We start from the raw sequence: 266,353 nt of genomic DNA on the forward strand, positions 1-266,353 counted from the left end.
CCCCACAATGTATTCGAAAATATTTGAGTTGAGACTTGCTGTAAAAAAAAAAAAGCATTTTCTTTTTGTTTCAAGTTTCACTCAAATATGCCATAATAGTTGTTATATTCCTTATTTAAATATGAGCAAAATAATAATTCAATTTGAAAGATACATTTTATCTTGGTGCTCCTGTTTAAAAAGGTGATTACGTGCACACAAGTAGCATAGTTAATCATTTCTACCCTTGATGCATTGTTAAAAAGTACTCTAGTTTTTATGCAAAGATGAGTATTTTAAATTAAAAGTAGACGAGATATCCATATAGAATTTCCTATAAAGATGTTTCATTAATTTATAATAATCAAATGCATCAACAGTTCACGTTACTTTAAAAAAAAACAGGGTGTCTCATCTCCAAAATTATAAATTCATTAGTTTAAGCAAGAGGTCACAAAATTAATCAGAGACAGTTCCCTTCTGGACAATTACATTAAACTGAGTAAGTAGCTAGGAAGGACCAGGAAATGGCTTCCAGCAGTGATATGGGAAGGAGTACAGTGTGCTGAAAGAAGTACAAGTGTTGGACAATGTTTCAGGCTCCAGGTCAAGTAACTGCCACTTGATAGTTTAGGTCTTGAACAAATTGCCTTTGTTTTGCTAACACTTCATACAGTGCTATCTATCATCACGTAATATGATCACAGTTAAAATTACATAATTTTCAAAGTGACTTCTACAGCCCTCCTTTGCATTTAGAAATTATTGCCCCATATGTTTCACATATGCCTGGTCTGTGGCCTAAGCTTTTAACAATCTGTAATGCATAGGATAATGAACCTTTTGAAATTTATGGCTAACTCCAGAACACACATTGAAGTGTATAATTTTTTGGTATCATTCCTTTGAAGATAAACATTTTTTTATTGATTCATCTGAACCGTCCTCTTGCATGCGGATCTAATATAGAAAATGGACCAGATGCATTGTTCAAATCGTATATATTTAGGCCTTTACTAATCCCGTCCCATAATGGATGCCCCTGTTCTGATGCTTTTACAAAGTGCAAATGATAGATTTTTTATAAATGGTCCACAAGAATTTAGTTAATTTGGGGGAAAAAATGATTTCTAATCTCTAATTATTCTCAACACAGAAGTATGTGAATTTGTTTCACTTTATGAAATTGTTGATGAAGGATGTGGTTTATGAGCTGGAAGGTATCTCTGGTTTCAGTATTTTTTGCTTGCATATAGGTTTACAGATTTTAATATGCATTTGGGTTTTAATTAAATTGGTATTTTTCCAAGATGCCAGGAGTGAATATTTTGTTATGCCTAGGTTTAGAATCGTGTTGCAGTTATAAATTCCTATATGCAGATAAATTTACAGTTCTAAAATAAAATCCAACATTGTACAGAATTATTTTATAATTTGCATTGTGTTAGAGGGGAAGTAAATGAAAAGGAGTTTGTTTTTATATTTCTCAGCAAGCTTCCTCTCCTGAAGGCATTATTCTTTGTTGTAGTACAGTTACATGGCCACCAGATACTTATTGGTACCTTGGGAAAGTAGCCATTATTCGTGTGACAGTGAGTATTGACTGGCTATTCAACCATGAGAGGAGACATTGCAGAAGGGCTTCTGACCACAATTGTCCTTCATTCTGCTTTCACCCAGTATCCACAAACATGTACTTGTAGGACGAATAGCAGTTAGAAACAGATCTTCTGTGGATTTCCCCCTCCCTAATTTGTGGCACTGTAACCAGATACACTGTAACCAGTCTTGACATCCACTGGCCTTGCTAAGATAATCTAACTCGGCATTGATGGGTCATTTTTCTGGTCATTCCACTTGGTTGCATTCACTGAGCTATCAGGGGAGCTCTGAGGAAATACTTGTATATTGATAGGTTTTGCAACTGCTTTTAAGTTTCCAGTAATTAGCTGATAATGGCAGTTCTGTTATGTCATTGTTTGAAAAATCCAGCACAAGGTGATGGATGCAAAAGAGCTTTTAACTTTATAAAGATGATAATGTGAACACTAAAGGCAAAATGAGATTTAAAATGTCAAAATATTGCATGCTGACTGGGAAGCTGATTCACAACAAAGTGAAATTTGCAGTTTTAAAATCAATGGTGAAAAGACATCATTGACTAAATTTGTAAGCAAAAATGGAACCATGCATCCTTCATTTCAGCTTCATAGTTTTGACTGGTGACCGTATTGTATGAAAACCTTCTTTTACAATCAAAGTAGATAATAGCCGGAATTCTCTGACTTCGCCTTTGGCTGGGATTCTCCAGTCCCACTGCAGTGAATGGAGAATTTGGCTGAGCGCCAAATTCTCCATTCACGCTGGTAGTGGTGGCGGGGCATAAGACATTAGAGAATTTGGTCAATATGATTGAAAGAAGATAACATTAATTTTTAGCTTCTTACAAGTTTATGTCCCAAATTAATGGCAATTCACTACATTCCAAGGATTATTTGAATACATCAATTTGTTAGAGGTGTGATACCCCACCAATGCAATATCCCATCCAAAACAGGAGTTGGAGGCATAGGTATCAACTTTCTTTGGAGAGGATTCTTGCTGGGATAATCAAATCCAAATATTCAAAACATCCTCCTTCCTATTCTGTTAATTGAATGTTGTGTATAATGTGTTTATTCAGCTCTGGCAAAGATTGGGTTTTGTGTCTTTAATTGTGATATGTTAATGAACTATTTGCTGTAAACATACTAGTTTTTGGGATTCGCATTTTATAAATAAAATATTTGGATATTTTGTTTTGGATTCTATCTGGTTTTATAAGTTAACATTTGGAGTATCACAGTCAAATGTTGGGAGGCAGCGAGTTATGTTTTTCAGAAAAAAAATGTGGAAAGTTCAGTACTCTGAGATAATGTCATCTCATCACTACTGAGCCGCCTTACCCAACCAGAACTTAGACCTGCTATATGGCCTGTTTTAATACACCAGTTTATGTCCTGCACTCATCAATGACAGAGAGCAGATACTAAAAGCAACACTGTGCCTGATTGCTGCTCAGGAGGGAAGACTATTTTCTATTTTTAAATAAGTGGGCAATGTACATTTTTCAGATTTTTAGTGAGCTAGATTTCAAGATTGTTTTGCGAAATGAATTAGCATTTTTGTGATCATGTGATGTTCAGCAAAATTTCTTGCAACCTGACTAATGAACTTTGAGAAGTAGGGTGATGTCACCAGAATTCCAACCACAGATTAATTAAGATCAGTTAATGCAACTTCAATAATTAAAAACAATAAACTGAATAACTACAACGTTGCAAGTTATATAACTTGTATTGCTTTTTCTTTAGTCCCCAAGAAAAGCCAGAACCTTTTTTTAGCAGTTTAAAAATATAATCTGAGTTTCTCCAATTTGTCTTTCGTAACACTAATTCTGGTCTTGCCTGTTAAAAAACCTTGTGATCCATAAGATTACTAGTTTTGTACAGTCATAGTGTTTTATATCCTGTCATTTTGTTAATGAGCAAGTAATGTTACATATTTTGCATTAATATAAAGGTGGTCCAACTTTCAATGGCACGAGTGTATGTAATTCGGGTGCAAGTGGTGTGCAATCGCTTGACTTAATTTTCACACTGACTACATTAGAATTCAACTAGAACTCCATTGGGTACTGTAATTTTCATTCACTACTGCAATATTCCCATGGCACCTTAGTTATACATTTAACCAATGAGCAAAGAAAAGCTCCATTTTCCCTAATCAGTAAGTGATGCCAAACCGTGTTTGATAATGCTCCGATGAAGGACCTCGGGATGTTTTACTACTTTAAAGGTGCTATTGAGATTAGTGGTACAATTTGCGGCATTTAGCCATGAGTTCCTTTAGGTTTTATTGTGATGTTAAACTGCTATACATAGTAGAACTACCTTAGATGCATTTGATCTGATGGAAGTGACTCAGGACCTTAAGGCTGCAGTCTGTTTCTGTTTACATATGATCATTTTTACCTCCAAACACAGTAACTCCTCTGGGCCTCGCAATATCTTATACCCATTTTACACAAACTTGAGTAATTCTGCCCACCTTTTTATTGGATTGTGCCCTTGACTATAGAAATAAGTAATTTGTGTTATTATCATATGTTATAAACTGAAATATTGAGTATATATTTGCTTCCTAAGCTTACACATATTTACCTTTATAACTATTCAACATTGAGCATTCGAATTACCGTGAACCTGAGGTGATTTCCCATTTTTGTCACTTTTAATTTTCAGTGCTGACGTAGAGTTCTAATGTGTGCTCATATTTCTGATGTGAGGATGTTTCATGCTCAAAGCAGCAGAAAATTCCTGTTAAGATGCTTTATCTAATCACCAAGATAAAAACAATGCCTTTGCCTGTGAATATCTTATGGCATTCTCCAACAGTCTCTGTTAATGAGCTCTAATTTTAGGTTAGCTTTTTGGGCAAAATGGAACATATTAGTCTTTTGTAAACATAGGTGTAAATGATCAAATATAATTATCACCAGACTTGGAGCGTTTTCCTATACTCTTGGCTGCTAATGTATCTCAGATCTGACAAACTGAGATTGCCTTCTAAATGTAATTTCTACTTTATCCTCCTGTAATATGTAGTTGCACAGTGTAATGAAAAAATAAATGTTCAAATTATTTGCAGTTGGAGTTTGTGTATACTTGGAAACCAGTAGTAATTTAAGTTTCTTGCCGTGCAAGGGCCTTTTGGAATATTGATACTGATGTATATTCTAGGTTGTGATCACAAAATAAAAACTGATAAAATCGCAGTATTTGGGTTTTCGAATACTTCTGACAGACAAATGTACCACAAGGAAATAAGTGAATAACAGAATGTCTGACTTCAACATTTTATTTCTGAGCTAGTCTCAGCAATGCCTTAATGCCTTAAGGATACTAAGATCATTTATGACACAACTACTGATCCAGTTGAAATCAGTTGCGGCTGAACAAATCCAAATTGAGAAAAAATGTCACCAAGGAGCAGTATGCGGATAAAGAATAGGAGGGGACCAGGAATGGAATCTTGGAGCATACCAGAAATGATAAAGTGCAAGAAAAGCTATTGCAGGAGTTATGGTAGCTGCGCTTGGAGAGACGAAGAGATGAAATATAGAGAATATTGACGTGGCCAGATTGACATCTTGAATGGGCGATGAAATGTCCTTGGGAGACAGGATTAAAGAAAATCCCAGGCATTTTATATGTACAGAAGGAACTAAGGGGTGACCAAGGAAAGAGTAGATCCACTCGAGGGCAAAGGAGATAATTTATGCGTGGAGTTGGAGGAAGTGGGTGAGGTCCTTAACAAATTACAACAGTATTTGCAAAGGAAAAGGACGTGGTGGATGGTGAGTCTAGAGAGGGGTATATCGATATTCTAGGGTGTGTCGATAGAAAGTGGTGTTGGGTGTTTTGAAAAGCATTAAGGTAGTCAAAACCCCAGGATGGCGAGGGAGGAAGTTGCTTGGGCCTTGTACAAAATCTTTGCCTCTTTAGTCACAGGAGAGGTCCCAATGTTGCTCCTTTGTTTAAGAAGGACAACAATGATGATCTGAGAAATTACAGGCCGGTGAGCCTTGTGTCAGTGGTAGAGAAAATATTGGAGAAGATTCTTCGGGACAGGATTGATTCACATTTGGAAAAATATGGGGTTATTAGCGATAGGCAGCATGGCTGTGCAGGGGAGGTCATGTCTCACAAACTTAATTGATTTTTTTGAGGAAGTGATAAAGATGATTGATAAGGCCAGGGCAGTGGATGTTGTCTACAAGTTGAACAAAGTCTTTGACAAGATCCCTCGTGGCAGGCTGATACAGAAGGTGAAGTCACATGGGATCCGTGATGAGCTGGTAAGATGGATACAGAATTGGCTTAGTCATAGAAGACAGAGTAGTGATGAAAGAATGTTTTTCTGACTGGAGATCTATGATCAGTGCTGTTCCACTTGGATCAGCGTTGGGACCCCTGTTTGAATTATATAGATATACATATAAATGATTTGAGGAGAATGTAGGTGGTCTGATTAAGTTTGCGGACAACATAAAGATTGGAGATCTGTGGATAGCGAAGAAGATTTCCAAAGGATACAGCAGGATATAGATAGGCTGAAGACTTGGGCAGAGAAATGGCAAATGGAATTAATCTGGACAAAATGAGATGATGCATTTTGTCCAGATCTAATAGGAACATAGGAATTAGAAGCAGAAGTAGGCAAATTCAGCCCTTTGAGCCTGCTCCACCATTCAATCAGATCATGGCTGATCTCTCCCTGGCCTCAAATCCATCTCCCCACTTGTTCTCCATATCCTTTTTTGTATTGGAAATATATCTATCTCCTTCTTGAAGCCATTCAATGAATCCGACTCCACTGTGCTATGGGGCAGCGAGTTTCACAAATTCACCACCCTCTGCGAGAAGTAGTTCCTCCTTGTCTCAGTTTTAAATCTATCGCCTTTCTACCTATACCTGTGACCTCTTGTTCAAGATTGCCCCATACGAGGAAATATTTGGTCTTCATTTACTTTATCTCTTTTAAAATTTTATATACCTCGATCAGATCCCCTCTCATCCTTCTAAACTCCATCAGACCAAACTATTTCATCTATCCTCATATCAATTATTTCATCCCTGGAATCAATCTGGTGAACCTCCTCTGAACTGTCTCCAATGCCATCACATCCTTCCTCAAAGGAGACCAAAACTAAACACAATACTCTAGATGTGTTCTCACCAACTACCCTATACAATTGCAACAACACTTCTCTACTTCTATACCCTTTGTAATAAATGCCAACATCTCATTTGCCTTTATTACATGCTGCACCTGCATACCGAGTTTCTGCAATTCATGAACGTAGACACCAAGATCCCTCTGCCCAGACGCATTTTGATTTTATTATTGTCACGTACATTAACAGTGAAAAATATTATTTCTTGCGCGCTATACAGACAAAGCATATTGTTCATCGAGAAGGAAACGAGAGAGTGCAGAATATAGTGTTGCAGTCATAGGTAGAGTGTAGAGAAAGATCAACTTGATGCAAGGTAAGTCCATTCAAAAGTCTGACAGCAGCAGGGAAGAAGCTGTTCTCGAGTCGGTTGGTACATGATCTCAGACTTTTGTATCTTTTTCCCGAAGGACGAAGGTGGAAGAGAGAATGTCCGGGGTGCGTGGGCTCCTTGATTATGCTGGTTGCTTTGCCGAGGCAGCGGGAAGTGTGGACAGAGTCAATGGATGGGAGGTTGGTTTACATGATGGATTGGGCTACATTCATGACCTTTTGTAGTTTCTTGCGGTCTTGGGCAGAGCAGAAGCCAAACCAAGCTGTGATACAACCAGAAAGAATGCTTTCTATGGTGCATCTGTAAAAGTTGGAGAGAGTCATGGCTGACATGCCAAATTTCCTTAGTCTTCTGAGAAAGTAGAGGCATTGGTGGGCTTTTTTAACTATAGTGTCGGCTTAGGGGGACCAGGACAAGTTGTTGGTGATCTGGACACTCAAAACTTGAAGCGCTTGACCCTTTCTGCTTTGTCCCTGTTGATGTAGACAGGGGCATGTTCTCCTTTACACTTCCTGAAGTCGATGACAATCTCCTTCGTTTTGTTGACATTGAGGGAGAGATTATTGTCGACGGACTAGTTCACCAGATTCTCTATCTCATTCCTGTACTCTGTATCATCACTGTTTGAGATCTGTCCCACTACAATGGTGGCCACACAATCATGGGTGTATAAAGAGTAGTGGGGGGCTGAGAACACAGCCCTGTGGAGCACCGGTGTTGAGGATGATCGTGGAGGAGGTGTTGTTGCCTATCCTTACTTATTGTGGTCTGTGAGTTAGGAAGTTCAGGATCCAGTCGCAGAGGGAGGAGCCGAGGCCCAGGCCTCAGAATTTGGAGATGAGTTTTGTGGGAATATTGGTGTTGAAGGCTGAACTGTGGTCAATAAATAGGAGTCTGACATGGGTGTCTTTGTTATCTAGCTGTTCCAGGGTTGAGTGCAGGGCCAAGGAGATGGCGTCTGCTGTGGACCTGTTGCGGTGGTAGGCAAACTCTAGTGGATCCAGGTAGTCCAGGAGGCTGGAATTGATTCGTGCCATGACTAGCCTTTCGAAGCTCTTCATAATGATGGATGTCAGAGTCATCGGACGATAGTCATTGAGGCACGCTGCTTGGGTTTTCTTTGGTACTGGGATCATGGGCATCTTCTTAAAGCAGATAGGGACCTCAGATTGTTGTAAAGAGAAGTTGAAGATGTCTGCGAATACCCCCGCCAGCTGATCCGCGCAGGATCTGAGTGCTTGTCTGGATACCCCATCCAGGCCAGTCGCTTTCCATGGGTTGACCTTCGAGAAAGCTGCTCTGACATCTGCAATGGTGACCTCGGGTACAGGTTCATCCAGGGCTTCCAGGGTGAAGGGCATGCTCTCGCTGACCTCTTGCTCAAAACAGGCATAGAATGCATTGATCTCATCAAGGAGGGATTGCGTTGGAACCGGCAATTTTACTTGCCTTCATCTTGTAGCCTGTTATGTCTTGCAGACCTTGCCATAGTCGGTGGGGGTCTGTGTGGCTAGAGTGGGACTCTAGCTTGGTCCGGTACGGTCTTTTGACATCTTTGATGGAACTCCTTAGATCGTATCTGGCTTCTTCGTATAGACAGTAAGAAGTTTAGCAACACCAGGTTAAAGTCCAATAGGTTTATTTGGTAGTAAAAGCCACACAAGCTTTCGGAGCTCCAAGCCCCTTCTTCAGGTGAGTGGGAATTCTGTTCACAAACAGGGCATATAAAGACACAGACTCAATTTACATGAATAATGGTTGGAATGCGAATACTAGCGTAGTCTGTGTTATAGGTTGACCTGAGTGGGTTCGTGATCCGTAGTCCTTTCGGTATCTTGTCTGCTTTCTTGCATCTTTGTAGAAACTTGATGTCTGTGTCGATATACGCGTTCTTCTTGGAGGTCCTCTCCACTTGGAGCCGGCAGTTTGCGGTGTCGATGGTAGTCATGATGTGGAGATGCCGGCGTTGGACTGGGGTAAACACAGTAAGAAGTTTAACAACACCAGGTTAAAGTCCAACAGGTTTATTTGGTAGCAAAAGCCATTCCTTGTATAGGTCAGGGTCGCCTGACTTGAACGTCTCAGACCTGGACTTCAGCAAGCAGTGGATATTCCTGTTCATTCATGGTTTCCGGTTGGGGAACATACTGATTTGCTTCTTTGGCACACAGCCTTCTACACACTTTTGCCTTTCCATTTTTTTCTGCCAAAATGGATAACCTCACACTTATCCATATTATAATGCAGGGGAGAAGTCTACAGTAAATGGCAGAACGCTTAGAAGCATTAACATACGGAGGGATCTAAGTGTACATATTGACAGTTCCCTTAAAGTAGCAACACAAGTGGATAAGGTGGTCAAGAAAGTGTAACATGTTTGCCTTCATCAGTCAGGGCCTATAGTATAAAAAAATGGCAAGTCAGGTTGCAGCTGTATAGAATTTAGTTAGGCCACATTTGGAGTACTGCGTACTGTTCTGGTCGTCACACTACCAAAAGGATTTGCTTGTGTAGCAGCATCACAGAAAGTTTGCTTCACAATGTGTTTTCACAATTGTGAATTTAATAACATATTTTTGCATTACAATTGCCTGTGAATTTAACAATGAGATAGAAAGATACGAACTGGTCACTGTTTAAAGCTAAACATCCAGTCATATTGTACAGTGTCAGTCACCAAATTAAGTTAGTGTGTGGGGATGCTATTAATGAAGTGAATGGGTTCAATGATTTTTAAATATTAATAGATAAATATAGAGCCTGTCCAGCAATACAGCACCCAACCAAATATAATTGAAAATGTGCTAAAATCTGGATTTACAATTGAATAAAATTGGATATATGTTAGGGGCTAGATACAAGAGCTTGTTGTTTTGTAGTATTTAAAGTGGAAGCAAAAGAACCACCAGAGGTATTATAAACTCTGACAGGACATGAGTGCTGTATGTAATCATTTTGAATTACTTCATGCTCATTTCCTTGTTGCTTCAAAATACAAGAAACAACAATTTGGACACAAAGCTACATCTAATGAACAATTGATGGGACAACAGTTTCATTAATCTGCCTTGTGTTTAAGCATATTCTGTGCTCTTTATGAATTGTATTTGCTTGCAAACTTACTGCAGAAGCAAGATACTAAACTTAAGAAGGCAGAGAAGCTAATAAGACGATATTGTTATGATCCTTGGACAGACCCCAGGTCACAAGGGGAGATCCAATTAGGAACCAATAACACTTTGTTTAAAATAGATAAGTTTTGAGATTCAAAACACTTACTAAGTGAATAAAGCCACATGATTCCATGGGTTTGGAACAAACAAAAATAAAATTTACTATACAAGTTCACAAAGGTAAATGGCTAGTCCAGTTCAGTTTTGATCAATGCTAACCTCCAAGATGTTGATAGTGGGAATTCAGCGATGATTAGATTCTCTCTTGTTGGAGATGGTCATTGCCTGGCACTTTCTTGATGCGAATGTTATTTGCCATATCAGCCCAAGCCTGGATATTGTCCAGTTTTTGCTGCATTGGACTGCTTTAGTATCTGAGGAATTGCAAATGGTGCTGAACATTGTGCAACCATCAGCCAACACCTACTTCTGACCTTATGATGGAAGGAAGGTCATTGATAAAGCAGCTGAAAATGGTTGGTCTAGGACATTATTCTGAGGAACTCCCGTAGTGATGTCCATGAATTGAGACGATTATCCTCCAATGACCACAACCATCTTTTTTTGTGCCAGGTATGACTTTAACTAGTGGAGAGTTTTCCTCCTGATTCCCATTGGCCCCAGTTTTGCCAGTGCTCCTTGATTGCACACTTGATTAAATGTGTGGTCAAATGGACAATGGTCTGAGCAGTTAGGCCCAACATAAAATTGGACACTTTAAATTAACATACAGTTAAACTCTTTCTACAAGCAAGGCCTGATGGACTGTGTACGAGGTCATCACAAGTCAAAAGCCAAGACATACCAGAGCTGTCTCACATATTGAACAGAGGTACATGACCTTAACAATGAGGAAGTCGTTATAACCCAAATCCAGAACCCGGACCTCTTACATATTGAATAGAGAGGATCAAACTTAACAATGGAAGAGTCATTGTGGTCCAAACCCATCAGGAGGTACTCGGCCAGAAGAATAGAAAAAGACATTATGATTGCATAATCCCTAGTTTCCCTGCAAGTCACCATATCCTGAAAGGAAATATGTACAACTAGGATAACCGGGCCTAACCTCATTGGGTGCTGTGGCCCCTGCCCTGTCACCCTATTGGCTGAAAGCCAGAGAACATTCCAGAAGGGGAGATAAAAACAGCCATTTTCAAGATAAATTCCAGCGAAGACTCAAGCAACCTACTGTGACGTGGGATGACGCAAGAGGGTGTGTGAGATCCACTTTTGTGTCAAGAGGACCCTGAGTTCATTTGTTGATGTGAGCTCAGTGTATTAAATCCAAAAGCCCAGTCAATTTCACCAGAATGGGGAGTATATGTGTTTTTCATAAAGTAAGAGCACCTGGGTAAAAAGTGTTTTGAGGGATAAATTGGTCAAAGTGTCTGTATAGAGTATTTCACAGATAATAAATGCAATGTTGAGGGCAGTCTTTCACAACTCGCCTCTTTTTTGCTTTCTCTAAAATGTTATAGCAGTTTAGATTAAAATATCTATCAAATGATTTTAGAACTTCATCAAATTTATCTGGGGATTTGTTTATTCCTTACCTTGCAATAATATCGACTATTAGACCAACTCTAACAAGTGGTTAAGAAGGCAAATGGCATTTTGGTCTTTATTGCAAAGAGGTTGGAGTTTAAAAATAGGGAGGTTTTGTTGCAATTGTACAGGGTGTTTGTGACGCCTCACCTGGAATACTGCATACAGTTTTGGTCCCCTTACTTTACAAAGGATATAGTAACATTGGAGTCCAAAGGAGATTAGTGGGCTAATTGCTGGGATGAGGGGGTTGTCCTATCTAGAGAGACTAAATAGTCTGGGTCTGTTTTCCTTGGCGTTTAAAAGAGAGATGACTTTATTCAAACATGTAAAATCCTGAGGGGGCTTGACAGGGTTGATGGTGGGATGTTTTCATAGTGGGAGAGTCTCAAACAAGGGGACATAACTACAGGATAAAGCGCCGGTCATTTAAAACTGAGGTGTGTGGAAATTTCTTCTCGCAGAGAGTGGTGAATCTCTGGAATTCTCTGTCCCAAAGGGTGGTGGAGGCTGGATCATTAGACGTATTTAAAGGTAAGGAGTGAAAAGAGCTGACATTTTGAGTCCAGATGACCCTTTGTATAATCTGTTAGCATAACAAGACTTTGGATTTCTGTCAATGTAGGTCTGTACCTACTGGGTCTAACCACCACAAAATGAGCTGGTTTGGAAAATGAAAGCTAATAGATATGTCACTGCTAGTCTCAAGATGCAGTCCCCTATGGAAATGTGGTGTGACCACACACTCATGGGATGTATGCCAATGCAAGATAAAGCTTTGACAAAGGGTCATCTGAACTCAAAAAGTCAGCTCTTTTCTCTCCTTACAGATGCTGCCAGACCTGCTGAGATTTTCCTGCATTTGTTTTTGGTTTCAGATTCCAGCTTCTGCAGTAATTTACTTTTATTATTATGTATCTTCAATATCTTTTCTGCCAAAGTCCTCAGTTTTGTGTTTGGCCCTTGGATCAGTCCATACTGGTCTAGTAATGTTGATTCGTTGTACATGGCTGCTTTAAAGTTCAGGTGAGTACAGCTTCAAATGCTGCGCAGGTTTGAAAGATGACACCATAGCATGTTTTTTTTTGAAGAGTCTACTCACACTTGTTGTGTTTCAATGGGCTCTGTGGTGACAGCAGTCCTGACCTCATTGTCTTTAGTTTTGTGCAGTGATTTACTTAGCCAACTATTCTGGACTTTACCTGCCATATCGATGGATTTTTGGGTCTTTAGCAATGGATTCCCAGCTTTGGCAGAGGTTTTTAAATGTTTATGTTTTTTTTTCTACAGTGAGCTCAGCTGCCATGTGGTAGCTGATTCTGAACCTGGGCTGGCAGTGGTGGCACTTTCGGAAATGGCCTGCTCGGACTTTTTTGTAGCACTGAAGATTTTTATAAAACCCAAGATAGTCCTAGCTCAGAACTGAATTTTTTTGCTCAACCCTTCTAGATCTCCTGACTCTGGCATTCACTGTGGACCTCCTAGTGATCTTGTGGACCTCAGTGACACACTGGGGTTTCTTTTCTTCTGCCTTTCTGCTTCCAATCCTGCAACAAAACTTTTTTCAAGTGATTTCCCCCCTCTTGTCTTCACTTCAGATGCTTTCAGTTGGGTCAGGCTGCTGCTCCTTTAATTTTCAGCTTTTCAACTTCTGCTTCAACATCTCTGGTTCTGTTTTTTTTAAACCATGTACCTGTCGTCATGTTGTATGTTCAGTGGGTCACACAAAGGGTCTTGTTTGGTTGGACCATAAAATCCTTACAGTACAGAAGGAGGGCATTCGGCCCATCAAGTCTGTACTGACCACAATCCCACCCAGGCCCTATTCCCATAACCACACACATCCACCCTGCTAATCCCCCGACACACAGATCAATTTAGCATGGCCAATGAACCAACCAGCACATCTTTGAAGTGTGGTAGCACCTGGAGGAAACCCATGCAGACACAAGGAGAACGTGCAAACTCTGCAAAGACAGTGACCCGAGGCCAGAATTTAACCTGGGTCCTTGGCACTGTGAAGCAGCAGTGCTAACCACTGTGCCACCCATTAAACATTAGGGCATTAAGTGCTTATTGAAAACACAACTCTCAGATGTGTGTGCGTGTATATATATATATAATATATGTGTGTGTGTGTAGCCAAAGTTCTGAGCTAACTCCATGCTTGCTTCCACCCAGATCTCTGTCCAGTCCACAATTGACATTCTCAAGTCGTGTACATCACACTGTAGGCGGTATTAGAACATAGAACATTACAGCGCAGAACAGGCCCTTCGGCCCACGATGTTGCACCGACCAGTTAAAAAAAAAAAATTGTGTGCCAGTCTCACATTAACCCTTGCTATGCCACAAATCCTTCTATTACATGCATATCCTGTAAAAGTCGAACATATTTCTCAGCGACCCCTAGACTTTGAGCCTATCTCCAAACTTCTTCCGTAGGCGACTGGTCACAAGCCTTCTTTAGAATGATGAGTCATGATGTTGCATTGGCCTTCCTGATATTTCTCCATCACTTGCCTATTATGTGCAAAGCGTATTCTACTGAAATTAATGTATGTGGCTAAAATGGTGTTAGCATAACCATGTCTATGACTCCTCCACGATTTTTATTGGACAACCCATACATGAAGCAAGCTAGTTATAATAAAGCCTTCAGCAGACCGATAGACATCACAGGATCTGATGGATAGTTGATGCAACAACAGTTTGTAATTATGTAGCTCTTTTAACGTGATAAAACGTCCCGAAGTGCCTAATGTAATAGACATTGTTGTTTCGGTGCTTCGGCCCCTCTCCAGAGGGCGGTGCGGGGACACAGCACTGAAGGAGCTCCTGCCAGACTCAACTGAGTGAACCTGGATAAACCCCATGACGTCACGGTCCGGACCCGGTCAGGGGCGGGGCTTGTTCAGTCACGTGTTTGTCAGGGGCAGGCAGGGCGGGGGGGCCCCGCATCGGTCACGTGCCAGAGTCCCAGCCAATGGTGGGGTCGTGCGATCTGACGTCAACGCGGTTGCGGGGTAATGCTGTCACCATGGCGGCAGCGCGCGGCCCCGGGATGGCGCCATGATGCCCGGCAAGAAGAAGAAGCGGCTTCACCGCAGTATTATGCTGGCCAAGAAGATCATCATTAAGGACGGAGGAACGGTGAGCGGCGCTGAGGCGGGAGGGAACGGCCTGTCTGTCTTCTAGCCCACCGCAGGGGGTGGAATAACGCTCTCAGGATGGGCTTGAGGGAGCCGGGGCCTGCCTGGGCTTTCCGGCACTGGGCGGAGAGGAGTTGTCAGCAGCTTTCAGTCCGGCCTTTCTATTACTGATTATCCCGTTAACTAATGAGTCATCTTCCAACTGCAACACACACGGGTGCTCATTGCAGCAACTCCTGCCCGACCCACAACCCTCCCAAGCTCTTGTTAAGTAGAGGATTGAATCCAGTGGATGTAAAATAAAAATGTGCCCGAGTGGAAACTTTACTTGGAGCAAGCCTTACTTCGGTACTTTCCGTATCTCATTAACCTTGTATATCAAAGGCAGGCAGCATGCTCTCATGTCACAGACTCCCAAATATCTGAGACACCACCAAAAAAAAAATCAATTTTATTGCAGCTCCTTCTGAGCTGAAGTTAGGAATTAGAAAGCACAATTCTAGTCTGCAAATTTTCCTCGCCAAAAAAATCCTAATCTCACATCTGTTTACAAGACTTTGTGGGTTTGTTCAAGCAGAAGTTCGCACACAACTACAGTTTAGCAACAGAATGGTCATCCCACTGCTGTTCGTATAAAAACATATCTAATTTCAGTGAACATCACAGGATCATTATTGCCAAATTTCCAGATTTCTGACCTGCTTCAGGTTCATGGTTCAAAGACAGAGTTGGGGCCAAAAGAAGTCTGGTGGCAAGCCCACGTCAGGCAGGTGAACATTGATGGGGAGAAGAGGTTGAAGATAAGAGATGGAGGGAACAGATCATGATGATCTGATGAGACATAGACATGATTGAAGAGAGATGTGACAAAGAAAGAAAAATCTGGTGAAAGAAACAGATTAGTAATAGATACACAAAGGTCAGGGATCGAATGTAAATTACACATTTGGACTGGGGGTATACTATGAGGTAGTTCAGAGGTTTACTAGATTGATACCTGGGAAAAACAGTTTGTCTTGTGAGGAAAAGTTAGACAGACGGTTTGTTTCCACTGAAGTTTAGATGAGTGAGGGGTTACTTGACTGAAGCATATAAGGTCCTGAATGGTCTTTACAAGGTGGACATGGAGAGGATGTTTCCTCTTTTGGGGGAATCCAGAACTAGAGGGCACTGTTTTAAAATTAGGGTTTGCCCTTTTATGACAAATGAGGAGGAACTTTTTTCTGAGGGTTGTGTGACTTTGGAACTCTGCCTCAGAAGACAGTAGAGGTGAGGCCATTAAATGTTTTTAAGGCAGAGGATGATAGATTCTTGTTAAACCAGGGCATCAGAGGTTATCAGGGTAGATGGGAATGTAGAACTTCAAATACAAACAGATCAGCCATGCTCTTATCAAATGGCAGAGCAGGTTCAATGGGCTGAATGGTCTACTTCTATTTTGTATGTTTGTAACAACTATGGCATGAAAGATAGAACTGTAAATTAGCAAAACATTAATGTTCTAAAATCCTTCCTATATTATTTAGAGTTTAATTTTACCATTGCTTCTGCGTCAGAAGTGTGGTTACAGCCACACTTAATCTAAGTTAACATCAGTGAAGTGTTTAAAGTTAGTGCAGTATTATTAGTGTTGCTTCCTCGATGATGAGACATTAAACTATGACTAGTCTCTCTTCAGGTAGATGCAAAAAAAGATCCTTGACATCTTTGGAGCATTGTACAATCAAAAACAATGGAGCACTTTGCAGCATGCTAAGAACATGAAAGATGCCAAATAATAGAAGTTCGCTGCTATTTACACAAGTCAGAAAGGTTATTGATTACACATGAACTTGTTTGAATTAACTGTTGTAACTTTTGCTTGCCCCAACTTTATACCAGCATTAAAGTTGCTGATGGTTTTTGACATTTTCTCTCCATTGCAATTTAATTTGCATGGGTGGGTAGTTTGTAACGGAGGATTTAGGGAAGCTTATGTTTGAGGTAAATGTGAGTATAGGTGCCTGAAAGATTGCGAGGTGTGTGTATTAAATACATACACTTGCTTCTGGTCTGAATTAGTTTAGTTGTTTTAGTGTATGATTTTTTTCCTTGAGAGTAGGAATGCAGTTGTGAAATATCAAAAATAGGCCATGACCTATAGGCCAGAACAAGGCAAAAATGTTGGCATTTGAAGCTGCAGATGGAAAAGTGTGTGATGATTACATTGCATTCCCAGTTAAATAGACCATCTGGCTATCAATACTTGTAGCCAAAGTCAATGCATTCAAAAAGTGCTCTGCAGCTTTGTCTGATTCAGGCCTTATTGTCCTGTCCTACAATTCCCTTCTAATAGCAGATGTTTGTGTGGGATAAAAGAACATAAGAACTAGGAGCAGGAGTAGGCCAAGTATTGCTTGAACACATAGAGTTTGTTGACCCAAAACTGTTTACAATATATTTCCAACATCAAAATTAATAGTTGTGAATTTGCAGTTGATTGACAGGAAATGTTTAAGGTGGAGAATATAGATCTGATTATTTTTATATGGTTATTTGTTTTATCCTTGTTCAGAAACTTAGTAAAACTTGTTTATACTTGTGCAGTATGCCGTTTTACCAAGTTTAAAACATAACTAACATTTTCAGAGAAGTGCCTTGTGTAATGGTAACATTTCCTGGCATTTTGCAATTTTTTTGAACAAAGGTCAACCATAGTTCAGTTGGTAGCACTCTCACCTTTGGCGTTGAAGGTTGTAGTTTCAAGTCCCACTAAAGGACTGGAGCACAAAATCCAGTCTGAATCTCCGGTATAATATTGAGGCAGTGTTGGAGGTGCCATCTTTCAGGTGAGATAGAAAACTAAGGCACCATCTGCCTCCTTGGTGGGTATAAAAGATCCCATTGCACTGTGTCAAAGAAGAGCGGGGGGGATTATCCCTGGTATCCTGTCCAACATTACAAACAGATTTTCTGATTATTTTCATCTTGTTCTTTGTGAGAGCTTCCTGTCTGCGTGTTAGCTACCATGTTTCCAACATTGTGCCAGTGACTTCAAAAGTACTTCATTGGCAATAAAATACTTTGGGACAGCTGTATGCCTGCAAGCTTTTGAGGTAAAGTTGTTGGCATGCCCAGGATCACATTAGGAAAGAAACAGAGATGTTTAATCAATAAATTTTTCTGCTTTTGTTTTCTTTAATTAAAAGTTTGAACATCTAGATACTGGATTTCAGATTGTCTGTCTCGGTGGGAGTATTTGTAGTTGCTTGCATATATAGTGTGGAGATCACATTGGGCCATGTCTTGTAAATGTTTTGAATATTTTGGTAGCATTGAAAACCAGGCATGTGCGCCGGTAGTTGAAACCACTAGGATTCCAGGAAGCCCAGTGGTTGCCTTGTTTCAAAGCAATGTTTCAGTGGTTTTCTCTGTCCTGAATGACTGAAGCTTGGTTGCATTTAGTGCATTACAAACTTGGTGGAATAGCCAAAAGAAATAAAATATGATAATATCGTTACTTGAAATTTTAGTTATACTGCCACCTCAACATGGAAGAAAAATAATTGGAAGGAGTGCTTCAAAGGAGCTCAATTATTTTTCCTGATTTTTACATTTTTATATTTTGACTTAATTTACTTAAACTACTTGCTTGTGAAGCTATGTTTTGACAGAATTTGTTATGGTGGTGACATTGCTGCTAATATAATGTTCCCACAAGCAATCTGTAACATGATAAATAATGAAAACTGCTCACTCACTATTTTGGAAGGACCGGCACTCAGTGTTCCCATTACCTGCACCGTACGATTTGCTGTTCCATAAGATAGTGTATGGGGCAGACTGGCTTTGCTTTGAAGTAAAATGGAACCAGCAACATTATAAGATTGATTGCATGGTCATTTTAAACTTGATAGTTCACATGAATTTGTTTTCTGAATAAGTTAAAATCATTTTCTAGACTCAGAATGCCTTTTTACACATTCCGTATTTGCTGATCCTGTGATTAAGTGGAAGGTCCCTAATTAGGGAAGAAATTTCATCCAGCTTGGAGGTTCATTAAGGCTGCTCTCAGGATCACAACATAAGCTGTCCTTTGCTGTGTTGTACAGCATTGCACTAAGAGCTTGACATGGCAACTAATGCCTCATGCCATCTCTGAAATTCAAAATTGGCTATAATTTGGGAGAAATAGCATCTCTGATTAGAATAGTTGTTTCCAAGTCTGAGTGGTCAGAGATTAGAGTTAATGGTTCATAATATGGAAATTGCTTATTTTTAACTATGAGTTCTGACTCATTGATAGAACTCCAGCCTCTTAGTCAGAGTGTAGGTTCAAGGGTCACTCTAGAAACTTGAGCACATAATCTAGGCTGACGTATCAGTGCAGTGTTTTTAAAAGTTTATTTATTAGTGTCACAAGTAGGCTTGCATTAACACTGCAATAAAGTTATTGTGAAAATCCCCTAGAAGCCACACTCTGGCGAAGGAATGTCAAGTTGTCAGTGGCTTGTCTTTCTGACGCGATGCTGACTGACGCCCCCTCAGCCTTCTTGAGCATGTAAAGAATTTCATGGCACTATTCAAAGAAAAGTAATGAGGCTCTCCCAGTGTTCTTGTCAAGATGAATTCCTCAGACAACATCACTAAAATAGATTAGCTATTTATTTATCATATTGTTATCTGTGAGATTTTGTGCAGAAGTTGGTTGGAATGTTTTCCTACAATGCAACTGTGATAACACTGCAAAACTACTTCACTGGCTGTAAATTAGGATAATTGGAGCAGAAGTTGGCCATTTGATCCTTCAGTAAGATCATTGTTGATCCAACTGTGGTCTCAACTCCACTTTACTGTCTGGCACCCCTTAACCTTCAGCTCCCTTGTCAATCTTTAGGACTTCCTGACGACATGACAAACAATGTATGAAGGCAAGTTGTTTCTTTATTTGGGATGATAAAATTGAGGCCCATCTACTGGACACACCTTTCAGAACCAATGATGGGGTCAGGTTCTGAATGCTGTCAAAGGCAAACAGTTCACTTCCTTTAAAGCAGAGTATCAGGCACCTGTTGTCAGTGGCACATTATTATTGTAAAAGCAATAGCTACCATTACATAGTCCTTAAAAACATTATAGATTAGTGGCGATAAAAAATTAGTATTTACAAGTACCTTTTGAGAAGAATACTACATTATTCATTAAAAACCCAAATCCTCATTTTCATCACTAGCATTTACAAACACATGGGAGTAGAGAATGAGGGTATGCGCTTCTAATTGGAGGGTAAATATCCAGAGAAAAGTCAAATTAAAATTTCTGCACATGTTTCATATGTTACAATGGAGTTTCTCTGTTTAAATTTGGTCAACTATACATATAACTCTATTCTTGTGACTTTAAATTTTAGCGTGAAAAAGACTAAGAAAATTAATAATTATTTCCCAAGTGTATTACCGGGAGTATGTGCTAAATGTAACATTTTAAATTCTCAGCAGGAATACTTTTTTAATCCCATTTCCATAGCCTCTATTCCTTGCTGAAGGTTTGTTGATGCAAATCTACATCCCCTGAAACTTATGGGAGAGGCTATCCTCTACACAGTGCATGCACAATAAGCAGCAAAAAGTCTATAAAAGATTTCCCATCAGTCCAGAGGAAACCTCAGATATTTGGCAAGTAACAGCAGGGATCAAATTCAAAGAGGGGACCTACCATCGCTAACTATGTAGAAGCATTAAGGATGTGGTTACAAACGAAACCTCCACCATCCACATGCAACTTATGCGGCAGTGAACTGTGTGATCAGGCTATTTTATTTTCCTCAATCAGTAATAGGTGTTTAAGATCCATAATAAATCCAAATCAGAAGATTCCACTCAACAAATGGGAGTTTTCCAAATGTAATAACCATGCTTAGCTTCTCATGTTTTTGGCAAAGTACTGGAACATGTCGTCAACTTTGGAATTCTGTTTCTCAAAATAATGTTTAAGATTGGAAATGGCAATACCTCTGTTTGAGGACTCATTTTTGATTGTACACCATTGGAAACTTTGCAGAGGATCCAGTGAGAATGTGTGCAATAAATATTTCCAGATTACGACCTGCCATTACACAAATGATTGCTTGCCTGAGTGTTGAGTGAGGAAGGTGGTTCCAATACTCCGAAGTGATTTAACAAGAACACTTATTTATAAATGCTACCTGTTTTTTTTTTACAGCCTCAAGGAATAGGTGCACCAAGTGTATACCATGCTGTGATAGTAATATTTCTGGAGTTTTTTGCTTGGGGTCTGCTGACTGCACCTACACTAGTGGTAAGTTACATCCCGTCATGTTGCCTTGTTCAACTAGAGTGAAAATTAAAGATTTAAATATAATGGATTACTACATTTTTAGCCAGTTGATCAAACTTGTCAGGGTCCAATGAGCAATTTGGAATGAGGCTGCAAAATATAATCCATTTTTTAATGTTACTTCACAAATACAATGCTTCACAAAAATAATACGGTATGTCCTTAAAAGCTCCATCATTAAAATTTTCTGGAGGATCAGTTAATTGTTTAGGGAGTGAAAGGGAATGTACTTTGAAACAGGACAAAGTGAAGATCCTCACTCACCTCATTTGACTACAGTCGTTCTGCTTTCACACCAACGTTCTAGTGTGCGTTATTCAATATTATTGATTAAATATATTTGTCCTGTCAAGACCAATCCTGATGCAAAAACAAGTGGTCATCATTCATATCCATACTGGACAGTAACCAGTTGGCCTTGATTCCCTTGTTTAAAGTCACTATGATGCATGTACTTTCCTTTTATAATGTTCCAAATTTACAGAGGAGCTTTTGTAGATTTATGAATGAATAAAAAGCTGACCTTGAACCCATGGAAGTAAAAATAATTACAAAATGTTATTTGGAGATAGTGAATCTTCTATAATTTTTGTTGCAAAAGGCCATATCATGAAATGTATCATAATCTCAAAGGAAGCAGAACTATTGAGAAAGGGATAATATTAAAATAGATTTGTGTGTAGAGAATTACAATACAGAAATCCAATGCTGGGATCCACTGACATGTCATTAAAGCTTTACTATTGAAGTTTGATGGAATACTGTCCTGTAATTGGTTCACCATCCTTGAGCTGTATGGGGACTAGTAATTTTCCTATTAAATTGTGCTCAAGATGAAGGATATTGGTGCTAGATAAGGCATTTCTCATCAGTGTTTCAGCACTCAAGCCAGGTAAAGAACTGTCATTTGCGGAGTAAAGCTCGCTACTGTACCATATATTCCAAAGAGTACTAATGTGGCATTTGTTACATTTTCCCTACAAACTATCCTTGAATTGGTCTAAGTAACCTTACTAATAAATTCCAAATTACGAGTCCATTTAGACTGTCCAATTTCAACTTGCATAGGATTCTTGCTGAAATTGGAGACCTTTTCCTGTCCTGTATCTAAACCAAGGTCCCAGAGCTGAAAGGTCAGTGTATAACCCACTATGTCACCCAGTTCTTGATAAACAAGTATTTTTAAAATAGCTGCAAACAGAATTTCCCTCCCTATTACATTTCTTTTTATTCTTTCATGGGATGTGGACAAGATTGTCCTTGAGCAGGTGATCCACTTTCTTGAAGTTGATTTGCTGAATCTCACAACAGGACTACACTTTGGATTAGGTTGGCCTGCAACTGTTGTTAGTTATAATTTTCAATTAGTAGCCTCAGACTCATCTTTGGTAGGCTGTTTGACAGAATAAGTTGCCATATTGCTGCCATGTAGAAAATTAAGTGAAGTTTGGCTTGAAGATCTCTGGGTGTTTTATTTACATTGACTCATGCACTGAGGTCAGTTGTAATGCACCTAAGCTGCTGCCCTGGCTGGGTTTACTAACTCAGCACATGCAAAGGTTTGCACATGGCACTTTGTCTGGTGTATGTTGATGCACAAAACTAATAAGAAACAACAAGAAAGGAAGGTCCACCCAATGTAGTTTATAACCTGCAAGGTTAAAATAAACCTGTTGCAAATTTTGGACTTGATTGTAAAGAGAACTGATTTTATTTTCTAGGTCTTGCATGAGACATTTCCCAAGCATACGTTTTTGATGAATGGTTTAATTCAGGGAGTAAAGGTAAGTCTGGAATTCCTGCACATTTTTCAGTCAGTGGTTGAAATGTTCCAATAAATGTTTTTAGAACCACAGTTGTAGCTTTTTTTTGATTTTTCCTCCATCTTCTTGTTTCATATGGAGTTAGGACCAAAATGCCAATAACATACAAATCTGAGCAGGAAGAAACCAGCTGGTCTGTTATACCTACCCCACACCACAATTGCTGTTTCCTCATGACTGAACACTTCATTACCACTTCCTGTTTAAAATCCAATAGTCTTGACCCTGCTCTCGCCAGTCTGTTAAACTGGAATAATATATCAAGAGGGACAATTTCAGTCATTTAATTGTTTTATAGACTTTTAAGATCACCTCTAGATCTGCACTACTCTAAAATAAATAGATCAAGTTCTTAAGCCTATCTTCTGTAGGTGAGGTTTTTTAAACTAGGAGTCATTCTTGTAGCTCCAAGGCCACTTTATCATCCACCATGAAGGGAACCAAAAATGGATGCAGTGCATGTGGTAATGACCAGCAATCTATACAAGGGACAAAATGGTACCTTTTGATTTACACTGAACGATTATATTAATATAACCTCATACTCTGTTAGCTTTAACTACTGCTTCTCTACATTGGTCATCAACATTCATTGATCTGTGCATAATTACACCTTTTCTTTATTCTCTCAGCCCCTTTCAGAATCATTCCTGCAATTTTTAAAAATTCATTCATGGCACGTGGGCTCGGCCAACATTTATTGCCCATGAGAAGGTGGTGGTGCGCTGCAGTCCTTCTAGGTTCAGTATACCCACAGTGTTGTTTGGGTTTAGTTTTAGTTTATTTATTATTGTCACAAGTAGGCTTACATTAACACTGCAATGAAGTTACTGTGAAAATCCTCCAGTCACCACATTCCGGTGCCTGTTCAGGTACACTGAGGAAGAATTTAGCATGGCCAATGCACCTAACCAGCACGTCTTTCGGACTGTGGGAGGAAACCGGAGCACCCGGAGGAAATCCACGTAGACACAGGAATAATGTGCAGACTCTGCACAGACAGTGACCCAAGACGGGAATCGAACCCAGGTCCATGGCACTGTGAGGCAGCAGTGCTTACCACTGTGCCACCGTGCTTCCCTATGGTGGCACAGGAGGGTGCTCCAGGATTTTGCCCAGCAACAGTGAAGTAACGATGATATATTTCCAACTCAGGATGGTGAGTAGCTTGGAGGGGAACTTCTAGGTGGAGGTGTTACCATGTGGCTGTTGCCCTTTGTTGTTGGAGCCGCACTTACCCAGGCACAATGAGAGTATTCCATCACAATCCTGACTTGTGCCTTGTATATGGTGGACAGGCTTTGGGAGTCAGGAGGTGCATTACTGCCACAGGATTCTGATCTTCTATCCTGCTCTTGTAGTCACGGTATTTTTATGGCTAGTCCAGCTCAGTTTCTGATCAACAGGATAATGATTGCGGGGGATTCGGCAAAGGTAAAGCCATTGAATGTCAAGGAGCGATGGCTACGTCCTCTCTTGTTGGAGATATCATTTCCTGGCACTTGTGTGGTATGAATGTTACTTGCCACTTGTCAGCCAAGTCTTGATATTGTCCCGTTCTTGCTGCATTTGTACATGGACTGCTTCAGTATCTGAGGAGTCATAAATGGTGCTGAACATTGTGCAGTCATCCCCACTTCTGATCTTATGATGGAAGGAAGGTCATTGATGAAGCAGCTGAAGGTGGTTGGGCTTAGGACACTAACCTGAGGAACTCTTACAGTGATGTCCTGGAGCTGAGATGATTGATCCCCAGTCACCACAACGATCTTCCTTTTGTGCTAAGTATGCATCCAACCAGCAGAGAGTTTTCCCGTTGATTCCAGTTTTGCTAGGGCTCCTCGTCTGTACACTTGATCAAATGCTGCCTTGATATCAAGGGCAGTCATTCTCACCTCACCTCAGGTGTTCAGATCTTTTGTCCATGTTTGAACCAACGCTGTAATAAGGTGAGGAGCTGAGTGATCCTGATGGAACCCAAACTGAGCATCAATGAGCAGGTTATTGCAAAACAGAATAATAGCACTTTTAATGACCTCTTCCATCACTTTATTGATTATCGAGAGTAGACTGATGGGCTGACCATTGGCTGGATTGAATTTGTCCTGCTTTTTGTGTACAGCCCATGTCTGGGCAATGCCATTGCTGTAGCTACACTGGAACAGCTTGGCTTGGTGTATGGCAAGTTCTGAAACACAAGGAATATTATCAGGGCCTATAGCCTTTGCAGACCCATGATATGTATATTCTATGTTGGCCCTCTCAACATGTATGACACTGCAGTTATCCAAGTTAAATGTCATTGCCATCGTTGGTTCCACCCCCTAACACATCTAATTTTTTTTGCATTTGATTGCATTGTTTTAGGTCCCTTGGAGATTTTGTTGTCATCTGCAAAATTACTGCCCATTCTCTCAATATCACTGTCCAGATCATTAATAAAGACAGTGACTGATAGAAGATCTAGGACTGATCCCTGACACACCACTAGTAACCCACAGGCTGAACCACATTCATTAACTAGAACTTTTTTAGCTGTGGGAACAGAGCCAATTCCTAATCCACTGTATTAAATTCCTAACAATAACATGTTTTATCTGTTTTGAGCTTACGTTATCAAGCTTTTTGAACTTCCAGGGAGTCAATGTCAACTGAATTTTCTTCCTGTACCCTGGTGACTTCTCAAAAAATTGTATCAAATTTGCATTGCATGGTCTATTATTCCAGAAGTCATGTTATACATTTTTAATGCTTTCCCAGTGGTCTGTTCTTACGGTCTGTTCCAGCATATTTCCAATAATGGAGATTAAACTGGTAGGTCTGTAATTCCCTGCCACTGATCTTTTTTAAAAATGGGAACTATATGAGCTAGCTTCCAGGCAGTTAGGAACTAATCCTTGACTTAATGAACTATTATGTACATGCATACATACTGACGATCGAGACAAGATTCTCTTCTTTGCCTCCCCTTTTTCACTTTGATGCATAATTCAATTTGAAACTTAAATGAGGAATAATGTATCACCTATATTTTTTGAATTTAGTTTAACTCCAGAAAGTTCCCTGTCACTTGGTTTGTGTCTAATGAGCTTGAAGCTTTATATTTTGGTTGTTCTTTGAAGTGAACCAGCTTCTTGGCAGTCTCCTTCAGCGAGGGAACTGATGTATGTGTGCGTGTCAGAAACTCTAAGAAATGACTGGAGTTAATAAGTGCTTTTCATGTCTCTTACAAACTTTTCAATGCGCATCATGTCTCATAAATTATATTGACGTGTAATGACTGCTTTTCCATGTGTCTGCTGTGGCTCAGTTGGCAGCAAACTTGCTTCTGGGTTCAAGTCCTACTTTGAGGACTTCAGCACAACAATTGAGGCTGACACTCCAATGCAGTAGAGGGAGCATTTCACTATTGGAGGTGACATCTTTCAGATGAAATGTTAAATGAGGCTTCCTCGGCCTGCTTAGGCGGATGTAAAAGATCCCAGGGTTTGTTTTTCAAAGAAAAACAGGAGAGAGGTCTCCTTGCTTCCCAGCCATTAATCCTTCAGTCAACACCACAAAACAGATTATCTGGTCATTATCACATTATTGTTTATGGGAGTTTGCTGAATACTGCCTTGTTTCCTACGTTACAACCATAACTACACTTCAGAAAGTACTTCATTGGCTGTAAATAAAATTGATGTCCAGTGGTCATAAAGTGCTATATAAGCCTTTCTTCCATTATTCAGGCAAACAGATCCCAGAAGCACAGCAGCATGATAAATAGCTATTAATCTCTCTTTTGGTAGATGTACAACCATGTAATTGGGTATATAACACCTGATGCTGCTAGGCTGTGGCAGGGATATTTCCTTGTTTGCTGCTTCCTTACACTCGGCCCCAACTCCCACAACGTCCCAACCAGAGGTATTTACTTGAATATGGAGGTTGAACTGTATTTCAAGAATGAAATTATACAAGTTACGTAATATTCCAGCCCTGGGTTATACCAAGTCAGCAGTCGTAAATGCAAATTTGTTCTAATTTTTGGTGAGCATCTTTGAAGTAATAATTTCAAATGAAGCAGCGCAGTGGCACAAGTTAGGTGTAATATAATTTGGAAAATGTATCTCCTTGAATGGAATAAAATTGAACAAGAACTTTCTAACTTTTTCTTTGACAGGGATTGCTGTCATTCCTGAGTGCACCGTTGATAGGTGCACTTTCAGATGTGTGGGGGCGGAAGTCTTTCCTGTTGCTTACTGTCTTTTTCACATGTGCTCCCATTCCTTTGATGAAGATTAGTCCATGGTAGGTATTATCTATGTATATAGTTTGTGTACAATGAGAAAAACAATAGCTGACTAACTATCCAGTTGAAAGATAGCTGTACAACTGTTTAGTTCAAAGTTCTTGGTTAATTATAACAGTATATCTTTCTTCATTTTCACCTTCAGGAAATGCTATAGGAAATTCTGAATTGAAGGAAGGTTAACTGATTTATTTATGAACATAAATTTATTTATTTAGTAACAAGCAAATGTTTACTATGCAACCCATTTATCTTATTGTGAATACCACTCTTGTGTTTTTCTCCCCTGACGGATTAGATTAGCTCAATCAAAATATTTATAATAAAACTACACTTCAGTTATCTATTTCTACTTCGCATGGTGCTTAGGATGAAGAAATAAGTATTTATCCTTAAACATTTTTTTATGCCCAAGACTTCTGCTTTTCAAAGAATCATCATTTTTAAAAGCTTTGTGAGATTTAGGAAAATATCACGCATTTTTAGCTTACTGAGTACTTAGGATGCCCTGGAAGATATCCTAAATGCTTAAAGGAAATTGTAAGGAAAAGCAGTAAATGTGGAGCAGGAATTAACATACTTGTCTTTTTTGGAATGCATACATGTTCTAAAGCAGTAATCTTGAATAATTAACCATGGTCATTCACTACTGCCGGATAAAACTAGAGTCCTTCATGGTTTGTTGGAAGACATGTTTGATGGGTGAATGAGTCCATGGCATAATTTCATGGAATAAAAAATATTAGAGCACAAATGCCTGCCTTTCAGCCCATTTAGCCCTGTGCTAGCTCTTCACCTGGATTTAACCACTCTAATTATATTCTCCTATATTCTCCTTCCATTTCCTTGTATCATTTTTAAAATATTTATTCTATTTCCTCTTCAACAATATTTTAGTCTCTGCCTCAATAGCTGCTTGCGGTAAAGTGTTTTATACTCTAATACTCTGCATTAATTAAATTTCCTCTGACTTGTTTTTCTTTTAAATTCCTGTGACTTCAAAACACTTCCAAAAATACAAATCCTAAGTTTTTTCCGATAAAACTTTTTCCCCTCAGGTGGTATTTTGCAGTTATCTCTGTTTCCGGGGTATTTGCTGTGACCTTCTCTGTAGTATTTGCTTATGTGGCTGACATAACCCAGGAACATGAGAGAAGTATGGCCTATGGACTGGTAAGTGGAACCATGTTGTTTTATACTTTCTCTTTTTTGGCTTTTTCCCATGTTATGTGGGATAAATACAGTGCTATCTCTCCTTCATATCCATTCGAATTAACCATCATTTTTGGATTTGGTGGGTGGTTTTACAGCAGTGTACCTTTCCTGCCACTAACCCTCCCTATTTACCTGGGCTGGGGACCAGCACTGATACACACTGTCTTGCCTTCACCGGTGGCTGTGTTTTCCCGTGGCCAACAAGTCCTTGAGTGGAGCTCAAACTCCCAGCATTCCGGCTCAAAGGCAGGGGTGCCTCAGCCTGAGCTGTAGACAAGGCTTCACCACGCTGTTTTATACTATTCCAAACTAATTTAATTCAGGATACATTGACAACTGGAAGTACCTTTTATGGAAAAAACAAAAATTTTGTTCAGATTAATTAATGCGATCCAAATGGAAGCTCAATGACGACTTTCATTGGTGTGACAAAACATTTTCATTTGGATAGTATTGCACATATTGTACCGATGAAGCTGTGCCTTGGTATCAGTCATGTGATATATTGCTTCCAAAATGCTCAAGAGTATTGTTCCCTTCCAAATAAATGTCCACCATTCCTACAAGTCACTGTTTGAATCTCTCCAATCATGTTTTTGGCCTTTCCCACAAAACTAAATGGCCTGAACATAGACATTCTCTCTGACTGTGACCATCATGCATTATCCCCACTACTCCCCATCCCCACCAGCCATGACCCTCAAATCTGTATCCAACCATCGATATAGTCTACTATAATATTGCCCTGCAACATCATCCCCGTAGCTCCATTGGCCAGCTCCTTGGCACACTCTTGTTTGGTTCCTTTGATCCTTATCTGGCCATAGGCAGAGCACTTCCAGCAACAGCTTCTCTTCCCCTTCCTGCTCCGTCGCCCACTGCTGCTTCCTTGGTACCTTTCTTTTCCTCATCTACATACTGTTGCCTCTTGGCCTCATCCATAGACAAAGGATCAGTTTCTACACACACTGATGACACCCAGCTTTATTTCTCGACCACCTCCTTCAACACATCCATTGGCTTGTTTGACATCCAGTCTCAGATGAATGTTAATTTCCTGCAACTAAACATTGGAAGATTGAAACTACCCTCTTCAGCCTTTGCCAAAAGCTGTGTATTCTTTCCACTGGCTTCATCCCCCAACCTAGAGCACCCACTCAGGCTGAACCAGATTGTTCACAAGTCATATTTATCCTGTGCTGTACATCCTTTCCTGTATGTTTTCATCTCAAAGAGAAAAGATGCTTTCAGTTTTATTTTGGAACAATATTTTCCATCAAGCAGTATATCAGCAAGTTTGATCAAGGAAGCAATATGAGGACATTTGGAAAGTCAAAATGCTTATCCATCTGAGTTAGCATGGTTTTATGAAGGGCAAATCATGTTTGACTAATTTGCTAGAGTTCTTCGAAGCTGTAACAAAATGGATAATGGGGATCCTGGAGGTGTAGTATATCTGGACTTCCAGAAGGTATTTGAGAAGGCGCCACACAAAAGGTTAATTCACAAGGTTAGATCACATGGGATTAGGGGTAATTTATTAGCTTGGATAGGTGACTGGCTGATGGACAAAAGACAGAGATTCGGGATAAAAAAAAAATTTCTGGGTGGCAAGAAGTAACTAGTGAGGTGCCACAGGGTTCGTCCTTGGGCCCCAGCTATTTACAATCTATATTAATGACTAGGATACAGGGATAGGAGGCTCTATAGCCAAATTTGTAGATGACCACAAAAATAGGTGGGATGGTAAGTTGCAATGAGGAAATAAGAACCTTACAAATGGATATAGATAGGTTAGGAGAGTGGGCCAAAATGTGGCAGATGGATATTAACGTGGATAAGTGTGAGGTCATGCATTTTGGTCGGAAAAATGGGAAGGCGACTTATTATGTAAATAGGGAGAGACTTCGGAGCGCTCCAGTGCAGAGAGACCTGGGTGTCCTCATTCATGAGTCACAGAAAACTAGCATGCAGGTACAGCACATAATAAAGAAAACAAATGGAATGTTGGCATTTATAGCTAAAGGAATAGAATATAACGGTAAGGAAATATAGTTGCAACTATACAAGACATTGGTGAGACCACACCTGGAGCATTGTGCACAGTTTTAGTCCCCTTATTTGAGGAAAGATGTAGTGGCATTGGAGGCAGTTCAGAGGAGGTTCACTAGATTGATTCCAGATATGAGGGGTTTATCGTATGAAGAAAGATTGAACAATTTAGGCCTATACTCTCTGGAATTTAGAAGAATGACAGCAGATCAAATTGAGGTTTACAAGATGATAAAAGGTATGGATAAAGTAGACATGGAGCTGATGCTTCCCCTTGTGGGGCGTTCTAGGACGAGAGGTCATAGTTTTAGGGTAAGGGGTAGCAAATTTAAAACAGAGTTGAGGAGAAACTACTTCACCTAAAGGGTTGTGAATCTGGAATTTGCTACCCCAAAGTGCGGTGGATGCTGGAACAGTGAGTAAATTTAAGGAGGAATTAGACAGATTTTTAATTGGTAATGGGTTGAAAGGTAATGGAGAGAAGGCACGAAAATGGGGATGAGAAGCATATCAGCCATGATCGAATGGCAGAGTAGACTCGATGGGCTGAATGGCCTAATTCTGCTCCAATATCTTATGAACTTATAAGTTAGAACAGCATCTGTACAGAGAGAAACAGAATTAAAGTTTCAAGTTGATGATGTGTTTTGTCAAAACTGGAAATAGTAAGAGATTTAGCAGGTTTTAAGCAAATACAGAGGCAAAGAAAGTGGAAGGAGACGAACAGAAGGTAAGGTCTGTGATGGAGCGGAAGGCAAGAAAGATTAGTTACCAAAAGGGATGATGGTAATGGAACATGTAATGAAACAAAATATGAATTGAGCAAAGATGTTATGCAGAATCATCACAGCTGCTGCCCAAAAAAGAGGGGGTTTCTCCATCCCACTCTGCCCTCCGTCTCCGACTAATCCAGTGAAGCTGAATGTAAGCTCAAGGAATAGCATGTCATCTTTCGATTAGGCATTTTACATCCTTTCAGACTTAATCCTCCCAACAATTGCAGGTCATAAAATGTCCCCATTTTTTTTCCCCGGACTCTGCTGTTGGGGATGATTCTGACTGCTGAGTATTTCTAACATGTATTACTTTCATTTAAAATTTCCAGCATCCATGTTATTTTGCATTTGTTTCCCTATGTTTTATTTTCTCAAAATAATTGATTACAAACTAAGGAAAGCAATCTTCCAGTAATAATTGATGCTAAGACTAAAATAGCTTTTAAAAATTCCAAGGTTTGCTGTTCTTGGTACTGTCTTTCTCTTACAACATATTAAATTTTTCACAAGAGTAATTATTATTTTCTTCATGATTACTAGGTTTCAGCCACATTTGCTGCAAGCTTGGTTACCAGCCCAGCCATTGGTGCATATCTTGGTCGAATTTATGGGGACAGTCTTGTTGTTATTCTTGCTACAGCAATTGCTCTTCTGGATATCTGTTTTATATTGGTGGCTTTACCAGAATCTCTCCCTGAAAAAATGCGACCTGCTTCTTGGGGAGCTCCCATCTCCTGGGAGCAAGCTGACCCATTTGCAGTAAGTGTGACATAGATGGTGCGTTATAAGTTCAAGGTTTTTGAATTAGTATGGAAATTTCAAACATACCCTAATATTGAATCTATAACTTCTCCCAAATTAATTTTTACCAGGTTTCTTGATTGTATTAATACACAACTTTAACTGGAACCACTTACTGTTCTGTATGTGGGACCATATGTTTTATTCATTACCTTTTTTGACTTGTCAAGCGGCTGATGATTTGACTTATGTTAATTTGACCATTTTCACATCTGTTAATCAAGCTATTAGGAAAGACGGACAGTTCTGCTTAGTCAGTAGTCTCTTTGAGTTTTATTTGTACCACGATTTATAACACAAAAGTATAAAATAGTGTTGCTGAAAAGCCTTGAAGTAATCTTCCTCTTTGCTACACTTGGCATAATATTATACATTTTAAAAGATTATGGTATTTTGCTCTGCTGTAGCTACATGTATAATCAAAACTAATTAGTTTTCAAATTCAGGAGCAAAATAAAAGTGGCTTCTTTGATCTCAATGTTCTGCTGATGCTCACGCAGGTAAATATTTGTTTTTACCCACAGTCCCTCAAGAAAGTTGGCCAAGATTCAACAGTTCTACTTATCTGCATTACTGTTTTCCTTTCCTATCTGCCAGAAGCGGGCCAGTATTCCAGTTTTTTTCTTTACCTTGGGCAGGTATGAATAACATTTGGGAAACCTTATGGTTTTTACAATTTTCAGAGAACAGTCAAACAAAAGTTTGGTATTGGCTTCATTAAATATATGTTGCATTTAGAGCAGGCAGTTAACCAGATGAAGATTACTTTGGTAGGAATAGTAGACTATTGCAACAAGTTTCTGCTCAATGTTTAGTGCTAGAGTTTTAGGTATCCATTTGACCTTATTTTAGCAGTCATCAGTGTGTTCTAAATTAATTTAAATTTTGTACTAAAAGTTTTTTTTGCTTTCAAAATTGGGTATATGCTTTCATTAGCTTCTGCTTAATGGGAGATTTTTGGATACAGTAGGAAGGAGCAAGTTTACACACAATAATTATAATGTCATTTAATAAACTGCCTATTTTTTTGCTGTAATTTTTAAGAGCAAATGCTATTTACTGAATGTAGTTTTTTGTGTTTGCATAATTAACAAAGAATGTAGCATTCTTCAAATGATATTAGCTTCAGTTGATTATATTTGATTTATTACTGGGATTTGCTTTCGCTAAATGCACAAAATTCTACAGCAAATGAATAGTTTTATTTAATTTAAAAGATTAGCAACAATGCCATTTTATAACTTTAATAAATTATAGTTAAAATACATTTAGATATATCAGATTGAAAACAACAGTACATTAAATGTTTTTGCTGCTTTGATAGGTCATGAAATTCTCATCCGAAAGTGTAACAGCCTTTATAGCTGTCCTTGGAATCCTATCCATTATTGCACAAGTAAGTATTTGGTTAGTCTCATGTGGTACTTGAAGAATTCCCACATCCCACAATCCCTTTCTTTACTTCACATACTATAGGTAACCATGCTGCATTTTATTAGACTGGCTCTTGTAAAATACTGATGCAAATTCTTTCCATGTTCACAGTGAAATGAAGTGCACCTGGGTCCTATGATCTGAAATATTTGCCTTCATACATGCAAAAGAATGAGAGTAATTAATACCATTTCCCAAAATATTGCCCCCTCCATACTTACTTTGTTCCAGCTTAAAATTAGTAAGCAAATTTATTTGCAAGAAATATAATTATAGATAGGCAAAATAATATAGCAGGAGTCTATAAATACGAAGATTTAGAAAACAAAGATTCAGTTGGAGCACAGTACTTTAAATATTTTTCTTCTGAGAGTATTTCTTATTGTGTGTAATAATCTGCAAGGCTATGGGAGATAAAAGTGTAAGGAGAAGGTAGGAGTACAGGTTAATGATGAGGCTACTTGTTACCAGATAATGAAAGGGACAGAGCGTGTGAACGTCATATTACACCAGGGAATCATACAAGAGTAGGGAACATTAATAAAAGGATAAACCTAAAGGCTTTGAATTCGAATCAGCGTAGCATTCGGAATAAAATTGAGTTAACAGCACGAATAGAGACACAGGGATATGATTTGATGGCAATTCCTGAGACATGGTTACAAGGAGAGCAGGTCAGGGAGTTGAATATCCAAGGGATAGACAGAAAGGAGAAGGAGGTGGTTTAGCTTTGTTAGTGAAGGAAGGGATCAGTGCTGTAGTGAGAAATGATATTGGCACTGGAGATCAAGATGTAGAATCAACCTGTAGAAATAACAAGGGAAAGAAGCTCCTGGTGGGAGTAATCTATATGTCTCCTGATGGTAGGATGTCCACAGTAGGACAGTATAAACTAAAAAATACAGGGGGCTTATGAAAAAGGTATGACAATAATGATGGGTGATTTTAATGTAGACTGGATTAATCAAATTGGCAAGGGTTACCAAAAGGAGAGTTTATAGAGTGTATTAGAAATTGTTGGAACAATATGTTGCCGAACCAGCCAGAAAGCAGGCTGTTTTGGATTTAGTATTGTGTTATGAGATGGGATTAATTAATGATCACGTAGTAAAGGATCCTGTAGGGAAGAGTTATCATTGCATGCTTGAATTTCCAATTCAGTTTGAGGGCAATAAAATTGAGTCTCACACAAGTGTTCTGGTGTTAAACCAAAGTAATTGCATAGACATGAGGACACACTCGGCCCTACTGGATTGGGCAAAAGGACTAAAAGGTAAGACAGTTAATGAACAGTGGCAGATATTTAAGGAGTTATTAAATTCTTCCCATCTAAAATAAATTCCAGAGAGGAAGAAAGATTGTAAATTGGGATATACATCTGTGGCTAAGCAAGGAGGTTAAAGATAACATAAAGGCAAAAACTGAGGCATATCATATTGCAAAGGTCAGTGGCAGGCTGGAGATTTGGAAAACTTTTAAAGACTAAGAGAGGGTTATTAAAAAGGGTAATAAAAAAAAAGCAAAAGTAAACTATGAAAAATCTAGTGCAAAATATAAAAACAGATAGCAAAAGATTCTATAAGTATATATAAAGGAAGAGAATAGCTAAAGTCAACGTTGGTCTCTTAAAGGACGAGACTGAGGAGTTAATGATGAGGAACACAGAAATGGCAGAGACACTAAATCAATATTTTGCCTCGGTTTTCACAGCGGAGGACACTAGAACCATCCTAATAGTAACAGGTATTGCAGAGGTTGTTGAAAAGAAGAAACTTAAAACAAAGGTATTGAGCAAGCTATTGGGATTAAAAGTGGACAAGTCCCCAGGGTCTGATGGTCCACGTCCTGGGATCTTAAAGGGAGTGGCAGCTTGGATAATGGAGGCATTGGTGATAATATTCCAAAATTCTCTGAATTCTGGAAAGGTTCCAGTGGATTGTAAAAAGGCTAATGTAATGCCCTTATTCAAAAAGGAAAAAGGCAGAAAGGAGAAAACCATAGACCAGTTAGTTTAATGTCATGCTGTTGGGAAACTGTTGGAATCCGTTATTAAGGACGTTTGGAAAGTCAAAATGCAATCCAATAGAGTCAGCATGTTTTTATTTAGAGTAAATTGTGTTTGACTAATTTGCTGGAGTTCTGTGAAGATTTAACAAGCAAAATGGATAATGGGGTCCTGTAGATGTAAGGTATTTGATAAGGTGCCACACAAGGTAAGATCCTATGGGGTTGGTGGTATTATACTAGTTTGGAAGAGGATTGGCAACCAACAAAAAACAGAGTGGGGTTAAATGGGTCTTTTTCTGATTGGCTAAATGTAACTAGTGGTGTGTCACAGGGTCCTTGGACCCCAACTATTTATAATCTATATTAATGACTTGGATTCAGGGGTAGAATATACTATAGTCAAATTTGCAGATGACACTAAAATAGGTGGGATAGTAAGCTACAATGAGGAAGTAAGAAATTTATGAATTTGATATGGAAAGGTTAGGTGAGTGGGCCAAATTTGGCAGATGGAATTTAATGTGGATAAGTGTAAGGTTATGAATTTTGGGCGGAGGAATAAAAGGGAATTTATAATTGAAATAAGAGGGATCTGGGTGTCCTTGTGCGCGAATCGCAGAAAGTTAGCATGTAGGTGCAGCAGGTAATAAGGAAGGCAGATGGAATTTTGGCATTCATTGCTAATGTAAGAGTATAAAAGTAGGGAGGTGCTGTTGCAACTGGGCATTGGTGAGACCGTATCTGGAGTACTGCACACAATTTTGGTCCCCTTACTTGAGGAAGGATGTAAATGTCTCAGAGGCAGTTCAGATAAGGTTCACTAGATTGATTCCAGGGGATGAAGGACTTATCTTATGAAGACAGATTGAGCAGTTTAAGTCTGTGAAAGTTCAAATATTTGCAAAATTGGCAAATTCTGGCCAAACATTCTGGAGTTATTTTCATAGAACCATAGTATCAAAGAAAATGAAAACGACTGGTTATGGGATGCTCTGACTCCAAATCTTGAAGTTTCTGCTATTATTTTAAAATCATTCTATGCCTCACATAACGTCCTTCGACTTTCCCATTGCAATCTGCTGCAGCCATATGTTCCTGTGTGCATAGTTCTGATATTAGCATTCTCCTTCTTTCCTAGTCCTTTTGCAATACCATTGGCTGTTTTTCTCAGCTACTACACCCTTTCCCTCTGGAACTCCACCTTTAATTCATTTTGTCTTGACACTTCCCTACTTTTAGAATCTCTGAAAAACACTGCTATCTTGAACGGTGCCTTTGCTTTCTCCCCAGCCTTATCCATTTGCTCTTTTCCGCTCCTGAATAACATTCTCCAATGTGTTCCTGTGCTTGAGTAGTATTCAAGAAATGTAATATGTTGAAAGTGTTGACCCAACAAAAATTCTAAATGTTAACTCTTTTTTTTCAGACAGCAGTCCTGAGTTTGCTGATGAGATCCATTGGGAACAAAAACACTATTCTGCTTGGTCTGGGGTTCCAGATGTTACAATTGGCTTGGTATGGCTTTGGCTCTGAGCCTTGGTATGTAATCTGAATCTTTTACTTATCCTTATATATCCTTTAAATGGACCCTGAATACTGTGTTGGGAATAATCCTTTATTTATATTTTTCTAACCACAGCATGTTTAAATGGAAATTGATTATTACTATGGAAATGTAACCTTTTTTTTATCTAAAGCTGATATTATTCTATTTCAAGTAGTGTTAATTTATTTTTGTATGTATGGAATTTGTTGTAATTTATATTGTGACAATACAAATTGTATTTACTTTCTGGTGTGTCCTGTACCATTGTCTCTAAGGTTAATGGGTAACTTTTTAGTTGATACAGTCAAGAAATATTAGATGTGGCACAGTGGTTAGCACTGCTGCCTCACAGCGCCTGAGAGACCTGGGTTCAATTCCGACTTGGGTCATTGTCTGTGTGGGTTTCCTCGGGTGCTCTGGTTTCCTCCCACAATCCAAAAATGTGCAGGTTAGGTGCATTGGCTATGCCAAATTCTCCCTCCATGTACCCGAACAGGTGCCGGAGTATGGCGAGTAGGGGATTTTCACAGTAATTTCATTGCAGTGTGAATGTAAGCCTACTTGTGAATAATAAACTTTAAAACGATATTGAGGTGGAAACAGTGTTAATTTTATACAATAGAATTATTTCTGTTACCATGAAGTTACAGTATGGAAATAGCCTGTTAAACCCATTCGGTGTTGTTTACCCAGCACTGGGAAATTGGGGTGAGCAACTCCTGGTTAAAAATTGAAGGGGCACTTTGACACGAGCCTGAGCCTATAGGAGCATTGGGTGGAGAGTGGGGTCGTGCTGCTAGAGCTTTAGGAACAGGAGGCAGCTGCTGTACCAGTTGCTGACCCCTCTCTGGGAATGGGATAGCAAACTACCACCGAAAGGGGATCGCGGTTCACAAAATTCACTGCTGTAGAATACAGGACAAAACAATCACCCGGATGGAAATTAACGCAGGACGACCGGACCTAATATTTTATGGGATGGCTAGTTACCCTATGGGAAATAGTCTGCATTCCAAGTGCCCTATCTGTTTCAATACTTTTTTTATCCTCTTTCCTTCAATATTGTGGAGCCTGACTATGTAACATTAATGTGCACTGACTGTAGGATGATGTGGGCAGCAGGAGCAGTGGCAGCCATGTCCAGCATTACTTTCCCAGCTGTGAGTGCATTGGTGTCAAGGAATGCTGATCCAGATCAACAAGGTAAAGCTTCTCCTTTCACAGGAACCAGTACTGAGTTCTAATTTATATTTAATATCTGCTATTTTTCATCATGCAGCAAAATTTCACATTTCGTTATAAATGCAAAACATTTTTTAATGAAAAAGGAATCTATGCTCTGATTTCCAGTTGATCTTGGCTCAGATTACAAGCAGCTACCTTTATCTGGACTACCACAGGGAATTGTTCAACAATGGCACTAAAATGTTAATCTGTAATATAATAGCGGTTAAGAGAATCAAACTCTGTTTATAATTGAGAAATAATGTTTCTTTTGAACTTCCAAGTTTGAACATGAACTAAAATTTACAATTGTTTATAGGTGTTGTTCAAGGAATGGTCACAGGAATTCGAGGGCTGTGTAATGGCCTAGGGCCAGCACTCTATGGATTTATATTCTATATTTTTCACGTGGAGCTAAATGAAGTACCAGAGAATGATGCTGGGTCACCTGACAGTAGGAAGGCAGATAGTCATTCTCAGCAGGTAAGGTGTGGGTATTTACCAGGTCTTTACTTGGCAACTTGCTTTAAGTGCTAATTCTGTAATGCTAAAACTGTGATCATCTGTAGTTAGTTCTTATATTCTGACATCGCTCAATAAGTGAGAATATAAGTTAAATTGGATGAAAGAGGCAGATCTTGTCACAGGTATATTTTATTTTCCTTTGTGCACATGTACAGTATGTAGATGAGCACTTCAAATTCATATCCACTAAACAAGAACATTAATTTACACATGGCATTTAAGTGCCTCAAATGTGCTGACCTGCAGTGAACTTGTTTGAGAAATCTGCCACTTGGCAGTGGTAACTGGAGATTTTTTTTTATATCGGATCTTCTCTGAACTCCACTAGGTTTTCAATTTGTGTTTCTGAAAGGCCATTGCAAAAATTAGACAAACCTGAACAAAAATTTCAAGATTTTAACCTTTATTTCACCACAAATGAGTTTACTTGAAAGAATAGAAGTTTACTCATCAAGTAGCAGCCCTTTCATCCTGCCTTGTGTGTCAAAAATTGTCTACACTTAGGACTGGTGCTGGTTTGCAGCAACCTAGTAGTATACCAATTGCTTTTAAGGTAGAAAACATGTTCAAAGTTTTTTTAAAGATAGAGTATCAGTTCCAGGTTATTTCAGAAGTCATTCGGTTTCTGTATTCGTCTGGTTTGTGTCATTTCTGTTGCTGGGTATTTGAAATTTTTTTTGGCTAGCTGATGGTGTCAGAAGATCCCTGGGAGACTCAGTATTTAGAAGGGGATCATTCACAGATATTCAAAATCATTGGATTAAATAGCAAAAAAAGTAAACTGGATGAATAAGAATGGAGACGAGGAAGTGAAGATTAGAAAAGTGGTGTTTAATTTTTTTTTGTTTGCATTGTATTAAATATTTTCCTTTTTTCTTTCAGGGTTCGATAATTCCTGGACCACCCTTTTTATTTGGAGCATGCTCAGTATTGCTGGCTTTGCTTGTTGCCTTGTTCATCCCAGAATATAGAAACTTGGCTCTAAGATCTAGCAATTGGAAGAAACATGCTAGTAGCCATGGCCATCCACACAGTCCACAGGTCACTGCCGATGCCAAAGAACCTCTACTTCAGGACACAAGTGTATGACAACGCGATGTAGTTTGTTCTAGTACCCACAGTGAACTCTGATGAACACTTAAAAGACTGTGGTGTTGGCCTATAAAACAATCCAGGAATCTGGGCATTGCCACTCAGGATTGTGTTGATCCCTTCAAGATGACAGACTTGTTGCTGAAATGCAATTATATCAGGTCTACATAGAATTTTCAGAAACAGATTTAAGTATTTACTAGAAAGCTTCCCAGGGATTGTTTTATTGAGGATTTCGGAGGACCTTGTGACATGGCTAAAAGTGCATTTTGTGCCATGTAAAAAAAATTATAAAAAGTGTAGTTCTGCTTTATTTAAAGATGTAATGAATATTAGTGACTGATCTAGCTCAAACTGTGGTCACTCCATACTTCGATGCTGAAGGTGTTTTGCTATATATGAGTTTAGACCAATCCTATGTCCCAGTGGGACAAATAAGGAGAATTTGTACAGCGTCCATTTTAAGCATTATTTTGGAAACAAGGGTGGTTAAATACTTAAGCCTTAAATGTAGAAGCACTTGAACAGAAATTGAAAGCTGGTTGCCAGTTTATTTGTAAGAAAAAGTATTCAAGGCAGCATGATAATTAAGATATAAAATCAAAACATTGCATGTGGTATTTTCTTTTCAGTATTTACACAAGATATACATCAAATGAATTTTTAAGCAAGCTTTGAGAGTTCAGCTATTTCATTCAGCCACTTCATCTCAAGTATCATGTTAATGAGAATATTTCAGACTGGGATTGGTGCTGGAATGCCTTACTGTCACAGACAGTGAAACGTGTACTCCATTTCAACTTTCTCAGCAAGCTAGCCTAAAAGGCAGTTTGTCCTAAAAATGCTGGTAGTTTTGGATGTTTGCCAGGAGCACTGTTATTGATGGGTTTTGCCATTTAAATACAAACATTTTGAATACCACCCTTTCTATGCCTTTTGAAATTGTTTTCTATTCTTTTTATAGCTGTTGTAATGAGTAATATTTATTTAACTTCAAACCAAGTTGTATTGATCAAAACATATAACTTTGTTTTGTATGTTTAATGTCATTTTCAAGGCTGTATGTTAAAATGTCCTCTTAATTTAGTGGCCTTTTAGCAATATGATCCATTTTGTGATAAAAGTTAATCACAGTACCAAATTTGCAACATTGGCAGACATCAACCTTCTTAAATTGCCTGAGTCATTATTTGAAATGTAACAGTGTACTGCTTTGTATAAAATAATGTCAATACATTTATAAAGTAACTCCTGAAAAATTCATTTCATTGTGTTATTTTGCTTAATGCCTTGTTTTATTGATTGGATTTATTGTCACGTATTAGTATAGTGAAAAATATTTCTTATGGCCATCAGATTCAGTAAGCTCAAATGTAAATATTTTAAGCATTTATCATTTATAACTTTACATTTTAAAATATGAATTGTCCAAGGTAAACAGGTCCCTCAAAAATGCAATGCAATTTCAAAACTTGAATCTTTTTTACATTTTGATATCTAATCTAAAATGAAAGCCATTCACAGCTCACTGCTCTGTCATGCTGTACCATTGTTTAGACTAAAGGTCTAATGATGACCACAAAACCATTGTGGATTGTCATAAAAACCCAGCTGGTTCACTAATGTCCTTTAGGGAAGGAAATCTGCTGTTCTTACCTGGTCTGGCCTAGATGTGACTCCAGACCCACAGCAATATGGTTGACTCTTAACTGCGCTTAAGGATGGGCGATAAAAGCTGGCCCAGCCAGCGACGCCCACATCCCAAGAATGAATTTAAAAAAAGATAAATTTGTTCTTTTTTCACAGAACTGCTAAAGAGTACACTACAGCCAAACTTAATTCTCAACTCAATAGGGTGTCATTTTCATGCAAGTCATGGTTAACAAAACGATGCAATAAACCTAACTTTCCAATACTAAAATGTATGGACTTAACAGTCATGACATAACACTAAATTGCAAATTGTTTTATTGTGCCCAAGGTACAGCTTTTCATATGCAGTTAAAAAAGTGTCAATACAAATATAAAATTCTTTATTTAACTCCATCACTGGACACAAACTGAAATAAAAAATCTGTTTAAAATATTTACATTCTTTATACATTTTCATAGTGGCAATGTCGTAAATGCCAAACTTATTACAATTTGCAAACAGAATATGCATGACACATAAAATGTTTTTTTTAAAGAATCTCTCCTTGCTTTCTTGACCCAAAGTATATCGGTTACAATCAAGGTCAGATTAAAAAAAAGTTGATTTACATTCAAAATCTATTCCTCAAGGTTATGTTTTTCATGTGCAGCTAGTTCTAGATTTTCTGACGAGGAAACAGCCTTTCCACATCCATGTCAAGACCCCTTAGGATTTTAAAGGTTTCAAATCAAGTCACCTCTTACTTTTTTAAAGATCAGCTGATACAAGCATAACCTGTGCAACCTTTTCTCAACCCACCAATTCCTGGTATTAGTCTAGCAAACCTTCTCTGAACAGCTTCTGACACATTTACACCATTCCTTAAAAAAGACCAATACTGTACACACTACTCCAGGTTTGGTCTCACGAGTACCGTGTATAACTGAAGCATAACCTCCCTATCTTAATCAATTCCCCTCACAAACAATAAGATTCTATTAATTTTCCTAATTAAGCTTCTGTGATTCATGCAGTGGGACACCGATTCCTCAATCTTAAGAGCTCTGCAATCTCACCATTTAGACAATACTTTTTTTTTCTTTCTGCCAAAATGTACCATTTCACATTGGCCAAATTATATTCTATTTGCCAGATCATTGCTCACTCACTTAACCTATCTATATCCCTTTGTAGCAACTCACCACATTTTCTTTAACAGTACTTTTCAAATCCATGACCTCTACCATCCATAAGTACAAAGGACAGCAGACACACGGGACGACCACCACCTGCAGGTTCTTCAAATTTTGAAATATATCACTATTCCTTCTCTGACATTGGATCAAAATCTTGCAACTCCCCAACAGCACTGTGGGTGGCCCCAAACCAAATGAACAGCAGTTCAAGGTGGCAACTCACTACCACCTTTGAGGGCAATTAGAGACAAGTAAGAAATGCCAGTGACAACTGCATTCCATGTCCTGTGCCCTAGGTACTGATGCAACCCTTAGAACTGTGTCATTAAGTCTATTACCTCTAACAAAATGCATGACCTTACTTCTCTGTATTAAATTCCATCTGCCACTTGTCTGCCCATTCTGTCAGCCTATGTTCTATTACAGTTGATTAGTATCATTGACAAATTTTGAAACTTTGCACAATATTCCAAGAGCCAAGTCAGTTTTTTATCTATATATTTATATATAAACCTTTCCTTATCATGATCTAATGGCAATTTATTCCACATGAGTTTCTCCATAATTGTCAAGTAGATGATTCTTTGATCGCATGCACAAAATGAACAATTACAGCTTGCAGCAATGACTTAAAAATAATCATTAGCTTTAGAGACATTGACCACCACAATTCCAATCAGTCCAAATGTTAGATTGTCCAAATTTTGTCTGGTTACTTTTTAGGACCAGTGAGCCTACCATCAAATTACTTCAGGATCAGGATGGTTCCAGTTCTTGTCCACAGACATAGGCAGAAGCTAGAGGAAGTAGTCCAGATTTCATGGTTTGTGCTCCTATTCTAGATGGGAATGATTTCTGATTTTCTAACAGAATAAAAATATGTTTTAAAAGCTGAACTAAGAACATTTATTATCTGCAAACACTTATGTCAAATGGCTTCCACTTTGTTAATAGAAACTCATGCATAGATCCAAAATAATTTTATTAACTGTGAACATTAATCACTATCAAATGCTTAAATTTTCTCTGATTTATAAGTCTGGTAATGCTTTTTCTACTCAACCTTAAATTGAAGCTTCAAAGTGCAAAATAATATTGACGTCCCAAATTACACAGAAAGATCAATAAAACATAGCATGAAAATCAAACCATTATGAATGGCTGCATCCATTTAACCAGGCACACATTTTAACAAGGCCCAGAAATAATAGGATTTAGATTCATATATTTAAACAAGAATGCTGATTATGTCACATCATACTACTTCTACCTGAACTGAGTGTATTGTAAGCAGAGAGTCCTCGCAGAGGGATGCTGTCTTGTCGCTGCTTAAAATACTTTGATTCCAAACCAGCGACTTTGCTATAAAGAGAAAGGTAAAAGAAAAATCAACTGAAGGCTGGCCGTCATTAACAAATAACAGGGCAAGGACTGACCAAAATGTAAATATGATTATTTTTTAGTAAGATGCAATCATCAATCCCAATAAAAGACATTTCACACCAACGCACTTTTCTTTGTCTGATGAAGGAGTTGTGCATAATCCCACTGGAAGTTTTGATGTCATTGACGGTGCACTTGATTTTAAATATTGTGAGCTAATCTGAACCTGTCAAAAATACAAAACATGTTTGATTGTGACATATGCAATGGTTCTAAATGAAAAATAAAGCAATTCAGACTACAGCTTAATGCAGAATAGTTATTTGGAGGTTAGAAATATTTTGATGGCACAGAATTTCTATTTCCACAGGAGTTGTCTGCCTCATTCACCACAAAATGGTGTAAATCAATTTTACATTGATCTGCTGAAATTATGTAGAGTGAGACACATTTGAATTTTTTTTCTTGTACAAAGATAAATGTGCCATCCATTTGTTTTCTTTATTCTCAACATAACACCTTAATACAGCAAGGTGTTTAATCCACTATATATAATTTTCTTCCCGGAATCTAATACTAACTAGAATTTCCTTCTCTATTAAGATTAAAATGGTTCTATGAACTGTTTACATTTCCTAGATCCTGCCACAAGTGATTGATGCATCACGCAAGTGATGCATCAACCAGGACAAAAGGTCCGCCAAGTCCTCAGCAGAGTTGCTCTACATTGATGATGCTATATCAACATTTCATTCTGAAGAACGAACTACAGCAGCAAATGGACAGTCTCTCAAGCTTGTAAAAGAAGTTTGGTCTGACTATCAGCAAGATACATTTTGTGGTCCAGGATCTTGCTATCTCCATCTATTTGCATTGACAATGTGACACTGGAGGTTGTTGATGGCTTCACATATCTAGGCTCCACAATCACTAGCAATCTGTTACTTGATACAGAAATCAACACATATATCGTAAAGGCTGCAGATGTTATGTCCGAGCTGAGTAGGAATGTGCGGAACAGTAACCTGACTGAGAACGCCAAACTGCAAGTCTACCAAGTTTGAGCTCTCTGCACACTTCTATAGTGATGAGACTAGGACAACAAAAGTCAGACAGGAGAAATGACTGAACAAGTTTTGCTATCTCAGACATATCTTCAGCATCTCTTGGCTGGACAAAGTCACCAACACAGAGGTCCTGGAATGTGCTAATTCCATGAGCTTACACTCATCGCGAAGCCTAAAATGTCTACAGTGGCTCGGCCACATTCATAGAATGGAAAATGGGCATATACCCAAGGGCCTTTTGTACAGTGTATTGGCCACGAGGAACGACCTCCTTTGTGTCCGTAACTTTGCTACAAGGAAACCTGTAAGTAGGATATGAAGATAGTGGACGTTGACACTGACAACTGGAAGGTATTTGCTGACACCCATGGCCTCTGGAAGCTGACCGGGTAGAAGGGCATTGGAAGGTGTGAGCAGAAATGGAAAGGTCAGCTGGCCAAGAACAGGGCCCAGAGAAAAATGGCCAGCAAATCATGCACCTTCTCAGCCCACTGTCTTCCTCTGCAGCAAATGCAGCAGAGGCTGTCATGCCAGAGTGGGACTCCTGTGCACACCAAGCAAAGCGTAATTCAGAGTTGACCACCACAGCGCAATCCATCACCTTATGAGACAGAAGGCTGCTACCACCAACTAAAAACTGAAAAGATAAACTGCAGATGCTTACCTTTGGTCCCAAGCTGTATTCACGTGACACAGCATAGTGTGGCTTCATACTATTGGCTGTAAACTGTTGTGGAAAAGATGATACCAAAGAGGTAACCGGATAGTTGGTTCCAGAAGCAATTAAAAAAGGGCTTTTTTCTGACTGTGATAAACAAAGGTACAACAGTGCCACATTAACCATTCCAAACATCCGGACAAACTTACAAATGTTCAAAACATGCTGAATTAGGAATTCTTTAACTTGAGATAGTGCATATTAAAATGTAGCAGATTCAAAACTAATTATATAATGACAATGCCTGATTTTCCATCTTGAGCAACATAAAATTGCTGAGCTTAGAAATAAATAGGATAGGTGCCTTCTGATTTGAAGCTTTAATTTTTTTTTTTAAAGAAAACGCAGTTGCTGAAGACAGCATTTAAAAGTAACATAGACCAGAGCCTACATTTCCCTTCATAAAGGGTGAAGGAAAGTAGGCCAAATTCCTGCCATTAAAAATGATCACTGGCATTTTCTTCCACCACTTTGCCAACAAAGAACAAGAACAAAGAACAATACAGCACAGGAACAGGCCCTTCGGCCCTCCAAGCCCACACCGCTCCCTGGTCCAAACTAGACCATTCTTTTGTATCCCTCCATTCCCACTCTGTTCATGTGGCTATCTAGATAAGTCTTAAACGTTCCCAGTGTGTCCGCCTCCACCACCTTGCCTGGCAGCGCATTCCAGGCCCCCACCACCCTCTGTGTAAAATACGTCCTTCTGATATCCGTGTTAAACCTCCCCCCCCTCACCTTGAACCTATGACCCCTCGTGAACGTAACCATCGACCTGGGAAAAAGCTTCCCACCATTCACCCTATCTATGAGTTTCATAATTTTATACACCTCTATTAGGTCACCCCTCATCCTCCGTCTTTCCAGTGAGAACAACCCCAGTTTACCCAATCTCTCCTCATAACTAAGCCCCTCCATACCAGGCAACATCCTGGTAAACCCCCTCTGCACTCTCCCTAAAGCCTCCACGTCCTTCTGGTAGTGTGGCGACCAGAACTGGACGCAGTATTCCAAATGCGGCCGAACCAACGTTCTATACAACTGCAACATCAGACCCCAACTTTTATACTCTATGCCCCGTCTTATAAAGGCAAGAATGCCACATGCCATATTCACTACCTTCTCCACCTGTGACGTCACCTTCAAGGATCTGTGGACTTGCACACCCAGGTCTCTCTGCGTATCTACACCCTTTATGGATCTGCCATTTATCGTATAGCTCCCCCCTACGTTAGTTCTACCAAAATGCATCACTTCGCATTTATCTGGATCAAACTCCATCTTCCATTTCTTTGCCCAAATTTCCAGCCTATCTATATCCTTCTGTAGCCTCTGACAATGTTCCTCACTATCTGCAAGTCCAGCCATTTTCGTGTTGTCCGCAAACTTACTGATCACCCCAGTTACACCTTCTTCCAGATCGTTTATATAAATCACAAACAGCAGAGGTCCCAATACAGAGCCCTGCGGAACTAGTCACAGGCATCCAGCCGGAAAAAGACCCTTCCACTATCACCCTCTGTCTTCTGTGACCAAGCCAGTTCTCCACCCATCTAGCCACCTCCCCCTTTATCCCATGAGATCCAACCTTTTGCACCAACCTACCATGAGGGACTTTGACAAACGTTTTACTAACAATCAGACTCTTTCATCCAGTCACCCTTCTCTTGTTATTTATGCCACAGTTAAATGATATCAAGTGGTGAGGGGCTGGGTCACCCATGGATTTTCCTCTGTTCCTGTTCCATTGATCAGAATGAGGACCTGCATAAAAGAGGTTCAGGGACAGTGGAAAGCAGTTGGAATAAACTCTCATGGAGCTCTCAGTGATGTTCTGACCATTCTTATTTCTTCCAGTTTGTCTTAATGTATGGGTATACTTATGATGTGGAGATGCCGGCGTTGGACTGGGGTAAACACAGTAAGAGTTTTAACAACACCAGGTTAAAGTCCAACAGGTTTATTTGGTGGCAAATACCATTAACTTTCGGAGCGCTGCTCCTTCTGACGAGCAGCGCTCCGAAAGTTAATGGTATTTGCCACCAAATAAACCTGTTGGACTTTAACCTGGTGTTGTTAAAACTCTTACTGGGTATACTCATAGAGACAGTAGTAAATTTGTACTGTGAATATGCTGGGGGTTGCTTCTCTGTTTAAATTCTGCCCAATCAATTTCACCAGTATAAAGTGACCCATAAAACCATAGGATACCTTCCTTCTGAGGAGGCAGTCTTTCAGAATTTCAGGCAGAAAAATGAAAAATAACAATAGGCTATATTTCCAGCATTAAAACTAATGCAGTCACTTTTGTGATTATTCCTATGACAAAATGAAAAACTGCTGAAATCATCGTGCTTTGCAAACCTCATACTTTAAATAGGTACGAATGCTTTTAAATGATGAATATACTTACAATATTGTGATGTACTGTTCCTCTTTTGAAGATACCATTACTTCCAGAAGCAGAAACTATCCCAGGTACTTCCATTATTTCTTGCTTCCTCATCATTTGATTTTCATTAAGTTGTTTGTTGAGCCATGTAATCACTTAAGTGAAAGAAAAAGTAAGTTAGATGTGGAATAAAATGTTTGTGAGCTATCAATTTCATACAAGAATTGACTCTTCTATTGCCTTTCCAAAATAGATGTTTCTTTTTGTCACGAGTCTCTTATGTGCCCACACATGTACATTCCCCTGGCTCAGATACACTGTAGTCTCCAATCTCCCACGTAATGTGCAAGACAATCCAATAATTTTCTCTCTATCCTCTCTTCTCAGGTCTTCTATTCTCTCCCCTCAACAAATTCCTGTGCTCTCTCTCAACTGGCTATGTATAAAAAAAGACCAATGTCAATATTGGGGCAACTAGACGTAAACAAATAATAATACAATGCAACAATGAAACAGGGGAGGCAGTGGCGTAGTGGTACTGTCACTGGACAATTAATCCAGAGACCCAGGGTAATGGTCTAGGGACCCGGGTTCGAATGCCACCATGTCAGATGGCAAAATCTGAATTCAATAGAAATCTGGAATTAAAAGTCTAATGGACCGTAGAATCACTACAGTGCAGAAAGAGGCCATTCAGCCCATCAAGTCTGCACTGACTCTCTGAAAAAGCATCTCACTCAGAGCCTCCTCATAACTCCATGCATTTTACCATGGATAATCCACCTAACCTACAGATCTTTGGACTGTGGGAGGAAACCAGAGCACCCGGAGGAAACCCACAGAGACATGAGGAGAAGGTGCAAATTCCACAGTCACTCATGGCTGGAATTGAATCCAGGTCCCTGGCAGAGAGAGTCAACAACGCTAACCACTGAGCTGCCATGCCGACCTTTACTTAGTCCTGCTCCTTTACTTTAAAGTCCTAATCTTACTAGGAAATACAAAACAGCATACTATACCCAGCTTTTGCTATGGGTAAATTGTAGAATGTGCAAGGAAAACTACTGATTTTCTCTCCCTTTCTATGCTCACTATCTCAGTAAAGAAGAAACAGCCCAATTTCCTCCTGTGTGAGCTCATTTCTGCTAAGTAAAACTTACTGTATTGAAATCAATACAGTATGACTAACCAAATACTGTCACATAACTAATAGAACAGTAACAATGAGAATACAAGTTAGGCAATTTCCGGGTTGATCATGTTGTCTCCTTCATCAACCATGATCCTACTGTGAATAACAGACCATCATGTCCCAGATTGTCACCGAACTTGGATCTTCCAAAAATCTCCATTTACCTGCCATCCACATGACCCCTCCCCAACTGTTCCCAGTTTCAAATCATGGTTTTGCAAGATTGCAAAACCATTTTCTATTTTAGCCTGAAGATTCAAAAGAAAGAATCCAGGCATAACCATTGCTTAAGCCTACTTGCTGCTCTCCAAGTTCACGTTCCATTTTTCTTTTCTTGTCAGTTTCCATCCATCTACATGCATTCTTTAACACATTTTCCTGCTTTGATAATTACTGATTATCTGGCTCCCACAATTTTTTGACAACGATTGTTGCTATGATAACAATCATAGCTTCTTAGCCAGGGAAGTGTGCGTGTCCCTGTGAAACCTGTGACAAAAAAGAAAAATATATTTTGGGAAAACAATAGAAGATTGAATTCTCCTTGTATGAACCGTACTCATTTTTCAAAGGCTTGTTGGAACACCCTGGAAAAGAAATCTTCTCATTTAATTTTTGTGAAAACGTTTCCTTATCAATTGGAGATTTCCCGCTTTGTATTGGCGAATTGAATTGGACCCTTTTGAACCATTCTGCTCAGACCATTTCCTTGATTTCTTCCTCTTTTACAATGATTATTGTTGGTGCTCTCTCTGATCTACAAAAATTATTTTATTCCTTCTTCTCATCTTTACTGATTCATATATGATTCTCCCTCCCACCTTCCGGAAATGTTTTAATTTTTTTATAACTTTTGATAATTTTGGTCATTTTTTGAATCAACAGAAAGACAAGTCTGTTATACGAGGTTTAGAATGTGAGCCTGTTTTATGAGGATTTGAACATTGGTTGATTCTCTCTGAAAGTCTGATTTAGTGCATCCCAGTAGGTTTATGCAATTAGATTTCCTCTTTTGTGCTGTTATTAGTTTAGTGTAATCATACATGTGGTTGAGAGTTTTGCATTTGAAATGATCTTTTGTCTGTAAGAGAACTAAAGAATCAAACTTTTGTTGCAGTCTATTTGGAAAGGATAATTTATTAAAGAATGCTGGAGTACTGATTGAATGAAAGATTTTTCTAAATGCAATAGGAAAGGTTCAGACTTCGACTTCAACTCGTGTCACTTGGTCATCTAACAAACACACACATATTTTCTATTCAATAATCTTGACAAAGGCTCTGTCCAATATCCTACCAAATTCACTCACTCAGGTTTAGAAGAAATGCTTACCAGTCTTCAATTAATGAAGTTTGTATTCTACAAATATCTGTTACAAACTAACATACTCCTACAAATTATTTGATTCTGAAATGTTCTCTCTTGAACCCGACTCATCTTTGTATAGTCCAATCATTTTATGCCATTTCCAATTACGACATAATCCAAGCACCAAACACACCTTAATCATGCCCCCCTTTTCTGTGCACTAAGTACCAGAAAAACTGGTCTAAAAACTATGCATCGGGAGAGATACACGCTGGTTTTCTGTCTGAGCCTGACACTCCGACAGATTATGGTAAAATTCCACCCCATATCACCGTCCCATCACTATTTGATACTGAATTCTGCCACTATCCAGCAAAACTTTGACAGACCAGACAAAGCTTTCAGAGTTTAAAATCGGCCTTTATTCAAGCCAAAGCGAGGAAGTTTGCCTTTCACAAGGTGGCAAATAGACTTGCTGAGTGATACATGGCATTGAGCTTATATTTTTGCTTATATTACAAGTGACTTGCATATGCCATTCACAAGGATACATTTGTTCTGAAATCCTTGATATCCAATTACAACGAAAAGTTCTGATTACTTAATTTATGTCAGGTGAATATAGTTAAATAATTATAGCCTCTATACGCTTTCTAATTATAATAATTTATTACTAACAAGATACACCTACATGGTTACACCATTCAAACATCCAAACCTGCTGTTATGGCTACTATCTGGTGGTTATCAGAGTTCTCACCCTCTTGTCCCTTGGTCAGTTTGTTTGTGCAGCCCATCTGCAAGTGTGGGAACTGCACTGAAACATCTTCATAGCAACTTCCCAGGAAATTGTGCCATACTTAATTCACAAGGGAACACTATTGCATTCAATGACTTTAACCCCTTCACTGTCACTGGGTCAAAATCCTGGAACTCCTGCTCTAACAATACTGTGGGTGCATCTGCACCACATGAACTGCTGCAGTTCAAGGAGACAGCCTCAATACCACTATATATACAGCATTTAGGCATGGGCAATAATTGCCTTGACAACAACATTTACAACTCTGAACGAATACAAAAATGTTCAAAAAGGGAGAATATTTGTCAGTGTACTTACCATTTTCATTTGTTTTGAGGAGCTTCTTGCTTTCCTCTAATTTCTCCATTGCTCCTTCTAATTGCTCTTGCAATTTTGATACCTAAAAGAAGAAAAGCACCTCAAAATGCTGTTTGCTCCAGCTTTCAGTCACATATCCATTCTATGACAATCACTTAACAAAAGCAACTTCAGGATTAAGATCCCATTTCAAAACTAATCAACTAATAAGAATGACAATTTATAATTTTCTGGTTATTCACAAATGATTCTGCAAATGTATATTTTGAATTTATGCTACATTTCTAATGGAATAGGCTATTTATCAAAATCAGCGCACAAGCTGAAAACTGGCAAAATTAGTGACCCAAGAGAGTTGAGAATTTCGCTAGCCAGCATGGTAACTGAGGTCAAAATGGTGCTGAACTTGGAGGGTCAAAGGAATTTGGAAGGCAGTATGTAAATCACGAAAAGCTAGTGCTCAGGCACCAAAAGGAATCAAAAAAGGTAATAGGACTTCTTTATCTCAAAGAGGAAAGAAGTTATGCTCTCGGTGTGCAGAGTCTTAGTCAGACCCTATTTGAAGTATTGCATTTAGCTTGGACACCACACATCAAAAAGGCCTTGGACAAGATACAGTATAGGTTTAACAGTATCAGACCAGGGATAAAGGTTTAAGCTACGAGACCAGCTTGCAGAAACTTGACTTGCATTTCCTTGAGTTTAAAAACTGAGGATGATTTAATTGAGGTGCTTAAATTTATAATGCAATTTGATAGGGAAGATACAAAGAAACGGGTTCCTCTGGTGGAAGAATCAGAACAAGGTTTCATTTATTTATTTGTCACAAGTAGGCTTACATTAACACTGCAGTGAAAATCCCCTAGTTGTCACACTCTGGCGCCTGTTTGGATAAACTGAGGGATGATTTAGCATGTCTTTCAGACAGTGGAAGTAAACTGGGGCACCCAGAGGAAACCCACACAGACACCAGGAGAACATGCAGACTCCATATAGAATGACCCAAGCTGGGAATCGAACCCGGGTCTTTGGCGCTGTGAGGCAGTAGTGCTAATAACTGTGCCACTGTGCAATGGAGATACCAGCTCAACAAGTTGCATGATTTCTCCTGTTCCCTTGTACCTGTTTTTGGGAGTACTGGCTTAGGGTAATAGGGTTTTGTAAGGAGCAGAGAAATGGGTAAACCTAGGCCACAATATGGTATTCAGGAAGTGACAGGGAGGTCTGGGGTATGGGAGAGCTGAATGGGTGGTGGGGTGTCAGAGTAGCAAAATTGGGAACCTACAGATTGGAAGACATAAGCACAGGAAATTTGTTTAGGGAATCCCATCTCCATTGTAAAAAATGGGGGTGGCACAGGGCACAGTGGTCAGCACTACTGCCTCACAGTTCCAGGGACCCAGGTTCAATTCTGGCCTCGGGTGACTGTGTGTGGAGTTTACACATTCTCCCAGCATCTGCGTGGGTTTCCTCTGGGTGCTCCGGTTTCCTCCCACACTCCAAAGATGTGCAGGTTAGGTTGATTGGCTATGGTAAATTTTCCCTTAGTGCCAGGGGGATTAGCAGGATAAATATGTGGGATTACAGGGATAGGGCCTGGGTGGAATTGCGGTCGGTGCAAACTCAATGGGCAAAATGGCCTTCTTCTGCACTGTAATGATTCTATAAAAGCAGTGCTCCTTGGAGGTGATCAGTATCAGATTTAAGTGCTTTTAAAACCAGAACAAAAAACATTGTTCAAAGTACTTAACTTAAGACAGGTGATGGGTCACTGGTAATTAAAAGTTGAAGGAAGGCAGGCAGGTGGAAAGAGAAGAGCTGCTGTTAATAAAGGTGCCATCCAAAGGCAAGTTATTGTAGTTTATTTTATACCCCACTTTTTAATTTTTACAAGATATAGGAGATAAATATTCTAAGTTTCAGGTGGATACAGAGGTGGTATACTGCAAGAACTACGTTTCACAGTAGTAGAAAATTAGGAGAAGTGGAGGTGGAACAACTGAGCGGGGTATTCAGGTTGTGACATCAGGGGAAGATACATGTTGTGGGCCTGGGATAACAAATAAATGCACTATAATTGAGGTGTTCATTGCAGAGGGCACAAAGCAACACCAGCGATTACAGGGAGGGGTAGGTTAATGCTCAGGGTAGATGGATACACTCTGGGTAGTGGGGATGTTTTAAAGAGGCTTCCTCAGGAATTACCCAAAATTTTAATTTGTAGGTTTTTACTATAAATAGACAGTAAAGTTAAAAAGATCTTCCTAAACTACATGCAGAAATTTATGTAACTTGGGACGCAAGGAAATATAATTCATTAACCCACCTTCCAGGAACTAATCAAAAACATTTATATTTGATCATTTGTTACAAACTTATTTTCTTCCCCACACTTGCTCCATAACACTCCACTTGCAACAGTGTTAGCCCTGCTGATCATAAACAATGTAAGAAGTCTAACAACACCAGGTTAATGTCCAACAAGTTTATTTGGTAGCAAAAGCCACTAGCTTTCGGAACAGGCTGTCCCTTCGTCAGGTGGGTGGGAGTTCTGATTACAAACAGGGCACAAAGACACAAACTCAATTTACATGAATAATGATTGGAATGCGAGTCTTTACAGCTAATCAAGTCTTAAAGGTACATACAATGTGAGTGGAGGGAGCATTAAGTACAGGTTAAAGAGATGTGTATTGTCTCCAGACAGGATAGCTAGTGAGATTTTGCACATCCAGGCAGGTTGCGGGGGTTACAGATAGTGTGACATGAACCCAATATCCCGGTTGAGGCCGTCCTCATGTGCGCGGAACCTGGCTATCAGTCTCTGATGTGGAGATGCCGGCGTTGGACTGGGGTAAACACAGTAAGAAGTTTAACAACACCAGGTTAAAGTCCAACAGGTTTATTTGGTAGCAAAAGCCACACAAGCTTTCGGAGCTGCAAGCCCCTTCTTCAGGTGAGTGGGAATTCTGTTCACAAACAGAGCATATAAAGACACAACCTCAATTTACATGAATAATGGTTGGAATGCGAATACTTACAACTAATCAAGTCTTTAAGAAACAAAACAATGTGAGTGGAGAGAGCATCAAGACAGGCTAAAAAGATGTGTATTGTCTCCAGACAAGACAGCCAGTGAAACTCTGTGGGGGTTACAAATAGTGTGCCATGAACCCAATATCCCGGTTGAGGCCGTCCTCGTGTGTGCGGAACTTGGCTATCAGTTTCTGCTCAGCGACTCTGCGCCGTCGTGTGTCACGAAGGCCGCCTTGGAGAACGCTTACCCGAATATCAGAGGCCGAATGCCCGTGACCGCTGAAGTGCTCCCCAACAGGAAGAGAACAGTCTTGCCTGGTGATTGTCGAGCGGTGTTCATTCATCCGTTGTCGCAGCGTCTTTTTAGCCTGTCTTGATGCTCTCTCCACTCACATTGTTTTGTTTCTTAAAGACTTGATTAGTTGTAAGTATTCGCATTCCAACCATTATTCATGTAAATTGAGGTTGTGTCCTTATATGCTCTGTTTGTGAACAGAATTCCCACTCACCTGAAGAAGGGGCTTGCAGCTCCGAAAGCTTGTGTGGCTTTTGCTACCAAATAAACCTGTTGGACTTTAACCTGGTGCTGTTAAACTTCTTACTATCAGTCTCTGCTCAGCGACTCTGCGCTGTCGTGTGTCGTGAAGGCCACCTTGGAGAACGCTTACCCGGAGATCAGAGGCTGAATGCTCGTGACCGCAGAAGTGCTCCCCAACAGGAAGAGAACAGCCTTGCCTGGTGATTGTCGAGCGGTGTTCATTCATCTGTTGTCATAGCGCCTGCATGGTTTCCCCAATGTACCATGCCTCGGGACATCCTTTCCTGCAGCGTAAACAGGTAAACAACGTTGGCCAAGTTGCAAGAGTACGTACCGTCTACCTGGTGGATGATGGCATCCGTGTCGATGATCCGGCACGTCTTGCAGAGGTTGCTGTGGCAGGGTTGTACACAAGGCAAACACACCCGGCCATCCCATCATATCGGGCAATGGGACCCTGTGCGAGAATCTCTCCGGCTATGTCGAGGGCCTCCTGAAACCCATTATACAAAGAACCCCCAGCTTTTGTCGCGACACGACGGACTTCCTACAGAAACTCAGCACACATGGAGCAGTTGAACCGGGAGCACTCCTCGTCACAAAGGATGTCTCGGCACTCTACACCAGCATCCCCCACGGTGAGGGCATTGCTGCAACTGCCTCAGTACCCAACCCCGACAACTGCCAGTTTCCAGATGCAATTTTATAACTCATCCGCTTCATCCTGGACCACAATGTCTTCACCTTCAACGACCAGTTCTTCATCCAGACACACGGAACAGCCATGGGGACCAAATTCGCACCTCAATATGCCAACATTTTCATGCACAGGTTCGAACAAGACTTCTTCACCTCACAGGACCTTCAACCGATGCTATACACTAGATACATCGATGACATTTTCTTCCTTCGGACTCATGGTGAACAATCACTGAAACAACTAGATGATGACATCAACAAGTTCCATCCCACCATCAGACTCACCATGGACTACTCTCCAGAATCGGTTGCATTCTTGGACACACGCATCTCCATTAAGGACGGTCACCTCAGCACCTCACTGTACCGCAAGCCCACGGGTAACCTCACCGTGCTCCACTTCTCCCACTTCCACCCTAAACACGTTAAAGAAGCCATCCCCAACGGACAAGCCCTCCGTATACACAGGATCTGCTCGGATGAGGAGGATCGCAACAGACAGCTCCAGACGCTGAAAGATGCCCTCATAAGAACAGGATATGGCACTCGACTCATCGATCGACAGTTCCGACGCGCCACAGCGAAAAACCACACCGACCTCCTCAGAAGACAAACACAGGACACGGTGGACAGAGTACCCTTCGTCGTCCAGTACTTCCCCGGAGCGGAGAAGCTACGACATCTCCTCCGGAGTCTTCAACATGTCATTGATGAAGACGAACATCTCGCCAAGGCCATCCCCACACCCCCACTTCTTGCCTTCAAACAACCGCACAACCTCAAACAGACCATTGTCCGCAGCAAACTGCCCAGCCTTCAGGAGAACAGTGACCACGGCACCACACAACCCTGCCACAGCAACCTCTGCAAGACATACCAAATCATCGACACGGATGCCATCATCTCACATGAGAACACCATCCACCAGGTACACGGTACATACTCTTGCAACTCGGCCAACGTTGTCTACCTGTTACGCTGCAGGAAAGGATGTCCCGAGGCATGGTACATTGGGGAAACCATGCAGACGCTACGACAACGGATGAATGAACACCGCTCAACAATCACTAGGCAAGACTGTTCTCTTTCTGTTGGGGAGCACTTCAGCGGTCACGGGCATTCAGCCTCTGATCTCCGGGTAAGCGTTCTCCAAGGTGGCCTTCACAACACACGACAACGCAGAGTCGCTGAGCAGAGACTGATAGCCAGGTTCCGCACACGAGGACGGTCTCAACTGGATATTGGGTTCATGTCACACTATCTGTGACCCCCACAACCTGCCTGGATGTGCAAAATCTCACTAGCTGTCCTGTCTGGAGACAATACGCATCTCTTTAACCTGTGCTTAATGCTCTCGCCACTCACATTGTCTGTACCTTTAAGACTTGATTACCTGTAAAGACTCACATTCCAATCATTATTCATGTAAATTGAGTTTGTCTTTGTGCCCTGTTTGTAATCAGAACTCCCACCCACCTGACGAAGGGACAGCCTGTTTCGAAAGCTAGTGGTTTTTGCTACCAAATAAACCTGTTGGACTTTAACTTGGTGTTGTTAGATTTCTTAGTGTTTACCCCAGTCCAACACCAGCATCTCCACATCATGATCATGAACAATGCCAGCTATGGATCTCCCAAGGCATTGTTTAGGATCAGCAGGGGTAACACTAAATTAAAAATTGCTTTTTAAGAGTGGGTGACTCAAGTAATACTATCTTTTGAGTACCTGTAGTGCATTGACACTCGGTTAGAAGGCAAACACTAGGTCATGAAATATAAGAGAGCCAGAACAGGGCACAAAAACCACTTGCCTAATAATATTATACGGAGCCAGCACTAAAAAGCTGTAGTGACTAAATGCCCGAGTAGGACTATCAAATCATGACAGGCCAGCACAAGTTAAAGACAGCCTACATCACTTAAAGGGGGGTACATTCAGAATCAAGAAGGCATTGGAATTAATTCTACAACTAATTCTGGCCTGGGAAAGAGAATAGGCTCCAAGAATTTCCATCACCACACTGCAGACCCTGGTCCAGGAAATGGGGAGGAGATGTCATCTATCCACAGACCAAGAGGCCCTCCAGACAAACCTTTGTCAAGGGAGCAGCACTGGACTGACAGTGTTCAATACCAGGAGTCTAGACCAGAAGACCAAATGCAGTGCTGCATAATGTTCAATGGCCTCAGAAGTGGTCAACATCAGTGAATCTATCCTTAAATGTCATATCCTACCTAGCTGCACTTTGAGTGTTACTAAGGCTGCCCCCATATATTGACAAGGATCCCATCACATTCTGAACCTATTTAATTGTAAATGGAAGGCAGGGTTTTGAGAATCAACAGATGGGGTATCCACCACATAATTAGAATCCCTGACCTGTCCTAAAAACACAAATTTTATATGAACAGTATAATTAACTTTCTTCTCAACAGCAATCACAAGGTTGTAGGGAGTGGTATAATCAGCGATGATTATAGTTCAAGCCAAATGATGAAACTATCTTTTGGTGGAGATGATACTTTCCCCCCCTTTTGTGTGGCACGGTTGAGACTTGCCATTTAAACTTTCCTGGATCTTGTTGCATGGTGGTCACGTACTGTTTGATTATCTGAAGAGTTATGGACAAAGCTGAACAATGAAATGTGATCAAAGAAGGATCACTGATTGAGCAGTTGATTATGATTGTGGATAGCTCTTTAACATCAGAAACTCCTGCAGTGATGTGTTTGGCTGAAAAGTAAGACATTCAAGAACAATTGTGATCTCCCTTCTAATTTACAAAATGCAGATAATGTTAGCATGAGTGCTCATCCGCCTCCTTCCGCTCACGCCAGCCATATGCTTGTGTCTTTCTCTTTTCAGATAACCAAGAGCTGTAGCCTGGTCAAGTCATAGCGAAAGAGCAGGAGGTAGGAAAACAGGGAGATAGGAAAACAGGAAGGCAGAAAAGAAGAAGAAACACCATAACTTGTGCTCACACTTGTAGCCAGAAGCTCAGTCACTGACATGATGTTTACTTTAAATGATAGCTTAGAAGTGGGATCTGAAAATAGTGAGACATTGGCCTGCAAATAAGGCAAGAGATGAGTGGTACAAGTTGTTAGAGGGCAAGGACACACCTGAGTTTTGCTACAGAGGATTCAAACAAAGCACTTTGAAGAGGTGACCTACAGGAGAATGGGTATGCACAGCAAAATGTTTGGTGCATTGGCAAGCCTACAGAGGGCCAGCAGTCAAATGACAAGAGTATGGAGGAGTCACAGGGCTTTGCACAGAGTTTGGAACCCATCTTTTCCATCAAGTATATTGGCCAACTCAATAAGCACACTTCTGGACCCAAGCATGATGCAGCACAACCAGAAGCCACCCAATGTCTGTATGTTTCAATCGAAGCTCAGACTGAAGTCATGCAATGTTAGCTTTATTTTACACAAGCTCATATAGCTGCCACAAATTCTCAGATAGCTGCCATCATAGCTGCAGATACAAGTGTTGAAAGGGGCTTGCAGGGTGTCACATTAGTCCAACAATCTGTCCTCCAACACATTACTCGGATTGCTGAGTTGCTTCCTAGTGGGAATGTAGTGGCTCTGTAAAGGACAAGCCTGCTGTCCTCTTAAAGTAACAGCATTTTTCTTTCTGCTATTTCCATAAATCAATGCCCTTACTATTGTTTGTCAAGATAGAAACCTTACAGTGCAGAAGGAGGCCATTCGGCCCATCAAGTCTGCACCGATAACAATGCCACCCAGGCCCTATCCCCGCTTAGTTACCCTGCTAACTCATCACATCCCGGGACAATAAGGGTTAATTTAGCATGTTCAATCAACCTAACCTGCACAGCTTTGGACAGTGGGAGGAAACCGGAGCACCCGGAAGACACCCATGCAAACACGGGGACAATGTGCAAACTCCACACAGACAATGATCCAAGTCGGGAATCAAACCCAGGTCCCTGGAGCTGAGAGGCAGCAGTGCTAACCACTGTGCCACCGCGCCTGTCAGCTCAAACTGCTGCCATCCATGCTGAAATGATGCAGTCCAAAGCTGGGCCTTGTACGACCAGAGCTGCTGGTAAGTGACGGAAGGGCGGTAAGTTTGAACACATCGGTGAATGGAGAAATTCAGTTCGAGTTTAACTGGTATCGCAGTCAAAAGTTGATCACAGAGAGCTCAGCTAGAGAGGGACTAAGTTGGTTGCCTCTTCCCTTTCTCCTCAGCTGGTCACCATATAGCTGATGGCAACGGCTGTGCTCTCATGACGCTGAACTGCATAGCATGCTTCAGGCTACCATAATCCTTGACACAAGCTCTGCCAAATACAGCAGAGCTCCTCCAGAATGGTCCAGCCAGCACTGCTGAATAATACGAATGGACTGCACTATCACATTTTGAGTGACAACATAACTTTCATTATATGCACACTGTCAACATAGGCATTCGTTAGTGCACCAAAGTCAGGGATTTGTTGAAGGGTACCTCTTATCATGTGTAGTTACCCTCTCGTTTGTCATGGTGGGTGAAATACCAATGGCAAAGTAGACAGCCTCAGAATGAGGTGGAGTGTCCAAACAGCTGCTGAAAACTTGCTTAGCTGTGCAAGATTAAGGAAGGTTGTTAATTGGAGCTTTTGAGTTTCAAAATCGCTGCACTGCTGTCAGATCAAGTCGCATGCTCTCAACAGAATGGTGTCCAGCCGGGTTACCATCAGAAGCACTTGGGTGTATCATGCATGCCATTTTGGGGACAAAGTGGTAGAGGATCTAAGGAGACAAATTTCACAGTCTACAACGTTGAAATTCAGAATGCAACAGTTTTGCTGAAATTAGCTTTCCAAATAAAAGCACCTGCAGGTTAATAATACGCCCATACTTCAATCTGCATATGGAGCCTTACCTCTTCTTCTTTGAGTTGTAATAACTGCTGAGCTTCCTGTAGTTCCCTCTGCTCTTTCTGCAACTGGTTTTCTTTCTCTGATAACAATTTTTCTTGTTGTACTGTGACAGTATTTTTAAGTTTCAGCTTCCCCATTAGTGCTTTCATATCCATTTGTAACTTTTTAATAATTTTATTAGCCTGAAAAATGATGGTAGAATGTTAACATTAAATACATAGCAAGGCAATGACAATCAGAATACATTTTAGCTCAACACGAACAAATAGATAAACCAAGTCTAAATGCATCAAATGATTACTGCTCATACAGTCCAATGGCTACTGGAATTTCACAGGAGGCATGCTTTACATTTCCAGCTCCTCAAAAGGAGGAAGGAAGTTCCATGCCTACAGATTGGGATGAAAGTTTCAGATGTGGAGAATCTGAAGTGTTTTGGCTGTACTAGAACAGCTTGGACATACAATATCTGGTACTGTGGCATTGTCCAGGATCAGGGAAAAAAAATCAGACCTCTCAGGGACAAAAGTGGGGAATTATGCTTAGAGCCCAAAGAAGTAGGGGAGATCCTAAATTAATACTTTGCATCGGTATTCAGAAAGGAGAGGGATGTGTTGACTGGGACTGTCTCGGAGGGGAGTGTTGACCCGTTAGAGAAAATCTCCATTACAAAGGGAGGAAGTGTTAGGTTTTTTAGAGAATATAAAGACTGACAAATCCCGAGGGCCTGATGGAATCTATCCAAGGCTGCTCAGGGAGACGAAAGATGAAATCGCTGGGCCTCTGACACAAATCTTTGTCTTGTCACTAGACGCAGGTGAGGTCCCAGAGGATTGGAGGATAGCTAATGTGGTCCCGTTATTTAAGAAGGGTAACCCGGGTAATTATAGGCCGGTGAGCTTGACGTCCGTGGTGGGGAAGTTGTTGGAGAGGATTCTTAGAGATAGGATGTATGCGCATTTAGAAAGGAATAAACTCATTAACGATAGTCAGCATGGTTTTGTGAGAGGGAGAACATGTCTCACTAACCTGGTGGAGTTTTTTGAAGAAGTGACTAGAATGGTTGACGAGGGAAGGGCCGTGGATGTCGTCCTTATGGACTTTAGTAAAGCGTTTGACAAAGTACCTCATGGTAGGTTGGTGCAAAAGGTTGGATTTCATGGGATAAAGGGGGTGGTGGTTAAATGGGTGGAGAACTGGCTTGGTCACAGAAGACAGAGGGTGGTAGTGGAAGGGTCTTTTTCCGGCTGGAGGCCTGTGACTAGTGGTGTTCCGCAGGGCTCTGTATTGGGACCTCTGCTGTTTGTGATTTATATAAACGATCTGGAAGAAGGTGCAACTGGGGTGATCAGTAAGTTTGCAGTCGACACAAAATTGGCTGGACTTGCAGATAGTGAGGAACATTGTCAGAGGCTACAGAAGGATATAGATAGGCTGGAAATTTGGGCAAAGAAATGGCAGATGGAGTTCAATCCAGATAAATGCGAAGTGATGCATTTTGGTAGAGCTAATGTAGGGAGGAGCTGTACGATAAATGGCAGAACCATAAAGGGTGTAGATACGCAGAGGAACCTGGGTGTGCAAGTCCACAGATCCTTGAAGGTGACGTCACAGGTGGAGAAGGTGGTGAAGAAGGCATATGGCATGCTTGCCTTTATAGGATGGGACATAGAGTATAAAAGTTGGGGTCTGATGTTGCAGATGTATAGAACATTGGTTCGGCCGCATTTGGAATACTGCGTCCAGTTCTGTTCGCCACACTACCAGAAGGACGTGGAGGCTTTAGAGAGAGTGCAGAGGAGGTTTACCAGGATGTTGCCTGGTATGGAGGGGCTTAGTAATGAGGAAAGATTGGGTAAACTGGGGTTGTTCTCATTGGAAAGACGGAGGATGAGGGGAGACCTAATAGAGGTGTATAAAATTGCGAAAGGCATAGATAGGGTGAACGGTGGGAAGCTTTTTCCCAGGTTGGGCTTGGACGTTCACGAGGGGTCATAGTTTCAAGGTGAGGGGGGGGGGGGGGGGGGGGGGGGGGGGGGAGGAGGTTTAACACGGATATCAGAAGGACACATTTTACACAGAGGGTGGTGGGGGCCTGGAATGCGCTGCCGGGCAAGGTGGTGGAGGCGGGCACACTGGGAACGTTTAAGACTTATCTAGATAACCACATGAACGGAGTGGGAATGGAGGGATACAAAAGAATGGTCTAGTTTGGACCAGGGAGCGGCGCGGGCTTGGAGGGCCGAAGAGCCTGTTCCTGTGCTGTATTGTTCTTTGTTCTTTGAAAGAACACACTGTAATTTGCTCACTATAAATCTTAGAAACCCTACAGCACAGAGAAAGGCCATTCGGCCCATCGAGTCTGCACCGACCACAATCCCACCCCCATATCCCTACATATTTACCCACTAATCCCTCTAACTTACGCATCCCAGGACACTAAGGGCACTTTTAGCATGGCCAATCAACCTAACCCGCACATCTTTGGACTGTGGGAGGAAACCGGAGCACCCGGAGGAAACCCACGCAGACACGAAGAGAATGTGCAAACTCCACACAGACAGTGACCCAAGCCGGGAATTGAACCCAGGTCCCTGGAGCTGTGAAACAGCAGTGCTAACCACTGTGCTACCGTGCCGCCCCTGATGACTCCTATCGTGCAGTCATTGCTTTTTGAGAGTCACATATAGACCCATGCATCTTCTGCAGGTTTTCATCATATTGGTGCAACCAGATTGCACCTAGTTAAACATAAATTGCACTTTCACAGACATCTTTTTGCAAACTAGTTGTTTGAAATTATGATAAATCTTGGTCCATGAATCAGACACTCCTGTGATTATAATAGAATCTTATGCCCAGACTTTGATATTGAAGACTTTCCTTTCTTGCAGAGTGGGCTGGTGCCTGCTTTTCAGGAACTCCCCCAACCTCCCCAAGGGCTTTCAAATTCCTGCATTTTACAATATTAGTGAGATTGCTTTCATCTCAGTTTTGGAAAGATGGTCTGATGATCACATCTTTGGAGTTCTTAAGTAACTCTCAACTTCCAGATGATTGCAGAAGGAATTTGGATCTCCAGCTTGGACAGACCTTCATTGCTTGAAGGCAAGATGTCAGCTGTGGTGTCAGTAGAGAGATGCAGTAACTATTTGACTGATATTTTAATTAGTTAGAAATAGGAAAGGAGCGGTCACGTTGCTAGGAGTTTACTATAGGCCCCCAAATAGTAATAGAGATGTGGAGGAAGAAATTGCTAAGCAGATTATGGATATGTGTGGGGGTCACAGGGTAGTTGTCATGGGGGACTTTAACTTTCCAAATATTGATTGGAACCTTTGTAGGTCAAATAGTTTGGATGGGGCAGTTTTTGTGCAGTGTGTGCGGGAGGGTTTCCTGACACAATATGTGGATGGGCCGACTAGAGGTGAGGCCACATTGGATTTGGTACTGGGAAATGAACCGGGCCAAGTGTTAGATTTGGTTGTGGGAGAGCAATTTGGAGATAGTGACCACAATTCGGTGTCTTTTGTTATTGCAATGGAGAGGGATAGGGCCGTACGGCAGGGCAAGGTTTACAATTGGGGGAGGGGTAATTATGATGCGATTAGGCAAGAATTAGGGGGCATAAGTTGGGAACAGAAACTGTCAGAGAAAGGAACTAATGAAAAGTGGAACTTTTTCAAGGAACAAATACTGGGTGTCCTTGATAGGTATGTCCCTGTCAGGCAGGGAGGAAATGGCCGAGTGAGGGAACCATGGTTCACGAAAGAGGTGGAATGTCTTGTGAAAAGGAAGAGGGAAGCTTATGTAGGGATGAGGAAACAAGGTTCAGATGGCTCGATTGAGGGTTACAAGTTAGCAAGGAATGAGCTGAAAAAGGGGCTCAGGAGAACTAGGAGGGGACATGAGAAGTCCTTGGTGGGTCGGATCAAGGAAAACCCCAAGGCTTTTTACTCTTATGTGAGGAATAAAAGAATGACCAGGGTGAGGTTAGGGCCGGTCAAGGACAGTAGTAGGAACTTGTGTATGGAGTCAGTAGAGATAGGCGAGGTGATGAATGAATACTTTTCTTCAGTGTTCACCAAGGAGAGGGGCCATGTTTTTGAGGAAGAGAAGGTGTTACAGGCTAATAGGCTGGAGGAAATAGGTGTTCGGAGGGAGGATGTACTGGCAGTTTTGAATAAACTGAAGGTCGATAAATCCCCTGGGCCTGATGAAATATATCCTAGGATTCTTTGGGAGGCAAGGGATGAGATTGCAGAGCCTTTGGCTTTGATCTTTGGGTCCTCGCTGTCCACGGGGATAGTGCCAGAGGACTGGAGAATGGCGAATGTTGTTCCTCTGTTTAAGAAAGGGAATAGAAATGACCCTGGTAATTATAGACCGGTTAGTCTTACTTCGGTGGTTGGTAAATTGATGGAAAAGGTCCTTAGGGATGGGATTTACGACCATTTAGAAAGATGCGGATTAATTCAGGATAGTCAGCACGGATTCGTGAAGGGCAAGTCGTGCCTCACAAATTTGATAGAATTTTTTGAGGAGGTAACTAAGTGTATTGCTGAAGGTAGGGCAGTTGATGTCATATACATGGATTTTAGTAAGGCGTTTGATAAGGTCCCCCATGGTCGGCTTATGATGAAAGTGAGGAGGTGTGGGATAGAGGGAAAGTTGGCCGATTGGATAGGTAACTGGCTGTCTGATCGAAGACAGAGGGTGGTGGTGGATGGAAAATTTTCGGATTGGAGGCAGGTTGCTAGCGGAGTGCCACAGGGATCAGTGCTTGGTCCTCTGCTCTTTGTGATTTTTATTAATGACTTAGAGGAGGGGGCTGAAGGGTGGATCAGTAAATTTGCTGATGACAGCAAGATTGGTGGAGTAGTGGATGAGGTGGAGGGCTGTTGTAGGCTGCAAAGAGACATAGATAGGATGCAAAGCTGGGCTGAAAAATGGCAAATGGAGTTTAACCCTGATAAATGTGAGGTGATTCATTTTGGTTTGACTAATTTAAATGTGTATTACAGGGTCAAAGGTAGGGTTCTGAAGACTGTGGAGGAACAGAGAGATCTTGGGGTCCATAGCCACAGATCTCTAAATGTTGCCACTCAAGTGGATAGAGCTGTGAAGAAGGCCTATAGTGTGTTAGCTTTTATTAACAGGGGGTTGGAGTTTAAGAGCCGTGGGGTTATGCTGCATCTGTACGGGACCTTGGTGAGACCACATTTGGAATATTGTGTGCAGTTCTGGTCACCTCACTATAAGAAGGATGTGGAAGCGCTGGAAAGAGTGCAGAGGAGATTTACCAGGATGCTGCCTGGTTTGGAGGGTAGGTCTTATGAGGAAAGGTTGAGGGAGCTAGGGCTGTTCTCTCTGGAGCGGAGGAGGCTGAGGGGAGACTTAATAGAGGCTTATAAAATGATTAAGGGGATAGATAGAGTGAACGTTCAAAGACTATTTCCTCAGGTGAATGGAGCTATTACAAGGGGGCATAACTTTAGGGTTCGTGGTGGGAGATATAGGAAGGATATCAGAGGTAGGTTCTTTATGCAGAGAGTGGTTGGGGTGTGGAATGGACTGCCTGCAGTGATAGTGGAGTCAGACACTTTAGGAACATTTAAGCGGTTATTGGATAGGCACATGGAGCACACCAGGATGATAGGGAGTGGGATAGCTTGATCTTGGTTTCAGATAAAGCTCGGCACAACATCGTGGGCCGAAGGGCCTGTTCTGTGCTGTACTGTTCTATGTTCTATGTTTCTCCAATTCAGTGAGACTTTGGTGAGGATTTAGTGATAAGTTGACCCTCATGAGTATTTGAGACACTAATAACTGGAAATTTGGATGGTTTTAGCTTGTTTTCCTTCAGACCTGTAATTCAACACCGTGCTTGGTTACTTATTTGTCCTGCGTGACTCCTGCCCAGGAGGCTGTGCAAGCAATAAGATTTTTTCTGTCTCTCCTTGGAGAATGTGGCTCACGTGTAAGATTTTGATAATCCTACTAATTTTCAGAATCTGTAATAGCTATGGATTTTATTCTATAACCAGTTTAAACGGAATGGTTCCATTTGAATTTGTTAGATGGAATGCTTTATAGGAAAGCTATTGTTTGTGAAGAAACAAAATTGTTTTGTTGTTTTATGACCAAGTTTCTTTGAGCCTAGAGTTGAAGCAGCTAAATGCTGTTTTAATTATCCACAATATTAGGTGTTTTTTAAAAATCAGCTTCAAGTGTTACAATTGTAGTTGACGTTATAACTGGACAGGAAGATTCCAGAATGGAACCCTGGCTCAAAAGACCATGGGGTGATCTTACCAAAAAAATTCTAAATCCCGAATAAACGTGAAAGTTTCAGATCCATCTTTTCGGCGAGACCACAAGTCCAATCTCATGCCACTCAGTGCATTTTGTACAATCTGTTTCCTGCCAGGGTGGGCGGTGCTAAGTTCATTGGAAAGCTGGCAGCTGACAGTGGATGGTGCAATCGCGCATGTGCAGATCTCTTGTCAGTCACCTCCACCCCCTGAATAGCACCCACCCCGCACGACTACTGGCCTCCGCAGCCGATAACGTCCTATTAATAAAATTTAAATCAACATTTAAATTTGATTTAAATATTGAGATGTGGAAATGCCAGCGTTGGACTGGAGTAAACTCAGTAAGGAGTCTAACAACACCAGGTTAAAATCCAACAGGTTTATTTGGTAGCAAACGCCATTAGCTTTCAGAGCGCTGCTCCTTCGTCAGATGAGTGGGAGATCTGCTAACAAACAGCAAACAGGGCATATAAAGACACAAACTCAATTTACAGAATACTGATTAGAATGTGAATCTTTACAGCTAATCAAGTCTTAAAGGTACAGACAATGTGAGTGGAGAGAGCATTTAGCACGGGTTAAAGAGATGTGTATTGTCTCCAGACAGGACAGCCAGTGAGATTTTGCAAGTCCAGGCAAGTTATGGGGGTTACAGATAGTGTGACATGAACCCAAGATCCCGGTTTAGGCCGTCCTCATGTGTGCGGAACTTGGCTATCAGTTTCTGCTCAGCGACTCTGCGCTGTCATGTGTCGTGAAGGCCGCCTTGGAGAACGCTCACCTGAAGATCAGAAACTGAATGCCCGTGACCGCTGAGGTGCTCCCCCACAGGAAAAGAACAGTCTTGCCTGGTGATTGTCGAGCGGTGTTCATTCATCCGTTGTCGTAGCGTCTGCGTGGTTTCCCCAATGTACCATGCCTTGGGACATCCTTTCCTGCAGCGTATCAGGTAGACAACGTTTGCCGAGTTGCAAGAGGCAAGGCGGTCTACAAGGCAGCCTTCACGACACACGACAGCGCAGAGTCGCTGAGCAGAGACTGATAGCCAGGTTCCGCACACGAGGACGGCCTAAACCGGGATCTTGGGTTCATGTCACACTATCTGTAACCCCCACAGCTTGCCTGGACTTGCAAAATCTCACTGGCTGTCCTGTCTGGAGACAATATACATCTCTTTAACCTGCTCTAAATGCTCTCTCCACTCACATTGTCTGTACCTTTAAGACTCGATTAGCTGTAAAGACTCGCATTCCAACCATTATTCAGTAACTTGAGTTTGTATCTTTATATGCCCTGTTTGCTGTTTGTTAGCAGATCTCCCACTCATCTGACGAAGGAGCAGTGCTCTGAAAGCTAGTGGCGTTTGCTACCAAATAAACCTGTTGGACTTTAATTTGATGTTGTTAGACTCCTTATTAAATATTGAGACCAGCCTCGCACCCTCCCCGGGCATGAGGCTGATTTCGCCAGAAATCCAAGCCCAATAAGATTGCGAGAGGTAGGAAATCGGGCACAAACTCGATTTTTCACCTCTCATGATCTTAACGGCACGCCCCTCCCATCAACAGGCGGGACGAGAAGGTAAGATCGCTCCCCCCGCCCATAACTTTTACTATTTTAAAATATGTGGAACAAGAGCCACAGGACCACTAATTAGTTTTAACAAGGAAAAAGTAACTTACTAAATGTGAAAGATTGGATGACGATACAACCATGATAAAATCAACCTTGATCTCACTGAATGGAGAGACAGGCTCAAAAAGCCAAATAGCTTAACAAATACACACAGAATTTAAGATTAACATGGATTACAAAGTGTATCTTAAACTACAACAGTCTCAGTAACACAAAGTACCTTTAAACATACAGACGGGCTGTGTCAAAACACATACTCTGCTCTGAACCCAAGATAGTGTCTGTGTATTTCTTCTCAGAACTCCCCCAGATGATTGTCACTTTAGAATTTCCAAACTCCACTCACAAAAACGTGTTTTAATATCTCCTTTCACAGCAATGCTTTCTATTATCGGTTTGCATTCCAAAATGGGAAAAGTCAGGAAGAGTGGAACAATTCTTGAAGGACATCGAAAGTTTCGACCAAGTGTGGTAGAGAGAAGTGAACCTCTGCTGGAGAGCTGCGAGTGACTTTGGGATTGTTCCTTTAAAGCTACCTATCTGCCAGAAACATGGCATTTAGTCAAAGAGTTTTGTAAAGCATATTTTGGTTATATCGGTTAGTTAATGTGAATGTGCCTTTTGTTTAGATTGATGTATTGTCTGTTAATGTTTGATCTACATTGATGTTACAGTAAATGTTACAAATTGAAATCTTGTCTTTCAATTCTTTCAATCAGTTGCTGGGAAATTCATCTCCTCGTATGAACAAAAGAGTAGGAATAAGCTATTCAACTCTCTGGGTCTGCTCCTCCATTCAATAAGGTTAAGGTTAATCTTATCATGGTTGTGGTCTCAACCCCACTTTCCCATCCCACCCTGCCCAATAACCTTTGACTCCTTCGGCTATCAAAAATCTATCAACCTCAGCCTTGAATAAATTAATGACCCAGTCTCCACTGTTTTCTGGCAAAGAGAATTCCTCAGGTTAATAATCCTCAGAGAAAAAGGTTCTCCTTATCTCCATATTAAAAGGAGACCTTTTATTCTCAACGGTGTCCTATAGTCGTAGTCTTCCCCACAAGAGGAAACGTCTTCTGGGTATCCACTCTATGAAGACACCGGACTATATATTATAAAGTTTATTTATTAGTCGTAAGTAGGCTTACATTAAACACTGCAATGAAGTTACTGTGAAAATCCCCTCGCTGCCACACTCCAACACCTGTTCGGGTACACTGAGGGAAAATTTAACATGACCAATGCACCTAACTAGCATGTCTTTTGAACTATGGGAGGAAACCGAAACACCCAGAGGAAACCCACGCAGACATGGGGAGAACATGCAGACTCTACACAGACGGTGACCCAAGCTGGGAATTGAACCCGGGTCCCTGGTGTTGTGAGGCAACAGTACTAACCACCGTGAGAATATGTTTCAATAATACCTCTCATTTTTCTAAACTCCAATGGGTACAGATCCAACCTGTTCTGCATACGATAAGCCTTTCATCCCCAGAATGAGTTGAGTAAACCGTCACTGAACTGATTCTAACAATTATATCCTTTTACAAAAGGAAGCCAAAACTGTACACAGTACTCCAGATGTGGTCTCACCAAGGCCCTGCACAACTACAGTAAAACTTCCCTACTTTTATACTCAATTCCCCTTGAAATAAACACCAACATTCCATTTGCCGTCCTAATCACTTGCCGTCTCTGCGTACTAACTTCTTGTGATTCATGTACCTGGGAACACATATCCCTCTGTACTACCAAGTTCTGTAATCTCGCTCCATTTAAATCATATACTGCTTTTCTATTCTTCCCACCACAGTGGACAAGTTCACATTCTCCACGTTATACTCCATCTGCTAAATTTTTGCCCACTCATTTAACTTATCTACCCCATTTTAGACTCTTTACTTCGGCTTGATAACTTACTTTCCTACATATCTTGGTCCCATTAGCATTTTTTTAAAAATCAGTCTTTATGGGGATCATAACAATATTAACATTTTGGTATACAGCCTTGCACTTGTGGCAAAATAGGCTGCTGGCTACACAATGGATTGTGATAGCAACTGGGTGGTTTTTGGCCATACTTGGGTTTGATTCTAATACTTTCATGGTAGATATTTTCAGTTGTTTCAGAGTCTTTTGCAGTCTTGTTTGTACCAGTTTCTGAGAATTCATTCAGGCTTTTCTTATAAAATACTTGACGTGACCAATGTAATCCTTACGGGATTAATTTAACAGGAAATGGATTATTAAAACTACCTGTAGCTTTTTATGCCTGACAAACATGCCACATTTTGGCACACAAAACTTTGAAGTGCGAATGCATGCACACTAGATACAAGACTTTGAATTTCATAAATGTAAACTAGAAATGCCTTGCATTTTGGGCACGGGGTTGAATTCATGACGCGTCTGTGCCAGTTCTGATCAAGGTGGGCAGAAAGCAAATTTGTTGCAACCACCCGATCTTCACTATTGCATCCATTGGCCAAGCAAGTCCTGCACTCATTGATGTGGTTCTGTCATTAAGCTTCTGGGCCAAACTAATCCCTTCCCAGCCCAGCTGACTTTCAATGATTCAAAACAACAAAGATAAATTAGCAACAATGCTCAAAGGGTTACATTTGCATATTATTTTGACACTAGTTGTGAATAGGATGATTTAAGACTTCAAAATTATGGAATCACATAATGGTTATAGAACGATGGAGGCCATTCAGATCCTCATGCCTGTGCCAACACTCTGCCAGAGCAACTCAGCTAGTCCCACTCTCCCATTCTTTTCCCATAAGCACTGCATTTTGTTCTCTCTTTGGGTGCTTATCCAAAACCTTTTTGCACGCTACACTAAGGAAGTGCATTCCAAATCCTAACCACTCGCTGTGTAAAAAATGTCTTCCCTCGGGTCACCATTATCACTGGCTTTGGAACAGTGATGTCCGACTTCCATATCCAGCCACCTTGCTTGCCTAGTGGCTAATGACACTCATGCAGTCCTAAGCCAAAAGTTGGTCTCAGTTCAAAGATCGGAAGGAGAAAATTCCTGAGCACTGCTAGAAAGTAAGGGCATAAAACTAAGACCAGACAAGACTAAGTTATGATACAAGTCATGCTTGAATAGCTTCCCCTCAACTAGGAAGAACAGCAATTCAAAGTACTGGAAGGCAGCTTTTTCTGGACTCATAACTAAACAAAAAAGTCAGCACCTGCAGGGGGAGGAGAAAAATCAGCACGGTGGAGAAACAACAGGTTAGATTGAATCCAGCTGCCACTGAACTAAAAAGTGTCAGATAAAGATAGACTCTGCAAGTGGTTCAACAGTCCCGTGTGTAAAAATGCATAGTTCAGCCAGTCTCCTCTTCTTAAGGGTGCACTGCCTACTAAAGGAAGCTACACTCCTGAATGGAAGGCTATGGTAAATACTTTTGCATGTCTGGAGATGCAGCAAAATGGCATATAGGGGAGACGGTTCCCAGATTCAGTGATTGCCTTGGAGGCACGTGTAATAGGTGGAATCCAGGAGAGAGACCACGTTTTTATAGGGGCTAGGCGGTCCACAAGCCACGCACTTTGAAGGGAGTAGTAGCAGGTTGCCATGGAGGTGAATACATGGACTCTGGCCCCAGAGATATGGCTGAAAAATGTTTAATGACCTCACACAAGTCATCAAGGTGAGTGAACGCATCCTTACCTCATATCTCGTACCTACCACACCATGCTATCAATGCACAACAACCCCATAGCTCACCCAGCAGCTCTCACTGGCACTTGGAACTCACACCCAACATTCAGATACAACACTTTCATCAATGCACCCTTACCAGTGCTGCCAGCCTCTTGCACATCTCTCGTGGTCTCCACAGACCACCAGCTATTCACCCAGTGCCAAATACTCACTGACATTCTTCCCTTTCTCTTCTAGTAGGTAGCCCATAACACCAGGAAGACTGAACTTCTGGAGGGCTGATATGGCTCCACCTCGAACCGCCTTGAGATGATACATTGAATCATTGCGTCAGCAGTGGAAGTGCAGGTGGCACTACCAAAACCATCCATAATGGTGCTAAGTGACTGCCTTATGCTCTTCCTGAACTTCATGCCCCAGTTCAAGTGAGGAGAAAGTGGAAGTTGCAGATGGTGTGATTTTTGACCTCCTACTTTTCTCCCCAGTCAACATTCCCTTTTTGCTCTTATGCTTTCAAGTCCCCAAGAAATGCCATTTGGGCAGCCTTCAGGTAACCCAAGAGAGAGAGGTCCCAGGATTGTGATATAAAGACACCATAATTTAATCTGTCACTCACAACAAACAGATACGGCACTTTGCAAACTTTACGGGTTAGTAGAGTTAGAATCAGCATGTGGCGAGCCACCAGGCAAGAGGAAAGGTGGCATGGATGCAAACGAGTTCTCCTGCAAAGGATACAGTTGAGGACTTTGATATGGCAGTACACAGTAAATCATTAATGAGCAGGCACACATAGATACTTTGTGTTTTGGCAAGCTTACTAGAAATCCTCATCACCATAAAGGATCATGAGGGGTTCAGCACCAATATGGCAGAAGGCATCACACAGAGCTTGGGACCCAACCCTCCCAAAGTGAAAATGGTTGCCAATGACCCAACCAAGATAATGTCCGGTGGCCGCTGTCAGAGCTACCACTGCAGCACAGTCAAACGTCTCCCAAAGTCTCAATGCTGCAGGAAAAGCTCAGATGAAGGTCATAAAATCCATGCTCGCTGGCATGTAGAATCAGATTACTGTAAGAGTTTTAACAACACCAGGTTAAAGTCCAACAGACTTATTTGGTAGCAAATGCCATTAGCTTTCGGAGCCCTGCTCCTTCGTCAGATGGAGTGGATATCTGCTCCCAAACAAGGCACACAGAGACACAAAATCAATTTACAGAATACTGATTAGAATGCGAATGTTTACAGCTAATCGAGTCTTAAAGATACAGACAATGTGAGTGGAGGGAGCATTAGGCACAGGTTAAAGAAATGTGTATTGTCTCCAGACAGGACAGCCAGTGAGATTCTGCAAGTCCAGGAGACAAGCTGGGGGGTTACCGATACTGTGACATGAATCCAAGATCCCAGTTTAGGCCGTCCTCATGTGCGGAACTTGGCTATCAGTTTCTGCTCAGCGACTCTGCGCTGTCGTGTGTCGTGAAGGCTGCCTTGGAGAACGCCTTGCCTCTTGCAACTCGGCCAATGTTGTCTACCTGATACGCTGCAGGAAAGGATGTCCCGAAGCATGGTACATTGGGGAAACCATGCAGACGCTACGACAACGGATGAATGAACACCGCTCGACAATCGCCAGGCAAGACTGTTCTCTTCCTGTGGGGGAGCACTTCAGCGGTCACGGGCATTCAGTCTCTGATCTTTGGGTGAGCGTTCTCTAAGGCGGCCTTCATGACACACGACATAGCAGAGTCGCTGAGCAAAAACTGATAGCCAAGTTCTGCACACATGAGGACGGCCTAAACCGGGATCTTGGGTTCATGTCACACTATCGGTAACCCCCACAGCTTGCCTCCTGGACTTGCAGAATCTCACTGGCTGTCCTGTCTGGAGACAATACACATTTCTTTAACCTGTGCCTAATGCTCCCTCCATTCACATTGTCTGCATCTTTCAGACTTGATTAGCTGTAAAGATTCGCATTCTAATCAGTATTCTGTAAATTGATTTTGTGTCTGTGTGCCTTGTTTGGGAGCAGATATCCACTCCATCTGACGAAGGAGCAGGGCTCTGAAAGCGAATGGTATTTGCTACCAAATAAGCCTGTTGGACTTTAACCTGGTGTTGTTAAAACTCTTACGATGTTTACCCCAGTCCAACGCCGGCATCTCCACACCATGAATCAGACTACTGCCATTGTTAGTGCGGTTGTCAGTGGTCAAAGGACAGATTCTCACAGCAGTCCAGCAATCTTTGCTCCAGCAAATTATTAACAATGCTGAGACATCATTCTGGGGGAATGGTAATATCATAGAAGACAAACTTCGTGCTTCTCAAAAAGACAGCATTTTTTGCTCCCACCACTGCCACTCTGCCAGTACCGTTGCTGTTGCATCATTTAGCTGGCCAAGATTGCTGCCAACCATGCCAAGATGGTTGAGTCCAAAGTCGGGCCCTCAAACCCCAGAGCTGTTTGAAAAATTTTCAAATTACCCGATATATATTTAGGTACCCTCTTTCTCCCCACTCTATGCTATAGTTGGCATATTGTAACAAGCTATGACATCAGGAATACAAATAAGTTAGAAAACAAGATTCTCACAAGATCAATGCTTAGAGGTGTATCCACACACACAATACATACCTTAAGCAGCTCTTCTGACAGAGACTTCACAGTGGCTTCCAGTTGCTCTATTTGAATTTGTTTCTTCTCAGAGTTTTCTTCAAATGATAGCTGAAAAAATTATAAGGAGCTGAAATTGTTTTATTTAATTCTATCAAAACTACATTCAAACTTCAGTGCTAAATGGGTTTAAAATGTTACTCCATGTGCTGTTTTATGACCAAAGCATAGATCCATCATGCCTCCAACAGGAATTTTAAAAATAATAATGTAATAACAATGTATAAAATGTAATGTTTAAATAACAATGTATAAAATGTAATGTTTGACTAAGTTGAGCTACATTTTTGAAAGAAACAGTTATTTTATCCTGGTGAACAGGACAAAACCAATACAGAGGGCTGTCTGGAAACATCCATTTCATATGATGTAGCTAGTTTCTCTCATTTGATGTTGCCCATTTCTGTAAACTAATTGTGTTGGAAGATTACAACATGCCTAGGTCTATCCCATTTAAGATTTTCATGAATGCATGTTCATAAGCTGAAGAAGTTGATACATTCAATAGATACATTTGGTTGTAAGGCATTGGTATTTTTGGTGTGCCACTTTGGATCCAAAATAATGTTTGCATCGTTTGTGCACACATCTGGTGCTGGCCATGTCTGGCGCCATTTTGAATAAGTCATTAGTAGGGGTGCTGGAGTATATGCTGGAACTATGCAGAGTAGTCAAATTGTGATGACCGTCATTGTGTAATGATGATTTGGTGGATTTTCTGATCTCAATGGTGCAGCTAATACTCACTTTTGATCACACATAGCTGAATATGCATTTAGCAGCAGGAAAAATTCCCCATTAATGCTACTTAAAGGAATCAATTACTTTTAGGTTAGTGGCTAATTGATTTCTTCTGGCTGCTACCGAGTTTGTAGGTTTGTATTGCCATTTCAAGTTGATGAAATTCACAAGGGATGATGTAGTACATAGTAGAGGCTTTGGTTTTTATTTATTGCTCACAATACTTCTTCCCAGTCCTGGATGCTATTGTATCTATTCCCATTAGCCTGTAGCATAAAGGGAGAATGAGTAGAGGCAAAAGAGGAGGACAAGCTGCTCGATGAGGGAAGAGGTGGGGGAAAAGGACATTCAGCAGGAGACCATATCCACAAAGCATCTTCAGGGAGCAATTCTCCTATCTCAATCTCAGCGAAAAATAGTGCATGTGAAATCTTGTTCTACTAAAGATGTGTTCCATAGGAATCTGTCAGTTGTTGCAGGCCCTGCATCCTCTGAGCAGAACAAGGATAGCAATGTTAATGGCTGTAAAGGTAACCGTGGCCTTGAACATCTTTGCGCTTGACTTCTTCAAGGCTGGAGCAAGCAACGTCTCCAACATCTCTCTGTTCACTGTCATCTATTGTAGAAAGATGGTCACTCACACTCAGCATGCAAAGAGACAATAGAGGGAACAAACATAGCTTCTCAAGAACAGTAGGCTTCCCATTTTTCAGGATGCCATTTATGAATATATGTCGCTCTGCAGGTGCTGCAGGTAAATTCAAAGGGGTACCACAAGCACAAAAGGCTCCAGATGGTGTGCAACTGTCCTCGGAGCATCAGGTAGTTCTATGTCCAGTGTCCCAGCAGCAGTCATGATGCCTTCATTCTGCACCAATTTATTGTGCTGTCAGCACTTCAGCCACTATGAGAAATCAGGAAAGGGCTATTGGGCTATAAGGGCTATCCGGTGATCTGCTGGGTCATGAATACAATATATGCTTGCAAGGGTAACATGAATAAAATGAGAACCATTCTCCACAAAAGTCACCAAATAGATCACTAGGGTGCTCAAGTATCTGCTGCCTGAATCACTCTGGAGGATCCCTGCAATATGCTCCAAAATGTGCATCACAAAGCATCATGGTCAATTGCATCCTGTATAAACTCACCCATCATGAGGGCACAACCCTGGCCATCAGGCATGTGGTGAGCAGTTGTAGAGGAGGAGGGAAAAGATGATGAGGTGGAAGAGGAGAAGGACGAGGCAACCAACATAGCCCCTTTCTGATTGGCATGTCCGTAATAAGCTCATCTTCCAGTACCACTGGATGCAAACACAATTCCCCATTCAACAACAGTCACACATCTTAAGTTCCCTCTTATTTTAATCAATATAACTTCAAATTAGCCACAATGCTGAAATAAAAGCCACCAATTTTATCAATTAAGCCATCCAATATTGCATATAAAAGCCAACTAATCTCCGCTGTACCTGTCTTCCATGTGACTTTGTTTGTCCTAAGCTCTACGTAGTGCTATCCCCATTGGCTACAGCATGGCTGGCAGAAGGCTGCTGACTTTCAATAGGAAGACTGCAGCTAGCCTTGCAGGGTGATCGCGCGTAACTCTAGCCCTAGAAGGCCTGGTCTTGGAATGCACGACCCCGGTATGCATGCATGAGAGTAGTCTTGGCTGGCTAATTCATTGACAGGCAAGAGCAAAGGCACTGGCAGAGTTACAAAGGTGAGAGGGAAAATATTGTCATCCTGAGAAAGGTTTGCACTCCACAGCAGTACTGGGAGTGCCAATGCCATCATTAATTAACAAAGCCACTAGTCCCCCTCTCTTAACTTCCTATCCTTCCTAAATGTTACATACCTTTCAATATTCAGGTCCAAATCTACGTCATCCTGGAGCCATATCTCTGTAATAGCCATCAGATGGTACTTATTCATTTTTATTTGTGTTATCAGTTCATCTGGTTTATTTTGATTACTACATGCATTCAGGTATAGAGCCTCAAGTTTTGTCCTTTTATTATTTTTGTAGCATCTAAAATATGTGGACAACGGTTCCCAGCGATTTCAGTTCCTCAGTGTGCGGTTCATGTGAACTCTGTTGTGTAATCTGACACGATAAGGATAATGGTAAGGCATGTGTTGTTCCATCCTGTTCAATTACATAAGGATACAAATTTCACTTACTGAGAAATGTGGATTTACTTTTGGAAACTGCCTTTGTACTTTTCTATGCGTCCTTGAGCGTTTAAAAGTAAGCAGCTCGAATATAAAAATATCACTGGAATGTAACAAAAATGCATCTACCTTTTGTTCCTGAGTAGCTTCCAATACTTCCTTAGTTCTAGACACCAACTGATCCTTGTCTTTGGTCTCTTGCTGTAAAACAGCAACACGGGTTTGCAGACAGTTAATCAACTTGTCCTTTTCATGGCATTCTGCATCAAGCATTGAATTCTCCCGACGTAATGACTGAACTTCTTGTTTTGCTCTGTGACATTCCTATCAATAAAAATTGTATGGAGAATTTACACCAATTTATTAAATTTTGCAATTTTCTTAACATAGAAATGAAGAATCCTTACATCTTCCAAGTTTGAAAGTTTTGCTTTAATTTCTTGGATGATGCACTCTGCTTTGCATCGCCTTTCAGTAAGCTCTTTGTTTACAGTCTCTAGCTTTGCTAAACTGGCCTGTAATTGCTGAAGGCTTTTCCTGTGACCAGTTTCCATCTCCTCCTTCTGCTGTTCAAATTGCTGCTGCCATTGCGTCTGCGCCTGAATTAAAACAGAAACAGTGCTTAAACAACATTTATTAACTTGGTTCCATGGTCAAAGGAGTACAAAATCTGTCTTGCTTTACACCTATCCTCTCATTGAATTGCTCCACAAAGCCACTTTCATTTGAAAGGCAAATCTTGACTAGCCTGTAACTATCATTTTGGAAAACAATTCCAATATTGAGACTTTCCCGTTTTTACTGGCTGTTAAAAGCACTCTTACCCCACAAGAGAAAAGCTTTGCTCATGCCAATGTTGCTTTCAAAAAATAGTTGAATTTTGAAGCCAGCTTAGTAATTCAACAGTTGATGATTTGAAGACAAATGCTGCAATTGAGGCTATGGGCATGATTTTAACCCATTCAATACCAATTTACAGTTTAAATCTGGCTTATGAAACAAACGGGACGATCTTACCAAAAGAATTCTAAGTGCCAAACAAGCGTGAAAATAGGCCCCATTTCTTTTCGGCAAGGAGAAAAAATTCAAATCTTATGACACTTTTGAAAAAAAAATGAGGCAAAGTGTAATTCTCGGCAGTAGATGGAGTGGATGGAGTCTATTCACGACGGGAAGCCACTGCTGATTGCTAGAGGGCACTCTTATGCATTCACCTTGATTTCCTATTGCACTGTTTCAAGAGTACACAGTGCACTGGGAGATTGTCACTGCCCCCCAGACATCACACCCCCACTCCCCTGATTGCCCTGCCTTGCCCCCGACCTCCCTCCCCCCCCCCCCCGCCCCCCCCCCCGCCCGATCAATCACAACACTCCCCAGCCGATCGTTGCCCTCGTCCACCCCTCCAGTCAATCATCTCCCCAGCAATCCCCCAAGCATTTCGGACCCTACCCCTTGCCCACTGGACAGTGCCTGGCTGATAGTGCCCTGGTGTCTGGTGGGCACTGCCAGGGTGCCAGGCTAGAGGGCACTGCCCACCCCTACCCCCAACCACCCGAACGCCTCAATGGCTTCCAGTCCCACCAGAATAAAATAGTTCCATTCTTTTCATTGAATAATTTGGAAATCTGTCTTTTTGAAGAGGGAAATAGAGGCAGCTGATCTAAGATAACAGCTTGGTTTCTCAGGATCTCTTGAAACTGAAGTGGTAATTTTGAATCCATAATCATAGAATGGTTATGATGCAGAGAGAGGCCATTCAACCTATGTTGACTGCGCTGGCTTTCTGCGAGAACAAATCAGTTGGTCCCACTCCCTTTCCCCATAGCCCAGCAATTTTTCTTTCAGATGCTTATCCAAGTCCTTTTTAAAAGTCACTTTGAATCTGCCTCCACCACGCTCTCAACTAATGCATCCCAGATCCTCACCACTAAATGCTTAGAAAGATTTTTCTCATATCACTTCTTTTGCCAGTCCTCTAGTTTTTGATCCCTCGGCTAATAGGAACAGTTTCTCCCCATCAACTCAGTCTAGATAAATCCTGATGTCGCACACTCTGTCAAGCCTCCTCAAATTTCTCTTCTCTAATTTATCCTTTAGCTGAAGTCTCTCATCCCTAGCATCACACTTGCAAATCTTTTCTGCACCCCCTCTAAAGCCTTCACATCCTTCCTAAAGTGCGGTGCCCAGAATTGGACGCAATACTCCAGTTGAAGCTGAAATACTGTTATTTAAATTTTCATCATAACATCCTTGCTTCTTTTATTTTATGTCTCTATTTACGAAATCCAGAACCCCATATGCCAGCTTAACAACTTTCTCAACCAGCCTTGCTACCTTCAATGAGTCCTCATATACACCGCCCCCAGGTCCCTCTGTTCCTGCATCCCTTTTAGAATTGTATCTTTTAGATTATATTGCCTCTCCACACCAAAATGCATGACTCCACACTTCTCTGCATTAAATTCAATTTGCCACATGTCCACCAGGTATGTCTTCACCCTTAAAGTTCATTGCTTTCCTCGTCACAGTCCCAAATAATTCCAAGTTTTGCATCATGCATAAGTTTTGAAATTATGCCCAAGTCTAGATCCTTAATATGTGTCAAGAAAAGCAGTGGTTCTAGTACCAACATCAGGGAAATCCCACTGTATACTTCTTCATTGGGAAAAATCAATCATTCAGCACTACTCTCCATTTCCAGTCACTCAGCAATTTTGTATTGATAATCTTCCTTTTATAGAACATAGAACATAGAACAGTACAGCACAGAACAGGCCCTTCGGCCCACGATGTTGTGCCGAGCTTTATCTGAAACCAAGATCAAGCTATCCCACTCCCTATCATCCTGGTGTGCTCCATGTGCCTATCCAATAACCGCTTAAATGTTTCTAAAGTGTCTGACTCCACTATCACTGCAGGCAGTCCATTCCACACCCCAACCACTCTCTGCGTAAAGAACCTACCTCTGATATCCGTCCTGTATCTCCCACCACGAACCCTATAGTTATGCCCCCTTGTAATAGCTCCATCCACCCGAGGAAATAGTCTTTGAACGTTCACTCTATCTATCCCCTTCATCATTTTATACACCTCTATTAAGTCTCCCCTCAGCCTCCTCCGCTCCAGAGAGAACAGCCCTAGCTCCCTCAACCTTTCCTCATATGACCTACCCTCCAAACCAGGCAGCATCCTGGTAAATCTCCTCTGCACTCCTTCCAGCGCTTCCACATCCTTCCTATAGTGAGGTGACCAGAACTGCACACAATATTCCAAATGTGGTCTCACCAAGGTCCTGTACAGTTGCAGCATAACCCCACGGCTCTTAAACTCCAACCCCCTGTTAATAAAAGCTAACACACTATAGGCCTTCTTCACAGCTCTATCCACTTGACTGGCAACCTTTAGAGATCTGTGGATATGGACCCCAAGATCTCTCTGTTCCTCCACAGTCTTCAGAACCCTACCTTTGACCCTGTAATCCACATTTAAATTTGTCCTACCAAAATGAATCACCTCACATTTATCAGGGTTAAACTCCATTTGCCATTTTTCAGCCCAGCTTTGCATCCTATCTATGTCTCTTTGCAGCCTACAACAGCCCTCCACCTCATCCACTACTCCACCAATCTTGGTGTCATCAGCAAATTTACTGATCCACCCTTCAGCCCCCTCCTCTAAGTCATTAATAAAAATCACAAAGAGCAGAGGACCAAGCACCGATCCCTGCGGCACACCGCTAGCAACCTGCCTCCAATCCGAAAATTTTCCATCCACCACCACCCTCTGTCTTCGGTCAGACAGCCAGTTACCTATCCAATCGGCCAACTTTCCCTCTATCCCACACCTCCTCACTTTCATCATAAGCCGACCATGGGGGACCTTATCAAACGCCTTACTAAAATCCATGTATATGACATCAACTGCCCTACCTTCATCAACACACTTAGTTACCTCCTCAAAAAATTCTATCAAACTTGTGAGGCACGACTTGCCCTTCACGAATCCGTGCTGACTATCTCGGATTAATCCGCATCTTTCTAAATGGTCGTAAATCCCATCCCTAAGGACCCTTTCCATCAATTTACCAACCACCGAAGTAAGACTAACCGGTCTATAATTACCAGGGTCATTTCTATTCCCTTTCTTAAACAGAGGAACAACATTCGCCATTCTCCAGTCCTCTGGCACCATCCCCGTGGACAGCGAGGACCCAAAGATCAACGCCAAAGGCTCTGCAATCTCATCCCTTGCCTCCCAAAGAATCCTAGGATACATTTCATCAGGCCCAGGGGACTTATCGACCTTCAGTTTATTCAAAACTGCCAAGACATCCTCCCTCCGAACATCTATTTCCTCCAGCCTATTAGCCTGTAACACCTTCTCTTCCTCAAAAACATGGCCCCTCTCCTTGGTGAACACTGAAGAAAAGTATTCATTCATCACCTCGCCTATCTCTACTGACTCCATACACAAGTTCCCACTACTGTCCTTGACCGGCCCTAACCTCACCCTGGTCATTCTTTTATTCCTCACATAAGAGTAAAAAGCCTTGGGGTTTTCCTTGATCCGACCCGCCAAGGACTTCTCATGTCCCCTCCTAGCTCTCCTAAGCCCCTTTTTCAGCTCATTCCTTGCTAACTTGTAACCCTCAATCAAGCCATCTGAACCTTGTTTCCTCATCCCTACATAAGCTTCCCTCTTCCTTTTCACAAGACATTCCACCTCTTTTGTGAACCATGGTTCCCTCACTCGGCCATTTCCTCCCTGCCTGACAGGAACATACCTATCAAGGACATCCAGTATTTGTTCCTTGAAAAAATTCCACTTTTCATTAGTTCCTTTCTCTGACAGTTTCTGTTCCCAACTTATGCCCCCTAATTCTTGCCTAATCGCATCATAATTACCCCTCCCCCAATTGTAAACCTTGCCCTGCCGTACGGCCCTATCCCTCTCCATTGCAATAACAAAAGACACCGAATTGTGGTCACTATCTCCAAATTGCTCTCCCACAACCAAATCTAACACTTGGCCCGGTTCATTTCCCAGTACCAAATCCAATGTGGCCTCACCTCTAGTCGGCCCATCCACATATTGTGTCAGGAAACCCTCCCGCACACACTGCACAAAAACTGCCCCATCCAAACTATTTGACCTACAAAGGTTCCAATCAATATTTGGAAAGTTAAAGTCCCCCATGACAACTACCCTGTGACCCCCACACATATCCATAATCTGCTTAGCAATTTCTTCCTCCACATCTCTATTACTATTTGGGGGCCTATAGTAAACTCCTAGCAACGTGACCGCTCCTTTCCTATTTCTAACTTCAGCCCATATTACCTCAGTGTGCAGATCCCCCACGAAGTGCCTTTCCGCAGCCGTTAAACTATCCTTGATTAACAATGCCACTCCTCCACCTCTTTTACCAGCTTCCCTACACTTAGTGAAACATCTATACCCCGGAACGTCCAACAACCATTCCTGTCCTTGTTCTACCCACGTCTCCGTAATGGCCACAACATCGTAGTCCCAAGTACCAATCCACGCCCCAAGTTCATCTACCTTGTTCCGGATGCTCCTTGCATTGAAGTAGACACACTTCAACCCACCTTCCTGTCTACCAGTACCCACCCTTGACCCTGATACCTTCCCCAATACCTCACCACCCTCACTGACTTCTGGACTACAACTCCCTTTCCCACTCCCCTGACAAATTAGTTTAAACCCCCCTGAAGAGCCGTAACAAATTTCCCTCCGAGGATATTGGTGCCCCTCTGGTTCAGGTGCACCCCGTCCTGTTTGTACAGGTCCCACCTTCCCCAGAACGTGTTCCAATTATCCACGTATCTGAAACCCTCCCTCCTACACCATCCCTGCAACCACATATTTAACTGCACTCTCTCCCTGTTCCTCAACTCGCTATCACGTGGTACCGGCAACGTACCAGAGATGACCACATGTTTCGGCTTGGCTCTCAGCTTCCAGCCCAGCTCCAGAAATTCCTGCTTTAAATCCCCGTCCCTTCTCTTACCTATGTCATTGGTACCAATGTGCACCACGACTTGTGACTGTTTCCCCTCCCCCTTCAGAATCTGGAAAACACGGTCTGAGACATCACGGACCTTGGCATCCGGTAGGCAACATACCATCCGTGAGTCTCTTTTGCTGCCACAGAACCTCCTATCTATCCCTCTAACTAACGAGTCCCCAATAACTATCGCCCTCCCGCTCTCCCCCTTTCCCTCCCGAGCCACAGAGACGGACACAGTGCTGGAGATCCTCTCACTGCGGCTCCCCACTGGTATGTCATCCCCCTCAACCGTATCCAAAGCGGAATACTTGTTGCTAAGGGGAACGACCACCGGGGATCCCTGCACGGACTGCTTCCTCCCAGCCCCTCTCACCGTCACCCATCTGTTTTCAATCCTCGGAGTAACTGTATTCCTAAAGCTTGTGTCTATGGCCATCTCTGCGTCCCTGATGATCCTAAGTTCCTCCAACTCCAGCTCCAGTTCCCTAACACGGTTTTGGAGGAGCTGCAGATGGGTGCACTTCCCACAGGTGTAATCAGTAGGGACACTGTCGTCGTCCCTCACCTCAAACATAGTGCAAGAGGAACATTGCACTGCCTGCACACCCATCCCCTCGAGATACCTTGCCAGTACCAGGTAGAAAGTGCAAAAATGAATTCAACTCACCCCTGCTCGCCCTTTCTGCCTAAGCCCTGTGAGCCAAAGTCTTATAGCTCACACTCTGCTTCCCACACACTCCACTGCCCGCTCCCGACGCTGCCCGCTGTATACTGCAGCCTACCTTTTATACTTCACGCGCTTAAAAAACCCTTCCCAGACTCCTTTGCTGCCCACTTCTAGTTTTCACTTTAAACTTGAAAAACTGCTGTTAAAGTAAAGGCCAAAAAAATACACACACTAGCTGACTAATTAAATAAATAAACAATTCAATTAATCCAATTAATCTCTTACCAGCACTGCTGCTTTCAAACACCCCTCTCAGCTTGCTCCAGTGGATCCTATGGAATACAATCTTGCTGGCTAGCGTATTACGTGGCACTTTATCAAATGCCTTTTGGAAACCCATGTCCACCACATCAATTTCATTACCCTTATTAAACCTCTCAGTTATGTCATCAAAAAACTCAAGCAAGTTAGCTCTGCTGCCTCACAGCTCTAGAGACTCGGTGACTCTCAGTGTGGAGTTTGCATATTCTCCCCGTGTCTGCGTGGGTTTCCTCCAGGTGGTCCAGTTTCCTCCCACCATTTAAAGATATGCAGGTTAGGTGGATTGGCTATGCTAAATTGCCCCTTAGTATCCCAAGACGTCTACATTAGATAGATTAGCCATGTAAATGTGTGGGGTTACAGGGATAGGGCAGTGGAAAGGGCCTGGGTAAGATACTCTGTCAGAGAGTCAGTGCAGTGCTGCAAGGATTCTATGATTCTATGGATTTGCCTTTAACAAATCTATGGTGACTTTAATTAATCCACATTTGCCAGAATCTACTTGCCAACCAATCAGCATTCTCTTCTCACACAGTATGAAGTAGTTTATCTGACATTGGGATGCTTGTGATCATCTTGATGAGTGCAAGACAAAATGTCTTTTTTCAGCAGTACTCAAGTTCTGTACCACCAAACAACTGTTCTAAAATTCTGCAACTCTCTGCAATTTCCTTTCAAATTTGTTCCTCTACATTTTTCCCACTAGTTGATGGCCTGAAGACTACACCAAACAAGGAAATTGAATCTTTTTTATTCCTTAGTCAAATATTCGATCCTTGACCCCTCTGGGATATCCTCTCTCTCCAGCACTGCAATGTTCTCCTTAATCAATACTGCCACATCTCTCCTTTCCTCCTGTCCTACCCTTCCTAAAAACTTATAAACAGTACATTTTAATACCCAGTTCTGACCTTTATCAGACGGGTGTCTCTGTTATCACCACAATATTATGTTTCCATATGGCTATCCACATCTACAACTCACCAATCTTACTTACTCCATACAGTCACAGTAAACCTAATTTAGACTTTATTAATTTCCCTCTTAAGCAGAACCATCTTATATACTACTATTTCCTACTCTAGTGCTATATGTCACTGCCAATATGTGCACTTTGCTATTTCTCTCCAGTGTTATCTTGGAATACTACCTTGCCTTTTGTTATAAATTACCTAAACCTTTTGGTACAATAACCACTGTTCCCTATATGTTTCTCTACTGACACTTGATCCACCTCATTCTCAAGCACTAGGCAATGCCTCCTTTTCATTCAAATGGAAACAAACTGTTACAAAAAATTCTCCCAAACACTCTCTAGTGCCCTCTCTGCTCTTTACATTACTGATATCCCTGTCTAATTCAGATAATTAAAGACACTCATTATAACTACAATTGCTGATAACTCATTTTGTCGAAGCTTTTCGTCTTGTGCTCTTCAGGACAATCGCAAGAATACCAATGTCAGGGAAACAACAAATTTATATTGTATAAAAGGTCAAAGTTGACTTGCCATTCCTTTACCAGTTTGATAAAACTTACTTCTTAAAAAGACTCACCAGTTACTCACTTCCCTTTTGCTGATATCACTTAGATATAGGAAAGTTAATTTAAATGGTTTATCAAACTGTTGTTATCAAAATAAAATTGGAAATTTATAATTTCCGAGTTCCTTATACTAACTCCCTACCTTTAGAGAAAGGGAAACAAAGCCGCAATACTCACCAGCCAATCAACCATGGCCTTCCTGTAACGCCACAGTTTGATTTATTTTTCTAAACTCACTACACCTCACTCTGTTCCTGCTGTTATTGCCAATCAGGTCTACATTCTTCTCTCACTCTCTTTTGCCCACCTTCATGTAACATCCTTGAAAATATTATCCTCTATATCTTTCCCACTATTCACTGGTCGATAGAACACATCCAATAATGTAATGCACCTCAAATGTTTAACTCTAACCAAATAGAACCTGTTCTTGATCCAAAACATCCTCTTGCCTCAGCACTGCAATGCTTTCTTTAATCAATACCCTCACCCCATCTCATTGCTCTCCTTCCCCATCTTTACTGAACACCTTGTACCCAGGAATAATTAGCACGCAGCCCCCTTCTTGAGCCTTTTTCAAGTTTTTTTTGATTGGAGCAAGACCTTCTTGTTCCTGAATGCCCTGCCTGCAGCAGTGGTGGACTCGTCAACGTTGAGAGCGTTCAAGTGGTTATTGGATAAACATATGGATGATATTGGAATAGTGTAGATTAGAGGGGCTTTAGATTGGTACCACTGGTCGGCGCAACATTGAGGGCCAAAGGGCCTGTACTGCGCTGTAATGTTCTATGTACTCCAATTCACTTCCAATAAAGGTCAACATGCAATTTGCCTTCTTAATTACTTGCTGTTAGCTGCATGCTAATCTGTGTTGTGTAAGGCATACCCAAAAAGTTTTACGTCATGACTTTGAACCCCGAGGCATATACAAAGCAAGTCAGATGAAGAAAGGACTAAGCTATGTGGTAGACTTGTGGCAAGAAGGAAAAATAGCTGTTGGATTAGGATACTTTCTAATGAACTCGATATAACCATACAAGTCAAGACCCTGAAGGGCAGAATGGTCCTAGCTGGAGTCCGTGGGTTTCAGATAACACAAATAATCATTGAAGTAGTGTACTTCTGTTGCAAGTGACTAACTTACATAACATTGATCAGCAATTTGCTACCTGGATAGTAACAGATTCATGGGCGATTTGCATCGCCGTGTCTGCATGGGTTTCCTCCGGGTGCTCCGGTTTCCTCCCACAGTTCAAAAGATGTGCTGGTTAGATGCATTGGCCATGTTAAATTCTCCCTCAGTGTACCCGAACAGGCGCCGGAGTGTGGCGACTAGGGGATTTTCACAGTAACTTAATTGCAGTGTTAATGTAAGCCTACTTGTGACAAATAAACTTTAATCTTTCCAACCATTAAAGTGCTGATGGTTGTACATGTGAACATCAGAAATAACATACTTCCCTTGTCATCGCAACAAAATGTCACCAACCCTTTTGCACCAAAAATCTGACTTGCCTGGTGTAATCTTTCTCTCTCAGTTGTTAGTTCTTGAGAATACTGGTCATTTATCGTTGCTGTTTGTGTTGTCCATTCAATTCGCAACTTATCTAACTCACTGCTCTTTTCTGACAATGCCTGGATAAAATTTCAAAAAGGATCAAGTTGCACTCAGTAATACATTAAAAGCACAATAATTGAACATTCCACTTAAGTACACAGTTATCAGATCATAAAACTTTAAACACTTGGAAAAAATAGCAATGTCTTTCCTGCATTTTCATGTTGTTGCACCAGAACATCAACCAGAGTTTGCATTGAAATTATATGTAAACTAACCTATAATGGGATATATACAAATAATGTGAGAAAATAATACGACCAAAATTATTGATGAACATTAGCAGGTTGAAAAAAATAATCTGCATCTGAACATTTTTATTGGACTTGCATTTTACAGAACCCAAGCAGAGGGTGGACTGAAACCACAAGCACAACCAACAAGTAGATTGCATTTTCAATGTCCTTCTTCAAAGCTAAGCAGCTATATGGACAACAGTCATAGAACATAGAACAGTACAGCACAGAACAGGCCCTTCGGCCCACGATGTTGTGCCGAGCTTTATCTGAAACCAAGATCAAGCTATCCCACTCCCTATCATCCTGGTGTGCTCCATGTGCCTATCCAATAACCGCTTAAATGTTTCTAAAGTGTCTGATTCCACTATCACTGCAGGCAGTCCATTCCACACCCCAACCACTCTCTGCGTAAAGAACCTACCTCTGATATCCGTCCTGTATCTCCCACCACGAACCCTATAGTTATGCCCCCATGTAATAGCTCCATCCACCCGAGGAAATAGTCTTTGAACGTTCACTCTATCTATCCCCTTCATCATTTTATACACCTCTATTAAGTCTCCCCTCAGCCTCCTCCGCTCCAGAGAGAACAGCCCTAGCTCCCTCAACCTTTCCTCATATGACCTACCCTCCAAACCAGGCAGCATCCTGGTAAATCTCCTCTGCACTCCTTCCAGCGCTTCCACATCCTTCCTATAGTGAGGTGACCAGAACTGCACACAATATTCCAAATGTGGTCTCACCAAGGTCCTGTACAGTTGCAGCATAACCCCACGGCTCTTAAACTCCAACCCCCTGTTAATAAAAGCTAACACACTATAGGCCTTCTTCACAGCTCTATCCACTTGACTGGCAACCTTTAGAGATCTGTGGATATGGACCCCAAGATCTCTCTGTTACTCCACAGTCTTCAGAACCCTACCTTTGACCCTGTAATCCACATTTAAATTTGTCCTACCAAAATGAATCACCTCACATTTATCAGGGTTAAACTCCATTTGCCATTTTTCAGCCCAGCTTTGCATCCTATCTATGTCTCTTTGCAGCCTACAACAGCCCTCCACCTCATCCACTACTCCACCAATCTTGGTGTCATCAGCAAATTTACTGATCCACCCTTCAGCCCCCTCCTCTAAGTCATTAATAAAAATCACAAAGAGCAGAGGACCAAGCACCGATCCCTGCGGCACACCGCTAGCAACCTGCCTCCAATCCGAAAATTTTCCATCCACCACCACCCTCTGTCTTCGGTCAGACAGCCAGTTACCTATCCAATCGGCCAACTTTCCCTCTATCCCACACCTCCTCACTTTCATCATAAGCCGACCATGGGGGACCTTATCAAACGCCTTACTAAAATCCATGTATATGACATCAACTGCCCTACCTTCATCAACACACTTAGTTACCTCCTCAAAAAATTCTATCAAATTTGTGAGGCACGACTCCAGGTGCTTCCCCAGCTCAGAGGAAGAAAAAGAATGGAAAGTCTATTAATATCAGGTCACTTTCACTTAACTTCTAGGGACCAGCTCAGAAGTTGGAGAGAAATCATGGAAGTATTTGCTTGCTCTCAGTCAAAATTACATACGGCTTGGAGGGATTAAAAGTACAATTTCTGTAAATCTTTTGCATTCTATCAAAAAATTACTCGAAACATGTCCTCATTATAGCTATCTTTTTGCCATCTAATGCCATTTGATTGCATTGTGATGGAAGGTGTCATTGACAGTGCCATCAAACAGCATTTATACAACAATAAACTGCTCACTGATGCCAAATTTGGGTTCCACCAGGGCCACTCAGTTCCTAGCATCATTACAACCTCAGTCCAAACATGGACAAAAGCACTGAGCTCAAGAGGAGGCAAGAGCGACTGCCTTTGGCATCAAGGCAGCATTTCATCAAGTGGGACATCAAGGACTGTCAAGATTGAAGTCAACTGGAATCGGAGGAAAGCTCACTGCTAGTTGGACTCCTACCTAATACAAAGGAAATCAGTTTTTGAGGCCAATCATCTCAGTCCCAGGACATTGCTGTAGGAGTTCCTCAGGGTCATGTTCGAGACCCAAACTTTTTCAGCTGCTTCACAAATGATCATTATAAAGTCAGAAGTCGGTATGTTCGTTGATGATTGCACAATGTTCAGCACCATTTGCAACTCTTCAGATATTGAAACAGTCAGTGCCAATATGCACATGACTGGGCAATATTCAGGCTTGAGCTGACAATTGGCAAATAACACATGCGCTGCAAAAGTGCTGGACAATGACCATCTCTAAGAAGAGAGAATCCAACCATATCCCCATGACATTCAAAGAGGCATTTCCATCACTGAATTCCCCATTATCAAATCTTTGGGATTATCAGAAACTGAACTGGACCAGACATCTAAATACTATGGCTATAAGAACAGGTAAGAGGCTGGGAATTCTACCGAGAGTAACTCATCTCCTGAGCCCCCAAAAGCCTGTCCACCACCCACAAGGCACAAGTCAGGAATCTGCTGGATTACTCGCCACTTGCCTAGATTAGTATGACTTCAACAGCAGCCTGTTTGAATGGCACCACAATTACTAACTTAAAACATTCACTCCCGCCAGCACTGATGCAAAGTAGCAGCAAAGATGCACTGCAGCAACTTGCCAGGGTTCCCTCAACTGTCCAAACCTGAAACGTCTGCAATCTCAAAGGGAAAGTTCAGCATTTTCATGAGAATACCGCTACTTGCAAGATCCCCTCCACGCCACACACCATCCTGACTTGTACCAATCTCACTATTTCTTCACAGTCGGTAGATCAAGTCCCTCCCTAACAGCAATGTGTGCACCTGCACCAGGTGTACTGTACTGGTTCAAGAAGACACTCAATAACACCTTCTCAAGGACAATTAGGGATGAACAACAAATGCTGGCCTTGCCAGCAATGCCTGCATCCCATGAAAGGAAAAAAAACAGAAGAGGTCAGAAAAACAGGGAGGGGAATTACAGAGCAATATACCCTAAAACGAACTCAGGGCAGTTACCAATAAACGCATCTATTTTAAAATCATACATGTGATTTTTACTTTTAGCTTACAATTCTGCAAAACTGAATTAATCAGAGTCTTCTAACATTTGAGAGATGGGAAAGTTGGGAATTGAAGGAAATTATTAAAGTAAACAGTTAATGCAAACATTAAACAAATCACATAAAATACTTCCAAAATACAAAATTATATACAATATACATTAATAATTGTTAAGTGGAAATTTAGGGACATTCTGAAAACTTGACCACTAACTTATTGCTAAAAGTTCAGTGTACCTTTTGTGTGCAAGTTAATTGCCTGGTAAAGTCCTCCTTGATTTTTTTAAGCTGTTCTTCCAACAACAACTTTTCATCCTGCAGACATAGGAGCAACTGTAAGCAAATTGGGACTTGAATATGTATAAAAACAATTAGAGATTCCATTTGCTCTTTTTTTCTTTTCCCTCGACTCAAATGTATCCTTCAAGCAAAAGTGTCTTGATGGTAGAACTGTTCTCTCTGACACCCCTGACATGCATAATATTTTAACAGAAATTAAGGACAGTTAGGGCTATTAGGTTTCTTTGAAAAAATTCAGTCAAACTTAACAGACTGAATAATTTTTAAAATTTTTAAAAATGCATTTTACACCACTAATCATTTTATATGTATTTAGAAAACAGAACAACAAAACAAGCATTAAACCTGCAGTTTTTTAATAGAAGTCTAAAGTAATGCATGAAGGCCAATGTATTGTTTTTCAGTTTTGTCAACAACATCACTGACACCTCCCTGGAAGAATTTGCAACAAACCAAATCATATTTATATGAATCTGTAATTAAAGCTTAAACAGGTCAAAGACAAATATGTAGATCAGATGAATGTTCGATGTGTATTGCGCATGCTCACAAATGGGCCTAAGACTACCACTTTCAGACCCAAAAGGCGCTCAGTTTACCTCAAATTACTCTGGAAGGGAAAGTACTTCAAAAATTTGAGAAACAAGTAAAGCTAGCTGTTTCACACTGTCACTATGCAGTGGCAACACAGGTAGTGTTTTCCATTATCAGGATGGTGCAGTCAAGCCAAAATTCTGCTGTAATGTAGCATATGAATTTCAGTGCCGGTGTGATACCAGGTACATAGTTCCAATGACTGGTAGATCAGATCAAACATAGAACATTACAGCGCAGTACAGGCCCTTCGGCCCTCGATGTTGCGCCGACCAATCTAAAGCCCAAATAGACAGGGTACTGACCATACTCAATCAACATGTGCTTGCAAAACTCAGAATATAATATCTAATGTTAGATGTAATTTTGCAATTGGACAGTATTTGTTGAACAATCCCAAGTGTGTTAAGAATTATACCAACAACCAATTTAAAATCATCAATGGGTCTTGCAATGTAGCTCACTTGCTAGGAGCTACATATACTCATATGTAGGGACCTGTCCTCTGCAGGCAAAAGGAATAAGTCCAGACATTGCACCTTTTTTGAGTAAACAAAAGCAAAGTAGACAATAGCACCCTGATGCATTTGCCATGATAACGTCTTGACCAAAGCCAACCTGCTAACCAATTAGCATATTTCCTCATGTAGTATAAATTTTTGCTCCCTTTGAAATTTGACATTCTTGTATCTGTCCTGGTGCATGCAAGAGGAAACGTTTCAATAGCATGCCTCTTTTTTTCCAGTAATTTTCTATTCTTCCTACAAAGTGGACAAGTTCACATTTTCCCACTTTATACTTCATCTACCAAATCTTTGCCCACTCACTTCACCTATATATATCCCTTTGCTAACTCTTGATGTGCTCCTCACATTTTACATTCCTACCTATGCAGGTGTCACATTTGAAAGGAGAATAATGAGCAAGACATTATAGAAATATTTGCAATACTGAGCAGTACTAGAAATTACAAATCCAAATTCAAAATATAAATCTAAATAGAAATCCACCAAATTAAATTACAAATTATAGATCAAAATTCATAGGTATGTAGGGATTTTGTACTGGATTGACAATTGAGAGATCTGGATTAATACTCCAGATATTCAAATTCCCAAACTTGAACTTGCACTTCAGCTTTTTTAAAAAATTATGAAAATGAAGAAACGGTATCAGTAAATAAGATCATGAAGCTGCTGAACTGTTGTATAAAACCAGCTGGTTCTCCAATATCCTTTAGTGAATGAAACTTGCTGTCCTCGCCCATTTGTAATTCTAGTCCACACTAAAATGGTACTTATCTGCATGGCCTAACAAGCTACTCAGTTCTATCGACTATTACAAGAAAGTTTTCAGGGCAATAAACACTGGCCTTGTCAATTGTACCTACATCCAAGAATAAATAGGAACAAACAAGAAAGAAGCAAGTTCAGATCTGATTTCAATAAGCAATTTTTCATGCAATTTGTGATGAATACTTGGGCCAGAATTTTGCATCATTCAGGCGGCCACTCGGCTGACCCGGAGGCGCATGGAATCACAAGAAAAAATGTCAGGCATGCTTCCGGATGTCATTGCGCAATATTTCAGTCAGCAGGTGCACGTGAGAGTCAGAAGCACACCCGCCGACAATCAAACAGGCAATCTAGCCCAATAAGGGGTCAATTGAACACAATTTTACTTGGCCCATGCTTTTACGGTTAGCGGGCAGACAAACTGGTCAGGCGGCCTTTACATTTTAGCTTCAACGTCAGTCCGGGGGGTGGGGGATGAACTGTCTGGGCTGAAGTAAAAGTGTCTGGGGACTGAGGTTTGTGTTTGAGTGTGCTGCCTAGACACTTGCGTCTTTGTATAGTTTATCCAGCGTAATTTATTTTTTAAACAGGTTGGCAGCTCCCTGAGACAGCTTCACAGCAGCTGTCCCTCTGATGGAGCACATTGGAAGAGCCAGCCCTTGTTTCAACACTATTCTCACCTAGCCCAGGTAGGTGAGCCTTTCCCAGCACATGTTTCACACTGGCTGCCCGTTAATTAGGCAGCCAGCATGAAATTGTGTCTTGGTGCAGACCACAGCCAGAAAAACGATTTAAGCCCGCATTCAGGCCCAGCTAGTGAGCCGGCAAACACATGAAAAATTCAGGCCATGGAAAAGTTATCCAGTCGTGAAGGCAAATATTCTGTAATTAGTTGTCAAAGCAGTTAGATGCTGTGATGAAGTAACATGGAAGAATGAATTAATATGTCCAGATGTTTATTCTTACCTTTGCGAAAAACATGTATTTCTGTAGTGTGAGCACATACAACTTACCTTTATACATTTTAAACAGCTAGCTAAGTATTTCTTCATTTCCACATCTGTTCCATGTAGTAATTTTAAAGAAAGGTGATTCAAGTGTTTGAAAGGATTGGTCTCCACAACATTTAGATAGGCAGGTGTACAGTCAAATAGTGGTGCTGAAGAAACTAACTGCAGCAGGAACCTGGAAGACATGTAGGTTACAATTACACAAATTTAATATATAAAAAAGGGTAAATAATAAAATCTCATTATCTCATTCCAAAACATATTTCAGTAATGCCACATTGTTAACTATGCTTAGAAAGAAAATGATTAAAAACTTCTCACACACCAAATAAAGAGATCTGAAGACAGACTTAGTTGAGATACCTGTACGAATGCATTAGGGCAATAATTTGTAGGTGCTAACAAGAGGGTTGGCTCAAGATCCTTGAAAGCCAAGGGGCTCCTAACAGAAATATGGGTACATTCATCCATGTTTTTTAGCCTTCTCTTAAAGTCTGGACATAATGGACTTATTTAAAAATATTACAGACTTGCTGGGAATTGAAATTGGTTTGAATTCTAATCATTGCTGCTAACCTCCCTATTGGATGCTTTGAAACTACTAATAATTATTTACTGCTCAACCCTGGCTGACAATGCAGCATACACTGGAAGAACATTGTCCCTCCTTTTTCCATAGTAAAGGAAATCAAGTTTCATCTCCAATTCTTCTGTGAGCACAATCAGGGCTATCTGACACAAAAACAAAACTTCTCTGATAAAAGTTTATTGATCTGAAGCATTGACTCTGTTCTCCCTCCTTACCAGCTGACCAGCTAGATATTTCCAAAATGTGTGTGTTTTTATTTCAAAAATAGCTGAATGCACAAAAATCTCTGTTTTATATGTTACGACTACATGCAGGTGGTTTCCTCCCTTTCCCATTTGCTTATTTAAGATGCTGTTACATTGCTGCCTCTTATGTGTTGACTATATATATTTATGTTGTGGTTCTTTATTATATTTATTCTTAATGTTATGCTTATTTTTCCATGTCCTGTTTGATTGATAAGTTCTGTCTTTCACTACCTCAACACACATTTTAAAAATTTGTATTTATTCATTGTATTACTTGTTATTACCTTCCAGACCAATTCTGGTTTTAAATAAAATTATATTTTAACATTAATCTTCTATTTTTCAAAAAAACAGAACCTTGCATTTACAGAATGTAACCAAAATACTTCATGTTTCAAAACACTACTCACCTTGGAACCTCTTTGCTCTCCTCTTGGATGCACTGCTGTAGAAGGTCTATAAACTTTTGTGGGAATGCAGAAAAATCTATTAAGAGCCCCTGCTGGTGCTTTAAGCTATAAGTGGAGAGATCAAAAATCAAATTACTGCAGATTCCATTTTAACAGTTAGCTCAAAGATTAAAAGTCATAAATCTTGAACAACATAAAAGATGAAGCATGAATCTGCCATTTCCTACAATCACATGACCTAAATCAGACCATCTTGCTGACCTGAAATCTACAGATGCATTTCATCAAACAAATACTGTTTAAGTTCTCTTCACAATTAGAAGAACTGAGTTTAGGACATTTTTCTTTGCTGGAAAAATATAGAAAAGTAGCAGCCACTACTTTTGCTGAGTTTGAAGTAGACTTCACATTTCTGCATTTTAACATTACTGGAAAGCAATGCTAACATGTTTCATAGACATATCACTGGCAATATTCCATGACATTTGGCACACATCATAAAACAAAGAGCTGACATCAATGTTAGGTTGATTGAATTACAGTCAAATATTGAGGTGTTAATACAAATGCCATGACAAATTTCAGTCAACTTTGGAAACATTAAGTAAATAGATTGGAAAAAAAACACTTACGGTAGCACTAAGAACTGTATATTACAAATACATTGTTTTACAACACGGGAGACACCAAAAAACATTAAACAGTTGTGGCTGTTTTAGGAGAAAATGAATTATGAGCACGTCTCAGAATAACATCCTCTACACAAAATAGCAAATTAATTTATCTAAATAGCAACACAGAAGTGAAAAGGCTTTAGAGTCTCAGTAGCCCTCTCTTACTTTGTGCCATAACTAACAGCAACTATTATTTCTATTTGGTGTCTGAACAAATGTGAATGTGCTCCCTCATAAGTCACTGTAATTTGTGCAAATGCTTTTCTTGACATTTGACTACAGTCAAGCTGAAAAACATTCTCTTAAACTGCCCTATATCAAAATAAGATCACTAAATACAGTAAATATGCAAGTAAACCATTGCTTACCTCTGAAAATCTTCTTCCGTTATTATCAAGTTATAAAGAAAAAATGGATCTATATCATCTGTTAATCGGACTACCAAATCCTGCAATGAGAAAACTAATTTGCCGAAGTTGTTTCACATCAGTGGTAATGCTACAATTTACATTTTAAACTAGGAAAATTTTACAAAGCTAATTCCATAGTATAAATCTGACCACACACACCCCTTTTTGCAATTACCAGAGAAGTCCTATACCCACAAGTACTCAAAAGACTGAAGACATTTTTTTTTTAAATTCTCCGTTCCCTACTAAAGATTCCATTCCGTTCCCTGGCAACAGTTTGAAATTAAGCCAGTCGGTTCACAACCTGGGTGTCACTTTCAATTTTGTGTTGAGCTTCCAACCTCATATACACACCACCACTAAGATCCGCCTATTTCCACCTCCGTAATATCACTCAACTTCAGCCCTGTCTCAGGTCATCTGCCACCAAATCCTCAACTATGCCTTCTTTACCTCTAAAATTGATTATTCCAATACACTCCTTGCTGGTCTCCCACATTCTATCCTCTGTAAATTTGAAGTAATCTAAAACTCTGCTGCCAGCATATTAACTCAACAAGTCTTGTCCCTCCATCATTCCCTGTGCTCGCTGACATCCATTAACTTCTGGCCAAGCAGTATCTTGATTTTTAAATTGTCATCCTTGTTTTGAAATCTCTCCATGCACCGCGCCCCCCCCCAACCCCCGGCCAATCACTGCAAGCTCACCCAGCCCCACAACCCTCCAAGTTCAAGCATGGGCATCATTGCATTCTTACTCGGTGACTCCAGATCAGAAAACACCTTTGGTGTCTGATTGTCCTCCGCTACTGATCTACAGCTCCTGGCAGATTCTCCCTCTGCTTGTCTCAAAACTGTTTGCATGCTTCAAATGACTTTATCTGTGAGAAATCACAGATAAAACCCAAAACCAATATATAAACTGCCCTGCAATCTATCCCACAGCAACGTGGCATATCCGCGATGTCCCTGATAGAAATTTAAACTAATTATCTTCAATTCCCAAACCTTCCCTTTATTCTGGGAAACCTTATGAATAATTTATCTCCTTATAGAGACAGCTGTCAACATCTCATCTCCACCAAAAAACTCAGATTACGCATTATTTAGTGCTTTCCCACTTGCAACTCTAGCCTGACCAATAAACATAGAAATGCAATTTCTCTGGATTTGTTTACCAGTTTTTCAACCAGGAGTTTTCATTTAGCTTGCATTTAAAAATGTCAATCCCAAACTATAAGATTCCTAAATCATATGAATAATGAAATTACATATTCAACACTCTCTCCATCTCTCTACCTCACTTTCCTCCTTTATGACACTCCTTAAAAATGCCCATCTTTGATGTCATACATTGTTTTATAATGCTTCTATGAAGCACATTGGATAATTCATTTTGTCAAAGGTACTAAATAAATATAAGTTGTAGCTGGTAAAAGACAATCCTTAAATCTATTAGGAAACTTAAAGCCTAGACTGCAAACACCTTCAGGGTAGTGCCAAACTGCCTGGGCCAATAGGTTATTTAAATTTGTAGTTACACACACTATAAAAGCAGCTTTTAAAAATAATAACAGTTTTCAAAACCTTGGCCTCTTATCACTCCAATACTTCATGCATATCTGTCACCCTCTGGTACCTCACCCAAGTGTTACCCTAAAAAGTGATGAAAGGCAGGGTTGTGGATGTCAGATGGAGACAAAAATTTGACTTAGCTGTGATGCCCTCCTCTAGAAAAAACTTGATAACAATTACTGTCAAGACTCATACATGAATATTGGTGATGGTTATCCTACCAAGGAATCTATACCAGATAGCAAATCTTAGAGCTAATATTCTTAGATGACAAACTTCAGTAATTGAGAATACTTCACTGACCTGAAGTATATTCTAAGACATAACACAGAAGAGGACCAATTTTCCCTTTTAAAAGATGAAACACATACTGACCTTTTTGTAAACAGGATTAGATGCACAATGTAGCTCAACGGTTACTCGAATAGTTGTTCTCCTGCAAATAGATACTTTTTAAAAATGTAATCAAATGCAAAAAAACCTCCCTTTTGGGAAAAATTGAATCTTTTTGAGATCAACATACTTCAAACATTACAGGTGATGCACCATTGATACACGCAAAGACCAGAGGTTGTGGAACAACAGGCTTTTATTAACAAGAACAGCACTCCCAAACCGATGGCTAACTCAAACTGAGGGAAAGGGGCAGAGAGCAGCCACCTTTATACCCAGAGGAGGGCGGAGCCCCGGATTAAGGCAGCAGGGGCGTGCCCAGGCATATCCCATATACAGACAGTGTTACAGTGGTTCACCACATTCACCCCCTGTTTAAAAAGAGTTCAGCGGGGGCGAGGTGGTGGAACGACAGTCACAAGGTATTGATTCAAATTACAAGTTCAGTCTCTCCGGGGGCTTGATCTGCCGCTGCGACCGCCGCAGTGTCAGCCGTGGCGTCGGTTCAGGAGGCCGCGGTGATGAGTCAGGCGCCAATCCATAACCGGTGGTGCCGTCCGTAGCGCCTTCAGACTGCCGGGTGTGTGGATGCTGCTCCTGGGGCTCAGGCGTGCCGTACACGGGAGCTAAATGAACGTGCTGCGACTCTGGTGCATCACAATGTTTGGAGCTGGGGGTGAGGGGCCGTGGGACGTAGTACCTGCAGGGGCCAGATTGCAAATGGAGACCGTGTCCTCCCGCCCATCGTGACACGCCACATAGGCGTATTGGGGTTTGGCGTGGAGGAGCCAGACCGTTTCGACCAGGGGGGTCCGATTTATGGGTCCGCACGTGCTTCCGGAGCAGGACAGGGCCAGGGGACGTCAGCCACGATGGTAGTGAGGTCCCCGAGGAGGACTTCCTGGGGAAAACAAACATTCATTCATGAGGGGTGGCGTTGGTAGCCGTGCACAGTAGTGACCTAATTGAGTGTAGCGCATCAGGGAGGATCTCTTGCCAGCGGGAGACTGAAAGACCCTTAGACCGGAGAGCTAATAAAACGGCCTTCCAGACTGTCGCATTCTCCCTCTCCACCTGTCCGTTCCCCCTGGGGTTGTAGCTGGTGGTCCTACTCGAGGCTATGCCTTTGGAGGGTAGGTACTGGCGCAGCTCGTCACTCATAAAAGAGGACCCCCGGTCGCTATGAATATAGCTGGGGAAACCAAACAGGGTGAAGAGGCTGTGCAGGGCCCTGATGACCATGGCCGAGGTCATATCTGGGCAGGGGATAGCAAAGGGGAACCGCGAATATTCATCAACGACGTTGAGGAAGTAGATGTTGCAGTTAGTTAGAGGAGGGGAGGGGGCCTTTGAAGTCAACGCTCAGGCGTTCGAAAGGGCAGGTGGCTTTGATGAGGTGTGCTCTGCCTGGCCGGTAGAAGTGCGGCTTGCACTCCACGCAGACTTGGCAGTGCCTGGTTACAGACCTGACTTTCTCGATAGAATTGGGCAGGTTCTGGGCCTTGATGAAATGGAAGAACCTGGTAACCCCCGGGTGGCAGAGGTCATCGTGGAGAGTCTGTAACCGGTCTAGGTTCGCGCTGGCACAGGTCCCCTGGGACAGGGCGTCTGGGGGCTCATTGAGCTTCCCAGGCTGGTATAAAATGTAATTGTAGGTGGAGAGGTCGATCCTCCACCGCAAAATCTTATCGTTCTTGATTTTGCCCCGCTGCGCGTTGCTGAACATAAAGGCAACGGACCGTTGGTCCGTGAGCAGGGTGAACCGTTTGCCAGCTAAGTAGTGGCGCCAGTGCCGCACCACCTCCACGATGGCTTATGCCTCTTTTTCGACAGAGGAGTGACGAATTTCAGGGCCCTGGAGGGTGCAAAAGAAGGTGGCCACGGGTCTGCCCGCCTGGTTAAGAGTGGTGGCTAGGGCAAAGTCAGACGCATCGCTCTCCACCTGGAATGGGGTGGATTAGTCTACGGCGTGCATCGTGGCCTTCGCGATATCCGCTTTTATGCAGTCAAAGGCCAGCCGGGCCTCCGCCGCTAGGGGAAAAGATGTGGATTTGGTGAGCGGACGGGCTTTGTCCGCATAATTGGGGACCCACTGGGCGTAGTATGAGAAGCAGCCTAGGCATCTCCTCAGCGCTTTGAGGGTGGTGGGGAGGGGAAGTTCCAAGAGGGGACGCATGCGGTCGGGGCCGATGACTCCGTTCTCCACAACACAACCAAGGATGGCGAGGCGACGCGTGCGGAATACACACTTCTCCTTATTGTAGGTCAGGTTAAGGAGTGCCGCAGTGTGGAGGAATTTTTGGAGGTTGGAGTCGTTGTCCTGCTGATCGTGGCCGCCGATGGCCCGCAGCCCGTTCTGGTCCACCATTCGGTCCACCTCACGCTAGAAAACAGAGACCCCGTTGGTGATGCCGAAAGGGACCCGAAGGAAGTGGTAGAGACGGCCATCCGCCTCGAAGGCAGTGTATTGGCGGTCTTCCGGGCGGATAGAGAGCTGGTGGTATGCAGACTTCAAATCAATGGTGGAGAACACCCGATATTGCGCAATCTGATTGACCATGTCTGATACGTGGGGAAGGGGATACGCGTCCAGCTGCGTGTATCGGTTGATGGTCTGACTATAGTCAATGACCATGCAAAGTTTCTCCCCAGTCTTGACAACCACCACTTGGGCTCTCCAGGGACTGTTACTGGCCTCAATGATCCCCTCCCCCAGGAGGCGTCGCACCTCGGACTTGATGAACGCTCTATCTCCAGCGCTGTACCGTCTGCTTTTGGTGGCAATGGGCTTGCAGTCGGGGGTGAGGTGCTCAAAGAGACCTACCAGGAGGCAATCGATCTCCTCAAGAGCCAATACAACTGGCAACCGAACGAAGTCTACATGCTAGCCACTCGCAGACAGCAGCCCGGGGAATCGACTGAGCGCTGACGCGGGCGTGGAACACTTGCAGTTGCAGGCTCTGCCGAGTGCACGCAGTTCACACAAGAATTGCTCAGTCAGCGCTCACATCTTCGCAGAGACCTACCAACAATTCAATCAGCTAATTCAGAAAGTTGAGTATCACCGTGGGTTACCTTCCTATGCTGAGGTACGTTGGTTGAGCTGTGGGACGTTGTTAAAGTGCTTCTTAGAAATGAGATGAGATCAAAGAATTAATGAACAAGAATAATAAATCCATGGCTGAACTACAGAACACCGAATGGCTGGTAGACCTGGCCCTGTTAGTTGACATTATTGGACATCTTATTATCCTGAACACAAGAATGCTGAGATATGACTGAGTTCTATGACAGTGTTCATGCCTTTGAAAATTAACTAATTACTTGGGACAAACAGTTGTCACTTTACAAAATGACACATTTTCCTGCATTGAAGTCTCTGCTTGAGAGTAGTGACTCGTCATGTAGCCAGAATTTTAACAGAAATGTAGAAAAGATTGCTGAACAGAAAAGAGAATTTGAGGAAAGATTTTCAGACTTTAGGAGTCACAAGCACGAGCAGTTATTCAGCACCCCATTTTCTATTCCTGTGGAAAACACTCTAGTGAAGAGCAAATAAAACTCATTGATCTTCATTATGACACCAAACAAAGAAAAGTTCACAACAGTGAAAATTCAGGAGTTTTATGGCGATTGAGGGGAGAATTATATTCAAATGAAATTGTATACGTCAAAAATGTGATCAATTTTTGGCACAACATATTTATGCAAGCAACTTCTTTCACTAATGTATAGTAATAAATCTAACTGTGTTCTAATTTGACTGACAAACATTTGAACACTGTTCTAAAAATAGCTTCCACTCAATCCGAACATTGAAAAATTGGCGATGGAAAAACGAAGTCAGGCACAGTGAGATCAACTTAATAGTTAATATGTTCCATTGGTTGTCTATTCTTTCTTTGATAGTTAAATATTTCATTAATTTTATTTGCTTTTCAACAGCTATTGTAATGCATATACTCGGCTTATTAAAGTTCTTATAACTGGAATATCTGGGTCTCATTGCATACATCCTTAAGGATATTTATTTTGTAAAACAATATTGATTTGGACCCCAATAACTTTCATAGGAAAAAATGTGGCCCTTTGGATAATTTGAATTCGATACTCCTAGTCTACTGGATGGGTATGGACAAGCAGCAGAAAACTCCCAGTATCTTAAAACAGTTGATCACACTATTCTCCTCAAAAACCTCCCCAACTCCATGAGGCTGCCATTGCACGGTTTAATTTGTAACTATATGATTGTAGCCAATGCTTCTCCAAAATTGGTTTCTCACTCCTCTCCCACAGTTTCACCTTTGCAGTCTTCTACTACATTCCCTCCTTACCTCCATGTAAGCCCTTAACAAAGCTGTCAATCTTGGGATTGGCTTTAAGGCGATAGCTTTAAATAATAGTGAGGGAGGTGAGTGGAATCCATGGCATGAATTTGTAGTGAGTACTTAAGACAATGGCTTCAATCTTCCTAATGTTTAACTGGAAAAAATTGTGGCTTCTCCAAGACTGGATGTCAGGTAAACTATTTTACATCACAGAGAGTTGCTGAGGTAAATCTGGGTTTCACCGTATATACATGGCAGCTGACCCAATATCCTTTGGTGATTTCGCCAAGGGGCAGATGAGGAAGATATAGATAAAGAAGAGAGAGTTAAGGATAGACACTTCAGGAACTCTAGAGGCAACGGTGTTGAGATGCTGAACCAAGAAAGAGCATGCAACTGAGCTGGTCCAGGGAGGAGAGACACTGGAAATGGTTGGTGTCAGAATCCATTTGAAAAGCTGCAGAAAATCACAGGACACGAGACAGAATGCTCCACTGTCAGAGGGGACGTCTTTGGCAATTGCTGCAGCAAGCAAATTTGGGAGGCGAAAATATTTTCAAGGTCTTTGGAAAAGAAAAATGGCTATAGGTTGCAAGGATTGAGTGCATGTCTTTTTGAAAAGGGAGCAATGGCAGCAGATTTGAAAAGGATAGCAACATGAATTCTATCCACCAGATTATGTAACAGAGTAATATGTAATGAAGTGCGCTGCTTCAATAGTCTGAGCTTCTTTAATATCTTTTCTTAAATGTTCTTTCCATGATTCCCCCCACCCGAAATTGGCCTTACATCACTGACCAAGATAAAGTATGTGTGTTGTAAAAAAATTCACATACAAGCATACCCACATGTAGACTTCCAGTAGAGTTAATTCTATAGCAATAAAGAGCATTAACCCCAACCCATAGAATTCCTATGAAGGAGACCATTCAGCCAACTTAGTCTGCACTGACTCCTTGGAAGAGCATCTTACCAGGCCCAAAGCCTTGCCCTATCCCCGCAAATACGTCCATTTACCGTGGCTAATCCATCTAACCTACACACCTTTGGACCGTAGGAGGAATCCAGAGCACCCGGAGGAAACCCATGCGGATAAGGGGAGAACGTGCAAACTCCATACAGACAGCCACCCAAGGCTGGAATTGAACCAGGGTCCCTGGTGCAGTGCTAACCACTGTGCCACCATGCTGCCCCAGGCAACATATTGAATGTAGATATTTCTCAAAATTTCACCTCAGACATCAAGGACATATGCATTTTTAATTTTCATTTTCTTTCCTTTCAAAATCTCAGCAAGGAGCAGTGTCGCATGAAGACCTCCTGCCAATATTGCTCCTTAAACAATTCACTAGCAAATGTTTAGCATTAAATGACACAATTAGTTCTACTTTTCCTATCCATAGGCTTGCTTACAGAGCAAACCACAATGCCTATAACAAGGACATGACTCACAAATCTTCCCCCAGTGTTTAGTGAAATCATAGAAATCATAGAAACCCTACAGTGCAGAAGGAGGCCATTCGGCCCATCGAGTCTACACCGACCACAATCCCACCCAGGCCCTACCCCCACATATTTTACCCGCTAACCTACACATCCCAGGACTCTAAGGGGCAATTTTTAACCTGGCCAATCAACCTAACCCGCACATCTTTGGACTGTGGGAGGAAACCGGAGCACCCGGAGGAAACCCACGCAGACACGAGGAGAATGTGCAAACTCCACACAGACAGTGACCCGAGCCGGGAATCGAACCCGGGACCCTGGCGCTGTGAAGCAGCAGTGCTAACCACTGTGCTACCGTGCCACCCTGCTAACCACTGTGCTACCGTGCCGCCCAGCTTTTAGTGGTACACCAAAAGCTGGAAAGATACCACTAGGTACAGCCAAGTAATAGATCCATTCAGGTGAGAGAGTGTCCCCTCCAGCAAATCTGGCTCACCAGTGGTAAGATGGAGATTTTGATTTTTTAAACACGATGACATTTTTTATGATCAGGAGTCAGTACACACCACTACCATTTACAGCACAGCTGTCAACATCAGGAAACTATACGGTCTGGATTTATGATCAAAAGAATGAAAATGATCACAAACCAGCATCCTAAAATCCAAACCATCAACACAACATTTCCGCATTCAAAGTATATTTTTCTTAGCCAAATCGTATTGCCTTAAGCTTACTAACATTATTTGCCAATTTCACCATCATATCCCTTGCAACTTCCTTCATGCTGCTACTTTAGTATTTAAAGATTTAAGACAGAGTTGAGGAGGAATTTCTTCTGAGGGTAGTCAACCTGTGGAATTCTTTACCGCAGAGGGCTGTAGAGGTTGGGTCGTTAAGTATGTTCAAGGCTGAGATGAACAGATTTTTAATCAGTAAGGGAATTGAGGGTTATGGGGATAAGGCGGAAAAGTGGAGTTAGGGATTATCATAGCAGTGCAATCATGATCTCATTGAATGGTAGAGCAGACTCAATGGACCGAATGGTCTACTTCTGCTCCTACGTTTTATGGCCTTATAGTGTATGAAAATTTAGACAACAGACTGCTATATTCAAGTCATTGGCACAGACTGAACAGACCTGAACTCCGATCAGACTCTCCAGGACACATCTACCTTCTTCCAACCACTCTTTAGAAACTCTTACTTCCCATTTCCATTTCTCTTACCAGTTTTTAATCCAAATTTTTGCCCTCACCCCTAATTTCATATCCTTAACCTTCTCTAATAGCCCCCAATGTGGCACCTTGCCAAAGATTTGTGAACGTCCATGTACACCACCTCCATTGCATTTCCCCCATCTGCCTTATCTGTCACTTCTTCAAGGAGCTCAGTCAGGTTGAACTTGAACTGAGTTACTTCACAATTTTAGAAAATTTGCCTGTCAATAATCCTCTAGTAATTATATGAGGAGAGATTTGATAGAGGTGTATAAGATTTTGAAGGGTATAGATAGAGTGAATGCAAGCAGGCTTTTTCCGCTGAGGCTAGGGGAGAAAAAAACCAGAGGGCATGGGTTAAGGGTGAAAGGAGAAAAGTTTAAAGGGAATATTAGGGGGGGCTTCTTCACGCAGAGAGTGGTGGGAGTGTGGAATGAGCTGCCGGATAAAGTGGTAAATGCGGGGTCACTTTTAACATTTAAGAAAAACTTGGACGGGTTCATGGATGAGAGGGATGTGGAGGGATATGGTCCAAGTGCAGGTCAGTGGGACTAGGCAAAAAATGGTTTGGCACAGACAAGAAGGGCCAAAAGGTCTGTTTCTGAGCTGTAATTTTCTATGGTTCTATCATCCCATTTCTGATATATCGTTGCACATAATGTGACATTCGTTTCTTTTAAATGCATGGCAAATTTGTCATGTTGTAATAACGCCCTTCAGCCTGTTATAGAAAGCATTGTAGCGTAAGATTTTTTTATGCAGCTGTTGAGATGCTGGTATTTAAATTTGATTGCCTTGAGGAAAAATCCCCAGCTGTCTTGTCTCTTTGCTGATTTTCTTTCTACATGGCAGATACAAATTGTTTCAGTGCCGAGCTCACCCAAAAGACCGGCGCAGAGGACCGCCGTTTTCTTGCTGTTATGACATTGTTTTGTTTGGGAAAATTCCACCCCACAAAAAGAACCTAACCATCAACCTTGACATTCAGTTGTATTTCTAAATCTGAATTTTGCACCATCAATATCCAGGGACCACCATGGACCAGAAATTCAAATAGACCAACAACATAAATGTTATAATTACTAGAGCAGGCCAAACGAGTGAGTGACTCACCAAATCTTCATCATTATCCAAAAGACTACCTGGATGAGTAAAGCCGCAACAAGTCTCAAGAAGCTCGACACTAAAGGCAACACAGTCCATTTCCTCCCAAACATAGGGCAGCACAGTGGTTAGCACTGGTGCCTCACAGCACCAGGGACCTGGGTTTGACTCCCAGCTTTTTTGATTTGATTTGTCACATGTATTAGTATACAGTGAAAAGTATTTTTCTTGCACACTATACAAACAAAGCATACTGTACATAGGGAAGGAAAGGAGAGAGGGCAGAATGTAGTGTGACAGTCATAACTAGGCTGTAGAGAAAGATCAAGAGATTGAATTAAAGCATTGTTAGAGAGTTTAAAAGAGTTAGAATAAAGTTTTAGAAGCATAGAACGAGAGTAAAAGATTGAATTAGAAGGTATGCTGGGTACAGCTTGCAAGATGTCACCACGCTCCGGCACCACCATTGTCTGTGTGGAGTCTGCACATTTTCTCCATGTCTGTGTGGGTTGCCTCCAGGTGCCCCCGTTTCCTCCCAGTCTGAAAGACGTGCTGGTTAGGTGCATTGGCTATACTAAATTTTCCCTCAGTGTACCCAAACAGATACCGGCCCGAGTGTGGCGATTACGGGATTTTCACAGTAACTACATTGCAGTGTTAATGTAAGACTACTTGTGACACTAATAAATAAGCTCAATAAACATTAAAGATTTAATTCCAGCCTTGGGTGACTGCCTGTGCGGAGTTTGTACGGTCTCCCCAAGTCTGCATGGGTTTCCTCTGGGTGCTCCAGTTTCCTCCCACACTCCAAAGATGTGCGGCTTAGGTTGATTGGCTATGCTAAAATTGACAAATTAGTGTCAGGGGGGTTAGCAGGGTAAACATGTGGGGTTACAGGGATAGGGTCTGGGTGGGATTATTGCCCTGGGTGGGATTATTGCCGGTGCAGACTCGATGGGCCAAATTGGGCTCCTTCTACACTGTAGGAATTCTATGAAACCCAGGCTGTATTCATTTTAAAGCACAGTAAGAAGTCTCACAACACCAGCTTGAAGTCCGACAGGTTTATTTGGTAGCACAAGCTATCAGAGCACTGCCCCTTCATCGGGTGAGTCGCCTGTTAAAGGAGCAGCGCTCCAAAAGCTTGTGCTACCAAATAAACCTGTTGGACTTTAACCTGGTGTTAGACTAATTACTGTGCCCATCCCAATCCAATGTCGGCATCTCCACTTCATTTTAAAGGTGAGATACGCGAAAAAACAGGCGACATGTAAGGACTAAATATAGTGCAGCGATGGGCAGAAACCCCAGGCGATATAGGATATTTAAAGAGACATTTAAAACGCTCCATTAAATCTTATCGAATAATCTGGGATGCAGAATTTAAAAACATCCCAGCAGATAACCGATGTGCAACCCCCATTAAAGAGCGGCCATTTCACCTCTCTTCGCAGTCTTTACATCGAGCGAGGACCCGCACGGTCTCACTGAAGAGCTCCCGGCTCATGGCGGATTCCCCCACATTCAAAACTTGGCGCCTCGGCCTCGCGCACGGCCGTTGGGGCGGGGCGGGGAGGGGCCAAGCAAGGCTGCTCTTTGACCTTTAACCTTCGGCCTCTGCTTCTCGCGGCGAAGCCGGGTTAAAGCTGCGGGATCTTCCTCACGCCGGGCGATACCAACTGTCAAAGCGCCTGACTGACCGTTAACCTGGGGCGGAACTCCGTCCTTGAGCTGGCAGAACACTTTATTTCGCGCCTCCCTGCAACTAGTTGTGCGCTGGGGGCCTGTCTGGAAAGCCGGCCTGTGTGGTTCTGTTTTGACTGGGGGCTGGTGCAGGAACAGGAACCGCCGCCAGCATGACCGGCGAGAGGGCTGCAAATGGCATCCAGGCGCCGCTGTCAGGGAGGTGCGGATACTTCGTGGAAAAGAAGAAGAGATATTGCAAAATGATCGTAGCGGAAGGGAAGCGTCTCTGTGGGGAGCATGCGAATACAGCACCAAATAGTGAAGTATGCCAACTCCTCTAATTAGAAAATGACAATGAATAGTTGTTCTGGTCATTTTGATACATATATATATATATTTAAATTGCATTCATGTAGCGCTTTTCACCACCACAGGACCTCGCGAAACCTTTTATAGTCAATACATTGGAAGCCACTTGTAATGTAGGAAATGCAGCAGCTAATGTGACAGCAAGCTCTCTCAAACTGTGATATGATTGTTATGTCTTCTGCTTCACGTAGGTTAGAAATAAGCACACTTAAAATGCCAGAGATTCATCCTGCGTGCTTTTTTTTGCTGCTCTCTATGTGGCTGATAGAGACTAATCCGTTGTTATGGCTGCATAACTACAGTGAACCAGTGAAATGTGGCACCTTGTGATAAACATTTATATAACAATTAGTTCCTAGCTCTTTACAAATAATATAACATAATTGATAACCAGACAATTTTGATTCTTAATGTTGATTGATGGATAAATATTGCCCAGCACACATGGGGATAACTCCCCTGCTCTTTACAGTAATGATGTGGAGATGCCGGCGTTGGACTGGGGTAAACACAGTAAGAAGTTTAACAACACCAGGTTAAAGTCCAACAGCTTTATTTGGTAGCAAATGCCACTAGCTTTCGGAGCGTGCTGCTCTTTCGTCAGGTGGAGTGGGAGATGTGCTCCCAAACAGGACATACAGAGACACAAACACAATTTACAGAATAATGATTGGAATGCTAATCAAGCTAATCAAACCAGCAGACAAAGGAGGGGCCATCGTCATACTGAACAGAACGGATTACTGCAAAGAAGTGTACCGACAACTGAACAACGAAGAACACTACAGACAGTTATGCGCAGATCAGACCAAAGAACACACCCGTCAACTCAACACTCTGATCGAGACCTTTGATCCGGACCTTCAGAACACCCTCCGTGCTCTCATCCCACGAACTCCCGGCGTTGGAGATCTCTACTGCCTCCCGAAGATACACAAGGCAAACACACCCGGCCGCCCCATCATATCGGGCAATGGGACCCTGTGCAAGAACCTCTCCGGCTATGTCGAGGGCCTCCTGAAACCCATTGTACAAAGAACCCCCAGCTTTTGTAGCGACACTACGGACTTCCTACAGAAACTCAGCACACATGGAGCAGTTGAACCAGGAGCACTCCTCGTCACAATGGATGTCTCGGCACTCTACACCAACATCCCCCACGATGATGGCATTGCTGCAACTGCCTCAGTACTCAACGCCGACAACTGCCAGTTTCCAGATGCAATTTTACAACTCATCCGCTTCATCCTGGGCCACAATGTCTTCACCTTCAACAACCAGTTCTTCATCCAGACACACGGAACAGCCATGGGGACCAAATTCGCACCTCAATATGCCAACATCTTCATGCACAGGTTCGAACAAGACTTCTTCACCGCACAGGACCTTCAACCGATGCTATACACTAGATACATCGATGACATTTTCTTCCTTCGGACTCATGGTGAACAATCACTGAAACAACTATATGATGACATCAACAAGTTCCATCCCACCATCAGACTCACCATGGGCTACTCTCCAGAATCGGTTGCATTCTTGGACACGTGCATCTCCATTTAAGGACGGTCACCTCAGCACCTCACTGTGCCGCAAGCCCACGGATAACCTCATGATGCTCCACTTCTCCAGCTTCCACCCTAAACACATTAAAAAAGCCATCCCCAACGGACGTGCCCTCCGTATACACAGGATCTACTCAGATGAGGAGGATCGCAACAGACACCTCCAGACGCTGAAAGATGCCCTCATAAGAACAGGATATGGTGCTCGACTCATCGATCGACAGTTCCGATGCGCCACAGCGAAAAACCACACCGACCTCCTCAGAAGACACACACGGTGGACAGAGTACCCTTCGTCGTCCAGTACTTCCCCGGAGCGGAGAAGCTACGACATCTCCTCCGGAGCCTTCAACATGTCATTGATGAAGACTAACATCTCGCCAAGGCCATCTCCACACCCCCACTTCTTGCCTTCAAACAGCCGCACAACCTCAAACAGACCATTGTCCGCAGCAAACTACCCGGCCTTCAGGAGAACAGTGACCACGACACCACACAACCCTGCCGCAGCAACCTCTGCAAGACGTGCCGGATCATCGACACGGATGCCATCATCTCACGTGAGAACACCATCCACCAGGTACATGGTACATACACATGCAACTCGGCCAACGTTGTCTACCTGAAAAGCTGCAGGAAAGGATGTCCGGAGGCATGGTACATTGGGGAAACCATGCAGACGCTACGACAATGGATGAATGAACACCGCTCGACAATCACCAGGCAAGAGTGTTCTCTTCCTGTTGGGGAACACTTCAGCAGTCACGGCATTCAGCCTCTGATCTTCGGGTAAGCGTTCTCTAAGGCGTCCTTCACGACACACGACACCGCAGGGTCGCTGAGCAGAAACCGATAGCCAAGCTCCCCACACATGAGGACGGCCTCAACCGGGATCTTGGGTTCATGTCACATTATCTGTAACCCCCACAACATGCCTGGATGTGCAAAATCTCACTAGCTGTCCTGTCTGGAGACAATACGCATCTCTTTAACCTGTGGTTAATGCTCTCTCCACTCACATTGTCTGTACCTTTAAGACCTGATTAGCTGTATTAGCCTTGATTAGCATTCCAATCATTATTCTGTAAATTGAGTTTGTATCTCTGTATGCCCTGTTTGTGAGCACATCTCCCACTCCACCTGACGAAGGAGCAGCACGCTCCGAAAGCTAGTGGCATTTGCTTCCAAATAAAGCTGTTGGACTTTAACCTGGTGTTGTTAGACTTCTTACTTTAAAATAATGTCATAGGAACTTTTGTTTCCACCTGAAAGGCTCTCGATTCATCCTTTCATCTGAAAGGTGACGGGTGGAATTTTACCGGCATGCCTGCCTGAGGGTCGTAAGGCCCCGCCCAAGTCCAACGGAGAATACTGTGCTGCGAGACTTACCCACCCCAATTCCGGGGCCGGCGTGCCGGTAAAATTCCGGTTGACATCTCTGACAGTGTAGCATCAACTGGAGTGTCAACCTTGATGTTTGTGTTCAAGTCCTGGAATGGGACTTGGAATCCTGTGACTCTCATGCACAAGTGCTACAAACTAAGCCATGGCTGACATATCAAGCCTTTACACAAGGATCACTGTAAACATTTATTCAACCTTCAGTTGGGAGGCATAGTCAATACCGTGGAAGACTTGTAAGAAGACATTCTTAGAAACTTGCTGCACAGTACACTGCTCATAACATAAGAAGTAAGAGTAGTCCATTCGAGCCTGCTGTGCCATTCAGTAAGATCTTGGCTGATCATCTACCTCAACCCTTTTTCCACACTATCCCCATATCAAGCAACCTGCCTTGAATCTGCTCCGTGACGTGATCAGCCACAATTCTCTGGGGCAAATAAATTCACAACCACTGAAGAAATTTCTCCTCGTCTCAGTCCTAGATGGCTGACCCTTTATTTTGAGACTGTGACCCTGTGTTCTAGACTCCCCAGCTGGGAGACTTTCCTCAGCCTCTACCCTGTCAAACCCTTTAAGATGTTTCAATTCAATCACTTCTCATTTTCCAGGGAATATAGCTACTTGTGCCTGTGCTGACTCTTTGAAATAATAGTTGTGCTTCATCCCACATCCCTTCTTTTTGTCTCTAACCCTGTAAGTTTGTCATTCTCAAGTAACTATTCAACTCTTTTTTTAAAAAAATATTGATAAACATGAATAAACTTGTTTTGGAAATTAACTTCAGTCTAGATTAAGTGTGAGATGTTGCACTTTGTTCGGAAGAGGAGGATGTGTAATCCCTGGAAAATAAGAGTAAGCATTGGAACAAAAACTCCTAGGGCTATAGATACACATAATTAAGAGTTTATTAATATCCTGTAATTTGTTGCAATCCTCAGTATTGACTATCCCCCGACTTGAGTGTTTGCATATTTGGAAGTTGTGTTTTCTACTCCAAAGTCTAAATTGTTCATATAAATTGTGAACAACAGTGATCCCAGTACTGATTCTTTTGGGACCTAATTTCCCACATTCTGGGCGAGATCTTCCCCAAAAAATCTAACTGCTGAATGAACGAGAAAACGGGAGAGTTTCAGACCCGTTCTTTGGTTGAGTTTGATAAGGCAATCTTTTGACACTGTCACTATTTTGGACAGAAGTGCAATTCTCAACAGTAGGGGAGGTGGAGCCTAAGCTTGCAGGTGAAGCCGGCAGCAGAGCGCTTAGGGCGCTAGTGAACTGGGAGATCTCCTGTTACCACCCCCACCCAATGGACATTGCCACACCCCCCCACCCCCCATGTCTCCAGAGTTCCCTATCCCTGTTGCTCACACCCCCCGTGCAAAGCTCCTCACCCACCACTCACTTCCTCGTGCAGAGTTCCCCCTTGCCTCTTCCCCCCCCGCCACGCCCCCCCCCCCCCCACTGCTGAGCTCCACCCATCATAGCCACACCCCCACACAAGCTCCACCCCCTTGGCACTGCTGCTGACATGGGGTGCCTGGTTTGCAGTGTCAGGGTGCCAGGCTGGCACTGCCCCTTAGGCACTGCCCAGCCCTGCCCCTGACCACCCGGGGGCATTCAATGGCCTCCAATTCCCCTGGCGTGTCATTGCATCCGGTTCCCATTCATGGGGACCATGAGTGATTCTCGTCGGTGAGAGAAGGGGAAAACATCTGGGAGTCCAAAAGTGGTCATGCCAGGTGCATTAATGACAAAACATGTCATTAATATTTAAATCGGCGCAAAGACGATTGTGCTGGCAAAACACAGCCAGGAAGACGGCTTTCAGTGTGAGACCACTTTGTGCCTGGCGCAAAATCCTCGTGTGCTATCAATCAGTGCAGCAGGCCAAACTGATCACGCCCTCTGTTTTTCTGAATAGCTATCCTTTACTCAATGTTTTCTGTCTTTCAGCCAACTAACATGCTGCTACTTGCCCCCTGACCTTGCATTATCTGACCTTATTCATTACTCTATTGTGTGGTGCTGTATCAATGACCTTTTGGAAATCTTGATGTATCACATCTTTTACATTACCCTTACCTGCTCTGTTACCTCTGCCAAGAATTCAGTAAGATTGATGAAGTAAGTTTATTCATTTGAATCCATGTTAACTATTCATTATTATATTCTTGGTTTCTAGATGTTTTTCTATTTTCTCCTTTAATAGGAGATTCTATTCTCTTTCCCACCACAGATGTTAAGCTAACTGTCCATGGTTCGCTAAGCATGTTAAGTTTTAAGTTGTAAGTTTACAACTGGCATGCACATTTTTCTAACAGATTGTTAAAAATGCATGATCTGCTATTTCTTCCTTGTGTTCCTTTAAACTGCATGGATATAATTCGTTCGGACCAGGAATTTTATTGTCTTTGAGTTTGATTAATTAATTTAATGTTTCTCTTTATTAAAAATGTGATTTTATCATTTCTAATATTATCTTCCAATCTCACATCCACCTGATTGTTTTCCTAATTAATAGTGAAGCAAAATAATTAATTACTATTTCTGCAATCTTGGTTTCACTGCCTGTGATTTATTCTGTTAATCTGTATGTCTATACCTGCTTTGTGAGAAACTGAATGTTGAGGTTGTGTGCAGATTGCTTAAATTTGATTTAGCAGCTGGGGCGGGTGGGGAGAGAAAAGACCAAAAGTTCAGAGTTTTTGGTGAGCTATCAAAATTATGCACTTAGTCACCTTGATGTTCATTTGAAGGACATTCTAGTCTTTACACCTTAATGTAATATATACAATGAGATGAGAAATCTGACAGCACCGAAATATCCCAAGGCTGAGATTGGCATAAATGTCCAATATTTATCCTTTATTGTTTAATGTCAGTCCACCAAAAATTGAACTATTTTACACTAGTTATAAAGTTGAGCTCTGAAAAACATTCTGAAATGTGCAGATTAATGTGGATCATTCATTGATAGCTGGAGATTTAACTGCTGTTATCAATTTCCTAATTTAAAAAAAGTTTGTCGCCACACATATTCCAGTTAAATCTTTAAAAAATTTCCTTGCAGGGTGAAAACCAAAGAAGAAGAATTCCATGTCCCCTTGACCCAAAACAGTAAGTACGATAGGCAGAAATTAACTAATGTGTGTTTTAACCTTATTTAAGATGAATTAAATGGTCAGCTTGATGCAGTTGGTAGTCAGAAGGTTTTAGATTCGAGTCCACACCAGGACTTGAATATACAATTGAGTCTGATACTCTAGTAACATACTGAGGGAGTGTGATCCTTTGGATGGGATGTTAAACCAAGGTCTTGAATGCCTGATCACTGGTTTCTCTCTCTCTATCTCAATCCTTTTTCTCTCTCTCTCAACCTTTTCGCACCTGACGTTGTACAGGTCAGGTTTTCATCTGTTTCTGTAACTAATCATTCCTGGAACAGGTTGCTAGTCTGGCACCAGGGGCCTATAGTTTGAAGGGCATTACACCATATCAAGCATAGCTCCACACAGGCATGCACACATGCGGACACGGAGAATGTGCAAACTCTGCACAGATTGGCCTCAGGCTAGAATCAAACCGTTGCGAGGCAGCAGTGCTAACCACTGTGCCACCCCGATCACTGGTTTTGGAGAATTTTAAATTGGGAAAAAGGGTAAGCTGTCCTAGTTCTTTGTTCGTACCCACCAACACCACAGATTAACTGACTTTTCATTTAATTGATTTTTGGTTCTTGTTCTGTGCAAAATGCTTTTTATATTTGATTGTACAATAAAAGTTGCTGCAGTTTAAAAGTGATTTGTTGTATGTAAATGCTTTAGGCCTTTTCTTAGATATGATAATGTGTCAGAGAAAAAACAAGTCCTTCTTTCCTTTCCTGTGCCCTTGGTTAAAAATCCTGTTTTTGCACACCCAGTGGATTAGATCATAGGGCGTTATCTTATATTTAAAACATAATTATCATTTAAATGTAACATTTTGGAAGAAGAAGTGAGCAAAGCGCTACAAGAAAAGACAATTTGTAGGTATTTGATTTGAATGTTTAAAACAAAACAACACTGTCCCTTCTCCCAACTCATAATAGTTATTCCCTCTTGCAAGTTTCTATAAACAGATAGCACACTATCACTAGCTGGTTGGAATGTTGGGATTACTGAATCAATGTTCTTCACAAAAATATTAAATGTGTAAATGTATTGAATGCAGTAATATTCTTCTTGATGTAATATACATGACTTACTCCAGAGAGCAGACTAGATGGCTAAAATACGAGGAAAAACAATAAACCATTTGAAATTTATTGACACTTCTGGACTGCAAAATATCCTTTTTAATATAATATCAAAAAGATGACAAGAAAGAATGTCAACTTCAACACGTGGAAGTTTGAAATGTGCACTGGGAGGCTCAGTTTCACTGGGAGAAAAAAATAGTCTGTGGCCAGAAGAAACAATAATAGTGAAGCTGTTGAAGTTAGTTGCTGAGGAACAAATCCCATCTCTTGCATATCTGTTGTCCAGTAAGTGTAAGTGATGTATTTTCTTATTATTGATTAACATTGTGCATAAATTGCAACTTATGCAACATCAGTATAAAACTATAAAGTCTCTCATTTTTGTGTGCAGAATTCTTTTTAGAAATACTCTACCAATGCACTTTATCTGCATAAATCCCTTTTTATCTAGTAGTGTCCATAGTTACCTATTTCCGTTTTAATTTGATGTGTATTATGTATTATTGCCTTTGTCTCCACAGAGGAGTTCACCTTGTTCAATAGGAACATAAGAAAACGATGAACAACAGAAGACCAGTTGACCTATCTCATGACACACCTGGGTTTAATTCCGGCCTCAGTCTGTGTGGAGTTTGCACATTCTCCTCGTGTCTGTGTGGATTTCCTCTGGGTGCTCCATTTTTTTCCCATAGTCTAAAGATGTGCAGGTTAGATTAATTGGCCAAGCTAAATTGTCCCTTACTGTTAGGAGGATTAGCAGGATAAATATATAGGGTAACGGGATAGGGCATGGGTGGGATTGTTGTTGGTGCAGGCCCGATGGGCCGAATGGCCATCTTTTGTATTGTAGAAATTCTGTGATTCTACTTTCCTCCCAATTCTTCACCTCCCCTCTACCACCCCAGAGCCTTATAATCCTCTGCAAAAGGTAAACAAACAAACTATGTTGCAGAACAATAATGAGCTGTGGGATACGAAGGAAAACAATGATGAGGAGTTGTGTCCGCTACTACGTAAAACATTAGGAGCTCTATCACCAATAATCTAATCTCCATTAGGAATTTCCAGAAATACTGTGGACATTAAAGATGTCCTGCAACAGTAGCAGTGAGGACATGAGCAATAGATGCTGGCCTTTCAACAACAATTTTATGGGGATCAAAACAGATTTAAGTCTTGCACAAGATTGGAAGGGTATTGCAAGCATTGCAAAATCGAAGTGTTCCTTGAATGCATTTAGCCATTTCATGCTATTGTATTCAAATAATTACTTTTTTAAAAAAATCAATGTTGGACTTGCCTACTTTTTAAATAAATTATTTCTCTCAATGTCTCTTGTGTTTTTTATCCTCTTTGTCAGTTTTTAAAATCGTTTGTGTCAGAATGGAATCTTAAATATGAAAGCAGTTTACCCTTTTCGATTCTTTTACCACTTTATTTTTGAATTGGCTTTCACCCTTTTCTAATGAATTCCTTCAGTTCACCATTCTGAGTAAATGGAGTTATCTACATCATTGCCAATCCGAATGTATTAATACTTCAAATAAGGTATTATCGTAATCAAAATAACTTTCACAGTTTCTGTTTGAAGCCAACAATCAATATTTGTTACAAAGGACAATTTTCATTTTGTTTGTAACTATTTTTAAAAACGGAATGAAATAAGTATAGAAATATTCCTTTTATAACAGATCCGTGTATTTGTAGTCTCACATCTTTAGCCACTTCCTTTTCTTCTGCTGCACATTATCTTTCATCATATTACATTAATTTTAAATGTGAATAAACACCTGCATTAGCACTGAACAATATCCTGCTTTACCATCACTGTCCACACTACCACTGTGCTGTCTGACATCAAGTGATGCATGAGCCAGTTTTCTTTAGAACAGGAAATACTGAAGCCATTCTGTTTCAACTGTGACTCTCAGTTTCATTCTTCCCCATGTATCATCCATGTCTAATTTGTCCCTGAACTGATCTTCCAGGCTGATACCCTATTGATTGTGAAGATCAGTGTAACCACGCACCCCTCAATCCTTTCCCACTGCTGCTGTAATTCTTGTCCAGGCCCTTGTTATCTTCAGGTTACACTTCTAATATGTTCACAACAGTCACTCTTTAATTTTATATTGGATGTACTAATTTACCCCTTACTTCACTGTTCATCTTACATCCTTCATTAAATCTTATTTCTTTATCAATCCTGCCCTTAACAACCTCCACTAATTCTCCTACACCCAGTGCTTTGATTTAATAATTCTCATTTTTATCTATAAATTACTACATAGCTTTTCCCCAACCTCTATGACTTCCTCTCGCTCTTTGTTCTCATCTACACCCTTCTGAATGTGGATTATTGAGCACTCATGTTCCACACCCCACCACCCACCAATGTTCTATCATTCTTGGGTGAGCCTTCAATGATCACAAACCTAAACTGTTGAATTTTGAACCAAAACCTTATTGCCTTATTTAATATCTTTCCACATGCAAAATTTTTGTCAAACCCACCAACTTTTTGTTGCCTCCTCTAAACTTCTAAACTGCTTAATATATTCGCAGAACCTTGCACATTCCAAGGTTTAGCTTTTGGAGTTCTCAAGCCCTTTCCTTTGCTTTCTAACAGTTCTAGTGATTTGAACTGTTCCCCATATGCAAGTGCTCTTCAGTTTCACCATGCTTACCACAAACGTTTTTCCTGAGCTTTGTTAATGTTGACTGGTTAAGATATTTTTTATCTTTATTCTTTAGTACTTCAACCGAGACACAATAGAAATTACACTGGGGAAATATAATCCCTTGTTACAGTAATTACTTTTAATGGTAGTTCAGCAAAGAAAAAGGTATTATGTTAGATTCAGTTTCGTCTCTATATGGGGTGTGAACGTTCTGCTGAATTACTTGTTGCACTTTGGAAATATTGCATAATGCTGAGTCAAAAATATCAGCAAAAATGATTAGTCTTGATGACTAGCCAATAAGAAGCTATATTATATAAAGTATAATTATTTTTTGCAGCACAGTTGATGAAGACAAACTAGAAAAACATCTGAAAAAGTGTAATTCAAGGGAAAAACCCAAACCAGTAAGTCTTCTAAGATGTCAGTTTTTCTTTCTTTTTGTCTACAAAAATTACTCCCATGAACTTTGATTTTATTTAAATATAGGAAGGTTGGCTTTCATTTCATGTGCCAATATTTATGAAATGTCCAACAAGTGTTAATCGCAATCATGTAAAATACGTGGCGAACAAGTCAATTTAGTCATGAGTTAACAAGAGAGTGGAGCACCATCGCACTGAAACAGCAAATGTCAGCCTTTTTTAGGGGCAAGGGGACAACAGCAGTATTTGGAACAGATAAATTGGGTGATTAAAGGCTTGATTGAGGAGGAAGTTCAGTGTTCTAGAGTATCGATCGTACCACCCTTTCTATCGTAGCAACCATTAGACGGCATGGAAAACCCAACATGATGCACCCTAAATTCTGTATTCACATCATTATTAAGTAGGTTCCCACCAGAATCAAGGATGAATTTATTGCTGTGGTAACCTACAAGTCAATTAAAATTCTCAAGAGTGATATTGATAGATTCTTGCTTGGTAAGGATATCAAAGGGTGTGGAGAAGAGGCAGGTAATTGAGGTTGAGTACAGCCATATTCTAATAGAAGGGCAAAACAATGTAGAATGTAGTAGAATGTGGAAAAGTGTGAGGTTATGCACTTTGGAAGGAGGAATTGAGGCATAGACTATTTTCTAAATGGGGAAATGCTTAGGAAATCAGAAACACAAAGGGACTTGGGAGTCCTTGTTCAAGATTCTCTTAAGGTTAACGTGCAGATTCAGTCAGCAGTTAGGAAGGCAAATGCAATGTTAGCGTTCATGTCGAGAGGGCTAGAATACAAGAGCAGGGCTGTACTTCTGAGGCTGTATAAGGCTCTGGTCAGACCCTATTTGGAGTATTGTGAGTAGTTTTGGGCCCTGTATCTAAGGAAAAATGTACTGGCCTTGGAAAGGGTCCAGAGGAGGTTCACAAGAATGATCCGTGGAATGATGAGCTTGCTGTATGAGGAACGGTTGAGGACTCTGGGTCTGTACTAGTTGGAGTTTAGAAGGATGAGGGGGGATTTTATTGAAACTTGCAGGATACTGTGAGGCCTGGATAGAGTGGACGTGGAGAGGATATTTCCAGCAGTAGGAAAAACTAGAACCAGAGGGCACAACCTCAGGCTAAAGGGACGATCCTTTAAAACAGAGATGAGGAATTTCTTCAGCCAGAGAGTGGTGAATCTGTGGAACTCTTTGCCGCAGAAGGCTATGGAGGCCAGGTCAATGAATGTCTTTAAGACAGAGATAGATACGTTCTTGATTGATAAGGGGATCAGGGGTAATGGGGACGAGAAAAATATCAGCCACGATTGAATGGCGGAGCAGACTCGATGAGCCGAGTGGCCTAATTCTGCTCCTATGTCTTATGGTCTTAAAACAGGCTGAAGTGAGTGAATGGCCTACTTCTTTTCCTATGTATTTGCTGAAAGACACGAGTTCTTTTAATTTTTTCTATTTACACATTTTGTTTCTTTCAAACTAAGGTCATATACAGATTCTTACAATTAAATGTAATATATTTAATTTCTTTAATCTTTTTCTAATCCTTGTTACTCCTACTTTGTTTTTCACATTTCAGATTTTCTATATTAAAGGGATCAATGGGGGTTATGAGGATGCAACGGAGACACCCAAACAACAGGTACAGCTTCCCACAAGGTGAAAAATAGATATGTATATTTTAATGATTACCTTTAATTTATCTTCAGCAAAGTAATTTATTACTCTATCTCTTAAATATATTCAAGGTTTCTATTTGCTCTTTGTCCAAAGAAGAACTGGAGACAATGATCAAAAAGCTCCTCAAGGCAACCAGCAGTGAGTATTATGCCATACATTTACACAACTTAAAGGAGGGTCACATAAATAAAATATATATATATATATAATTTGCATATATATATAATGTGCAGCGTTGGATTCTGTTTTAAGAAAGAGCTATCATAAATGTACTTCATAGAATGCCAAACCTTCAATCCTTTGAAATTCATAGGAGTAGTTACTCCCACTAAGCTGAAGGTGTCCATCAACTCGCTCAGTTGAATTAGTTTAGAACAGGTTAGTCCCACCCATGGTCCCAAGAGCTGGAATGTGGCCCCCAAAGATATTCTATGTGGCCCTGGAGCCAGTTTTCAGAATGTCAAACAGCTAAGCAAAGTGGAAGATTCTGAAAGGAGCTGCTCACTTGTGAGTCTATCAGTAGCAAATGGGGTTGGGTGGGGTGGAGATGAGAGTGCTGGGGCCCGGCAGTGGGGGGAAAAAAGGGGATTGAGGATTTAACATGTAATGACAGATTTTTATTCTTAGGATGTAAATGAAATCATGCATATGTACATGAAAAAAGCACTATATAATTTGACAGGATTTTATTGACATCTTGGTAATTCAGCACGTAGAGTAAATCATATAGACTAAGAAGAAAAAATTGAATATCCCTCCTAACTGGCTACTGGCTGAAAGAAGATGACAATCCACCCTGTATAGGAGAGAGTGAGTCTTTTAACGTTGCTTAGCAAGATTTTTCTCTATCATTCCATGATTACTCCATTTGAATTTTAATCATTGATATCCCTTTTCTACTCCATTTAAAGTACCATTTGAAGAATTTTGGTGACTTTTGTGTATTAAGGAGATAATTATAGTCCTGAACTGATAACCTAGAATTATGGGAGAAGAAAATAATTCACAAACCACTATTCCTAGCTGTCCTGTGCAGATTTACACTGCAAAGGGTGGGGTTGTGAACAGTCTGGTTCAGCCTGAGACAGTGCTTGGAGAAGGGGATGAAATCGATAATGAGGAAACAGAATTTTTAGGGGCCTGTGGCCAGAGACAATGGCCGAAAACCTACCACCTTGCCGATTCCGGATTCCCAGAATAAAAACCTCCATTGTCCTAGGGCGGGATTTTACGATCTTGCCCGAACGAGGCTATAAAATCCCGCTCAATACTTTTGGCTTAACTAAAGTTTAACTGGAGAAAATTGTGTTCATGATTTTGAAGACATCGGCTAACACCACAGATGCCATGGAGATGTCCGGGAGAGTGAGATAGAGCTGAGTGATGTCTTTATGTACATCTGGCAACTGATGTCATGTCTGTGGATGATGTTGCAAAAGGGCAGCATGAAGAAGAGAGGATAGATGCTTGTGGGCAGTGCATTAGTAACAATGTTGGACTGGAAGGAGAAGCCATTGCAGGAAATTCTCTGGCTACACTCAGTTTAGAGTGGAACCAAGTGAAGGTAGTCACACCCAGCTGAATATCAGAGGAGAGAATTGGAGGAGGGGGTAGTTGGCTGTTGAAGGCTGCAGGGAGGTCAACAAGTACAAGCACTGTGATCACAGTAATAGAGGATGTAATTTGTGACTTTGATAGGAGCTGTTTGGTTGCTGTGCAAGAGGCAAAAAACCTGAATGGAGAGGTTCAAGTATGGAGTTCCAGGAAAAAGACAGAATTGGGAGACAGCACCTTCAAGATTTTTAATAATGGTCTCTCGCCCAAAACAATTTTTAAACTAAATTGATTAACTGAAGGTATAACTTAGGTTTTCAAAATATCTGTTTTAATTACCTGCAGGTTTGAATTCTAAACTGACAGACCAAACATTAACTCACGTAACACTGCAGGAAGCTCTGAATGATCCAAAAAATGGAGATTTCGCCATTAAGCATTTGAAGCAACAGGTACGATACAGCAGTATCTATAATTTGAAATAAATCTGGTTTGTGTGTTTAGCTATATTGTATAATTTATTGCTTCAACCAGGGGAAGGGCTAATTGTAGTCCAAAGTGTGATGAAGTAATTATTTATCTACTGCTTCTAAAAATCGACAAGAACTGCAGGTGTAGGAGATGTATCTGCTTTCTTGTGTAGATAATCATGCTCACAGGGAAGTTTTTAAAAAATAAAATGGTAACGTTCACATTTATAAAAATCCATTACTTTTTTTTTTATTAGGCATAGAGTTCATTTAGAGAATTTCTGTTAAAATATGAACTTTATATACTGAACAAACCCTGAGGCATCTTAGTATTAAGGTTATTCCAGCCTTTCTGGATACACGTTGTTCCTCAGTAGTTGTGAACTCCCTCAATACTTTGCCACTCCCTGATTCAAAGTAGTGAGGCCATGGGTAGCAGTTCTGTGGTCATTTCTGGTAGAGATCAGTTAACTTAACTAAAACTAGAGGGATTGAACCTAGCACCTTTTTAATCAAGATGTCGAACAAATTTAAACATCTGAGCAATTCCAGGGAAAGAGATCATAAAAGTATATATTTTTTTCTGATTTAATTGGCATCTTGTGCTGTTAACTCATAGGGAATAAAATTGTAATGTTCCAGGCTTCACTGACTGGTAATTTGGAAAGACTGAGTTTGCTTGGATCAAACCGATGTTTTGTGGAGTTCGGTGCTGGTCGGGGAAAGTTGTCCCATTGGATTGATCTTGCTTTGCAAGATGCCAAAAGTGTTTACTTCCTCCTTGTGGAGAGAGCCACTACACGCTTTAAGGTAATTGTTTGCTGCAGTGAGTGACAATTATTGATTATCTCTTTGGAATAATATTCCAAAAAACTCAGTAAATTAACTCAGCAAATGTAACATTATCTTTTAAAGGTAGATGGTAAACATAAAAGTCGGGGCTCAATGTTTGAGCGGCTTCAAATTGACATTGAAGATCTCAACCTAGGCAAGTTCAAATTTTGTACACTTCCATAATAATGATATTTTTGTTCTCCTTGTAAAAGATTGTCCTGTTTTCTGATAACATGATTAGTATCATGTCGTTGCAGGTAAGGTGCCCCTCCTTGTAAAAGAAAGGCTGCCTGTTGTTGGAATTGGCAAGCATTTGTGTGGAGCTGCCACAGGTATGATTGAATTTAATGAAATCCAAGTATGAAAATGAAGTAAGTCTTTATATTTGACATTCAGCAGTTTCAGGCACCCTTTGCAAATCTCATATTCTTACCACAGAAGGTAACACTTTATAGCATACAATCCTAGGTTCTGGCACCAATCCTAGGTGCCTGTAAAAAAGAAAGATAGGAAAGGTAGGATTCGAGAGCCGTGGATAAGCAGGGAAATTGAGGATCTGATTAAAATGAAAAGGGAGGTGTACATTAAGTCCAGGCAACTGAAAACAGATGGAGCTCTGGAAGAATACAGAGAGAGTAGGAAAGAACTCAAACGGGGAGTTAGAAGGGCAAAAAGAGGTCACGAGATGTTCTTGGCAGATAGGATTAAGGAGAATCCTAAGGCATTCTATTCATACATTAGGAACAAAAGAGTTGTCAGGGAGAAAATCGGACCTCTCAGGGACAAAGGAGGGGAATTATGCTTAGAACCCAAGGGAATAGGCGAGATCCTAAATGAATACTTTGCATCGGTATTCACGAAGGAGAGGGACGTGTTAACCGAGAGTGTCTCGGAGGGAGGTGTTGACCCGTTAGAGAAAATCTCCATTACAAGGGAGGAAGTGTTAGGTTTTTTAGGGAACATTAAAACTGACAAAGCCCCAGGGCCTGATGGCATCTATCCTAGACTGCTCAGGGAGACGAGAGATGAAATTGCTGGGCCTCTGACGGAAATCTTTGTCGCTTCTTTGGACACAGGTGAGGTCCCTGAGGATTGGAGGATAGCGAATGTGGTCCCGTTGTTTAAGAAGGGTAGCAGGGATAACCCGGGAAATTATAGGCCGGTGAGCTTGACGTCTGTGGTAGGGAAGTTGTTGGCGAGGATTCTTAGAGACAGGATGTATGTGGATTTAAAACGGAACAATCTCATTAGTGACAGACAGCATGGTTTTGTAAGAGGGAGGTCGTGCCTTACAAATTTGGTGGAGTTTTTTGAGGAAGTGACAAAAGCGGTTGATGAAGGAAGGGCCGTGGATGTTGTCCATATGGATTTCAGTAAGGCATTTGACAAAGTCCCACATGGCAGGTTGGTTAAGAAGGTTAAGGCTCATGGGATACAAGGAGAAGTGGCTCGATGGGTGGAGAACTGGCTTGGCCATAGGAGACAGAGGGTATCGGTCGAAGGGTCTTTTTCCGGCTGGAGGTCTGTGACCAGTGGGTGTTCCGCAGGGCTCTGTACTGGGACCTCTGCTATTTGTGATATATATAAATGATTTGGAAGAAGGTGTAACTGGTGTTATCAGCAAGTTTGCGGATGACACAAAGATGGCTGAACTTGCGGATAGCGATGAGCATTGTCGGGCAATACAGCAGGATATAGATAGGCTGGAAAATTGGGCGGAGAGGTGGCCGATGGAATTTAATCCAGATAAATGCGAAGTGATGCATTTTGGAAGAAATAATGTAGGGAGGAGTTATACAAAAAATGGCAGAGCCATCAAGAGTATAGAGGGACCTAGGTGTGCAAGTCCACAAATCCTTGAAGGTGGCAACACAGGTGGAGAAGGTGGTGAAGAAGGCATATAGAACATAGAACAGTACAGCACAGAACAGGCCCTTCGGCCCACGATGTTGTGCCGAGCTTTATCTAAAACCAAGATCAAGCTATCCCACTCCCTGTCATCCTGGTGTGCTCCATGTGCCTATCCAATAACCTCTTAAATGTTCCTAAAGTGTCTGACTCCACTATCACTGCAGGCAGTCCATTCCACACCCCAACCACTCTCTGCGTAAAGAACCTACCTCTGATATCCTTCCTATATCCCCCACCACGAACCCTATAGTTATGCCCCCTTGTAATAGCTCCATCCACCCGAGGAAATAGTCTTTGAACGTTCACTCTATCTATCCCCTTCATCATTTTATAAACCTCTATTAAGTCTCCCCTCAGCCTCCTCCGCTCCAGAGAGAACAGCCCCAGCTCCCTCAACCTTTCCTCATAAGACCTACCCTCCAAACCAGGCAGCATCCTGGTAAATCTCCTTTGCACTCTTTCCAGCGCTTCCACATCCTTCTTATAGTGAGGTGACCAGAACTGCACACAATATTCCAAATGTGGTCTCACCAAGGTCCTGTACAGTTGCAGCATAACCCCACGGCTCTTAAACTCCAACCCCCTGTTAATAAAAGCTAACACACTATAGGCCTTCTTCACAGCTCTATCCACTTGAGTGGCAACCTTTAGAGATCTGTGGATATGGACCCCAAGATCTCTCTGTTCCTCCACAGTCTTCAGAACCCTACCTTTGACCCTGTAATCCACATTTAAATTAGTCCTACCAAAATGAATCACCTCACATTTCTCAGGGTTAAACTCCATTTGCCATTTTTCAGCCCAGCTTTGCATCCTATCTATGTCTCTTTGCAGCCTACAACAGCCCTCCACCTCATCCACTACTCCACCAATCTTGGTGTCATCAGCAAATTTACTGATCCACCCTTCAGCCCCCTCCTCTAAGTCATTAATAAAAATCACAAAGAGCAGAGGGCCAAGCACTGATCCCTGTGGCACTCCGCTAGCAACCTGCCTCCAGTCCGAACATTTTCCATTCACCACCATCTTCGATCAGATAGCCAGTTACCTATCCAATCGGCCAACTTTCCCTCTATCCCACACCTCCTTACTTTCATCATAAGCCGACCATGGGGGACCTTATCAAACGCCTTACTAAAATCCATGTATATGACATCAACTGCCCTACCTTCATCAACACACTTAGTTACCTCCTCAAAAAATTCAATCAAATTTGTGAGGCATGACTTGTCCTTCACGAATCCGTGCTGACTATCCCGGAATAATCCGCATCTTTCTAAATGGTCGTAAATCCCATCCCTAAGGACCTTTTCCATCAATTTACCAATCACCGAAGAAAGACTAACCGATCTATAATTACCAGGGTCATTTCTATTCCCTTTCTTAAACAGAGGAACAACATTCGCCACTCTCCAGTCCTCTGGCACCATCCCCGTGGACAGTGAGGACCCAAAGATCAAAGCCAAAGGCTCTGCAAACTCATCCCTTGCCTCCCAAAGAATCCTAGGATATATTTCATCAGGCCCAGGGGACTTATCGACCTTCAGTTTATTCAAAACTGCCAGTACATCCTCCCTCCGAACATCTATTTCCTTCAGCCTGTTAGCCTGTAACACCTTCTCTTCCTCAAAAACATGGCCCCTCTCCTTGGTGAACACTGAAGAAAAGTATTCATTCATCACCTCGCCTATCTCTACTGACTCCATTCACAAGTTCCCACTACTGTCCTTGACCGGCCCTAACCTCACCCTGGTCATTCTTTTATTCCTCACATAAGAGTAAAAAGCCTTGGGGTTTTCCTTGATCCGACCTGCCAAGGACTTCTCATGTCCCCTGCTAGCTCTCCTAAGCCCCTTTTTCAGCTCATTCCTTGCTAACTTGTAACCCTCAATCGAGCCATCTGAACCTTGTTTCCTCATCCCTACATAAGCTTCCCTCTTCCTTTTCACAAGACATTCCACCTCTTTTGTGAACCATGGTTCCCTCACTCGGCCATTTCCTCCCTGCCTGACAGGGACATACCTATCAAGGACACCCAGTATTTGTTCCTTGAAAAAGTTCCACTTTTCATTAGTGCCTTTCCCTGACAGTTTCTGTTCCCATCTTATGCCCCCTAATTCTTGCCTAATCACATCATAATTACCTCTTCCCCCAATTGTAAACCTTGCCCTGCCGTACGGCCCTATCCCTTTCCATTGCAATAACAAAAGACACCGAATTGTGGTCACTTTCTCCAAAGTGCTGTCCCACAACCAAATCTAACACTTGGCCCGGTTCATTTCCCAGTACCAAATCCAATGTGGCCTCACCTCTTGTCGGCCTCTCCACATATTGTGTCAGGAAACCCTCCTGCACACACTGCACAAAAACTGCCCCATCTGAACTATTTGACCTACAAAGGTTCCAATCAATATTTGGAAAGTTAAAGTCCCCCATGACAACTACCCTGTGACCCCCACACATATCCATAATATGGTATGCTTGCCTTTATATGACAGGGTATAGAGTATAAAAGCTGGAGTCTGATGATGCAGCTGTATAGAACGCTGGTTAGGCCACATTTGGAGTACTGCGTCCAGTTCTGGTCACCGCACTACCAGAAGGACGTGGAGGCATTAGAGAGAGTGCAGAGAAGGTTTACCAGGATGTTGCCTGGTATGGAGGGTCTTAGCTATGAGGAGAGATTGGGTAAACTGGGCTTGTTCTCCCTGGAAAGATGGAGAATGAGGGGAGACCTAATAGAGGTGTACAAGATTATGAAGGGGATAGATAGGGTGAACGGTGGGAAGCTTTTTCCCAGATCAGAAGTGACGATCACGCGGGGTCACGGGCTCAAAGTGAGAGGGGGGAAGTTATTAGAGGGATGTTTTTTACACAGAGGTTGGTGGGGGCCTGGAATGCGCTGGCAAGTAGGGTGGTGGAGGCAGACACGCTGACATCGTTTAAGACTGACCTGGATAGTCACATGAGCAGCCTGAGAATGGAGGGATACAAACGATTGGTCTAGTTGGACCAAGGAGCGGCACAGGCTTGGAGGGCCGAAGGGCCTGTTTCCTGTGCTGTACTGTTCTTTGTTCTGTTGTGTACGTGAATTTGAGTCCCAGTACATTTTGCAGCAAATATCATTATCTTTCTGTTACTAGCACTGTCGCTGGGATGTTTTGCATTTGCGTTTTTAATGGAATTATGACACTCTCTGAATAATCTTGGAGGTTATGAAAATATACTGAAATGCTGAATGTCACATTATCAGTTAAGGAGGCAGTTGGGTTGATTGGAAATTGATATAAATATAATGTTGATGCAGATTGTTATTGAGAGATGACAAGTGGAACGAAAATGTTTCGTCCAACTGTAGTACTACCTCCTGCCCTGATGTGTGATGTTGCCAATGCAAATATATCCATTATTGCCACTTTATGGTAATGTTATTGATAAATTCAAATGATCTCTAAAATGAAGTGATGATCTTCTGAACTGCATGGCAGGAATACAGCTGCCTGTAAGATCACATCTACTGTTTCTTTTCATGTAGTGTATGTAATGTTTGGGGCTGATGGAAATAGCTTGATTCTGAGTTTGTTTGTGTATGGTAGACATTGAGGTTAATAGTGAGAGTTAGGCTGCTATGCTCAGTTGGTGTCCAAAGATTAACAATAATGATATCATATTTATTGTGATAATTTATGGCTAATTTTAAAAAAAGATTCACTAAAAATTATTATCCATTATGGTGCTGAATATTTTCTTAATGTTTTAAATACCCAAGATACATTTGGCACTTTTAAGTTTACATCACAAGATTCTAAAAATCATACTTGCTCTCAAATTAAGGAATTATAATTAACTTTTCTAAATATAATTTTTCCTGAAACCCAAAACTGTTGGCAAAAATACTTAAAAATAAAATAGTCTGTGAGTCAGACACTAACCCTCTGTCTGAGATCACGTCTAATTTCAAAAGCATGCCTATTTCAGATTAGACACTTAAAAGACTTCAAATGCAATGCTTGAACACTTAGCTGGTATAGACATTGCATGAGTTAGGTGACTTTCAAGCTAGTCCAACCACCTAAGTCTGAGTTTGTGAGTGAAACCACACCAAGAAGAGCCTTCATCATCAGGTTGGCACCAGGCACAAATCTAAATTGATCTAAGAGATCTAAATTGAGATCTAAATTGGAAGGTTTCCATGAAATTGGAAATCAGTTATAAATCTGAGGACTCATAAATATGATTTACTTCTTTAAATTAAATAGCTAGTGAGTACTTTGTACCTTTGGCATCCTAGGTGCCTCTGTTCTTCAAAGTGGCAATTTTCTTTCGTTTCCACATGAAATCTTAACCAGTTTGACCGACACCTGGATGGTCCAGTACAAAATGCAACGGTATTGGACATTTAAAATATTTTTAGAGAAAGTTCTTCTGTGCCAGCATGTCTCAGAATCAATAATCTCATCTAACACATGAGGGATTCTGAGACCAGGGTCCTGAATAACTAATGATGGTACGAGGCATGAATTGGCCATGGACTGGGAAACATTACTGAAAGGAAAGACAGTAGACAGGCAATGACAGACATTTAAAGAATGAATAGGTGAACTCCAGAAGTTGTTTATTTCTGTTTGGCGCAAGAATGGTAAGGAAATTGTGGCTAAACCATGGCTTACAAGGGAAGTTGGAGGTAGTGCCACATTCAAGGAAGAAGCATATAAATGGGCAAAAATAAGCAATATGCCTGAGGATTGGGAGCAGTTTAAAATTCAGCAAAAGAGGACCAAGGGATTGATTTAAGAAGGGAAAAATAGAGTGTGAAAGTAAAAAGGGAAACATAAAAACTGACTAGAAGTTTCTATAGGAATATAAAGAGAACAAGATTGACAAAAACTAATGTAGGCCCCTTAAAGTCAGAAATGGGAGAATCCATACAGGGAATAAAGAAATGGCTGAGGATTTAAATTTGTACTTTATTCATGTCTTCCTTTGTGAAGACTGAAGCAAAGTACCAGAAGTTCTAAGAGAAACAAGTTTTTGTGAGGAGCTGAAGGAAATCAGCATTAGTAAGGAAATTGATGGGATTGAAGATGGCTAAATCTCCAGGTGCTGATAATCTTTATCTCAGAGTACTTAAGGAAGTGGTCCTGGAAATATTAGATCCATTGGTGGTTATTTTCCAAAGTTTTTGGACTCTGGACTGGTTCCTACATATTGGAGGATAGCTAATGTAAAAAGGGAGGTAGAAAGAAAACGGGGAACTATAGACTAGTGAGGCTAACATCAGTTGCTAGAGTCCATTATCAAGGATTTCATACTCAGCATTTGGAAGGTAGTGCTATAATCAGACAAAGTGAGCATGGATTTACAAAAGAGGAATCGTGCTTGACGAATCTATTAGAATTCTTTTGAGGATGTAACTAGTAGAGTTGACCGAGGAGCACCAGTGGATGTGGTTTATTTAGACTTTCAGAAGGCTTTCGACAAGGTCTCACATAACAGACTATTATGTAAAGTTAAGGCACATGGGATTGCAGGTAATGTCTTGAGACAGATAGAAAGCTGGTTAGCAGGTAGGAAGCAAATAGTTGACATAAATGGGTCATTTTCTGATTGGCAGTCAGTAACTAGTGGGGTTCCGCAGGGACCTGTGCTATCATCTCAACTGTTCACATTATATATTAATGATTTGGAAGAGGGAACTGAATGTATCATCTCCAAATTTGCAAATGATACAAAGTTGGGTGGGAGGGTGAGCTGTGAGAAGGATGCAGAGACACCTCAGTGTGATTTGGACAGGCTGAATGTGTGGGCATAAGCATATCAGATGCATTATAATGTGGATAAATGTGAGGTTATCCACTTTGGTAGCAATAATAGGAAGACAGATTATTACTTGAATGGATGTAAATTGAGAGAGGTGGATACTCAGCGAAACCTTGGTGTCCTCGTGCGTCAGTCGCTGAAAGTAAGTGCGCGGGTACAGCAGGAAGTAAAGAAGGTAAATGGTATATTGGACTTCATAATGAGAGGATTTGAGGATAGGGATAGGGATATTTTATTGCAATTGAATAGGGTGTTCATGAGGCCACACCTATGCATTGTGTACAGTTTTGGTGCCCTTATCTGAGGAAGGATGTCCTTGCTATAGAGGGAGTACAGCAAAGGTTTACCAGGCTGATTCCTGGGATTGCAGGTCTGTCATACAAGGAGAGACTAAGTCGGTTAGGATTATATTAACTGGATTTTCATATTAACCTCATTGCAGTGTGAATGTAAGTTGATTTGTGACTAATAAATAAACTTTACTTTCACTTTGAAGTTTAGAAGAATGAGAGGGGCTCTCATAGAAACTTATAAAATTCTAACAATGTTAGACAGGGTAGATTCAGAAAGAATGTTCCCGATAGTGGGAGAGTCCAGAACTAGGGGTCATTGTTTGAGGAAAACAGATTCTTCCTACTCTTGAGCCAAATTCCGGGAGGTGTTGAATAGCCAAGAAATTTGGCTCACCTTTCAGAAAGGTGAGAAATTTCTTCACCCAGAGGGTGGTGAATGTGTGGAATTCATTACCACAGAATGTAGTTGAGGCCAAAACATTGTGTGGTTTCAAGAAGAAAATAGATAAAGCTCTGGAGGCTAATGGGACCAAGGGATATGAGGGGAAGGGGGGATCGGGATAATGAATTTGATGATCAACTGTGATCAAAATGAATGGCGGAGCAGGCTTGAAGGGCCGAATTCTTCTAGTTTCTATGTTTCTGTGAGGGGTGCCAACTTTCCTTGATGATAACATTTCTCTATTTGTCATGAGCAGATAAAGCAACTAAATGACCCAGAGAGTGATGAACCCTTTGGTTGAATACACACTGTCCAGATTCACACATGAATACACAAATGAATATTAACCGCTTGGGGCAGATAGCAAATGGTCACCTCCATCATTGCTACCATAAGGCATGGCTATCGCCTCCAAACATGGACAAATATTCTGGATTTTCAACAAATTAATTTAAAGGGGGAGATGATTTTTATGTAGCTCATTCCTATATCTGGTTAACTAAGTTGGATTGAATTTATAATATGGCTAATTGAATATCATCTAAGGAATGAGCAGATAAAGCAAGTAAATGACCCATTCCATTCTTATTCTGTGCTTTTAGCATATAGTATTTAGTTTAAAACAAATCTGTGCATGTGACCTTTTTAAAAATAGTTTGTGCAGTAGTGATAGCATGTTTCCAAGAAAATGCCTTCAATTTCTTGGCCATTCAACCACTTCCCGGAATTTGGCTTAAGAATGGGAAGAATCTGGACTCTTGCTGTGTATGTTATTTGGATACCAATCTACTCCTAATTCTGCAGTCAATAGCTGGACATCCCTATAGTGAGATTATCTGTCATGCTCCAGTTTGTTTGCAGTAAATGTTTCACTACTTATATTACATTAGGAAATGTATAAATATTGCGGGAAAAAACTAAATAAATGAGATGTGTTGATTTTGGACTCATCAACACAGCTGGAATATTTGTTTGCAGAAATGTAATACTGTCAAAAAGCAGAAAATTCTTAAATCCCTGGTTGTGATACTATAAATGCACATAAACAGCCCAAAATAAGAAGCTTGCTGGGAAGTCGTAATTCTATGTAAGTTATTTCAAGTTTATAATGGTATATTTTTACTAAAATTGCACAGATCTTGCTCTGAGGTGTATTATGGAGAGTTACATAAACCAGGAAGATACTGGCAAGGAACCACCAGAAAAAAGATTGAAGAGTGATGAAATGTGGGCTGTAGGAGATCCTACGAGTCTTTCTAATTATACTGTACGGAATGCTACAAATAGACTGCCGGTCCTGGGAGTTGCTATTGCACTGTGTTGTCATCACAGATGTGAGTGGAAGCATTATGTGGGCAAGAAATTTTTTTCCTCACAAGGTCTTGGTGCAGAAGATTTTAGAATCTTTCAGCGTATGTCAAGCTGGGCCACCTGTGGCATGAAACACCATTCCATTGATGTGGGTGAAACTGAAATTGACAACGCAAATCAGAAAGTGCAGCTGGAAGAGCATGATATGGATGATGAAAGCTTTGCTTATGAAGGGTATGCATCTAATTGTCTAATATATTGCTACAACTATATTTTAGAAACTTTTAAAGTAGTACAATAATTTAGGAATGTGTTGTCTGAATTAAAATTGCTTTTGCTACAGTTCCTCCAATGGTTTGGAAGGTTGTGATTGATATACAGTCTACTCCACTTAGTTTAAGGTCACTTGATTAAATTATCTGTTATTTCTAAAAGCAAATTGAACATAAAACACCTTGTACTGGTTTATCTAATGTCAAATATTTTGCAGCAAAAGCAGCTTTGAATTAACAAGAGTAAACTGTAAATATTAAAGCTTGTATATTGATGAATACACATGCCAGATTCACCATTTTGCTGATTTGATTTATTATTGTCACGTGTATTAACATACAGTGAAAAGTATTGTTTTTTGCGTGCTATGCAGACAAAACATTCATAGAGAAGGAAACGAGAGAGTGCAGAATGTAGTGTTACAGTCATAGCTAGGGTGTAGAGAAAGATCAACTTAATGCAAGGTAAGTCCATTCAAAAGTCTGACAGCAGCAGGGAAGAAACTATTCTTGAATTGGTTGGTACGTGACCTCAGACTTTTGTATCTTTTTCCCGAAGGAAGAAGGTGGAAGAGAGAATGTCTGGGGTGTGTGGGTCCTTAATTATGCTGGCTGCTTTGCCGAGGCAGCGGGAAGTGTGGACAGAGTCAGTTGGGTGGGAGGCTGGTTTGCGTGATGAATTGCGTGATGTAGTTCCTTGCGGTTTTGGGCAGAGCAAAAGCCATACCAAGCTGTGATACAACCAGAAAAAATGCTTTCTATGGTGCATTTGTAAAAGTTGGTGAGAGTCATAGCTGACATGCCAAATTTCCTTAGTTGTCTGAGTGGCATTGGTTGGCTTTCTTAACTATAGTGTCGGCATGGGGGCCAGGACAGGTTGTTGGTGATCTGGACACCTAAAAACTTGAAGCTCTCGACTCTTTCTACTTCGTCCCCATTGATGTAGACAGGGGCATGTTCTCCTTTATGCTTCCTGAAGTCGATGACAATCTCCTTCGTTTTGTTGACATTGAGCAACAAAAGCAGTTTTGAATTAACTAGAGTAAACTGTAAATATTAAAGCTTGTATATTGATGAATACATATGCTACTTGCCAGATTCACCATTTTGCTGTTATTGTATGATAGAACTGTAGCACTGTGTGGAAACACATGGGTGCGCACATTCCAGTAGATGGTTACTCGACAACAAGAAGGAACCTTGGCTGATTTTCTCTAATTATATTGCTCTACTATTATTTCAGCTGATCTAAGTCAACTCATCATACAGAAATCTGATCAGGATCTTTTTATTGGAATTTCCTAATGTCATGCTACTTTACGAGGAAGCTGTAAACCACTGCTGGGAAACCTAAGCTAGTGAGTGGGCCGCATGAGTGGCCCTCCTTCATCTCAGTGGATTGCAAGAATGAAATTGGGCATGTTCACTAACTACGGCCCTTGAATAAGATTGAATAAGAATTAATACGTGTCAAATATTTCATAAATTAAAGAAAATGCTTAGTCATTCATATATTAATAGAATTGTCATCAACTTCAAGTGATGATAACAAAATAAATATTTACTCTTGATTGGACACAGAGGGAGCGCATTGGCTCTCTTACACTCAACATTTTGTGCAATCAGCACACACCCTCACCTCACATGCCCTTGCTCTACATGTGCACTACTTCAGTCATACTGGTAGAAAAAAAGCTATGTGATGGAAACCAGCGGAATGTGGCAACTCTGCACGTGGACAAGTCAACAAAATGTCTTGTGGGTCACACTTAGAACCCTGATGGGTGCACATTGCCCAACACTGCTGTAAACTATTTTCTTTAGACGCCTTCATTGTTTCCAAGCCATATTTTACTTTCTAACTGAATGGAAAGCAGGTACAAGTGTTCCAAGGCCTTTATCTGAGCTGCCATTTAAGTTGCCAGTCCATGTTAATTAGTCTTTTTTCCATATATTTGCACTAATCAAGGCAAGGGAATGACCATGGCATGATTTTATTCTGTCACATGTCATCTTAAATAGTACATTGGCTATTCTTTCAATTTGCACCAAAACTTCTTTGGTTGCATCGGAATAAACAGCATCACTTGTCATCCAGGCATTTTTTTTCAATAGAAAAATTATTTTAGAAGTATTGCAAAAAATTTGATCCAATAGTGATATGGTTGTTAGAATGGTCACTATAAGGAAATTTACTAAGGGTACCCATGTTCTTTTTACATTGGATACTTGGGAATTTTTAACTATCTATGTTAATAGGTGCATGGACTTTAACACAACTTAAATTTGAAGCGATATAACTAAAAATTTCAGTGCTTTTAGCTAGCAGCAGTGTAATGGAACTAACCTATCTAAACTACCCAATCAAATGTATTGTTCTTGGTGGGGGGGGGGGGGAATGTTTATTGACCCACACTAAGATTGGCTCGGTAATAACACCACTGACTAAGCTGGCCAAGTCCTGAAGTTTTGTCTGCTAGATAGGGCTCGAGCAGGTCAGGAGAAATCATACACAAAGGATAAACCAACTTGACGTCATCCTCAATAATCAACGTGTAGCCAATACACCTTTCCAGGATTGGTAGGAATGACTACTGCATGCCTTGTGGAGATTAAATTCTGTCTTTTCACGTAGAAATCTTCCATCATGTTGTGTGGCACTGCCACCATGCTAAATGGGATTAGTTCAGAACAGAACTAGTAACTTGAGCATGCATGAAGTGCTATGGGCCATCAGCAGCAGCAGAAATATATTCCACCACAAATTTATAACCTCATGGCATAGCATATCTCCGTCTCATTACTGTTGAGCCAGATGACTGACCTTAGTTCAAGGAGGAATGCAGAAGAGCATATTAGGAACAGCAAGAGACATACCTGACAATGGGATGCCAACCTGTGAAGCTACAACACAAAGTTACATTCATTTTAAACAGAAGAAACATAAGAATCAAAGACCTTAATCCTATAACCAAAGGATCTGCATATCCAGTTGTGAATGGTAGTGGACACTTTAACAACTAAAAAAGGAAGAAACCCCATGAACATCCCATCCTCAATAACGGTGGGCCGCAACACACAAGTACAAAAGACAAGGCTGAAGCATTTGGAGCCATCTTCAGGCAGAAGTGCCAAATAGATGATTCATCTTGGCCTCCTCCTGTGATCACCATCAGCACAGATGCCTGTCTTCAGCTAGTTCAAGTCACTCCATGTAAAATCAAGAAACAGTTGCAGCTGTATATTCAGTAAATGCTATTAGCCTTAACAACATCTTGGCTGTAGTACTAAGGATTTATGCTCCTGAACTAGGCTGTTCCAGTAGTTCCATTGGAGCACCACCACCTCCAAATTTCTCCCAGGTCACACACTTTCCTGACTTGAAAATATTGTCATGGCTCCTCCATCATTGCTGGGTCAAAATCCTGGAACTCGCTACCTAACAGTACAGTTGAAAATACTTGCACTATATATTGCAGCGGTTCAAGAAGGCAGTTCATCACCATCTACCCGAGGCATTTCAGGAATGAACAATAAATGTTGCCCTTGCCAGTGATGACCACATCTCGTGATTTTTTTTTAAACTTAAAAATAGAAAGAACCAAAACCCAATTATCTCAGCTAGGAATGGCAGGTTCTGTGCCAGCAGGCTATGTGTGACAGAAGCATAGTGAGCTCAGAAATTGTCTATGAATCAGTTTTTTGGGGTGGTATTGCATAATGCAAGAGGATGAGACAGAGACGAGTACTTCCACTTCAACTGCACAAAAATGTTTTATTCTTCAGTTGTTTAATTTATTTTAATTTCTTATCAGGACACTGACTGCAGCAGAAAGAGAACATTTGGGTCGCCTATGCAAACGATTGATAGACCAGGGACGGATTTGGTATTTGAAGCAGCAAGGATTTGATTCAGCCTTACAGTATTACACTAGTCCCAGCATCTCCCTAGAAAATGTCCTGCTTACAGCTGTTCCTCTTCCAAAGATTCAGGAAAGTGAGAACTCTGAAGTGAATTTCAGCAGTTGATGCGTTGTAAACTGTTAAACAAATTTTGCTGATGAATTCCTTGTAACGTTATCTGTTAAGCAATGTATTCCACTCATTGTCCTGTCATTAACCCTTCCTGGGTTCTCCTTGTCTTACAACACATTTGTACTATATGGTTCACAATAACCAGAATAGCTTTCAGTTGTGCAATTTTCATTTATTAGGTCTTTTTAAACCTTAATCCAAATCAAAGAAACATTATCTCATCATAATTTCACAACAGTTTTAAAGTTTATATAAAGAATATTTAGCTGTACATTGTTTTCTTTTAATGTAGAATTTGCTTTGCAGTTGAAGGCAGCTTGATTTCAGAAGGATATTTCAGCCTCAATTGTAACTGACAGATTTGAGGTGTACGTTTTTTTGCCTGAAAGACAAAATAAATAACTTTGTTTATATTTGTTTGTGGTGTTACATTATAGACAATTCAATTAAATGAACAGTAGGGAATATATTTTCTCTGAACTTTACTTGTGTATTGAAAGTGTGATATTTGCAAACATTCATAATTTTGTTACCAATTGTGCAGGGGAGAATTGTTACCACTATGCTTTCATGATGAATGATTCCTACCGACTATAACTTGATTTGAAGTTATATCTTAACTTTGTTGAGTCACAAAACCAGTGATATAATTAATTGTAAAACGTAGCTTCCACCAGGATTATACCAATACAATTTTTGGAATAAGAACATAAGAAATAGGAGCAGGAGTAGGCCATCTAGCCCCTCGAGCCTGCCCCGCCATTCAATACGATCATGGCTGATCTGACAGTGGTTTAGTACCACTTACCTGCCCGCTCCCCATAACCCTTAATTCCCTTATTGATTAGAAATCTATCTACCTGTGACTTAAACATATTTAATGAGGTAGCCTCCACTGCTTCAATGGGCAGAGAATTCCAGAGATTCACTACCGTCTGAGAGAAGAAGTTCCTCCTCAACTCTGTTCTAAACTGACTCCCCCTTATTTTGAGGCTGTGTCCTCTAGTTCTTGTTTCCTTTCTAAGTGGAAAGAATCTCTCTGCCTCTACCCTGTTTAGCCCCTTCATTATCTTATATGTCTTTATAAGATCTCCCCTCAGCCTTCTAAACTCCAACGAGTACAGGCCCAATCTACTCAATCTCTCCTCATAAGCCAACCTCCGGTATCAACCTGGTGAACCTTCTCTGTACTCCCTCCAAGGCCAATATGTCCTTCTGCAAATAAGGGGACCAAAATTGCACACAGTACTCTAGTTGTGGCCTCACCAGTACCTTATACAATTGCAGCAAGACCTCCCTGCTTTTATACTCCATCTCTTTCGCGATAAAGGCCAACATTCCATTTGCCTTCTTGATCACCTGCTGCACCTGCAAACTGAGTTTTTGCGATTCATGCACAAGGACCCCCAGGTCCCTCTGCACAGTAGCATGTTGTAATTTTTCACCATTTAAATAATAGTCCATTTTACTATTATTCCTTCCAAAGTGGATAATCTCACACTTATCAACATCGTACTCCATCTGCCAGATCCTTGCCCACTCACTCAGCCTATCCAAATCTCTCTGCAGACTTTCTGCATCCTCCACGCAATTCGCTTTCCCACTCATCTTTGTGTCATCTGCAAACTTTGTTACCCTACACTCGGTCCCCTCCTCCAGATCATCGAAGTCACCAACCTGCCAACCAGAAAAGCACCCATTTATTCCAACTCTCTGCTTCCTGTTAGATAGCCAATCCTCAATCCACACTAACACATTACCCCCAACTCCATGTACCTTAATCTTCTGCAGCAACCTTTTGTGAGGCACCTTATCGAACGCCTTCTGGAAATCCAAAAACACCACATCCACCGGTTCCCCTCTGTCAACTGCACTCGTTACATCTTCATAAAAATCCAGTAAATTCGTCAAACACGACTTTCCCTTCATGAATCCATGCTGCGTCTGCTTGATCGAACCATTTTTTTCCAGGTGTCCTGCTATTTCTTCTTTAATGATAGATTCCAGCAATTTCCCAACTATGGACGTTAAGCTAACCAGCCAGTAGTTACCCGCCTTTTGTCTACCTCCTTTTTTAAACAGTGGCATCACATTAACTGTTTTCCAATCAGCCGGCACTTCCCCAGAGTCCAGCGAATTTTGATAAATTACAACCAACACATCTGCTATTACTTCTGCCATTTGAGTACCCTGGGATGCATTCCATCAGGGCCCGGGGACTTGTCTACCTTTAGTCCCATTTAGCCTACCAAGCACTACCTCTTTAGTAATAGTAATCGTTTTAAGGACCTCACCCCCTACAGTCCCACGACCGTCAATTTTCGGTAAGCTATTTGTGTCCTCTACCATGAAGACCGACACAAAAAACTTGTTTAAGGCCTCGGCCATTTCCTCGTTTCCCATTATTAAATCCCCCTTCTCGTCTTCTAAGGGTCCAACATTTACTTTAGCTACTCTTTTCCTTTTTATATATTTGTAAAAACTTTTACTATCAGTTTTTATATTTTGCGCTAGTTTAGTTTCATAATCTATCTTTCCTTTCTTTATCGCTTTCTTAGTAGTTCTTTGTTTTTTAAAGCTTTCCCAATCTTCTAATTCCCCACTAGTTTTGACCACTCTGTACGCATCGGTTTTTAATTTAATACTCTCCTTTATTTCCTTAGTTATCCAATAGTTCCATAATTAATCCATGTTGACTAAATGGCAAAATATTTGTTAATTAAGACCATTTTCTTCCTTGGTACTTAAATTTTTAATACTACCACTCATTTCCTTGTTACAGTCTGGTAAACTTTAAGTGGCCCTCCTTCAATTGCATGCCACAGTTGCCTGAAGAATGTTGGTGTTTGGGCATTCAAATGATCCTACAGGGAAGTGCTATAACTCAAATGTGGACACTTGGAATGAGAAGGAGAGAAATATCAGCATATTAACCTGATCTTTCTTGAGCTTGTTCTCGACACAGAATAGAAGACTATATGTATACAGTCAGTGATATTGTAAACACATCTGCACAAAACACTTAGATCAATGGCAACAAACACTGGTCAAAATCAGAAGAATATGTATCATCTAAGCACATTATCATTCATTGCCAGAAATCTATAAGCTTTTAGAGATACATTGCGAACATAACTCTTATTCCTGATCAGGCCATTGATGATGAAGCTTGTTGTGACTAATGTTTGGGTTCTAAGGTTTGGAATTTCATTTGTAATCACATTTTTATAGGATTTTAGCAGTGTTTCATTGTGTAACTGTGATTTCCATATAACAAACTATTAATATCAATAATTTGACAATTACTAATACAATCTTTGATCAGCACAACATTATAGAAAACTGATCGATTTTCAATTTTTTAAATTTATTATTGTCACATGTACTTGTATACAGTAAAAAGTATTGTTTCTTGTGCACTATACAGACAAAGCATACCATTCATAAAGAAGGAAAGGAGATGGTGCAGAATGTAGTGCTACAGTCCATCAGTTTCCTTTAATGTTTTTCATGATGCAGCAGGCTGTTTTTTAAATTTTCGCTCACTGATTTTTTTTACAAGATAAATGTAAATTGAAGATAAAATGTCCCTTTACTCACTTTTTAATTCCTGAATGTAGGCTTGCATAAATTCTACTCCAAATAATTCACGGTCTTCCTCTTCCTCTGGGTTTACACACTGGGGTAGAGTTACGTGGAGCTGAAGAGGATTATCCCGCAGATTCACAAACCTTTCAAATACATTAACCACATCAGATCAATGATAAAGACATTCTTTAGAATCACAGAAGTAAACATTTGGGACCATTATGTCCATGGCAGCTCTCTGATTGAATCTGTCTCCACCACACTCAGGCAGCATATGCCAAATCCTAACCATCTGCTGTGTGAAAAAGTTTTTCCTCATGTCTCGGTATCCTCTAGTTCTTGAATTTCCACCAAGGGAACCATTTCTCTTTATCTATTTCTGCCTAGACCCCTCATAATTTTGAACACCATTTTCAGATCTTCTCTGAACCTTCTCTTCTCAAGAAGGATAACCCGACCTTCCGCAATCCATACATGTAGCTGAAGTCCCTCACCCCAGAACCATTTTTGTAAATCTATTCTGTATCCTCTCTGGAACCTTCACATCATTTCTAAAGTGTAGTGCCTGGAATTAGACACAATAATCCAGTTGAGGGTGAACCAGTGATTTTTGAAACGAGCTGTGGAAGTACAAAATGAAATTAATAAATCAAATAAATTGCACATCTAAGATCTGACATTGGAAGCCCCCACTGGACACTAGATCAAAATTATAAGTCATTAAACTCGTCCCCATTTGCCAAACTATCTTGAATCCAACCTTTCTGATTCGGGTGCAAATATTACCACTGAGGCATTAGTCAATCTGTGAATAGGAATATTCTGCTGAAATTCAGCTCAGTATTCAGATACCATATTCCATTCGTAGTTTGTAGCGGGTAACAAACTTCTGACTGAAAGACAGAACTGCTTCCACTAGGTCATAGAGTGATCTGTACATACCACTAAAAAGCACTCTACTTGTTTAGATAGCAACGACAGTCAACAAAAGAGATAAAATGCAGGATCAAGCTAAAAACTTAGACAAATGCATCAAAAAATGGGAATCTTGCCTTCTGGTGGGGGTGGGGGGGGGTGCTATTATGAAAGAAAAAAGACTTGCATTGAGATAGCTGCTTTTAAGACCACAGGGGGTCTCAAAGCAATTTACAGCCAATGAAGTACTTTAGAAGTGTTACAGTTGTAATGTAGGTAATGTGGCAGCTGATTTGCGCACAGCAAGCTCCAACAAACAACAATGTGACCAACGACAAATCTGTTTTTGTGATGTTGACTGAGGATAAATATTGCCAGGAAATCAGAGATAACCTGCCCACGCTTCTTCAAACTAGTGCCATGAGATCTTTTACATCTACTTAAGAGGACAGGTTTAATATCTCATCCAAAAGATTGTACTTCTGGCAGTGTTAGCATTCCTTTAGTACTGAACAGGAGAATCAGCCTTGATTTTTGTGCTCAAGTCCTAGAGTGGGTCTTTGACTAAGATGCAAGAGTGCTACCAATTAAATCAAGGCTGACACAATGTTAACACAATCATAGCAGAGAATGAACTAATAATTGGTGCAAACAAAGAGAACATGAAAAACCTACAAGGGGCAAACAGTAAAACTGGTATTATACCTAACTGATTTTCTTTTACGTAACCAATTGGGTTTTAATAAATTTGAGTAAGAATGGCAAATTGTCCATTAATGGCAGATGCGGGTTAGACTATCATGGACAATTAGGAAATGGCAGACTTCGTACTGACTACCTTGTATCCATTTTTACAATTAAGATAGAGGAAAAATACTAGCGGTACAAAACAATCTAAAAATAAGTCAAGAGAGGAACTTCATAGACTTACATAAGTTCAAAATGTTAATGGAGAAAATAATGGGACTTAAGAGATGGATAAATTGCTAAGATCTGCTGGAGTCATTCCATGACATTACAAGAAATTAATGAGGAAAATTATAGATGCAATACTCATAATTTTCCAAGGTTCTCTAGATTCACATATCATGAAGGTCCTTGTGAAGAACAGGATGGTTTTCTGCTTCAATGACAAGCCACCAATTTTCCACTTGTTAAAATCAATGAGCATAAAAAACACTGATTACAAATACACATACAATGACTGCTTTCCAGTGTTTTGTTACCTCAAATTTACCATTTCTTCCATACACACTGGGATTTGCTCTAGCTTGTTGCTTGTTAGAACTAGAGTACCAAGATTTTTCAGTTTACTGATGGCTTCCGGCAGGTGAGTGATTTCATTCCTCTGTAGCCACATTGTGTGTAGGTTTTGCATTCTGTCAGTGGAAAAATTAAAAAATAGCAGAAAGCAACGTAATAAATACATTTATGCACTCATGAATTCTGTCTGGCCTACCTCACATATGTACAGGAATGTTATCCAAATTTTCGTCTATCCATGGTGGGCATTTTTTTCAAAATAAATATTACACTTGTACTCTACTATTGTAAATGCACAAGGTAATACAGATATATCAATACTGTACAATTATAAAGAGCATTTTCCCTGCATTATATTTCCCCAACAAGTACCACCTTTAGAAATTCAAAACTGTAGCTATCCTGAAGGCTCAGCAAGTTTACTGAGTAAGTAGCTGGCCCAAGGAGACAACGCAAATCCCAGATTCTTATTTTGGTCTCTGCTGAATGTGTAAACTGATCTCAGTTAAGCTACTAATTGTCAGAGTCCCAATTGGTAATGTAAAAGAAAATCAGTTAGATTTACTACTCCTAATCACTGGGTGGCATGGTGGCACAATGGTTGGCACTGCTGCCTCACAGCACCGGGGACCCGGGTCCCAGCTTGGGTTACTGCCTGTGCGGAGTCTGCACGTTCTCCCCGTGTCTGTGTGGGTTTCCTCCAGGTGCTTCGGTTTCCTCCCCCAGTCCCAAAGGCGTGCTGGTTAAGTGCATTGGCCATGCTAAATTCTCCCTCAGTGTGCCCGAACAGGCGCCGGAGTGTGGCGACTAGGGGATTTTCACAGTAACTTCATTGCAGTGTTAATGTAAGCCTACTTGTGACTAATAAATAAACTTTACTTTAACAATGATGTTAATTGAACAATCACCTGTGTGGACACTACGTGATGCTAGGGTGATTCTCAGCTTTGATGCATCTGAAGTTGAGTAGCCAAAAATACACTTATGAAATATGCGTGTGTATACTCAGCATTTAAATAAATTTTTAGCAACACCACATCAGCAAAAATAGCTAAATGAAATGTAATGTTAACCATAATAATCACATTTTTAAAAGAGATTGTGATACTGCAAATCTTGAAAGGTTTAAATTTCAAATCTTTTGGAAGAGCAGAAAATGAAGACACTGTACTTAATATTAAAATATTGTTTGTTACCTGACTATATCATCTGGAAGCTCCTTCAGTTTGTTGCTGCCCATATCTAACCATTCAAGTGCAGGCATACTCAGAATAGCTGAGGGGAAGGTGGTGAAGCAGTTCATGGACAGATCGAGGTGATAGAGACTTTGCAGATGAGACAGCTAAAGAGGTAAAAGAATGTTTGCAATTAAATAAGTGCAATCCTCCACCAGAATTATTAAGCAATTATTTTAAAACATTTATTATTTGAATGCGGCCAACACTGAGAAAACAGTGTGTTGTCTCTTTGGGCCACTTCTCACTGGTAAACTTGCTGAGCCTTCAGGAAAGCTACGATTTTGGATTTCTAAAGGTGGTACTTGTTGGGGAGATTAGGATATATAATGCAGGGAAAATACTCTTTACAACTGTGGAGTATTGATGCATCTGTATTACATTGTGCATCTACAATTCCTCACTGTGTGAGCCTTAGCATGGCTCTGCTGTGTTCTTGAGCGCAGCCAATTGCAGTGGTGCAATGGATAAAAACCAGACCCACAGAATCTGCCAAAAGTAAGCTCCTGCATTATCTATCATAATAGATTCATGCTAATGTTATCAGAACAAAAAAAATTAAGTCAGATCAATTTGATTGGAATCATTTAAAAAATATATACATTGGTAGATTTTTAAACAGTCAGATTAATTTGATCATATTAAAAAGTTATGCATTAAAATATCTTTAAAAGATAAATAATGTTAAGCAGGCATACATTTAAACATGTAATAAGTGTTATACGTTTTGTTAAAATGTCATATAATTTGATCCTGTTGCACTCACTAAATATTTGCTAAATGCCTCTGCAAAACATCTGTTGAAAAAAGATCATTAGGGGGAATTAACCCAAATTCTCACCATAGCCAATTCTTCCACCTCCGCCCTGATAATGGTGAGCTCTGGAGATGTGAAGAATGGGTCTCCACAGCCTTTTAATACAATGTGCACACTATCAAAGTTGCAGGGTCTCCCACCAATGCAAGGAAGGCAAATGCTGATAGTGTTGCTATTATTAGTACATCAAAATCTAAGCCAGTGTTTATTGTCTTGCCTTAGTTCATTAATTGTCAACACAGACCATGGAGCATGGCGACATGGAGACCAGAATGGCTAGGTTTGGCAGATCCCAGTTCTGATCATCATAACTGTTGTAAGAAGTTTAACAACACCAGGTTAAAGTCCAACAGGTTTATTTGGTAGCAAAAGCCACACAAGCTTTCGGTTACCAGAGAAGTCCACTCAAGGGCAACTAGGGATGGGCAACAAATGTTGGCCTTGCCGACAATGGCCACATCTCATGAAAGAACAAAAAAAAGGTTCAGACCACAATCTGGTAGTTTTCATGGTCATTTTCTCATTCCATTCCATGGCGTTATTTGGTCAATTATATCAAATTTATAGGTGTAATTATGCCAGACTAGCAGCTGCAAAACTGAATTTATCATATATACCCACTGGCTAGGAATGAACTCTTTGCACGCTTGCTCACATGTATGTCCAGAATTTTCTTCCTGGAGGTTACATTTCAAATACATTGAGATCCCTTTTGGGAACTGTTCACACTTTGAACCTTTAAATCAAAATTCTAAAATGCCCAGAACATTCAACAATCACAGGTTTAACATTCCACTAGAGCTATAGCAAATACACTGTCAAACTCTCCTGATGTGAGACTGCCTCCTCCAGCAATATGCAACCCTTTACACAGAAGCTAAAGTGATAGTGTAATGGCACCCATAATTATATTTTTCACCATAGGTCTTAGACGAAAGGCACATAGTCCAGTTGTCCATAATCTAAAACTGATAATACAAGACTCTCACATTTCAACATACAAATGCTTATTTAAACAGTGTGAAGAATCCTCTAGATCGTATTTTTTCCAAGTCAAGAAACAGGGTAAAATAAGATACACATGCCTGTTCGGGTAAATCACACAGATCCCTGTTTACAGATAAATCTAGTTTCTCCAGGTTTTCACAGTCACCAAGCTCCTCAGGCACTTCACGCAGTCTGTTATAACTGATGTAGAGCTCTCGTAGTTTGGTCAATTGTCCTGCAGGGGAGGAAGGTAAAGTTCTGAGCATCACCTTTTGCCATTAGCACTAATGTCTCATTTTGCAACAAACATTGTTCATGTTAATTTGTTCAGATTCTTCAACTGAACATTTATTAACAATTTCTCATATGACACACACAATGTTGCAAGGTCCCACCCATAAGGTCTCACCCTAGTTTCTTTATTGTAAAAAAACTCTTCAAAACATTATTGGAGTTTGCAAATAAATGGAAACATTTACATAGTGCCTTTCATAACCTCAGCAGTTCCAAAACACTTTATAATCAATTAACTACCTTTGAAGTGTAATCACTGTTGTGAATGTTGGCTAACATTATATTCAGAATGGACGCTTTAGATTATGGGAGCATAGGACAGTAGGTCATTTAGCCCTTCAAGCCTGTTATGTCATTCAGTGACATAATGGCTGATCTGCATCCTAGCTCCATATACTCGCCTTTAATACCTTTGCTTAGCAAAAGAGATCTCAGAATTAAAATTAACAATAGATCTAGCATCAGTTGCCATTGGGAGAAGAGTGTTCCAAACTTCAGACACCTTTTGTATGTAACAGTATTGCCTAATTTCAACCCTGAAAGGTCTGGCTCTAACTTTTAGATTATGTCACCTAGTCCTAGACTCTCCCTTCAGCATTTCTCTCAATCTACTCTAAATTCCTCTTCATATTTTGAAAGCTTTGATCAAATTGCCCCTTATTCTTCTAGATTCCAGAATACAATACAATACTAGTTTGTTGATGTTGTGATTTAATCTTTAAAGTCGAGGTATTATTCCTCTAAACTCCCCCCAAGACACATATATGCTTCCTAAGTTGTGGTGGTCAAAACTGTTTTCAGTACTCCAGGTGTGGTCTAACCAGGGCTTTATGTGGCTGAAAAATGATTTCTACCTGCTTGTATTCTAGTTTTTGAGATGTAAAGGCCAACATTCTATTTGCCTCTTCAATTTTTTCTGTACCTGTTCATGACATTTTAATGATCTATATACATGGACTTCTAAGTCTATCTGGACTGCCACTGTTTAACCATTTAGAAAGTACCTTGCTCTAACCTTTATATGTCCAAAGTGGGTGACCTCACATTTGTCTACATTGAAATCCATTTGTCACAACTTTGCCCATTTATTTCATCTGCTAATATCTCATAGTCTTATGCTTCTGACTATATTGTTTACAATATCACATCTTTGTGTAACTGGCAAATTTGAATATGTGACCTTCTATTCCATCATCTGAATCATTAATAAATACATAGTTGGGACCTCACCACAGACCACTGTGGGACACTGCCAGTCACATCTCACCAACTTAAGTACTTGACTATCATCCCTCGTCCTTGTCTCCTGCCACACAACCAATTTCCTAACCAGGTCAGTAATCTACCTTTAATTCCAGGAGCTGATATATGAGTTTAAAGCAGTCCCTTACTTACTAAGGAATAGATTTTCATTTAAATCAAATTATTAGAGCAAACATTTTGATTTGGACCAGAAATGTAATTATGTTCAAAGTTGTCCAATATGGTTGAATGAAATTCTTGGCAAAATGTTTATAAATGCACTTGTAACTGTTCCCTTCTCTGTTTCACTGCTGTCAATAGGATCTGTTGAGTCAGGTTACTCATATTTACTACTTCCAATGACAATTAGAACTGATCTCCTTAAATAGCTCAAAGTAACTTTAGCAGTACATGTCAATAAAATGTTTTTCCAGGAGAGGCCAAAAGAGATGCAGTGACAGACATTTAAAGGAATATTTCCGAATACACAGAATAGATACATTCCAGCAAGAAAGAACGATTCCAAGGGGAGGACCCACCATCATTTTACATAAATGGCTGGATGAAAGGATCATTGCTAAATTTGCTCATGATACAAAGATTGGTAGGAAAATAAGAGACTACAAGGTGACATAGATTGGTACCTGAGTGAAAAAAAAGATTTGGCAAATGGAGTGTAATGTGGGCAAATGTAGAATTGTCCATTTTGGCAAGAGGAATAAAAAAGAAACACATTATCTAAATGGCGTGAAATTGCAGAGCTCTGATGTTCAGAGGAACTTGGGTGTTCATGAATTGCAAAACATTAGTATGCAGGTGTGGCAAATAATTAGGAAAGCTAATAGAATGTGATCATTTATTGCAAGGGGAATTGAATACAAAAGTGGGGGAGGATATGCTTCTATTGTTCAGAATACTGGTGAGACCACATCTGGAGTACAGTGTACAGTATTGGTCTCCTTATTTAATAAAGGATGGAAATGCATTAGAAGCAGTTCAGAGAAGGTTTACTAAGCTAATACCAGGAGTGGGCAGGTTAACTGGACAGTCTGAATTTATATCCATTGGAGATTAGATGGGTAAGAGGTGACTTGATTGAAACATATAAGATCCTGAGGGGTCTTGACAGGATGGATGTGGAGAGGATGTTTCCTCTTGTGGAAGGATCTCGAACTAGGGGGTCACTGTTTAAAAATAAGGGGTTGCCCATTTAAGACAGAGATGAGAAGATTTTTTTTCCTCAAAGGATAGAGAGTCTCTGGAACTTCCTTCCTCAAAAGACAGTGGAAGCAGAGTCTTGAATACTATCAAGACAGAAGTAAATAGATTCTTGATAAACAAGGAGGGGTGGTGATGAAAGGTTACCAGGATAAGAGGGAGGTTACAGTCAAATCAGCATGATCGTGTTGAATGGTGAAGCAAGCTTGAAGAGCCAAGTGGCCAATTCCTGCTCCTATTTCATATGTTCTGTATGATTATGTAAACCCTATGTATACTATAGGATAGTTTCAAAGCAATAACATATAGTCACAAAAGTACTGGGTAATAGTGTCATAGAATTATAGCAAATGAGAACCTGCATGCTTGGTGAAATATGAAGCTGTAATCTTAGAATCTTAGAAACCCAACAGCACAGAAAGAGGCCATTCGGCCCATCGAGTCTGCACCGACCACGATCCCACCCAGGCCCTATCCCCATATCCTTACATAATTACCCACTAATCCCTCTAACTTACGCATCCCAGGACACTAAGGGCAATTATTTAGCATGGCCAATCAACCTAACCTGCACATCTTTGGACTGTTGGAGGAAACCAGAGCACCCGGAGGAAGCCCACGCAGACACGAGGAGAATGTGCAAACTCCACACAGACAGTGACCCAAGCCGGGAATCGAACCCAGGTCCCTGGAGCTGTGAAGCAGCAGTACTATCCACTATGCTACCGTACCATACAGATTTCTGTAATCTGTGTAGAAAAAATTGATCTTAAATGGGGGAATGGTTAGGCTGCCCTGTCCCATGGCTAACAATAGGATGGAGGAGAATTTTAAAAATTCAGGAATTAAAATTCAGTGCTAGCAAGTATGTGTGGAAATCTGATGAGAGGAAGCAACAAACTTGGCTGTAATACCGAATGTAGTACAATACTCTGCCAGCATTCATTGGCAAGGTTCACACATAAAGAATGATCACTTGAACAAGGTACCAAGGAATAGCTGGCAATTGTGTTGAATCCCATCTGGACTATAGTGCTGTTAAAACTGGGGAGGGAGACAATTAGGAGACGGGAGAATATTTCAATGTAAAATTAATCAAGTAAACTGCACATATCCTAAAAAACTGTAAATACTACATATATATTTATTGATATATAGTCAAAGAGGAAAGTTTCTTGGTAGCATTAATTAAGTCAGTTCTGACACTTGTATAATAGATAATGACTGTTGACCATCAAGGACAAGCTCTTGGGCACTGGCCTGAATTCCTCTGCCTCTCCTGTGACTATAATCTATAGACAAGCATTACCTGCTCTGGGGTCTGCTGAGAGTGTAAGAAAGCCTGGAAAGAGTAAAGGTTTCCCAATCCATCAATCATGTCCCTTCACAGATCTTGTTTGTGAGCATTTGTTTTCTCTTTTCTTCTGCTAGGTCTTTAACCTGGGTAAATGGTACCGTAAATTAAAGTGGCAGCAGCTTAGTGCAAGGAGAGTTGATGAACAAATCATTCAGCTTTTGTACTGATATAGCAAAATTATAAATTTAAAAGATGAAAAATACAAGATACTAGCACTAGTGCCCGAGAGGTTGCCCTTGATGACAACAGATGTTATCTATTATGCAAACTCCATTTTCCTTTTTTTGATAATACACCAGTTTATCTGTAGAATTCCCTGCCCAGTGAAGCATTTGAGGCTACCTCATTGAATGTTTTTAAGGCAAGGATAGATACATTTTTGAACAGTAAAGAAATTAAGGGTTATGGTGAGCGGGCGGGTAAGTAGAGCTGAGTCCATGAAAAGATCAGCCATGATCTTATTGAATGGCGGAGCAGGCTCGAGGGGCCAGATGGCCTACTCCTGCCCCTAGTTCTTATGTTCTTATTCCTTTCTTTACCTCAGGGGTTCTCAACCAGGGATCTGAGCACCCCAACCAGGTTTGAAGAAGTCTGTCATAAATAACCAATAAAAGCTTTTGCTTCATCAATTGGACAATCCGGTTGATTGGTTTATTCAGCACTTTGGACAGACAACATGAAGCCAATCAAAAAGGTTACTGGTGGGTTTGGGCCGGGGGTTGCTGGTGTGCTTCAGATATGGTGGCCAGGGCAATTCAGTGCAGAGAAATACACTATGAGTGGATCAATGGGGAGTCTGTTGAGATTATCACCAGCAGCATCAATTTATTTAGTAAGGAGCAGCCTGAGAGTAAGTAATAAATAACTAGCAACAATTGAGACACCAAAGGAGAGCTTCCTCTTTATATCCACATAGTCCAGTGGATATCAGTAATGCTGGGATTTCAAGCCTGTTTCAGATCATATCCTGCGTTTTGTCTCTGATATGCGATAGTGGAAAAATGAAACTGCATCTAATTTCCAGTTACTGATCAAAGAGGGTGGGGTTAATATAAAGTTCTTAAAGCTTTTTTTTAAGTGTACTTATTAGTGTCACAAGTAGGCTTACATTAACACTGCAATGAAGTTACTGTGCAAATCCCCTAGTCGCCACACACTGGCGCCTGTTCGGGTACACGGAGGGAGAATTTAACATGGCCAATGCACCTAACCAGCACTTCTTTCGGACTGTGGGAGGAAACCAGAGCACCTGGAGGAAATCCACGCAGACACAGAGAGAATGTGCAGACTCCACACAGACAGTGACCCAAGCCAGGAATCAAACCTGGGTCCTTGGCACTGTGAGGCAGCAGTGCTAACCACTATGCCACCATGCTGATTGGGTTTTAAATCACGTGTAATAAATAGAGTTAGCAATTGTTTCCAGCCTCTCTCAATGCAGCACTTCCTCAGTGTACTCCACCATAATCCCAGAGAATGATGGGCTGCTCTCACTCAGGTGAGGAACAAGATTAAGAAGATGGGGGCCTTCCTGGATAACCTCAGCTGGTACAGGAGTTGAACCCACAATGTTTACGTTGCTCCACATCACAAACCAGCCGTCCCGCTAATTGAGCTAACTGACCCCCCCACTTCCTCAGTGTAGTACTGAAGATTACATGATCAATTTTCTACTCACATTAGACAGGTAAAACAAACATAATAAGTGTATATGCATATTTGTATAAATAATTTTAATACAGAAAAATAATTATGTTAGTGTTTTTTTTAATAATATGGGGGTAGCTTAGAAGCAAGATGGTTGAGAACCCAAACTTTATGAAACTACATATCAATACTATATAGACAAAACCCGAAAGGTAGCAGGGCAAGTTAATAAGGTGATTAATAAAGTGTTGAGTCACTAAATAGAGTCATAAAATATAAAAGCAGTGAGATTATGCTAGAACTTTATAAATCTCTGGTTGGCTTCAGTTAGAGTATTGTGGGCAATTTTGGCACCAAACTTCAGGAGATATATAAAGAACTTAGAAAGGATAAAGAGGTGTACAAGGATGTTACCGGGGCCAAAGGATTTAATTTATAAAAGTGCTGGGTAAAGTTGGGACTGTTGTCCTTGGCACAGAGAATGCTAAGAGGTGACCCAATAGAGGCTTTCAGGATGATGAGAAGTTTCAATCGAAGCAAAACTATTCTCTCTAGTGGGCGGGTCAATAATCAGAGTTATAGACTCAAAATCATATGCAAAAGATTTAGAGGAGAGATGAGACGAAGTTTTTCAGCACAGAAAGTTCCTGGGTTTTGGAATAATCTACCTGAAAAAATGATGGAAGCTGATCTGATAAATAATTTTAAAAGAGAGTTGGACAGGTACTTGAGGATGAGGACAGGATGACAGACCAAAAGGTGTGGCTGTGGGACAAAGCATGACTGTATTTCAAAGTGTCAGCATGGGATTGATGGGCCAAATGGTCTCCATATCTGCTGTGAGTTTCTATCATTCTATGAACCTGAGGTGCAATAATTTAGATACATCCACTGAATATAAATACACAACACAGCATTAGAGAATACTTCCACTCGCCATAACTGGTCAGAATTCACTTGTGCAAACCTATTTCCTTTGGAATCTCCTTGACTGAATTTCGTGACAAGTCCAGCACTAGAATATTGTCGAATTTTCCAACAAATCGAGGAATAATTTCCAAGCCAGTTCTGTGGATCTGCCACTCTTGTAAGTATGTGATTTGCTGTAATGCATCTGGTAGTGACTGAGAAATAAAATAAAATGTTAGCAGCTGGCACAGTAAAACTTACAAACTAAAGAAGTTCACAAGATTACACCCAAACTATCTTATAAAATGTGGCGGCACAGTCAAATGAAAGAGAAAAGCAAGATTCGGAGGCAGATTAAAACTGGGCTACTTTTTTATACATTCTGGAGAAGGACTAGCAGGGGCTTTGGAATGAATCATCGGGCTTCACTTGCTGATTCGAAATGTAACACATAGTGATCTAATACATGAACGAGATATGTTCTCTTCTAGTTTTCTCCCTCTATTTCTTCAACTCACTGTTCCAATAAGCTTTAGTAGGGCAAAGAAGGACTGCAAGGCTGGCCAAGCTGAGTTGCAATGAATGACTGAAGCTACTACAACCTGTTAAGTATTTTCTTAGAGGTGATCAAATAGACATATATAAAAGATAGAATAGTTTAAACCGGTTAGGACCAGGGGGCACATGCTCATGTTGATAAGATGTGGATATCAGGACTACATTTTGAAAGTACTTAACCGACTGTAAAGCATTTTAGGATGCCTGAAATTGTGAAAGGTACTATGTAATTCTTCATGCAGAGCAGCTCAGCACTTGCAGTGGACTTCTAGGAAGAAAGTGGAGACAAAACTCCTGGAATAATGTAGCAGATACATCAATAGGAGAAGTATAGGCTTGTGCTGGATGTATGAATTAAGATGGGCTGACTTGCCTTCCTCAGCCATAATCCCATTGTGACCTTGTACGAATCAGAACCTTCTTGTCTGTGCATCTCCAATGGTAAATTGAGTATGCTGAGCCGAGTGGCTCTAGTTTCTCGGCAACCAGAGTTAGACACAGTAGTGACCAGAACACTGTGTGAGTTGATCACAACTCCCTGTAATGAATATTCAACCGTTTCAGCTACAACATACTTCAACATTCTAATTACCTTGTTAAACAGGTTGAATGTTGCATCTAATAAGATTCCTAGGTCTCTTTCAACTTCATCCTAAGTCATTTCGTTGGAAACATGCATATTGCCTATGCGGCATATTTCAGACTTGTCTGCATTCAATTCCATCTGCCATCATTCAGCCACTGACATATTGGCCCTGATTATGCAGTCAGTAATAAAGTGGCAATGTTCATGGCTGACTGCACTGAGAAATATGAACTTAACTAGTCCATAATGTTTGGTCGATGGAGCATGGCTGCAGGAAGGGCTTTGACCTCTTGTTGCACCGTGGTGCACTATGGCCAAACAATCAGCGAGGCCTTGCAGCAAAATGAAACCACACCCTGTGATGGCATCATGACCTGAAGATACACTCCCTGCGGTCATTCCAGCACAAAGGCAGCTAATAATTGTCAATGTTTTCAGAAAGTAATTGTAAAAACGTTTATTTTCATTTAAATACTCTTTTAAATACACTTTTCTAATGACCAATGGAGGCTGATATCTGTAATAATTGAATTTAAATTGACCTTCCAATCTGCTCAAAATCTTGCATTGCAATCATGCAAAATAGTTTTTTAAAAGAAGTTTAAAATCTTGATTTATAAATACAGAAAGATGTGTAAATTGATTACGGTATGACACCTGCTGCTGTGGTGGGGAGAGGGGGTTATTCCTAATTGCAAATAACACTTTATTTAAAAAAGAGAAAAACTGCCACCACAATTACAGCTGGCAGACTTTAAGACTTCTACTTGAAAATAGATGTCATGAATTTCACAGTACTGGATAATCGGACTGTTTTGCAAATTGTAGCGATGAGACTAGAGCAGGCTCAATCGAAATGGGACAGCAATAACTTCCTCGAAGAAAAGGGGACCTGATTGCAGTTATTATAAGGGACATAGATGGGGTAGATAGGAAGAAACTTTTCCCCTTAGTAGAGGGGTCAATAACCACAGGATATAGATTTAGGAGCAGAGGTTTTGCATTGCATCCCAGCATTTGTCACTAATGGATCCACAAAAGCTGAGCCATTTGTTTTACTGATTCCTATCCAACCATCAGCTTAGTATTGACTGTAACTTTGACCAACTTCCATTGCCTTTTTGCAACAAACTCATCGATGTAACTGTAGATCTCCCACTTACCTGACGAAGGAGCAGTGCTCCAAAAGCTAGTGGCGTTTACTACCAAATAAACCTGTTGGACTTTAACCTGGTGTTGTGAGACTTCTTACTGTGTTTACCCCAGTCCAACGCCGGCATCTCCACATAGTAATATAGAGAAGCATAGTAACCATTTTGCATCAATAAGGTCCCACAAGCAGCAATTAGATTAATAACCAGATTATAAATTCTAGTGATGTTGGTTGCGAGATTAATGGTGGCACTGAAGAGAACTCCCTACTCTATTTATATAGTGCAACTGAATCCTTTATATCCACCTAAGAAACTGAGTGTCTCATTCACAAAAGAAAGTCTACATCTCTAACAGTATTACGCTCTCTCGGTAATGCACTGATGTGAAGTCTATGCCTTTGGAAAGGGACCTGAAGTCACAAACAACTGACTGAGAGGTGAAAATACTACCAATGAGTCAAAGCTGACACAGATGCTCTCTGCATATCAGGTTAAGTTGAAAATCTGTTTTTTTTTATTCCTCCACAATAAGCAGTGACATTGCATCTGCCACTTGATTCTAAATCTTCAACTGTGTCTGTATTTGAAAACGTTTGAAAATCTATCAATGCCTGACTACTTCACACAGGAGGGTAACACAATCACCCTCTGTTGAGCACTTCCAGTAATTATCACAGAAAGTGCTGGAAAATCATAGCCAGTCTGACAGCATCTGTGGAGAGAGAATAGAGCCAACATTTTGAGTCAGGATGACCCTTTGTATTATCAGATGGTTTCACTTTATTATTCAATAGACCAAATACCAGGTTGTGAAGGAAAGCTCTGCTGTATTTGGCTATCAAGAGTCAGCATTACACTGGCAAGTCAACCTTTCAATGCTCAAGAACCAAAAAAGTAACTGTATTGGAACAAAGAGCCACACATTTTAAATGATCAACATGCTCACTAATATTCTCAATGTAACTACGTGCATCAAATTTTGAAACCTAGTCACCAGTATAACTCACATCTTGCTTCAGATTTCACAATTGACTTAAAATCTGGATTGTACTCTCTCATCCCTGTTCTTATTTTCTTTGCATCCTTCCTATCTCATTCCTTCTTTCCTGCCATCATTACTTTTTCTCTCATTTTCATCCTCATTCCTCTCCTGTCTTCTCTGTTAATTCCAAATTAAAGTTCCAAGATTAAAGATCTGCTGAAAGTTCATCTGAAACATTGGGCGTGATTTTACAGCCCCACTTGTCCCGAAACCATAGAATCCTGCCAGATGTCAACGGACCTTCCCATTGTCCACCCCTCATCCTGCATAGTGGGCGGGATGGTAAAATTCAAGCCATTAACTCTGTTTCTACTTCACTGTACTGCAAGCCCACGGATAACCTCACGATGCTCCACTTCTCCAGCTTCCACCCTAAACACGTTAAAGAAGCCATCCCCTACGGACAAGCCCTCCGTATACACAGGATCTGCTCAGATGAGGAGGATTGCAACAGACACCTCCAGACGCTGAAAGATGCCCTCATAAGAACAGGATATGGCGCTCGATTCATCGAACAACAGTTCCGACACGCCACAGCGAAAAACCGCACCGACCTCCTCAGAAGACAAACACGGGACACGGTGGACAGAGTACCCTTCGTTGTTCGGTACTTCCCTGGAGCGGAGAAGCTACATCTTCTCCGGAGCCTCCAACATGTCATTGATGAAGATGAACATCTCGCCAAGGCCATCCCCACACCCCCACTTCGTGCCTTCAAACAACCGCACAACCTCAAACAGACCATTGTCCGCAGCAAACTACCCAGCCTTCAGGAGAACAGTGACCACGACACCACACAACCCTGCCACAGCAACCTCTGTAAGACGTGCCGGATCATCGACACAGATGCCATCATCTCATGTGAGAACACCATCCACCAGGTACACAGTACATATTCTTGCAACTCGGCCAACGTTGTCTACCTGATACGCTGCAGGAAAGGATGTCCCGAGGCATGGTACATTGAGGAGACCATGCAGACGCTACGACAATGGGTGAATGAACATTGCTCGATAATCACCAGGCAAGAGTGTTCTCTTCCTGTTGGGGAACACTTCAGCGGTCACTGATCTTTGGGTAAGCGTTCTCCAAAGCGGCCTTCACGACACACGACAACGCAGAGTCACTGAGCAGAGACTGATAGCCAAGTTCCGCACACATGAGGACGGCCTCAACCAGGATCTTGGGTTCATGTCACACTATCTGTAATCCCCACGACTTGCCTGGACTTGCAAAATCTCACTATCTGTCCTGTCTGGAGACAATACACATCTCTTTAACCTGTGCTTAACGCTCTCTCCACTCACATTGTCTGTACCTTTAAGACTTGATTACCTGTAAAGACTCACATTCCAACCATTATTTTGTAAATTGAATTTGTGTCTTTATATGCCCTGTTTGTGAACAGAACTCCCACTCACCTGACGAAGGGGCAGCGCTCCGAAAGCCAGTGGCTCTTGCTACCAAATAAACCTGTTGGACTTTAACCTGGTGTTGTGAGACTTCTTACTCTCTCTGCACAGCAGAGGCCTGACCAGCTGAGTATTTCCAGAATTTTCTCTTCTTAATCCTAGGCCAGATGCAAAGAACAAAGAACAATACAGCACAGGAACAGGCCCTTAGGCCCAGCAAGCCTGCACTGATACGTGGTTTCTATCCCTCTGTTTGCCTCCTGTTTATGTGTCTATCAAGATACACCTTGAATGTTGCTACCGTGCCTGCTTCCACCACCTCCACTGGCAGTATATTCCAGGCACCCACCACCCGCTGTGTGAAAAACTTTACCCGCACGTCACCCCTAAACTTACCACCTCTCACCTTAAACCTGTGCCCTCTTGTAGTTGACCCCTCAACCCAGGGAAAAAGCCTCTGACAATCCACCCTATCTATGCCACTCATAATTTTGTAGACTCTATCAGGTCGCCCCTCAACCTTTGTCTTTCCAGTGAAAACAATCTGAGTTTATCCAACCTCCCCTCATACCTAAAACCCTCCAGACCAGGGAACATCCTGGTAAACCTTCTTTGCACCTTCTCCAAAGCATCCATGTCCTTCTGATAGTGTGGTGACCAGAACTGCATGCAAAATTCCTAACTAAAGTTTTATACAGCTGTAATGTAACTTGCCAACTTTTATAATTTATGCCCCGGCTGATGAAGGCAAGCATGCTGTATGCCTTCTTGACCACCTTATCCACCTGTGTTGCCACTTTCAGGGATCTGTACACCCAGATCCAGCTATATGTCAATTATCAGTTAGAATAACATTTTAGTCTTAATTATTAACCTTTTCTTCAGAAAATAATCAACTCAAAATAATAATTTAACATACTACAATCTACAAGCATTTGAAGCTATTTAACTGCTGAACTTAAGTAAATGCTTGCATGGGAGGCAAGATATTGTGAGGACCTTATCACTAAAATAAATCTACTTAATCCACGTTAACATCAGGGCATGGAAGGAAGATGGTTAAACCAATGCACAGAACCTGTCTCCAAATAAATACAAGATTTATCATCGTGTGTTTGTCCTGCTTTCCTCCCAAAGAGATTTCATGTAACTTTAGCCACCAGTTACCTTCCATTCCTCTCTCTCAATCCTCAGCACAATTCTTCCCTCTTCGGTGACCACTTTCTCCTTCAGCCTAGCCAGATTTATTCGGTTCTGCCACACCACCGTTCTCCTGAAGAGAGATGAAATCACGGAGACAATTTCAGCATAATTTCACCAGGAAGAGATTTGTCTTTAAATTACCCGCAGCACTCACCCCCTCAGTGCTGTCCGGTTCCATCGCTCCTTCTCTCTCTCTCGGTCTTCTCTCAGCCTTTGAATCCTCCCTTCCCAAAGAGCTTTCACCGTGCAAACCGAGCCGGCACAGACAGCTACCCCGGTCATGGCAGAGCTCCAGAGGTCAAGGAAATGCCGGCAGCAAGAGTCAGACAGCGACGTGCGGAACTGGCTGTTACACCCACTGCTTGGATTCGGAGTGAGCTCAGCAGTATGGGGGTCAGCAGCTCAGTCCTGAAGCAGGTTCCTGTGCCAACTGGTGTGTATACCGAGGAACATTGGATGTGTTGTTCTGCCTCTGCCAGTCTGTCCAGTTTTGCGCCGACATTCAAAGCAAATCAGCCGAGTGGATTTGCTAAAAGGAGGCAGACACTGATCTCAGTCAGGGTCCGAGCAGTTGTGTCTGTCCCTGGGGCTGGAGCTCCTGTCCCCGGGGCTGGAGTTCCTGGGGGAGACCTATTTGTTCTTCAGCAGGAGGGTTGGACGTGGTGATCCGGGGAGAAACCTGATACCAGTCTAAATTTAACCAGTGACCTAAATAAAGAGACGCCGACTACCAAACCCAGAATTTGGTATGAGACACGCTACAATCCAGGGGAATGTGACTGAAAACTGATTTGTGTTCTGTATTTCTTTCTGAATTTACCTAGGTGTTTAGGGTCCACTTTGCAGTGATTTTTCTCTCTCACACTTACACTCACACACAATAAATGGATCATTAAATAAAGAAAAAAACAGAACAATTATAATGGCACCTCGCTCCACTTCATGGCGCTTTTGAATTATTTTTGAAGTGGGGCCACTCTTTGTTCATCCTCATGCCCCTGCGTTCTTAAACTGCAAGAAAAACTGACTTTATAAATGTCCTTAATTGTATTTTTTCAAAGCAAAAGTTATTTAGTCTTAGGAAATAAAATCGAAAGTCCAATTGCCGATGTTGTTATGTGGCCAGTCAAGTCAGTGGGGTGAGGGCTGTTACTGGTGTTACTGTAGATTCATTGCTGTCACAATGGTCAAGTTGGCAACTAACCCGGCAGCACAGTGAAAGACAGTAGCGATCCAACATTGAAAACAGCCAAGAAAACAGTTCAGGACGGCATCCTCACTAATAAACACCAACAGACTAAACAGGGAGTCCTGTCAATCAAAGGATGGATGCTGCTTCGATCAGCAAGAGAGGGAGGCCCCCCAGGTCACCATTCAGCCAAATCCTCAGATATACAAGCATGTGAGTGTGAAAATAATAGGATTGGGAATATATGGACGATGAACAGGAAATGAAAGGGAGAGAATCTAAAACAAGGCATGGAAAAGGAGAAATTAAACATCCGCGGGTTATGTGAGATATCCGTATATTTTTCTTCCCTATATTTTCTTTTTCCTATGGTCCCTCCATTTCACTGACTGTACATGCTTAAAATCTCTTACACGTCTACCTTTTTCTGATATAATCATTGATCTGAAAAAATATCTTTTTCTCACTATAGATGCAGATATCCACTCCATCTGACGAAGGAGCAGCGCTCTGAAAGCTAATGGCATTTGCTACAAAATAAACCTGTTGGACTTTAACCTGGTGTTGTTAAATCTCTTACCGAGTAAAGATACCAGGTCATCCTGACTCAAAATGTTGGCTCTATTCTCTCTCACAGATGCTGTCAGACTTGCTGAGTTTTTCCAGTATTTTCTGTTTTTATTTCAGATTCCAGCATCTGCAGTGTTTTGCCTTTATCTGTGTCTAAAGGAGGTGTGAATGTCAGAATGCGGAACAGTTGCCACCTGAAAGCAAAAAAAAGGAAACGCAAATCCAATAAAGAAAAAGGAAACAAAATGAGAGCAGAGATTATGATCTAAAATTGTTGAACTCAGTATTGAATCCCATAAAGTGCCCAATTAAAAAATAAAGTGCTGTTCCCTTATATTGAGTTTTATTGGAACTCTGCAGGAGACCAAGAACAGAGAAGTCAACACAAGAGCAAGAGGAAGAATTAAAATGACAGGCAAAGGGTATTTCTAATATCCTGCAGACTCACTCAACCAGCACTGAGTATAATGGATTTTACTCAAACACCTCTGCATATATCAGGCAAAAGGACTATGCAAACAAACCAATAGTAAATAGCCAAGTCACAACTTTATTCCAAACAGTAAAAGACTTAAATTTTACAACTTTAACAATTCTCTCTCGAGCTAATTGATCATTTAGAAAGCTGTATAGTACTCCGGATCCTCGTGATTCCGTCAGTATGTTGAACTCTCAAGTCTGTCTCTCTCTCTCTGGTCTGGAGTGAGCTGCTCGTGTCGCTGCCATGTCCTGACACACTTCTGTGGGAAGCTGGAGAGGTGGTTTCTTGAACGCTGCTAGCATAGGTTTCTTATACCTGTCTGGCTACTGTCTGATTAGTTTCACATCATTGTTGATCGGTTTCAATGGGTGTTAATGAGTTTCAATGGACTCTTTGTGTTACATACCTAGATATCTAGTTTCAGCTTCTAATATGCATCAAATCTTTTGATGTATGTCTGACCCAAGTATAGTGGTGATTTGTTTCTCAATAAATGTATAACTGTCCTTTAACACAGGCTAATGTGTCCTAGTGCAACTTTGGTTTTCAATTGTTTACGATCGAATCTTGCAAAGGGCCTGTCTCCAGGCAGACTGTTTTGGACTGAGATAATTCTAGCATTCCTTGCTTTTAGGCCAATTTCTATGTCAGTCTCTATGTCATTTTGCTGTGCTTGCACCCCTGGCCTGATGTTTGTTTGCAGTTGGTTTCCTTTCAATGTTTCTATTTTACTCAAGCTGTCACAGGCTGCTACAACTCTGGGTTATGCCTGTGGACTGAATGGAGGTTTTCCATAAAGTGGTCATAGTCCAATGTGTTTGATCTCTCTGATGTAGAGGAAACCACAGTGTAAGCAATGAGCACAGTCTATTAAATTTGAAGAAGTGCAAGTAAATCACTGTTGTAACAGGAAAGCATGTTTGAACAGCAAGAAGTAAAAGGGCAGATGATGCCTCCTGTGCTTGCATGAAAAGATGCCATGGAGAGGGGATGGGTGATGGAGGAGTGGACCAGAGTATTGCAGAAGCAATGCTCCCTTCAGAAGACGTAAAGTGGTGGGGATGATTTTTTAGTAGTGAGCATCACACTATTGTGGGCAAAAAGATAACCCATTGAGTGTGAAAGATGTTGGAATGGAGGGTGAAGCCGAGAGGAATCTAGTGTGGTTCTGGAAGGTAGGGGAAGATGTGAGAGTGTAAAAGTGGGAATTGGAACCTAGACAAGGGCTTTGTAAACCATGGCTGGGGTGAGGCATGGAACCTCAACAGAGGAAAAAGGAAGACATTTCGGAAGTGTCGGTATGGGAGGTTGCAAGGTCAGAATGGATATCACAGAGGTGGAGAAACTAGGAGAATGCAATAGAGTCCTTACAGGAAGCAGGGTGTGAGTAAGTATAGTCGGGGTAGTTGTGAGAGTCAGTGGGCTTGTAGTGAAATAATGTTTAGAGTTGGAGATAGTATGACGCTAGTGTACCTTTAAGAAATGTATTTTTGTTTCTGAAAACATGTTCTCTGCAGTTTGTAAGCAGGTCTTTTGGTTTTTTTTCATTGTTATCGAGTTGTCTGCCAGAAGTCCTTTTATTGCTGCTTCAGTGGCTTAAATGGGGTTTTGTATCTTTCTAATCTGGGCATTATACACTGACCTGGAATTTACAACTGGTTGGCAGGTCATGTGTTTTGGACAGTTTTTTTCATAGTGAATTCAAGGTTTCACTTTCAGTTTGGCTGCTGGCTGCAGTTTTAGTTTAGAAGGTGTTTGGACATCAGACTGAAAAGCAGTACTTCTCTCTCTCTCTCCCTGGTCCTGCAAATTCTGCTGGATAGCTGGAAACATGTTTCCTGGCCTTCCTGAAGTGACAATTCTGCTGTTGGTGGTTTGCTAGTTAGTACCTAGAGCCTCTTTCTCTCTCTCTGGTGTATTGGGGAGCTGTTCTGACTTAAGCTTGTATGTGTATCAAGAGAACTGCAGCATCCAACCAAAGGACTAAGTTCCAGCATCACGTGAGCATTCGTATTTTCTGTGCTAAATCTGTGGCAAGGGTTTTGCATATGGAATTTGTTTGGTTGGAACGGTATTTAGCTGTTAATGTTTATACAATATCATGGTTGTTTTTTTTGTTGTAATTGGTAAAAATTGTTGCTAAAAGTTATTTTTCTTTCTATGCATGCTAACTGTATTCTTAAATAAACTTTGTTTGATAAAAGCTCCCTGCTGGGTCATTTGAATCATACCTGAAGTGAAACATCTCATGCTTATCCTAGCCAAATTCAAATTGCAAAACTTATGATCCAGACAGACTTCATAAAACAGTTGGAGTTTCTGACCTGAATTATAACAATAGCCTGTTATCCAATGAAGCTTATGTGTGAACATCAGGTGAATGGCGGATTTAGCTCTGTTTTGATACTATATGGTAGAATAATCTGCCCATTGAGTACTCATTCGACTCACACAAGTAAAACCAGAATGAATAGCTACAAGGGGAAGCCTAATGTCTGTGGATTTCTATCCAGGGGCAAGTTGCAGATGTCAGAGCAGCTTTCTTGAAGGACAACCCATGGAAAGCAACTGGCCCGGATGGGGTAGTCGGATGTGCACTCAGATCCTGCATGGATCAGCTGGCGGAGGTATTCACAGACATCTTCAACCTCTCTTTACAACAATCTGAGGTCCCTATCTGATTCAAAAAGGCAACCATCATCTCGGTACCTAAGAAAAACCAAGCAACGTGCCTTAATGACTATCGGCCGGTGGCTCTGACATCCATCATTATGAAGTGCTTCGAAAGGTTAGTCATGGCACGAATCAATTCCAGCCTCCCGGACTACCTAGATCCACTACAATTTGCCTACTGTCGCAACAGGTCCACAGCAGATGCCATTTCCCTGGCCCTGCACTCAACCCTGGAACACCTAGATAACAAGGACACCTATGTCAGACCCCTATTTATTGACTACAGCTCAGCCTTCAACACTATTATTCCCATGAAACTCATCTCCAACTCCGTGGCCTGGGCCTCGGCACCTCCCTCTGTGACTGGATCCTGAACTTCCTAACTCACAGACCACAGTCAGTAAGGATAGGCAACAACACCTCCTCCACGATAATTCTCAGCCCCCTACTATACTCCTTATACACCTATGACTGTGCAGCCAAATTCCCCTCCAATTCGATTTTCAAGTTTGCTGATGACACCACCATAGTGGGTCGGATCTCTAACAATGACGAGACAGAGTACACAAATGAGATAGAGAATCTGGTGAACTGGTGTGGCAACAATAATCTCTCCCTCAATGTCAACAAAACGAAGGAGATTGTCATCGACTTCAGGAAGCATAAAGGAGAACATGTCCCTGACTACATCAATGGGGACGAAGTAGAAAGGGTCAAGAGCTTCAAATTTTTAGGTGTCCAGATCACCAACAACCTGTCCTGGTCCCCCCATTCTGACACTATAGTTAAGAAAGCCCACTAACGCCTCTACTTTCTCAGAAGACTAAGGAAATTTGGCATGTCAGCTATGACTCACAGCAACTTTTACAGATGCACTACAGAAAGCATTCTTTCTGGTTATGTCACAGCTTGGTATGGCTCCTGCTCTGCCCAAGACCGCAAGGAACTGCAAAATGTCATGAATGTAGCCCAATCCATCACGCAAACCAGCCTCCCATCCACTGACTCTGTCTACACTTCCCACTGCATCGGCAAAGCAGCCAGCGTAATTAAGGACCCCACGCACCGTGGACATTCTCTCTTCCACCTTCTACCTTCGGGAAAAAGATACAAAAGTCTGAGGTCACGTACCAACCGACTCAAGAACAGCTTCTTCCCTGCTGCTGTCAGACTTCTGAATGGACTTACCTTGCATTAAATTGATCTTTCTCTACACTCTAGCTATGACTGTAACACTATATTCTGCACTCTCTCGTTTCCTTCTCTATGAACGGTATGTTTTGTCGGTATAGCGCGTAAGAAACAATACTTTTCACTGTATGTTAATACATGTGACAATAATAAATCAAATAAAAAAGTCAAAGCTTTTAGGAAAGATAACTGGAGGGGGGAAAGACAAAAGGATGAACCGGGAGAAACTAAATAAAAGCAGCCTTTTTAAAAATCAAAAATGGAGGTGGTTTGGATTTAGCGCTACCCTGTCCAGAATCAACTGTAAATGTACTTTAATTATAAATCTCAGGTTGTGCACGCCTGGGTTCTGAAAGTTGTTAAACTTTTAGAAAGTTGCATGTCATAAGGTTGCTCACTACTGTGCAAACCTCTCCTTTGGCTAAGCATATATATAAAAAATGTTTACAACGTGAAAGTGAACCAGTTTTCTTAGATCATAAGACATAGGAGCAGAATTAGGCCACTCGGCCCATCGAGTCTGCTCTGCCATTCAATCATGGCTGATATTTTTTTCATCCCCATTCTCCTGCCTTTTCTCCATAACCCCTGATCCCCTTATTAATCAAGAACTTATCTATCTCTGTCTTAAAGCCACTCAAGGACCTGGCCTCCACAGCCTTTTGCTGCAAAGAGTTCCACAGATTCTTGCTGGAAGATGAAATCTACCCGATAGTGAGTGGCATCTTCAAAGAAACCCTCTTCAGAAACTCAACCATCTCAACCTAAGCGTAATCAAGCCACAGTTTGGAAGAAAATTGGTTTTAAATAGAGGAGCGTTTAGAAAGACTGGTTTAGGGATTTATTCCAACATGCCAAGTGCCTGGTGGAAAGACATATAAAAAACCGCAAATAACCAGGGATATAGAGAAAATTAACAAAACGAAACGGAACCTGTGCGTAATACAGTACTTTATTTTTTTTTAAACTGTAAAAACAATCTTGATCATTGATTGACTGATTTCGAATTTGATTTACTTTAAAATATTACAATTTCTCTTTAAGCTATAGCAACATTAATTAGATTTTCATTTTAAAGAAACCCCAGGTAACTTTTAGTTAAAATATCGTTAAAAATTAAATAATTCAATTGAGCAAATCGGAGGGTGGGTACATTGACCTATCACCCAGTTCTCTTGATCCTGGACGCTGTGTGCATTGTTACAGAGAATGCTTTCGCCAGGCAGGGGACTGTGCTTGGCGCAGAGCCTGGTCAGCGCTCCAGTGAGCAGCGTCCAGGAGCAGCTATGTACAATACTGCTCTCCCGAGGGACACGTCTTTTGGGGCTGGGGGAAAGCTGTGAGGTTGGATAAACCTAAGAGGAGAAGCAATTGAGTCGAAAATCGAACAGCAGTAGCATTTTCCCCAGGAAAAGCGGATAATCCAAATTGGCATCCTTTCATTACGATAGAATTGTGAAATAAAGCGCGGTGTCTGAGGCGATGGTTAAAACCCTTTTTTTGGACCGATGACAGGAACTGAAAGGTTCGGGTGAATTAAACCTGTAATTGTGGGGTTTTATACAAAATAGAAACGATCAAATGGATCATCGCACGAAGTACTTCACTCACTGGAATTTTAACAACAACCGATGTAATAAAAAGTAAATACAAAACAAAATACACGCTGGGCTTTAAAAGACCAGAAACAATCTTCCTTGCTGGATTTTGGTCTCGAAATACAGTAAGTTATTTCAAAAACTCCTGCAAGTTCTGTGATCAGATCAGGCTTTCAGAGAGTCTTGGAGTTCAGTACAAACTGGGTTCCTGTTCAACAACGCATTCTTTGCAGTTACATTTTACACGAGTCGGAGATTGCAACAAAGTCAAGTAAACAAACATTGGGAGTCGACTTTTTCTACCCAAAAAAAAGAGCACTTCGAATGGTAGAAACCTGTAACTAAAAGAGGACGTTTCTCTCTGAAATGTTAATTTTTATTTCAGATGTTTAAGACGTTTTTCCTTAAGATTTTGGGGTTTTGCTGGGAGTTTGTTAAGTATGGGGGCTGCTCAGCGGTTCTGGCGAGGTTAAAGGCGGTGGTATGTTGTACAGGTCCATTTATTCCTGATACACAGCGAATACCAGACACAGAGCGAAGAGCGAATCGTTTTGGAAGCAAAATTCTGCGTACGTGTCCACGTTGGGACTCCAGACGGCCCGGCTGGAACAAGATAGATCAGAGGCTGCGGCCGCCCCTAAGACCAAGTAGCAGACGATCTTGTACCTCTCGTAGCCCAGGGCTTTCACTGCCTTCTTCACCCCCTCGGCCAACTCCACAGCTGCCAGAGCTGAGCCCTGCGGCTCGTACTTGGCATCCTGCAGCCTGCCCTCCAGCACGGTGCGGATCGCAGCCCGAGCCTCCTCAGCCGAGAAGGTCCTGGCGGGTTGAGGCTCATACATGTTCCCAGCCGGGCTGGCCAGCCTGGAGTCGCTGGTGCCCGGCTTCGAGCGCTGGCTCTGGGTCAACCTGTGATCTTTCTCCCGTTTCTTCTCCTTCCCCCTCTTGAGCAGGGACCTGCTTTGCTGCCGATCCAGCTCGCTGGCCGCTCCGGCCGAAGCCCATCCTTTGGAGATGTGACAGTTCCAGATCCTGGCGAAACGGACTGCTTCGAAACTGCTGCATTTCTTTAATCGTTCAGCCTCCCCGAAGCCCCAACTTCCCATCGCGTCACCGAGAAGGGGGCAACTTTGGATCAGACCTGGGGGGGGGGGGGGGGAGGAGATCAAGCTGGCTGAGTTAGTTATCTGGGAAGATCCATATGCATGAGACCGTATACATTTACTAACGGGATGGGGTTAGCCCTTTGGAAATGCCCGAAGGCTGATCCAGAGCAGTTGTGAGTGGGATCGAGCCTGGCTGAGAGTGCTGCAAATCAGGAAGGATTTGAATTCAGTCTGTATCTGGGAGGAGCACTGCCAGGGGCTGGCCTGTGGGCGGGTTGAGAAAATGAATTGAACAACCTGCTCCTCAGATCAGAGTGTACCGACCTGCTGGCTGCAATCTCTCTCTCCACTGTCTGATCCATTCAGTTACCGCCTGTCCAAATAGTACAGAGAATCTATTTCAAATGGAACTATACCGCAAACATTGTTAGATTACTACTGGCGAATATATATTGAATTGTGCAGATCACCCATTGCCCATTAACTAAACGTTGAAATGAAAACAAAACCTATTTGATTGGGCTGTATAAATGCAACTAATACTGAGCCGAAGGGTAATAATCTGCAATATACTGCAGATGCTTAAAATCTGAAATAAAACAGCTGCAAATCCTGTAAATAATCAGCAGGTCTGGCAGCATCTGTGGAGGGAAACAGAGTTAACCTTTCAGGTCGATGACTTTTCCACTGCTGTTTTTCATTTGAGTTTGCAATCCCATTCTGTATCTATCGCCATCATATAGGCCTTTCAAATAGTTGGTCTAAAATTCCCGCCAAGGCTCCTTGACTCTTGACATAAAGGGCTTTTCACTCTGTTTCACTTCGACTAGTTATCATTCCACTATTCAGAACTGAATGACTATTGTATCGGCTCACTCTTAGATCCCGACCCAGTCCTAACTCCACACATGCACAGCTCTGGTAGAGGGTAATAGTAATAAAGACCAATTGCAACATCTGGTGTAGATGAAAGCAGAGTAGTTGATGTAGTCTACATGGACTTCAGTAAATCTTTTGACAAGGTTCCAATAGGAGACTGATCAAGGCAGCAAGCGCCCATGGAATCCAGGGCAAATTGGATCCAACGTTGGCTTAGTGGCAGGAGGCAGAGGATAATAGTCAAAGCTTGTTTTTGTGATTGGAAGCCTGTGTCCAGTAGTGTAAACAAACAGACCATTGTCCGCAGCAAACTACCCAGCCTTCAGGAGAACAGTGACCACGACACCACACAACCCTGCCACAGCAACCTCTGCAAGACGTGCCGGATCATCGACACAGATGCCATCATCTCACTGGAACCCTCTGCCTGAAAAGGTGGTGACGTTTAGATGGGAACCCTCAAAACATTAAAGAATCATTTAAATGAGCACTTAAAACAGCATAGCATACAAGACTACAGACCAAATGCTGGAAAATGGGATTAGAATAAATAGATAACTTGATGCCTGACACAGATCCGATATTGCTGAAGGATCTCTTTATGTGCTGTAAAACTCTATGAATCTATGACTGGGTTGGTTCCTGGTTTCAACATCATGGACATACATTGTACCAGTAAGTCATTGCTGGTATCATTGAAGAACCACCTGCATAACAGTACCCCAGCAGAACTTAACTTTTTGGCAGGGCACAAAGGAAATTGGCTGAAAAAAAGAATAAGGATATTTTTTTTTAAAAATTGATTTTCTTTTCAACCATGTTGGTGGCCTACAGTTATGAACCTTTATAACTTTCACACCACACAAGTGCATGTAATGACCATCCAATGACATCACCATTGCTGAATACTCCACTATCAACTGGACTAGCCATATAAATACTGTGACTACAAAAGCAGGCTGGGAATACTGCGAAGAGTAACTCACCATCTGACTCCTCAAAGCCTGTTCACCATCTAAAAGTCACAAGTTAGAAGTGTGAAGAAATACCCTCCACTTGCCTGGATGAGTGCAGCTTCAACAACACTCAAGAAGCTTTGACACCATCCAGGAAAAAGTACTCTGCTTAACTGGCACCCCCTTCACCGCCTTCATCTTTCACTCCCTTTGCCACTGACACAGTGGCAGCTGTCTGCACCTTCTACAAGATGCACTGCAGCAACTCATCAAGGCTCCTTTGACAGCACCTTCCAAATTCATGACCTCTATAGAATCACAGCAGTTTACAGCATGGAAACAGGCCCTTCAGCTCAACTGTCCATGCCGTCCAGTTTTTACCACTAAGCTAGTGCCAATTGCCCACATTTGGCCCATATTCCTCTATATCCATGTGACCCCTGTAACTGTCTCAATGCTTTTTAAAAGACAAAATTGTACCCGCCTCTACTACTGCCTCTGGCAGCTCGTTCCAGACAATCACCACCCTCAGTGAAAAATTTGCCTCTCTTGACCCTCTCTCACCTTAAACCTGTGCCCTCTAGTTTTAGACTCCCCTACCTTTGGGAAAAAAATGTTGACTATCTACCTAATCTATGTCCCTCATTATTTTATCAGCCTCTATAAGATTACCCCTAAGCCTCCTATGCCCCAGAGAGAAAAAAAAGTCTCATTCTATTCAGCCTCTCCTTATAACTCAAACCATCAAGTCCCAGTAGCACCCTAGTAGATCTTTTCTGCACTCTTCCTAGTTTAATAATATCCTTTCTATAATAGGGTGTACACGATATTCCATGTGTGGTCTTACTAACGTCTTGTACAACTTCAACAAGACGTTCCAACTCCTGTATTCAATGTTCTGACCAATGAAACCAAGCATGCCGAATGCCTTCTTCACCACCTGTCCACTTGTGACTCCACTTTCAAGGAGCTGTGAACCTGTACCCTTAGATCTCTTTGTTCTATAACTCTCCCCAATGCCCTACCATTAACTGAGTAGGTCCTGCCCCGATTTGATCTACCAAATTTATTGAAATTAAACTCCATTTGCCATTCATCAGCCCACTGGCCCAATTGATCAAGATCCCATTGCAATCCTAGAGAATCTTCTTCACTATCCACTATGCCACCAATCCATTTAATATTTAAGCAAGGGTCCATTTAATATTTAAGCAAGCTTTAAGTAGCTGTCTGATTTTTAATTATGTGCTAAATTGTTAATCACTGAATGATCTTTTTTGGCATCAAAAATTAACTATTTCAAGCATGGAGTTGTATTCTTCCAGGTGTTGTTTTATTGGATATTTTGCCACCTAGAAGCTCAAGGGCAGCAGGTGCATTGGAACACTACCACCTGCAAGTTCCCATCCTGGTCACACACGATCTTGACTTGGAAATATATTGCTGTTCCTTCACTGGTCACTGGGTCAAAATCCTGGTACTCACTCCCGAACATCACGGTGGCTGTACCTACAACTGGACTGTAGCGGGTAATTAGGGAAAGGCAATAAATGATGATCCAGCCAGAAATACCCACATCTCATGAATTATAGAAAATCCAGGTTCCTCAATTACGAAGAAAGTTAATATATCAGTTTTTGTGGAACAAAGATGAATAAAATACCTCTCTCACGTAACTTCTTAGTTTGAGCATTTATATAATTCTCCCCACCACCCAACATAGTGTTATTCTATACTTGTAGGCTTGCTTTTTGCCAGAAGCTTTACAGGTGAGAAATGTGTTCAACTGCTCAGAGTACCATGGTCAGAGGAGGAATGGAACAAATTACATGTTGGGAAACTCTGACATTATTGAAAACAAAGTTGCTTTCAGTATTTATTTACTCGAATCGTAAGTAACAGTGCGAGCAATTAACGGTTCCATCAGATTGAGCTGGATCTTCCCACTCCCCCTGGCTCCCAAACGCTTCAGCAGAAACTTTGAACAATGAGCAGTGTTTTCTCACCCAGAGGAGCCCGATTAGAGGAATGCTGAAGGCAACACCAAGATCGCCAAGTAAACCTGCAGTTACCAAGCCTGGTTATGAGTGCAAGGCGAGTTTATGTAGGCTTCTGAGTAAACCAAGCAATTTGTAAAATAAATAAAAGCTGTTTTTAATGCACATACCTTTACTGAACCTTGATCAAGAAATGGGATTTTTTTAAAAATGTGCCAGTTGGTAGGAATAATGAAGATAGATAAAAGATCATATGAGGTCCTTGACTTTACTAACAGAGACATAGAATTCAAAAACAAGGAAGTTAAGCTGAACCTTTATTGGACCTCAGCTGAAGTATTCCTGCCAATATTTGACATCATACTTCAGGAAAAATGTCAAGGTCTTTGAGTGGGTGGGTGCAGAGGAGATTTACTAGAATATCAGGGATGAAAGACTTCAGTTACATGGAAAGCCTCGATACATGGGTTGTTCTCAGAACAGTGAAGGTTAAGGAGAGATTTGATAGAGTTATTTAACATCATGGAGTGTTTTAACAGAGTAAACAATGTGAAACTCTTTCCAGGTGACAGAAGGGTTTGCAACCAAAGGACACATTTAAAGTAACTGGCAAAAGGACCAAAGAAGGCACAAAGAAATAAAATCACAGAGGTTACGAATGATCTGCAACGTACAAGCTGAAAGGGTGGTGAAATTTAATAACTTTCAAAAATAAATTGAAATGCTTGGAAAAAACTGCAGTGTTATGAGTGGGCAGGAGAGTGAACTAATTTGGACAGCACTTTCAAACAGCCAGCAGACTGGGTGAGCTGCAAAGATTCCTTCTGTGATGCATCATTCCATGAGGCTAAGAGAAGCAAGAGTTGTGTACTCAACATTGATCAAACAGCAACTCAAGCTGTGGGGATTTCTCAGTAACTTGGTTCAAAATCTCAAACATAGTGATGGGACTCCAGGTAGAAACAGCCAACTGAACATTAAAAAAGGAGAGAAATTCCTGACAAGTCTTTTCCCTCCTCTTCTTGAAGATATAGTTTAGTACAATGCATATGACAGTAAAGTTGTAGCCAGAACAGGAAATGGGAGTCAGATGAAAAAAATGGCAAAGAGAAAAGATTCTTTTAGCTTCAAAGACAGTTCCAGAATGAAGTGGACTAAAACTTGGATATTATAAATAGTTAGCAATCATTCTGTCTGTCTTTAAGACATCTTGACGAAGGAGCAGTGCTCCGAAAGCTTATGGTATTTGCTACCAAATAAACCTGTTGGACTTTAACCTGGTGTTGTGAGACTTCTTACCGTGTTCACCCCAGTCCAACGCCGGCATCTCCACATCATGTCTTTAAGACAACAGTGGCAATTTAAAGTTTTTGTATGTTGCGTTAAAATAACTATTTAGTTGCAGAATTCACAACACAAACTAAATATTATTTACACCTGTTATTCAAATGAAATGATTTACATTTTAAGCGTTTTGCCTTCTATACTGAAAAGCTACAGATAGAAACAAAAACACTGACACTTGTTAATGCAAACTTCTGTGCACAATACCTGACTGAACCTCAGTGAAATATGGAAAGTTGGTAAAAATAGAAGTCACATTCAAAGGAAATCACAATTCACACTCAAATTTTCCCTTCCAAAAAACACACAGCATCTATGCAAATGTTTTCCAGCAAATAATGTAGAATTCTTTCAGTAAGTGCTGCTTATTTACATTATTTTTAAAATGCTACAAAATGAAAGTCTACTGCAGAAGATCAAAAATTATTCAAATGTTATTTCACAGTAAATATTTATTGAAACCAATTTTGTAAAGACCAGAGCAATTATATACTGCACATATTTTGCACATGATCTTTGTACTTTAAATTAGTGTTGGAATATAATGTTTCTCATGTAATCAGAACCTGGAAGTTGTCACGTTAATAAAACTACATAACCCTTTGAGCACCAAATGATATTTCTGCATCAAAACCTAACTAACAATTCTAGGCCTGTTTCATTACAACAGTGCAGATTAATAAACATGCTATGGTTCTGTACATTTTTAACATTGCATAATTGGTTGTAAAACATTATTAGGGACAATTTCTGCAGCCATTATGTAACAGAAGAAACATGTTTATTCTCATAGCTTAAAAAATGTTAGTGCTTAAAGGCACAATGATAAAATTAGACTGCAAACTGTTTTGATTGAATTATGGCCTGTGTTTCTGCAGTTAAAACTAGATGCTGAAATTGCCATATTCCCACAATGGCCTAAACATAATTTTTTTGTGGATGGGGAAATGAAGGACGTGATGTGGTTTAAACAACAGGGAAATAGAGAAGAATCTGTTCCTTTAACCATACGTTCAGTGTAAACGTCACCCCTCCAAGTATTGTACCCCTTCCACCACTTAATGTAACAAAAGAACCAAAACCTAATCTCTACCGAATATAAACTGCTTTAGACAGTCACTGTTCAGAATACAAAACTGTAAGAGAAGATTGTGGCAACATTTATAAATCACATCAAAATAAAACCAATTTCTCTTCTTTGAAACTGGTCTGTTGTAGTATGCTGTTGTTTGTCAATGACCCGCCTTTACTTTAGGTCTAGCAGCATGGATGCAGGGTTCTCCAAGTAAGATTTCCAAAGATTTGAAAAGCGAGCCATTGTGGCTCCATCAATAATCCGGTGATCAGCTGACCAGCTAACGTTCATGATTTGAGCCTTGATCACTTCACCTTTATCATTAAATCGGGGCAGGACCTAAAGCATTAAACATGTCCATCAGAAATGTGGATAAGATAGCAGGAAAATATGAATAAACATACAGATTCCTACAACCAGAAGAATGGTCATGCCAAATTACACACCTGTATCTTTCCGAGAGCTCCGATAGCTACTTCTGGAGGTAGTATAACAGGTTTAGCATAAGTGCCGCCGATCTACAATCAGACAGATACGACACATGAATATCCTCTGAAGCAACCAACATTCTAAATCTTATTTACAAATAAATAAAAGACATTGCATTGAGAGTTGAACTGTGGAGCATTAACTGTTTTTCCAACTGTCAAAGAGTCAATATTACACTGCATTGATGTTATCACTACAGATACAACATACAGTATTACTTATGTGAGTACAGTACTATCAGTATCTACAGCTAGCTCTATGTTATGGTGTACAAGTTGATGATATGACCGGCAGTATACATTCATTGGAACTCAAATGTTAGTTTTATCACCTTGTGACATTGTCACCACATTTATTTTTAGCTTGTGAGCAGGAAAGCCAACATTGTACTAAGCCATCATGAGGAACACTAAATATAATGTTAACCAGAAGATAGACCTGATTACAACCAGTGAAATTCTAAACAATACACTGATAATGAGCTGTATCTTCAAGATTTAAATTGCAACTGGTCAGAAGCTGAGTCTAGAGGAATACAAAGTATAAAATACTCCATGCTTTATGTAACTGAAATTTCATTCGCGATCAAAAGCTCAAATGAGAGGCCTACCCAACATGCCAACCTGGTTTTATCTGAGGGACAGGGAGAAGAAAAACACAGTCAGCTGAAAGCAGCTCTGGGCAGCAACTAGAGTCTCATTACCAGAGAATGAAGAATCATAGGACTCAAAGTGCAATCCCTGCAAATCTAAGATCCACATTGGGGTAGGGCTAAGGAACAGACAGGAACAAAATTAACACATTAGCATGCATGCCTGACTAAAAACGAAAATAGTATTTATTATATATGTGTAACCATTCAAAAAAGGTTCCCTCATTATTTGGTAATCCTGTTGGGTTGAATTTAAACTGAAGAGACAATTGCAGTGCTAATTGTTTTCAAAAGGACGATACAGGGATGCTAATGTCTGCCTGTATATCCACTGCTTTCCTACTGACTACACCTACCATGCTGAACGTGTAACAAAATTAGCCTCCACTGTATAAATGATAAACAAAAGCATTCAGTGTTATGATCCCAGTTGATGTTATAACTGGACAGAAAGTTCCCAGAATAGAAACCTGGCTCAAAAGACCATACCTTTTACTTCTATTTTATAAAATGTGGAGGAACAGAGTCACATCTAATTAGTGTTAACAAGAAAAAACATTAAATATGAAAAGTTGGACTATTATACAATACGCTCTTACTCCTCAACTTACATTTTAAGTTTAAAATAGTTACATTTACTCCTCAACACACATTTTAAGATTAACACAGATTACGAAGTACATGTTAAACTACAATGGTTCCATTAACACAAAGTCCTTTTAAGCACACAGATCGACTGCGGTCAAATACACATACTCCACTCTGAACCCAAGTTAGTGTCTTGTGGATTTCTCATGAGTGCTTCAAACTCCACTCCTGAAACATACTTTAAAACCTTTGCTCATAATAATGATTTCCTTTGGTAGGTTGCATTCCGAAATCCAGACAAGTTTTCCAAATGACACTTATAAACAATGCTGCCACTCAACTTTTAACAGTGAATTCAGTCCAGGATGTATTTTACACAGAGGGTGGTGGGGGCCTGGAATGCGCTGCCGGGCAAGGCGGTGGAGGCGGATACACTGGGAACATTTAAGACTTATCTAGATAGCCACATGAACAGAGTGGGAATGGAGGGATACAAAAGAATGGTCTAGTTTGGACCAGGGAGCGGCGCGGGTTTGGAGGGCCGAAGAGCCTGTTCCTGTGCTGTATTGTTCTTTGTTCTACACCTTATTAGGTTTTCTTTGCCGAACTGCTTTTATACAAACTTCCATATCCAGCCAATGATTTCCGTAGTTATTTCAACTCACGTTCAACAGGCTGTAGTAAAACACCACAAACCTGAAAATCACTTGATGTCTTTCTGGTGTCTCAGCCTTCTTCTCAGCTCGGTCTGTACTGAACCATTCTCTGTTGTAAGGCCTTTAACCTCAGACTTCTTGGAAAATTCTTTCTTTCTCCAGATTCCTTAACTAACTGCTCTTTTGACAACCATTACTCCATGGTATGGTTTTTCTTATAGCAAAGCCAAGAGAGATGTTCCCTTGCCAGCTTTCTAAATCAACTGCTTCTAGCAGAGCTGTGCGAGCTACCTTCTCTCACACTACCTATCTTCACTGCCCACAATTTTAACTAAAACTAGAACATAAAAGCTTTTTTTACTCTTATAAGGTTCTAGTTGCGAAGCAACCATTGCTGGTTTGTTTATATTGTAACCCTCTCTAAGCACAATAGAATTACAGTTGGAACGGAAACTAATCTTTATACATACAAACACCTTTGTCCAGTATGAATTTAACTATAGGTTTTACCCTTCCAGGCACAGAAACATTAAATTAAACCCACTTAAAACTATACCTAATTTCTAATGTTTATCAATGCAAATATAAATCCTTTACAACTACCTTTAATTTTTTTCAACAGCAATAATAGGTAAATATCAACCCCTGCTCGTATTGCTCCAATGTTTGAGAAAACTAGCAACTCTGATATTAGGGTTAAAAGATAGGCTTCCAACTTAGCTTCGAACAAACATTAGCAAAAGTTCAAGAAAGAATGCACAAATTTAATACATTTGGATGTTTTGACTAAAAAATCTTCAGTTGAGTTTTTATTTTCTTTGAGGTGAGTAACGTCAGGACTGGCAAATGGAACATTTTCCACTCAGCTCATAGTAATCGAAGGCCAAAAACAGAACAAATAAGATTTTATGCACAAGCAATAACGCCAGCAGAACATCCCTAATGCACCAGTTCAATGTTTTATTTCCCACAACAACCATCCTGGTGGATTGAGGGAGACATTTAATATTACTTGTGCAGAACTATGAGTTCCTAGGTGGACACTGCGAACTAGAAAATGGGTTAATGCTGCTTTAGACTTACTTTAGTCAGGGCTGATATAGCTGGTAGGCCTCTTGGCTAGTTCTGGATCGAAATCCGAGAGATAGAAATGCCCAGAGAATATTGTTTTAATTTAGTAACAAGTTAGAGAAATTACATTAGTCCCATTTAGATTTACAAAGCAGTTTGCTGCAGTTAAAATGTTATCCTTTTACTTCTGCACCCATCACAAACTGATATTTTCCATAGCACTAGTCTTAAACATTCTCAGCAACAGACTGCAGAATCCAATCCTTGAATCATTCCTTATTTGGATCAGAATTCAAATGACCAACATTGTTTTACAATTGTTTGACCAACAAATTGTTTGACAAATACAGTTTTGCATTGTTTTACTCTCAAGAAGTCATACAAACTCAAAGCAATAACTCTGTTTCTCTCTTCACAGATGTTGCCAGACATGCTGAGTCTGTTTTTTCAGATTTACAGCATCTGCAGTATTTTGTTTTCATAACACTGTTTTACACATAGATGACATAGGAGCAGTGTGTAACCAGAGAAAACTGTACTGAGGATAGAGATTATCTGATGGCAACTGAAGATGCAAAGACCAGGAGAAATTATAATCACAGTTCTTACAAAAACAATATCCATTTTTGTACTTCTAATATCTGACAGAAATATGGCCTAAGTATTAAGTGGTGGATCATTAGAAAACAAACCAAAGACAAAGACATGGGAAACTGCAGTAATGTAACTGCATTTTACTGACCGAGCCAATATTGGAGAGCGTGAACGTCCCTCCAGTGAGATCATTTGTCCCCAGCTGATTGGCAGAACCCAAAGTCTGTAGCCGGTTTAATTCTGCTGCAATCTCAAAGACACTAAGAACCTGTATATTCTTAACAACTGGAACAATCAGACCTTGTTGCGTATCCATTGCAATGCCAATGTTGTGGGAAGCCTGGTCAAAAAATATAATTGTTAGAAACAAATTAGGATTAAATATTTGTAAAATTACACACAGGAAATAGAAGTAACTCAATCTACTGCTGCTAATATTTTGTTCATCACTAGTAGTAATTTGCTATTAATATAAAATACTTGAGCATCAAAAGTTGTGATCAATAATTTCTGTTTCCTTGTGTCAGGCCCTCACACATTAGCAGGTACATTGCAGGAGTGAATGCTATAATTGGGACTGGTACTTCTGATGCCAAGAACAAAATGGCACCTCAAAGAATTTACCCATTCAAATATGACAAATACATGATCATGTTGCATTTATACAGCAGACCAAATTCTGAGTGAAATTTTGCAACACCATATGCAACTCCTGTTCATTTGGGTACTTTCCATTTTAAGAAGAAAACTCAGATTGGCTGGAGATTTGAAATACAAACTAAAAACTGGACATGCACAAAATGTGCATCAACATGTAGAAGAGAAAGGTGAATTAACATTTTAGAAAGAGGTGCAGTCTCCCTCTGTGGGAATACACCTCAGGGCAGTTTCCACATTGGTAACAACTGTAACATCAATAAAGCAGAAAGCAGTGACCATTACCTAAGTTAGTGCCTTCTCCAGCGACTTTGTAGGCCTGTACAGATAAGCAGGAGCTTGGTACTGAGCTGGTTTCTACAAAGTATGTGTGGACACTTCAGCTCTTCAGTTTATTAGTGCTTAGTAACAAATATCACCTAGCCAGCTGCTTTGGATTTGTCTTGACATCTGACAAATGTGTGCCATAAACCATTTAAGTGATGTTTAGTGCTTTGTCAACCTCAAAACTGTTGTACCATAAACCTCAGAACTCACTAATGAGAGTGTTATCCAAGTGGCCACTTCTCATGCTTTGACACGCTACTTAAATTTTTGGAGCTGTGGTGAGGGGAAAACATAGCTGAGCCAATGCACTTTTCACATATCGACATTTACACATTCTAGTAGGAATCACTGGACACCATTCATGAGCAGTGATCTTATTTCACTTTTCCATCCCTCGGTACGGAGGACAATTGCACAACATTCATTAGGTGCAGTTATCATCACTCAGCTAAGATCAGTAAAGACTGGGGAACCGAATTGGGGCAGTTCATAGTATGTGGTGCCACATTTGTATGGGAAGTGATGCGTGTGCTTGTAACTAGACAAGGCATATCTTTGTTATATTGACTATCTAAAGTGAAATTCGTCTTTTCAAGTGACATACCATTGTCTTTAATTTTACGTTGATTTTTGATTTGATTGCCACTATGTAACTTTTATAAAGTGAAATCCTTGTCCCTTGATTCCTTCCATCAGAGTTGTTTGGGTATTCTTTCCTTTTCAAGTTATTGGTCTTTATTGGGATCTAACAATTGTTAATCCCTAGCTTCTATAGTACAAGATAACCAGATATAAACTTCAGACCTTACGGGCAATAGTACTCACAGAAAGAAAGGGCAAAAGGGCCCTTCTCATCAATGTAGGTCACCAAAACGCCGGTATGACATTCAGACCGTTCTGCAGCAATAGACACAATCAATGATCGTGCGACTCATCAATAAACTGCAGCACTTGTGGTATACTCTGGTCAACTGCCAAAATCAGACAGAGCCCACATTTACACTCATAATCCAGCAAGCAGCTCTATCCAGAAAATTGTGATTGCCAAAAATACATAATATTTAAATTAATCTTTTAGTCCTCAATTTTAACCATTGGTTGCTGGTCACTTTGGGCACTGGTTAGAAAAAGTTAATTTCAGATTTATGAAGGCAGATTTTTTTTGATTACTTTAATTTAAAAAAGTAAATTCATTTAAAAAAAGAAATGCTGCACTTCCTTAGTAGTACAGGTAAACTTTCAATCCATATGCGTGAACTGGACTCCCTCTCAACCTGTACAGATGGTGACATAGATACACAGAGTACTGCATTTAAAATAAAATGATTAGTAAAAAACTAAACAAAGAAAAGTACTTCATGTGCAGGAATGGAATTCGAGTGTAAACCCATTGATATTGCACAACACACAACTAGAATATTAAACACACAATTTTGAACTTTGTAACATTCTGACATTAAAAGGAGTTGAAATTAACTCGCTGCATCTTTCTATTCCAACTTCAAGTATTTACATACACATTAATTTTCATGGATGTGCAATGGATCAGGTATTAGCAGTAGACCATTGAGCAAAAGGTTAAACAGAGTAGCTATGGACACAAAACTATTTCTGAACACTTACTTAATCATTAACTTTAAAAGAAAACACATCAACGGGACCTGGTTTGAGTAATTATTTAAGGGATATGTTATCTGATTCAAAAATTAAATCACAATTTGTTCTTCCCTGTGAATGCTGCAAGTCTGAATACAGATGAATTTGTCCAAGTACAGCAGTGAACCTTTGAACTGTTTCCCATTGCTGTTCTACATTTACAAGCAACTGTTTCTTTGTGTAACAAGGCAGTTCATAGAACATATTGACAAAGTACATACACATAGGAGCCTGGAATTTAATTCAGCAAATTTTGTTCAGAGGAAATTCCTGTTTCTTTTTGTACTGAACCAAATCTTGTTTTATTAATCCAACTAAATCAGAGATGTAATAGCAGCATCATTTATATTGAGCAATCATTTAAACTCTTTGAAGCCTCTTAATATTTAGGTTATCCACAAATGAAACCTACTGTTCTTCTGAATAATTATTTTTAAATTTCATGCAATTATAACATTATCTTACCTTATAAGTTATAAACTGGCAGTTCTCATCCAATGAAGCATTTAGGATAGGATGTTGTAGCAAGCCCAAAGATGTTGCCTATTGAAATCAAGCATTAAAAATTCAATGCATCTTCGCATTTCCTTAATTTTACAAATCAGCTTTTAAAAAAGCTGAAGATAAATGAAATGGTTTGTACTTCACATTTTCATTTGTGTCCATTAAAGGCCTAAAGAAAAGTCAGCTGCCCCAGTTCATCCATCACTAGGTCTATAATGGTTTCAAACAGTTTGACTGAAATATTTTGGTGCAGATAGCAGAAACATTACTACGAATAATTTTACTCTTCACCCATGCTAAAGTTTGAAATCTTATGTGGAATTACTCATGCTATTAAGGAGGATGTGTTGATCATGGTTATCAAGGTTCATCATTGAGTGCTGTGGAGATCTTTCCTATTCAAGATTCTCAATGCCTCGGGCAACATACACAGCTGTCAAACATATGTAGATAGGCTGGAAAATTGGGCGGGGATCCTGGATTCAGGATTCAATCCTGGACCGGGGAGCGGCGCGGGCTTGGAGGGCCGAAGGGCCTGTTCCTGTGCTGTATTGTTCTTTGTTCTTTGTTGTTCTTTGATATGTAGGAGCATCAACTCTTGACGGATGGGATTAAAAGTCTTTAGATAACAGAAATTTTAAAAAAACAAAATGCAAATATAAAGGAATCAAAAGAAAAAAGACTACATTGGCCAAATTATGTGCATCATGCGGCTATTCTGCTAAAACAGAAGGCTTTCATTAAATTGTCCCATGCAGTGGATTATAACACAACTCAGAAATACCCAATTTAAATGACATTTTTGAACAAGTTTTAAATGTAAGTTTCAGTTTTGACCAAAAAGTCAAAGTTCAAAATTATTTTTGTTCTTCCGACCTTTAGAAAGAATGGCAAGTAAGAGAGCTTGATCCCTCGGTCTTCAGTCACAGCTTTAAGCTCTCTCCGTAGCTTCACAAGACGAGTTAAATCCACTTCATCATAGTAGCCAAAATGAGGAATTTTCAGGGCAGCAGACATGGTCTTCACCATAGCCTTCTGGATCCCTGTGGAAAAAAGCATCCAAGCTATTTCCTAGCTATTATGTTTTGCAAGGTTTCAAATACAGAATATTTAAAAATGAGATAATTGCACTAATTTAGTTGTTCGCATGAATTTACTTGGAAATAAAAACTATAACTGGAACATTTGTAAATTTTTAGGGCTGAGATTGATTTACATGGAGTGTTGCCTTCAGCCGAACAGAATCTTTCAAAATGTCTTGCATCTTTCTGCCCATCACATTTCAACAATTTCCATAACTCTCAGAGGGTAGTGAATCTCTGGAATTCTCTGCCCATTGAAGTGGTGGAGGCTTCCTCGTTGAATATGTTTAAATCACGTGTAGATAGTTTTCTGATCGATAAGGGAATTAGGGGTTATGGGGAGCAGGCGGGTAAGTGGAACTGATTCGCTTCAGATCAGCCATAATCTTGTTGAATGGCGGGGCAGGCTCGAAGGGCCAGATGGCCTACTCCTGCTCCTATTTCTTATGTTCTTATGTTCTTATATGCCCATCCACTACTCTGCAGAGCGAACACCTCATCGTTCTGGAACTGCCTGCTTGAAAACCTGTCACAGCAGCTTGTGATGGATTACCTTCTGACCTTTCTACCCAGAAGAAATGAGAAAGAAAAGGAACTCTCAACCAGATTGTCAACTGCAGCTTTGAGTATTAGCAGTGTGGAGATTGAGAAATCCCTGTACAGAAAACTTTGATACTTATTCACCTTTGTACATATAGTGTACTGGTATTCCAATGTATTGTGTTACAACACCAATTCGGATCGCTCGCTTTTTAAAAACCACAATTAAACTTATGTAAATTTGAAACATTCACAAACATGTTACCTTTAACTGGTTCAGTTCTATCTTTTCCAGTAAACTCCAAAGTTGGAGTTATTGGTTTAGAAACAGGTGGTGCCCCTTTAGGCTTAGATAAAACTGGTTCCGGTGGAGGTGGACTAATTTCAGGTGATGGTGGTAAAATGGCCCCAGTTTGTTTAGCCAAGTAGTTTAGTATATCTTCTTTGAGGATTCGTCCATCTTTTCCAGTGCCAACCACTTCACTCAGTTTTATCTGAATAAAGAACATACTGCATCAAATATTTGCAATTAAGCTGTATAACAGATCAATTATAAAGATACTAACTAGTCAGTGGTGTTTTAACAGTTGCTATCAGAGAGACGGGGAGGGACACAAATTTGATGTTGCTCTATCCCATGCATTCTAGGTTGTTAAGGAAAGTAATAGGAATTGCAGAGGAGCTGGCCATAATCTTCCAATCTTTCAGATACAGGGGTGGTGCCAAAGGATTGGAGGACTGCAAATATAATGCACAGGGGAGAGGGATAAATCTGGCACCTACAGGTCAGTCATATTGAACTTAGCTGGTGGAGAAGCTTTGAGAGAAAAACTATTACAGCCACTTGGAAAAAGAAATATGTTACGGGCAAATTGTTTTTGATCAACCAGATTGAGTTTTTGTGATGAGTTAAAGGAGAGGGTGGAAGAGGGCCATGTAGCTGATGCTATATATACAGACTTTATATAAGTGCCTAATAAATTGCCATATGTTAAGACTTGATAGCAAAATTGAAGCCCATGAAGCCAAAGGGCAGCGTTAGCATGGAAACAAAAGGGATAGAAAACAAAAGATTGTTGTGAATGGCTGTTTCTTAGATTAGAGTGAGACCTAAAGTGTCATTCCTTAAGGCTTACTATGAGGACCAATGGTGTTTTTGAGATACCTGAATGGCTTAGGGAACAGGGCACAAATTGCAGATGACAAAACTTGGAAGTATCTTAAATAGTGAACAACAACTACTTTTATTTTTATATAGCACCTTCAACATAATAAAACATCCCAGGAGTGGAATTGGGTGATGTCACAGAGGTGGAAATAGGCAGTCTTAGTGATGACATGGATACGTGTTCAGAAGTTCAGCTTGGGGTCAAATATAACATCAAGGAACAAATTGAATTAGTCTTGGTTAGTTGCCAGAGACAGTGATGGAGTTTGTAGCAGGGGCTGATGGTTTCACTCTTCACGATATTTAATTGCAGGAAACATGCGGTTCTGGATGTTGGACTAGCAGTTTGATAATTTAGCAGCAGTGAAGCAGAGATAGAACTGAATGTCATCTTCATGGATGTGAAAACTGAGCTGAATTTTGGGGTGACACTGCACGTAGATGAGACAGAGAGAGCCATGACTGGATCCTTAGGGGAAAACTAAGATAGCAACAGACTTCAATAAGACAGAAGACAGGTTTGTAGAATGGGTGGACACAAAACAGATGAAAGTGAACACTGCAATGTGAGGAGATAAACTTTGGGAGGAAGAATGAGGAGAAACAATATATGATAAATACAATTTTAAAGACGCTGCAAACACAGACATTTAGAACAGTTTGTGCACAAACCTTTGTAGGTGGAGGACAGGTGAATAGAGCAAATGAGCTCCCAGGCTTTATCAATAGAGGAAAGGAGTACAGGATCCAGGGAGTTATGCTAAATCTACATAAAACAACAGTTTGGCCCCAACTGGAGTATTATGTCCAATTCTGGGCACCTGTGAAGGTGTCGTGGTCCAGATCAAATGGTTGTAGGCACACTGAGATGACAGTTACATAGATAGACCGGAGAAAGTGGTGTCATTCTCCCTAGAGTAGAGAAGGTTAAGAGGAAATTTGATAGAGATGTTTAAAATCTTGAAACAGTATCCACTGGCTGAAGGGTCAATAACCAGAGGGCACAGATTTGAAGTGATTGGCCAAAGAAGCAGAGGTTACATGAGGCAAAAAGATAAAGATAGCGACATGAGGTAAAGTTGCCATAGTCCCAGATGACCAGAGGCTGCTCTCCCTTTTGAGATAAAGAGCTGACTGGTGGTAATTTAATCCGAGGATCACCACACCTCAGGCAAGGGGCAAGGCTGAGAAGGCGGGCCTTCATGAATAACCTCAGCCGGTACAGGAATTGATCCCGCACTGTTGACGTCACTGTGCATCACAAACCAGCTGGCTAGTCAACTGAGTTAACTGACAAGGCAAAGAGTAGGCAAGATTTGGAATGCACTGCTTTGTAGGGTGGCGAATAAAGATTCAAGAGCAACCTTCAAAATTAAGTGGATAAATTCTCAAAGAAGAAAAAATTGCCAAGATATGGGGAAAGTGTGGAGAAATGGGACTAATTGAATAACTCTTTCAAAGAGCTAGCACAGGTTTGTTGGGCTGAATAACAGCCTTCCCTGCTGTACCATTCTATGATTCTATGCCATTTAGGATGTGTACTCTTCATCGGAAGAGTACACAGCTGCAGTATCATTCCCTTTAGAGATTGTGACCAACTTGCTGTATGTTTCCAGAATTTTCTGTTCTAACAAAGCTAGGCTGAATCACAACTCAAGCTGCTAATGTTACAATGAAACACCAAGAAACCGTCAACATTCAATAGAATCTGAATAAAGCCAGGAGATTTAATGGCAGTGAGAACTGTAAGTGAACAATGATAACCTGTAAATCACCTCGATTACAGTACAAAAACTCCTCAAACAAAAATCAGATAAACTGGACTCTTTGAATAAGAACCCAAGCACTATTGTTTGAATCTGTTCTACGTGCGGTATCTTCTCAAACACTGACACTGCTACATTTAAAATCTTTCAGCTCCATGGCAACGTTTGCATTAAGCTAACATATTTCTGTAGGGTTATTTTTCTTTTACAAAGAAGAGCACTGACAGCAAATAACATTGTATGTTTAATATATGACCTTAAATCAAAAACTTTCTTTCTGTTGTTTTCTAGAAACTGGAAAACCTTTCAAAAACAAGTGTGTCTTTTTACTGCAGCAACAGATGTGAATCAGCCTTTTAGTGGCTGATAATAGGAGAATGTTAGACAAACAAGGGCCAGCCCATCAAGAGCCCATCTCAAAACCTACATTGTTCTCTATGGCGAGTCTGCGAACAGCTGGTGTTGCCAGTATTTTCTGCCCTTTTATTTCCTGGTGGGTATGTTCCTCGTTCAACACTGCAGGAGCTTCAACTACATCCTGCTCTGGAATAACAGCTGCAACAGAAGCACAAGGAAGTCAATGATATTAGTTGCTGTTAAAATCATAGGATCATTCGGCTTAGAATTTTTACCTAGTCCATGAACTGATTCCTCCTGCATAATGCCAGTCTATATATTTGTACAGATGTCAGTGCAAATATTGAAATACAAAATGCATCTGATGGAGACTATTTCCGAAAAAAAGGCAAAGTTAGTGTCAATAAAAATATGAATAAAATGCAATTGCAAATTTATATTTGGCGTGGTTGTGAATGAAGATTTTCCAAGTTTGTATCATGCCTGTGTGGTGCACCAGGTTGGCAACTGCACTTTCACCCCTGGGACTCAGGGTCCCAGATCCACCAAAAATTAAAATGGACACACACAGCACAGCTCGTCAAACTAATTGGGCTTTGGATTTCACAATTTCAATCTGAACAATAGCTGAGTGGTGTACCATGTGGTAAAAATCATTTTGGTATAGGGTGCTGTGACATTGGAGATATCTGTTGGGACAGAAGGGAGGGAAGTTTTGGTTCTGTAAATAGCTATCAAGCTGAAAGATCTTAAAGGGACAATATAGTGGAGTTTGCTCTACACCCAAGTATTCTCATATAACCAGAAGTACTTGAAAGAGCAGTGTCAAGGGGGCTTTTGCCCTACATATAACCCACGCTCAGGTAGATCTAGAAGTGCCTGAACGAGACACCTGGAAATAAAAGCAAAAAAGAACTTGTTCTACTCCCCATTATTAGTGCTTTACAAATAAATCCAAAATGAGCATGCAAAGCCCCAATGTGCATTTTAAATCTTCCATTTTCATCACAACTACATTCACAATACCACGAAAGGGGGGAATTACACAACTTAGTACAACCATACAAAATACATGTGAGGACATCAAAGGCTCTCTGGCTGCCAGTCAGAAACAAATTTTGTTTATACAGGAACCAGTACAAGACAAAGCAAAATAATAAAGTGTTGGATATACTGGAGACCCTTCAATTAACTTCTCATTCAACTCTTGAATAATGCAGGTGTAGGACTACAGCATTTGATAATTTTCTGTACATGCAATTTTACAAATTAATAGTATTTTCTAGTCGATTTGGCAAAAACCACAAGGGTGAGTGAGATATATGCATGACAGAAGAACTAAATCACTTGTGATGGGTACAATGTAGGAATTCTGCCATAACAGCACTTAATACAACCATTAAAGAAAGGATTTTTGTCTTGAAAACCTTCAGTGAAACAGCTGTAAACAGTGGTTATAACCTCTGCTTCTTGGGTCCTTGTTCCAACTCCCCTGCCAAGCTTGAGCATTGACTACTATGATACAGCCTTTACCGACAAATATTCCAGTCTCAACTTCTAAAGACCTTTACTACCCACCCCACCCCACCAAAAATATATTAAGATATGAAGCTCTCAATACAAGTCAAATCCATTTGTAGTACAAAATATACTGGGGTGGTACAGTGGCACTGTGGTTAGCACTGCTGCCTCACAGCACCAGGGACCCAGGTCTGGGTAAGATGCTCTTTGGAGCGTAGGTGCAGACTAGATGGGCCAAATGGCCTCCTTCTGTGCTAGAGGGATTCGATGATACAAGGAACATGCAGCGCCCAGTAGAGGGAGGTACAACGTCTCAAAATTGGCAAACTCAGGAACGAGTCCATGTCAGATTTTAGATCTTGTCCCTTTTGGAGGAAAAAATATTGGAACCTTAATTTATAAATAGGAGACACATGAAATAAATTTATTTTTATTAAAATCTGAGAAATATACTTAATAGGGAAATAATGTTTTTTAAAAATGATATGCGACTGTGCTGCATTCAAAATACAGATATGCCAAACTGGGTGGGTGTGATTAAGGGTTGCCTGGACCACTTGGAGTGGGGTAAATAAAATGGTGCATGAAGCCAATAACTAGTCCAGCTCCCTGCCATGTCAAAGCAGCTAACCAACTTGGCCTGATAAGTTGTTTTACTCAATTAATGACAACTAAAATTGATACATCGTAATTTATTAAAATGTCTGGTTTTTGGCTAACTGGAATTGAGACACTGCGCCTGTGCAGACTCGCTTCTTGAATTGGGGCATTATGATTCCAACCAGATTTCAATTTTTATATCTTTTACTTTAACCCGAATCAGAACCAATGCAAATTAAACCCTGAATTAACAGGCAAATAATACTTCAAATATAAAGGTAAATTTTATTTCAAGTAGTTGATACAACAAATATACATCTTATGTAACCACAAGTATTCGCATCACAAATAATGTATCACTACATAGCTACATGGTTCCACAATATATTATTCTTTATTCATACAAGATACATCTGGATTCCTATCCAACAGCAGCTTTCACGTTTGAGTATCACAGGTGCAATTACCATCAGAAAGACACTAACCCTCTCTGCCTCGGGCCACGACAACCCTGATGATGTCGCTTTCCAGAGTTCCTTTTTAACCAACCAATTAATAACACCCTAGTTTGGTCACTTCCAGGATAATACCCATTTTGTTTTAGTTTATTTATTAGTATCACAACTAGGTTTACATGAATATAGTTACTGTGAAAATCCTATTCTCCTTAACATCTCTCGAGCTATTCACACAACTTTCCAGGTTTTAGGCCTTGTTAGCATAATACTTGCTATCGGTCCTGTCTGCTTTTCTGCCAAATAGGGAACTGGCCTCTTCTTAAGATTTACTTTTTCCGCTTCACAAGAATTGTGTTTCTTTTCTGTCTACATTTGTGAATTGACTGCCTTCACACTGCAACTCCTCTGTTTTCAAGCTCTTTTTTTCAAGCCAGCCACCTAGCTTCTTTCTGAACTTCCTTCCTTTTGATGTTGTTTCAACAGATCACATGGACTAGTATATATTATCCAAGAAAATTACAATAGATCCCTTTACAACCGATAGAAATTCTTAAAAGTCTTCTTCAAACATTCTTAAAAATAACTACAGATTCTGCAGATCATTTAAATAAATCACAAATTTTCCTGACTGGAATGCTTCTGGGTCTAAGGTCACCACAGTAAGAAGTCTCACAACACCAGGGTTAAAGTCCAACAGGTTTATTTGGTAGCACAAGCCACTAGCCTTCGGAGCGCTGCTCCTTCATCACTTACCTGACATTTCTTAAAATCTACCCCTTTGACATAATAGTTCCTTGCGTGGCTTGGTGTCATACTTTGTTTTATAATGCTCCTGTGTAACATGTTGGGATGTTTCATTACATTAAAGGTGCTATATAAGTTGGTGGTGTTATCTAGCAAAATTTCTTCATTTTTGCGTGCTGTGGCTTGATTTATAAAGCTAAGGAATCAACATGTTTTTTGTGGACAAACTTTTAAATTTGGTCTGCCACCTTTAAAGATTTGTGAATGTGAATTGATCTTCCAATTTTTGCATCACCTTTTAAATTTTCCATTTTGTTTATATTGGCTCTCGTCATTCACACTCAAAAAAACGAAGGCTCCATGCATTTTTTATTGAAATGAGGCATTTTTACAAAAATTCAGTGATGACAATGTCCTATTTCCAATGACCCCCAAACAGATTAGTTCGCAAATTTGACTTACCTCTTACAGATTCGGTTTCTATATCAATCAATGGTTTGCCCACATAAGCAGTGTCATCCACACTATAATAAATTTTTCGAATCACACCATCATATCGGCTCGTTATTGTAACTGATGCTTTGTCACTTTGAACTTCACAGATGCTGTCAAACTGTGACACTGTGTCTCCCACCTTTACGTACCTGTAGAAACAAAAAAAGCAACCTTACATTCCTGAAATAAGCATCAAGTACATAATACTAGAACAGTACAAGTATAACATGGAGATCTTCATAAAACTTAGAAACATAATTTGCCTTTTGATGGCACTTCTGTAGCAGTACCTCAAGGAAATGCTTCTAAAGATCCACTAATCACCTGAGTACAAACACTAATTATAAATACATAGAATCAACAAATTTGATCCTACAACATGCTCAGTTTTCAGCCTGTTCTGTAATGAATAGTCCATGTTGGGACAAACAACATACGCAAGATAGGAAAGAGGACCCATTTGGGGATTATCAGGCTCTAGGAGCTAAACTAAAGAAAATATCCTCAAGGGTTATAATCTCTGGATTACTACCCAAGCCATGTGCAAACTGACATAGGGATGAGAAAATTAGGGAAATAAGCACATAGCCAAAGTAGTGGTGCAGGAAAAAGGGATATTGGAACAGGAAAGATCTGTACCGTTGGAGCAGTCTTCACCTGAATCGATCTGGGACCAATGTTCTAGTGGAAAGGATAAATAGGGTGGTCACAAGGACACCTAAATGCTCATCGCATTCGAAACAAGGTAAATGAGTTGATGGCACAAATCATCGCCATTACAGAGACATGGTTACAAGGTGGTCACAACTAGGAGATATATGTCCAGGGGTATCAAACTATTCGGAAGGACAGACAGGAAGGTAAGGAAAGTAGTGTAGCTCTGATATTTAAGGATGACATCAGGTTGGTAGTGAAATAATATAGGTTCTATGGAGAAAATGGTTGAATCCATTTGGGTGGAAGTTAGAAATAGTAAGGAGAAAAGGTCACTGATGGGCATAGTCTATAGGCCACCAAATAATAAACAAAGAAATAACTGATGCATGTTAAAATGGCACGTCAATTATCATGGGGGATTTTAATCTACATGTCGATTGGTCAAACCAGGTCAGTCAAGGCAGCCTTGACGGGGAGTTCATAGAATGTATCCGCGATAGTTTCCTCGAACAGTATGTAACAGAACCTACGAGGGAGCAAGCTATCCTAGAACTGGTCCTGTGTAATGACAGTAAGAAGTCTCACAACACCAGGTTAAAGTCCAACAGGTTTATTTGGTAGCACAAGCCACTAGCTTTCGGAGCGCTGCTCCTTCATCAGGTAAGTGGGAGTTCTGTTCACAAACATGGCATATAAAGACACACACTCAATTTACAAAATAATGGTGGACCATTATTCCAACCATTATTTTGTAAATTGAGTTTGTGTCTTTATATGCCCTGTTTGTGAACAGAACTCCCACTTACCTGAAGGAGCAGTGCTCCGAAAGCTAGTGGCTTGTGCTACCAAATAAACCTGTTGGACTTTAACATGAGACTTGTTACTGTGTTTACCCCAGTCCAACGCTGGCATCTCCACGTCCTGTGTAATGAGACAGGAATAATTAATGATCTCATGGTTAGAGATCCTCTCGGAAGGAGTGATCACGGAATTCAAAATACAGATGCGAGCGTGAGAAGGTAAAATCCAATACTAGTGTCTTGTGCTTAAACAAAGGAGACTACAATGGGATGAGGGAGGAGTTGGCTGAGGTAGACTAGGAGCAAAAACTTTATGGTGGGACAATTGAGGAACAATGGAGTACTTTCAAAGTGATTTTTCACAGTGCTCAGCAAAAGTATATACCAGTGATAAGGAAGGACTGTAGAGAAGGGGATAATCAACCATGGATATCTAAGGAAATAATGGAGGGTATCAAATTGATAGAAAATGCATACAAAGTGGCAAAGATTAGTGGGAAACTAGAGGATTGGGAAATCTTTAAAGGTCAACAGAAAGCTATAAAAAAGGTATAAAGAAAAGTAAGATAGATTATGAGAGTAAACTAGCTCAGAATATAAAACAAATATCAAAAGTTTCTACAAATATATAAAACAAAGAGTGGCCAAAGGTTATCATTGGTCCTTAAGAGGATGAGAAGGGAGATTCAACAAGATGCCACACAAAAGACTGCTGCATAAGACAAAGGTGCATAGTATTACAGGTAATGTATTGGCATGGATAGAGGATTGGTTAAATAATAGAAAGCAAAGAGTGGGGTAAATGGGTGTTTATCTGGTTGGCGATCAGTGACTAGTGGTGTGCCTCAGGGATCAGTGTTGGGACTGCATTTGTTTACAATTTACATAGATGATTGTGAGTTGGGTCCAAGTGTAGTGTGTCAAAATTCACAGATGACACTACGATGAACGGAAGAACAAAGTGTGCAGAGGACACAAAGTCTGCAAAGGGATATAAATAGTTTAAGTGAGTAGGCAAGGGACTGGCAGATGGAGTACAATGTTGGTAAATGTGAGGTCATCCATTTTGGTAGGAATAACAGCAAAATGGACTATTACATAAGTGATAAAAAAATTCTAGCATGCTGCTGTACAGAGGGACCTGGGTGTCCTCATGCATGAATCACAAAAAGTTGGTTTGCAGTTGCAGCAGGTACAGTGCGGCCCCATTATAACGCGATGGTTGGGGTCCATAAAATGTTATCGTGAAAAAAGCAGGGTCACGCTAAATCGGGGCCATGCTAAATTTGCGCGGAAAAAAAAGGGTCCAATGATTCATCACGTTATATCCGAATTCGCGTTAAATCGGGGTTCCACTGTAATTAAGGAGGCAAATGGAATTTTGTCCTTCTTTGCTAGACAGATAGAGTTTCAAAACAGGGAGGTTATGTTGCAGCTGTATAAGGTGCTGGTGAGGCCACACCTGGAATACTGTGTACCGTTTTGGTCTCCTTTCTTGAGAAAGGATATACTGGCACTGGAGGGGGTGCAGAGGAGATTCACTAGGTTGATTCCGGAGTTGAGAGGGTTGGTTTATGGGGAGTGACTGAGTGGGCTAAGACTATAATCATTGGAATTTAGAAGCATGAGGGGCGATCTTATAGAAACACAAAAAATTATGAAGGGAAGAGATAAGATTGAAACAGGAGGTTGTTTCCACTGGCAGGTGAAACTAGAACTCAGGGGAAAAACCTCAAAATATGGGGGAACAGATTTAAGACTGAGTTGACAAGGAACTTCTTCACCCAAAGGTTTGTGAATCTGTGGAATTCCCTGCCCAGTGAAGCAGTTGATGCTACCTCATTGAATGTTTTGAAGGCAAAGATTTTTGAACAGTAAAGGAATTAAGGGTTATGGTGAGCGGGCGGGTAAGTGGAGCTGAGTCCACGAAGATCAGCCATGATCTTATTGAATGACGGAGCAGGCTCGAGGGGCCAGATGGCCTATACCTGCTCCTAGTTCTATATTCTTATGAATTTGCTTAAGCAGCAAATGGCTGTAGCCATGTATTGGAAAGAGAAAAAAATGTTTACTACTTTGGAGCGAAATGCAAAAATGAGGACCTTGTCTGAAATAAAAATGGAATTTGGTATCTCGCGAGGATTGAGTTATAAGGAGAGGCTGGATAGACTGGGACTTTTTTCTCTGGAGCAGAGAAGGCTGAGGGGTGATCTTGTAGAGGTCTATAAAATAATGAGGGGCATATATCAGCTAGATAGTCAATATCTTTTTTCAAAGGTAGGGGAATCTAAAACTAGAGGGCATGGGTTTAAGGTGAGAGGGGAGAGATGCAAAAGGGTCCAGAGGGGAAATTTTTTCACACAGAGGGTGGTGAGTGTCTGGTACAAGCTGCCAGAGGTAGGAGTAGAGGCGGGTACAATTTTGTCTTTTAAAAAACATTTAGACAGTTACATGGGTAAGATGGGTATAGAGGGATATGGGCTAAATGCGGGCAATTGGGATTAGCTTAGGGGTTTTTAAAAAAGAGAGCGTCATGGACAAGTTGGGCCGAAGGGCCTGTTTCCATGCTGTAATTCTCCATGGCTCTATGATTAATGTACCAAAATGCAATATCTGCAATCACACAAGGTTAATTAACCATGGCCATGCCCAAAGTCCTTCAGAAAGTACGAGGATGAACAATTAGTGGAAAAAGAGTTCACTGAAAATCTATATTAACTGCCATTAGTCTGTAGAGAATGAACAAACCTGCATTCATATAGCACCTGGCAGATATTCCAAAGTGCTTCACAGGCAATGAATTACTTCTGAGACAACAATGTCCAACCATTATCAGAGTTTGTAAGTGAGTCTGATCAATCGTGGATTTAATTTATTTTAAATGAGTGCTGTAACTCTGCACTAGTACTTATTCCAGAGAAAACATCTTGTCTACATATATCTTGAGAAAAATGAACATAATCCACAGTACATTGCTTCCACACTGCATCTATCCGATTTACATAAATTCCTCCTCCCATCTCAATCACTTAGCATTTCCCAAGCAAGAGCGAGGGCATGTGATCTCCACTCACTTGTTACCAAAACCATTGTGCAACAAGGACAGTTCCAGTTTTACCTACTCTGCAGGGAAACACCTTTATTCCAAACACACACAGACATCTTAGCTTGTCCCCCTTCCCATACATTTGCCATTTTTATGGAAATACACTGACTCTTTACTAAGCTGAATATTTTATTAGCAAGAAAGTTGATCCTCTACAGTGAGTTGTGAGCCCAGGACGCTCGCCTGATGTGCAAAAAATGTCTGTTAAATTTGCTGGTTGAGAATAAAAAAATGTTAAAGTGGTTGTACACTTATTTAGTACCTGAAAGAGGTAGATAAGTTATTTAAACATACAACTTATTTACCAATCAATGGTCACAAAACCCAACCAGGACCCCAAAACAATGAACAGTCTCCAACCCCAACAAATGCTGATAGCATCCAGGAATCAATTCAATAATGAGCCAAACCTTACATTCCACCTCACCGAATTAAAACCCATGGCTCCCCTCTTCACTTTTCCAGTGATTTTACCAAGCTCTATAGATCAGCATTACTTGATCTCTAAGGTAGGCAGCACTGTTATCAGCATGGACATCCCAGGCCCAATGTTGGTTTATTGCGCTGTGGGAGCCAGCTGAAGGAGAGCAAGCAAGACAAATTAGGATGGAAAGACAACGCAGAGGCAAAAATAACAGATGGTGGAATACGAAAGACAATGAAAATGACTGGGGTGCAGGCATGTTGCAACAGTTTTGGAGCGCCTGGCCCCTTCATGCTGTTTTCAGTAATTGGCTGTAACCTGGCTAAATATGTCTACTCCCCCAGCCTCCATTTTCCCTCCAACGTCCCTCAACCCCCACAAAATAATATTCAATCCACTGCTGTGGCTCAGGGCAGAAACTTCAAAGTGTTTTATGGAGCTCGCCTAAACCATAAGTTTTTTAAAAGTTGAATTTGACTAGGATAAGCATGAGATGTTTCACTTCAGGTATAATTCAAGTGACCCACTAGGGAGCTTTTACCAAACAAAGTTTATTTAAGAATATAGTTAACATGTATAGTAAGAAAATTAGCAACAACTTTTATCAACTACAAACAAGAAACAAAACAACCACTATATTGTATAACTCTTAATGAATATCTCTAATGTGTTCCAATTAAAACCAAAATCCCAATAAACAAAACCCTTTAAACAGATTGATCACTGCACAGACTAAAGCACGCGTGATACTGGAATTCAGTTCCCTGGGTTGAATGCCGATTTCAAATGGTTTTGAAAACTCAGAGCAGTTTGTCATCTTCAGCACCCCAAAACACAGATTTCTTGCTGCAGGATGGCAAACGATGTGCTTTCAGCTAACTGGTAAAACTTTCAAAATAAGAACAAAGAAAAAGACTTCTTTCAGCTATGCTTCTAGCACTGCAGCCAAAACAAAACTAAAATCAACCCTGAGCTGCACACAGTATTTTTATTTGCTCCTCCCAATGACATCACCTAAGGATGTGAGCTGAGAAACACTGACCGGAGAGCTGGAGGGATCATGATTTTTTAAAAAATCTCTTAAGGGGACACTATTGTCACACCACAAACAGGAAAGGCTGAAAATGCAATCCTTGAAATGTCGAAGCAGTGTTCCACTCCCTTCATGGGAAAAGGTAAGGGAAGAGGGACAGGAAAGTAGTTAATTCGAGTAGAGAGTGAAAAAGAGCAATACAAAAACAGAGACAAGTCAAGAGAGGCAGGCTTCATGTTTTGATTTACTGTGAGCAAGATCACAGAACATCCTTGTCACTGCTTGCTAGTATCTCCGCAGTCTTGCCCATTATCTTTGAAAGCTCCATCTCTAACAATGCATGCTCTTCATCTCAGACGGTGGCCTCTTCCCTACATGATTTTTTGACCTTCAGTAACAGAGCCTTCAGCTGTCAAGGCTCTACGCTATTCTCTCTTTGTTCTAATTCACTCAACCTGGTTATCTCTCGTTCTGCTTACAAAAATCTCAAACCACTCTGATGAAAGATCATTAAACTGAAAAGTTAACTCTATTTTTCTCTTCACTGTTGCCGCCAGGCTAGAGTATTTCAACATTTTCTGTTCTTGTTTCAAACCTCTCTATTGCTTGTGTTCAATTAATGTTTCCAACTCTTCTCTTTCTTGGTATGCATTTATTTTCTGTTATGTACCTTGGGATATATACTGCATGAAAAGGTACCATGCAATTCCAGGTTATCATGATGTACTAAGCTATGAAACTGGGTAGATTGGAGGCTTGATTTCCACTCTGCGCTGATACGGCTTTTAATCACTTCATTAATTAACTAATAGCTTGATTTCAACAGCCAATGACACAAAATGAAAAAAGCAGTTGGCTGTGATTTTTGCTCCTGATTGCTCTAAACTGAATTCTGATGCAAAATGAGCATCTCTGGGTAACAGACGAGAACAGAGATGGACTCAGCTGTGATACTCTCAACAGCCACCATCCAGATTTGCACATTTGAGTGAGGCATGAGGTTGTGGCAGGACACTTGTACAACTATACCAAACTATAATCGGTGCCTTCAAAAGAAGGGAATGAAAGTCTGCCACATTAATTAGTTTGGTTTGCTGCTTACCAAATTAAATCATCCAAAAGCAGGAGCCCCAATTACATTTCAACAACCAAACTGTGTAAAGCTCTATTGCGTTAATGCTATAGCACCACCTAGTGACACCCAAATCAATAACTATAGATGAAAGATTTCTTAGAAACAACACCCTGAGAAGTAGCTGTTCAAGCTTTTTAAAAATTTGTTCATGTGACGTGGGCATCACTGGCTTGGCGAGCATTTATTGCCAATCCTTAAGGGCAATTAAGAGTCAACCACATTGCTGTTGATCTGGAGTCACATGTAGGCTGGACCACTGAAGACCATAGACTTCCTTCCCTAAAGGACATTAGTGAACCATATGGGCTTTTATGACAATTGACAATGGTTTCATGGTCATCATTAGACTAAATTTTACTAAAATCAAATTTCACCATTTGCCATGGTGGAATTCAAACTTGGGTTTCCAGAGAATTACCCTGGGTCTCTGGATTACTAGTCAACCACAATACCACTGCCTCCTCTCATTATCTTGATAAGGAGATAAGCTGACCATGAACACTCACCAATGATCTGCCACAGGGGTCAGTACCTTTTTTAACAGCTATAAAGTGCTCATGCTCTGCACCAAATCCTGGAAGGTCATTTATGTCAATGATGTAATACAGTCAATGTAGCATCAACATTGAGGAATTAAGTAGGATGCTGACCAGCAAATGACTGCAACCCACAATACCTGGGTGTCATTCTGGACAGGGCTCTCATGAAACAGCCTCAACTCATCACCACCAGCTCAAAAATAAAAACCAGAATGAAACTAGCCCAGAAACTAAGATGAACATTACGGGGAGTATACCCAGAACACTTTGCACCACAACAGTAGTCTGTCTATACTGCTGGAGAATACTGCTCAGTCTTATAGTCCTGCAGCGGCCACACAAAGATTGTGGACATGCCACTAAATGCCACCATGAGGACAATGTTAGGGATGTTTAAGTCTATTCCAACTGAACAATTCCTGGTGGTGTGCCATATTGTCTGACTTGGCATTTACCATGATGCCACTTTTCTTTGACAGATGAAAAAGTCACAAGCAACACTGATCTTCCCATTCACAAAGAATTGAAAAACCTACCAACAAAGTGCCTAAAACTATACCAGTCATTCTGGGAAACAGTAACTAATCCTTATGCTGCTGCAATCCAGTATCTAGATGGATAGAATCACAGGTTTTTATGCTGTATGCATCGCAACATCATCTAACTGACACAATAGTGAAGATACTGATTTCAAATCCCTTGAAGATAATGAACTGCGCTCAAATGAATCCACACTGGGCACAGACAATGTGGCAACTTGCTCCATAAGTGAAAGAGGAAGGACAACCTGATGTGCGATTGGAGCCATGAGTCTCAGACCATGGAACACATATCAATCTGACCACTAAAATCATATCCAAAGAACATTAGACTATCCAGAGACGTATAGAGCTCCTGAAAGAGTGCTTTCCTGTAGCATGCACCTTACTTTGAAAACAATGTGGATAAAAAGAGGTTGATTATGATAAATAGATGTCAAGCTTTTTCACATATCCTGTCCAAGAATGTGAGAAGCACCAGAAGAGACACCAAGAAACACTTGCTGTTGTCTGCACATACAAAGTATATGAATACCATCAACAACATTCCCAGATGGTTTTATATGCACCAGAATCATATCAAAGTAGTTATTCCAAGTTGTTAGCTTGGCTTAGTTGGTAACATTCTAAGTCAGAAAGCTGTGATAGAAGTCCCACTTCGTGATTTCAACAAGTAATCTGGGCTTATAGTCATTTAGTACAGGAGGAATATTGCACTGCCACAATGCCACCTTTTAGATAAGGTCTTAAGCAAAGATATAAAAAATCCAACACACCATTTGGAAAACAAATACAAGTTGTTCAGATATCTGATTCAACAGGCTTCCCTCAACACCAAAAACATTACTACGCTTCAAAAGTACTTCATTGGTGATAAAGCTTTTTGGGATGTTCTGAGGCAGTGAAATATGCTTTTCAAAATGCAAGTCTTTCTTGATAAGCAACTTAGCCATTCGTTTCATTGCTGTTTAACGTTTTTGCATACAGCAAAATCCCAAGAGGACAAAAAGCTGGCCATAATATGAAGGGCACTTGAAGATGTTTGAGAGATATTATAAGGTAGTATATTAGTGCAACTTTTACATCCAAACAAAACTTACAATCATGATTACAGGGCACCGTTTTAAACTGTGATCTTAGCAATTTTTCTGTGCAAAACCCAAGATAAAGGAACAGATGGCAAGGACTTCTCCCATTATAAATTAGAGCCAAGACAGTAAAAACATAAGCTTTCTGTATGAAAGATTTGTTGTCTGGGACATTGCAAGTCTACAGCACAAAACTAATTCTTAAATCGCAATTAGGCACCAACTCACCATTCCTTCACATGAACTTCTGTGATCCCTTCTCCAATATCAGAAAGTTTAAACTGAACAACCTGGCCATTAACAGCTGTAAAAATAAATAAAAGGTCAGGACAACATCTGACCCATGTAATTTGATTGAACAAGAAGTTCAACAAGAAACTAGAAAATATCCTCATTACCAGTAGAGGTTTTGAAATATCTTGATTGTGTGCTCTTTCGAAGAGATGACTTGAAAAATGCAGGATATTCTGGCTTCGTAAAATGCGTACTACTACAACACCTATAATGATGCACACAAACCTGAGAGAGACAGAGACAGTTAACAGATGTAACAACCACAGTGAAAGCTTTGCAGTTACAAGACTTAAGGTTCTTTAGGTTTGGGAATGAGGAAATTCAGAAATTTTACATTTGCAAATCAAAACTGGTCAGAAAAGTCCTACAGTTCACCAGTGAGTTATATCTGGTTATTTTCTGAGAATTTCTCTGCTTACAAGTGAGAAATGCCCATGAGGAAAACCCAACATATTCCATTTTTGCCATCACTGTCACCACTGAACACGCCCAGGCGAAAGAATATAGGAGACAGGCAAAATAAGTTCCTTCCACAATAAACCATTGTCTTAATGCAACCTCAAAGTAAGTGTGATCAGCATAAAATTAAGCCACACTGTCATTATAGCACAGGAGGCCATCATTCAGCCCATCAAGTACATGCTTGCTTTCTGCTGAGCAACACAAAAGTCCCATTCTTTGTTTTATCTCCACTGCCCTGCAAGTTTATTCCCCTCAAATGCCCATCCAATTTCTGTCATTCATCATTTCAATTTTCACCATCTTAGCAGGCATCAAGTTCTGGACCATTACAACACACTGCATGAGATAGTTCTTGCTCACTTCCCCCTTGTGAAATACTTTGATTTTGTGCAGCTACTATTTTTGGAGTACATCTATAATCCTGATCTGTAATTTACAGATAAAAGCATTTTCTCCACAGGTCTAATTTATTGTTTTGTTTTTACCTAGAATTAAAAGTTGCTCAAAAGCACTCATAGTAATGACATAAAAAGACTAGCAGCAATGACATAAAATCCACATTTACTGCCGTAATCTAAGGATTTCAATATTTAAATATAACTGAATCAGAGTCACATAAACCTATGCTTGAAATGTTATGAAGGACATTAAGAAACTGCTTTCTCAATTATTTTCTACTTCAATTTTCATTCATGTAGTCTACAGCTGTTACTAATTTCTTCTCCCAAAGTATGCCCGCCTTTGATATGTGTTTGAATGCATACACTCCAGCAATTGAGACAGCATGTTAATTGTATAAAGTAAGGTTAAGGCTAAGTGTGTACTTGGGGCAATGGTGTTTTTCGGTGAGGTCTGTTTTGCTGCAAGTAGGCTGTGTTCATTAAAAACAGATCATGCAATGTTTTACTTGCATCAGAAAAGGAAACATTCAGGTACCTTGATGATTTCTTCTGAGTGGTACAGTGAAATTGGAGAAGTGTGCTATTAAAAAGATTGAAGTGGAATTTAAGATGGAAAGTTAAGCTTTAGGGGCTTTTAAATATATTGGCTTAGACATTAAACAAAATAGGTCTAGAGTAAATTTGAATCAGCAATCCTGTTGAAAAGTGAGAGTCCTATGTTGTTAATTGTGCTAAATCATCACAGAAATGTGTTGTCACATTTAAAAACGAAAGAAGCAGTTGTGAAGCTTGATTGGCCGGCTGAACTGGTTATGCACTCAGTCAAGACCAGATATTAGCTTTGATGTTTTAGTGCTACCAAAGAACATGAAATTACTCATTTTTAATGGTGTTTCTCATGTCAATTTTCCTGACAGGTATTTGAGTGCAGTGGGTTTCATAATATTTTTGGTAGTGAAAATGAAAAATGTTGCCTTTTGCCAGGAAGGTAAGAAAATAAGGGTTGTTAAAAGTACTTTAGCTGCAGAGACACTGCCTCTTGTGGGAGTAGTGAATATAGAATTCTATTTGTCCAGCATTTTAGGAAAATACTGAAAACACTTTGCCCATTGAACATTTTATAGATAATAATTCTTTGTTTATATTATCCAACAAACAGTGTAAGAGAAAAAAGATGAAGGGTTGATCCTGGTGCCATGAAAGAAATGTTAGAAAAGAAAGGAAATCTCCAAGACCCCAAGTGGGTTGATCCAAGTAATTAATTATCTAATTGTTTCATGAAAAGGTGAGCTTGTACGAAAAGTTTATTGGGGATCCAAGAAGAGGGATGTTGTGTAATATGATGCTTTATAGAGAATATGGATTTTTTGTTCTTGGATTTGTTTTGAAATATTTGAATATCATTTGTTATTTAAAAAGGAAAGAGAGACTCTTAATTGCATAAATTATGTTAAGTGTGTATAGACAGAAGGCACTCGTTGGATAATTACTTGGGCAGATATAAAGAAACATCTTTAGACACTGGTGGTGGATTGTAGTTAGTGGCTGCACATTTGTAAGGTCTCACTTTGCAAATAAATCTGAAATTGAGTAAAGTTTGACTTTTGTTATCCTTGTTCGCCAACTGGCTATAAGAAGCTTAAAAACTGGTGCTTTCATTTATAGTTTCAGTCACCCAGTGACAGTAAATAAATGTTATCGGATAGAGCTATCATCTGTAGCAGTATGTGAGGCCCTTTCACTGCCACTACTGGTACAGCTCAGCTCAAACAGCACAACCTATACTTTACTCCAAATGCAGCACTTGATTCAAACAACCTGCTAACTACAACTTCTGCCTATTAAAGTTTCAGAAGTTTGTACTTTCTTACAAGGATCTAGTTCTACTTCCATGCTAGATGTGTTACTAGTATCACTGCACAACACACATTTTGGTAAGTAATTAAAAAAACTGAAAGCATATTTTCACATTTATTTTATTTTTTTTTAAGTACAAAGCAACGAAAAGCCCTCTGAGCTTATTCTCATGGTTTACTTTGCAATGTGAAAAAGATTTCTGAAAATGTGGTAGAATTCATTGCAATAGAATTTCAGCAATCCCCAAAATTTTTTCCTCCTTGTGTGTAATATCGAGGTAGTATTTCTGTGGCTAGCTGTATTTTTCCAGTATATGCAAACACTCTATTGGGGCGCATTTGATTTTCTTCGAGATCCAGAGATGCTATGCATGGATAACTATTGGACTTCAAAAGTTCACTACAGATGAAATTTATACTCTGCACAACTCATGTTAACAGTACTTCTTAAAACTATTATGTCCTTTTTGACTTGCAATTTGAATACAACATAACACTTATCAAAAGGAGTGCCGGCATTCAGTTTTTCAGTCTTTCCTAAAGGACCTGATGTCTGCAGACTCTTTACTTCCCTTGCTCTTTAGCCTATAAGTTACCTTTTGTTAATCACTGCTGCTCTCCATCACATTATAGCCCTTTCTCTTTGTTCTCTCCTTCCTCTGTTTTATTTGCTTAAATTTAAAAAAACAATATTTCTTCATTGAATGTTGACGTTGTGGACACTGGTTAGGCCAACAATTATTGCCAATCCCTAATTGCCCGTGAGGTGATGGTGATGTACTGCCTTCTTCAACCACTGCAATCCATGTGTTCTTAGAACACCCTTTTGGCTAAGATCAATCCCAAGACGGGGTGCAAGGCCTTATCCTGTCAGCTTGGATCTTGTTTGTCTCTCCTGTGGGGACCATGATTTGGATACAATTGGATTTTGAATTTGGTTTTTGAAGCAAGCAATGAATGGATTTGGGTTTTCCCGGTCCACTCTGAGCACTGGCTTTGTAACTTTAAGAATGGAGTTAAAAAAAACAACCACAGTCTATTAGGGAAGATGTTCCAGCAATTTGACCCAGTGACAGTGAAGAAACAGCAATATAGTTCCAAGTTGGGATGATGCTCAAAGTGGAGGAGAACTTGCATGTGTTGCTATGCATTTGCTGCCCTCGTCCTCCTAGGTGTTAGAGGTTGTAGGTTTGGAAGGTACTGTCAAAAAGAGCCTTGATGAGTTGAAACTGTGCATCTAGTAGGTGGTGCACATTGCTGCCACTGTGTGTCAATGATGGAGGGAATAACAACGGTGAATGGTGTGTTTTGTCCTGGATGGTGTTGCGTTTCCTGAGTGTTGTTGAAGCCACATTCATCCAGGCAAGTGGAAGGAATTACATCACACTCCTGACTTGTGCCTTGGAGATGGAGGACAATCCTTGGGGACTCTGGTGAGTCACTTTCCACATAATTCTCAGCCTCTGACCTGCTCTTGTAGCCACAGTATTTATATGGCTGGTCCACTTCAATTCCTGGTCAATGGTAACCTGCAGATGTTTATAGCAGGGAATCCAGCAACGGTAATGCCACTGAATGTCGTGGGGAGATGGTTAGATTCCCTTTTGTCAGAGATGGCCATTGCCCGGTACTACTGTGATTACTTGCCACTTGTATCAAGGGTAGTCACTCTCACTTCACTTCAGGAGTCAGCTCTTCTGTCCATGTTTTGACCAAGGGTGTAATGAGGTCAGGAGGTGAGTGGCCCTGCTGGAACATAAATTTAGCATCAATGAACAGCTTATTGCTGAGTAAGTGCTGTTTGATAGCACTGTCGATGACACTTTCCATCACTTTGTTGATGATAAAGAGTAGACTGATGAGGCGGTAATTGGTTGGGTTGGATTTGTCCTGCTTTTTGTGGACAAGACATTTGGCCAATTTTTCCACATTACCAGATAGATGCCAGTGTTATAGTTGTACTGGAAAAGCTTGGCCAGGGGTGTGGCTAGTTTTGAGGCGTAGGTCTTTGGTACTATTGCTGGGATGTTATCAGGACCCGTAGCTTTTGCAGTATCCAGTGCTTTCAGCCATTTCTTCATATCACATCAAATTGGCTGTAGACTGGTATCTGTGATGCTGAGGACCTCAGGAGGCTGAGATTGATCATTCTCTCAGCACTTTTGGTTGAAGATTGCTGCAAATGTTTCAGCCCTTTTATTTTTGTACTGATGTGCTGTGCTCCTCCATCATTGAGGATAGGAATATTTATGGAGCTTTCTCCTCCTTTAAGTTGTTTAATTGTTCACCACCATTCACATCTGGATGGGGGAGCTTAGATCTGTTCCACTATTTGGCAAGTTGTCCTGTCTTGTAGCTTCACCAGGTTGACGCCTCATTTTTAGGTATCTCTGTGCTGCTACCAGTATGCCCATCTGCACTCTTCACTGAACCATGGTTAATCACCTGGCTTGATGGTAATGGTAGGGTGGGGGATATAGCAAGCTGAGGTTACAAACTGTGTTGTATGTAATTTTGCTGCTGCTCACAACACCTCATAGATGTCCAGTCTTGAGGCAAACCGCTATGAAGTCTAAAAGAAGGAATAAAACAGGATGGACCACCCAGCATCAACCTTAGCACTGCAAAAAATAATGGCACATCCAACCCTGTCGACCCTGCAAAGTCCCCCTAACACCTGGGGGCTTGTGCCAAAATTGGGAAAGCTGTCCCACAGACTAGTCAAGCAACAGCACTGTTCCATGTTCAAAACCAGTTGGAAGCACCCAGGGTGGCAAGAGCACAGAATGTACTTTGCAGGGTTGACAGGGCTGGGTATGCCATTACCATTTCCAGTGCCGAGGTTGATGCTGGGTGATCCATCAGGTTTCATTCCTTCTTTTAGATTCATGGTTTGGTAGAACCAAATGGCTTGTTCAGGGGGCATCTAACAGTCACCCACACACATTGCTGAGAGTCTGGAGTTGTCCTGTCTCCATATCAGTCTGGAGTTGCACAGGGGCCTCACCAGGTAAGGATAGCAGATTTGCCTCCCTAAAGGACATGGGTGAACATATGTGTTTTTATGACAATCGGCAAAGTTTTGTGGTCACCATTAGACTAGTTTTTAATTAGATTTATTAATTGAACTCAAATTCTACCAACTGTCATGGTAGGATTTGAACCTATGCCCCAGAGCATTAGCCTGGGCCTCTGGATTACTGGTCCAGTGACATTACCATTATGTCACCACCTCTCCTAAAATTATCTATAAGATCTTACAGTTCTAATGAAAGAGCGTAATTCTAAAACATTAAACCTGTTTCTTTCCCTTCGGATGTCTCCAGTATTTTTTGCTTTTAATTCTATTCATTGCGGAGAGAGGAAATGTGGTGAGGTGAGTAATAGAGATGGGACTGCCAGGAAGAAGTGGAGGAAGTCCTAAGACCAGATGGAACAATGTAGTGGCGAGAGACAACACAGTGGGAGTGGAAGAGAAATGGATGACTGAAAGGAGGAGATGGAGAAGAATGATCAATAGCATTGTGGTGACCCCATGTTAGAGTTTCAAGCATCGGCAGCACTTTGCTTTCGTTGTGTGCTAATCGAACCAGCTTTGAAAAATAGTGTGAAATAGAGGGTCTGGAAAAGCTATGAATGTGGGGAACAGAGTGAGACTTAGAACAACGATACAACATAATACAGGATATTTTGAATTTCCTATTGCTGAAAAATCTTGGTGAGATAACCAAAATTCTGTGTAGAGGAAATCAATCTGAAAGAAACAAAGGAAACCTAATAGGAGTGATTAGACAAAGTCAAACTTGGATTTTAAAAGCCTGCGAACCAAAAGAGGAGGGAACGCAGAAGCAAGCACATGCAGACTTTAGGTGAGAAAGATGTGTCCAAATAGGAGACATAGTGAAGGATTTTGATTTCAAGAGTGAACACACATGCACATTTTGACAATTTCATTAATTATTTTGCACTCAATTACCAGAATTACAAGTCAAGGAAATGTCTCTCCAAATATTACTTAAGACTAGGCATTTGAGGTCACATCCAGCAAGGATCAACAGGCCACAGGAACTGTGACGTATTAAGGAGCTGTGGCATTTTAAGTAACAAGACGACAAAATGTCCAACCATACCTCCATTAAGATGCTGCAGTCTCAACTGTCAGCCATGGCTGGATATTTAACATTATTGCTTAGCAATTCACAGTGAATTAACCTTCACTAGATTTTAGGGATCATCTATTTGCTCTGCCTCATGCCTGCTTGGAATTCCACCTCTATTCGCATACTTTGAAAGCCAACCCAGCAGTTACGTTTCTCACAATCATACATGAGTACAGTGAAGTTCATCAGTGCCAAGAGTATTCCAAATAATGCCTTTTACAATGTTGAAATCCAAGTAATCTCCCTGAGCAGTTTTTGGAATAAAACTGCAGGATGTATCCTTCTCTGAGCAGTAAACAACTTTGGTCATCACCTTCAGCATCTAGAAGAGCAAACATCTACTTTTACATTAGGACCTATGGTGGAGTACAGAGTTAATAGCTGAGTACAGCCAATTGTAAAGTTCTCAGTTATTTACTATTTGTATTGTTCAAAGAACTTAATGTTCTGAATCTAACATTACCTGTGTTAATACAGGTCTTACTAATCGTGGAAATGAACATTTCTTTCTCAGATTGCACTACAAGGGCATTTGAAAGTGAATTGTGGCTTTAGAAGTCTTTAATGATTCAATCTAAATGTTTTGATAATCAATTTGTACTGACATAGTACAATAAATAGAAAAAACGGAAACGACACATTCGTCAGGATTTGCAGGATCTCAAACTATGACCTTGCACCAGCCAGTTGCCTTTCAATAGGTTATTAAACAGTCCCCTATTTCACTGTTATCATGTACTCTGCAGTGCAAACAAACATGGTAAGTTAATGGGGGGAGGGAAAAGTGACCACTGTGTATATTACACTGCAATTGATTGAACAGCATACAATTTCCAAAGATTTAACCCAGTTCAACTCCTTAAATTGTAAAACAAATAAGATAGTTGTATCAGAAGAATTTAATAGGAATAGGATTCAACCCCTTTAGTCGGTTCCACAATTTAATCCAATTAGTGGCTGATCTTCTGCCTCAACTCCATTTTCCTGCCCATTCCCCATGTCCCTTGATCCCCTGAGAGCTCTAAAGTCTAGGTGTTCAGTACACCACATGGATTGTAGTGGTTCAACTAAGTGTTCAGTATTGAAAATACTCAATGATAGAGCACCTACGACTCTTTTAGATTGACAATTCCAAAGGTTGACAACCCTGTGAGTGAAAGAATTTTTCCTTGTCTCAGTCCTGAATGTTCAGCACCTTACTCTGAAGCTGTGCCCTTGTTCTAGATTCTCCAGCCACAGGAAACAATCTTTCAGTATCTACACTGTCAAGTCCCTTCAGAATCTTGTATGTTTTAATGAGATTATCTCTGTTTTCTAAGCTTCAATGGGCTTCAGCCCAAGTTACTCAGCCTCATCATAGCACAACCCTCTCATCCCCAGGACCAATCTAGTGACCCTTAGCAATAATGCCTCTAAGGGAAGTTTATTCTGCCTTAAGATATGGAGGCCAAAATGGCACACAGTATTTCAGGAGTAGTCTTGCCAAAGTCCTAACTGTAGCAAGATTTCCTTATTCTTCTATTCCAATCACCTTACTTACTTTGTCATTTGCCTAATTTTTAAAATTGCTCTTGGAAGTGAACAGAGCTGACAAAGCCAGCATTTATTAACCATCCCTGATTGCTGTTGGGTAGGTGGTGGTGAGTCACCTACTTGAACCACTACAATCCATGTGGTGTCGGCAAACTCTGTGCTGTTTAGGAGCAAGTTCCAGGATTGACCAGTGATATAGTTCCAAGTCAGAATGGTATAAGATTTGGAGAGGAACTTGGAGGTCATGGTGTGCCTATGCATCTGCAACACTTATCCTTTGAGGCAATAAGAGGCTATTGGTTTGGAAGGTGCTAATGAAGGAATCTTGGCAAGTTGCTCAGTGCATCTTGTAAATGGTACATACTGCTCCACTGTGTGATGGAAGCAGTGCCAAGCAAACAATCTGCTTCATAATGGATGATATTGAGCTTTTTGAGTGATGGAGCTGCACCCATCCAGGTAAGTGGAGAGTATTCCATCATACTCCTAACTTGTGCCTTGGAGATAGTGGACAGCCTTTGACGAGTCTGTTAGTGAGTTACTTGCCATGGAATATCCAGCCCCTGAGCTCCTCCTGTGGCCACTAAGCTTGCTATACCTGCATAGAAATGTTCTAGTTTCTTGTACGAGTACACGACCTAAGTCTCTGTTCTATTCTTACTACTGAAGTAAATAACTTCACACTTCCTCATCTTATGCTCCATGTGATGCAAGAAAACCTTTTTACACAACAAGCAATTAGAGTCTGGAATGCACTGCCTGGAAATGTGAAGACCAGTTCAATCGTGGTATTCAAGAAAGCATTAGACGATTTCTTGAACAGAAACAACGTACAGGGGAATGGAACTAAGTCATGGTATTCATTTGGCAAGCTGGTGCAGACAAATGGTTTCCTTCTGTGTCACAACAATTTGTTATCTGCCACCTTGTTATCCATTCACTTAACCTACTTGCATCCATGTTCTCTTCACAGTTAATTTTCTATCATTAGCAAACTTGGATACATTAGCCCCTGTCTCTTCATCCAAGTCATTAACACAGATTGAAAACAGTAGAGCTACCAACATCAATTCTGACGGCACTCCACTAGTTACAGCCTGGCAACTTAAAAATGCCCCATTTATCCCTACTTTCTATGTCCTGCACATTAAACAATCCTCTATTCATGCTAAAATACCAGCCCAACTCCATGAGATCTTATCCTGTATTGTAACCTGTGTGGCACCTTATCAAAGTATACTACCTCTACTGGTTCCAGTTTATCTACCTTACTTGATGCATCCTCAAAAACCTCTGATAAGTTTGTCAAATACTTTTTCCCTTGCGTAATATGTTGATTTTGTCTGATCATAATATGATTTTGTAAATGCACGGTTAAGATTTCCTTAATAGATTCAAGCATTTTCCTAATGACTGATGTCAGGTTAACTGACCCTTACTTCCTTTCTTCTTTTTCCTTCCTTTCTTGAATAGTATTTGCTAACTTCCACAGAACCTTAAAAAGGTTATAGCACAAAGGCTATTCAGCCTATCACGTCTGCACCAGCCAAAAAAGAAATAAACTAGCCAGCCATTTCAATCTCATTTTCCAACACTTGGTTTATAGCATTGTAGGTTACAGCATTTCAGATGTCAATATTACTTCCTTATCTCATTAACACTTTCTCAACCTCATCTTTAATCGCGCTTCACTTTGACACATCTGGTGCAAAGAAAATCAAAATACATCTAGCGTGACAGTGCACATACAGTATATAAAAACACTGTATGGTGGCACAGTGGTTAGCACTGCTGCCTCACAGCGCCAGGGACCCAAGTTCAATTCCAGCCTCAGGTCACTGTCTGTGTGGAGTTTGCACATTCTCCCCGTGTCTGTGTGGGTTTCTCCAGGTACTCCGGCTTCCTCCCACAGTCCAAACATATGCAGGTTAGGTTGATCGTCCATACTAAATTGACCCTAGTGTCAGGGGATTAGCAGGGCAAATATGTGGGGTTACAGGAATAGGGCCTGGGTGGGATTGGGGTCGGTGCAGACTCGATGGGCCGAATGGTCTCCTTCTACACTGCAGGGATTTCATGAGATGAAACTGCAGTCGAAGAGAAACTGCAGCCCAATACTTCCGTAGAGCCCTTAACATATAACACTACAGTTTTTTTCGAATGAATTCACATGTCGCTAGTAAATGGGTAAGGTAATGAAGACAGTCACATTGTTCAGCATAATGGAATAGTTTGTAGTGTAATAACTCTATTCAATATTAACTTTTACCACTAGCTCTCTCTAACCCACTCGAAGCTGCCTCTAATGCCGATGAACAGTTTGTTTTTAGGCTGAGATTTGACAGTTGAGACTCGGGTGCCGACACTGGGTCCACTCCAAGCAGCTGGAAAGTGACAGACAAGGACAAGCCAGGAGTCCAGGCAACAGCGGCCGCTGGGAGAGTGGAGAAGCAGCAGCAGTCCCGAGCTCCCGCTGCACCAAACTACTGCCCCACATACTGAACGGTCCCACTCCAACCCAGGTGTCCTCTGCCACCGGACTGTACATTCCCCTTTGAGCAGTACCTGTCGGAGCGCAGTCCTGCTGGTACCGAACCGCAAACTGACACTCACACCCCGCAAAACATCCCGAACACTCCGCAGAGCCGCCATCTTGCCCGGAACTGAGGTCAGCATAACGTCAGCGCCACGAGCCCAATGGGCTCAGCCCCTCGTGCGGCTGGTGCAGCACAGCAAAGAGCAACCAGCAAGAATGTGCAATGCAATCGAGTCCATATATCAGCAAGAGTGTGCAATCTGCCAGCACAGTGTGCAATGCAATAGAGTCCATATACCAGCAAGAGTGTGCAATCTATCAGCACAGTGTGCAATGCAATAGAGTCCATATACCAGCAAGTGTGCAATCTGCCAGCACAGTGTGCAATGCAATCGAGTCCATATACCAGCAAGAGTGTGCAATCTGCCAGCACAGTGTGCAATGCAATAGAGTCCATATTCCAGCAAGAGTGTGCAATCTGCCAGCACAGTGTGCAATGCAATAGAGTCCATATACCAGCAAGAGTGTGCAATCTATCAGCACAGTGTGCAATGCAATGGAGTCCATATACCAGCAACAATGTGCAGTGCAATAGAGTCCATATACCAGAACAGTGTGCAATACAATTGAGTCCAGATACTAGCAACAGTGCGCAATCCAATAGAACAAAGAACAGTACAACACCGGAACAGGCCCTTCGGCCCTCCAATCCTGCACCGATCATGATGCCTGCCTAAACTAAAACCGTACGCACTTACAGAGTCCATATCCCTCCAGTCCCATCCTATTCAAGTATTTGTTTAGTTGGCCCTTAAATGCCACAATGGTACCCACTCCCACCGTCTCCCCAGGCAGCGCATTCCAGACATTCACCACCCTCTGTAAAAAACTTGCCTCGCACATCTCTAAACTTTTCCCCACCACCTTAAACCTATGTCCCCTAGGACTTGACTTTCTTACCCAGGAAAAAGCATCTGACTATCCACTTTGTCCATGCCACTCATAATTTTGTAGACCTCCATCAGGTTACCCCTCAACCATCATCGTTCCAGTGAGAACAAACCGAGTTTAACCAACCGCTCCTCATAGCTAATACCCTCCAGACCAGGCAACATCCTGGTAAACCTCTTCTGTACCCTCTCCAAAGCATCACATCCTTCTGGTAGTGTGGCAACCAGAATTGTACACAATATTCTGAATGAGGCCTAACTAAGGTTTTGTACAGCTGCTGCATGACCTGCTAATTTTTATACTCAATGCCTCGACCGATGAAGGCTAGCATGCCATGTGCTTTCTTGACTACCTTATTCACCTGCATTGCCATTTTCAGTGATCGGTGGACACATACGCCCAGGTCTCTCTGCCTGTCAATACTCCTGTGGTGGACCTCAGTTGTGCCTTTGTCCTATATGGACCACCGTTGTGTGTGTTTGTCATACCTGGACACATCCCCTTCCAGTTTGGTTCCTCCCCTCAGCACCTAGTATAAAGGTGGCTGTCTCCTCCCCCTTGTTCGGTCCAGGTCGGCTATTTGTTGGGATCTGCTCCTGATTCTGTTGTGAATAAAAGCCTACACTTATATTGGCATATCGGTAGTCTTTCGCCTTATTGATAGCGCATCAATTTTATTCACAACAGTTACTAGTATGGAGCAGTTTCTAAAACCCGACAAGTTAGCATTAGACCCTCAAGAGGTTGGAGCCTCTGATAAATTTGATCATTGGTTGGACTGCTTCGAAGCATTCGTCGACACCGCTACGGCCATCGACACCGACGCTGCTAAACTCCACGTGCTCCGCGCCCGGGTAAGCGAAACTGTCTATGGAATCTTCCGGGACGCTGCTACTTACGCGGACGCTATCGAACTCCTAAAAGGGCAGTTCCGAAAGAGCCCTAACGTGGTTTACGCCAGACACCTCCTAACTACCCGCAAACAGCAGCCAGGAGAATCGTGCGCCCAATTTCTGCGCGCCCTGCGAGTCCTCGCCCGAGCATGCGACTGTAAGGCTGTTTCAGCAGCTCAGAACACGGAGGATCTGATCCGCGACGCCTACGTTGCGGGCATTGAGTCTACATACATCCAGCAGCGTCTGCTGGAACAAGATGACCTAGACCTCCGGAAAACGGCCACGATGGCTGAAACGTTAGAAGCAGCCTCCCATAATCTCGGGTCTTACCTTGGATCCCGTTCCACCGACGGCTCCACTGCTCCAGCTGCTCCAGCAGGGCCCAAATGTTACTTTTGTGGCCTCCCTAAGCACCCTCGGCGTCACTGCCCGGCAAAGGACGCGATTTGCTCCGGATGCGGTAAGCTTGGCCACTTTGTTAAAGTCTGCCGAGCAAAGCCGCTTCTGAAGACTCGTGGAGCCATGTGTGCTCCGAGGGCGCGGCCATCTTTGATGCAGGCGGCGGCTGCGCGCGAATCGCCATCTTTGACGCGGTCACCGGAAGTGCGGGAATCGCCATCTTTGATGCGGTCACCGGAAGTGCGGGAGTCGCCATCTTTGAGACTGGCATCAAGGCAAGCTGAGCAGGAAGCTTCATCCGTGACGTCATCAGATGGCGACGAAGATGGATTCTTCTTTAATTCAACAGTGGCATCGATTTGCCTGGACCAGTCGCAGCCACATCAACTCTCCAAGTCCATAATGGAGATCAAGGTAAATGGTTATGCAGAAAACTGCCTGTTTGACTGTGGGAGCACGGAAAGTTTTATACACCCTCGCACAGTGCGTCAATATGCCCTTCCCGTGCGACCCTGGAGCCAGACCATCTCCATGGCCTTGAATTCTCACTCAGTGGAGGTCCTCGGGTGCTGCTTGGTGACGCTGACGGTACAGGGCACAGTCTACGAGCGTTTTCGGCTCCTCGTGCTGCCGCGACTCTGCGCAGCTGTACTGCTGGGGTGAGATTTCCTCAGCCATCATAGAAGCGTCATCCTGCAGTACGATGGCCCTTATCCCCCGCTCTCCGTCTGCAAGGCGCCGTCACGGCAGCGCCCCTCGCGCACCACCTGCAGTCTCTCGACCCTCAAGATCACCCCCCCCCCCGTTATTTTATAACCTCACCCCGGATTGTAGGCCTATAGCCACCAAGAGTAGGCGCTATAGTGCGGATGACCGGGCCTTCATTCGGTCCGAGGTACAACGGCTGCTCCGGGAAGGGATTATCCAGGCCAGCACCAGCCCCTGGAGGGCGCAAGTGGTCGTAGTTAAATCGGGGGAGAAACACCGCATGGTGATTGACTACAGCCAGACCATAAACAGGTATACCCAACTAGATGCATATCCTCTTCCCCGTATCGCGGACATAGTCAACCGCATCGCGCACTATAGGTTTTTTCAACGATCGATTTGAAATCGGCTTACCACCAGCTCCCTATCCGCTCGGAGGATCGCCCATACACTGCCTTTGAGGCGGATGGCCGCCTCTACCAGTTCCTCCGAGTCCCCTTTGGTGTCACCAATGGGGTCTCAGTCTTCCAACGGGCCATGGATCAAATGGTGGACCAGCACGGACTACGGGCCACTTTCCCGTATCTGGATAACGTCACCATCTGCGGCCATGACCTGCAGGACCATGATGCCAACCTACAAAAATTCCTTCGTACGGCCACTCTTCTGAACCTCACATACAATGAGGCGAAGTGTGTTTTCCAGACACGCCGCCTCGCCATCCTTGGGTACGTGATAGAAAATGGTGTCCTTGGCCCCGACCCAGCCCGTATGCGTCCCCTTATGCAGCTTCCCCTCCCTACTACCCTCAAAGCACTGAGGAGATGCCTGGGCTTCTTCTCCTATTATGCCCAGTGGGTTCCCCGTTACGCAGATAAAGCCCGTCCGCTCCTAAAATCAACCTCTTTTCCCCTGGCGGAGGAGGCCTGTCGGGCCTTCGATGACATCAAAGCGGACATCGCGAAGGCCGCGATGCACGCTGTGGACGAATCCATCCCATTCCAAGTGGAAAGTGATGCGTCTGACTTTGCCCTAGCTGCCACCCTTAACCAGAGGGGCCGTCCGGTGGCCTTCTTTTCCCGGACCTTACAAGGCCCTGAGATTCGACACTCCTCGGTCGAGAAGGAGGCCCAGGCCATCGTGGAAGCCGTCCGGCACTGGCGCCATTATCTCGCGGGCCAACGATTCACCTTAATTACGGACCAGCGGTCAGTTGCCTTCCTGTTTAACACCAGGCAAAAGGGCAAGATTAAGAATGACAAGATCTTGCGGTGGAGGATTGAGCTCTCCACCTACAGATATGACATCATGTACCGGCCCGGGAAGCCCAGACGCCCTGTCCCGTGGATCATGTGCCAGTGCCCAACTAGACCAGCTACAGTCCCTCCATAACGACCTCTGTCACCCGGGTGTCACCAGATTTTTCCATTTTGTCAAGTCCCGTAACCTGCCCTTCTCCCTTGAGGAAGTCCAGACGATTACCAGGCAATGCAGGGTCTGCGCTGAGTGCAAACCGCAGTTCTACCGGCCAGGTAGGGCGCACCTTGTAAAGGCCACTCGCGCGTTCGAGCGCCTTAGCGTTGATTTTAAAGGCCCCCTCCCCTCCTCTAACCGCAATGTTTATTTCCTGAATATCATTGACGAATACTCACGTTTCCCTTTTGCCTTCCCCTGCTCGGACATGACCACGGCTACAGTGATTCGGACCCTGAACAAGCTCTTCACCCTGTTCGGCTTCCCAGCCTATATTCATAGCGACCGTGGGTCCTCTTTCATGAGTGACGAGCTGAGGCAGTACCTGCTCGCCAAAGGCGTTGCCTCCAGCCGCACCACTAGCTATAACCCCAGGGGCAATGGTCAAGTAGAGCGGGAGAACGCAACCGTCTGGAAGGCCGTTCTATTAGCGTTACGGTCTAGGGGCCTTCCAGTCAGCCGTTGGCAAGACGTCCTTCCGGACGCATTACATTCCATTAGGTCACTCTTGTGCACAGCGACCAATACGACCCCTCACGAGCGGATGTTTTCATTTCCCAGGAAGTCCTCCTCGGGTACTTCGCTCCCGGATTGGCTGATGTCCCCGGGACCCGTCCTGCTTCGGAAGCATGTCCGGACCCATAAGGCAGATCCCTTGGTCGAGGAGGTCCAACTGCTCCATGCTAATCCCCAATATGCTTATGTAGCGTACCCTGATGGGCGGGAGGACACGGTTTCTGTCCGTGACTTGGCACCCGCGGGTGCCCCGGAGGTCACCACGTCCTTCCGCCCCACGGTCCCTGGTGTCGTCCATTCGGAGACTGCTACGCCTCTTCCTCCCTCAGTCCCTGTCCCCAATGTAGTGTGCCCAGAGCCTGTTGCAGCCCCCCACCCCCCAGCTCCGGTTCCCACTGTTCCCCATATGCCACCAGGGCCACTGCTCATTCCCCTCGCCCCTATGTACAGCTCGCTTGAGTCGCCGGAGCCGTCGCCACGCAGTACCCGACAACTGGACGGGACGACGGATCGGTCCGCTTCACACCACCCAGCGCCTTCTCTCGACGCTCACTGTACGGAGCCTGGGCCGACATCGCTCCCTGCTCGGACGACTCTGCGACCTGCACTACGATGATCGCGACGGCAGATCAAGCCACCGGTTCGTCTGGACTTGTGATATTGTTTCCGCTTCACCCCCGTGTTGTTTTTTTAAAAGGAAGGGGTGAATGTGGTGGACCTCAGTTGTGCCTTTGTCCTATATGGACCACCGTTGTGTGTGTTTGTCATACCTGGACACATCCCCTTCCAGTTTGGTTCCTCCCCTCAGCACCTAGTATAAAGGTGGCTGTCTCCTCCCCCTTGTTCAGTCCAGGTCGGCTATTTGTTGGGATCTGCTCCTGATTCTGTTGTGAATAAAAGCCTACACTTATATTGGCATATCGGTAGTCTTTCGCCTTATTGATAGCGCATCAACTCCTAAGGGTTCTACCATTTAATGTATAATTCCTACATGCATTGGACCTTCCAAAATGCATTATTTCACACTTGGCTGGATGAAACTCCATCTGCTATTTCTCTGCCCAAGTCTCCAACCGGTCAATACCTTGCAATCTGACAATCCTCTTCACTATCTGCAACTCCACCAATTTTTGTGTTGTCTGCGAACTTATTAATCAGGCCAGCTACATTTTCCTCCAAATCATTTATATATATTATGAACAACAAAGGTCCCAGAACTGATCCCTGTGGAACACTGCTAGTAAGAAGTTTAACAACACCAGGTTGGCATCTCCACATCAACACTGCTAATGTGCACAGCCTTCCATTCAGAAAAGCACCACTCTACTGCTACCCTCTGTCTTCTATGGCCAAGCCAGTTCTGTATTCATCTTGCCAGCTCTCCTCTGATCCCGTGTGACTTAACCTTTTGTACCAGTCTACCATAAGGTACCTTGTCAAAGGCTTTACTGAAGTCCATGTGTACAACATCCACTACCTTTCCCTCATCTATCATCTTCGTCACTTTCTCAAAAACCTCGATCAAGTTAGTGAGGCACGACCTCCCCTTCACAAAACCATGCTGTCTATCACTAATAAGTCTATTTGTTTCCAAATGTGAGTAAATCCTGTCCCTAAGAATCTTTTCCAATGATTCCTCTACCATTGACGTAAGGCTCACCGGCCTATAATTTCCTGGATTATCCCTGCTGCCCTCCTTAAACAATGGAACAATATTGGCTATCCTCCAGTCTTCTGGAATTTCACCTGTAGCCAATGAGGATACAAAGATTTCTGTCAAGGCCCCAGCAATTTCCGCCCTTGCCTCCCTCAGTATTCTGGGGTAGATCCCATCAGGCGCTGGGGACTTACCTACTTTAATGCTTTTTAAGACACCCAATACCTCCTCCTTTTTGATGTCGACATGACCCAGAATATCTACACACCCTACCCTAGGCTCCTCATCCCTCTCTTTGGTGAATACTGAGACAAGGTATTCATTTAGTATTTCGCCCATTTCCTCTGATTCCATGCATAGATTCCCTCCACTATCCTTGAGTGGACCAACCCTTTCCCTGGCTACCCTCTTGCTCTTTACATACGTATAAAATGCCTTAGGATTTTCCTTAATCCTGTTTGCCAAGGACTTTCCATGATCCCTTTTAACCCTCATAACTCCTTCCTTAAGTTCCTTCCTACGTTTTTTATATTCTTCAAGGGCTTCATCTGTCCTAAACCTTTTAGACCTCATGAATGCTTCCTTTTTCTTTTTGACAAGGCTCAATATATCCCTCGTTATCCAAGGTACCCAATACTTGCCACACTTATCCTTCATCCTCACAGGTACATGCCGGTCCTGAATTTCAATCAACTGACATTTGAAAGACTCCCACATGTCGGATGTTGATTTACTCTCAAACAGCCTCCCCCAATCTACACTCTCCAGATCCTGTCTAATGTTGTAATTAGTCTTCCTGAGGACTACGCTTGTCCTTATCCACAAGCACCTTAATACTTATGGAATTATGATCACTGTTCCTGAAATGCTCTCCTACTGAAACTTCGATCACCTGGCCAGGCTCATTCCCCAATACCAGATCTAATATGGCTCCTTCTTGAGTTGGGCTATTTACATACTGCTTCAAGAAACCCTCCTGGACGCTCCTTACAAATTCTGCCCCATCCAAGTTCCTAGCTGTAAGTGAGTCCCAGTCAATATAGGGAAAGTTAAAATCACCCACCACAACAACCCTGTTGTTTTTGCTTCTTTCCAAAATCTGTCTGCTTATCTGCTCCTCTATCTCCCGTTGTAATAAACCCCAACATTGTGACTGCACCCTTCCTGTTTCTGAGCTCTATCCATATTGCCTCACTGCCTGAACCCTCCATATTCCAGCACAGTGTGCAATCCATTAGAGTCCGTACACCAGCAACAAAGTTTGATCAAATAGAGTCCATATGCCAGCAACCAAAGTGCAATGCAATAAAGTCCATATACTCGCAAAGTGCGAATTCCAAAAGAGTTCATATACTGGCAAGAGCATGCAATGTGATAGAGTCCATATACCAGCAAAATGTCCAATCCAAAAGTGTTCATATACTGGCAACAATGTGCAATGTAATAGAGTCCATATACCAACACAGTGTGCAATCCATTAGCGTCCATACACCAGCAACAAAGCGTGATCCAATAGAGTTCATATACCAACAACAGAGTGCACACACAAGCCAATAGAGTCCATTGACCAACAACAAAGTGTGATGTAATAGAGTCCATATACCAGCAAAGAGTGCACATACGAGCAACAGTGTGTAATTCAAAAGAATCTATATATCGACAACAGTGTGCAATCCAATAGAGTCCATGTAGCAGCACACTGTGCAAAGCAATAAAGTCCATGTACTAGCAATTCAATCTGATTCAGTTGCTCATATCCTATCAACTTTTGTTTGCATTACCCGTCCCATGCCAATGCTTTGGTTTCAAATTACTTGTTTTCACTCAAACGTTTCAATAGACTCACACCATTAAAGGGCTGATTAATTGCTTCTCGGCCTTTTGGCGAAGATTAAGCCCAAGATCAAGTTCAATGTCTTTCCTTGTCAACTTGGATCTTGTCTGTCTCTCTTGTGGAGACCATGAATTGGATTCAATTTGAGTTTGGTTTTTGGAGCAAGCAAAGAGATGGATTCGGGTCTGCTCAGTCCATTCTGCACATTAGCTTAAGAATGGAGTAAACATTTTGTTTAAAGTTTGGTTTCTAAAGTAAGAATAGGATCATTGGCAGGCTGTGAAGGAGAATACAATCAAGTATTGATGTAAAGGACACCGCCTATGTTTCTGTTTGGCTTATGGGAAGGCATGAATAAATTTGCAGAATGAATGTTTAAATGGCAAATTTCACAAATCATAGGATCTCTACAGTGCAGAAGAAGACCATTCGGCCCATTGAGTCTGCATTGACCACAATCTCATCCTAGCCCTATTCCCATAACCCCACATATTTACCCTGCTAATCTCCCTGACACTAGGGTTAATTTAGCATGGCCAATCAGCGTAACCTGCACAACTTTGGACTGCGGAAGGAAACCGAAGCACCCGGAGGAAACCCACACAGAATGGGGAGAATGTGCAAACTCCACACAGTCACTCAAGGCCAGAATTGAACCCTGGTCCCTGGTGCTGTGAAGCAGCAGTGCTAGCCATTGTTTCCCTTTGTGGTGAACCATTGTTGGTTCCCACCAGGTAGTGCTGAGCCATGGTCTGGCCAGTACTATGAGTCTGTAGATATGTTACTGTTGGGGTTAGGGTTGGGCTGTTCTACCTGTTAATATAGTCCTATGGTACACCCCAGTTGGCTCCGCCTCCTGGGAGAGGTATAAAGGTCACTGCTCTGCCTGGTGACCCTTTAGTCTGGGATCGTATACTGTATATAGTAGCTCTGTTATTGTTGGCAATAAAAGCCTTTATTTCCCGAGTACATCCAGCCTCTCGTGTATTATATCGTGCATCACCACCCCCCCCCCCCCCCCCCGTGCCACCCCTTTATTTAAACATTTTGGGAGTGTAAGGGGAAAATACAAGGAAAGCACACTTTACAATGGCCGCCTGGCACATAAAGAGTTAACTGGGAAAGGAGCCAAAAAGCAGACACCAGCTCCCACTTATCAGAAATCACTTTAAATCAAAACCTAACAGACAAGCCATTTCTAAATCACAGACAGTGACTCATAGTAAACAAACACCTCAGGAAGCCAAGCCAAGGGTCGAGATATCTTTTAAGATAAGGAAAACCCGAAACAAAGGGAATAGATTAGCCATAGGAAGAGCGGGAAATATGAATGCGAGGAAACCAATTAACACCTGTATGAGCCGAAACCAACCACTGATAGATACAGACATAAAGAAATGTACCCATTCATAAGAACAATACTATGTTAAATGTCTATATCTGTTTGTACCTGCCTAAAATGATGTGATAATGTTCAAATCACCGGTCCATCCATTGTGTAAAAAGTATAAAGATGGACCGCTCCCGACATTTTACCGAGAGAAGGTCTACTACTAACTTGTGCCTTGTCTCCCGGAGCTCCGTTAAATAAATCATATTTTCTGAATCTCGAAGTCTGACTACTAGTGGATTTTTCCCACAACAGGAGGAAGAAAAGGGCAACATTTATCACTTGGAAAATAAGAGTCTAAATGGTATAGAAAAGAAAATAGATATCGGAGTGCCGATAGACAAATCTCTAAAAATAGCAACATAAGTTGATAAGAGGAAAATAATTGAAAAACAAATAAGCTATTGTAAACTTGCATTGAACATTGATTGGATCACACTTCGAGTAACGTGCATAGTTTTGGCCTCCATATCATAGAAAGGATAGAGACACTGGAGGGGATGCGAGAAAGAGATACATTCCAGGTGTGTGGTAAACCACTGTTATGTCCTGATAACCACTGTTATGTTCTGATGACTGGACACACCCCTACCGGTGCTGCCTGAGGCTCCTCCCCTGTTCACTGGGGTATAAAGGTGGCTGCTCCTCCCCTTCGCCTCATTCTGGTCCGCTCCCTCGGTTAGAGTTTACTGTAGAGTTAGTTCCCTTTTATAGTTAATAAAAGCCTATTATTCCAGATTCCGTCTCTGGGTTTTGATAGTGCATCAATTTTATTAACTATATTAAAACTTTCTTGTGATGGAGCAACTCTTGAAGCCAGACAAACTCGAGCTGGACCCTCAAGCCGTGGGAGCCTCTGATAGTTTTGATCGCTGGCTAAAATGTTTCCAGGCTTTCCTCGACGCCTCCGCTGTCGTCCAGTCCAAGGCTGACAAACTCCATGTGCTCCACGCACGAGTAAGCGCCATCGTGTATGCTACCATCCGGGATGCCGACACGTACATGGCCGCAATCGAACTGCTAAAAGGCCAATACCACAAGCGGCCTAATGAGGTCTACGCAACACATCTCCTAGCTACATGCCGACAACAGCCGGGTGAGTTGTGCGACCAATTTCTGCGTGCATTGCGGGTACTCGCCCGGGCCTGCAACTGTACGGCAGTATCAGCCGCCCAAAACGCGGAGGACTTAATCCGGGACGCCTACGTCACGGGCATTGGGTCGAGTTATATCTGACAGCGGCTGCTGGAGCAGGGTGGGTTGGACCTGCAGAAAACCGTGGCGCTAGCCGAATCGCTGGAGCTGGCCTCCCGTAATCTCGAAGCTTACACCCCCGACCACGGGAGCGCATCGTGGGCACCGCTGCCACTACCTCCCCAGTACTCGAGCGGGCCCCTGACCCACACCACGCCACGTGCAGTCCATGACTCTACCGCCGCGGCAGTCCCCAGTGGTCCGAAATGCTACTTCTGCGGCCTAGGAAAGCACCCCCGGCGAAGCTGCCCGGCGAAGGATTCGTTCTGCTCCGTGTGTGGGAAGAAGGGCCACTATGCGAAGGTCTGCCGGGCAAAGTCCACCTCAAGGTCCAGTAGCGCCATGTGCAACCCGCAAGAGCAGCCATTTTGGATGACATCGGCCACGTGCGACCCATGGGGGCCGCCATCTTGGATGACATCGGCCGCGTGCGACCTGCGGGGGCCGCCATCTTCGACGCCATCGGCCGCGTGTGATCCGCGGGGGCCGCCATCTCCGACGTCGTCAGCAGCCTGTGACTTCTCACATGCCTCGACAGTGGCGTCGATTACCCTGGACCAGTCCCAGCCTCACCAACTCACCAGGTCCATAATGGACATCCAGGTAAATGGTCACGTGGAGCATTGTTTGTTTGACAGTGGGAGCATGGAGAGCTTTATTCACCCTGATACGGTGAGTCGATACGCCCTTTCCGTGCGGCCCGTCAAACAAACGATCTCCACGGCATCACAATCCCGCTCCGTAAATGTCCTCGGATACTGCGTAGTGACCCTGACGGTGAGGGGCACGGTATATGAGAATTTCAGGCTCCTCGTGCTGCCTCATCTCTGCGCGGCTGTACTCTTGGGGCTGGATTTCCTGACCCACCTGAGGAGTGTGACTTTGATTTATAATGGGCCTCTTCCCCCGCTCTCCGTCTGCAATCAGCAGTTTCGAAATTGCCCACCGCGCACAACCTGCAGTCTCTCGACTCTTAAAATCACCCCTCCCTCCCTGTTTGCTAATCTTGCCCCTGGTTGCAAGCCTATCGCCACCAAGAGCAGGCGGTATAGTGCTGGAGACGGGGCTTTATCAGGTCCGAGGTCCAACGGCTCCTCAAGGAGGGGATTATTCAGGCCAGTACCAACCCCTGGAGAGCTCAAGTGGTAGTCGTGAAGTCTGGTGAGAAACACAGAATGGTCATTGACTACAGTCAGACCATTAATCGATACACGCAGCTGGATGCGTACCCTCTTCCTCGCATATCTGACATGGTCAATCAGATTGCACACTATCGGGTGTTCTCCACCATTGACTTGAAGTCGGCATACCACCAGCTCCCCATCCACCCGGAGGACAGGCCATATACGGCCTTTGAGGCAGATGGTCGCCTATACCATTTCCTTAGGGTCCCTTTCGGCGTCACCAATGGGGTCTCGGTCTTCCAGCGTGAGATGGACCGAATGGTGGACCAGAACGGGCTACGGGCTACCTTCCCGTACCTGAATAACGTCACCATCTGCGGCCACGATCAGCAGGACCACAACGCCAACCTCCACAAATTCCTGCACACAGCAAACCTCCTTAACCTGACCTATAATAAGGAGAAGTGTGTATTCCGCACACACCGCCTTGCCATCCTCGGGTACGTGGTGGAAAACGGGGTCATCGGCCCCGATCCCGAACGTATGCGTCCCCTCCTGGAACTCCCCCTCCCCACTAGCATCAAAGCACTGAGAAGATGCCTGGGCTTCTTCTCGTACTATGCCCGTGGGTCCCCAATTATGTGGACAAAGCCCGTCCGCTGATCAAATCCACCTCTTTTCCCCTGACGGCAGAGGCCCGTCTGGCCTTCGACCGCATCAAAGCTGATATCGCGAAGGCCACGATGCACGCTATAGACAAATCCATCCCGTTCCAGGTGAAGAGCGATGCATCTGACTTTGCCTTAGCCGCCACCCTTAACCAGGTGGGCAGACCCGTGGCCTTCTTTTCCCGAACCCTCTAAGGCCCTGAAATTCGACACTTCTGATATCGCGAAGGCCACGATGCACGCTATAGACAAATCCATCCCGTTCCAGGTGAAGAGCGATGCATCTGACTTTGCCTTAGCCGCCACCCTTAACCAGGTGGGCAGACCCGTGGCCTTCTTTTCCCGAACCCTCTAAGGCCCTGAAATTCGACACTTCTCTGTCGAAAAAGAGGCCCAAGCCATAGTGGAAACTGTACGGCACTGGCGCCATTACTTAGCCGGTAAACGGTTCACCCTGCTCACACCAACGATCCGTCGCCTTCATGTTCAACAATACACAGCGGGGCAAGATCAAAAATGATAAGATATTGAGGTGGAGAATTGAAATCTCCACCTACAATTACGATATCTTGTACCGGCCCGGGAAGCTCAATGAGCCCCCGGATGCCCTGTCCCGTGGAACATGTGTTAACCTGATGTTGTGAGACTTCTTACCATGGAACATGTGCCAGCACGCAGGTGGACCGGTTGCAGGCTCTCCACAATGACCTCTGCCACCCGGGGGTCACCAGGCTTTTCCATTTTATTAAAGCCCGCAACCTTCCCTACTCCATTGAGGAAGTCAGGTCTGTAACTAGACACTGCCAGGTCTGCGCAGAGTGCAAGCCGCACTTCTATCGGCCAGATAGAGCGCACCTCATAAAAGCCACCCGCCCTTTTGAACGCCTAAGTGTCGACTTCAAAGGGCCCCTCCCCTCTTCTGACCTCAATATCTATTTTCTGAACGTGATAGATGAATATTCACGTTTCCCCTTTGCCATTCCCTGCCCGGATATGACCTCGGCCACGGTCGTCAGGGCCCTGCATGGTCTCTTCGTTCTGTTCGGTTACCCCAGCTACATCCACAGCGACTGGGGAATCCTCTTTCATGAGTGATGAGCTGCGTCAGTACCTACTCTCTATAGGCATAGCCTCGAGTAGGACTTTCAGCTACAACCCCCCGGGAAACGGACAGGTGGAAAGAGAGAACGCAACAGTCTGGAAGGCCGTTCTACTAGCTCTGCGGTCTAAGAGTCTTCCAGTCACCCGCTGGCAAGAGGTCCTCCCTGATGCACTACACTCGATTAGGTCCCTCCTGTGTACAGCAACCAATGCCACTCCCCACGAACGAATGTTCGCGTTCCCCAGGAAGTCATCCTCGGGGACATCCCTACCGTCGTGGCTGGTGTACCCCGGCCCTGTTCTGCTCCGGAGGCATGTTCGGACCCGGAAGTCGGATCCCCTGGTCGATAGGGTCCAGCTCCTCCACGCCAATCCCCAATATGCCTACATGGCGTATCCCGATGGGCGAGAGGACACAGTCTCGATTCGGGACCTAGCACCCACGGGTGCCCCGGAGTCCACTATGCCCCTCAACCCCACAGCCCCAAACTCTTTTGGTCTCCAAACAGCACCAGGGTCACTGCTCACTTCTCTCACTCCTGTGTACAGCTCGCCTGAGCCCCGGGAACCGTCACCACGCACCCGGCAGTTGGACGAGGCTGGGGATGGGTCCGATAATCGGGTTTTGGCACCCAAACCGACACTGCAATCTCTGCAACTGACTTCGCGGCCATCGGAACCGACATCGCAACCTACACTACAGCGGTCGCAGCGGCGGATCAAGCCACCGAACCGACTTAATCTGTGACTCTGTATATATAGTTCCACCCATCTCACCCCCACTGGACTTTTTTTTTAAACAGGGGGTGAATGTGGTAAACCACTGTTATGTCCTGATAACCACTGTTATGTCCTGATAACCACTGTTATGTTCTGATGACTGGACACACCCCTACCGGTGCTGCCTGAGGCTCCTCCCCTGTTCACTGGGGTATAAAGGTGGCTGCTCCTCCCCTTCGCCTCATTCTGGTCCGCTCCCTCGGTTAGAGTTTACTGTAGAGTTAGTTCCCTTTTATAGTTAATAAAAGCCTATTATTCCAGATTCCGTCTCTGGGTATTGATAGTGCATCAAGGTGTAGTCTCCCAAAGCCGTCGGTGATTGATGGTGAGGGCGGGGTTGCCACTGAGTGATTGACGTAGGGTGGACTTCACTGGGCGATTGAGGGGCGGGGTTCCACAGTGCGATTGAAGCGAGGGGCGGGGTTTGCACTGTGTGATTGACTGGGGGCGGGGTTTCACTGGGTAATTGATGTGTGAGGGGCGGGGTTTGACTGGGTGATTGATGTGTGAGGGGCGGGGTTTGACTGGGTGATTGATGTGTGAGGGGCGGGGTTTGACTGGGTGATTGATGTGTGAGGGGCGGGGTTTGACTGGGTGATTGATGTGTGAGGGGCGGTGTTTGACTGGGTGATTGATGTGTGAGGGGTGGGGTTTGACTTGGTGATTGTTGTGTGAGGGGCGGGGTTTGACTGGGTGATTGATGTGTGAGGAGCAGGGTTTCACTGGGTGATTGATGTGTGAGGAGCAGGGTTTCACTGGGTGATTGATGTGTGAAGGGCGGGGTTTGACTGGGTGATTGATGTGTGAGGGGCGGGGTTTGACTGAGTGATTGATGTGTGAGGGGCGGGGTTTGACTTGGTGATTGATGTGTGAGGGGCGGGGTTTGACTGGGTGATTGATGTGTGAGGGGCGGGGTTTGACTGGGTGATTGATGTGTGAGGAGCAGGGTTTCACTGGGTGATTGATGTGTGAAGGGCGGGGTTTGACTGGGTGATTGATGTGTGAGGGGCGGGGTTTGACTGGGTGATTGATGTGTGAGAGGCGGGGTTTGACTGGGTGATTGATGTGTGAGGGGCGGTGTTTGACTGGGTGATTGATGTGTGAGGGGTGGGGTTTGACTTGGTGATTGTTGTGTGAGGGGCGGGGTTTGACTGGGTGATTGATGTGTGAGGGGCGGGGTTTGACTGGGTGATTGATGTGTGAGGGGCGGGGTTTGACTGGGTGATTGATGTGTGAGGGGCGGGGTTTGACTGGGTGATTGATGTGTGAGGGGCGGGGTTTGACTGGGTCATTGACGTGCGGATCCGGCTCGGGAGACTGTGACTTCAGACTGCGGCACTTTGGGCGAACGCGGCTCTTTCGGCTGGCGGCAATGGCGGAGCAGGTCTTTGAGATTGATGGTGGGATAATGGAGGGGGTGAGTGTGGTTGCTGCCTGGAGTTGGGCTCCGTTCCGCTGATATCGCGGCTTTCGGGGCCTTGTTGTGAGGAGCAGCCAGTAGTATTAACGTTTGAATGGCGGCTCCAACCGAGAGGAGAGCGGGGATTAAACCGGCCACTCAGTCCCAAACTCTGAAACGTTTCTTCATTGTAGGGTTGGCATCAACAATAGATCATAATAAAACCTCAGGAAAATTGTATGTAAAAATAAAATCCGTCTGGTAGAAATTGTACCCACATTGATCAGATGTGCGTCCATTTTAATCTGGCCAGGAATGTGCTGGAAAATCTCAGCAGGTCTGGCAACATCTGTAAGAGAAAAGAGATGACGTTTCGAATCCAGATGACCCTTTGTCAAAGTCTTTTCTCTCCTTACAGATGCTGTCAGACCTGCTGAGATTTTCCAGCATTTTCTCTTTTGGTTTCAGATTCCAGTATCCACAGTAATTTGCTTTTATCAATCTGGCCAGGAATGTGCTGGAAGTTTTGATTCTTGCAATGCCAGGTGTGCAGACTATTGCCCTTGGGTTGGGAACCTCTATCACTCTGTCGACCAGACCCAGGCAAATTCTGGCCTATTTGCAGTTTTATATATATTTAATTTTCTCGACTGCACTGTTTGAATTTCCGAGTCCAAAATGTTTTTGGTGTTCCAGGATTGGTGGATAAATCCTAAATCAGAAGTAATCCTAGTCGTAATTTGAGATATATGAATATTTAGAATGCACCCGTGGTCCACCCTATCATACAGTCTATATTTATGCAGTAGAATTATACAAGGGCACTTAATAAAATCATGAAGCAATGGCTATGGATAAAGTGTTATTCATCTTACAAAACATCACCACCCACTAGATGACATATGGTTTGGGAAGAAAATGAATTGTGATTTTAAAACATTTACACAGATTTGGTAAGTAGTTGTTTTGACCAAGGTAGTATCAGTGGGAGGTATTGCTGAGAGAGCAAAATGGAAGGTGACACCTGCCAAGATTTCTCATGATGCAGTCATTAACCCAGTGCCATGTAAAAGACCTGTACAGCCTCTGGCAACTGTGTGTTATCAACCTGGGGAAGTACATGTTCAATGTCACAGGATACTGTGACCTAATGGGTGGAAGTTAATGCTCTCCAACACATCACATATTGAGGAAACGGTCACAGTTCAGTTGGTAGCACTTCTGGCTCTTAGTGATTGTGAATACAAGTACCCTCAATTTTCCCTAAATTTCACTATGAATCCGTCCTTAGCCCCATTGTCATCTTCGGAGACAGGTTAACCCTTAGACACATCATCCACAGACACTGATTGTACCTAGTTCTACGTATTCACCACCTCTGAACTCTGCTGCCTTTGTGTTTTCAGTCTGCTTTTCTGATCTCCAATCGTGGTTGAGGTCCAATTTCCATTTTCCATGTTCAACATTAAGAGCAAAGCAACTGTCTTTGACAAACCCCTTGCCACCACCATAAACTGTTTTCATCCCCTCTCCAGTCACTGTATCAAGCTGAATGAGACTATCATGGACTATTAGGAATCTCAACATCCCATTCAAACCCAAGATGACCACCTGATTCCAAAATCTGCAAAACAGACAGCACCTACTTCCACATCCATAAACCTTATCTACCTCTGCATCAGTCCCTACCATAGCTCATCTACATCTGAAACTCTCAACCATCATTTTGTCACTTTCACTTTACTATTCTGATGCTGTTCTTTCCAACCTCCCATCCCTCACTCACCATATAAAACACCATAGCCTGAAACATATTTACACAGGGCGGCACGGTAGCACAGTGGTTAGCACTGCTGCTTCACAGCTCCAGGGTCCCGGGTTCGATTCCCGGCTCGGGTCACTGTCTGTGTGGAGTTTGCACATTCTCCTCGTGTCTGCGTGGGTTTCCTCCGGGTGCTCCGGTTTCCTCCCACAGTCCAAAGATGTGCGGGTTAGGTTGATTGGCCAGGTTAAAAAAATTGCCCCTTAGAGTCCTGGGATTAGCGGGTAAAATATGTGGGGGTCGGGCCTGGGTGGGATTGTGGTCGGTGCAGACTCGATGGGCCGAATGGCCTCCTTCTGCACTGTAGGGTTTCTAAAAAAAAAAAATATCCCACACCAAGTACAGTTCGCCATCCTGGAACTCTATTTCTTTGGCTCTAACCCGTTATGCATCTTCCCTTTACCATAACATTGGTGGCTGTGTTTTTAATTTGTTTATTTAGTGTCACAAGTAGTTTACATTAACACTGCAATGAAGTTACTGTGGAAATCCCCTAGTCGTCACACTCAGTTCAGGTACACTGAGGGAGAATTCAGCATGGCCAATGCAATAAGCCCTGTCTGAGCTTCACAGTTTAAAATTCCCGCTCTTCCTTAAGACTCACTTCAAACCATAGAAAGGGGACCATTCTAACCCATCTAATATCACAATCTTTGGCTGGCTGATTACACCTCTGTGAATCACTTTAAGCAACATTACTGGTGTTATATAAATATAATTATTGCTATGTTTGTGTACAAATTTTAAGATTATAAAAGTGCCTTTTTCTTTTTTCAGGGTGGACAGATTTTGCGTGTGTGCACAGCATTAAGTTGCCTACTCGGAGTCAAGATAAAAATCCACAATATACGAGCTGGGAGAAGCACACCTGGACTTCGGTAATTGTGCTACAAGTCTGTTGTCAATTTAACTGATGCTTTCCTTCTCACTAACCCCCAATCTGTATGACTTGATCATACATTTTAACATTTTTCTGTGTTTACCAGCCACTGATTCATTTCGCAATACCCTTTTCTCTTACAGCCAATGAGGAACCCCACTAACTTTGAATATCTAGGTTTAGGCCAGTAGGGGAGCAGTAGAATGTGCAGATGTTGGATAATACAAAATAAAATTCTGCTGTCCTAGGATCTTTTTCTAATTTTTTTTTCAAATTCTTATATAGTTCCCTTTTATATTATGGCTACTTTGAGTAAAGTATTCCACATTCTAATAAGCTGAGTTGGGCTGAGGGTAGTGCGGGAGTAATTATTTTTCTTTTCATTTTTTTGCCTCATCTGAGATTCTGTATGGGATGTGCAGATATTTCCGAGAATGAAATCTTGAAAGACTTAAGCCACTCCAAACTATTCTGCCTAGATAGCAACTCAAACCCCTTCACTGGTAACAGTTTGAGATTAAACCAGTCTGTTTGCAACCTTGGTGTCACCTTTGACCCTGAGGTGTGCTCTGACCTCACTTTTAATACCGTACTAAGGATTGTCTATTTCCATCTCTGTAACATTGCCTGACTTCATCTCTGAGCTCATCTGCTGTCGCAACCTTCATTTGTGCCTTCGTAACTTCTAGACTTGACTATTCCAATGCACTCCTGGTTGTTCCGCAAACTTGAGGTCATGCAAAATGCAGCAGTCCATCTCTTACCTTGCACTAAGTCCCGTGCACCTATCATTCCTATGCTCCCTGACCTATATTAACTTCCTTATTTTGAAAATGTGCACCTTTGGGTTCAAATTCCTTCATAGCCATGCCTCTGTCTATTTCTATAATGTCCTTCAGCTCCACAACCCTCTGAGATATCTGCGTTCCTTTAGTTCTAGCCTCCTGAGTATCCCAATTTCAATTGCTTCATCATTGGTAATCATGCCTTCAGTTGTTATGGCATTTGTCTGGAATACCTCTTACATTTCACCTGTCTAACATGCTTTCTTCTTTAACATACTCCTTAAAACCTACTTCTTTGACAGACTTTTGGTCATCTATCCTGATGTGGCTTTAAGCGGTTCAGTGTCATTTTGTTTGATAATTGCTCCTGTGAAGTACCTTAAAATGCTTTATTACATTAAAGGCACAGTACAAATATGATATGTTGATCCTTGTGTTATGTGCCTCCTTGTTAGCACATCTCTGCTGGTGCACGGAATGACTTAAATGTCATAGCATGTTATTTCAAAACCAGTTATGGCTTAGAAAGCTGCTACTTGGATCTGTCTTAACCTTCTCTATTCCAGATGAAACCTTTTTCTTTAGCCTTCTTTACTATAAGCTCTTATTCCTAGCAATAGTTCAGTGAATCTTTGCTGTACCCTTCCAAATCTATAATATTCTTTGTATAGGGGATGCCCAGAAATGCACACCAGTCTGGAACTTTGTATGATAAATGTCTATACATTTTGTTGAGAATGTTACTGCTTACTTATTTTCACTATTCTTTTTAGAATAATTTATTATCTGCATTGGGCAATTAGGTATAGATTAAATTCAATCTTGCTTAGTTTGTCAAGCCCCCTAACATGGCATCATCACAAATTTCAATGTAATTTCTCCTGTCCTTGTGATCAAAGTCTTAGCACACATCTGAGGTACGTGCCTACCCGTAACCTGTCAATCTGAAATAATATTCATATCCTCTAGCCAGCTTGCTATTAATGCTATGTACAATATGCTATTGAAAATCCACGGTGTGATTTTGAATTATGGCAGTGATTTTTAGTAAATATTGCACAGTACAGTTTGCATAATCCAGATTCTCCTGTGCTGTTGGAGAGGGGTCAAATGCTGTTCAGCCATATGAAAGTGTATAGAATCTTGTGTTGGTTTTTGGTGCAATTTCAGTGACATCCAACTGGAGGGAGCATTTGAAGACTGTGTGACTTTTAAATCAAGATAGAAACTCATTAAACAGTAACTGTTTACTCCTCCCCAGTATTTTGCTTTTACTTCAGATTTTAATTATTTACAGTTTCTGTTTATTGCTGCTGTTTATTCACCAGATTCCAGTTATTTCTTTGTTGGATTCTATCCTTTCTGCACTGCAATGCCAGAAGATTACTTTCATTTTTGGCCAGTTTCTTTCTGTTCCTCCTCACAATTTGCCCCACAGAGTTACAACATTGGATGATTGTATCTAAACCTGAGTGGTGCACACTTAAATTCTCCTATTTTAAAAAGTGTCAAAGTAGGGACTGAAGGTAACCATACCAAAGGTAAACTGACATTTCTATGAAATGTCCTTGCATTCAGAATTGTAAAAATAGCCTTTCAAAAAAAAAAGTATTTTAGTAATCAGGGGTCAAGATAAATAATTTATAAAGGTCAGATCCAGTTGGAAAATGTTGATCACCAGTCTCCTGATAGTTTCTGTAAATGTGCCTTGTTTATTGGTTGTTTATGAAACAAAATCTGTGTAGACATTGGATGGTGCTGTGATGTGACTTAAAATCAGACTATTCTGACGAGATAAATGTTTCCTCTGTTTGCTGACTTTAAGTTGTGACTTGAGCTTGGATGGCTTGAAAGCAGTTCACTATGATTTGGTCCCACAACAAATACCTGCTCTAATTTTGGTGAAAATCTGCAGCATCACTTATGGCAACAGATAGCTGCTGTCAGAAATTGAAGCATTTAAAATTGAATAAAAAAGGGATATTTTTCTGTGATTGGATCTGAGGCACATAGTTGATACAGAATAGAGGAAAACTTATTCTTCACCTAACATGGTGGCCTTGATCCAAGAGAGCTTGATGTCGGCCCTGGTTGGCTAAGAACCAACCTACCTCATCTTAAAGAGCACCAATGTTCATAAGCAGAAACCTCAAAAACTTAATTTGTGTAAATACTGAAAAAAAAATGTTCCAATCTTCAGGCCACAGCATCTGACAGGACTTGAGATGATTCGTGATTTATGTGATGGCTGCCTTGAAGAAGCAAAAGTTGGTTCAACAGAAATCTCTTTCTCTCCGGGTAAAATCAAAGGAGGAAACCATGTGGCAGATACAAAAACAGCTGGGTAAGCATAAGTATTGATGCTGCGTTAACTTTTATTTAAGACATGAAATGCAGGAGCCTAACTATAGCAGGACTGGGATAACTAATTCATTTTCTTTGTCCTTATTGATACAAGCATTATTCAATGCCTTTTATATTTGATGTGGAACTTCACACCAAGGACCTCAGAAGAATGTCAAACATTGACAATTATCAAAACATAAACTTTTAAAACTAGTCTAATTACCTGAATTGGCTGAAATTTTTAATTTGAATAATGTGAGTAATTTAGCATGGTAACAATGCTGTAATTAAGAGACTGACTTCCTGAGCTTCTAATAAGTTAAATGTAAATAAAGTATCAACCTACTTGAGCAACTGAAGATAATTGGAAAGGCTGTGTCATGGAATCTGAGGATTTTAATAAGAGGAGCTATACAAATTTAATGGCTGCTTGCAGTTTTCAAATATCTTTCCATGGCACTTCTTGAAGAGTGAATTGAGACAAAGCCTCCCAACACTCAGCTTTATTTTGGAAGGAATCATAGCTGTGCCTGACTTTTATCTTTCCCATATTGGCCAAACATACAGTTTCCAATAGGAGATATTGGGTGATCTTTATTATGGAATGTTATACTTTACAGGTAATTACCCTAGCAAAAAAAAAGTCAAAATACATTGTGCTTTGTAAACTGTGACATCCTCATGTTAGAAGGCATTTATTTTCTCTTAATTTGGCCTATATTTCTGAGATTCTGCCCGCTGATATCCAGAAATAGTTTTAACCCCATCTCCTGCTTGGATGTAAATTATTTACTGTCGCAGCAACTTGCAATGATGTCATGCTATGGAAGTGGGAGTAAACAGACTCTAATGGAGAGGATTACAAGGTCAGGGACCAAACCGACTCAAGAACAGCTTCTTCCCTGCTGCCATCAGACTTTTGAATGGACTTACCTTGCATTAAGTTGAACTTTCTCTACACCCTAGCTGTGACTGTAACACTACATTCTGCACTCTTTCGTTTCCTTCTCTATGAACGGTATGCTTTGTCTGTTTAGCGCACGAGAAACAATACTTTCTGCTGTATGCTAATATATGTGACAATAATAAATCAAATCAAATCAGGTGCAACGAGGTTGAGGTTGTCCAGCATTGTCATTGTTGGGTGATATTGGTCTTTCCCTTTCACTGGTGATGCAGAATAATGTCTCATCTATAGCACTTCCTGTTGCTGAATATAAGCACAGTCTATTGCAAAGTCCAACGCCGGCATCTCCACATGCTGAATATAAGACCAAGGAGAGGCAATATAGTCACCACTGAAAGAAATGGATTAGAGTAGATAGCAAACTGCAATGTATGTTGATGAGAGGAGAACACAAAAGCTTCCAATTATGCAGATACCAGATAAATCTTTCACAAAAGAACAAATATTTACTTGTTATGAGCAGCTCATGATTTTAAGATATATATAATGCAAAATGTTATAAGAAGTCATGATACTTGATGTAAAATATGGTTCCAAGTCTTCTATATTCATAATATATGCCATGTGCAAATGTTTCATTAAACCAAGCTAACTTCAAAACTTTTTAAAATCAAGTTTTAGAAATCATATCCTAAAATGAATGTCAACATATTTAAATAGTAATGTTAAAACATAATTACAAATATTGAGACAGCTTGGAGGAAGGGTGCTTCGTGCTAATTTGCAATAGAAACTAACCTATTTAAAGTTCACTTAAATATGTTTTGCTATTTAGAATATTGTGTTGAAGCTCACGTTGATTTGATGAAAGCTCCTCAATTTCCCTAAGTGACCTGGTGGGTGTATGCGAGTATTTTATGTGCAGTAATAGAAAAACCTGTCACTCATTCCTGAAAAGGTTATTGTCAGGTGAGCGTTTTCATCACGCAAAAGCTAACTTGTCTACCTACAGGGTTCCCAAGAAACTTGTGTGAATTGTCTAAATGTGCTGATTCCTTATTTTTTCGGAATGATATTTGACATACGCAGTGATTGCACTTTGATATGCAACCAAGCTTGATGGCCAACTGTGTTTTGTTTTTTAGGAGCATCTGTCTATTAATGCAGGTCTCTACACCATGTGTACTCTTTGCTGCTTCTCCATCAGAACTGATTTTAAGAGGAGGGACTAATGCTGAAATGGCCCCACAAATTGACTACACCTTGCAAGTAAGAGCTAAGAGCTGATATGGTGATTGCAGGTTTGTGAGGAAAATACTGCATAAGTATACGTAGTCTTCTACATATATATATGTAGAAGACTACGTATACTTATGCAGTATATGTATATGTAGAAGAATGCATTTGCCCTTATCTTTTCCAGAGACACTATTTTGGCTTGATTTACAAAAAATGTATGATTATACTGAATTTTAATTCTTTTGCATGTGTTGCGTCCGTTGCCGAGATAGGCATGTTCTCGTCCTCTGCAATTTTCATTGAGTTCAGCCAGTTTTTAAAGGACTTGTGGTTCACGGCACTTCAGACAGGGCACAAAACCATAGACGAGGAAACCTTTTGAAAGGTAAATTTAGAAGGTTTTACCCAGGCCCCTAATTGCCAGAGTATGCCCTCCACCCACCCCCATGGTCCCTCATACCCTCCATGCCAAGCTATGACCCTTCACACATTCCATGCCCATTCATCCACTGTATGTTCTGTATAGAACCAGTGAACCTTATAGTGGCAATAGGGTACGTTAAAGCTTTAGAAACAGTCATTCGTTCAATAAGATTGCTTTTACTAGAGCTCAATAAAAATATCAATCATCTTTTGAAGTATCAATAACAGAAACTGCAAGTAATTAAAACCCCTTTATCTTGTGTAAATAAACATTGTTCAATTCACAGAATAAATTATAGAGCCAAAGCTGTCAATCAAGCAATATTCTCCCTGGGCTGACGAAATTTCAACACTATAATGGATATCCGGACTCTCGGCCATGAATGGAGACTGATAGCTCCTCATCCTTGAAACAGGAATAGGGGTCTAAAATAAGTGGAAAATAATGACTAAAAATGCAAAATACTCTCTGCAAACTGAGACATTAAGTTCATGTGATAATCTCCTTTGTCTTTGTTCAGTCAGGTTAATGGTAGCTGTAGTAAAATATATTCCAGTTAAATGTCGGGTTGAACTAACCAAATTTTCTGTATTTCAGGTATTTAAACCGATTATTGAAAAGTTTGGATTTCAGTTCAGTTGTGATTTAAAAATGAGGTGAGTATAAAGGGCATGTTTTTGTTAGTTACCTGTGTGGGTGACTTATACTTGAGGAAGCAATTTGAAAGAAAATCTTCATTGACAGATTGCTGAGTTGCTACCACCTGAAGTTGATTTTTATTTTGCCTAATTTGTTTTGTGACTGAATGTAGAAATGATTTTTCTATTTTGAAATAGTAGTTAGCTGTGAAATTCTTTGCTTGAAGAAGCAAGTAATAGTTCCTTGTGAGAAACAGCTCAGTGGTTTTCTTCTCCTAATTGTGAAGTGCAGGTCTGGAATTTAGCATTCTGTTGATTCTCACTAAATATGATGCAGAGGTGGAAATACCAGACTGGTGTAATAAAAGGTGGAACTCTGAAGCACATTATTGAAATGGAGCAGGCGATTCAGATACCAAAAGAGAAAACGCTGGAAAGTATTTGTCAAAAGAGTCATCTGGACTCGAAACGTCAGCTCTTTTCTCTCCTTACAGATGCTGTCAGACCTGCTGAGATTTTCCAGCGTTTTCTCTTTTGGTTTCAGATTCCTGCATCCGCAGTAATTTGCTTTTATCCAGGCAATTCACATAACCTGTCGATTTTTATTTCTGAGAGTACAAAAATGCTGAAATATCCACAATCTCGTCCCCTACATTGGGAAGAAAATAAAATTCTGACACAGCAATTGTAATGTTTTTCTTTCTAGCTTTAGCAGTTTAAGCTAGCATGACCTTTTTTTTTCAGTTATTATGAAAATGTATTTATGCTACGACTCCCCAAACGCTAAAAACAGAATCTTAGCTATTTTTGGGAGATATGGGCCAGGTTTTTGCCTTTCTGACCTTCTAAATGAGTGTGGATGGTGTACCCCATGGAAGTTAGCTCAAGTGTAGCTGTGCTGCTCTCTGATTCTATGATATGGTGGTGTTTCAACTTCTGTTATGTAGTACTTGTAAACCATGTCAGGACAGATATCTTAGACAACTTTCTTTTTATTTTTAGAAGGATACAAATAGTAGTTGAAAAATGTTTGTTAATTTTGCTTCCCACAATCTACTATTGACAAGAAAATTTTAAACTCACTAAATTTTACTTAAAAAGATGTGACCCACCTGACTTCATGTGCACTAAAATGAAAAATGCTGGCTCTGTTTTATTGCAGTTTCCTATTCAGGATTCTCTGCTTCCTCTCAGCTAGTCAGTTTATCGTCCTGTGCATGTGTGCCTGTTTCATTGCTAGATTGACCAAAAACAAATATTAGTCGGCTTGCTATTGCAGTGTATTTGTGAGCAGGGGTTTGAAGTTGAAAGACGAGTGTTCAGTTCACAAAGACTTCATTCATATTGATACATCCCTGGGTAGTAGTATCGTGTAATCAGATATCGAGCAGTTTGAGTGCACAGCTGAAAACAGGACATAGAGTCCATTTAGAGCAGTGAGTCAGAGAAAATCTAAGACAAGCCTGAAATTTTTAATACTGTAACAAAATGATTTACATTGTCCTTTTGAATATAACCAGACCTGTTGACATTGTGGAATACAACTTCACCAAATTACTCAAATATTGAAAATGGGCTGACTTGAAAATAACCATGAGCTTGAACCAACACAGCCCCGCAAACCTCCAGACCCCTGACTGCCATTTTATGCTCCATGCTCTTCCACTCCACAGTCAGGAGGAACTCTGCTTTGGAAAGCTGCCTACCAATTTGGTTGGCAGATCTCTGGTCCCTCCAGCAACAGCGCTGGAGTGGCTGGAAGGGGCGCTGCGCCAATCAGCCTCGAGACTAAATCATAGAATCCCTACAGTGCAGAAGAGGCCATTCGGCCCACCATGTCTGTACTGACCTTCTGAAAGAGCAATCTACCTAGGTCCATTCCTCACCCTAACCCTGTAACACCCCATATTGATCATGTCCAATGCATCTCTCCTGCACATCTTGGACACTAACGGGCAATTCAGCATGGCCAGTCCAACTAACCCGCACATCTTTGGACTGTGGAAGGAAACCGGAGCACCCGGAGGAAACGCACGCAGACACGGGGAGAACATGCAACCAACCCAGACAGTCACCTGAGGTGGGAATTGAACCGGGGTCCCTGGCGCTGTGAGGCACCAGTGCTAACCACTGTGCCATCATGCCGCCCCAAAAAAAGGTCCCAGGAACTGGAGGCCCAAGTAAGAGGTCTCAGGGCTGGGAGGATAGGTGGGGTGGAGGTCCAGAGGTAACTGGGCCTACAGGTGGGCACTCCAAAACAAAGTTTCTGATGCCCCCTCCTCCTGCCAGAGAAGATCAACCTTTCTTCGTTTCCAGGTTTCTCCCCTGAACTGTCACCCGCCACCAACCTACAAATTGAGGCTGAGTGGGGAATGGTCCTCAAGTAGCCATTAATTGGCTCCTTAAGGGCCTTAATTGGGATAAGGGCGGGCTATCACAGGAAGGACCTGAATTCATGCAACACCTTTTAGTATCTTTTGAAGTGGTCTGTTTTCTTGTGAGAAACATAGCAGCCAATTTGTATACAGCAAGATTCTACAAAAAGAAACATAATAATGATCAGATAATTTGATTTTGTTTTGAAGTAATGTTGGCTGTGGGATAAGTATTAGCCAAAACACCAGGGCAAAGTTATTTTTATGCATTCTTGAAATTTGTTATTGGTTAGGCCAGTAATCAGGATTTAAAATGAGTGACAAATAATGACAAAATGAAAATACTGTATGCAAACAGTTAAATCTTTGCTGCCGATTTTCAATGCTGAAGAGACTAGGTTCATCTTAATCAATAATTGCCCTTGAGAAGGTATGGTGAGCCATTTCTTGAACCACTGCAGTCCATGTGTAGGTACACCCACAATGCTGTCAGGGAGGGAGTTTCATGATTTTGACCAAGTGACAGGTGATATAGTTCTTAGTCAGATGTGTGGTATAGTAGGGAACATTAGGTGGTGATGTTCTTATGCATCTGCTGCCTTTGTTCTTCTAGGTGGTAGAGATTGTAGGTTTGGAAGGTGCTGTCCAAGGAGCCTTGGTGAGTTGCTGCAGTGCATCTTGTAGAACATACAAATTAGGGGCAAGAATAGGCCACCTGAACCTTCTCTGCCAGTCAATGAGATCACAGCTGATTTGATTTCTTAACACTCTGACCTATCCCCTGTAACATTTCACTCCCTTATCAAGAATCTATCTACCTTAAATATATTCAGCTTCTGCTTCCATTGCCTGTTGAGGAAGAGAGTTCCAAAGAGTCACAACCCTCTGAGGAAAATAAAATTCTCCAAATTGCTGTCATAAATCGGCAACCACTTTTTTAAAAACAATGACTCCTGGTTCTAGATCCTTCCACAAGAGGAATCATCCTTTCCACACTAACTCTGCCAAGACCCCTCAAGATATGATATGTTTCAATCAAGTCACTTCATACCCTTCTAAACTCAACTGGATACAAGTTAGCATGTCCAGTTGTCCCTCATAAGACAACCCACCCATTCCAGGCATTAGTCTAGTAAACCTCTGAACTGCTTCCACTGTATTTGCATCATTTTTAAATAAGGAGACTAATACTGTACACAGTACTCCAGATGTGGCCCTGTGTAACAAGCATAGCCTCCCTACCTTTGTATTCAATTCCTCAAACAATAAACAATAACATTCTATTAGCTTTCTTAATTACCTGCATGGTAATCTTTTGTGATTCATGCGCTAGGACACCCAGATCTCTGCATCTTGGAGCTCTGCAATCTCTCACCATTTAGATAATAAGCATTTTTATTCTGCCTGCCAAAATGGACAATTACACATTTTTCCATATTATACTCCATTTGTTAGATTTTTGCCCACTAACTTAACCTATCCATATTTCTTTGGAGCCTCCTTATGTCCTCCTCACAACTTAATTTTTCTACCTATCTTTGCATCATCAGCAAATTTGAAAACCATACCTTCGGTCTCTTCATCCAAGTCATTTATATAAATTGCAAAGCATTGAGGCCCCAGCACTGGCCTTGAGCCGGAGCTGACGAAGGGTCACCTAGACTCGAAACGTTGGCTCTATTCTCTCCTGATGTGGAGATGCCAGCGTTGGACTGGGGTAAACACAGTAAGAAGTTTAACAACACCAGGTTAAAGTCCCAACAGGTTTATTTGGTAGCAAAAGCCACACTTTTGCTACCAGAAGTGGCTTTTGCTACCAAATAAACCTGTTGGACTTTAACCTGGTGTTGTTAAACTTCTTACTCGATTCTCTCCTCACAGATGCTGTCAGACCTGCTGAAATTTTTCAGCATTTGCTGTTTTTGCTTCAGATTCCAGCAGCCGCAGTATTTTGCTTTTATCTGAAAGAAAGTGCCAGTTCCTCAATACCCACTGTCTTTAAATTCAATAATCTCAAACTAAACAAGGAATTATACTGTTTAATCCCGCAAGTGCCCCCAATTGCTGTTAGGGCCCTGGACCAGAATCCCAAGTCATATGAGGAAGCCAGACTAGACCCCAACAATTTTTCTATTTTGGCATAAATGTGAGGATGGGATGCCTCACTCCAGGAGTAATTCCACTGACAAAGTAGAGATCTTTATTATAGTAAAAACAAACTTCATTTAATAACAGTCTGTGTGGAGTTTGCACATTCTCCTTGTGTCTGCGTGGGTTTCCTCCGGGTGCTCCGGTTTCCTCCCACAGTCCAAAGATATGCGGGTTAGGTCGATTGGCCATGCTAAAATTGCCCCTTAGTGTGCTGAGATACATAGGTTAAAGGGATTAGCGGGTAAATATGTAAGGATATGGGGGTAGGGCCTGGGTGGGATTGTGGTCGGTGCAGACTCGATGGGCCCAATGGCCTCTTTCTGCACTGTAGGGTTTCTATGATTCTATCACAGTTTAAGCATAACTCTAATAAAATTTGAAACAGCTTAACTCTTAATAGTTGAACAATAGCTAAAAAATGAAAGGAAAAAATATTAATTTCTAACTTATCACTGTTTCTGAAGCTTTCAGAAAGAAATTTTGAGTTTCAGAGCAGCTTGCAGACCTCTATGTTTAGAAACCTCAGCCAGAACATAGAACATAGAACAGTACAGCACAGAACAGGCCCTTCGGCCCACTATGTTGTGCCGAGCTTTATCTGAAACCAAGATCAAGCTATCCCACTCCCTATCATCCTGGTGTGCTCCATGTGCCTATCCAATAACCGCTTAAATGTTCCTAAAGTGTCTGACTCCACTATCACTGCAGGCAGTCCATTCCACACCCCAACCACTCTCTGAGTAAAGAACCTACCTTGGACATCCTTCCTATATCTCCCACCATGAACCCTATAGTTATGCCCCCTTGTAATAGCTCCATCCACCCGAGGAAATAATCTTTGAACATTCACTCTATCTATCCCCTTCATCATTTTATAAACCTCTATTAAGTCTCCCCTCAATTTCCTCCGCTCCAGAGAGAACAGCCCTAGCTCCCTCAACCTTTCCTCATAAGACCTACCCTCCAAACCAGGCAGCATCCTGGTAAATCTCCTTTGCACTCTTTCCAGCGCTTCCACATCCTTCTTATAGTGAGGTGACCAGAACTGCACACAATATTCCAAATGTGGTCTCACCAAGGTCCCGTACAGTTGCAGTATAACCCCACGGCTCTTAAGCTCCAACCCCCTGTTAATAAAAGCTAACACACTATAGGCCTTCTTCACAGCTCTATCCACTTGAGTGGCAACCTTCAGAGATCTGTGGATATGGACCCCAAGATCTCTCTGTTCTTCCACAGTCTTCAGAACCCTACCTTTGACCCTGTAATCCACATTTAAATTTGTCCTACCAAAATGAACCCTCTCACATTTATCAGGTTAAACTCCATCTGCCATTTTTCAGCCCAGCTTTGCATCCTATCTATGTCTCTTTGCAGTCTACAACAGCCCTCCACCTCATCCACTACTCCACCAATCTTGGTGTCATCAGCAAATTTACTGATCCACCCTCCAGCCCCCTCCTCTAGGTCATTAATAAAAATCACAAATGGCAGAGGACCAAGCACTGATCCCTGTGGCACTCCGCTAGCAACCTGCATCCCGTCCGAAAATTTTCCATCCACCACCACCCTCTGTCTTCGATCAGATAGCCAGTTACCTATCCAATCGGCCAACTTTCCCTCTATCCCACACCTCCTTACTTTCATCATAAGCCGACCATGGGGGACCTTATCAAACGCCTTACTAAAATCCATGTATATGACATTAACTGCCCTACCTTCATCAACACACTTAGTTACCTCCTCAAAAAATTCTATCAAATTTGTGAGGCACGACTTGCCCTTCACGAATCTGTGCTGACTATCCCGGATTAATCCGCATCTTTCTAAATGGTCGTAAATCCCATCCCTAAGGACCTTTTCCATCAACTTACCAACCACCGAAGTAAGACTAACTGGCCTATAATTACCAGGGTCATTTCTATTCCCTTTCTTAAACAGAGGAACAACATTCACCACTCTCCAGTCCTCTGGCACCATTCCCACGTAAGAAGTTTAACAACACCAAGTTAAAGTCCAACAGGTTCATTTGGTAGCAACAGGTTTATTTGGTTGGACTTTAACCTGGTGTTGTTAAACTTCTTACTGTGTTTACCCCAGTCCAACGCTGGCATCTCCACGTCATGACCATTCCCGTGGACAGTGAGGACCCAAAGATCAAAGCCAAAGGCTCTGCAATCTCATCCCTTGCCTCCCAAAGAATCCTAGGATATATTTCATCGGGCCCAGGGGACTTATCGACCTTCAGTTTATTCAAAGCTGCTAGTACATCCTCCCTCCGAACACCTACTTCCTCCAGACTATTAGCCTGTAACACCTTCTCTTCCTCAAAAACATGGCCCCTCTCCTTGGTGAACACTGAAGAAAAGTATTCATTCATCACCTCTCCTATCTCGACTGACTCCACACACAAGTTCCCACTACTGTCCTTGACCGGCCCTAACCTCACCCTGGTCATTCTTTTATTCCTCACATAAGAGTAAAAAGCCTTGGGGTTTTCCTTGATCCGACCCGCCAAGGACTTCTCATGCCCCCTCCTAGCTCTCCTAAGCCCCTTTTTCAGCTCATTCCTTGCTAACTTGTAATCCTTAATCGAGCCATCTGAACCTTGTTTCCTCATCCCTACATAAGCTTCCCTCTTCCTTTTTGCAAGACATTCCACCTCTTTTGTGAACCATGGTTCCCTCACTCGGCCATTTCCTCCCTGCTTGACAGGGACATACCTATCAAGGATGCACAGTATTTGTTCCTTGAAAAAGTTCCACTTTTCATTAGTGCCTTTCCCTGACAGTTTCTGTTCCCATCTTATGCCCCCTAATTCTTACCTAATCGCATCATAATTACCTCTCCCCCAATTATAAACCTTGCCCTGCCGTACGGCCCTATCCCTCCATTGCAATAACAAAAGACAGCGAATTGTGGTCACTATCTCCAAAGTGCTCTCCCACAACCAAATCTAACACTAAGAACTGAAAGCTGTTTTTCTCTGCTGCATATCTAGCTCCTCCCATTAACCACATTATCACATGACTATGTCTATCAACTTAATCAAAAACCCCATGGGAAACCTTCGTCTGTAAATAAAAATCCATTAACTCTCTACGAAGAAAACACTACATAGCTAAAATGCTCTCCCAGCATCTGAGCTACATTTCCACCAGACACACCGACTGCCTATAGAAAAAAGACTGAATTTTAAAACATTCCTCTTAAACATGAAGAAACAATAGACATATCTATAGCAACTACTATCATCACAGCAGAGAGTGTGAGCGCACGTGCAAGAGAGAGCTATAGTATGGGAGAGTGTGTGTACGTATGTGCGCAAGAGAGAGATTGTGTATGTGCGTGTAGTCGGGAGAGTGTGAAGTGTGAAGGTGTGTGTGAGTCTGCCTTATGCCCAATCTCAGTTTTCCTACTCTCAGCACCACATATCAACACATACTCACTCACTCATATTCACCCACAAGCTGATCCTATTAGTTTTTATTACTTGTTCTTTTTAACCTAATAATTTATTGCATGATATTGCTGGGGGATTTTTTCTCAGCAATTGTATCTTTTTTTAAATTTAGTCTATTGCTCTGCCAATCTTTATCTGTCTGAAATTTGCTCATCGGCCTCTTGGGTGAGAGAAATATGCAAATATGGATCCCTGTGCAAAAAGATTGGACAAGCCTGGGTTACATTCTGTCTTGTTGCAGAAGGTGATCACCCTGCACTTGTGTGCTGCAAATATTGTCCATTTATCAACTCAAGCCTGAATATTGTCCAAGTTTTCCTGCACGTGAGCATGGGCTGCTTCAGTATCTGAAGAGTCTCGAATGCTACTGAATGCTCTGCAGTCATCAAAAACATCCTTACTGCTTATCTTATGTTGGCGGGAAGGTCAAGCGGTTGAAAATGTTTGGGTTAGGACATTGCAGCAGAATTTTCTCAAGGTAATGTCCTGGTGCTGAGATGATTGCCGCCAACAACCACGACCATCCTCCATTGTGCCAGCTATCTCTACAACTAATGGAGAGTTTCCTGCTCCTCCCCCAATTGTCATTTATTTCAATTTTGCTCGGGCCCTCTGATGTCAAGCGTAATCTCTCTGAATTCAGATGGCCCCTGCTCTTTCCGATTCTTGCTGAGATACGACTGCTCTGCAGTTAGGCACCTTTTTGTACCTTAATTCAAGTACCATTCTTTGTATATAAACCAAGATCATATCATAGAATCTGTAGCGTCCAGAAGGAGGCCTGTCAGCCCATCGAGTCTGCACTGACTCAGCATCTCACCTAGCCCGCCCCACCTGATCCCCATAATCCCATGTTTTTACCCCATTAATCCCCCTAACCTAAGGGAACATGGCCAATCCACCTAACTTGCACATCTTTGGAGTGTGGGTGGAAACTGGAGCACCCAGAGGACACTCACACAGACAAGGGGAGAATGTGCCAACTCCACGCAGTCACACAAGGCCAGAATTGAACATGGGTCCCTGACGCTGTGAGACAGCAGTGCTAACCACTGTGCCATCATGCTGCCCAGTATGGTGAACATTGATATGGTATTCCTCAATAGAGCTTCTCGATTCTCTGTACTATTTATCCAAATACATGCATTTTCTAGCAGGATAGTGATAGGATACTTTGTGATTTACCCACTTCAAAATTCTGGACTTCTCCATGTACTTTACCTGTAAGATATAAATTCATTAATGTGTTTGCACTCATGAAGGTGAAGACTACTACATTTAAACCAACCAGCCAATGTGTTTTGCAGAGGTTACTATCCAAAGGGTGGCGGTGAGGTGAGAGCAAAAATATCTCCTGTAAAACAACTTACTCCAATAGACATGACAGAACGAGGAACAATTACAAAGATTCATGGGAGAGCCTTTGTTGCTGGAGTTCTGCCACTTAAGGTAAGAAGTAAATCTCATTCTGGATTTTTCAGAATTGAAGTTTTTCTATTTTTCTTATTTGCTGACCTTGATTTTGGTTGTTGATTAAGATGTTCTTGAGATTCCATTTTACAAAATAAGATTTTTGGTTTTAAGTGTGGGCAATGTATCAAATGGTTACAAGAAGAACAAAGAGTAATCTTGTGGATTCTAAGTCCTTGATTTTGGTTGTTGATTAAGATGTTCTTGAGATTCCATTTTACAAAATAAGAGATTTTTGGTTTTAAGTGTGGGCAATGTATCAAATGGTTACAAGAAGAACAAAGAGTAATCTTGTGGATTCTAACTCTGGCATGCACAAGCCCTGGACCAAAATGCAGTGTGCTGGTCAGTTGGTGTTATTGGCTATAATATATGATGGTTGTGTCTGCTGCAATGGGGCTCCAATACACTGACCATTAGGCAATGGTTCCAATCAATAAATTATTTTCCTGAATGTAACTTTAAACTTTGATTGCACATTACTTTCAGGGGTCTTTGAAGAGCATTTTATTACTTGTTATAGAGATGTGCATGGGTGATGCTGAAAAGATGGAGTTGCCTCTTGTTTTGACGCAATCATTTGTACAATGGAGTCGCTTGCCAGGCCACTTTGGAGAGTATTGAAGGTCAACCATGTAGTTTGCATACTTCAACCACTTGTGCCAGCTAGGGTGGAATGATCCTTTTTTTAGGAATCCAACAATTTGTTTTGGTTGTTTTCTTGTTCTGTACACAATGATCAGATTTGTTAAATTCACTTTCACAATTCACCATGGTTGGATTTGAACTCCTAACCTCTGGGCTGTTAGAATTAGTATCAAGTGCTAAATTCATGCTGTATAATAACAATCAATCTAATAATTTTGGCATGATGTGATAGAGCCTGACAGATCTCAAGTTGCTTTCCTCATTGTGTGTAACACAATTTCCTACTAGTACTGCAAATTTGCACCAAACGGTTGTTTTTGAACATTAAAAAAATATAATTTGCTGCAACAATCCATTTACCCTAAAGGCAGTGAATCATGCTGAGATTAGGATGAACTAAAAGTGTTTCTTTCTTTTTATTAGCTTGCAAATGAGATGGCATCGGCAGCCGTTCGGTGCATCAGAAAAGAAATGCGTGATATTTACGTAAATATCCAGTCTGTGCAGGAGCCTAAGGACAAGGCATTTGGAAATGGAAATGGAATTATGTAAGAAGCAACCTTCTATCATTGTACATGAATGAAATATTCGTCTTTCATTCCAGTTTAATTGAGATTTTGGAGTTGCCAAGTTTTGGTTTTCACTTATTGATATGTTTTGTTTTTGCGTGTTCTGACTGCTTCATTATACAGGAATGTAGATGATTATTTGGCTTTGTAGATATGGACCAACCTGTTTCATGTGCTTCTCGGTGACAGTAATAGGATCAAAGGTGCTTATTTGTCCGCTAGGATTTAAGATTTGGTACCTCAATAATGTTAATAATATTAAACATTTTTAAAATCACTATATTAGTATTCAAAGCACTATTTAAATATTGTATTTTAGTGCATCGGTCAAATTAGGAAACCAGGAATGGGAATCCCCGAACTTTCTACGTTATTTTAAGCCCTGCTTCTGAAAATCACAGGACACTGATGTCAGATGATGCATATGTTTTGCTCTCCATCCATGCTCCATTTCAAAGAATGTTTTAATATTTATATTATTCAACCATTAGTAGATAGCTGTGAAAATAATCTGCAGTGTTTGAAGTGAAGTGGCTGCGTCTCTTTGAGAAGAAGTGGGTCATACAACAGCCTTTCCTTTTGTTTAGTTCAAATTCACTGTAGCCCATTAAGAACAAATTTTAAGAACATGAACTTTGTCAAATAAGTATTTAATTTAAGAGTTCAGCCTTCCAAATATGCATCTCAGTTACTTCAATAATAAATTCTTATACCAGCTAGACCCATTGATTTCTTGTTTTTTGAAGTAGTTGGGTATTACCAAGCTCAATTGAAAGCACGCTTCTGAAGTGGTTGATTTGTATTGTCACAAGTGCTTACACTCTAAAGACTGCCATTACAGTGGATTGTGTAATACACTTCATTCTAAAATGAAATACTTGCGAGAATTTTACCTGCTGCATTCCTAATAGCAGCAGCATGCTTACTGGAACTCCATTGATGTGAGTCTATTGCCCTAACTGATTCCAGTCATGCTGCTAGTGTCAAAGAGGAGCACTCTTTCTACACGCAGGTAGATTGAAGCTCCAGGATCAGGAGGTGGTCTGGCTCCTCTATTACCCTTCCTTTGTATCCATGGCAAAATCAGCATTTTTATGAGCTAGTTAATTATTCTCCTGTCCGCTGATCTAAGAGTGTTGTACAGAACATTGCATGGTGGAGATGAAAACATATTTAAATGGAGATAAGAAGCTTCAGTTCTTTTTAAAAGTCCTTTCATGATGATTTGCAAGAAAGCTTACTTTTCATCAATATTGAGAGGCCCGTCTGACCATTGTTTACAGTGATTATAATTAATGCAACTTGTTTAAACTTCTTTTCTTGTTTCCAGCATTTTTGCTGAAACTTCTACAGGCTGTATCATCGCAGGATCAGCCCTTGGTAAAAGAGGTAAGGTTGTTTTCAATGTTAAATGTTGAATTAGCAGGGAATAAATAGCAAACTGCTGCATCCACTACCCATAATCTACAAATTCAGTTATAGAGTACCTTTGGGATAGTAAGAAATCCCAAGGTGTTTCACATGAGTTTCCTCAGACAAGACTCGACACCAAGCTTCTCAGAGGCAGTTTCATCAATGGGGGTAATACAACAGTACTGTATAGAGGATAGTGAGGAAATAATGACGATATTTTAATAGAACTAAGGATTAAGAGTTAGCTGATACTTGTTGGGCGTGTGAAAGACATGATAAATCAGTGCTTTTGAAGAACTGAACAAAAAACAAAATCCACTGATTAAGTCAAAATATTGATGCGAGACTCTTTGTGAAATGCAGGAGTTGCTGCGGATAAAGTTGGAATTGAAGCTGCAGAGATGCTGATGAAGAATCTTCGACATGGTGGTTGTGTGGACCAGTATTTGCAGGACCAGGTATAGACAATTGACAGAACAGTTTATTTAAAAACTAAATATGTTTTTTGATGAGGAATAATTTTCCTTAGGCTGATCTTGCTGCATCCACTTGATGAACTTAACCCACTCACTGCTCCCCACTACACATTGGTAGTCCAATGCAAAGCACCTCCACAAATAATGCATCATATTTGCTGCTGCAATAATTCAATGCAGAACTTCTTAACTGAGTGCCAAGTGGAAGTTCATACACTTAAATCCAATCCTCTCTTTTTCACTACAACAATGTAAAAGAGCATCTGTTTTTGATGATGTATCAATGTCATTATTTTTATTTATATTGATGTGAAAACTTTTATAGATGAGCACAATACAAATCTTGAAATACATTTTGGATGGGCATTTAAAATGTATTGCCATAAAATGACTTTGGGCTTAAATTTTGGAAAATAATTAGCAATGTGCTTACTCCTATACATGACTGTGTTTGTAACTAGTTTTGTCTTGTTCCTGCTTTAGAAAGTTTTTTTTGTCTTTATTAAAACCACTGGTTTCAGTTGGGTAGATCTCAGTGGATAACATTCCTCTCCAGCACCTGGCAGCACAATTGACAGCACAATGCTTCTTTGTATTGCAACTGTCTGCTCATGTGTTTCAGATAAGAGGGGGAGCAGAAACTTTACTATTTTAACCCATCGCCAGGTAAAAAAATATGATCAGTGTGACTATCATCTCCAACATGAAAATCTATTTTTAACTAATATTTGAAAGCAAACCAATTGTCAGCTTGCATTAAGAACATCCAATTGTAAATAAAAGCTCTGTTTAACAAAAGTGATCGTATAGTTTGGGGCCTACGGCTGGAACTTTATGGTAATTGCTTTAGGCACATATAAATCTGTTACATATACGATCTAAAACTAGAAAACAACAACATTTTCCTCGTATATTGCATTGGCTTCATTGTACTGTTATCTATTTTCCACACATAAATAGGAAGGGAATAGAGAAGCACATGGTTTTTATGCCCAATGTTACTCACTGGTAAATGTCACTATTAATCGCAATGTTCTTTACGACTGGTATATTTTATTTTGAAAGTAACTGCATAGTAATGTTCAGTAGTATTCAGTCTCTTGTTCCAGAAGGCACACACTTTCTATGTCCAGACCCAAGTGAATTCTCACAGTAGCTTCATTGCAGTGTTAATGTAAGCCTACTTGTGACACTAATAAATAAACTTTAAGTGAAAGTCACAGAGAATTGCTTCAATGATTGTTGATGTGTCAGTGTCACCTAGCCATGAAACTTTTCAACTGCATTTCTCTGGCTCAGGTCATCGTATTCATGGCCCTGGCTAAAGGTGTCTCCAGAGTAAGAAGTGGACCCTTGACCCTTCACACCCAGACTGCTATACACTTTGCAGAAATGCTAACCAAGGTCAGTATTCTTGTGATCCTGTAAAATGTTAGCCAACGTTATTTAAATTAGTTTTCGTTCATATATGGTGATTTTTTTTTTTGTGATGTCCTTGTTGAGGAATGGAACATGTTGTAGGGCACATGTCATTGTCAATCATTTCCAGGGCGAACTATAATGGATGAAGAGCAAAATAGTTTTTATACTAACCCAAAATCACCTCTAGGCCAAATGCTCTATACTTCAAGGTTGCTGCACTCTAACTCATGCCTAATAACATAGCCAATCCCAGTCCCTCAGGAGAAACACCCTCTACCGCACCAGTGTGAAGTGTGGCATTCCATTTTTGAAAATTTTGGTAACGATTTTCCAACAGCAATATAAAAGTCTTGCTTCCAGTGAGTACCTGTCTTACATGTGCATGCATCATTTTGTTGCAGGACAAAACAATTTCTTGAGAGAGAAAAAGTCAGCCAATAACTATTTCTTATTAATTTATGATAAACTTTTACTTCAGGCTCTGTTTACTTACATACATGTATAATGCTCATTGTAAATTAGCATAACATGATACTTTTAGTCCATGCAGATGTCACCCTATATGCATCACATTTTATTCCAATCATAAAATGTTTGAGCTGCTCCTTATACTGGCAAGTACATCTAATGTGCAAAGCTTCTTAACCAAGTAAAAAGTATACTTTGACCTTCAGTTTTATTTCCATCTGAAGTCTCATGCAATACATGGTATAATACTTAATTCCTTTCCAAATAACAATTGTCCATGAGCAAAGACAGATCCACTGTGCATCTCTACATGTGTATGGTGGAACCCTGTATGTGAATGATGCACTTTAGACATTTATGCAAACCTTTACTGACCATCATCCTGAAAACAAAGAAAAGCCAGGCAGCGTGCCTTAATGACTATCGTCCGGTGGCTCTGACATCCATCATTATCGAAAGGTTAGTCATGGCACAAATCAATTCAAGTCTCCCAGATTGCCTGGATCCACAACAGTTCGTCTTTTTTAGGAGACGAAGGAAATTTGGCATGTCCGCTACGACTCTCCAACTTTTACAGATGCACCATAGAAAGCATTCTTTCTGGTTGTATCACAGCTTGGTATGGCTCCTGCTCTGTCCAAGACCGCAATAAACTACAAAGGGTCGTGAATGAAGCCCAGTCCATTGACACTGTCTACACTTCCCGCTGCCTCGGAAAAGCAGCCAGCATAATCAAGGATCCCGCACACCCCAGGCATATTCTTTTCCACCTTCTGTTGGGAAAAAGGTACAAAAGTCTGAGGACACGTACCAACCGACTCAAGAACAGCTTCTTCCCTACTACTGTTAGACTTTAGAATGGACCTCCTTTGCATTAAATTGATCTTTCTCTACACCCTAACTATGACTGAAACACTACACTCTGCATTCTTTCCGTCTCTACGTACGGTATGCTTTGTCTGTATAGCACACAAGAAACAATACTTTTCACTGTATACCAATACATGTGACAAATCAAATCAAATGCAGGTTAATGCAGTAGTTGTTGACTAGCTTTTATAGTCAGAAAGCAATGGTTGTAAATTGACATTTGCATGAGAAAATGTTACTGTAATACTTCTCTTGAATATCCTAATTTAGCTCTTTTTATTACTGAGTAAATAACCAAAATGATGCCTTGAACTTTGTTTCAAGACATTCTGAAGCTACATTCTACATTGACTTTCACAGGACGTGATTACAATAATAAAATATAGAATCAAAGTTACTTGTCATCCTACATGCAAGGTGGTTTATTAACAAAAGGTTGCATTTAACTAAGATTTGGTTATATGTTGTTCAATTTGTATTTTTTTTAAATTTCAGGCTAAGTTTACAGTCAATAAAATAGACGATCAAGAAACTGGATCAGAAAATAATATCATAGAATGCGAAGGGATTGGAATGGTGAATCCCAATTTCTGACACCTGAAACCTCAAATATGCTTTTCATATACTAAGCTAAGGAAATAGAATGTGGATATTTCTCAGTATTTTAGTTTGAGGATTCTGAATCTTACCTAAGAAGTATGTAAAAATAAAATAAAAAAACATGCATTAATACCTGAGTGCTTGCTATGTGTATAGTGACATGAAAATATAGATACATTAAATGGACAATTGCCAAACAGTAACTTCAGCGGATACACATAACATAGAATCCCTACAGTGCAGAAGGCCCATTGAGTTTGCACCAACTCTCCCATAGAGCACCTTACCCAGGCCCCATACCCCCACAACCTCACATATTTACCCTGCTAATCCCCCTAACCTACACATCTTGGGACAATATGGGGCAATTTAGCATGGTCAATCCATCTAACCTGCACATATTTGAACTGTGGGAGGAAACCGGAGCACCCGAAGGAAACCCACACAGACATTGGGAGAACGTGCAAATTCCACACGGACAGTCACCCCAGTCTGGAATCGAATCCCTGGCAGCAGTCCTAACCACTCTGCCACTGGGCTGCCCTGTAAATGTAGAAACCATAATAGACTACAAAGGAATCTTGGGAAGGTCCTGCTTCACATGTACCACTGGTGTAACTGATCCTGATAGGGTGCCATGGTGGCACAGTGGTTAGCACTGCTGCCTCACAGCGCCAGGGACCCGGGTTCGATTCCCAACTTGGATCACTGCGGAGTCTGCACGTTCTCCCCGTGTCTGCGTGGATTTCCCCCAGGTGCTCCGGTTTCCTCCCACAATCCAAAAGACATGCTGGTTAGGTGCATTGGCCATGCTAAATTCTCCCTCAGTGTGCCCGAACAGGTGCTGGAGTGTGGCGACTAGGAGATTTTAAAAAGTAACTTCACTGAAGTGTTAATGTAAGCCTACTTGTGACAGTAATAATTAAATGTCCTTTTTATATGCACATGGTTTGGTTTTGGACAATGGTGAAAATTCATTTGCTAATTTGATTTTATTCATTCACGGGCATTGCTGGCAAGATCAGCATTTATTGCCCATACCTGATTACCTTTGAAGGTGTTGTTAAATCATCATCTTGCACTACGGCAATCTGTGTTGTTTTGGTTCACCCACACTGCTGTGTTGTAGGCTGTTATAGGATTTTGACCCCGTGGCAATTAAGGAAGAGTGATGTATTTCCAAGCCAAGGTGATGCAATTCTTGGTGGGAAACTTGCAGGAGGCCATGTTCCTTTTTATCTGCTGCCCATGTCCTCCTCAATAGTAGAGGCCATGGGTTTGGAAGGTGCTGTTGAATTGTGCTGAATTGTTGCAATGCATCTTGTAGATGATACACTACTACTGTTGGTGATGGAGAGCGTGAATGTGTAAGGTGGTGGATGGGGTATTAATCAAGTGGGCTGCTTTGTCTTGCATGCTGTTGAGCTTCTCAAGTGCAGTGTATTCCATCACAATCTTGATTTATGCCTTGAAGATGGTGGAATGGCTTTGGTATGTCAGGATATGAGTCATGTACTGCAATGTGTCCAGCCTCTAGTTCCTTTGTTAGGGCCCTGGACCAGAATCCCAAATTACATTAGGAAGCCAGACTAAACCCCAACAATTTTTCTATTTTGGTATAAATATGAGGATAGGATGCTTCACTCGAGGAGTAATTCCACAGAAAAAAATTAGAGATCTTTTATCGTAAAAACAAACTTTATTTAATAACACTGTTTAAGTGTAATTCTAACAAAATGAAGCAGCTTAAGTCTAACAGTTGAACAATAGTTAAAAAAAATGAAAGGAAACAGACTTACACTTTAACACTTTAAATACAGTTAGCAGTCATAAATGTACTTGCTCTGAGGGTGTGGTCAGTCTTGAAGCTTTCAGAGGGAGATTTTGAGTTTCAGAGCAGCTTGCAGACCTCTGTCTTGAAAGAAACTCTAGTCAGAACTGAAGTCTTTTTTTTCTCTGCTACATATCTAGCTCCTCTCCTTAACCACAGCAACACGTGTCCCTGCATACCTAAACCCATCTTCCATTCCTTTAATCAAAAAACCCCAGGGGACCTTTTTTTGTAAACAAAAGCCCATTAGCTCGCTCCTAAATAAACACTACAAGGCTAAAATGAGTAATTATTCTGCTTTCCCAGCATCTGAGCTGTATTCCGCCAGACATACCAACACTTGTAGAAAAAAAACTGACTTTTAAGACATTCCCTTTAAACATAAAATATATCAGTAGCGCACTATCATCACACTGTTACAGTCACAGTATTTATATTGCTGGTCCAATTCTCTTTCTGGTCAATGTTGACAGTGGGAGATTATGTGATGGTATTGCAGTTGAATGTTAAGGGGAAGTGGTTAGACTCTCTCTTGTTGTAGATGTTCTTGTGAATATAACATGCAACTTATCAGCCCAAATCTGAATGTTGTCCAGATGTTGTTTCATGCAGGCACAAACTCTTAATTATCTGAGGACTTGTGAATGGAACTGAATCCTGCAAGCACACCAGTATGAGAATTCTGGAAAACGCCTAATTTATTTTATTGCTAATTAAGAAGAACTAACTTGGACACAATTACTATAAATTAGAGTCTTATTGGTTGTGATGTGATAATTCTTATACTCGACTATATTTTTAACCCTGCTTGTTATAGCAACTGAAGGATGACGTAGTTGGAAACTATGGCCTGTGTTTTCATTGACCGAATGTTTTATTGATTTTGAATGCTCAAAAAGAACCAAATAGTGAAAAAAATAAACTAAATCAGAAATTCAAGCAGGGCTCAGAAACAAATAAACAATGTGAGAGACCAGATAAAGGAGCAGAGAAAACAACTGTGCCTTGGATCTGAGCCAAGATAGCTGGGTACCAGGGCCACCCATATTTTACTTTAGTTTTGGCTATCCCCTAGCATTAAGATGTCAACATGCTGATAAAGGTTTTTGAGTCAAAAGAAATAGACGACGCAGGAATCGTGAGACTGATTTGGCCTGGATAGCCAGATGTATGAATAGGACTGATGGAGAATAAGTGTCAGTGCCATCTTACTGTATTCATTTTTGAAAGTTAATTATTGAGGTGGGGTGAGGAAGTAGGTTGCAAGACTGAAGATTTGCCTAGGGTGTTGAGTATGCTTGCACTGGCCCTTCCATTGGCTTACTCAGCTGCAGTCTGTTTACTTCAGCAAATGACTGGCAATTGTTAACTCTTAACTATGATACTGATTGTATCACAGCTTGGTATGGTTCCTGTTCTGCCCAAGACCGCAAGGAACTACAAAAAGTTGTGAATGTAGCCCAATCCATCACACAAACCAGCCTCCCACCCATTGACTCTGTCTACACTTCCCGCTGCCTCGGCAAAGCAGCCAACATAATTAAGGACCCCACGCACCCCAGAAATTCTCTCTTCCACCTTCTTCCTTCGGGAAAAAGATACCAAAAGTCTGAGGTCACATACTAACCGACTCAAGAACAGCTTCTTCCCTGCTGCTGTCAGACTTTTGAATGGACTTGCATTGCATTAAGTTGATTTTTCTCTACACCCTAACTATGACTGTAACACTACATTCTGCACTCTCTAGTTTCCTTCTCTATGAACGGTATGTTTTGTCTGTATAGTGTGCAAGAAACAATACTTTTCACTGTATGTTAATACTTGTGACAATAATAAATCAATTCAAATCAAAACTTCTGTCAGGTCATGTTCCCCAAGTCCATGGACAATGCTGTTTGGCAAGTTATGTTGGAAGTTAACTTTGGCAATGTCAGCAACTTACTGCAAAGGTGTTCAGTTTTTAACCACATAAACATCTGTTCTGCTATGCTCCCGCTCAAAGCCATGATAAATTCTCCAATGTCCTCACTGAACAACTGATGCCTTGTTCCAAACTAATAGGTTTCTCCAATTGCCTGGATTGTATTGCTGCTCAAACTTACCCAAAGTGACCAACATTGCCATGTATTTTGGGGTTAGCATGGATGAGCAGATTCTTGAGTGTTTCACGTACTTTAGGGCCTGCATCTATCAAAAATATTGTGCCTTTCCTTTCCCCCACTGTCTGACTAACAGCTGGATTATCAGAATCTTCAGAGATATCATCAGTGAAAAACACCTCTAATCACTCCGCATATGTACAAAAAAACTTTTGGTCATGGTTATTCTCTCTGTTACCCAATAATACCAGTTGATGTAACTATCTTTGAAGGTCAGCCCATGTGTCCAAATGGCTATTGACTGGATTTTTAAGTCTATTTTGCAGCCAATAAACCCTCATTGTTCTTCTGTTGGTTTGCTGGAAACTTCTCAAACCCAAATTTGCTCAGCTAGGGAAATGCACAATCCAACTCTTGTTGCCAGAACTCTGATATTTTGACAGGATAAAAACTGATGTATACACACTGACTACTGATACCCAACTAAATTGGTTTATTCTACTTTTGGTTTATATATGTACATTCACAAATGGCCACTAGAATGTGCCATTACAGTACTGATTCAGTATCTGAGGTAAGGTGGTTGGTGATGATAAGCAGGCAGTTTCCTTGCCTATATTTAACCTGATGCAATGAACAATGTTCCCTCCAACTGCACAGCAACTCAAAAGCTCCTGCTCAGGCTGTGCACAAGTATTTAAGATAATGCGCGTGTGCAGCTGTGTAAAAAAAAAATGAAGTTACTGCCCAGTTAAACAAACTAGACACACTGAATAAAAGGAATTGGAGGGTGCATTGGCCATGAGACCTCATGGGAACTAGTGTCAATTTTGAGGATCCGTAGGCTATTCCTTCCCAACTATACACTGTTGCACTTCCATCCCTGGTGGAAAGACCCTGGGATGGTGGTGGAGGCGACTGGGATGTTGGCTAAAAGGTACAATCTATGAGTATGACTGTTGGGTTGTTGCTGGACTTATGTGTGGGACAGCTCTCCTACTTGTAACATACATCCATTAGTGAGAAGAACTTTACATGGCTGCCATGGCTCAATGTGCCTTTGTCCTGTCCAGTCCCTGGGTTTTATGATATTAATATTACATTTTTGAGGTGGTTAGAGTGGCTTGCTAAGCCATTTCAGGGTCAACCATCACACATCTGGGTCTAGAATCACATATAACCCAGGCCCAAATAGGACAATAAATGTTGTTCCCAAAAGGACATTAGTAAATTTGATTTTTTAAAAATCTAGTAGTTTCATGGCCCCCATTGCTGATAACTTCTAATTCCATTTAATGAACTGAATTGAAATTCCCCAGCTGTCATGAACTCTTGCCTCTGGGCCATTCGGCAGACTTATATTATGTACTAGTCTAGTAACATAATTGCAGTACTACTTCTAACAACTTGTGCTGCTTCTCAAACTATTCCTTTAAGATGCTTCGTTGTTGGCACACACTTATATTGTTCTGTATCATTTATTTGTCTTTCTTGCACAAAGACTGGTACATGAGAAATTATTGATGATCGGGTCTATTTATAACGAATTGTCATCTCATATCCCTACTGGTTGGTGTGAGGAAACATTAGACACCATACCTACATTCAGACGAGTGTCATTTGCAGTGAGCTTGGATTTCAGGGAGTAGATGCCCACAGTTCGGTTTATTTGTTACGAAGGCGCACTTAATTGTAACTGATTCCTTGTAAAACAAAAGCTTCACTCAAGCCTTTATGTTCTCTACTTGCTGGTGGAATGCAATAATGTGAGGGGTGAATGGCCGGGCTCTGCAGTGTCTATGACCCTGCCCTCACTGCCGGGTGGGGGGTGGTCAGTGGCTATTCATTTGCTAGTTTCAAAGTACGTGGTTGTAGGCGTGGAGACGTCACAAAGCCCCAGCCAGTGCTGAAACTCATGCCAACTGCAAGCTGCCAGCTACCCAAACCTGTCCCCTCTCTCCTACCGGAATCCAAAGCAGCATGTTCACTTGACTTCACCCATACCGAAGCCCTAAAGCCTGTGAAGGGATGTCAAGCCCTTCCCATTGGAAGAACCGCCCTGATATGTGGAGTCCCGACCAGTGCAATCGATTCGCAGCAGACCGAGTTTGGTTTGTTGATATTGGGGGTAGGTTACCGAGGCGCTGGGAAGACTGTCCACTTGAACGTGCAATGCAAGTTTTGAAATCCGTTCAATTGGGACATGTACATCTGTGCAAGTTTTGCTTTTTTAAAATTACAAATAGAAAAAAATATATTTTCGAATATCCCAATGCCACGTTTACTGGGGATCCACAAAACGTGAACCCAAATAAGTGCAAATACTTGTTTAAGAAATATTTCAATCTGAAAAGGATAGGGGTCAAGTTTGTCACCGCAGATAACTAACTACAATTTACCCTCTGAACATGTAACAAGATTAACCCTTCAGGCTTTTATTCCATCTTGTATTAGGTAGGATTGAGAGGGTGCTCCAGCAACACAAGTGCGAGTACATTAATGTCCAACACCGTTCACGGATACTTAGGATATCGAGTTTTGGGGTTTTTTTTAACAGCGCGATGGGATTTGTAAACCTTCCCCCTTCAAACTGGGAAAGGGCTGGGGGGAAAGAGGAAAGTGAATTATACGAAATGATCTTCTATTGACAACACTAATCCTCTGTATCCAGACCTGTGTTATTGCCATGGTAGCACAAGCGCAATTGCGCCGTAAAACAAGCTGACACTACTATTGGTGTGTGAATGAGGTCATTTAAATAAGTTAAAAGCCAGGTGGTACCTTGTTTATATCATCTTCCAAATGGAAGTCTTCCTCCCAGGTTAACATTTAAATATTTATAGAGTACAGATGGGAGTGCCTACCCTTTTTACGTTAACATTTTAAATTTTAATCGTGGATGATGTTTTTAAAACTGCTTGAGAAAACTAAGGGATTTGTTAAACAAAGTGGGATTAATCCCACATCAGAGTGATTGGCGATGGTGTGAAACGCAGATTATGTGAAATTATTATTTACAGCGGGTCTGTTGGTTCTTCGCTGTTTGAACCAGGCTGGTCCTCGTATTTTAATTTTATTATGCCGATATGAATAAAAGTACATTATTTGCCGTATCTATCATGGCCCAGATTCATACTATACTACTTTCTCCTTTTGAGCATCTTAACCCTGTTCCAGGCCACTCACCTTTTCATATTAAATTCTCCTTCTCATATTAAATTCTCCTTCTCCACTGCTACCCACATAAAACAAAATCTCACCATGTCTCCACTGACTCCTCCGTGAGCATCTGCCTGAATAACTTCTCATCTTCCACATTTTTAACCTTCATCTCAACTCATCATGCTCTCTCCCCTATGTATCCTCCCTTAATCTCCTTTCATCTCAACGCATCGTGCACATCACCAGCAAGGCCAGCATTATTACCAATTGTAATCTCCATTGAGAAGGTGTGAGGTGTCTTGCTGATGAAGTGCTGCAATCCACGTGGTGAAGGAATACCAACAATGCTGTTAGGGAGGGAGTTACCACGACAGAGCAGGTGCAATATAGTTCCAAGTTAGTGTAGTGTGTTGCTTGGAAGGGAATTTGTAGATTGTGATATTCCCCTGCATTTGCTGACTTTGTTCTTCTAGGTGTTAGAGATCTCGGTATGGAAGGTGATGTTGAAGGATACTCGATGAGTTGCTGCAATACATCTTGTAGATGGTACACACTGTTGCCACTGCACTGGTGGTGGAAGGAATATGCAAGGTGGTAGATGGGGCGCTAATACTTTGTCTCAGATGGTGTCAGGTTTCTTGAATATGCATTCATAGAAACATGGAGGATAGGAGCAGGAGGAGGCCATTTGGCCTTTCAAGCCTGCTCCGCCATTCATTATGATCATGGCTGATCGCACAACTCAGTAGCCTAATCCTGCTTTCTCCCCATAACCTTTGATCCCATTCGCTCAAGTGCTATATCTAGCCGCCTCTTGAATACATTCAATGTTTTGGCATCAACTACTTCCTGTGGTAATGAATTTCACAGGCTCACCACTCTTTGGGTGAAAAAGTATCTCCTCATCTCCGTCCTAAATGGTCTACCCCGAATCCTCAGACTGTGACCCCAGATTCTGGACTCCCCCACCATTGGGAATATCCTTCCTGCATCTACCCTGTCTAGTCCTGTTAGAATTTTTAAAGTCTCTCTGAGATCCCCCCTCATTCATCTGAACTCCAGCGAAAACAATCCTAACCTAGTCAATCTCTCCTCACACATCAGTCCCACCATCCCCGGAATCAGCCTGGTAAACCTTCATTTTACCAGATTCATGCTCCACTCATCCAGGCAAGTGGATAATAGTCCATTATACTCCTGACTTGTGCCTTGTAGATTTTTTCATTTGATTTGATTTATTATTGTCACATGTACTAGTATACAGTGAAAAGTATTGCTTCTTGAACGCTATACAAAGCATACCCTACATAGGGAAGAAAAGGAGAGGGTGCAGAATGTAGTGTTACAGTCATAGCTAGGGTGTAGAGAAAGATCAACAATGTGAGGTAGGTCCATTCAAAAGTCTGATGGCAGCAGGGAAGAAGCTGTTTTTGAGTCGGTTGGTATGTGATCTCAGACTTTTGTATCTTTTTCCCGATGGAAGAAAGTGGAAGAGAGTATGTCCAGGGTGCGTGGGGTCCTTGATTATGCTGATTGCTTTTCCGAGGCAGTGGGAAGTGTATACTGTGGCAATGGATGGGAGGCTGGTTTGAGTGATGGACTGGGCTTCATTCATGACCCTTTGTAGTTTCTTGCAGTCTTGGACAGGCTCTGGAGTGTCAGGAGGTGAATTTCTCTACAGCATTTCCAACCTCTGACCTACACTTGAATCTACAGTATTTATAACGGTTGGTCCAGTTAAACTTTCTGATCAATGGTAAACCCCAGGATGTTGATGGTGAAGGATCCTGCCATGATAATGCCATTGAATGTGAAGAATAGATCATTAGATTCTCTCTTGATAGAGATGGTCTTTGTCTGGCACTTGTGTTTTGTAAATATTACTTGCCACTTATCAACCCAAGTCTGAATGTTGCTCAGGTCTTGTTGCATGTGGGCACAATCTAATTCAGTATCTCAAGAGTTGTTAATGATACTGAATATTGTGCAATCATCACCAAACATTCCCATTTCTGACTTTATGTTGGAGGGAAGGTCATTAATGAACTACCTGAAGATAGTTGGTCCTAGGACACCACCGTAAGGAATTTTTGAAGGGATATCCTTGGCCTGAGATAAATGGCCTCTAAAACCACAATCATTTTTCTTTGTACCAGTTTAGATTTCAACCCATGGAGAGTTTTCCATTTATCTTACTTTTGCTAGGGCACCTTGATGCCACACTTGGTCAGATTCTGCCTTGATGTCAAGGGCACATACTCTCATCTTACCCCTTATTGGACCAAGGCTGTAAGGAAATCCAAACCAAGAGGTGGAATTCAAACTGAACACCAGTAAGCAGCTTATTATTGTGTAAGTGCTGCTTGATCGCACTGTCGACTGCACCTTTCAACACTTTGCTGGTGATTGACAGTAGACAGATGAAGTGGTAATCGTCCAGATTCAATTTGTCCTGCTTTTTGTGGACAGGCATACCTGGACAGTGTTTTGAATTATCAAGAAGATGCCACTGTTGTAACTGTATTGGAACAGTATGGCTCGGGACACTGCTAGGTTTGGAGCACAAGTCTTCAGTATTATAGTTGGAATGGTGTCAGGACCCATATTCTTTGCTATGTGCAGCACATTCAGCTGTTTCTTATATCATGCGGAATGAATCAAATTGGCTGAAGACTTGCATCAGTAAGGCTAGGACTCTCAGGAGGAGGCTGACATGAATCATTCACTCGTCATTTCTGGCTGACGCTGGTTGAAAATACTTCAGCCTAGCATTTTGCACTGACATCCTGGGCTCATTCATTATTGAGGATGGGGATGTTTGTGGAGCCTCCCCATTAATTGTTTAATTATACGCCAGCATTCATGACTGAATATGACAAGACTGCAGAGCTTTAACCTGATGTGTTGGTTATGGAATTGCTTAGTTCTTGTCCATAGATGCTGCATTTGCTCTTTAGCACTCATGTAATCTTGTGTTGTAGCTTCACCAAGTTGGCATCTCATTTTTAGATATGCCTGGCATACTTTCCTACGCTTATTGTTGAACTAGCATTGGTCCCTTGACTTGATAGTAATGCCAGAGTAAGAAATATGTGGGTCATGAAGTTACAGATTATTGGTGAATACAATTCTGCTGCTGTTGATGGTCCACAGTGCCTCATAGATGCTAGATTTGAGCTGGAAGGTCTATTCTGAATCAAACTCATTTAACATGCCACACAATGCAATGGATGGCGTACTCGTTGTGAAGACGGAACTTAAGCACCACCAGAACTGTGTGGGGATCACTCCTGTCATAGACAGGCACATCTATGATAGGTAGATTGGTGAGGGCAAAGTTAAGTAGCTTTTTACCTATTGTTGGTTCTCCCATCATGCTGCAAGCCCAATTTGACAGCAATGTCCATCAGGACTCAGTCAGTAGGGCTCCTCCTGGTGATGGGCATTGAAGTCCCTGACCCAGATTACATGCTGTGCCCTTGTTACGCTCAGAGCTTCTTCCAATGTGTGTTCAACATGGCAATACTTATTCATCAGCTAAGTGATCGTAGGCAATAATCAGCAGAAGGTTTCCTTGCCCTGTTTTACCTGACGCCATGAGACTTCATGGCATCTGAAATCAATGTGGAGAATGGTTGAGTTTGGTGGCACAGTGATTAGCACTGCTGTCTCACAGCGCCAAGGACCTGGGTTCGATTTCCGGCTTGGGTCACTGCCTGTGTGGAGTTTGCACATTCTCCCCGTGTCTTTGTGGGTTTCCTTCGGGTGCTCCGGTTTCCTCCCACAGTCCAAAGATGTGCAGGTTAGGTGGATTGGCCATGCTAAATTATCCCTTAGTGTCAGGGGGACTAGCTAGGGTAAATGTATGGGGATAGGGCCTGGGTGAGATTGTGGTCGATGCAGAGTCAATGGGCTGAATGGCCTCCTTCTGCACTGTAGCATTCTATGATTCTATGAATGCACAGGTTGACTCACTCCAGAATATATACCACTGCAGTGCCATTTCCAGTAGGTCAGTCCTCCGGGTGGGCAAGACATATCCAGGGATGGTGATGGAGGACGTTGGCTCTAAGCTATGATTTGTTAAATATGAGTTTGTCAGATTTTGGCTTGACTAACCTGTGGATCAGTTCTCCTAATTTTGGCACAAGCCCCAGATGTTAGTGAGGAGGACTAAAGCAGCTTGTCTTTGTTGTTTTCGAAGCCTATGTCAATGTTAGTCAGCTTTTCTGAAAGCAGTTTGATACAACTAGACCATTTTAGAGATATTAATTAACATATTGTTGTGGATCTGGACTCACAAGGAGGCCAAACCAAGTAAGGATGGCAGATTTTTTCTCCTGAAGGACATTAATGAACCAATTAGTTTTTTATGCCAATCCGATAGTAATGACGACAAAACTGAGACTAGTTTTTTTTCATTCCAGATTTATTAATTATGTGTGAATTTCGACTCCATCAGCTGTTGTAGTGGAATTTGAACTCATGGGCTGTAACTGCATTGAAGTGGCAATCAGCGTCAGATTGTCACTCCATGCTCACTTACATGCCTATGCTATTTTTTTTCTGTGCCTGTTTCGCCTGACTTTCTGTCTCAGGCTGGGTGAAATCCAGGCAGTGAAGCTATTCCGAGGCCCAGCATTGAAGCGCAGCAGAGGTGAATTGAAGGACACGTCCCTTTTTTATGGCACTAGCTGCTGTAAACCAGCTAGGTTTACAGGCCTGATGAAAATTGGCAGAGTAAGAGTTTTAACAACACCAGGTTAAAGTCCAACAGGTTTATTTGGTAGCAAATGCCATTAGCTTTCGGAACGCTGCTCCTTCGTCAGATGGAGGGGAAATCTGCTCTCAAACAGGGCACAGAGACACAAAATCAAGTTACAGAATACTGATTAGAATGCGAATCTCTACAACCAACCAGGTCTTAAAGATATAGACAATGTGAATGGAGGGAGCATTAAGCACAGCTTAAAGAGATGTGTATTGGCAGGCCAGGGAGGAGGTAAATCTCTAAGGTATGGATAAGATTTTGGGATGGGGAACAGACATTGTGGGTTGAAAGGGGTTGGACATGGGGACGGTGCGATCAGACATCAGGGGCATCAGACATCAGGTGGGGTCGGATCTCAGGCATTGGGGCAGTCGGACATTTGTAGGGTATCAGGTGTGGGGGGTCGGGGTTGTCAGACATTAGGGATGTGTTGGATATGGAAGGGCAGGTGGGGTTGTCGGACACTGAGGGGTGTGGGGGAGAGTAAGATATTGAGGGGATTGGACATTTGGTAGGTGGGGATCAGACCTCAATGTTGAACCTCGCTGGGGGGGGTGGGGGAGATTGGACATCGGGGGCTTTGATATCAGGTGAGTGGGGTCGGACCTCATGGGGTGAGTGTCAGACTTCGGGGAAGGTGGGTGGGGAGGTGGGTTAGGTTGGATGTCAGGGTAAGGCATGCTGAATAAGAGGTTGGTTTGGGAATAAGAATTGGGACCAGGGAGGTGCGTGATTGAGATGTCCCGTGGGGAAACCCATGCGGGGGGAGGGGGGGTAGCACACTGGGAGATGGTTAGTGAGGATGGGGAGTGACCCCTGGAGGGGGAGTTCCCTGGTGGGGGGGGGGGGGGAGTCTAGGTCTTTTTCTGAGTAACTACTTGAGTAACGCTGGCAGAACCGCCTGAAGTTTGCGAATTAAATCACATTTTTGTATGGTTCCCAGTGCAATGCAGAGGCAGTTTGCACTTCTGGGAAATTGACATGCAAATATTTACCTGTGAAGTCCCTGGAAATTTTCCCTATCTTATCTCTCCCCCTCCCCCCATCCGATGCTGGGGAGATCAGAGCATTAATCTGGACCTATGAATGACTCTTCCAGTAATATTACCACTGTGCTATTATAGTTGATATACTCATTTCAGGGGTGCCAGGTTAAATTTTTCCGCCTTTCCTCGTGCTTGGCTCTCCAATAGTAGTGAGCAATCTCGGGACTTTTCACTGAATTGCGTCCAAGATCTGTCTCATATATTGATGGCTGAACTCAACACAATATTCATGATGCTCACGGTCACTCACTGATACTCAAGTCTCCATTCTATTGCCTCTGATTGTCAATGGATTTCGAACATCTCCATTGGTAAAACTTCCAATTAAGCCATTTCTTTGTAGAAACATTTTCTCCTTTTCCCTATCCTCACCCCCACCACCTCCCTGCACCGCCCCCTGCAGCCAACTTCTCACTCTCTGCTTTCCTTTTCAATCCCACTTTGGACAGTATCCTTAATTGGGTGAGTTGCAAATTTTCCAATGGACTACTGCAATATATATAAAATCTGTATTCCCAATACTCTTTGATGATCTACCCTATTTAGTTTATTGTTTTTCATTGAATAAGTTGTCTTCTTATTCATCCCACCCAGATGAACCACCTTACACTTTGCTATATTGAATTTTATTTGCAATTAATCTTCTTGCTCTGCAAGCCTGTTAATGCTTTCCTGTATTTTGTATTATTTGGTAACCCCTTCAAATGATTTGATTTGATTTATTATTGTCACATGTATTAGCATACAGTGAAAAGTATTGTT

The 266,353-nt window shown here is 41.5% G+C and overlaps 7 protein-coding genes across 8 annotated transcripts; 3 read left to right on the top strand and 4 right to left on the bottom strand.

Moving 5' to 3' along the window:
* Nucleotides 1-14,813: 14,813 nt before the first annotated feature.
* Nucleotides 14,814-41,363, top strand: slc71a1-1 (solute carrier family 71 member 1-1). The gene is made up of 12 exons (XM_078218212.1): nt 14,814-14,965; nt 21,166-21,261; nt 23,022-23,084; nt 27,289-27,416; nt 28,476-28,590; nt 32,001-32,219; nt 32,786-32,899; nt 33,586-33,657; nt 37,129-37,241; nt 38,354-38,451; nt 38,792-38,955; nt 39,880-41,363. The coding sequence occupies exons 1-12, from the start codon at nt 14,885-14,887 to the stop codon at nt 40,084-40,086; spliced, it is 1,470 nt and encodes a 489-aa protein (XP_078074338.1). The 5' UTR covers nt 14,814-14,884; the 3' UTR covers nt 40,087-41,363.
* A 672-nt stretch (nt 41,364-42,035) lies between these two features.
* LOC144497242 (spindle assembly abnormal protein 6 homolog) lies at nt 42,036-109,120 on the bottom strand. Its single transcript, XM_078218206.1, has 17 exons — nt 109,038-109,120; nt 99,480-99,540; nt 97,488-97,567; nt 96,446-96,550; nt 95,202-95,373; nt 92,237-92,314; nt 88,589-88,708; nt 78,914-79,105; nt 78,636-78,830; nt 75,550-75,639; nt 61,271-61,450; nt 52,099-52,180; nt 48,500-48,633; nt 46,033-46,173; nt 44,430-44,527; nt 44,189-44,280; nt 42,036-43,781 (listed from the first exon to the last, which is right to left on the bottom strand). The coding sequence occupies exons 1-17, from the start codon at nt 109,100-109,102 to the stop codon at nt 43,675-43,677; spliced, it is 1,992 nt and encodes a 663-aa protein (XP_078074332.1). The 5' UTR covers nt 109,103-109,120; the 3' UTR covers nt 42,036-43,674.
* Nucleotides 109,121-109,186: 66 nt separating this feature from the next.
* On the top strand, nt 109,187-139,076 carry trmt13 (tRNA methyltransferase 13). 2 transcript variants are annotated; one of them, XM_078218222.1, is made up of 11 exons: nt 109,187-109,604; nt 115,693-115,739; nt 119,881-119,947; nt 121,550-121,612; nt 121,719-121,788; nt 123,550-123,656; nt 124,317-124,484; nt 124,590-124,662; nt 124,766-124,840; nt 134,111-134,519; nt 138,373-139,076. In XM_078218222.1, the coding sequence occupies exons 1-11, from the start codon at nt 109,452-109,454 to the stop codon at nt 138,584-138,586; spliced, it is 1,446 nt and encodes a 481-aa protein (XP_078074348.1). In that variant the 5' UTR covers nt 109,187-109,451; the 3' UTR covers nt 138,587-139,076. The 2 variants fall into 2 exon arrangements, with proteins under 2 accessions (XP_078074348.1, XP_078074349.1); XM_078218223.1 differs by lacking the exon at nt 134,111-134,519 and having other exon boundaries at nt 138,373-139,002.
* lrrc39 (leucine rich repeat containing 39) lies at nt 138,744-160,691 on the bottom strand. The gene is made up of 8 exons (XM_078218224.1): nt 160,174-160,691; nt 159,984-160,089; nt 154,123-154,279; nt 147,496-147,632; nt 145,555-145,700; nt 144,322-144,474; nt 142,193-142,323; nt 138,744-138,974 (listed from the first exon to the last, which is right to left on the bottom strand). The coding sequence occupies exons 1-8, from the start codon at nt 160,299-160,301 to the stop codon at nt 138,916-138,918; spliced, it is 1,017 nt and encodes a 338-aa protein (XP_078074350.1). The 5' UTR covers nt 160,302-160,691; the 3' UTR covers nt 138,744-138,915.
* Nucleotides 160,692-167,142: 6,451 nt separating this feature from the next.
* Nucleotides 167,143-169,029, bottom strand: LOC144497903 (dynein light chain Tctex-type 5-A). Its single transcript, XM_078219349.1, has one exon. The coding sequence runs from the start codon at nt 168,825-168,827 to the stop codon at nt 168,222-168,224; it is 606 nt and encodes a 201-aa protein (XP_078075475.1). The 5' UTR covers nt 168,828-169,029; the 3' UTR covers nt 167,143-168,221.
* A 3,937-nt stretch (nt 169,030-172,966) lies between these two features.
* Nucleotides 172,967-211,689, bottom strand: dbt (dihydrolipoamide branched chain transacylase E2). Its single transcript, XM_078218225.1, has 11 exons — nt 211,596-211,689; nt 200,723-200,843; nt 200,553-200,628; nt 190,971-191,152; nt 187,256-187,383; nt 184,160-184,388; nt 183,149-183,315; nt 182,234-182,311; nt 179,277-179,468; nt 175,525-175,596; nt 172,967-175,417 (listed from the first exon to the last, which is right to left on the bottom strand). Exons 1-11 carry the CDS (start codon nt 211,680-211,682, stop codon nt 175,250-175,252), a joined length of 1,500 nt encoding a protein of 499 aa, XP_078074351.1. The 5' UTR covers nt 211,683-211,689; the 3' UTR covers nt 172,967-175,249.
* Nucleotides 211,690-227,575: 15,886 nt separating this feature from the next.
* Nucleotides 227,576-252,817, top strand: rtca (RNA 3'-terminal phosphate cyclase). Its single transcript, XM_078218226.1, has 11 exons — nt 227,576-227,734; nt 230,316-230,416; nt 233,404-233,547; nt 235,602-235,725; nt 236,717-236,775; nt 246,054-246,195; nt 247,288-247,412; nt 248,764-248,822; nt 249,210-249,304; nt 250,622-250,726; nt 252,578-252,817. Exons 1-11 carry the CDS (start codon nt 227,579-227,581, stop codon nt 252,674-252,676), a joined length of 1,209 nt encoding a protein of 402 aa, XP_078074352.1. The 5' UTR covers nt 227,576-227,578; the 3' UTR covers nt 252,677-252,817.
* Nucleotides 252,818-266,353: the final 13,536 nt, after the last annotated feature.

The sequence above is a fragment of the Mustelus asterias genome, chromosome 8, assembly GCF_964213995.1.
Source record: "Mustelus asterias chromosome 8, sMusAst1.hap1.1, whole genome shotgun sequence".
In the NCBI taxonomy this organism is placed as follows: Eukaryota; Metazoa; Chordata; class Chondrichthyes; order Carcharhiniformes; family Triakidae; genus Mustelus; species Mustelus asterias.

What these genes read in the sequence shown, in the direction of transcription:
- slc71a1-1 (XM_078218212.1), top strand. Translation starts at nt 14,885, where the DNA reads ATGATGCCCGGCAAGAAGAAGAAGCGGCTTCACCGCAGTATTATGCTG. An exon ending in TTGATGAAGATTAGTCCATG is followed by an intron (nt 27,417 to 28,475) that starts GTAGGTATTATC and finishes TTTTCCCCTCAG; the next exon opens with GTGGTATTTTGCAGTTATCT. An exon ending in TCCTATCCATTATTGCACAA is followed by an intron (nt 33,658 to 37,128) that starts GTAAGTATTTGG and finishes CTTTTTTTTCAG; the next exon opens with ACAGCAGTCCTGAGTTTGCT.
- LOC144497242 (XM_078218206.1), bottom strand. Translation starts at nt 109,102, where the DNA reads ATGAGCCGGGAGCTCTTCAGTGAGACCGTGCGGGTCCTCGCTCGATGT. An exon ending in AAGCTACTCAGGAACAAAAG is followed by an intron (nt 75,640 to 78,635) that starts GTAGATGCATTT and finishes TAATTTTTTCAG; the next exon opens with CTATCATTTGAAGAAAACTC. An exon ending in AATACAGCTTGGGACCAAAG is followed by an intron (nt 44,528 to 46,032) that starts GTAAGCATCTGC and finishes TATTTTTGACAG; the next exon opens with GTTCAGATTAGCTCACAATA.
- trmt13 (XM_078218222.1), top strand. Translation starts at nt 109,452, where the DNA reads ATGACCGGCGAGAGGGCTGCAAATGGCATCCAGGCGCCGCTGTCAGGG. An exon ending in CGGAGACACCCAAACAACAG is followed by an intron (nt 121,613 to 121,718) that starts GTACAGCTTCCC and finishes AATATATTCAAG; the next exon opens with GTTTCTATTTGCTCTTTGTC. An exon ending in GAGCCACTACACGCTTTAAG is followed by an intron (nt 124,485 to 124,589) that starts GTAATTGTTTGC and finishes TATCTTTTAAAG; the next exon opens with GTAGATGGTAAACATAAAAG.
- lrrc39 (XM_078218224.1), bottom strand. Translation starts at nt 160,301, where the DNA reads ATGACCGGGGTAGCTGTCTGTGCCGGCTCGGTTTGCACGGTGAAAGCT. An exon ending in GGAGATTCCAAAGGAAATAG is followed by an intron (nt 147,633 to 154,122) that starts GTTTGCACAAGT and finishes CCTCCCCTGCAG; the next exon opens with GACAATTGACCAAACTACGA. An exon ending in GAAGAAATGGTAAATTTGAG is followed by an intron (nt 142,324 to 144,321) that starts GTAACAAAACAC and finishes TGTATTTGAAAG; the next exon opens with GTTTGTGAATCTGCGGGATA.
- LOC144497903 (XM_078219349.1), bottom strand. Translation starts at nt 168,827, where the DNA reads ATGGGAAGTTGGGGCTTCGGGGAGGCTGAACGATTAAAGAAATGCAGC.
- dbt (XM_078218225.1), bottom strand. Translation starts at nt 211,682, where the DNA reads ATGGCGGCTCTGCGGAGTGTTCGGGATGTTTTGCGGGGTGTGAGTGTC. An exon ending in GCCAGTTTATAACTTATAAG is followed by an intron (nt 179,469 to 182,233) that starts GTAAGATAATGT and finishes TTTTTTGACCAG; the next exon opens with GCTTCCCACAACATTGGCAT. An exon ending in CGCTCTCCAATATTGGCTCG is followed by an intron (nt 175,597 to 179,276) that starts GTCAGTAAAATG and finishes GTCTGATTGTAG; the next exon opens with ATCGGCGGCACTTATGCTAA.
- rtca (XM_078218226.1), top strand. Translation starts at nt 227,579, where the DNA reads ATGTGTGAGGGGCGGGGTTTGACTGGGTCATTGACGTGCGGATCCGGC. An exon ending in ATGGTGGGATAATGGAGGGG is followed by an intron (nt 227,735 to 230,315) that starts GTGAGTGTGGTT and finishes TTCTTTTTTCAG; the next exon opens with GGTGGACAGATTTTGCGTGT. An exon ending in CTGGAGTTCTGCCACTTAAG is followed by an intron (nt 246,196 to 247,287) that starts GTAAGAAGTAAA and finishes TCTTTTTATTAG; the next exon opens with CTTGCAAATGAGATGGCATC.